We start from the raw sequence: 278,898 nt of genomic DNA, 5'->3' as shown, positions 1-278,898 counted from the left end.
GTCAATTACAGGCCAGCACCAGTCAACGCCGGGCGCTTACACACCAGATTATTGTCGATATAGATTTTTAAATAGAAAAATCTATACTTTAAACATCGCAGTCAATACGGGCAAATCAATAGAAATGAGCGAGCTCTTGCTCCTGAAAGCCCCATCCCACAGGACTGTTTATACCTGCTCACTTAATGCTGCGGGTGATTAGGTCTGTTTTAATGGAAATTGCACGTAAAATAAATAATTGTTCTATCATCACCACACTGTCATGGTCTCTGTCATCAACAGACAGCCACGTTGTCAAGAAATGTGTGCTGCACATTAAACTGGCATATTCTTAATTATGAAAAATGTGTCATCCTCTGTAGGAGACAACCAGGTTTTATTGTCCTTCTCCCTCCGCTTCACGTATGACAGATGACATCCGCAGGTCCAATGAGGGAGAGGAAGGGAATGGAGCAAGAGGAGGACAGAGGAGAGAGGAAGAGGGGAGAGAAGGAAGGGAGATGGAGGAGAGAGATGGAGAGTAAGGAAGGGGGGGAAGGAGAGGAGGAAAACTGATAGAAAGGAGCAAGGCGAGGCAAATAAGAAAGAATGAGAGGAAGGGAGGTGAGGCAAGAAGAGGAGAGGGGAGAAAGAAGGAGGGAAGGGAGAAGTGACTAGTTGTCCTTCAAAGACCCCCTTCTCTCCACAGAGGGAGCCATGCGCGCCCCCTTTCCCTCCTCCCTACACTCCTTCCAGACAAAAGCAATTATTTCTTGTAGAATGTAGTGTGGTTGTGCGCGTCTGTGGAAGAGAGGGATGGAGGGAGGGTGTGTGAGATTGAAAGAGGGGAAAATAAGATGGTGTTGGAGGGGTAGAGGAGGATGGGGAGGTGAGGAGGAGGAGGAGGGATGCTAACACCTACAACATCCACCCCTTCGTCCTCCACGCACTATTCAGACCAAACTCTTTCTTTTCCTTCCTTCTGACACGGCCGCAAAGACAACATAACAGAAAAAACTATCAACTATTCACACGTGTAAAAAGACACCACGAAGCACCTGCACGTGAATTTAAGATGAACTCACGGACTCAACCTGCAGTAGATGGAAGATCTAAAAACTTTTAAGGGAGAAAAAAACTCGCTTTTCAAACGTACAAACGTTGACAAGTAAAATACACACATTGAAACACACAGAACACAAAGATACCTGGAGATGACCTCTATCTCGTTCATCTTTGATTCTGTCCATCTGTCTGTCTGCGTCTATGACCGACCGCCTGAAATTCAGCTGACTGTGTGCGTTTCATGCTTGGTGCCTATAGGAACCCTGCAGCGATTTGGTCTCTACAGTTTTACTCCCCGGGGACCCAGAGAGACCCATGGGCCCAAAGAGAGGGAGAGAGAGAGAGAGAGCTCCCCTGGGGGGCCGCTCCAGCCAATAACCCCTGCTGGACCGCTCTCATCGGGGGCCCACGGGGTCCTGATTGCCCACCTCCCTCCCTATCAAGCCTCCCAATCCATACAGAGAGATATATAGCTGGTTCCATTGTTTTCTAGGTATCTTCCACCTGCTGTATTGAAAAATGCTCTTCCAAAATTGTCTCTCTCTCCATCTATTTACCTCTATGTTTTCAGATAGAGAAACACTGTAATGAATGTAATATTGGATGCTGGATACTGGCAGTTAAGTCCAGTGATTATGGATGATTATTGTATATTGGGTGTAAAATATATACTTTATATCATCACAGAAATATAATATAAATAAATATAATATTTCTACAGGAGCGCCCTCTGTATTTTCTTTCCAGCAAGAATGATCATACTGTTTTTCTATCAATTATAAAATGATTACCGGTTGCACTTATAATATACAGCATTGCATTACATTGTGTCTATGCTGTGCTTTTGCAATTTACTACTTTTACTAAAAATCATTTGCATTTTTCTATTTTTCAAAATGTCACAATTTCAATATTTATCTTCTGCAAAAATGATAAACTGTTAAGAGTATGAACTATACAAATTTGGTCATGATGGCAAATGTCCTTTTCGTCGGTGGTCCATTTAATATATGGAAACCCGGTATATTAAGGTATTTTATTACAATTCTTCGACCCGATCAATAATATATGGAATGTAACTATTAACCAAAAAAGTTTAAATGTTGCAGCATTTTTTTCTTCTTTTCTTTGTGTTGTTTGCAAACAGACACAATGATTAAAAACTATTCATTATTCTTTAGATTTGTTTTATACTGACAATTGCTATTCAGTGATGATCAGATGCAATATTAATGTAATGCTTTAATTTAAAATCAAAAGTCATGTTAGCATGTACAATATTTGCAAATGATGGTTTGGTTAACTGTTTTTTTTTTCCTGTCCTATACACTAGTTACAAATTTATTCATAGAAAGCAATTTGTTCAATTCCTCACCACAACATGTTTCCCATGTCATATGCTGTAGGTCAGAATGTGGCATGAAATATTTATCCAATCAGAAAGAGCCAGAAGTATCCTTAGGCTATACATTAGTCATAGCATGGACCATGCATTAGTCATATACTTTATTGCACTCTTAGTAATTGCCTGTAATTCATTTTGAATGATTTATTTGAATGGTTAAAAACACAGTGTTTGAATATTGAACAAAATAATTTTTATTGTAAATGATGCAAAAGAAGCAGCAGGTTCTAACAGAGAAATGATTCGTTTGCCTCCATGAAACGGCGCAAATCTGTCAAGACTGCATGTGTGTGTGAAAAATGTTTGTGTGTGTGCAGTTTTTTCTTGTGAACCTTTCTGTGTGTGTGTGTGTGTCTGTGTTTTAATGTGTGTGTGACCCAGCTCATCCGCGGGTGTTCGCATCCATGTCATGGCCGTAGTTAAATGGTGATGTCATGTTGACAAACGAGCTGGTTGAATTAAATTCTCACTCATCAATAACGGCGTCGGTCGGGAATCAATAGCAGCCAACAGTTGCGTTACTGGCTCTGTCAGCGGCCTAACAAGGCCCCATTAGAATGGACAACGCTCTCTCACTGTCGCCCCGTCCCGTCTCAACCCAGCACAGAGCGCCAACGCGCTCTTCTCATATCCTCTCTGCACACACACACACACACACACACACACCAATAACACAGCAAAATGCAATATTCACATAAAGCCATGCTCTGACATGATGTATAGATTTGTCAAGATAATATGGATATGATGCATGGCCTTTTATGATGTTTGTTTGTGGGTGTCTTTGCCAGTGTGTGTGTGTGTGTGTGTGTGTGTGTGTGTGTGTGTGAGAGAGAGAGAGAGAGAGAGAGAGAGAGTGTGTGGGTGAGTGGATACGTATTGTTTGTGCATCTTGGTTAGTGCCCAATTCAAGGTTGTGCAGGGTTTGGATCCCAACCACAGTGTTCAGATCCAACCAGGATTCAATCAATCCAAAAAGACTCACATGCAGGAGAGGGAAAAGTGAGCTGTGTGTGTGTGTGTGTGTGTGTGTGTGTGTGTGTGTGTGTGTGTGTGTGTGTGTGTGTGTGTGTGTGTGTGTGAGATGTCAATGCCAATTCGCAGTCACACAAAAAAAGTCCCACATGCAGACACCAAGAGTGATAAAACTTAAATTCAGATACACAGTCACACACACAGATACACGTGTTGAGACAGAAAATGCAACTAGACAGACAGAGGAACACAAACCATGACTGTACACCACTATCTCCTTCCTTTCACTCCCTCTATCCCTCCACCTTCCCATCTCTCCCTTTCCTTTTCCGTACAAGCAGCTGATCCAGCTAAAGCCCTTGTTATTTCTGTATTCCTTGTCTTTTTTATTAGTTTTTATTAACTTTGCCTCCCTCTCTCTGTCAGCACTCTCAATAATCAATGCTGATATATTGCCAATATCCAGCTCAGTCCCTCGTGCCATCTTTCACAGAGGCTCTGTTATTGGGGGAGATTGGCCCAATAATAATGATATTTATTATAGATATTTATTATCTGGGTTTGTGGCAGTGCTGCGGACGCACCCTGCTGAAGACTTACAGGCCGGCAAACTAACCGCACAGCCACACACAAACACACACATACACACACAATCTCTCTGGGGCTCTTTAATTCACACTGGTAATATCAGGCGATTATTCCCCATACAGATAGCTTACGGTTATCAGCAGTGTTAGCACACAGTGGCCATAACAGTATTCACTCAACATTACAGAGTTCACTTTGTGTGTGTGTGTGTGTGTGTGTGTGTGTGTGTAAGTGTAGAGCCGAAGGTTCACCTATGGCAGCCTACTGGCACTGAAAAGTGTTTAGAAGGCACGGAAGGCTTGATGGGAGGGGTCAAGATTCAAACAGCGCTTGGTCAGGGGAGGGGATGCAGGAGAGAGGGGACTGGACAATCTGGCCTCTCGCCCTCCACACCCACACCCCTCCTCCACATACACACACTCTCTAACCCCCCCCCCCCCCAGGCCTCATCTACACCCCCTCCATCTCCCTCCATCCCTCCAGTAGCCAGGGCCCCAGACGGTAATCCACCCCAGTGCTCCTCATCCTTTCATGTATTGATTTCCTCTCCTGCGCCACGGTTACATGTCGCACCCACGTCATTGGGTCCCGGCTGCTACCACCGCCTCCCCTCTCCGCTTCACCCATCCGTCCGTCCGTCCGCTCCCCCCCCCCCCCCCCCCCCCCCCCACACACCATCTTCAACAACAACAACAACTAAAAGAGGAGGTGGGGGGGTGTACACCCAACCCGTTCAGGGGAGAGAAACACAGAGAGGGGAGGAAAAGGAGTATAGGAGGGGGACTAAAGGGAGGAAAAAGAGGGCAGATAAAGCACTGCAGTATTTCAGCAAAGCAACCAGCATTTTACAGGGATAGAAACAAACAGGAGAAGATGGAGAGAGAAATAACAGGGAAAAAAAATGTGCCCCCGGGGGTTGCAGAGGATATTGTGGAAATTATCAGAGTGCGACACACGCTGGAAGTCCATGGCGAGAGATTTATTTCGAATTTGTCTTTGACAGTGAAATTCATCACTGAGTAGGCCTGTATCTGCCCTAATTCTACGGACATGTTTGGATGAATACGGGGAGCTATGGTTCCATTTTGTAAGAAAAGTATACTTCAAATTCATCACTAGAGCCGCAACAATTATTGGATTAATTGATTAGTCAACTGAATTAGTCCGCAATAACTTTAATATCGTTTTGAATAATTTTTTTAAAGAAAAGAAAAGCCCAAATTTCCTTGTTCCAACTTCTCACATGTGAATATTTCCTGCTTTTCTCTGTTTCATCTCCTTGATAACTGAATTTCTTTGAGTTGGACAGAACAAGATGTTTGAAGACGTCACCTTGCACATCTTCTTTTCATTCTCCACCATTTTCTGTCATTTTACAGATCAAACCACAACAAATTATTCTTGAGAATGAAAATAATTTAGTTGCAGGCCAATTCATTCTTCATTATAAAATACTCTCAAAATACATAAGATCTTTACTCGAAAGCTCAAATGATCTCATTCTTAATTTATATGATCGAAGACAACACCTACTTTACCTGAGTAACACATTTTAGAGCTGGAGCCATAACCTTCTTAAAATCTCACACGTCTTGACAAAACTCTTAACATGAACATTGATATGAATTTGTGTTTGTAAACATCCATGTGATCAATATATGTTCAAAAGTGTATCGTAGTGTGTGTGACATCTCGGAGTGAACGGATGAAGTATGTATGACAGAGCAGGCTGGGAGTACGACAGGTCAAGGTTATGTTTTGAGTGTGCATTGGACGGAGTGTGTGTGTGTTTGTGTGTGTGTGTGTGTGTGTGTGTGTGTGTGTCTCTCTGTGAGTATGTGAGAGGTGTCTGTGAGTCCAAGGACAGTTTATGGGTACAATTGAATTTCAGTCGTGCTGTTGTGAGTTTGTGTGTCTGTCTCTTGGTCGTGTATATCTGCATGAGCTGAGAGGGACATGGCCGTGTGTGTCTGTGTGCTGAGTCTGCAGGTTCCTACTTCTCATCTAAAAAAGCAGTCGGAAAGAGTGACTATCAGGCAGTTGGAGCGTTATTGTCTGCGTGTGTGCGTATGTGAGTGTCTGTTTGTACATGCGCAATCTCACATGAGTAAAGACACATATTCTTGATTTATCCATGCGTTTTCAAACTAGCATGTGTGTGTGTGTGTGTGTGTGTGTGTGTGTGTGTGAGTGCATGCAGCGCGTGCGGTAAGGCCATCCCTATCACCAGAGCAAACACAGGCCCCATCGCTACAAAGCAAACAGCAGCTCGGCCCAGTGTATGCATTTTAAACACTTTATCTCTCATTGTCTAGCCAACACACATTCTGCTGTGAAATAATTTTACATTTTCTGCAAAAATGTAAACACTGAGAACTTAAGCAAAACAATCACCTCCGTCCTCATCTTCACTGTCATTGCCAGCTTCGCCATCCCCATGATAATGCAGCCATTAAAGAGCACTCTTCATAACATCGTACATTTAACGTCACTGCAGCGCAGCAATACATTATCCCTGACAACGGTAGTGATGTTGAAGTTTTTTGTTGTTGCTGACAAAAGTTGCCTTTCCTTGCTTGCCATTTGAAAGCACTTATCTTAAGTGGATCTAGAGAGTAAATTGTAATTGCAACACAGTAATGCTACATAGGGTCCATATATTGTGTATTGTGCAAGGCACTCAACTGCCCGCTGAGACAGAAAAGCAGCAAATGACTTGAGAAAGGTTAGCACAATTTGCTCTAGAACAGAGGCTTTAAAAAGAAAATGCTATCAACTTAATGTCTGAATTTGAGCCTCAACACTTAAGCCAAGAAAAGGTCAAACACACAAACACACACACACACACAGAAATATACAAACAGATGTATAAACATATATGTTCTTGTGCGCACACACAAGAGGAGACATAGTTCAGTTCACATAAGTCTAGCTCACATGCACACTCACGCGTGCACATTCAAGCGTGCACAACCACACACACATACACACACGGAGAGACTCGGATACAGCCAATTAGGTCCACCACCTTCAGAGAAACACCAGTGGGCATGTAAGATTCGGAGTCCAGCGGGCCTCTAAAGCCTAACACAGTCATAAGCCAGAAATAACACACACACGTCTCCAGTAGGCTCTGCAGACCATGTGAAATAGCAAGGCAAAGACAAAACACTCCATTCCATCTCTGACATTTCCAATATCTGTCTATCGCTCATAAACCTCTGTTCACCCATAAAGTGACTCATTCTTCACATGTGAACATGTTCCGTCCGGGCGGTTAGGCCGGCAACTCGCTGCCAGTCCTTCCTCATGCTTGTTATGACTATAAAATTATGGATTCTCTTTACATTTTTACAGCTTTTCCGCTGGGACACAGCCAGATGTGTTCAAGAAAAAAAAGGCTCAAACCATGACAATGCTGAGGTGCATTGATAGAGAAATAGTTTATCTATCAGTGCTGTTTGCTCTTTTGTTTCTTCTCTGCATGCATCTACCAACTCTGTGCGCTTCCTCTCACAGCTCATAACTCTGTTTTCCCTCATCACCTCCTGCTCTTCTTCTCCTCTCACTCTGTTAATTCACTACACTGTCACCAGTCAGTGTATTTACCTAACACCGATCCCTTTCCTTTTCCCTCTTCCTCTCCTCTCCTTTCAAACCTTTTCTCCGTCTCTGCCCCTGCGAACGGTGAGCCTGCGTGAGTGAGTGTGCAGGAGATTTAGAGCGGGGATCAATAAGAAATTTAAAAATCAATGCACTTAGCGCCAGGAAATCAATGGGCCTAATCGGGATGCCAATCGGCCCAGTCAAAACAATTAAGAGGGAAGAAAAATGTTTAACAACCTCCTCTCTCTTGCTTACATAGACACAGGGGAGAGAGGGGAGAGAGTGACGGAGGCCTAAAGAGGAATATCAGAGGCAGACAGAGAGGGATGAGATGGAGTGATATATGGGAAGGAAAGGCTCAGGAGAAAAAGCTCAAAGCTTAGACCCAAGGAAAGCAGGATTGGAGGGAGGGGCGGAGAAAGGCAGGGAGCGAGGGACAGGAATGGAGATAAAGAACAGTAAAAAGGAAGAATATGATGCAGTGGTGTGACAGTCATGAAGGACAACAGAGGAGAAAAGGAGAAGTTGAAGGATGTGGGCGGAAGGACAGAGACGGATTTGTCTTCCACACTTTTTATATGAATATTCTGGCTTTTGCTCAAAAGGAAACATGTAACAGAGCTGGTTCTTACAAATAAGGTTATGGTTTGTGATCAGAAACACGAAAGTAATACCCTCCCTCTGGAAGTGGCGCTGTTTGGTTCATCAAAGGCATCCAAACCAGCTGCTCCCTATGGTCAGACACAGCCCGGTCGGTGTAGCACTCATCCTCAACAGACAGCAAATCAACTGACAGCCGACACTGCCAAATCAACGACATCAAAAAGGAGACATTTCTCTCCCCGTTGAAGTGTCCAATCATACCGAATGTTTGTCAGCACGGGCACCCAATGAGGAAGCCGGGGATGAGTGAGGGAACGGCAGAACGAGTTGGCGGGTGGTGGTGGGGGGGCTAATTTGGGGTCAATCAATAGATCTCCTCTCTCTCTATCTTCTGCCTGCTCACCACGCTAAAATCAATGGGAAAGCCAATAGTTCCCCGCCCCAGTGTGGATTAGTGAACACACAACTAATCAGCCAGTCACTGAAACTGACATCTCAGCTATTAACCTATTGATACGGGGGACACGTGTTGAACACGCGCAGAGGCACATTCCAACACAAACATCTGCTGTAGCGGCGAGCGACATTCCTTCAGATCTGGATGCACACAAACACACTGAAGGGCTCTTTGAAGCCACGTTTAAATAGCAGAAACTTTCACTGTAAATCTTACAAAATATCTCATGTAACATTATATATATATATAGTCACAGAACAATAATGGCCACCTCTGTCTTGCCCGGGGATGTGATTAAGAAAGCATCACCCCGAGCAGCGGCGATAAGGTGTTTCACTATTAGACTGACCAATCGACTTCAACAATGTCCTCTGAGCCAGTTAGATTTTTTTCTGCCTCCATCTCCTTTCTTCTCCGACATCACATCACATCAAATCGCGTGCCTCATCTTTTCTGTGGGATCCCTGGCTTTAAGGGTCAAAGGGGGGGGGGGGGACTCAAAATGACTCTGTGCGGACGCCAGCTTCACTCTAATTCCGGTTTCAGCCACCGGCCAGCCAGCAGCAGCCTCCGTTAAGGAAGGAGGGAGTCTGTGTTAGAGAGGGAGAGTGTTTGCTTGTAACGTGGTGGCACTCGGTTCGCACCTATATATTCATTTGACACATAAAAGACATTTTTTGAATAACTGGTTGTCACTATATTGTGGTAATAAACAGCAGATGCATGCTGACATTTCAGGATTCCATGAGTTACCTTTTGAAATGATCCACATTTATGATTTGAAGAACATTTCGCTGAAAAATGATTTAAAATATGCCTGTCAAAAATCACATTAAGGACAATAAACTGTGCAACTTCAAAGAAACTACTGCCAAGTTTTTTTCTTTGTGCCAAAACACCTCACTGATTCTCCTCAGGAAGATAAAATAATATGTACCTGGCTCTTAAGAGGAGCACTACACAAGGATCATTTTTCAAAAATAACAGCCTGACTAGCTTTCATCCCTTACTTTTGAAAGCCCTCTTGTTTTCTGAGATTGCCTCTCCTTCCTCTGTTCCTCCTCCCTCCCCCCCCCCCCCCCCTCCTCACATCTCTGTCATGTTTTAGTTTTCATATGTTGGTTTTGTTCTTCCTCATTTTCCCCTTGTGTAAAAAAAAAATGAAAGGCTGAAAATAGGATGAGTGAGGGGGAAAAGACAGGAGGCAAAAGCCACCACTGTACATCGGTGAAATCACTGTCTGCGGTGCTGAGACTGCTCTCTGTTTTTTTTTTTTTGCACTGACAGTTACGGACCACAATACAGCCCCCCAACCACATCCATATACATCACACTCTACAAACCAAAGCCTCTCCATAGGCAATGCTAAACGCTGCCTATGCCCAGTGTTGAAATACTGTACCCCAATGTGATATTCTTACAGCATGACAAGAGGAACAGCATTGATCAGCCACAGGCAGCTGCATAAAAAAAACACCCTTTAAATCGCATTCAGACGTACAAGCTATTTGAAAAGCTACGCCCGGCCCCATGCATGTTTTTTGAATTAGTTATCAAGCACGCACATTGTAGTGTGACAGGCGAGGCAAAGCAAGGATAACTGTCTGTCTTTTCCTATCTCTTCCTTCTTGACATCCTTTCAGCAATCCTTTTTCACACGTTAAACGCACAAAGAGAATGGAAGTGAGAGGCGTATGAAAGGGAGTGGATTTTTTGTCTTTTTTTCCCATTTTCCTCTCTTCACAGACTTTATTACCATGGTGGACCGGGCATGAGAGCCAGTCATGGCTTGGTCGACACGACTCTACATTTAGGCCTAATCCACACCTCGTCCTCCACACTGTTGTGGGTTATGATGGGGATGGAAAGCGAAAAAGTTATTGAGAGAGAGAGAGACATGGAGGAAGAGAGCGGGAGAGAGAGAAAGTGTGAAGGGGTATTGTTGAGATGTCCAGGCAAGTCCGGATGCATTGGTTCCATATAACATTCCTATTCCACTTCAACAGAAGGATGCTGCCATTCTGAGAGAACGCAATCCTGATTTCTCGCTTGAGACCCAATATCTGCACCATACAAATAGGAGGATATGGAGGGAGTGCGATACAGACTTGGAATATGGCTCTTTCTTCTTATCCTGCTCAGCCATATTGATGTTTTTGAGCCTTTCATTGCTCAGCCAAAATGAAGTCTTTCAAGGCCGGAGCCATTGACAGATTAAGAAAACATATCCTATTTTGTCGGACATGACAGAGGCTTTCTTGTTATCTGAATAATATGAGCAGTGCTGAGGTGGCACAGAAACACTATTTGTGAAACATTGTGTGGTTAAACTCAGGGGTGAAATTACGTCCCACTCTCACAACAAAAAAGTCGAATTGTGGAAGCAAAAGTAGTTTTTCACTGTGTTTTGTTTGTCGTAACATCAATTTTTTTTTTTCCATTTCCTTCATCAGCTTTCAAGTGGAAAAATATTCTTTACATTCTGTCAATTTGTTATATCATTGATAATGGAAAAATCAGTCCATGATTATGCTCCAATAACCACAAGGAACAACTTCCTATTCCTCTGTTAGCCCTCAGGTACGGCTGAAAACGTTGAGCTATACATGGCAACACCGCTGAACCCGAACACAACAGAGAGACTGACAGGCTGGAAATCACTGAAGCCAAATCACAGAAAATTGATCACATCCAACAAAATGGCGGCAGTGACTAAAATTGGTGTGTGCTTGAGCTCGCTCGGGACAGAAAAAAAAAATCTCTAGCAGGTGCATTGTGACAACGGCACGGCTACCATTCCTACATAGGAAAATGATTTTAGAAAAAGCACTAATCAACGTATTCTGGAAATAACTGTGATGGTGACTATAGTGACTTTGAAATCTGGCACTATTGGACAGCAAGCAGCACAATGAAAAGAGACGCTGGGGCAGCTATTTAGTGGCTCAAAGAGGATGTGTGGATGATATAACAAAGAAAACAAGGGAGGAAAAAAAAAAACAGAAAACAAGGTTCAAGAGATGAAGGAGAGAAAATAAGGTGCTGCAGTCATCTGGAGTGTGTAAAGGGGTTATGCTGAGAGGTGGCATGTTCAGATGCGATAGACAGAAAGGAAAAGAGGGAGGAGGTGGGTAACAGAGAGGTACGGGGAGAACAATTGAAAAAGGGCCGGTGGAGAGGGTAGAAGAGATTTAGGATTAAGGAACGAGTGTGGGGTAAAAGGAGAAGGATTAGGGGTTTGGGTGAGAGAAGGACAAAGTGAGAGGCGGAGAGAACAGGAGAGCCAGAGACACAGAAAGAGAAACTGTACAGGGCTTTTGACGGAGAGAGCAGGGATAAAAAGATGTATTTTTCCTGCTTCCTCTGTTGTCCTCCCTCTCCTTTGGGCAACTTCCCGCTGCTCTCCCCCTCTCTGCTGCCTTCCTCCTCTGTCTGACACAGTGGGAAGATAGGTAGGAAACCTAATCGAGCCAGACACACCGGCTGCTCTCTGCTGACACTCACAGGCGGAGGGTGGCCACTACAAATTCTGCTGACCAGCCCGACCGAGACCCCCCTCACCTTTCGGCCGGAGCGGCCATCAATCCGGCACAATAGCCTTAGGGAGGCTGTGGGAGATGGGATGGGAGGAAAAGGGATGTGGTCCTGTGATGCTCAACGGGTAACGGACAGCACTTACACTGTCAAGAATTAGGAGTTTAATTCCTGCTGGGCATGTGAGAAAAATATGTGGGTGCCTGGTGTCCATCACCATCAATGTAGGGAATGATCTGGCAACGGTAATATTGTTGTTTTTTACAAAAGGGCTCATGTGATGAATAGCCATAATAATCACTTTTAGAACCTCTTATAACAATAGCGCTGACACACTTGGTTGATTCATGCATTTTCTGATCAAAATAAAATCTTTTGGTTATGAAAATAACTGCAAATATCTTTTACCATTTTTAGTTAACAAGAAAAAATACCAAACATTAGCTGGTTATATCTTCACAAATGCAAACATTTGACCTCAGTTCTGTTTCATATTTAGTCAAATGCGAATGTGATTTTTTCTTTTTACAATATATCACAATAAATAACATCATTTTGGAGTCTGGAAACTTGTGGTTGGTCGTTATTTTTTACTAAACGACAACTAGATTGAATTATAAAATCAAATTACGACGGAACAATAAAGGAAACATTAGCTGCAAATGTGCAAAAAATGTAGAGACATTGCTTCTGCACAAAAAATAAATAAAACTGGTGCAGATTCTGTTACATGACTTCATGTCAATTGGTATATTAGTAAACAGAATTTCAGTAGTTGTTTGTTTTTGGTTGTATAATAACTATACATTTCTGCCAATGTAGCTGGTATATATATAAATGTTTTTTGCAATATCATACCTGTTCAACTTTTTTAATCAACACAGATCACATCGATACCGTGCACCTATATGAAAGGCAAACTGCCACCATTGCTGCTTGCAGCCACTATAAACCAATGGTTCCACAAGATGGTTGAAGCGTTTCAATGATTTTTGGTTTGTTTCCTAATATTAATTCCAAATATCTTCTAGACTCCAGGCCTCTGGACACTTCAAAACCAAACTCCCCTAAAAGAGACAACGTTCTTTAATTGTTGTGCACATCACTCTGCATAAACACACTTGAAGTATTGGTTTCAGTTTAAGGTGTAAGAAATCAAAAAGGGATTCAGGTGGAAACTGGTATGGACAAAAGCTATAGGTTACGGGTGTGGCAGGGTGCCAGGATGGGAGCATGTACGGGGTACAAAGCTGCGGCAGTGGGGCCGCCGCTGGGCTACGTCCTGCAGGTAAAATGGATGAGGGTCAGTGTGTGGGGGGGGGAGTTTTCCTCCCTGGTCATTGTGTTGGGGGAGGTAGTCATTACAGACTGACCGTTACGGTGACAAGCAGTGACACAATGAGGCTTCACTCGGGGGAATTACATGGTGGACAGACGATGGGATGTGCAAAGGTTGTGTGGACATGCGCTGCTTTGTCCATTTTTACTCCCTATACATTAAGTAGCCAAGTGTGTACATGTATGACTTTGATTCTGTGTTGCCATATGTGTGTGTGTGTGTGTGTGTGTGTGTGTGTGTGTGCGCGTGTGTGTCCAGGCGTAGATAGCACATATTTGCTAATCTGGAGGTGGTAGCTGGAGGAAGGGGGTAGGGTCAGAAGCCGGGGTCGGGTGTTAATTCACTGCTTCAAACCAGAGCCAAGCACCAAAACAGGGGAGAGCGCAGTGGAATAGATCGACAAAAACCACAAGGATATATTCAAGGTCCACTGTGGTAACACCTCTGTCTCTTCCCCTGCCGTTTTCCTCTTTAGATTCCCCTTCGCTCCAACTTTCCTCCCTTCTGTCCGAAATTTCACCTCCTCTGATGCCATCTTGTTCCCCCTCTCCCAATCCTCTCTCCTCTCCCCGGCCGGTCCAGTACGCCACATTCTCCCCCAGCTGGTAGACCCCCAAAGGTCAGTCTGTCTGCGGGGTCATCAGTCTGGGATGAAGCTGAACTTTGGCCCCAAGCCCTTGATGTATTCCAACCACAAACCCGCAGACACACTCACATAATGGACATGTGTGGCCTCACAAGAGGACCGTTTCATTGTGGTCATTTTTGATCAATTTATCACTTCTCTTCTGGCACTTATTGAAGTCCTGTCTGTGCTGGTGAAGTCTCGCTCTGTGCGGCCGCTGCACCGGTTGAGTGGTCAGGTTAAGAAACACAACGCCATCGACAACAGGATCTTCTCAGATGATTAATCCAACCACCATTTATCAGCTAATCGATGCGGCGATGATCGTCAACTGCCCATTGATTACATTCAATAACCACAATTGATACGCGATTATGTGGGAAAACAACACGTTCTTCTACAGGACAGACAGACGGGGTAGCCTGCACACACGCACACACACACAAACCAAAGAATGAACACCTCAATAAAGGATTTTTCACAATTTTCTTAAATTGTTAAAATAGCAAACTAGCCCAGGGGGAAATGACATTGAGCCCCACAGTGACAATAAGACTTTTTGGTTATCCTTGATGTTTTCTCAGAGTCTTTATAAATGTGTGATTTTTATATGAAGTTCACACCAACCATAATCTAATATATATATATATATATAATGTAAATATTATTCACCACCATTTTAAAAAAAATGTTTGAATAGACAAACTCTTTCAGAAATTATTATTTTTTTTAAAACACACAAATCATTTTGAGGTGAAAATTGTCTATTCAGGCAAATCTTGCATTAATATGTTCTGTATATAGCGGTCACTTCTGGCCACTTCTTGTCACAAAAACGATGAATCGTGCAACTGCAATCTCTCCGCCTTAATTGAGGAACTGGCCAAGCGACCTTTGACCTGGGGGTCATTACCGCATTGTGCGCCTGGCCGCGGAGAGCAGCAACACCATTTGGGAGGGGAGTCGTGCGCAGAAAATGGATTAATTTTGTATGGCCTGTGGTGCTTGATACCGACTGGAAGTGGCCGGTAACAAAACTGTATAGAAAAGCATATAGATCAAAGCCTACAGGAACGATCTCGCTTCATGACACCAAACCTGAGCCAATAAACCGTTTATGAAATGAGCTCTCGGACAGCATAGACTTTAACATAAACCATAAAATTGAATGTTTCGGTTGTGTGGTCTGTTTCAAGTTGATAAGGTGCAGGACAGAGTGTCCAGTCAGCCCCAGCTCATACACAGGCTTCTCATTGTAACATGCTTCTCAATCCTATTTGGATAATCTATAAAATATCAATAATCACTCCCTGAACACGCTGCTTTTGCAATTCATGCAGAATTATAGAAATACAATTTTATGAAGATATCGGGATTTCAGCTTTCGAAATATGTGGTTGTCATCACTTGATAACCTTTAATATCCTGTGGATTTCACTCCCTCAATAGATTATTATGGAAACTTTATAAAAATGACAACTATCGTCCTTAGGATGCATTTACAAGCGATTCAATTTGCATTTAATGCAATTTAATTATATATGTTAGACAAACACACACACACACACACACACCTTTTCACATTTTTCCTCTAAAGAACGAAACGTTTTTTTGTGGACCTGAATATTGTCTAAATAATCCAGGCTATATTTTACAGATTGTCTGATGTCTAATAGTTCCAATATGAACGCGTCAGTACGAGTTTCTGTTGTCTTTTAATGCGATAAACTCGCTCAACTCAAACCGTGCCAATGCTGTCTGCTCTTCCACTTATGTTTTAGAATCGCAGAAGGACACATTTTTTTAACAATCACTCCTGTAAACACCAGTCTGATAATTTGTAATACACTGAAATGATTAAAACAATAAAAGTGACCAACACACATACGAGGCCGCTGTTTGAATATGAAAGTCAGAGTTTCGAAATATTCCTCAAGTTTCCTTCAAAGGATTTGAACTTACCTAGAATTAAAATCGAAATTCTGAACACCACTAAACTGAAGGATGTAGATTGTACTCTCAGTTTGACCGAATACCAATTTAAATACATAAAAAAATAATAAGTATCGACTTTTTATTTTAATATTATGCATGCATGCATACATATAGGCCTACATAAATATGTTTTAGAGTAACAAAGTAAAGGATAAGCAGCGATATTGAAAATGATCAGAAACCGGAATAGTAGTCTTGGTTAAAATATTAATATGCAAAAAAACCCATCTGCATGAATATTTACATATTTTCTGACAAAACGTACACATGGACAGCTGTAGACTGTCGATTTAAAAAGCGAAATACAGATTTAAAAAATGTTTGATGTGGCCATAACTTTGACGTTGATTTAGACTGCATATGCAAAGCAACAGTGTTCAAAGTTCTGCAGCACAATTCAAATTCAATTCTCTTTCAATTCTGTTTTGTTTTTTATTTAAAGCACATTTTTAACCATTTGCAAATAACATGTAAATTATATTTACTGTTACATTACGCAGATGATTTGGAATAGCCAATTAAAACACAGACACGCGCACACACACATATTGGCATTTTGACACTAAAATTACACTGATGGTTCTTAGAGAAATAATTAGGAATATAAGGTAAAGACGGGGCTACAACTCAAAACACCAACTACTGACGAGCCTTATTAGAATGATTCATATTACTGCAGGACAAGAGGCGCGAAGAGAGGACATCAACTCAAATATTTTCATCTTTCCCATTTTAAGAAAACATTACACACACACACACACAAATAAAGATATATTATTAGAGGACAAGACGCGGTCGAGGTGAGTTGAGGGCTCTCGCATAGAGCAAACCTAATGTGTTTCTCAATGCAGCATCCATGAAACACATAGCGACTTTTAATGAGACGTCCTTTGATAAAACAAAGTGGCGCAATAGATGCAAATTAGGGGGAAATAAATTATCTGTATATATGACTGTTAAATAAAAGACAAAAGTCCTCTCTCTTTCTTTCCTTAGAGCTGTCTGCTGACCAAAACGTGCTGCGTCTCGGTCTCTTGGGATTCAAAGTCAAACGTGCACTGGGCTTCACTTATCATGTTGGGCTGCTGTGTCATATGGTGAATCTAAACCGTCCGCACTTCGCAGCTTCGCCTATTCTTCACACATGCACAATTAAATTAATCTGCATAACCACGAGGCGAAATACACGTTTGGCACGTCTTCAGTTTTCACTACGGATGTATACGCAAACTCAGGTGTCGATGTGCAAAAAAAAAATCCTGCACTAAAGCAGGCCGTATATTCTACCTGTAGATTACATGTGCACCTGCCACATGCAACCTTGTAACACGCAGGCCTCGTGACAGCGTTATCAAAAGAAACAAAATGATTCCCATCAACACGTTTTCACCTCCCCACATGTTCTCAGTGTGCCTGTTGAGATTAATAGAGGCCCTAGAGCCCACATGTAAATATGACCACGCAGTGTGCATCATTTTGATGGAGAGCAAAGGTCAAGCAGAAATATGTTTGGAAACATCTGAACCAAAGCCACAGCATTGCTCATTCAGGAGCTGGCGTGCGTCTTATCAGTGGAAACCATCACATTGACGACACCAAATCTAAAATATTCTAGCATCCAGTGTGCTGGATGGCAGGATTCAAGGACTTTATTCGGGCGTTTTTTTTTTGTTGACAATGTCGCTGAAGAGCTGCTTGTTAAATGATCACAGCGCACCGTGCGAGCAGCCAGCAGCCAGCGGGAGCTCAGCGGCCAGCAGGCGGAGAGGCGAGCACCGGCAGGGAGGTGTCCGCTGCGAGCTCTCCTCTCCTCTGCCGGTGCGAGCTCCCCGCTCGGCCTTATAAAGCCCACATATCCCCTCCTTTTAATTGATTTTCTCATAATTAACTCAGTCTGTCCATCGATTTCCCTTCGGCGGCGTATCAGCCCTCACCGCGCGTCGAGGTGTTATTGTGCTATCTGCGGACATCGGGAATACCGACGAGCAAATATCGACCACTCTGATTAAAACCCTCACGGCGCGGGTTAATCTGGCCGTAAACTGTGTTACAGGCTACATTATGCTCAAATTAAGACGCAGGTTGCCCATTAACACACTGGCCTGCACCCCCGCCTGCGCGTGCAGAGCTCTCAAATCAGCCGTGGCCTCTCACAATTAGGAACCAAGCACACAAAAAAGATGAGAGGAGTCAACGGAACAAAGAGTCCAAAGAGTGTAAATAGCTGTCTCTATTTCAACATGATTTAACTCCTGAATCCAAACTTCCATTCTGCCATGATTGCATGAATTCAAATGTGAGCGGCATTACGCGCGAAATAATAAAAACACTGCATCCAGCAACCACACACTCACTCGCGTCGTTTATATGAAGCAAATAACGTGCATGACATTAGCAGCTGATAGGAGAAAGCATTGCAGGTGCACAGTTGCAGCGTGACTTCCGTATATATGCATAACACAGAGCATATTCCAAATCAAATATTCCCGCGATGATACAACATGCAGAGCAGACAGGAAGACACAACGCTATTCGTCCACGGAGCAAAGGCGCAAGGGAGGAGAGGATAGAGAGAGAAGGGGTAGAGAGAGAGTGGGAGAGTCAGAACACGAGGGTTGCCCCCGTGAATTAATTTCTATCTAATCAATACAAAAGAAAAAGACCATCCCCGCACACAAAAATCATTAGGACCGATATTTCTCTAGCCCCTCACTCCTCTCTCCACTGCCTTTCCCCAGGACGCTGCCATGAGGAGTCCCCTGCAAGTGGACTCAAATCTTTCGCCTTTTGAATTGACACAGAACAGAAAGATTGTGGTTTGAGAAGGGGAAAGGGGGAGTGTATACAGCTGAGGAGAGGAATGGTGAAAAGACACATGGAGGAAAAGAAGTTAAGTCTGCAGGATGCATATCTCAGCCACCCCTCACGCGCGCCCCTAGAATCATTTTCTTGTTTTGTTTTGTTTTGTTTTTGTGGATGTGGAAATTTACCAGTGCTTCCATCGGTGAACGTCTCCATCCCCGCCATGCGAGCAGCCTGTCTGGACAAGAGAGGGATGGAGAGCAAAAAGACGGGGGAGAGGGTACGGGAGGGGGGGCAGAGGTGTGTGTAAGAGGGGCCAGTGTGTGGGGCGGTTGATCCGGGGTTGGGGGCTCAGCATTAAACTGAGGGGTTGAGGGGTTAGAGGTGAGGGTGGGGGGAGTTTGGAGGGATATGGCAACACCCCAACCTTTCATGTTCCCCCTCTCTCTCTCTCTCTCTCTCTCTCTCTCTCTCTCTCTCTCTCTCTCTCTCTCTCTCTCTCTCTCTCGTCCCTCTTTCTCTCTCCATCTCTCACCCTCGACGCGTGTCTCTCCGCGGTTTCCATGGCGACCCGGTGGCTGTGGTACTGCTGCTGAGGAGAAAGAGGCGCGTGCATGAGACAGGGAAGGAGGGAGCGAGGCGAGACGGTCGTTTGAAGTGCAATGAGGAAACCATGACACATCTGAGGTAATTAGCAATCAGAGGCATTTCGGAGATTAAATATCACTGCGCAGACCTCATGTTATGTTGTCCCCAGTCTGCCAGTGTGATATTTATGGAGCTCATTTCTCGACTTAGTGAGTGCAAGATGTTTTAAAGGGCCCAGTGTGACCTGGGTTGCTTGCATAATAATGTCATTAGGTGTGTACAAAGAAACCATGAAGTTAAAAAATCTCTCTGAGTCATGGGAGGTTTTACAAGTTCTGTAACTTCATGCCACGACAGCTGGTCCTGATATGACACGGTGGATATTCAGCAGGGGACTCTGCTGTTTTGAATACGAGGCCTCCTCAAATTGGTGATTCCTCTATATGCTGCCACCTGCAGGCCATAGAAAACACAGTCCTTCCTGCTCAGCGGGAGCAAGAAGAAACCAGCCGACCTTCTGCTGCTCACAAACTAACAGTGGCTCTCTAGTAACCTTGGATTGCATGGCGAATTGGATACCAATGAAACGGGTCTCACTTAATTTAACCAAGCCACTTCCACCAGATTCTGTACAGTGGAAAATAATCCGATTGAATAACTCAACAAGGAATATATCCACTGACATATACATTTTTTTCCCTTGGTTAATCATTACAAATTAAGCAATTGGCCTGACTAATTCCATTTCATTTTTTTATATATTTGGGAAAAAATGTGCTCATGTGTTGTCTTTTTAAACTCTCTTTTGAAATCTGTTGTCTGTTGTTTACCTCACGGTGCAGAGGTAAACCAAGGAAGAAGGCTTTCGAGAAGATCACCTAATCTAATTTTCTCCCCTCAATAAAAGCCATAGAATTCCCCCCATCAGAGAGATGTACCATATGCTGCAGGGTATACATATAATAAAGGCAGCCCCAGTGGGCCGGCAGACGGCTGTAGTGTCTATCAGCTTTAGATGACACGTTTCGATAGGAGACTGATTTAGGCCTGAGCTGCCACAAGATGACTTGAGTCTCCATCCAATCAAGGAGGTGCGAAGAACACCTGCGGACAGTGGAATAAAGTCTACAGGAAGATGATGGCCGGTGTCCAGCCGCAAAACCCAGCATTACATTAGCTGCTTGCACCCAATACAATTTGCACTATGGAACACAAGACCACCTCTGGTGTCTCTGTGAAGTGTTTTAGGCAATAAACCGAACAGTCACCTCACCAAATGTTCAGTGTGCTCTGGTGTAAAGGAAATAAAAAAATAAGGGCCGCTTTTTATATTTGAGTCCAAGTTACTCCCTACTGCTGGTAATAGAAAGTGAAAACACATGTGGAAACTGATCGATTCATTAAAAAAAAACAATACGGTTTTATTATTTGCAATTTTGTCTCAATCACAGGTTTTCTCTCTCACCATTGCTTCCCCTGGTTGTTTGGTCCACGGCCAACTGCACCGCCACTGTCCTGCCCCGGCTCCGTCACCATAGCAACGGGATCTTTTGACCCCATCTGTGGAATCCTTGACCTGGATGTAGATCAGCGAGGCATCAAGGGAGCCCATTGGCTGAAAGCTGCTGCTGTGCTGAAGCCGTAGAGGAGGGGTGACTGTGGCGGTGGTGATGGGGTCAGTAGCAGGCCCGGGAAGATGGGAGGATCCATGGGGTTCGCTGTGCCTGACGGACTCGAAACATCGCTTCAGCTGTGGACTTGTGCTACCTTGATCATTGTAACTTTGGACAATGAGGGGGTTATTTAAAGCCTCGATACATTGTGTTACCTTTCTGATCATGTCTGCAGGTATTAAGTTATCTTCGCTTAGGATAAAGGCTGGAAACAAGGGTTAGCAGTAAGCCTGGCTGTGTCCAAAGATTATATTATCCACCAACATATATTACTAATTAACTGCGTCCGGCCAAGAAATGGTCCCATAAACCCCATGGAAACCACAAAATTGTAGTTTTTGGATGGATTAAACAAACGAAATACAGAATGTTAATTAGTTTGCTTCACAGTTGCTGGTAGACAGATTTTGTGATCTTTGGACAGGGCCAGGCTGTAGCTACCAATTATTGTCAACTCTTGACAAGAAAGTGATGAAGCGTGGTACTTAAAATGGCATAATATTCCTCCAAAAGGTGCTCAATACGAAATTAAGAGCATGTCTTCATGGCTGTCAACATGACGATGGCTGAGCCAGCAGCTTGCAGTTTAACAGTGCAAACAACGGCAACAGTTCTGACAGAGCTAACGGTGTTCACATGAGGGGGAACCGGAAGGTGGGCGCTAGTTTTTGCGGCGACAACGCCGCCATCAGTTGGGACGGCTGTTACAGCTGTAACCGCCAGCCAGCGGGGCTCACTTACATGCACTAAAAAGCATGCAAGGCCGGGCCTAAAGGGAGAGGGACTTCTCTGCTCAGGTAGACATTACTCCACTTGTATCCTTACATAGCAAATAGTTGTTTGCTGCTATATTAATTCTCTGAATATCGCAGAGAACCTTTAAGCATCCAGCATGATTGGGAGATTGTGCAAAGCTTTCTGCACAGATCTGTTCTAGGAGACACATTTCTGAAAGTGATGCAGTGGCCACAGCATCATTTTCTTAAGTTTTACAGCGAGATGAAATAAGAAATGTCAGTAGGTGTAGCGCTGGGTCCAGGGTGTAGCAGTCCAGTTGTTCGTCTGATGAAGACACCTCAGCGAAGACCTCCAGAGATCCGATTCCTGTAGAAGAGGGCAGTCTGTCGGAAGGAAGGGTGGGACTGGTCCATGATGTTCGGCCTGTGCCTTGTCCTTGGATATTTGTGAGTATAATGTTCCTGAGTGCTCCAGATATGCGCCCCAATTTCTTTGACAAACAAATCTCTCATAGTGGCAGGGTCATCCAAGAGGGAGTCATTGTTCAGAGGAGCAACACGGCAGCAGTCTTTGAGTTGGATCTCTGTAGTTTTGCAGACTTCTCAGACAGAGTGCCTGGGTCTCCCTGTGGGCATCACATCGCTGGTCTTGCTTTAAGGCTGGGTGTGGTGAAAACTGGGCTTTCAAAAAATCTCAGTTTTCCCCAAGGCAGGCCTGGGGCAGTTTAGCTGGCCATCAAACAGGCCTACTCTGAACAGGGTAGAAACGGCCCTATCAGGTTTTTCCCTGAGGGTTGGTCCCGCTTATTGTTCTCCATGATGGCAAGTCAATAATAAAACTTCATTTGTACCCTCTGCAGCATTTTTAACAGGCGGGTGTGGTCAGAGTGCTCTTAACTGACCTAATAATTGTATTTTTAAGTCAGCAAGTGACAAGCGAGTAACAGTGCACTAAATATTTAAAATGAAAGAGACATAAAAGATCCAAGAGCAGAACTTAATCAACAACAATGAGCCCTGAAATATCAATAAAAAATTCAATTAGTTTAGCTTTGCTGCATAGCATCGATGGCTGCAGTTTGTGTGTACATTGGATTAAACAAATATAGCATAATAGATAAATGATTAGAATAAATAAATCATAAATAAATAGGTTTATTCCCCCGTGTCTTTGAGAGTTAATGTATCTTTTTGAGGAGCATTCACTCGGCCAAAATGCCATTAATAGCTAATTAAAGAAAGTCACTCATTACTGTGCCAGTACAGAGTGCTTGCTTGGATTTCCAACTGAAATGAGGTGACTCTTCAAAGTGCCCTTTCGCCGGCATTTACATTATTTATTCATGTACTAGAGGACTGTGTTGGTCTACATCAGAGGACCTAATCATGTGAGGTCCAGCAATAAGCCAAAGACTCCACTCAATATCAGGAACTATCGTGTATGTATCCAGAAACAAGCATTTCTTAATGTTACATTGAAACGATCTACATATTAACTCATCTCTGCTATATATTATATAAATATTTCTGATGTAAATATTAATTTAACCTCAACTCAAAAACACGAAATGCTACCATTTTAGTTTTGCCCTCCATGATTAGATTCGGAGTTGCCATAATCTTTGTACTACAAAGCTACATGAACATATAATGTCGTAGAAAGCACAACATCAATTTTCTCATAAAAGTTGACAGAGAAGCACACAATCTCAGATCTACTAGACTGGACTGGAGGCAGCCACAAAATAGATTTTACTATGGCATCACTCATTTTGGTTTTGGTAAGAATCGTTGACAACTCAGCTATGTTTCATTGTTATTGTGTGGATAAAAACGGCAGCCAATTGTCTGGCAAAAAAAAAAGTGTCAAACCAGCAGTTTAGAGCCATTACGTACACTGTAATTACTAAGCATTCAAGCAAGTGAATGGTAAAATGTAGCACAAGAGTGGGTAATGTGACAAGATGTTCGAAGCACACACCATTCTTGGGGTTCAACATGCCGACAGCTTTAGAGCAAGGAGAAATAATTAAGGATCTGATCCACGGTGACCTGCATTCGATGGACCTCTTCAGACCGTTTGGGGGCAGGAAGAGGGCACACTGAGGTACGGAGGGTGGAGGACCGGGAAAAATGACAGTTCAGAAAACTGAGGAAAAAAAATAACAAGAACAATAACAAAACGTGAGACAAAGAGATAAGAGGTATAGTAAATGTACGTGTCCCTGTTTCTTGTCTTAAATGATTGTCTTTGTTGCAAACACATCAGCTGTGATGCAAGAAACTCACGACTTGATTTGACAATAAAGTAACATCATCATTTCAGAAGACACACACACACACACACACACACACACACACACACACACACACACACACACACACACACACACACACACACACACACACACACACACACACACACACGTACCCATGTACACATGTCCAGAATTTTCTTTTCTTACAATACATTGGCAGCAAAGATTAAACATTTTTGAAATTTTAGTTATGATACAATAAAGGTCAATGTGCAAAAACGGCTTTAGGCAAACAAACCTTTATTATTCACCACAAATAATATCTCATATATAAAGATTTCCACAAAAAGAATTGGCATACCAAAATAATTTTTTCTTTAACAAAGATGTTCCCCTGAATCCGTTGTTTTTTTTCCCTCATATGAATAATACAGTTATAATAATAATAATAATAATGATAATAATACATCATCGCTCCCTCTGCCTGTCCCTTCAGGGAGCCCTACACTTCAGACGGTAGCAAGTCTGCCTGCTTAAGTCGCGCCGGTATGGGGGGGACTTACAGGAGGGGCCCTATTGATCGTCTTCTACGAGTGAAGTCCAGGCATTAGTTCCAGCAGGGTGAGTAGACAGCTGTCCGTGAGCCACTCTACTGGGCCTACATAGCAGGGCTGAGTGGAGCTGGGATGTGCACTTTTGATTTTGATCTCCCCAACATCACTTCTATTGACCGACGCACTGTCCTGTGCTTTACTTGCTGAGAGAAGCACTTGCTGAGGCCTAGCTGGAAGCCCGGACACAAGCCACCATTGTATTATCCGGGTTGCTGTTGACAAGCTTGGGATGATGAATCCTCCATGGTCTGCTGAGGCCTAGCCCTAATCACTGCTGTCATCTACTGGCAACAGCCGTATCCACTGACCACTGCAATCACAAGTCGGGTTATCGTGGCACACAGTGCCGGGAATCCCAGTGTTTGTTATCTAGGTGTTATAGATGGTGTTATATGCATGGGCTATGCTCTCCAAAGTTGGACACAAAAGGTCAATCTGTACTGAGAGAAGCCCACTTTTCCATCTGTGCTCAGTTCTCTCACACATCTTTAAAGATCAGAAAGTTTTCAGAGCATGTTTCTTTGACCTTTACATTTGTTTTCGTAAAGAAGAAGTGCCAGTTAATATTGTCGTTATTCTTCAAGTTCAACAAACTAACGAAAACCAAACTATCGGTGAGGCATGTTTCGTTTGGTAAAGGGGTCCGCTTGCATTTTGAGTTTCAGGAGCCGTCTTGGAATCTGAATGCCCACCATCTGTGCATGAATGTGGGCAAAATAAAAAGGTGGACAAATGCTTGATGACGAGGTCTGATTGCAGCCTATTTAATCTGTGTACATGTATGTCTGTGTATGTTGTAGTCTAAAACTTGTCTGTAACCAGGTGCAGGTGTCAACACTATGTAGCTATCGAGTTATTTTCTATCATTTGTGGCACATCAGTTGTCTTAGCCTTAATTATTTAAGATAAATATAAATATAAGATAATATGAGGGGCTTACCACATCTTTTGGCACAGGCCTGCTTGCTCCTGTTCTCACTGAGACTAAGAAGAAAAATCTTGACACATCCTGTTTCATCCTGGTGTCCTACACAGTAGCACCTGTTATTATTTCATAAAAAAAAAAGGTAATGTTTCAACGAAAAACAGACAATTCTGAAAATGTAAAGGCTGGCTGTGAACACATACAACCAATGGTGAAAGCTGCCATCTAGTGGTTATTACATTGATTGCAACTACAAAAGGAGGCCTTCCAAATTCGCCTGTAACCATAACCTTCAATATGATTCACAACTATTCCATTCTGCTAAGTTAATATAACACACCCCAAAGAGTCTTATCGGCCTATACGGCCCAGTGAGTCTCTGTGCGCCCACCAGTACTAGATAGCAACATTCTCCTCGCTCTCAGCAGCATCCGGCCCTCCTCGTAGTCATCCTGGTCCACGCTGATCAGCAGGCGGACGCCCTCCGTGCCTGCTGCCATCCTCAGGGAGTCAGTGATGAAGACTCCCTTCAGGGCCTCCAGCAGAGCTCCACTCAGGTAGTCACTCCAGAAGGCCTCGAGGTTCTCCAGCTCTGTGAAGTTGATGTCGCAGACGATGGAACCCAGGTCTCTGGCACGAAGCAGCGAGTTGGCTTTGCTGAACAACTCGAACTGACGCTCCAGGGGCTGCCGCTTGTCCGACGAGACGCCCTCACGGAGTGCCGAATCATGCTCCAGGTATTCGGCCCGGACACGCAGGCGGATTTCTGATAATGGAAGAGAGAGGAGGTAGTAGCGGTGGATAAATAAGGGTGACGGCGTGGTGGAGGAGAGTTGAGGAGTGAAATAGTAAAAAGGGAGTGAAGAGGGCCAGGAAGTGAATGAGGAGGGAAAGGCAAAAAGGTATAGTGAGGAAGGAGAGAAAAGGAGGAGTAGTGGAAGTTGAGGAAAGGTCACAGAAAAAGGGTCATATTGGACAGGCCCACGCACAGTAACGCACAGAAGGGGATGGGTCATGAAATGAAGGGAAGAGAAACAGACAGAATATCATTAACAGACAGCTCATTTACTTTATAGTGCATTACATGAAGCAGGGATTTAAAAAAAACGGGGTTCAGGAGCACAGAGTTCTCACAAAAACATTGTGACCAGATAAAATTACTGCAGAAATTGGACACTGAAATACTGCAAGTATGGGAGGCACTGGAGCTAGATCAATCAGACTGGTGTGCATTTCTGGGCTAAATACTTCTGCAACAGGTTTGAAAGTGTCTGATATTTTGGAGCACTGAGAGAAATACTTTGCAACTGAACAAGTGGTGTAGTCCCTTTTCTTCCTAAGCAAATCCATGTCAGCTGTTAGCTATAGACGACTGCCGGTGATCAACAGAAACTGATGCATGAGGATTTTCAGTGTGACATTCTGCATGCTCTACATAAATCATGTTGCAATTAACTCAGTGAGATTAACTTGACGCCCCTGAACAAATATCGTGGTGGCAGCAATGAGAGCAACTTAGCAGTGTCAAGCCCTGGAGTGGCTTTCTGTTCCCAGTCCGGTGTTTAAAAACCATCATTCCTATCAACATGTTTATTGCAGAGAACAGTTCAGTGCTGGAGTTCGGCAGTAACAGGATTGGTGGTCATGCAACAGCGCAGCGAGAAAGATCAGAGGATACATACTGTACTGAGTAAGACAACCGCTGAGATCGTCCCCCATGTCATTATTCCAGAGCTTGGAGAGGAAACCAGCTGCTGACGACTTTTGCTGCAACAAAAATCCATCCCTCCCACTCAAACCCCTTTAGAAGAGGTGAACAGTATCTACTGACATCCATTTCACTGGAAACATTCTCATCGACGTCTCACTGCAAAGGTGTTTTAAAGCCACATTTGCATCTCTTGGTATGAAAAACCCAAACCAACCAAAACCTCTTGGCTGCTCTCCATCAAGCATTGGACTAATGGACTAAAAAAAGGCCAGTGTGTAGCATTTCAGGGGATCTAAAAGCACAAATTAAATTAAATATTCAGAACTGTGTTTGCATTTAATTTAGCATATAATCACCAGAAACTAAAAATCATTGTTTCCGTGAGCTGAGAATGAGCCCTTCCCTGCCGTGTTGCAGCGCCATGTTTCTACAGTAGCCCATAAGGGACAAACCAAACACTGGCTCTAGCGAGACAATTTGTGTTTTTACGTTTTACCGTAATTCTCAGAACCACTTGTGAAAACTGCGGTAACGTAAGTCACAGAGGGCGGAAACGTGCTACCGCCAGCCGCCACCTGACTTTCGGTACTCCTGAAGTAGTGTCATTGCGTTAAGCATGGCCTCTGAACGATGCCACGATTTTGCACAATGACAGCTCACGTTAGCGCGAGCGAGTATTCAGTTGGTTGCAATCTGATGCCACCAAATCCTACACACCGTCCTTTGAAAAGGTCCCCGTGGAGGCATTTCTTCAAGAATTCAAGATCACAGGGGTTGAGTAATGTATACTGTAAAAAATGTTGTGGGTAAAGTATCCCTTTAAAATGCCTTTGAATGTTAGAGTTGATTGGCACGTAACAGAATATGTCTTCACATCACTCAGACCAGGAGTAATGTGGTTAAAGCTCATACTTGTGACTCTGATGGGAAGACATTTGACTTGTCAAGGTCTGTGCCTGATTCACTACAAAGTACCTATGAACCCACTGATACATGATTCAACTCAAAAGTCACGTTTACCCATTTACATTTTGTTTGGCGCTACGGGGAACGACACAAGACTCCAGAGGGATAAAGTTCGGAGAATGTCAACATTAGAAATGCAAGTGTTGAATTAAGGCATTGATTTTGCATGTCTTAACATTTCTAGGACAGTGATGAGCAAACATTGGCATTTGCATTCAAGCTTCATTAGGCTGCAATTAGATTACTATAAAAACAGAGGACTGGATCAAAAGGGACGCTTAATCGATGGGGTTTGGGAAATGTTTAAAACATGCAGGGTTGGGGATAAGACTTGAAGACCATCAATTTACATTAGCTCATGCAAAAAAGGCAAAATGTTTTGTTCATAGAGGCAATATGAAACACTTGTTTTTACAGAAATAAGACATTTGATTGTTGCTTGACAAATTATTAAACCCTGTCTCTATTACAATGTCTTAAATTACTAATATTAGTCTGTAAGAACCTTTCTTTAGGTCAATCAATTGACAATACAAGTACATTATTTTGTCATACCACACATCAACACCTGTCCTCAGAAAACGTAAACTGCCAGTACTAAGAATTCATCCACCCATTTTGGCGTTTTATTGGTTTTACAACATTGATTAACAGTGGACTGCTGACAGACAGCAACTCTACTTCATTGCAAAAACTTCATCATGAAGACAAACATTGCAAACAAAATGGCGGCTGTTCCTGATCGGTAAATCGGTCTGAGGAAGGGTACAACAACTGGTTGAAGATGGGCCCCCGAGAGGCTTATGAAAACTGTGAGATGGGAGACACTGTGCACACAACCCGTAAAGGCAGGTGCAGAGAAATCAGCATTAAAAAAAAGAAAACAATTACAAGATATGTCTTGTAATATGCCAGCCACAGCTCACCAACAGAAATAAACTAACCTCACAATCAAGTGTGATGGTAGCAGCGTCATGCTGTGGGGATGCTTCTCTGCAGCAGGCCCCGTATTGCTCGAGAACATAAGAGATTAAACTGAATACTGGAGCAACAACCTGCTGCAGTCTGCAGGAGAGCTGTGACAGTTTTTCAGCATAATAACCTGTGACTTTGTGCTGATTTGTTTTCACTTTGACAAAGTCTTAATCCGTTAATCAGGGTCAAAAATGCATACATTGTGATTCATTGTTGCAAATCAAGATCTTGTTGTACAATATCCGTGCAAGAATATTGACAAATCAGCAGACTCTGGACTTTTTAAAAAGTATTTCAGTATTCTGATTCATCACAAAATGTCTAATAGGGCGTCTATATACCTGCGTGTCAACTAACTATTTGAACTCTTACACACTATTCAGTATGAAATATTAAGTCACAGCTCTGTTAACAGTTTCGACCTTTTGGATCATTATGCTGTATGAGGGCTGTGGCTATGACAAACAACCGCCCTTCATGCAATTACTGTATTTATGGATGGCCTCCATTTCTGCCTCCCCATTTCATACGGAGCAGGATGGAGGTAGAGATAGCGGCACTGAGGAGAAGGCCATTTAAAACCACAGGAACACCATGATAGTCATTTTGTTAGGGTTACAGAGCACTTCACGCTTCATCAGACACAGAGACATCCACTTAGACAGGACATTAGGAGGCACAGCTTTCATCTTCTCACTTTAAACACCGAGCCCGTTCGGCTTCGGCCAGCTCACCCCCCACCAAAAAAAAAAAAAGAAAAAAAAAAAGTTTAAGTACCCATTTACGAGGAGTCACTTGGCACGGAGAGCTTCAACTCTTTATCGATCCGCTTTTCTGCTGAACGACTGACCAAGAGAGTGGAGAGTTAGCGGCGTATTGAGAGATGGGCAGACAGAACTCTCTCTCTCTCTCCCCCCCCATAGACAAAAATCACTCTCTGTACCATTTTGCGTAGTTTGATCATTTAGAGCTCGTTCTCTCCTTCTGATTGTGTGTAAGGATACTGTTTTCCTGAGACACAGGTTGGTCTGTTTAGAACTGTGAACACAGAGAAAGGAGAGAAAGGAGAGAAAGGAGAGAAAGAGAGACAAGCACAAGTGGGTTGGACATCTGTCGTCTGTTTTTTTTTTTTTTTTCAACATCAAGCAGACATGGCACAGCACTCACTACTCTTAGTCGTAATGAGGTCCGAGTCAGGGCAATAGTTGGTACTGACAAGTTAATCAGCTCAGCTTTTACTGTAGCTCTACAATATAACGTGGTAGCGTCTAAGTGGGATGCTTGGGACTACACTTACCTTGACCAATCCCCTTACCCTCACCTTCACCGACCCATTATTTAAGCTCCCAACCACCACATTAATCGAATATGTCCATTAAACCAAGTAAGGGCCTTCTCAAGCACCCCATTTAGATGGCACAAAACCACCGCTGAGCTGAGGGTACAAACACCTTGAGGCCATTTGTAACAGCAGTTGTCATTGTCTGAATGTAATTGAGACACTTCACTGAAAATGATCTGAGGGATGAATCATGACAAGAAAGAGTGTTTGAGGTCTGTTTAAAAGCTAGTGGCCGGCATTGGACTGAACCGCCCTATCTATCTCTGCTCCCTCTTGACAAGCGCACACCCAGAGCTGACACGGGGCACAGAGATAAGATACAGCAGCAGCTTCCTCCAGCAGAGCACTGTTGGGGTTATTTTCCTCAGAACTGCTCCAGTAAAAGGTTACATGGGGCATTTTTGAAACAGCCGTCTCTTGGCAGCCATTTTATATCCTCTGAAATGGAATACGGGACCGGTCCTTATGAAAGGACGAGTATCTGTGCTAAAGAAGCATTGTTCTTTTTAACTTGAGACCTTCAGAGCTGGCTGTCATGGCGTTTCTGTTAGCCCAAATGAATTGAGTTGATCTGAATATTAAGGCAGACGCTTACAACCACGTGTAATGAAGATAGTGTGAGAGGAAAGGACGGCCCAAAAAGGTTTCCCACAAGCGGCAAAAAGTGGCACCTTCACAAACATGTCCAAGATATTTTTATTTTGCAATTAAATGTATTAATTGATTCTCCCTCAATAAGACCCAAACCATAAAGCTAAATTGTGTTGACATCTCCTGTAACACAACTTGTAATATCCACCCTCGAACATGGGCAGGTCACATTGAGTACACTGTCATTTTAACTAAGTATTTGACAGTGATTGAGAAAATGGAATGGATCCAATTGGAAAAGAATACAATGTAACAATTAGCTGCTCAGTTTAAGTGAATCCCTTAATCTGGCTGGTAAAGATTGGTTCTCATCTTTATCAGCAATGCTCAGCAGATCATTTGACATCAGATTTAAGATTATTTTTTTTATTTTTTTTTATTTTATTATTTCTATTGTCATATGACCAGTGTTCAATTTTGTTAACTAAAAGTATGACAAATGATCTATTTTCACATGACTAAGACAAGACGGAACCGACTAACGGTGACGAAATCAAAAATATTGTATCTTACCATGCTGCATTCTTACTCATTTAACCTGTGTTTTTCATCAAATCATGGTAAAATAAAATCTTGTGTGAAATAAGTTTGACTAAAATGGACTAGATTGACTCAATTTTTCAATATAATTGGATGAAAAATGATAAAACTAAATCAACAATAGCAGCAAAAATTGAGAGAATACATTTTGACTACGGCTACATCCACACTAATACATTTGCTTTATTTTATTTTCAAAGGTGTCCGGTGTCGCCTGTTCACACTACAACGTAACCCCGGAGTTTGTAAACTTACACGGCTTTGGTCGCGTTTCAAAACTCTTCCATTTTTGGAGTTTAAAAACTCCAGAGTAGCAAAAGCTATGCGTTTTAAATTGGAAACATAGTAGTGTGGATGTAGTCCAAATGATCCAAAATGATCACTGGATATGACTGCACAACTATAACAGTGTTTGATCGAGTGTCTCAAATGCTAACAGGGTTACAAAAATGTTCATCGACTTACTTTACAGTCACGTAACCCGGCTGTAACGAGTGTCAACACCTGTTCTACATCTACAGTGAAGACACTGACTACCCTGCAAAGACATTGGAGCAGATGGCCACGTTTGTGAAATTGTGTCAAGTTCTAATATTATGTGGAGAGAAAACCAGGGAATGTAAAACAGACTTTCTCTACATATATCCCCATTATTGTGGTTTTAGTGAGATCCAATAAACTTTGAGTTGTCCAGGAGATTTTCGTTTCAAAATCAGCTGAAAAACTTTTAGGAAATATCGAAAGCTTACTGCTGAGTTCTGTGAAACACTGACACCAACAAGCCTTGTCAGAAACAGATCAGGAATCATCCACAGTGCACAACACTAAAGAACATTACAGGGTGATTCATTTGAGGAGCGAACTACGATGCCTGAGGGGGGGGAGGGGGTAGGGGGCAGCTAGATTATGAACCACAAGCAGAAAGAGCAAATTGGCCGCCCCAACCCCTGTAGTAACAAGGGGGGGGGGGGGGGCTCTTTTACCTTAGGCATCGGCCCAGACTTGTGAGAGAGCGCACGACTGAGTTGACCACGCACACTGCAGTATCTATGGACTGAGTGGAGTGACAGACGTTTTTGTTTTGTTCCTCAGCCTCCCCCTCTGTCTCCATGATCCATTGAGTCTTAGGTTACTCGATCTGAGTCACAATCCTGAGACAACCTGGTGGAATCAAATGTGGAGTCAAGACAGCGACATGTTTATCGTCACACAGGCACATCACTGCACAGCTAAGAAGGGCTGTCCTTTTTTTAATCAAGTCAGAATTATCAGTCCTTTGCCGTAATACGTACGTCTGACCAACAGGCAATGATGCAAGTTCAAACGACGAGGCAAACGTCACACAAAGGCAACTGATGTTAGTGTTATCTCAATCGTGTTGTGTTGAGAGAAGCATTGATTGATTAAGAGGCAGGCAATAGTTGAAACGTGGAAAGGACATTCATAATGGAGTACAGCGGAGTTAGATTGTTTCCAGCAACTACACAAAAGGTGTTTTCTTTTCAGGAATATATGTGAGGTTTGACAGTTGGGACTTGGGACAACTTTGTTTCAAGCTTGACAATAGAAGCCGAACAAAGGGTTGCATCGAGCGGCGACGGGACAAAAATCAATAGCAGCAGCAGAAAACAGTCCGATGGGTTAGAGAAAGGGTGAAATGAGGGGAAAAAAGAATGTAAAGATGGAGAAATGGGGGGAGCGACACCAACCCCCACCCGATGTTTAATTAAGACCGTTAAGGAGATGTAATGCAAGACTAAACGTAGAGCGAGATAATAAAAATACCACGTGAAACCGCTGTAAGTCAACTGAAAGGAAAGTACAAGCTGTTTTTTTTTGTTGTGAAATATTTTTTTCCTGAAGTTGTGAATCAGACAAAGTGTTTGAGATGTAAACTCAGCATCGGCTGAACACAAAGTGAATAAAGGTTTTGACTTTCTGGTACCATGAGACAGTAAATTGGGTTATCAAACCAAAGCGTAACTGAAGCATCTCTACAAGTAAGTCTGGTACAATCGCTACACACAAAGAAGTCGTACTGTATTAATATAATAATGATGTACCTGTATCTGTACCTTCTGAAGCTGTCAGGATGTGTTTCAGTGAAGTATGCTGACATTAAGCAGCCAAAGTCCCTCCACTGTCTGCAAGTCTAAACAGTGTTAGTGTGGCTGGTTAAAAGCCAGAATATATATATATATATAAACGCAAATTTACGCCAGAAGTTAAAAAAAAACATTGGACGTGAAAGGTGCCTTGAGCGTTTTTGTAATGACAAAAATAAAGAAATATTTGGAAAATTGGTATGAAAACTCCTTAACTCGAGCTGAGGTTCAGCATAGACGAACAACATCAGAATTAAGGAGACAAAACAGAAACTGTGGTGTTAATTGACTGAAAATGAAATCGAAGCTCATATGGCAAACGAAAAAGACAGGAAAATGATGTGGAGGAGAAAATGGCAGGACGAACGATAAGAAGGCAAGAGCTAAGAAGCTAAAACAGAGATAGGTTAAGCACACTTACTGCAGAAGGCTTTGTGTGGTCGTGGTGGTGGAGGCAGTGGCGGATCCGGTCTGCTTGTTTTCTTGGGCTTGCGACTCCAGCCGTTCCCCCTCTTCTTCTTCTTCTTCCTCCTAGCAGACGTACCAGGCATAGGAGGGTAAATACCTGACAGGACATGCATGGAATTAGTTTGTGGAATTCAGACAATGAGACATTAGCATGGATGGGGTTCATTTGTGTGTTTAATTGCTATTGTCCTGTTTTATTTCTGTTCCTGTCCTTCCCCGTTTCTGTTAACAATTGCTCCATGTTCATCCTTTCTATGCAAGTTTCCCCACAAGCGTATGGTATATTACCAGGCACCACTGACTAGACCCCATTCTATAACCGAGGGTATTATCATTTTGACCCGGGGCAAAACGCTTCAATTTAAATAATGTTCATGTACATTCTGAGCACAAAAGAAGGATGCAACAAACTACATTTCCATGTCAGAAAGGAGGTCTCATCACCAAACATGTGCCGGGTTTAAGAGCAGTCCAAAATGCTACTTGCTGTCAGGAATGATAAATGCTGTTTTGGACACTCTGCCTCCTGAACTGATTGGAAGGTTTGTGGAAACAGTGTAGCCTGTACTCCCAGTGAGCTAAATAACATGCTACAATGCACATACCAGTTCTAAACTGCTGCGAGATATATGGATGAGGTATTTCTGTCTGTCTGTAGCTGTGCTGTATTCCAGAAGCGCACACAGACTGGTTGTTCTCTGTCCTGTTCCTCTGTCCAATTCTCTCTGGAGATACTGGAAAAACAAAAACACGCGTTAGTAATCATCAGGCTGCGATTATTTGGACAGGAATGCAGTTATTGCCGACATGTTCTGGAAGGCAATCGTAGAGAGAAGCACTTGTTCTCAAAATCTGATAACGAGCCCCCCCCCCTCGTCTTTCATCCTCACCTGTCCTCCTTTTCTTGTGGGACACTAAAGGCAGCAAGTCATGACGAGTGAGGACTCTAAGTAGTTGCAGTAGTGGCTCCAGGTTGCCATCACTGAGGTACCCTCGCCTATCCAGCTCCAACAACAGCTCGAGGCCACTCTTGGGCTTATACGAGGCCGCTAAGGGCCGCTGGGAGCCCCGAGACTTTAACCGCATCCAAGCCTTCAGCAGCTCGGGACTCGGGGAAACACCCAAGTCGTCTGGATCGCCTCCGAAGGGCTTAACTGTCCAATCTGTCGGGTCAAGAGGGTGTGTCGCAGGACAGGTTTCATCCAGGAGGAATGACAACACTTCAACGTCAGTCTCTGTCAGCTGACACCCAACGACTTCAAAGACCTCATGGAGTGACAACATCCCATAGTAGTTTAGACACTCTGTTTCATCCCAGTAAAGAGAGTCCCTGAGTGGGCACCCTGGGTGATGCACGGCAGCCATGGGTTGGGTCTGCCTACAGACCCCTCTCCACCTTCCCACCTGTGTCAAACTGTTCAGGATAAAAAACACAAGTTATTCGACAGGTAACACTCAAAATAACAGCATATGATTCATGTCATGTTGAACTACACATATGGAAGCCAAAACCAGCAAGCCACATTCCTCGTAAACTAACAAGTGAGCTTAGCAAAAACCAGCAGCCAGCTGTGTGCACTTTACAAGGTAACATGTCAGCGCGATGCACGCTTTATAGTTCCAACGCCCGTTTTAGCAAGCTCTGCAGTCCTACCCGTTTTCGAAGTCAGCTCGACGCTGTCTTGAAACGTGCAAAGCAAAGTGTTGTCAGCTGTGAACGTGCTTTGTTGTCGTCGTTTCAAAGAGTGTCCTGCCAAGTCACAGAGCCGCGGCGTTCATCAAACACTCAGCAGCAACAACCGTTGTAGCAAATTACCCCCTCACGTTACGTCATCACGTTGCTCTGAGGAAGAACAACACAACAAACACAAAGAAAAAATGACCAAATGCACGTTAAAACGAGCAACAAACATGGTGTATTGACATAACTTTATATACATATATGTGACAGGTACTCCGTTCACTATGGAAAGATAAATCAACCGATATTACTTCCTGGTTAAGAACTTTGTTTGTACACGCGACGGTGCCCTGTTTGGTGTCAATGACAACGTAAATACAAACGGGTTTAAAGGGGTTCGAGCGATATTTAAACATTTAATATACCTCAAAAGGCACGTTCTTCGTTATTATTAGAGTTTGATGGGTCGAGGTTTGGATGATCTCTGGCAACTCCCACAGCGTCGAGCAGTCCTGACAGCAGCACAATAACGCAGAGAAACGGACCAATCACAGCGCTCCGCCTGCGAGATGACGTCTGGTCGCGTTTTTAGTTCCACTGATCTGGAATCAGATGATTCGTCTACTAGCTCCACATCAGCGGCACAACTGACAAAGACACGGCCGATCCCAAGTCTGCTATATTGATTGCATTGTCACAGCTGTCTCGCTAAAACAAACACACATAGTCGTACCAGATCTCTTACACATATAAGACTTAGAAACTTCCTATAGAACAGATTTAACAGAGTTCAATGTGTTAACCATCAACTGGAACCTTTCGGAGCAGAGGATGAGCAGTCCCCGCTGCGGCCACTAGGTGGCGATGTTTAGCACCGAGCCAGCAGGAAGTTAAATAACATCCACATCACATCCGTGAACCACAACAGCAACAAAAGGTCTGAGGCGTTCACACCAAAGTTTCTGCTGTAAGTATATAATGTTACCTTATTATAGAGTTTCCACTTCAACCGGGTCTGGCGTTTGTATTCGTGTGAAAGCGTCCTTCAACGTGTAACATTGTAATAAGTTTCTATCAGCCTGGATAGATACTCATTGACATGAACGTTAGCGGAGAAGCTAGCTGTGAAAATGTTATTTAACTCGCAAAGTTGTCTTTTATGCACATATATTTTTATTTAGCTATGAGTTACACAGCAGGTCACATGTAGGTTTAGTAACGCTATGCAAGTTTCTTCATAAATGATTAATAATAAGTGATTCCTTTGTATCCTTCGTGTAGTGATGTGGCAGAGACCAAGCCCTTTGATGACGAGAGTTTTCCACTCAGTCACCCAAACACGACAGTTTAACTTTAGTTGGTATTCTGCATGCATGTGACGTGTAGGCACATAACTGCTGTTATAAACAAATAGTTACTAACTACTTACACTTGATCATTGATTTAGCCTCCAATGTGTACTTGTACTGTGAAATATTAACGTCACATAACAAGCATTCATTGAGATTAACTGTTACTCTCTAACTATTTGAAATGTCTAAAGCAATCAGCTCTTCATCTATCTGAAGCTATAACCATCAAATATTAGTTTTTATTATTTAGTGAATAGCTTAATTGATGAGTTATTTATCTGAATGTTACTTGATTCATTATATGATAAAGAGGGAACTGATTAATCTAGTAAGTGTGTTTGAAATTATTATTAGTTTTCGACAAATTCAAATAGTATTCATTCTATTGTTTGTTTTTGTTATTGCCTTGCAGCAGATAGTCTGTAGATGCCCTCTGGAGCTCCAACGGGGGAGAACTGTCTTGTCGACATGGACAGCAAGGCTGGAGATCTGTTCAGTGCTCAGGATGCTCATCCAACGGGCACAGGTGGAGCTGGAATCCTGGCACGGTAAAGACCTTTACATTGTTATTGTTAGTGAAAATGCTTTCATCGTGAGGGCTTGTGACTCTATGTTGCTCAAATGTCTTCCTGTAAGGGCCCTACATGGGTACTTACACTCTAGTCTCGGTGGGCTTGTTTATGAATTCCTTTAATACTTCTCTATGTATTCAGTTCTTAATGTCTTTGTCTTATTTCCTAGGCTCTGGCTCCCCAAAGGCCTCTCGCCCAGTGTGGCTAAAGAGTGGATCGACAGGCGTCGGGCGTCCATTCGACCGTGGGCCACCTTCGTGGACCAACGCAAGTTTTCGAAACCCCGCAACTTTGGAGAGTTCTGTCAGAGGGTGGTGAAAAACGTGGACACTTTCAACAGCAACTACACCTTCATCTTCCTGGGTCTCATCCTCTACTGCATGTAAGGCCAACTAAGAGGAAATCATTTGTGTTGTCTTGTCAGCAGGAGTGTTTACTCTTCCTGCTCTTACTCACACGGTCCGCACCAATACACACGGGAACTTCCTTGGAGGGTTTTGGCCAGTGGGTATATTAGAAAAGAGAACAGAACAATATGCGTGAGATGTTATTAAAAGTAAAATATACAATCACTAAATCTGGAAATGCTGCCATAAGTTAACACCGAATTGATTGTTCATTTGATATTTCTTCCCCTCAGTGTCAGCTCTCCCATGCTGCTGATTGCCTTGGCTGTGTTTGCTGGTGCCTTCTACATAATTCACATCAAGTCCATGGAGTCCAAACTGGTTGTCCTGGGTGAGTAAAGCTTGAAATCCATTAATATTGCGTACCTACCAAATACAGTGTGTTCTTTAAATACCAGGCACCGTACTGTAATATGAACCTTTGTGTTTATATGTCTTAATGAGCTCAAATGTTTGAAACTAAAGTTGTTTTGTCGTGTTGCCTCTCTGGGATTTTTTGGCAGGCAAAGAAACAAGTTCATTTATACAAGGATAGATTAAATGCATATCCGTGGCTAGCATCAGAAAATCAAATACATCCTCGGTCTTTTTTATCAGTGGCATCATCTGTAATTTTCTTGTCAACCAGGCAAGGAGCTGAATGTCCCTCACCAGGCGGGTCTGGCTGGAGCCCTTTCTCTACCTGTGTTCTGGTTGGCCGGAGCTGGAGCTGCAGTCTTTTGGGTTCTAGGTGAGATAAGATAGAATATATCATCTGTCACAAAACATCAGAAGGCCTCAACAGCAGACAAACAATGCACATTTAAAAACACACACACAAACACACACACATGTAAAATAGGACTAAAATTGTTAAAACTGTTAGAACCAAACCACATTAGTTATTTTTGCAAGCCATTATTATTCATGCAGGAATATTTGTTGCAATGCTCATCCGAGCACTGTGATATTATTTCAGTATTAAATCCTATTCCACTGCTACATTCAATGAAAGTGTCTGTGGAAGAGGGTCATCTAAATTACCTCAATGTAACTGTAAATGCATGTGGACACTCGCTGTGTTTTTCCATTTCACATTCCTCTTCTCCATTTGTCCCGCCTCCTGTCAGGAGCGACGCTGTTTGTGATTGGCTCTCACGCTGCGTTCCGTGAGCTGGAGCCATCTGATCTGGAAGAGCTCCTCATGGAGCCCGTATGAAGAGCAGCGTGAACCCTGTTATCACGTTCGCCCAGAGGGGTTGAGGAAGAACTGCTCCTAGATCTGTTCCTTAGCTCTGCGTGTGTCCTGTATTCCCTGTATTAGAATGCACCTTTTCTTGCCTCTTAAATAGTTATTGTTACAGACTCATTCAGACACATTCCCTTCCCTATGCACAAATGATTAATTTGTTAATAAGTATTGAATTACATTACCATACAGATGATTTGCCTTTCTCTACATATGTTAAACCTCGGATGCCTCTGGTTTGTGTCAAATAGCCTCTTGCTTCCTGCAACGTCTTATATCATATCTTTCAACTTATTAGTCTCTGCTGTAGATATGCAAAACATCGGACAAGATGGCTGCTTTCTTATGTAAAGATAATGTATACAGTAAATGCATTGTTTGCCATTCTAAACTGTTAAGAAAATAAGATAAATTTTCCAAAGGAAAGTTTAAAGCTTTAAGATGATCATGCATGAAGAAAAGTAAATATTTTATTCAAGAAGATACAAAAACAAATTTGGTCAGTAGACAGGTTGATGAGGTAACATCTTAAAAGGTCAGTACATAGTAATAGTGGTTTTTATTGGCGATAATATGGTACTTTGGTGTCTGTGCATATTTGTCAGATCTGAAGGTTACTCTGTAAACCTGAAATCTTTCTTTTTTTTAAAATTCATTATTCATATGTTTACATTGTGATGTGATTTGGGTATTTTTGTATTTAAATTCTGGAAGTGCAATAAACCCCTGATGTAAAGATTTGATGTCTTCTTTGGTATTTTGCCTCTGATTAATTCAGGTAGTTTGTTCAATTGTGTCCTGTTTTTTTGCATCCGCGGCGAGCAGTTGCAGTGAACTCAGTGGCCCCTCAGTACTTAGTCTGTACATTTTGTCATTATTCTGGGCGGGTCTGAATCCTCAGTGGAGTTGGACAGTTCCAACCCTCGTGGCTCCTCTGCTCTGTCTCTAGTACACCAAACACTGCAGCGCTCACCAACCCCCTCTTGTCCCCCCCCCGTCTATTGTCCCCCCTCTTGTACCCCTTTTCATGTGACCCCTGTGACCTGTGCTCCGTGACAGCACAGCGAGAGGACCCCCGTGCTCGGGTTGCCATGGCGATGACCTTGGAGGGCCCCAGTCAGACACACACTCGTCCACAGACACACTCGCTCACACACTGCGGCAAAGGCGAGCGATCGATATTCTATTATACAGAGGGTGGCGAGGGGGGTGAGCGAGGAAAGTCGCACTGCAGTGAGCTCACTGCAGAGACACAGGGGAAATTAGAGCGAGTGTGAGTGTGTTTGTCAGTGGGAATGACAGAAAGTGTGCGTGTGTGTGTGTGTGTGTGAGAGCAGGAGACACTGAATTTGTCATTGGACAGTGGTAGAGCGGTGCCAGAAAGTTTTTGTGTTGTCACTCAAAGAGACGTGGTAAATGTTCACAGGATGTGGCAAAGTGACCTCCCAAACGACCCCAATGCTTATCTCTCACATAAAGCTGTATATTGTGTATATTTTTATTTTATTTGTGTACTAGGTGGGCAATAAGAGGCTGATTTAAAATAGACGACCCTTGTGGCACAGAGAGGTAGCACAGTTACAGCCTGTTCCCTTAAGATTAAAGATGTACTGCCTTGCTTTGCTTGCGGTAATGTAACCTTTAGAAAATAGCTTTTATTAATCATAAAAGTTGCTATTCCGTCCTGACCACATCATTCATGTGCTATTTCAGATTTTTAATGTCTTGAAAAAACGAGTTTGGGGAAATAGTAGGACATCGTTCCCCTTGTAAGACTCTGCACTCTGACAGTGACTGTCATCCTGAAGCTCATGCATGTCGATGTCAGACATGGCTGACACATTTACAGAGTGGTTTGGTGCATTACCCTGGGTCGCTGCCAACCCTTCCTCCTATGGAGCTCTTTACCATTATGCAGCAGGTTGGAGTGCATATAATTAAACACTAGGTGGCATCCCAACATCATATTTCTACTCAGTCATTTTTCTGCTGCATTGTACACACTGAAGTGTGACGAAATAATGTATTATTGGTTGTATAAAATATGATTATTTGATATCACATTTAAATAAGTGTTGGAATAATAGTGCATCTGTATTCCAGTCAACATAAATTAATATCCATATCATTAGCATGTTACAATCGACCCAACACAATAGGATAAATTAAGGATCAATGCTACTTTGGTGCAGATTTAGCAAAAATGTAACATATAACAGGCTTTTAAAGGGAGTATGTGTTGCAGGTCTATAGTAAGGTATGGCATTCAATTATTTTTATTTAGTCAGAATGTGCCACCTTCATGAGAGATGCATTTCATAAGCTGTTTTCAAGAAAGAGCACTAAAGGAAGATAAAGACTAAAGGACATAAAAAGATAAGCATATTATTGTAATAAAGTGTAGTTTTTCATTCGACAGAAAGACACATAGACAGGTCTAGGTTGTATTAAATGTTCTAGATGTTTTATTGTTGTTGGTTTTGTTTATTTGACACACATGTTCTACTAGTTGTGTTTTTTTTTCTTCTTCTTCTTCTTGACTTTCAACTCTTGCAGCCATCTGAGATGGATCCCGCCTGAGACCGCTTGGCCCTTCACTGGTCTCCAACACATACATGCACACAGATCCGGGCCAGAACGGGCTATACCAGGACCTGGACCGAACCAGGGTTGGACCCGATCCGGTAACAGACCGCAGGCGCATGGTCTCATCATCACCACTCACCACATGATATCATATCGGCACACCTGCAGTGGCGCGGACTTGAAAGCCTTGGTTGGTGTCTTGTGTCTTTTGGTAAAAACACAATCTTAAAACCCTGCTCTGCTGTTACAGTTTTAGAATAGCCTCCTGAAAAACCAGCAAAAACAACTGAACCCAAACAAAAAAACAGAAACAGAGAGACATTTCTCCCGCTTTTTCCTATTTCACCATTATCGTTGATGTTATTCTTCATTAATTTCTCTCTCGAGCTGTTTTTCCAACATGTTTTTTATTGTTTCATTTAAATTCAGTATAGAATTATATAGATTTCCTAGAGCACACAGAAAGATTGAGTTGTATTTACCAACTTGGGGGGAGGGGGGGTGTACTGTAATAGTTATTAACAAGGACAATGGTTCACACAGTGCACACAAACAGAGACAAACGGGGCAGGAGGGAGGAGAGGGGAGGAGTGTGAGAGACAGAGGGGGAAGAGAGGGGGAACAGGACGCCATGGGGTGTGCTTTGTTAGGCCTAAATGAGGAAAAGCAGCTCTCACGTACCCCCCCTCCCGTCTTGGAAATAAAAAAGACAAGTAAAATCATCGAAACCCCCCGTACCCCACATATTAAAAAAACAACAACACTGTGGCCGTTGAGAACGGAATAGAAGGAAGATGGATGTAGCGAGAACGACAGGGAGATGACCACTCCGCTGGTTCTCCACAGACAGGAGACGGAGGCGAGAGGTGGCAGTCGAAGTGGTGTCAACGGTGGGGGTCTCACTGTGTGATCTTTACATCTTTGTGTGATTGGAGGACAAGCAAAGGGTTGGCGAGGAGGGGAAAGAGAGAGGGGAACGAAGGTACAGAGACAGACGAGGGGGAGGGGGGGGGGCGCAGGGGGAGAACAGGGAGGGGAAGGAGCTGGATGGCCCTTTTTTGCAGAGCATGGACACTCCCTTCGTATCCTTAGCTCATTCAAATCTACATACACAATATGCAGCTGCCGTTTGGTAGATATATTGGTTTATGTACACAGCAGTGAGAGAACACATGCAAAGAGTATCATAGGAGATAGGGAGAAATGGGGGCGGGTCAATGTAGAAAGTTGTAAAGGTGCTTTTGCTGTTTTTAATCTTTGGGGCAGTTGTGATGAAAATTGCTTCAAAGCGTTTTTTGTCTTTAAGGGGGCGGGGCATCTGAAGGTGTGTCTGGCCAGGGATGGAGTGACAGGGAGGAGAAATAAGTGGAACATGTAGGGGGCTTGAGCAAAGATGCTCCATTGATCAATAGTATGTCTCTCTTTCGACCCAACCTGGATGAGAGAAAGAAAAACACACACAAGTTCACAGTCAATTCAGTGTTTTCAAGTCAGATTTTATGCAGATTTTCCATTGAATTAGCATTAGTTAAAGGACTAGGTACTGCCAGCAGTCAGTTAGCATAGCTTAGAACAAAGACTGGAAACGGGTAAACAGTTAGGCTTGCTCTGTCCATTTATGCCAATAGATCCTCTAAATGCTATAAACTTACCTCCAGGGTTCCTACGAATGAGAAGTTTTCGGACCTCATCATAGACAAAGATGAGAAAACTATAGGGGAACGCACAAAACCACCAGCTAGGCCTGTGGGCGAGACAAGAGAACAACAAGGATTAAAAATAATCAAGCAAACAGATATGACACAATATGTCTTAGAACCAGAGTGACTGCATATGTATCCATGTGATACATGTGGCACTCACTTTAGTGGATACATCCTGAGTGCCACATCCATGCCTGGGCAGTAGGACAGGAAGGCAGCCAAGGCTGTCTCTTCAAACAGGCCAAAGATCAAGATCTTGTTCCTGGGTGGAGACACACAACAAATGTTATATACGTGTTACTCTAATTTAGATCATATAAAAAGACAAATTACTGAAAGGACACATTCAAGTATATCAGTATCACAATAAATGTGGACTCACCTCATGCCCTGCTGGAACACAGAGTTACGCCTGGTCTTGCAGACGATGACGTCGGCCCACTGCACGACTACAATACTGACAAAGAAGGCTGTGTGGCATGTGAACTCTACAATCTTCCTCTGCTCGTATGTCTGAGGGCAAGAGAGGGAAGAACCAGTAAGATAAAGTAACAAAACAAGAAAACACCTAAAAGTTCCCTTAAACACATCAAAACTACACACTAACCCATTGCTGCCCGTAGCTGTCTTCCAGGTCGTTGCAAGAGCGGTCGTCCCAATGGAGCCTGATGCCTACTAGTCTAGTGGGCAGGAAACCATTTTCAGCCAAGATGACAAAGTAGGCGAAGAAGCCTCCAAGAGCCTGGATCATACCTGAGGACAAAACACACAGACACAGAGATTAAGTTACAGATTTTTAAACTTTTTTTTATTTAGTTTACCCAAAAACATTACAGATAGGCCCAAAGATAATCCAGCTGTTGTTTGTGAACAATGAAAGGTGGATAAAGATTGATTTAAACACAAAATGACTTTCAGGCAACGAGGATCAAATTCAATCCAGATCAAAGACAATTCCGAGTTTGGATCAGCGGCAGCCATCTTCATTTCACCTACCAATTTGTCCATAGGCAATGCTGATAAGCCTCTCATTCACCAGCTTGTCCCTGAATGGGTTCCTGGGCTGACGCTTCATGATGTCGCTCTCTGCTGCTTCATAAGCCAGTGAGATGGCTGGCACCTGAGGGACGAGGGAGAAATGGGAACTTTTAGTACATTAACAGTGTGTGTCCTATCAACAGGAGCTGTTTTCAGTGATGAGATAGAGATTTAGTGAAAGCTGCGTTTGTCGTAAAAGACAGTGAGTGTTTGATCAGATCTCACCATGTCTGTTCCCAGGTCAATACAGAGGATGGTGATGGTTCCAAGTGGCAGGGGGATGTTGACGATGATAAACAGTAGGAAGGGGGTGATCTCTGGGATGTTGCTGGTCAAGGTGTAGGCAATGGACTTCTTAAGGTTATCAAAGATCAAACGGCCTGAATGTGGAAAAACAGACAGGTTACTACACTAAGTCCTACAGTTTGGGTCTCTGAAACCCTTCGTACTGTACATCCTCAAGGATCACATGTTCCACTCCTGTCCTTTGGGTCTTCTCACCTTCTTCCACTCCTGTGACAATAGAGGCGAAGTTGTCATCCAACAAGATCATGTCTGCGGCCTGTTTGGACACATCTGAGCCAGAGATTCCCATGGCAACACCAATGTCGGCCTTTTTCAGCGCGGGCGAGTCATTCACACCATCACCTGTCACAGCCACAATGGCACCCTGGGAGAGACGCAGGAGGGTGAGAATGAGGTTGTATAGCATGAATATATAGAAGACGTTATACTTGTTAAATGTATTTATCCTTTAGTTACCCATGCATCTTGAGCTTGAGACCAGGGTTATTAAACGAGTCACTACCTCATAAGTAAACTGTTTTGGTGTCATTTTAAAACAACCCTGATTAGAAAACAATGTTTTCAAGACCTGAACAGATGTCTGTGAAATTAAACTGTCACCTTTAAATGGCAATCAAATGTATTGAAATTTTAGAATTAATTGATTTTATTTAAATTCAATTCAATTAAAATATATATATATATATTTCTAAATGTAATCTAACCACTCAGTTAAAAAAAACAACAACATGTATTGATGTATTAGTCAGGGAATAAATTTGACAGATAACCAGCGCCATCTGCTGTTGTAAAAGTGTAATGCTATTTGAAAATAAAGTCCTCAAATGTAACCTACAGAAAGCATGAGGAGAACGCTGCTTGGATTATAGATTTAACCTCTACTTGTTCAAGTCGTCCCAAGTATTTATTACCCATTAGGCGTTTTACTCTAAAAGAATCTAAAAATGCTCGAACCAGTCTCTGGCAGCCTTCTACGATGATGAGCTTCTGCTGTGGGGAGGTCCTAGCAAAGACAATCTCTGTGTGATTCCTCAGGATGTCGTCCATCTGGTCCTGGGACAGATCCTTCAGGTCTGTACCGTGGCACACACAGGCCTTGGCATCCCTGAACACAGACAGTGAAGCATTGATGTGGGTCTTGTAATTTGCCATTATTGTTTTTTATGACTGTGTGTTTGATTTTGTGTGAGTTTTTCTGTAAGTATTCTCTACCTGGGGTTGACCTGGCTGACAGGTATGTTGAGACGGGCTGCAATGTCCTCCACTGTCTCGTTACCCTCTGAGATGATGCCCACTCCCTTGGCAATGGCCTTGGCTGTGATTGGGTGATCTCCAGTGACCATAATGACCTACCAAGCAACATAAAATACATTTTATACCATAATCACAAACACTATTTGTTACAAAACCTTATTTTAAAAGACTTTAAGGAATAAAGAAATCTTATATTAGGCTTGCAAGAAAAAAACTCACCTTGATACCAGCAGATCGGCATTTGCCAACAGCATCAGGCACAGCAGCACGGGGAGGGTCGATCATGGACATGAGGCCAATAAAGCAAAGGTTGTCTGTCTGGAAGTTGACATCATCTGTGTCAAAGGCAAAGCCCTTGGGGTACTGGTCTTCGGGCAGCATCACGTGGCAGAAACCTGGAGTCAAAAGAAGTGTGAGATTTAGTGTTTGATTTGTGATATCTAATTATCAACCCAGACCTTCTATCCCTATCCTCTGACATAACTTCCAACACTCTTCACAAAATGACATTTCAATAGTGCCTGGTCTTAATAATTCAACAGATCTTAAGCGTATGATCATGAGCTGTCGCATATTTGTTAAAATGAATGGATTGCAGTCACACTACTATTAGCCGTAATGTAACCGATGTCCTTTCAGTTGCATATCGTCACTGTCCAGTCGCTGTCCTATGAAAACTATATATTTTCACTTTTTCATACCGAAAGATGTCTACCTCTTATGTAACAGAAACCATTTAAAACCCTTTCGGCAATATGAAGAATGCATCGTCACGAAGCTGAAAACAAAGACGTTTTCTTTTTCCTTCTGGAGATACAAGGTTTTTGCAGAACAATAGCAGGGTATAGGTTTTAATAAACTATTAAGCAATGACAGCAATGAAAATATTATTTTTTTTTCAGAAAGTAAAATCAATGGATTGACAAATTTTGATAAAACTGAAATATATTAAAGTATGAGGAATATCTAAATAAAGTGGAAAAGACAGTAAAATCCCTGTTTGAACCTAAGGGCTTAGTCAGACTGTACTTACACTGTCACCCTCCCTCCCTCCCTGTATCTTTGAATCTCTCCTGTTATATCTATACCTACCGAGTACTCTCTCTCCCAGTCCTCCCAGCTCCATGTAGGCATTCTGGAAAGATTCCTTCAACTCCTCATCCATAGGTTGCTCCTTCCCCTGAATCATGATGGTGTTACAACGGTCCAGGATCCTCTCAGGGGCTCCCTTCATCACCAGCAGGTAGCGGTTGTCATTGACATCCTCTGTCTCGTGCACTGAGAGCTGGAAGAGGAGAGCAGAACGTTAATTTAATGAATATGGTGTGCATATGGGTTTTTATCTTGTTTACACAGCTGTTATAAAAGCTGTTGCTTACCTGGTATTTGTTGGTGGAGTTAAAGGGGATCTCAGCCACCTTCTTATTCCTATCCCTTGTGGCCCTGACTGAGCCACAGCACAGCTCGATACACTTCAGTAGGGCTGACTCTGAGGCATCGCCGGCCACGTCACGCTTCAGGATGGGCAGCTGGTCTTGTGCTGCTTTAAACTGAGCGCGGTTGCACAGACCAGCGACACGAGCCAGAGACAGCCATGTCACTGAGCTCTTGTCAAAGGAGGCACCTGGAGCGGGAACAGGAGAGACGGTATTATTAACCTTCATGATTGCTAGTTATCATTTATCCCTTTTATAGTTGTTACATATTTCGTCAGTGGTGGCTGTTTTCGCCCCATCGTCACTAACCAGACTGGTCCTCAGTGGTGTCGGCCTCGTGGATCTGGTTGTCAAACCACATGTGGGCCACAGTCATCCTGTTCTGGGTCAGGGTGCCTGTCTTGTCAGAGCAGATGGTGGAGGTGGAGCCCAAGGTTTCCACAGCTTCCAAGTTCTTCACAAGGCAGTTCTTCTTAGCCATGCGCTTGGCAGTCAGGGTCAGACATACCTGCAGACAAATACATGTATAATGTTCATTATTATTGGGATTGGATGTATCATCTGTGAAGCTCCAGAATTAAATTTTTCTATAAACAACTAAACTAAATTTAATAAAATGTAACCACAAGCATTGATAAAAGATGTACAAACAAATAAATAAAATAAGGAAAATGCTACGGGTCCAATATGAGCATTAACAACAGATTGAAGAAAAATATACCATATGATACCAAAGTATCTAATTCAAAGACATATGTAATTATTTGTCCACTTACGGTGACTGTGGCCAGCAGCCCTTCAGGCACGTTAGCCACAATGATGCCGATGAGGAAGATGACAGCCTCCAGCCAGGAGTAACCCAGGGCGATGGCCAGGATGAAAAAGGTGACACCCAGGAACACGGCCACGCCTGTGATGATGTGGATGAAGTGCTCGATCTCCTTTGCGATAGGGGTTTTGCCGGTCTCCAGGCCAGAGGTCAGAGTAGCAATGCGCCCCATGACTGTGCGGTCTCCGGTGCAGATAACAATGCCACGCGCCGTGCCTGGTTTGGAGAAAGAACGCACACACAATGATGTAAAATATCATCTGAAGCATCAGTGCCTCGGAGAGTACAGTTAGGTATACTCTTTAAATAATTTGCTCAATTTGGGGGCTTTGAATCAAACCACAGGCACACGAGTTAATAATAGCATGTCATACTGTTGCCATGGTGACCATACCTTCCACACAGTTGGTGGAGAAGAAAGCAAGGTTTCGGGTCTCTAAGGGGTTGTCATGGGTACAGTCAGGTGACCTGCTCTGAGGTTCTGACTCGCCTGTGAGGGAGGAGTTATCAACCTAACGGGAAACAGGGAAAGTAAAACATGAAATTCTATCCAAGAAGAAGCAAGACATTGAGTGTGTGTGTGAACTATGTATGTGTGTGTGTGTGTGTGTGTGTGTGTGTACCTTGCAGCCATGAGCGGAAACCACCCTGATGTCAGCAGGGATCCTGTCTCCTCCCTTCACTTCAACCAGATCTCCACCCACCACTTCTTCAGCGTTGATCTGTACCTTCTCACCCTCACGGATCACCAACGCTTGCTGCAGGGAGATATCAGTGATGGTTAGAAAACACACAAACACAATATTTAGAGAGACACGGTGTCTCAGAAAATGTGGAGTTACAGCAAATAAAAGCAAAGATCTTTTCCATCTCTTCATGTGAAAACAACTGTCTGACTAGACACATTGTTAGCAAAGAATTCATCCATTCAATCATAACGCACAGTATGAATAACTATTTTCAGGCAGATGGAATGAAAATAAGCTTTCAGACATAGGTTGGTTTCTTTCGAGCAAACACATATTTACCTGAGGCACCATGTTCTTGAAAGACTCCATGATTTTGGAGCTTTTGGCTTCTTGAAAGTATGAGAAGCAGCCAGTGATGACGACGACAGCTGTGAGCACAATACCTAAGTACAACTGGAGAGAGACAGAGAGACAAACAGTCAAACATATGCAAGTGTGGTCTGTGGAAAAGCACTGGATGCAGTGTGTGTAATGCTAAAATCCCTTTGTGAAGGTGTTATTAACGCATGTACTTCAGAGTGGGAAGTGGGACGGATGTGTTAATGAGGTATAGATGGGTCAGATGTGAGTAAGTGTGTGGATGTGTGTGCGGATGCTCACATTGTCTCCTGCAGGATCGTCCTCAGTGGCTGCCTGGATGGCGTAAGCCAGGAAGCAGAGGATGGCGCCAGTCCACAGCAGGACGGAGAATCCGCCAAACAGCTGGCGACAGAACTTGACCCACTCCGGGGTGGTGGGAGGAGGGGTGAGAGCATTGGGACCATCCCTGATCAGATACTCTGCTGCCTTGGCATTGGTCAACCCCTGGAGGGAGCACACAGACAAAGAAAAACACACATTTGTTTAGGTTTGTTAACAATCTCCTATTTCTTTAGTATGATTTTGGAGTTGGATCGTCGATTGACAAAAACTGTAGTAAAACAAGAGAAGTATGCCACCTAGTGGCCAACTGCAAAATCAGTCTCAAACCACAGCTGTACATACAGAGAGAAATATGTTGTAGATGCTATTTCAGACAAACAAGCTGCAGGTAATGCAAGGCTCAATCACATATACATATATATATATATCACAACAAATATCATCAACTCACCTGAACAATGTCAGTCTGGTATTTCCTGCATGTTTCCTCTATGGACATCTTATGTTCCGTCTGGAAAAAAAATAGATGGATAATCAATACTCTGCGTAGCTCACTATGTTTAGTAGTTGCCATTTTTTGCATGCAAGGACAATTTAAAGAAAATAGTCCAAATTGAATCAAGAACTATGCTGATATGTAATAAAAAAGAGTTTTGAGCTTCTTTTTTTTTGCATTTTCAAAACATCCAATAACTTAATGGCAGTCAAGGTAATTGGAAATGTACTCCATGCATGCAGTTCACCTGAAAGATAAGAGTATTGGGGCAGATATATGGCGGCCCAGGTGTCTGTTTCTTGTGCAGGGATGCAGGATCAAAGTGACGACCTCCTGATAACAAGTCACCCCTCATACCAGCAAAAATACATTTTGTTTTGGGCTGCATGAGAAAGATTTCCCTTCTCTCCAACAGAGTTGGCGTCAATTCATTTTCCTTTACTATATTCTCAAAAAATATGTTTTTCAAAAGTTTAAATCGTTTACACGCATCCTAAAAATGCATGGGTGGCATTACAAAATATTACTAATTAGGGAATTTTAGGTGTCAAACGAATCAGCTTTTGATTGACAGGATTAAAAGTGGATTGGTCTCAAACATATTTTATGCCAACACTCAGTTCCACAAGCATTCATCACAGATAAGAGAAGGATTTACTTACAATCGGCACTTCCTTCTTCAGGTCGTCCATGTCCTTGGTCTGTGCCCCCTTCTTCTTCTTGGGGGATCGGTCATCTTTGTCCTGTGTGGTGGCAACGCGGTAACTGTCTGACCGGCCATACTACAGACACACACACATGTTTTATACATGCCTTCGGACTAGATTAAGGAGATAGTAGCCTGTGCGCCTTTGTTTATAATCTTAACTGTTCTCTTGGCTTGAACATTATATCAACAAACTACACTTTTGCTTTGAATTATTCAGAGAACTGTATTGTCTGGCATTCTAACAGTATTTACCAGTAAGACTGAAGGAGCCAGCGGGCTTTATTGAATTGCCCTTGAGCTTTCTCTTTCACGACACAGTAAAACATGTTGTACCCTTCTGAAGTGGCCTTGTGAAGTAGCCTGTATTTCGTTTATGAGGAGGATGTCAGATGAAGAGCATATTAAAACCCAATATCTTAAGAATTGAAGACGTGAAAGATAAATGCATCACCTCGGTAGCTGGTGTTTTTCTCTGAACAAAAACCTCCACATTAAGCATGCACCATCGCCACACATTAAAGCACGTGACTCCTGTCTGCTCTGACACATCTATTTCATCCCTCCACTGATCAAGTAATTGTTGCTCAGATGTTCATAATCAAGAGCAAATGGTTTAACCTGTAGGTTTTAACTTATCACTTCTAGCAGCAAGGACATTAGAGAGAGAGAGAGAGAGAGAGAGAGAGAGAGAGAAAGAGAGAGAGAGAGAGAGAGCGAGAGAGAGAGAGAGAGAGAGAGCGAGAGAGCACATCAAAGGCTTTCTGATTAGATTCTAGTATGTTCTACACTATTAGACCAGATACATCAGAGACACTTTGATGTCAAAGATTGAAAATTAAGTCTCAAGTACATGCACACACACACACACACACACACACACACACACCCACACACACCACACAGACACATCAAATGTCCTTGTCCTCTTCCGCCTGCTTTACTGTGCTGCCTGTTGTTCCGGATACTCTCCCAACTATCCCCTCAGAAATTGGCTTATGTTGTTAAACGAGACGTGAGAGGACAATTAATAACACAGATTTTCTCCAGCACTACACATTGTAGTCTTTCTAGGTCTATAACTGGAAGGAGAGCAGCTTGAGTTGCTGGACCACGTCAATACAAATGTTCCTCATCAAGGGTCAGAGGTGACACCCACTCACACCCAGGAGGTGTGCAGTCAAATTAATATACACTGATGGTATGACAGAGTAGCAAAGTCCAGCCACATAATTCACCCTGAATCAGATCGAAACATCAATAACTAATAGTCAGTGACAAAAAACCTCTTAATTACGGTTTGCTTGTCAAAAATGAGGTTAAAGGTTTCTATTTCATTGATAAGAGGCTCTGGCTGCGTGTTCCTTCACAGGAAATCAAAAAACAACTGTGTGGTGAAATTCACTGAAGTAAAGTAAGCACCCTCTAGTGGTGCAGCCAGGCAGTAACATTACCAGGGGTGCGGCATGTCCAGGTAACTGCTCCTCGACTTCCTTCTTTGCAGTACCAATGTGAACTACAAACAGATGTCTCCTTTGACTTCATGCTTAATGTTTCCTTTAAAATGAATCTGTCAATCACGAACCAAACTTCCATATTTACAAAAGCAGGAGAGAGAAAGTATGAATTGAGATCCCACCCCCTCCACAAAGACTCACACACCCAAACCACACCAAAACACACACTTGCCAACTAGAACAACTTGCCCCTTCAACCCCAACTGTGGGAGCTGCAGTTGAACTGCCGTTGTGTGAAACTCTTGTGAAATCATGCCTTGAATTTGTATGTGGTAACAAAGACCTGTATTTCTAGTTTGTCGTCATAAAAAAAAGAACAGCTTCATGAAGCAGCATGTGGATGACCACTCCCACTCGCTTCATTGTGGAGCGCGGGCTGCTCAACGACCGCTGCTGAATTCAAAGCAAACAATTAAACCCTTCGTTCGAGCATGTTAGGCAGAGAGTAGCATGTCAGTAGGAAGGAGCTGTTTGACCCAAATGCAAACACACACACACACACACACACACACCCACCCACACACACATGCAAACACACGGAGTTCTGCAACAAAAGAGCAGGTGAGCAAATCTCTTTGCCGCAGCAAGACCAGGCAGGCCTGGTGAGGCCGAGGCTGCACGAAGAAGAAACTGATGCAGTGGAAAAGTACTGCTGCTCATCCCCCCTGAGACACAACCGGTATGCGTGTGTGTCTCCGATTGAGATAGAGGGTGTGTTGGCACATACATGTATGTATTATATGCACGTCATTGTTCATTGGACTGAATGAAGGACGGCTCCTAATCTCTATTTTAGAGATTAAGGGTGTTGACTAATATGGAAAGTTACAGATTTACCTTCTAATCAGTATTAAATTGGCGCCATAATCTAAAAGATGAGAGACAGGCAGGTGTGTAAGTGTATTTGTTGGTTTAATATTCTTGTTGTGGCTAGTTTGTCTACAGATAATGAGGAACGCTGCAAAAGCACATTTAGGGAGCATTGTCAACGTCGCACCTGCTCTTCTGAGCATATGCACACCGAAATTGATATCGCAAACCTTTGACACACACTTTCTTCCTATCACAAACACACATATGCCCAGACAATAGAAGTGTTCGGTGTGGAGATGGAGAGGAGTGCCAAACAAAGCGATACGTGGTGAAAAGTAGGGACACGGAGAGATGGATGTTGAGGGGGTGGATGACGGACGCGACTGGGCACATGGAAAGGGAGACATCAGTGGGAGGTGAGAAGCAGGGGGGGGGGGGGAGAGAGAGAGAAGAGCTGTTGACACCCTTCGCTCACGCTTCTAATTAGATATTGACCTGCAATCTTTGTCTGCTGGCTCTGTGTCAGTGTTTGGCCCACAGTGACCCCACTCTAATAGATTACAAAACCTTACTTATGGTGTGTGTGTGTTACTTCACATATGCTAATAGCTTATATTCTCACCCCGGGTGTCTGTGTGTGTGTGTGTGTGTGTTTGTGTTTGCGGATGTAAATGAGGCAAAAGAGAGGTCACGGATTTATCTTGTGTCTTGTTTACAGTATGGGGAGTATTTTAAGTGCATACCTGGCTTTGTGTGTGTGTGTGTGTGTGTGTGTGTGTGTGTTAGTCTCTCACGTCCCTCCTCCACACACACCCTGTTACCTGATAAGATGTATCTTTGTTCCACCGACGGTATGTTGCGAACACTTTTGCAAAAGCATTCAACAAGTAAAAGCCTTCAAGCTCTACTTCGGGCTACATTTAAAGCTGTTGTTATTGTAGTTAGATGACGCATCTGTTTTTTAGATCTATCTGTCTGTATATCTGTCTCTGTCATTACCACTTTGATTTAAATTATTCAGCAGAGAAAGATGGAGTCCATGTTGTGTATAACTTGAGTATCCTTGCATTTGCAGAAGACATCAACGTGCGCCTGCCTGTGTGCGTCTGTGTGGGTGTCCGGCTGTCTCACACAGCTCTGGGTAATGTAATGAGCCCCCTCTGTCCTTAGGAAGGAAACAGAGACTCGTGGCTGGAATTACAGATGCTCGCTCTCCCACAAACACACAGACGGACAGACTGATGGACAAGACACATGTCTGACATCGCCAGGGATTGGAAACACTGGATGCTCCTCTATGGATTACATCCAGTTACATATTGGCTTATTAAAAATCTGCTTAAAATATCAATAGTTCAGAAAAGCCAATTGCTTCAAGTATCTGGTTGTGTGTTTGATTTGATCTTAAATTATTCTACAGGCCGGCTCCAGCTAACCAAAATGAATCCTGCGTTTTGTCCTCTGATGAATGACTGTGTTTGGAGGGCAAGTCACCATGGTGACCAAGCTCAGCAGTGGCCTAGTACTCCTAGGATCCCCTGATGTTCTCCGGGACCAGTAATAATTGATGCATCTGTAACTGGACACTGTATTCACTGCTGTATAACACAGGGGGGAATTAGTGTGCGTTTGTGTGAGCAGAGGTGAGTCATTGTGTTGGCCACAGTCCCTGTGTGCAGCGTCTACACGCATTGCGGCAGAGAGGAAGAGAGATGTAGAGTGAACGAGAGAGAGAGAAAGTGATTGTGAAATAAAATGATAAGACACAACACCAGTCTACTAGGAATACATGTGGAGTGGCAGTTAAGAGTGTATTTTCTAACTTGAATGAGAGACTTCTTATGTAGCATTGAACCTACACAGTAATTTATTTTGGCAGATGGAAATCAAGTAATACTACTCTGTAATGTTGTTCACATCATGGACCAACAGTCTTAAAATTAGGAGTGGCACCTGAGAGAATTATCATGTCAAGCATCTCGAGGACAACGGGTCGAGGCATGCCCACCAACGGTGGGTTTGACTGGGACTGGCGTGTAACATATTTACTTCTGCTTTTATTGCACGCATGAGGAATCCTGTAACAGGAAGAAGTGACGTGCGTACACAAAAATGTACCACCCTGCTCCATTTTATCATTCGCCAAGCACCACCACATGTTTCAAGTGAGTCAACACTTCCTCTTTGTACAGAGCAGCCAGAAGCATGGATCACATTAGCTCATCTGCACTGCGCATGTGAGAGCTACACTCATGGCATTGTTGTGTGTGTTTCACTATGACCATGCCTGTAGAATATACAGCTGAGCTGAGGAAATACCCATTTGTCATTTCACTTGTGCTCTGAGCTCATGGGAACTGTTTTACAAAATGTCTGATGGTGGTGTATAACAACATAAATAGTATATTTCTATCAGGGAACATCAAATAGATATTGGGTCTAATTCATGTCATCTTCTGTTGTAGTTCAGTAAGTATGAATGAGGCTGCAGGTTGAAAGCCCTTTGTCTTCAGTCTGGCCAGTTGCTTAGCTTGTGCACACAACAAAAAGTGCCGGATATAGTAGCTTAAGCACATTCACAATGAAATGATTCTAAATGTAAGTGTGTTGCATGTCATTTATTTTTAAGGCAATAAGGCATCCTTTAAACTCAACTTATTACTGGATTCTCCACTACACTTTGCTGTCCCTCTCTAGCGTCTCTATGAATTATTAAGTAAAGGGAGAAAAAAACAAATCTGTCAAAACATGAAAATCAAAAAAGGTATGAACACACAAGATATTGAATAAACATATAATGCATGTGAAATATGTGCTGGTTTGTAATTACATTTCTGCATCTGTACACAACTATGCGTGTGGTGTGTATATGTGTGTTGTTGCATGCATGTTTGTGTGTGTGTGTGTGTGTGTGCGACCTCGCAAGGTCATTAAGCCATCTGCTGCTTCTTGCAGCAGGATGGCAGGGCTCTGGGCCACAGTGGGGGGCTCAGGCCGTGGGCCGAGGGACATAGCTGTTAGGATTAGCTAGTCTGATTACTACACTGGATTAGCCCTCTGTGCTTCATCCTCTCTTTGTCTCTCTATCACTCCTCTTTCTCTGCAATTCTCTCTCAGGAAAATCAAAATGCATTCGAGCAATCTCCACATTTATCATTAGGTCTCAGCGCACAATCATTTGGTGAATGTCTTCCAACAGTACTGAGTAAACGAATGGATTAGATGGTTACTTTTAAGAGATGATTAGGATTTGAATGCCATGTAAAAGAGACTGTTGAGATATTTGTTTCGCTTATCTGTATCTGCCTTGAGAGTGATATGAAGGCTTTTTTTATCATAGGAGGAGATTCCAGATAACAGACATGAAGAAGAAAGGGAAAAGATGGCGTAAAACCCTTTCTAGTACAACAGTCCCAGGGGACGTTCTGTTACGTCTGAGTGGCAGTTCAAATTAAAACATGTACAAGTAGAAGAATTAAGAAGAAGGAATTAAATAGTGTATGTAAATAGAGAAATAAAAAGATTGTTGCCGCTTAAGAGCACTAAAAAAATGTTAATCTCTAAATCACATGAACACAAAGAGACTGAGAGAGATTAACTCTCTTTAGCGCTCAAATCATTTTTATAGTGTTCTCTCTAAAAAATAAAAATAAACAAAAGCAAGAAACTCAACCAAACAACCCAAACTCAAAATTTCGATTTAAATTGCCATCCCTCCTGTCCCCCTCCACTCTGTCTGTCCCATTATCGTCTTCATCTGACAGACACAATTGTGTAACTGTTTATCTTTAGCTCTATATAACGAACTGTCCACCCCCGTGAGCTCTGAGCGATCTGTTTGCGCTGTCGTTTTTGAGTCTTGCCGTGTGTGAATGTGGCCTGGTCTAGATTAGCATTGTAAATCTTGGTTCGTTGGTGCTTATAGAGAACATGGCATCTCTCCATGGGGGTGAGACCATGCACCTCACGACTCCTCAGCAGGCAGCTGGTCACATAGATTTGTCCAGATGTGCATGCACGCACGCATCCATACACACAGCTGCTGACTGCACTAAACCAAGATTAAGCCAAATACCCATTTACGGTTGAGATTGTCAAGCATGTGTCGCTTTGTGATTCTAAACCAGGTCCTGTTGTGTTGAGTATGTCTGAATGAATGGGAAATCATTCACAATTCAGGAACATAATTACTGAAAATCCTAAAAAAACTTCTAACTTATTAACTGAACGGCAGCATTATGTGGTAACAAAATACTAAAGAAATACAGCAAGGTGTTTGTCCATTGTGGCTGCCCAGTGTTATACTTTGTGCTTTGGTGTATTCACACAGGGAATGCGCACACGCACACATTTACACACACTTCACAAACATACACACATCTCCAGGACAACACCCTGAATTAGTCATGTCGTTGTAGTCAGGCAACCATACCCCTCTGAATCGCTCTCTTTATGGGAGACAATCAACACAATAATGTTGGAAAACTGTTCGTCAATCACTGTGTCTACTGTAATCCTGTTTAAAAGTAATCTATGAAGACGACAGCACTGACCTTAACATTTTATTAGCATTACACAAGCTTCTTGTCCCGTTAGTCTAACACTAGCGGGGAGGCAAGCTACTGTTTTTTTGCTGAGCCACGAGAGAAATCCGGACTTCAGCAGTACTCTCACTGGGGACGTGTCCTCATTACAGTGGATATCTATTGATCAGGAGCCTACAAGAGGCTTGAAGGGGACATTGAAGGGCCATTTCAAAGGTCACCATATTGACCTTAATTGACCCCTAGGCCACAGGGCATCCCGGCTGGCTGTGCGGTCAGAGAGACCACGCGGTTGATCAGATCCTGTATGGACGTGCATTTCTATTGGTTCCTGCGACACGTGGGACAGATCCGCTGTGGTACAGTGCAGCCTATCAGCATTGGGCACCAGGTGCAGTGGGGAGGGATGTGCAGTACTCTGCACCAAACGGAGGGCTGGGCCTCTGCAGAGGCCACACCACACATCATTCTCCTGAACTACCTTCCACCGACACCTTCTAACTTCTTCTCTGTCGCTGCCCACGCCCAGTGCCATAAATGAGAGTGCAGGCTGTTCTAGAAACCGTTACGTCTTGACACAGGTACTTAGTGAGTCTAATCAGGGATCTTATAGGGATCTCAACACTATCAGGAGCTTCTCCTCATCCACGCTGCATTCAGAGCGGCTCAACCACACCCCTCGTCACCAATATGACCTTCTGTCAAAGCCTCAACGCTACAACTACACCTTCATTTCTCCTGGGGCAACCAGGCCACCGACACCACACCTCTCCACACCACACTCACCCTACAGTCAATGTCCTACGAAGATCATCCAACCCAACCAGACCCCTCATCTCCCTATCCCATCTGTCTGTCTGTCGTACCCCTGATAACCAATACCACAATGTGCAGCGCGAGGAAACAGGAGCCATGGTAATGTGAGCTTCAGGTCATTATCCTGTAACAAGATATACAGCCAGGGAGCCCTCCCCCACCATACGCCTCCTCCGTCATTTTAAATCCCTCTTTCTCCCTCTACACCTGCACAGCAGCCACTACTGATCTGCCCTTCCTCCCTCTCTCGCTCTCTCTCTCTCTCTCTCTCTCTTTGCCATTCTTGCTCTCTCAGCAGAGGCACCCTTCCCCCATCAGCATCACGTGCCTGAAGGTGAAAATCTCCTCCTATGGCCTCATCAGCATCAGCCATGTATAGCTGCACTCATGCAGAGAGGAGAATAATGAGCAAGATGAGCGGGAGTGTGAGTGAAAATACATTTCTTCAGAGATGTTCTGCCAAATTAAGACTATCCATCTCTGTGCAAGACAAAATGTGCCAGTTGCCTCTCTAGTGTCCCTGGCACATGCCAAAGCTTTGCTCTATAGCATCACTGCTGTCTCTAAGCACTGTCCTTTCTGCGTGCTCCTCATGCCAGCCTATCACAGCTCTTAGCAGGGAATTTCCACACCAGAGGCCCCGCCCCCAGTTTGACGCAGAAGGCACGTCGCATGCGATGCCCCCCGCGGCCTTGGGAAAGGACAGCTGGCAATGCCATCGCACAGTGCGCCATCGCAAGATTCGCGGAAAAAAATAAAAAAGATGGAGAGAGCGTGAAAGAAAGTGTAGTCGACCGGCAACGCGTGATAACAAGATCGGTCCCATCACTCCATCCATTCATCCATCCATCCCCTTTTTCATTCAGGGTGACCTCAGCCGTCATCGAGTGAAAGTCAAGGAAACAGCGGATCGCCATTGACGCTCATTTTCTGCTTTACAATGTCAATTTATGGAGAGCTGCGGCATCTAATGGCACTCCATTCCATTGCACACAGCAATAACCGTCATGCGTAAGCACCCTTTGCACTCACATCGCTTTTGACGCAGTGCCCACTAATGCTGCCGGGTTTGCCGAATCCTTCATTTTGAACGCCTCTCACGGCAGATGGGCCTGCATTTCAGATGCTTGTGTAACTGCGATGACATCTGCCCGTACAGCCGCTGCAGCGCTGGATATCTCTCCGCGCCGCATGTCCCCTTGTCTGCGGCGTCATGCCACCGCATCATTTAATACACACACCGCAGTCGGAGATTAAAAATTACAACTCCTTCCGCAGGATGGAGATGAAGCAGAAATTGCGCAATAGCTCTGACCGGCAGTCGCATCTGCACCATGGCATTTTCCAGGAGCGCTGTGTTTTTCCACCAGCCTCTTCTGATTCATTTGCATGACTAATATATATATATATATATATATATATATATAACCGGAAACAGTAGGCTACAGATGTTTTTTTTACGGTTTAAAGGTGCGCGCACCAGATGAGAGCTCTCATTCTACTTCAACGTAACGAGCACATCGTGCTCCTGGTGAAGGCCTACTGGACGCATCACTTCTTTAATCTGTAGTTTGTGTAAATGTGTTCACTGTTGGTGATTATAGAGTTCCTGTTATGTCACAAATTAAAGGGGAAATAAGCTGGCGAGGCGCTTACTCCGAGTAACCGCATTATGACGCATGGGTCATCAGTTGCCGAGGATGAGACTCCTCCGCTGATAGCAAGGACGCGATGGGCTCAGCATCTTCCCGGTTCATCACCAGATGCTTCTCTCGTGCTGGACCGAGCCGCAGAGAGGGCAGTGCCAGCGGGCTTTAAAGCAGAAACGCAAATGAGGGGCGGAGACGGGGGGCAGCGAGGGCGTGAAGGAGGTCACAGTACATCCTGTCCATTGATCACTGAGAAGGATGTAGGACATAATGTAGGCCTCCTTTTTTTTGCCTTCAAATGTAACAAAATGCAGTTGTTTTAAACCAAAGGTAATTGATGGATGAACAGAATATGTCTATAACAAGTGCAACCCCCTCCCCCCTCTCTCCCACACGAGAGCTCTTGGTAAGAATTAACCGATCAGGCCTACTATGGCTGGCAAGGTTATCGTCGAAGTAGGCCTATCAGAGACCCGAAATACACAGGACACTCTGACAACCTCTAAACCACACACTCTACGTGTGACACTTCGGCATCATTTTTCATATTTTATCTCGGTGCCTGTTCAAAGTGACCGAGTGAATGAGAGAAAATGACATGATCCGGTCAAATTTCAATATTTCAGTTAACGTATACAGCAAAATTGATATTCAAGTGTAAACCAGGCGAAAGTCAAATAAAAATGTGTAGTGAAATGCCGCTGCTTTATATATCCGCACTAGACAGAAGCTACTGGCTGCATCAATTTGTCGCAGTCCAGGAGACCAGAGTAAAACACAGTTCCGCATTAGAGTCAATGTCACTGAGACAAGCGGGATTTCCATAGAGGAAAAAATGACATCACATCAGCCCTTCTTTGTCAGGGGTGAAATATCAGGCTGCCGCGTATTTCTCAGGCCACTTCAGGTGGGGTACAACGCAGTTAAAAAGTTGGAATCGTCAGTCTTACCCCCATGTTGGCGCAGTCACTCTTCTCCTCTCAGGTGATGCACGGCTTGAGAGGTGTCAGCCCCTCGCGTTGAATTATATCAAAATGCCTTGCCTTGAAAAAATAAAAGAGAATATGCTCAGTTTTTAGGGTTGCTTACTGAAAAATGGAAAAAAAGACGTCATGGCAGTTATTTATAGATCTGACAAAATGTTGTTTTTGGGCTTAAATAAACGGTCTCTCAAACCTTCCAACGGGTTAGGCTTCAATCTTTCCCTCCCCAGTGAGAAGTCTTTCAAATGAAATGCTGCGGTCTCGAGCGGAGCATCACGCGGGGATGCGCTTCCTTCCTTTGCTCTCTGATACTTGCGGAGAAAGACCGGCGAATCTAGCAAGCCGCACTGCTATTCTTTCAGGATTTGATATCCCTCCGCGGCTCTGCCGGTTACCGCAGTACTCCTTTAGCCGCACCACTCCGCCAGTGGAAGAAGCGCCGCCTATAAGCATATAAGCGAACGCAAAGGGGCAATCACTCCCGCCCCCAATGAGTGCAGTTGGCCAATCATAATCCGGAGCGTCTCATCGGTGATGGAATCGCTAACCAATTGGTTTAATCACAGTCTTCAAGCGGGCCAATAGAAAGCTCATTCATGCCACTCCTGCTTTACTGCAGAATACCAAGGCTTGCAGCCAGCAGCGTCGCGAGTCTCTAGGCTGAAAATGTATATAAATGGACGCACAAGGTTAGATTCTAGCTGTCGTGATTGTGTTTGTTCATCATGCAATGTATTTACCTTACATAAAATAGTGGAATTGTGGGCATTATAGCTTGTGATAAGCATCCTTGGATGTCTCATTAGTCATGTTGGTCTTGTCATGAGCATGGTGTGCACCTCCATATGCCACTTCAGCAGTTTTAGCTGATGTGGAGGGACTCTTGCTCTGTGCTGCAGGTAAAATTACTGACATGGGCGTATCTCAGTTGAAGTAAACTACAGAATCCAACCTGACTTGTTTCAGCATAATGATAGGGGTCTCTGGAGCTGTTACTCTACTTGACATTTATGAGGACAGTTGTAAAAAAATGATATAGTGTTGACCAGTGGGATAGACAACTGCAGCGAGCATCAACACACTGAGACAGGAATGTAGTTGAACAAATCAGACTACATTCTTTAAACACTGGACAGGCAGAAAGAGAGAGGGGCAGGAATGATAGAAAAGATACAGAGAGGAAATTGGGTAGTGTGACAGGTTGTGTATTTTTCGGTAACAATGCTGAATGGGTGCAAAGACAGAAAGTGTGAAAGAGAAACAGACAGAGGACACGCAGTAGTGAGTTGCCATTGCAGGCCTTCGGTCACGTTTTTACCTCTGTGCTTTTTTTTGCTGAATATACGATGCAGCAGTGAGACCAAAAACGCTCTCAGAGTTGCATACGCACATTAACACACACATTCATGCATGTAGGGCCATGCCTGATTTGCAAGGGAAAGCTGAGAGTCACACTTGCTGTCCCTGCTGCAGATTGTTGCCATGCCTCACTGCCTTCCTTGCTGCAGGCCCAGACGATGACCATCCAGCACCATGAAACCCCAAAGCATCAGAACGGGGTTAGCTCAGGGTTGGAGGACAGTCAGCTACAACCATCTTAAAAAATGCTGCTACAGTGCAGTTAGGTCTTATTATTTTTCCGAAATACTGCAGATGATTAACAAATATTCCTAATTCAATTCAGCAATGAGTAATCAGGTTGTTGTTTATGCTTTGTAACATAGTTGAATGACCACATGGGTGGGGTAAAGTTTCAAATTTTCTCTTACCAGTGTGGCAAATCCCACCCATACAGCACTCACAGAGTGTGAAAGCAAATGTTGACTCTATTGCCCTTCATTACTATGATACCGATGTCCACTTTAAAAAGAACAATTTGCAGAGCTGATATGAATGCCAGGTTATTGCATGCTGCTACAAATTTCAGCTGCTAATACCATGCAAAACAAAATGAATACACACACATAATTTACAGTACGTGTCAAAAGATAGACTCTTTTATTTATAGTCGTTGTGGTTATTTTCAAGAGGAATGAAAGTATCGTATACAACTGACGCATTACAAATCGGTTGGCTTCCTAAAGTCAAAGCACTTTGGCAGTACAATAATGTAATGGTTTTATGGGAACTTTATTTCCAAAATCATTATAAGGTTCGAACAATACAAAATAGTTAATTTGTTTTAATTTACATGCACCAACCCCCCACATTCGGGGATGGGTATCAGGGCTAAATTAAGCTATAAGTGATAACCAAACACCAGTGAAATTCAATAGCCTTTCAATAGAAAACGTTTTGTGAAATTCATAATGTTTGGGTTTTGTTGTGACTGTAGATATCTTGGTTTAATTGGATGGATGGAGTATATATTGTAGGGCAATTTAATTGTCAACGGTTTCTATTATTTTGCCCACCTTAATGTCTACTGTATTCCTGTAACTGTCAACTCATTTCATTAATGCATATTGAATTATATAACTTTACAAAATACTTGCATCATAGAGATGTTGAGATATTAATACCATACAGGATAATGTAAGGATTAACAGATAGAATTGGATCCTTAAAGCCTACGGTGCTGATGAGGGTGACTTTGTCAACATGCTGCTACTAATAAAGTTTTTTTCAATCTCATTTCATCCAAAATGGCTGCCAGTAGTATCCTTTCTTAACCTCTGTTATACCTTCCTGTTTCTCACTCCGTCCTGCCCGCCACCACCACACCACACACCTCCCTGCCTTGCAGTACAAGAAAGGAGGGGAGGGAAAACTCCCCCAATTCTCGGTCTCCACAGCAACAGCAGTCAGATGACCTTGTCTCCGACTGGTTCTGCTGAGTCAGAAATTGAGGGATGGGTGAGGGGGATCCAGACAAGAAAGAATCAGGGAACGAAAGAAAGAAGAGAGCGAGGCAGATGGCACAGAGAGAAAGTATTAATTGCTATTCTAATAGATTCCAGCTCTGTGGATGCTTGTAGACATGATGCTGTGTCTTGATGAGAAACCCATACAGGACTCAGCCAAGAGAGATACAGGGCCCTCTGCATGTGTGATAGTGTGAGTAGTCAGTGATTCTTTTGGAAAGTATGATGTTATAGTGTACTGTTTGAGTCAGAGCTGCTGCTGAATATCATATGTCACAAGGATTTAGTGTCATGGACACGTGTGTGGTTTAGGAAAATATGTGTGGGCAAGTCTAGAATAGAGTCTGTATATGTGTGAGTGCATCCATATATATAGATGTATATACATACTCTACATAGACAAAAGTATTTGGACGATCATTATATTCATATGTGATTGTCAAGCAACTCTTTCTAAAACCACAGGCATGAATATGCTGTTATAGCTCATAGTTGCGATCACTTTACACTGTAAAGATTCTTTTTTTATTGGACCTTAGAGACCTAATCCATGAGAAACAGCCCCAGACCAAAATACATAAAAGCATGTAAACAGTCCATATACTTTGGACTACAGTCAAAATTAGGGTTTGAATGGGGGTGTACAGAGTCATCTGTATTTGTCTGTGTGTGTGTGTGTGTGTGTGTGTGTGTGTGTGTGTGTGTGTGTGTGTGTGTGTGTGTGTGTGTGTGTGTGTGTGTGTGTGTGTGTGTGTGTGAAGGTGATCCTAGCTAATCCGGTTTTATAAATGTCTGACATAATCTGTGTTCTACTCACAGTTTCCAGAAGGGAGGAAAAGAGGCAGAGAGAAGAGGGAAAGGGAGGGGAGGTGGGAGAGAGAAAGAGCGACGTGAACACAAAGATGAGAGGGGTGAGATCTCAGGGGATAGATGATGGAAAGGCAGATGGGGTTAAGGTAGATGACAGAAATGAGGCATGCAGAGGGGGAGGGAAGAAAGGGGATGAAGAGGACAAGCCATGAAGACAAAAATGAAGGAGGAAAGAGCCAGGTGGGTGGTGGAAAATTCCTCTGGGATTTAGCGTGGAAAGCATGACACATGGCGAAGGTTCAGTTATCATGTAATGGCAGATGTGGGGTGAAGGCCGAGAGAGGACAGATGGAGGGTAGAGTCTGTATTCAGATAAGGATTGCCAAAGAAGCAGAATGTCTCCTTGTGAAGGAATGTAGGTTTGTCTGAAATCAAAACCATGTGAGTGTGCAGAGGGAGGAAAAGTACAGGCAACTAGATAATTGGCAACTAGAAAGAAAGAAAGAGGAAAAAAAGATTTATATATAGCAGTTCTATCAATATACTTGGAGAAAGAACTGACAATTCAGAAACAAAAGGGAACAAAACAAGTGGAACAACACATGAAACGGTACTGAGCTCTTTCAAAATCTGCCTCCTCTTTCAGATTATTATTTGGTTTTCACCATTACATTTAGTAGTTTAACTATATTTCACGTTAACATGTTTTTACACTATAGTATACTCCATACACAATTCGAATTTCACTTGTAATAGCAGGAAAAGCACAGGTGTTACCAATAACGGTGAACCATGTCAGCAAGCCAGCACGCACAACACAAGGGCCCTGGACCTGGGACACTTAATAAAGCCTTTAATCATGTTATTAATTACACCTGTGCTTTCCTTGCTGTGACAAAATACTACCAGTTCTTTCTCAGGACACACTCACACACCTGAGTGCACACATACTGTATATATATACATATATATACATACATACATACATACATACATACATACATACATACATACATACATACATACATACATACATACATACATACATACATACATACATACATACATACATACATACATACATACATACATACATATACATATATACATATACATATATACATATACATACATATATATGTATATATATATATATATACACATACATACATATACATATACATATATACATACATACATATATTTACATATACATACATATATATATATATGTGTATATATATATATACACATACATACATATACATATAAATACATACATATATATATACATATATATATCTATATATATATAGATATATATAACCCAAATGCACAAATGACTGCAATTATTGTACATTATTTTCAGTCACCTCTCTCTTTCAATCCATGGTATGGTCTACTCCTGGTTCTATTTAAGCATTTCCAATCCTCCCTCCGCTCCTCCCTCCGTCCTCCTCCTTCTCCTCCTCCTCCTCCTCCTCCTCCTCCTCCTCCTCCTCCTCCTACTCCTCCTCCTCCTCCTCTTGTAGCTGTCCTTTCAGCACCACCGTCACTGCAGCAAAACCCTGCTCCACTCTATCTATAACACTATGTTTTCTTTTCTTTTTTTTTTTTTTGTTACTACTCCACCTACGTCTTAGCTACATAATACCACGTACAAGCCAGTCTGAGTAATCTCAGCAAACAGAATTGGGAACACCATGTTTCTAATGTGAAGCGTCTGCATTTTCTGATTTAAGTGGATATGATTATTGTAATATTCAATGCTTTTAGGTGGTTTACTCGGACAATCATCAGCTGCAAATGTGTTGTACTCAAGTCAGTGGTTTCAATGTAGCATCGTTTTTGATATAGATCGGAGTAATGATTGAAAGATTTATGAGGAAAACCAAAAGGCATTTAATGAAGTCTCTTAGTCTGCAAGGCCATTAGAAAGCAAACATGCACCCACTTGTTTTCCATTTCATGTAACTGCCTTTTGGGGGGACTTTATTCTCAGTATGCACTTAAAGCACATTTAAACTTCCATTAAGACTCCATAAACGCTAATATTCCGCCATTAAAACTTGAAATGGTACAAGTAATCTTTCCGAGTCGTACACATTCTTGACACCAGACGGCTATTCAAGGTTCATATTTTAACATTTGACTCCAAAATGGAAAAGTCAAAGTAGACTTTTTATATAATTAAAGGTTGTCTGTCTTTTTTTAACTGTAAAACTATATTCATTCAACTTCATATCTGCACTTGATTATGGAGATATTCAGTGCTGTCACACTGCCCCATCATTACTTCAACAGCAAAAAGAAAACGTTTATCATAGTGCATTACGCTTTATCACTGATGACAAATGTCCTACTCATCCACGCTCTCTGTACCACAACGCTGGATGGACTAAATCAACAAAGCTCTACTTGGAGGAAGTACTTGGATATTTTAGGATATACGCCTATTCACTTTCTTGCTGAATTAGATGAGAAGATTGATACTATCATTAACCAACAGCCTGTTAGCTTAGCTTAGCATAGTTTAACGTAAAGATTTAAAACAGGAGGCCTGGCTCTGTCCAAAGTTAACATGTGATATCTCATTTGTTTAGTCCATAAACAAAAGGTAAGTATAAAAACGATGTGACCTCCTGGTTATGACAAGACCCCAGGAAGTGTTAATAAATGAGCTTGAGGTGTTGTTACTTTTGGACAGAGCAAGGCTAGTTGTTTCCCCCTGTTTCCAGTCTTTGTGCTAAGCTAAGCTAACAGGCTGTAGCTTCATATTTTCATTACAGATGTGAGAGCGGTTGTATCTGCTCAACTAACTATAAGAAAAGGAATTAGCGTTTTTCCCAAAATTTGTAACTACTGACATTAGACTAAGCAAAATACTGAAGCTACTCCAGTGACACATTAACATGAATTGAAGACAAAACAGATAGATCCGCTAAAACTCAAGGTTGAATTTAATTTATTTAATTTTATTATACTATATTCATCCCGGAAGGGGAAATTTGTCTCTGCATTTGACCCGGGGAGCAGTTAGGGATTCTTGCTCAGGGACACTTTGTCTCAGGACACGTAGCAGCCAAGAATCGAACTGCCAACCTTGCTGTTGCCGGACGACCCTCTCTTCCCAGTGAGCCACGGTCGCCTAATCTATTCATCAGTGGTACCTTTAGTAGTCATTTCTATTCAATTCAGTTCAATTTTATTTGTATAACCCAATATCACAAATCACAAATTAGAGGTACTTTGATTTCTGTGGTTTTTATATAACAAATATTGTTCATAATTAAATACAATTCTTAGAGTACTTGCCAACAAAGCAGTCATTTGTATCTAATGCCTAGATGTCAAATTGCTTTATAAATGAGATCACTGGGATGAGAGAAATGGCTTTTGAGTACTATGATTATTCAGCAGATTAGCTTTTCACCTAAAATGGGGGACTGATGGACTCTGTAAGTGGTGCACTCCATTTGTAAGATTTTTTTTCAGAATTGTACTCTTTCCATTCGAGAGAACATTCTGCTAAATGTGCCCGCTGCGGTAGCCATTTTGCTGACTGTCTTTCCGTCCGAGCTGCTTTGAAGAGGTTTGCTTTGTGTTTTTCAGGTCTGCTGAGCTCGTAGTGTGTCACGCTCACTTATCGTGAAGGAAAAGGTTTGCTTGGTTCTGACGGCGCTGGCTGTCTGTAAGCATGGGTCAAGTGTTGTTTTTGCACAGCCCGTATACTTTGGCATGTTTGCAGGCAAGCATCTTTTGTCACTGTGATAAGTGACCTGTCAAGCAGAGTACAGCAAGCAGCCCCAACCTGATTTAAGAGACAGGAAAGTGTATGAATGTGAGTTTTTCAGATATTTTGTCAGCATCTTTTGTGCGAGTGTGTCTTTAGAGTCCCAGCTGCATGTACATGTGAGCTGATATGTGTGTAGCAAGTACAGTAAGCTGCCTCAGGAGTGATGGGAATGACGAGGGTGGTAGCAGAGCTGGAGTCGAGCCATGTGCTCTGCGGGGGTACTGGCCCTTTAATACCCGTCAGCCAATGAAGCAGGGGATGCTGGGAGAAGGGCGTCCTTGGGAACGACCTTGCAGGGGGGCCGAGGGATGGCGAAAGGGTAGAGAGGGAAGAGCACACAGAAGAGGCAGAGAAAGGAGAGCAAAGGGGGGTTGGTACAGAGGGTGCAGGGAAGATGGATGAAGCAGGGGGTGGGAGAAAATTCTCAGCAAGGAAGATGTAAAATGTTTTCATCTCTACCACAAGGGTACATTTAGTACTACATGAAACAGACTCTTGATTCAATAAATAGAGAGATATTTATAAGCAGACAGATGCATGAGAGATAGATAGTTGAGGACACTAAGAGGATTTAAAGTTCAGCTGCGTATTTCTGCCTTATTCCACCTCTGTCTCTTTCTTTCTCTCTCCCTCTGTGACGGACATGCAGACGTCATCCTGTCCGGATTAAATTGACAGCATGCGACACTCTCACTTTGCATATGAATTTCTCTGAAAGGAACGAAAGAGAGGAGTAAGAATAGGGTCCAGATTTGCGGTTGGTGATAACGTGGGCACAAACATATTGGTTGAGGTTCGGGAGTGAGAGGATGAAGGAGTCTGAGATTTATTGTGACTGTATTGCTGAGAGTTAGATGAGAAAATCAATACCACTTGATTATTCTCTAAAAACAGATTCTGCATTCACATGTAGAATCTATGGGCAGTGAGACAAGACGTTGGCATATGACGCGCTCTGGTTTCCGAGATTGCTACTTGATAACTTTTGGCATGAAAGCGGATAAGTGAATTTCCAAAATGTTTGTATATTTTTTCCAAATAAATCGAGACAGAACATTTTAAACTAGAGCGAGATATGAGAGATTATGCTTCTCTACCCTTTCATTCCGAAATTCAACAGCATTTGATTATAACCTAGATAATCTCAGCCAGAGCCTAATGATGCGTTCACTTGCAGAGGCCTCCTCCATATGTGGCGTCAGCAGCAGGCGCAGCAGTGCTGTGACCCCACCAGATGTGTTGCAGTGCGTGTGGCCCCATTCTGTTCAAGATGATAGAGTGAGGGTATAAGGCTTCATCCACATTAATACATTTTCGTTTAAGACCCGGGATTTTGAAACAAAAATGATTTCCGTTCAGCATCATACTGTCCATACTAGCAAGCTTGAAAACGAATATCACATGACTGTTCACGTACACTGCATGGGCATGCGGGTACCGGTGTAAACAGTAAGCATATTGGTTGCTTGGTAGTTGGTCTTTAATAATGAAAGGTAGTGCTTGACACTTAAGATCTTGATACTTAAGATCTTCCTCTATATACTTTCAAATTTCGTGGAAAGTTTTATTTTTCAAATTTAGTTACAAGGCTGCAGGTCTTGCTCTAACTCTCTCTCACACAAACACATCAAATTTACTTTATAATGAACACTTACTAATCAAAGTTTACTAGATTATAGGTCAATAAATTTGGTCGCCACACGTCTCTCACTCTTTTCCTCTCGGTTTCGTTGTCTGTTCGTAGCTCTGCCAGGTGGCTGAAATCCCTGTCGTACTAAAGAGCATTTATGCTTTTGTTCCTTTACAGTTTCAGTGTGGACTTCACAATAGTTGTACCGAAAAAAATAAGCATTAATAAAAAAAGTAAAGTCCTCCATTTTGTGTCCATCAAAGCCGCAAACCGTGACTTGAAACGTCCGCTCCGTAGGGCTGATGACGCCGCTGGACACGATGCTTGCTAATTGCTCCAATAACAGCTGCTAGTAGTATAGACAACAAGGTAATCAGTTATCCATGTTAAAATTAACCACTGGGAGTCGATTTGTCATCTTCTGGGAAAGGGTCACGTGATAAGGGCGTGACGAATCAGGGAAGGTAGTAGTAAGTTTCCAAATTTATGCGGTTTGGCCTGTCCACACTAGGAGGTAACCCCGTTACCTCGGGAGCGCTTTTTAAACATATCCATTTTCGGTGCTCTAAAACTCTGGCCTAGAGTGGACGCTCAGTGTAAACGTAGCAAAAGATATGCGTTTTAAAATGGAAGCATAGTAGTGTGGACATGTTTGTGTGTGTCTGCCTGTGTGTACCAAAGAAATGAAGACTCTAGTGTGTCTTAGTATGTTTCCGCCTGTGTGCGTCGGCATATTTATGCATGCATTCTCTAGCCTAGTAGTGTGTGTGTGTGTGTGTGTGTGTGTGTGTGTCACTGGAGGGCTGCTGTGCCCAATGAGTCAGTGTGATGGAGTGTTAGCCCGACACTATGCTAGCTAGGCAACCTCAGCAATGTTTTCATTATTGCTGCACCCAGTCACATCAGACATGGGACTGGGTGGAGCTTTATCGCACCGTCACGCTCTATAGGACCGCTGTGACACACACACACACACACACACACACACACATACCAAAAGGTGAAGATTGCAGTAAAAGAAATATGCATCTGCTCCGCTTGCATATTTTAGTATTTCATTTTGTGAGTGTATGTCAGCTGTGTGTGTGTCTTCTGTGCCCCTGGCTTGTCCGCGGGATGTGTATTCGTGCCCTTATCCTGAGCTCTGTTCCGACAGAAAGAGGCTGCTTTGAGCTCGTTACTGTAAGACTCTCGCAGACATTGTTCCCCCAGTGGGAGTGTGGAGTGTGTGTGTAAGAAACTGCGTAACTGGCTCTCCACTGGCCACTGCTATATCTTCTGTGTGCTCACACGTACTGTTACAGGTATAGGAGCCCTAATGTAAGCCGATGGCCTGTGCGAGTCGTGTCATGTGTTTGACAGGTACTGTACATATGACATCGATCGTGACTGAAGCTCTCGTGATTCAACATCTACAGAAGGTGTGGTATTGAATATTAAAGGGAGCGCTAGCTGTCAGGGTCACCCCCCCGTCAAGTGACCCTGGAGACTGGAGCAGGTCGCCCTGGCAACCACCGGCCTTACTCCCTCCCATCCCCCACTCCCATCCCATCCCATCCCATCCCCCACTCCCATCCCACTCCTCGTCACATTACTCATCTGTCACACATGCTGCGCACACACATCCACACAAGATGTTCAGAGCACAGGGGCCGGTGTAAGATACCGGGTTCTGTGTAACGGGCGGGTAAACTCGTTAAACCCTCAATGACTCCACCTGCTCGCTAAGAAGAGGGAAAGGAAAGGGAGGAAGTAAAGGTGATGGTCTATGCAATCCGCATCGAATATTTATGTGCAACTTTCTTCCATCATCACGAGAACAAACTACGTATCTCTCCCAGATGCAGAGACGCAGGTCCATTAATTTCCTCAAGGCTGGACTACTGCAATGTATAAGTATGCCTTTGGATCCCTGCCAGGAGCCTCCAGCCTGCTGCTCCGATACTAATGAGAGAGTGGTTACACCACCAATTTCCTTCTCCTCCTCCTAACTTTACTGCTTAGTTGGCATTATATATACTACTTATTTGTATTGGTTGATTATCTAACCTCTATTCAAATGTCCTTTTGACTAATTGCACCTCATTGATTGAGAACTGTATTTAGACATGAAGCTTTACTGAATCCCCACCTCTGAAATGAACTTCCTCACATGAATAGCAGTAGCTATTTATGACAGGCTTAAAGACTATTTGTTTAGGAGGGCATGTATTTATGCTGTAGGCTGTTATTATTTAAATGACTGCCCTTGCAATGCATACTCTAATTTCTGTATTTATTGTGCCGACCACTTTGCTCTTAAACTGAAGCACTTTGACATTTTCTTTTGACTCAAAAGTCGCCTATACTATGATAATAATTATACAAAAATATAAAAAATAACAACACATTGGTTATAATAATTATATATTGATTGAAATAATAACAATAGTAATAATTATCTGTCGAGTCACTTGCTATAGGCAGGAGAAATGTCAACTGGGTAGAAATGCTATACAAGCCACAAGTCCTTCTCTCGTGTATGTTCCCCCATCTTGTGTCCTCTACATCTTGTGTCGCTCCGACCTCACCTCTCTCCCACACTTAGCTTCTCTCTCTTCCTTTCCCCTCTTCCTCTCTTGCGAGCGGACTCAATGGTGAGTCTAATTTTAGCTGGAACATGTCAGTTCCACTAGACTTTTTACTGCCCTACATATTTGCGCCTTACATATGCATTTTCCCTACAAACATCTTGAGTGGATGTGTGTGTGTGTGTGTGTGTGTGTGTGTGTGTGTGTGTGTGTGTGTGTGTGTGTGTGTGCGCGCGTGTGTGTGCAGCACGTGTGAACAGATGAGTAATGTGACTGGGGTGACCCTAACGGCTGATTGGCTAATTCCCTGTCTCTGAGCCGTCCCATGATGCTTACAGGAAGGAAGGAAGGCTCCCAAGGTTATGCATGCCAACACATGGGGTAAAATGCAGCTCACAACAACTGCAGACACACACACACACACATACACACACACACACACACACACACACACAGATAAGTGAAGCAAAAACTCATCCTTGGCCAAGCCCAGGGGAATGTCACATTTCCATTTAAACTGCAACAGACATGTCATAGCAGGAAATCACAGGTTATTCACATCCTTCGAGGAGCAAGGTGAGAGAGGGCAATGGGACTAAACAGAGACTCCTGGAAGCAAACCTGTTGAAAAAGCCTGCTATCTTTTTCGTATTTGTTTTGTGTTGAACAGAAATAGTAAACACACCAATAAACACTAATTGACGGAAAATAAATCACCAAAGAATAGTCATTTCTCAAGACTTTTTTTTATTTTGATGTTTAAAGCCTCTCAAGGATTCACTGTCTTTTTGTATTTTATTTCATTGTGATTGACAAACACTGAACATCTTTTGGTTTCGTACTCTTGGTTGCACGTAATCTTGTACTTTGAGGAAATTCCACACCATTTTCTGAGATTTCAAAGCCTGAACGAAATCTAAGGAATTAATTGATTTTGAAAGTAATCGGTATTTGCAGCTCTAAACAAGCTGTAGAAAAAATTATGCCAATTCATTTTTTTACTGGAAATAGCAGTTTGCCAAATCAACACGAGCCATCCCCACCATAAGTGAGCAACTTTCATCCCCCGATTAAGACCATAAGACACAACTGAAAAGTTCAGCAAATAATCTATTATGTGGACCTTCATTTTGCATTCTTATTATTTTGTGGTTCAATGTTACAAACCTCATATTTTCAAGAATGGATCTATGCATGCAGACCATATTGAGCGCCTCACAACCATTACTTCAGCAGATAACTCACAGTCCAGCTGTTGAACTGATACGGATGTATTCACGTTATTCCGCCTAAGGGCAAAAGGCAGGGGCAGAGGACAGTTGGGATTAAACTCGGCCATATTACATGCTTTTGACTGATGTCAAGAGGTTAAACTCAATCTGCCTGACAATAGAGATGAGGAACAGACATGACGTCATCTGACTGGGTAAATTTCATTGATCATTTCAAACATGGGTGTGCTGTTTCTCTGAATGTGTGTAGCTGCAAGCTTGATCAAAAATAAGTCAACATCTGGACACACCCTGGCATGCTAACAGGCAGAGGCGGGCATGCGCCCACAAGCACGCACGCACGCGCGGGCGCACGCACACACACACTCACACACCTCATTAACTTGAGTAGCTCCAACCCACCAATAAGTCATGATTCCTGCCATGTTAGCTTGCGCAGGCTAAGACGTTGGGCTACTAAATTAAGTCTTTTTTACTCAGGCCGTTCATCAATTTGAATGCATTGGTGCGTCTGTGTCAAAGTGGGTTTGCATTTGAGACGGCAAAGGTTGCACGTGTGCCAAGAAATGTGATTTTGGATTGAATGAAACGATGGCTGACGAAGGGGAGAGAGTTTGGATGAGTACCCAAGAGGCACTCAGTTGTTCAAAATGTTGTGTCAGCACTGGGCAATGAAACATCTGGCTCTGTGGTGGTGTGTTAACTTTGACACAACCAAGCATAGAGTAACTCAGGCCGATTAGGAAGTCTGTCTCTCTTAGTGCAGCTTTTTATGGTCATTGTATATAAATGAACAGCCCTTATTTATCCGTGATTAACATATGGTGTATATGCTGATTTTGGTCCCGATTCAAGTGGCTTTTCTTTTGATTATTTAGCGACATACGACTGACAAATTTGAGGATGAATAAATGTGTGCAGAAATGCAGCGTCCATACACAGAGTGAGGGATCATGAATGGTTACATGAGTATGAAAATCAATGAACAAATCATACTGTATAATATAGCGTTCACAGTAACCAGATCTCAACCCAATTGAACATGAATAAGAGATTTTAGACCACAGTCTTAGTCAACAGCACCCTCCCCAACTGTCATCAAAACCCCAAGGAAAAATATTTTGGAAGAATGGTGTTATCCCTCCAATAGAGATCCACAGATGTGGAGAAGATGTGCCAAAGAGCCTCAAAGATGCAGCCCATGCAGCAACATCTCAAAGTCAATAGCAATACTGTATAAATCTAGAGATGTATTAACTTACAAAGCCTTGCATATCACTTATTGCCCCTTTTCACTTCCTTACGTATTGTATTGTGTGGAGATGAGGGGGTCAAAGTATAACATTTATAAATTCAACAGTCTTGTTACAAAAACAAACAACAATTAAAATACTTTTTTTTAAAAATAATACTGGTTACTATATGATCACACAAATCCATTGTTTGTAAAATCTCCTGTTATGAAATGTAATGATTTGGTATATTATAAAATAATGCAAACAATGTTCATAGCTAAAGTCCCTACCAGACTGTGTACACAAGATTTTTTTAAATACACAAGAGTAAATATGATTTGAGAGATATTTGTAAGTTTACCATACAAAAAGATAAAAAAGGGATTAAAAGCAGATGTATTTCTATTGTTGGGGTTTAATTAATGGAACAATGCTAACATAAATGTAAGTATGTGTAACTCATTGTTGGTTTTCAAAAAGATTGTTTATAAGAGGGTTACAAGTGTGAATTAAATATATTTTAACTTTTTCTTTTCTTGAGGGTAGCTTAATTGATAAGAATGTAGGATTGACATATATAAGCATTATGCATCTGACTATGCCTTTCCAGTCATATTGTATACTAGATTGTATGTGGGCTACCTTTATCGTATGTGATGGCTGAATAAAAAACTACTAGTACTACTACTACTACTACTGCTACGACTACTACCACTACTATTACTACTACTAGGATGAATTACCATCCAAGAATATGAAAATCTAAAGGGGATTTTTATGACCACATCATTGGCCATCTCATCCTGCTGATTGAAGCATATTTCTCCTCTGCTGCAACATGCTGTAAATTACTTTACTTCATGACGTCTAACGGTCTCAAAACTCTGTATCCTTCCTCTTTACCTCGTCCTGTCCAGGTGGAGCACCTGCCTGGCAACAAATATGGACCTCCACATCTGTGCACACAATCCCAGTGCATGCATCTGCAGTGCCGGCCTTCATGGCTGTGATTGGAGGAGAGAGAAGACACTACACTGTTTGAATGGACAAGAGCTGAAACCAAACGCAAGGGACTCTCATGATGCTGGGTTCACTGAAAATGTATATTGTTTGTTCAAACCAGCATTAGAATTAAAAAATAAAGAGAAAATGAAAAGAGATTAAAAACGGGAACAAAAACAGAAAAACGGGAAAACGGCGAGGTGTTTCAAGAAAGTACTGTACAGGACGATCAGCAGAGGAGCGAGGTCGAAGAATGTGTAATGTAACCGCCACCTCTCCGTCTGTCACGCGATCCTCTCACACACTTCAACACAGAAAGATGTTGTCTTGCACAAGTCAACAGCCCGCTGCCGATAGTAACTGAGCAAGTATGATAACAACATAATCTGTGGGTTGGCTGTGAGCTCATCAAGGACGACATTTAAAAGGCATGTTGATGCAACCTGAGTTGATAGCAATGAACAATAGACAGAAGTTCAAACCAACTAGCGTCACCACTGCAAATGTCACACAAACACCTGGTTGCAGCCATGCAAACACACACATTCTCAGTAGGCAACACCGTGCTTAACACTGAACTATTTGCAACATATTTATTTCTCAGTATTGAGACCTGGATTAAAAAGGTATTTCAGCATTCACATTAGATTAAAACAATTGTATTGGCTCACTTGAACTTTTTAGATAAGTTGACTGATTTTCTTTGCTCAATATTACAGAGACATTAGATGATTACATCTTATGAAATTAAGTGTTGACATTGTTACTAGCTAACCTGTGCTAGTCTGAGAATGATCATTTCATGACAGCAATGAAAACGCAGTAATCATTTTTTCCTCGACAAAAATATTAAAATTTGGTTTAAAACTCTCACGATATAATAATCAAGCAGTATATAAAATTGTTAGTTGCTTAACTATGTAGAGAAATACCAAACTTGTTACATTCATTATATGTCATTGCTGGTCCTGCCTCAGGCATGCAGAGAGCAAAGTGCTGTAATATTGAATAATATCTGCTGGATGACACCGTTTCTGTCAGTCATAGTTTGTAATTGTGTTATTTTTAAATGTCAAGTTTTGCTGTTACGCAACATATGCAAATATGCAACAAGCACTGCAATATCATCACAATCTTGTCAAGTTTTCACAGGCCAAGTTTATTTTTTTTACATTTCTGGTCTCATAACGTAACATGTAACTAATCAATGACCCAATGAGTAACACCGGGAAACGGGTAACATTTGAAGCCCTCTGAGCTGAGCCAGGCCTCTACCAGCTGTCCGTTGGCCTTGTCTGCCCTCCACCATCATCTCCTCTTTAATCCCCAAAGCCTCTCTCTCTCTCTCTCTCTCTCTTCCTCCTTCACAGCCTGTTCCCCTTATCTACTCCACCTGCTCTATCAGTTTCTCTCCAGACCCGCATGCCTTCCCTATTGCGAGGGCGTCTCGACAGTGTCACTCACCATGGTGCCAGTGTTCGTGCCTCCCTCGTGCTCTTGCTCTCCTCTCGCACTGTTTGTCCTTCTGGCCTGGTGTTTACAGAAGAGATGATGGCAGAAGGAATGTCAAAAACAAAGTGAGGGGTGAAGAGAAATTAAGTTGAGAATAGGTGAGGAAGTTGTAAAGAGGGGGAAAGAATCAAATTAAATATATAAAATACAGTATACACAATCATGGATAACTCATTTAGAATCTTCTTTTTTTTTACTAACTTTTTTCAAATTGCTGTTAAATTCTAACTATGCTTTAATCTGCATTTCTTTCCAGCTCTTAAAATAGATGTTCAAGGTCATTGGCGGTGTCCTTAGCCTTGTCAGGCTAAAACAGGCCTGTATTTATAAATGTGTGGGTGTCTCTACTTACCAACCAAGCCAACAGCATGCAGCCAAACATGCTCATCATTGTCATACACATGATGAGTTTGTCAGAGTTTGTCCACCAGGTTGCTGTTGGCTCAAAGAGCACTCGGGTTCATTGAGGATGCTTCTTTGCGTTTCTTTGTGTGCCTTCAACACGCGTGGCCACACATTTGTTCTACTGACTGTCAAGGTCACCTGGTAAATCCCTCCTCACTTACTTTGCTTGGAGTCAAATCAGCCGTTTCCTCCATCCCCCATCTTTTCTGTCGACGCCGATTCCCTCAATCCCTCTCTTCTGCCTCTATTTTTAACCAGCTTAGCAGCATTGAAAGCATGAGAGGTTTATTCTCTACCTTCTCCCTCACTCATTACCTGGCTGCCGATTCACAAAGTCTGTTAATCCTATAACACTGCTACTGCACACATCGCTGCTGGTTTACAGAAAAGTAACACAGCGAAGGGAACAGTTTCCCTTCAATAGTTTGCCATTTTCTGTTCAACTCAACTCTATTTGATCCTCAAACATACTGTGAAGTCACTTATTGAATCTCAATGTCTCCTCTATCTTTACGGAAGAGTACTGAGAGTATATTCCCACCATACCAATGTAACATTCTTTCGATCAATACAAACCGAGCCATTAGAGAGAGCTACAACTCCTGCTCGATTCCCGGATCATATCTATTGATCCAGATGCTTATAAAGTCACGTTAATGTACATTGCAAAGTCCTTATAGTGTACTTCCGCACAATTAAAATAAAACAAATAAATTAATAAATGTGTTCTTAAAAGGCATCTAGAACTGTAAGAGGAAGAGTGAAATTCAGAGTTTCCATATTTGTTAGAGTTTTCAATGCTTCCGCAGAGTGAGCCGACCTTGGAGTTAGGTCTTGAATGGCCGTCGGTTGCAAAGTACATTATGTCAGGAGTAAACCCCTGACACAGGTAGATGGGGATTCTAAGAAGAACTGACTGTGTGATCAGAATACAGGCAGAGAGCAGATTGCAGAGTCATGGTGGGCTGCTAGTCAGGCCTCACCTTTATCTGCAGTACGAGAGGCTGGTCTGCACCAGGACTGGCTCAAGACACTGTTGCACCCAATTAATATGGATAACCTGCAGGACACAAATGGTTTAAACATGTGAATCAGTGGTGCAGGAGGTTGATGTATTTAATCCTCATGTTCCGCATCTACAAGACTCCACATTTTGGCTCCGTTGGTGCAGTCTCAGTGCTGGAAATGAATCACGCTGATCTAAAAATAGTCCTCTTCTCATGCCAGCAGACTTTTTCATGGACTGTGAGTACGGGATTGGAGGAAATGCAGCTTAAGATAGAAATAGATGAGTCAGACATGAGGGGAGGAAGCAGAGAACAAGCGCTTGCCTTTGCATCAGGTGTGCGACAGTAAAGCCTCTTGCAGTTCCAGCCTTTCATTTCTAGAGCCCTCACATGGACACTTGGAGGTACTGCAGCTGCAGTCTATAACTGCCATTTTGTGCTCGTACTTTCCCTTACAATTTATTGATAAATGTAGTGAAGTGCGTATAGCTAAAGCACTCCTATTTCCTCAGAATATTCTATATCAGACGTTACAGTGTGCTATTCATGGGTCTGACTCTCTGCTGTGCTAAACCCTCCTGTACTTTCAGTCCATACTGCATCCACATGGTGAAATGGAGGAATTACAACTGACGTGAAAACATATCTGCAGCTGCAAATAATTAATTAAATGAATAACTGTCGTTAGATAATGTAACCAGGATCACAATTTAAATGTTTATTGAATCAACAACTGTCAAGATTAATTTACAAATTCTTAAAATTGAGGAGCAAAACACATTAAAATCAACATAATTCAGTAAAAGAAAAAAATAGATCAAGTTTCTCAAAAGGCTATTTGATCAAATAAACTGGTTGGCACGGCACCAACACGCATAGAGACACCTTTTGGTTTATGATGGAGTAGAAGAAATTCACACTAAATATTACTGACCCGTTTAACCCGTGGCCCTGATAATGGACGGGCATATCAGTATACTAGCAGGCTCTGTGTCAGCCCCCGTTTGAACCCCCTAAAGAACTATTTAATCCTCCACTAGAGAGATGAATTGCAACAGATTTCATGGACATAATCCAGATTTACCCTAATCCTTCAGAGCATGCTGGTAGATAATGTGAAAAATAAAAAAAAGGCACAAAAGTTTTCAAGTAACAGATATCCCCAAAATATATACAGCACTGTTGCTACTAATAGTTTGAGCAACTGGGAAGTGTTTACTATGGCTTTAAGGAAGGATGGACGCAAGTACAAAAAAATAAATCACATGTTACAGCAAGAAGGCTGCTTCCCAATTAGGTTCCATCGGTCACTATAGCTCTAATGTTCTGTTCCCTTCCACCTATGTGTCACTGGATTGTCACAAGAAAGGCAAAGGCCAGACGCAAATACATAAAAAATATTAAAATAAAACATTAACACAGAAGTTTTTCTGCTGCAGTAACCCCCCCCCCACACACACACACTGCTGTTTACACCCTGATGTCATCACGGTCGGTGAGTCTCAGCGCTGCCCGATTAACTGCAGCTAATAGCTTCTCCACAGGGCGCCTGTTTTACACCGACTTCATGCCAGCTGGGTTTGTAAACCAACAACAGCGGACCGATACGTCTAGACAGAAGGAATGTGTAAAACCCACACATTGTTTCTGCTAACCAAGCCACGTATGTAACCATGTGTGGTATAGCGCCACATTCAATAATGCAAGTCAGTTCAGTGTTGAAACATGCTATTGCAATGCAACAGTGTTAAAATGTGTTTGTGTCCTGACTATGATGTAACATTTATACACAGCATATGGTATTTAAAACAACATTGTCTTTGATTTCTCTGCAGTTCAACAAGAACAGTTTCATTAGGTCCCTCGCTGTATGATACAATTGTGCGTAGCAACATTAGCAACATGTTGTGTGGTGCTGGCTCAAGCTGATCAGGGTTTAGAAATGGTCAAATTCTCAAAAGGAGCAACACACAACTGAACCTGGTTATTTCATAGTACTGGTAACCTACCCACAGATAAATATTCTGAAACAAAATGGCAAAACTGAACTGTCTTTGTAGCACAGACTTGAAAATTCATATCTAAGCATACAATTCACAGTCACAAGTCCTTCACACCGTTGAATCTTATCTCTTTCCCATGTAAGCTGTAGAAATGCTCACTCGCCCAGTCATACACTCATACATGCACACATATTTATACACACACACACACACACACACACACACACACACACACACACACACACACACACACACCTCCTCAGTGTTTTCTCACACAAACATGGCGGACGACACAAAGCTTTCCCCGCGGTTGACATTGGGGCCCTGATGATAGTCCTGGGGGTCGCTGTCTGTGCGCATGTAAGGAGGTGGGACTTCATTGTTTCCGGGATCATCCCAGCCAGAGGGGGCAGCAGCGTGATAATGCTCCCTCTCATCTTCATCATAATCATCATTGTCATGGTAGGCATCCAGGTCCTGCCAGCAAAAAGAAAACAGTAAGCATGCGATGAAATCCCTAACTAAAAAAAAAAGCAGAAACCTAGTGAACTGAATTGCTTTGTCACATTCTGGCAAAACCTAATAGACCTCTGTTAACATGCCCTCCTCAAGCTGTGTCCTCAAGCTAATCAGTGTATTTCCAACAGTACTGCAACACACACACACACGCACACCATTACCCAACGTTTTATCAGACTCCAGTTAACTGCGTCCGAAATTAGCCTGTTTTCAGACCTGTGATTCGCTAAATGGCCATTCAACCCGAGTATCAGGCTGATCTGAGATATTCTGCTATGAGATTGCAGCTCATCCACATTTCTCCATTTTTTTCCCATTCTAGGGGATGGGATATGCAATATGTAAAATACACATCTTGAATTATCCATGAATTCACAAATTGTCTCCAGTTGAAATAGTTAATTTAAAACAAGTTATTTTTTGAATGTGTTGCTTTTTCACAATCCCTTTCAAAACTAAACCCCAATGTTCAATTAAAAGCTTAAAATAGAATTACAATTTTGCACACAAAGAAAGTGTTAATTAAACACTGCATAATATTTGATGTTAGCCTGGGTTAGGGTTACTTTGGATATGTGTTCCAGTATATTTGAAGATTTTCTCTCTCCCTGTAGGAAAACATCTCTGCCGCTTTACAAGGTTTGGCTGCACAACATATATTAACATTGATGGATTGATGAATCCAACAGTGTTGAGAACGTTGTAATAAATGAATAAAAAACGTAAACAACCTCAGACACCACCTTGATAAAAGGTAAAATAGCTGAACATGTTCCACAACATGCTCTGTGTGCGTTCTCAAAGTTAGAAAAAAAACATCGTTGATATTATTCATTTGAGTTAAGAGTCATTGAAGTGCACGTCACCTCTGCATCTTTAACCAACATGTTGCCTTACCGTGACTGGCTCAGCACTCTGGGTGTTGTAGTATTGGTCCTGCAGAGGGCTGTTCTCGGCCACCGGGACATGATCTGTGTTCAGCTGCTGAGGAACGCACACATCGGACAGAATATTTCAGGAGATATAATCGAACATGTTAACTTTACAATGTGTAGACCAGCCTGACACAATTGTCTGGTTAAATAAAACTGTTTGTCGACGGTGACTCACTCTGGTAGCGGAGCCGTTGGTCTTCTTGGGGGGAGGGGGCTTGTACTTGGGTGGACCACTGAAACACAAATGAACACAGCTGTCTGGTGAGACACAAAAATATGAGACGTGCAGCGTCGCATTTCATCTAATGGACCAGTTTGCACATAACACAAGGAACAAACGGACATGAAAAAGATAAAAAAACAACAACAGTAAAGTGAACAGTAGTCATCCACACTCAGTCAAACAGATACTCACTCTGTGACTTTTTTGTTACTGTGTTTGCGGTACATCGCTATGGCTGTTCCAATGATGGCCAAGAGTATAATGACTCCAATGATGGCTCCTATGATGCTGCCCGTCGTAGCACCCTTCCCTGGAAGACGGGTACCTTGAAACATAAGAAAATGAGAGGGGAGAAAATACCTTTAGACAAGATCGGAAGTGGACTCCCTCTTTAACTGGAGGGCACTGCATTAGTCCATTCCATAACACAGCCTTTCATTTCAGATATTATTGCCATATATATATATAATGTATATAACAATGATTTACAACCTTTTAGCCTTGTGAACCCCCCCAAAAAAACATGTCTACCATGTGCCTCTTATCACTCGTACGTATCCACAAATTCAGTTCCACCAGTGATTCAGATAGTTACATTTAAATCCCTTTTTAAAACCAGAGGAACAAGAAAAAGCAACACTTCAAGTAATAGTTTGACATTTGTGGAAATGCACTTATTAGCTTTCTGGTGTAGAGTTAGATGAGAAGATCGATACCACTCACATATCTGTCCGTCAAATATGAATATGAATGTGGCTGAACGTTTTGGGAAGGCCAAAGTAAGTGAATCTTGAGTTCAGAACTGTTATCATTGTATAAGTGTTCCCAGAGTTAAGAATGAACCCCAACACTTTTAGCGTATTGCTACTGTAACATTACACTGTAATTATTTTTTTTTATTGGTATTTTCAGTAAAAAATGTTATTATCATCATTATTATTACAATTCCATTTCATTTTATTTGTCTATTTACATCTATATTTGACTTTTTCTCATTATTCTTGGTAATTTGCCATATGTCATAGAGCTCTCTGAGTTTGCTCAGTGTCCCAGCCGAGGTAAACTTAAACTTCTTACATAAATAAAAGAATGAAACTCACTCATATTGGAATTAGAGAAAGTTAGCAAAAAAAATATTTTGTGGAACGGAACTTTGTTTCATCATCGTTCCCATTTTATTATTTATCTTACGACCCCTTAGACTTATCTTAGGGCCCCCTCTCCTTATGAACCAGTCATATATATATAATAGAAGTCATATAATGCAAGACTGCATGTAAAATGTCAGACTCATGACTATGGTTGGCCTCATAGAAAAGAGATTCAGCAATGAGAATGAGTGTCTGTGTGTGTCTGTGTGTGTGTGTGTGTGTGTGTGTGTGTGTGTGTGTGTGTGTGTGTGTGTGTGTGTGTGTGTGTGTGTGTGTGTGTGTGTGTGTGTGTGTGTGTGTGTGTGTGTGTGTGTGTGTGTGTGTGTGTGTGTGTGTGTGTGTGTGTGTGTGTGCAACACTGTGCTGGTGAAGTACAGAAAGGGTCTTGATTAGAGCATTGAGTCACACGGGTGATTAAGATGAACCAGAGGAATCATGCAGAGGTTCCACTAATGAACCATGACCACACTGAACATGAACTGACACACACACACACACACACACACACACACACACACACGCACGCACGCACGCACGCACGCACGCACGCACATACACACTGTGTTTACTGAAGGTGCAACCCGGCTCATTACCCCCCCCCCCCGAAGTCCCAGGGGATTATGCTAATGAGGGGGCGTTAAAGGGCAGAGAGGATCTGAAGCTCATTTGATGAGAACAAACCCAGGTCCTAGTAATTGGAAGGGTCATGATTGAATATTGTTAGTCCTCTAATTACAATTCTCTTCTAACAATAGACTACTTTGACTATGTCCTAAAAATAATATTCATTCCTTCGCACATACACAAGTCTCCCAATGATCGTCTCTTTCTTTATTGCTCATTACAACAGAGCACACCTTTTACTGCTGACCCTCATTACCTTTCATTTTCCTCTCGTGTATGCTTTTTATTGTGCTCAGTAATTCATAAAGCCTGTATTTGGAGGTCTCTGTGAACCAACTACACAATAAACTTTAGAAACATTAATTTAGAAGTGAAAACATGGGAATGGCAAAATAAAAGACATGACATTTAAAAATAAATCAAAGTGGAGCTGAACCTTTGATATCAAAAGCTCAATGTGCACCTTGAGAGCAGAGTGCAGAGTCACAACTATAATCACTAAGCTTTCAAAGTCTTTAATGATGAAAGGAAAGGGTTCCCTGGATATAACAAACAGAAAATCTGATTTTCATGGGGTGAACTGAGTTAATTGTGTTTGGATTTATTCTGTGGGGTGCAAATACGTCTCCCATTGTTTTTTCCCCCCGGTGCAAAACCAACATGTGGTGCCCTCATTGCATCTAAAGTAGTTTTCTGCTTCTGGAGGGACACAAAAAATCTGTTCAATTAAATGTTTTGAATTTAAATCACATATATTATACAATAAGCTGTATTTTGTGATTCCTTACGAGTTATATGGCATACTTCTAGTCAATATAATACATTTTCTTTTATTAAAATACATTTTGAAAAAGTAGGGGATTGAGATATCATCAGTACTCCGATACGAGACAAGATATTTTCTGAGATATTGATTAGCGTAATATATTACCGACATATTTCCCTCCAAAAGGTTTCGGCATTAGAGTAAAGTGATACAATTCTTTGTTCTAATAATCAACCGTGGTCACCAAAATACTAAATTAAAGTATATTAACTGAAACACTAGATTTATAGCAAAAGGGTTATTAATGGTTTTAAACACTTCTGTAGGAAAGAGATGAGGACCAGCTGCTATTATATTGGAGAGGAAAATTAAAACTAATTATTCATGCAACAGTCTGAAATTCTTAAGTGTCTAAGCATGAGCTTGTAAAACACAACTTTGTTTCAGCTCAACCATAAAAAACAGACTTTGGGTTATGCAAGAACAAAGAATATGAACTTTACAATTTACAATACCATATAATTACTCAGAAATGTTTACAAGGATTGTCATGAAGGAGTGTTGCAAAGATGTTACTGCGTCATTTTCAAAGTAACGATGGTTCAAGTGTTTTCCGCTTGGTAATTTAATGGACATGAATGGGTGATTGCACAGAAAAACACGGAAGAATAGAAGATCAGGGTGTCTCCACAAAAGCACACTCAAAGGAGAGACTGGATGTGAAGTTCTGGAGTAGGATATTAGATTCCCAACTGTTGCAACTGAAAATTAGCATTTAATACATCACATCTTATCACATGAACTCAAATATATGTAATCTGCCACATGGTGGTGCTGTGTCACTTTAAAAACCCAAGTGCTGAATAGCTACAGGGCACATTCATTCCAAACGTGATACCTGACTGGTCTTTCGAGTGTTTTTGCGTTACTGCTTCCTCATTCCAGTGCCGTGTCTGTTTATCATCACACCGCTCCCTACTCCATTTTGGCTCCCGGGAGTTTTTTGAAGCTCTATAAGAGGCCTCCCCCGCCCTTAACTCACAAGCATCATTATCCAAATAAAGTCATTTTCACTAAGCGGGTTTCAGGCAGAAAGCTGGTCCTTCCTTGCCGATACCCTCTGATAGAGAGGAGAGAGCTGCAGGAAAAGAGGCCAATTTGAAGGATCGAGGTGCGGTGCTTGTGTGTGAATGACTTGACTCGAGAGAGTGCCCTTTGTGTTGGCCCTGGACACCAGCCATGTCGTGCGCTAATGAAACATCTCAGACAGAGGGAGTGTGTGTGTGTGTGTGTACGTGTACTGTACGTCTGCGGGGCCCATTTAAATCCTTGCAGCTCTTTGCCAAGGACATACAACCAGACAAGCACTTACCCACACATACAGAGTACATTAAAGCCACAGACATTTGCAAACGCAAAATATATACACGCACCCACAACATTGTATTAAGAAGCAGCTGGCATCCTCTGCTGTATCCTCGTCACTCTGACATATTTACACAAACACTCCGGCCTGCAGCGGGCCCTTTGCCCTGTTGCCAGACAAACATCACATGCATACACAAAGACGTATTTACACACATATTCAAACACAAGAATAAACATAACAAGAGCGCACACAAAATAACATAACATCTATGGCAGCGAGAGGTTCTGTACCTCCCATCTGACCATGTGTTTTCTTTACAGTGAATGAGCAGATGGTCCACAGTTCAAACTCAGTTAAAGGTCGGCTGTATTTCCGTGAGCCGATCTATGGAGTGACCATCAAGTCAGTTACACACCTATCCCTTCCTATATGTGAGCCCTCCATTGCTCAGCACTGCCTGCCCGGCCAAGCCAGTCAACCATAGACCAGCACTCTCCCACGAGGCACAGAGGAGGGGGAGGATGGCGAGGGAGTGAAGGAAGAGCAGATGTGCCTGGATGGTTGGGCTGAAACTGAAATTATCGCAGACTCACTTAAGCAAGTTGAAAATACCACCAGGATCTCTGGAGCTTTAGGATGCAAGACTGAATACTGACCACAGCTGTGCAGCCAGTGGCAAAAGTTTTTCGGATTCACCTTTATGCTCTTCCTTTCTGTCTCAAAATACTTTTAGTGGAGGGCGAGGGGCGGGGACGAAGACAAAGTCGAATCGGGAGACGAATCAGGACTCCGTGAAAAACTTGGCACATATGGGTCACTGACGGGAATGCTGAAATGAGGAGGGAGTACTCCGCGAAAGACAATTCGTTGAGAGATGAGTCAAGTCGAGATGACGGGGTCCAAGCAGTGGAGTTCAGGCGAGTGACATTGAGGAGAGAGGAGGTGAGAAGAGAGGAATCAAAAAGGAGGAAAAGAGGGTGAGGGAGCAGGGAGAGGCCAAGTGAGATGGAGGCTGTGATTAAGACGCTGGCTTCAGAGAAGTATTGGGATTTCCCGGCTGCTGCCTGCAACTGGCTGATCACACACTGAGGAGATGAAGGAGAGAGCGGGAAGACAAAGATCTCACATCCCTCTCTTTTCCACTCAATCCCATGTTCTCTCTTCCTGTGTGTTTACGCCTCTCCCTGAGGGGATTAAGGTTAACATGCTGGCCTATCCTCAGCATCCCCGCACAGGCCGGGCTTTTGCTCCATTTATCTCTGCCTCTTCCCCTCTCCTCTTCTTCCACCTATCCCTCCTTCACTCCCATCATCCCTCTTTCCCATCATCCCGCTCCATCGCCGGTGTAATTTGGGATTCGCTTGTTTGGCCCGGTAATACGACAGCACAAATCTGCAGCGTCTCCCCTCTGCATCTCTTATCTCCTGTGGCTAACGAGTAGAGATAAGCCTGTTTTTATTACCCTCCCTGACCTCTTCCACAAATCTGTGCACACACACACACACAAGTATTTACTACGATAATAAAAAATAACCTTAAAATCGGAAACGTTCATCTCTTCCAGGCTGATGTAGAAAAAGGTTGAGATATACAGTACATGTGGTTGGTCTTGGTTTAAGAGATTAGCAGACCACTAGACTGGTCGCTGGAAAAACAATCCTACTGTAGCTGATGATCAAACTCATTCCTAATGGCTTAGCTTGACTTTTTAGGGACAGTTGACCAAAATACCCAAAGCCTGAGGCGTCCTGTTGGCTCATTGGGCCGTAGCCTTGGCCATGTGGTGGAATTGCGTCCCGCTTGTGAATTTTGCTGCGTGTCCTCTTCTCTTTTTTTCCTCCCACACATCTTTTAAGTCACTCTCCAGTAGGATTTTTAGCAAAGTGAGACATGTCTATTTAATTATATAAATCCACGGCGTTTGATCACTCCACATTAACTTCTTTGAAGGAGCAAACATTTGATTCGGTATTCCCTTTTAATATGCGCACGTTTTTCCTTTGTTGTTTTGAAGATGTCAGTGGAAACTGGCAAGTTTCAGCAAAGGTTTGCCCTCAATGCAAAGTTTGAACATAACGAGACAAACTGGTTTCAGCTGAAATACGAGCCTTTTGAACTCAGCTGAGGCGCAAGTTACAGTACTACCCGGGATAGAAAAACACTACCACGGTCACAGCAGAGTGCCTGGAGATGAGATTAGGACCGAACGAATTGATGGCCTCTGAAAGAGATTAAGATAAAGAACAGTACATGTAATCTCATTGCTCACTAAGAGAAAAGAGGAATCCTACCCTTTAGATTCTAAGGTCTAACTTGGTAAAACAAACACCCTGTCCATCTATTGACTCATTCATTCAGGTCGAGCTATGTGTAGACCTGACAAACGTCTCTGGTAATACAGTAACCCGACAATCAACTGCACAGAATGTGTAGTGAGCGGAGGAGGAGAGAGTGAACAAAGGGAGGCAGAAAAAGATGAACTGACAAAAGCTTTTTTCAAAGGATGTGGCTAATCTGGTACATACAGTACATGAGCTGCTAGCCTGAACACACACACACACACACACACACACACACACACACACACACACTATAGAGTTGAGTGCTGTAGCTACCTCCGACACTAATTTTATGGCAGTTGAAGACCTGCTACACCCACTATCACAATCACCGTCACCATCACTGGCATTTACTGTTCAGCTGCACTCATGATGCCATTAAAATTCATTTCAGCACAAAACAAATTGATTGTGCCGCTTCGGACAACACGACCAGCTGAACGGCACCGAGAGGACAGACTCACTCCACCGATCTGACTGAATTTAGTGTATGTGCGTTAGCGTGTGTGATGCTGTTGCCAGGGTTTTTGGTTTGGGCAGATCAGTGATGCTGGTCATTTCTAATCTACTGCGATTCCAGAGCTCAACCTCGTGCATTTTAACTGTCTGAGGATTAAATTCATGTCACCGACACCGCGTCTGGGTGTACATACTGTGAGCGCGCGGGTGCATGTGCATTTTGACATTTCAAAAAGCTGTGTGGTGGTAATGGGAAAACTCTGTATGGTGCGGCTGCTCTCCCTCTCTGGGGAGACAGTGTGTTCCCTGCCACAGTGCATCAAAGCACACTCAGTTGCCTTGGGAGAAGGCAGGAACTCACTCTCCTTTCCTCTCCCTCTCTTTCTCTCCATCTCTTCCCCCTCTCCAAGCCTCCATCATCCCCTCCCCTCCCCTCCATCTCCCTTTCTTTCTTTCTCTGACAAGGTCACCGCTCGCCTCTTGCTGTCTGCCTGTCAATATTTACAGTCCACTTTACACTGGCACTGAGGTGGTCGGCTGCAGCCAGCGGAGAAAGCTGTGTTGCATTAGCCAAATGTAGCTGTCCACTCAGTACATGAATGATCTGTTGTACTACAAGCAGCACTCTGGTTCTTCTTTCTCTCTCTCCCTTTCTCGCGCACACACACACACACACACACACACACACACACACACACACACACACACACACACACACACACACACACACACACACACACACACACACACACACACACACACACACACACAGGAGGTAACAGGTAGAGCTGGAAACAGCGAGCAGATACTTAACAGAAGAATAACAAGTGCTCAAAAAGCACAGGTCAGAATGTCATCACGTTCACGGCAGCACATTTAATATCTAAACCCATTTTAGCACTTTTAAATATCAAACACATTAAGCTAATCATACATTACACCACTGTCTCAAAATGTAAATAGATTTTAAAATACTACATATTGTATATTTAACATATAGTGTCTTTTATGACTGTACTTCTATATAAATTATGGTATCACTCAGAATAATTGTAATGATAAACACAACTTCCCTATTCTATGATCTGATTGTGATGCTCTGATACATAGAATGAATACATTTAAAGGGCACAATCTGCCATCTAAATGTAAATCAAGTTCAACGTTTCAAAGGACATCAGGAATGCCTGTAAAACAGCAGTAACATAGATCTATCCTTTCAATTATGATCAGCTGACAACCATAAAATGCTGTTTTTATCCTCAAGAGATATTGTAGAAACTATTAACACAATAATGTGTTGCCTATATTGATAAAGTAGCCCACGACATGATATGCAAAATGGATAAAAAAAAAATCACATTTTGCATACATTTTGTTGTTCAATGAAATTAACTGTGGGTTTGTAATGTAATACATCATAAAATAACAACAAATGTAGTTTATTAGTTCATTTGTAATCATTACAACTGACATGGGATCATGAAACAAAATGTAGTAAAACAATAACACAAAAGCATCATATTGTTTGGCGAATGGCCAGGCCACATTGAAGTTGTAACAAACGTGCCGCAGACCGTATCTGTTTCACTGGCTACACATGCAGCAGATATACGGAGTAGGGTTGTGGGAGTATCGTTTTGCTAGTGGGCTTATGTTTTTGGACCCAGCAGATTGCTGTGAAACTTCATCTTCTCCACTGAGTTTGCGTAGCCTAATGGGCTAGTTAACAGCTACAGACGGCAGTAGGCTATGGAAGGAATAAAGTAACTAAGCAGCTGCCGGCTGGTACTGGCAAAGCAAATGCAGACAGACAATCTCAAAAGCAAACTGCCATGGCTCTCATTGGTAGCCGTCAAGTAATTTCCTGTATCAGTAGTTTAATAAAAAAACAAACATATGGACACAAGGATGGACATGTAAAAAAAGGAGAAGACTGGCCTATTTGTTTGGTTTGTAGAGAGGATCTCCGTGGCACATACGGATAAGTTATACTTTCAATGTAGCCTGGGTGCTTTCTTCCTTAGATACCGCTCGACTATGGAGCCGGAGCAGGGCTCAGCTTAGCAAATACAATGTGGCGAGAATAAAGCTCAGTTATTAACATCAATAATGTCATTAGTTTAAACTGTACAATAAATGTAATGTACAAACAACAATTAGGAGTTTAATAGTAAGTTACATGATGCAACTATTTTGTCATTTATCTCCATTTATTGTCCTCCCAGCACCTCTGTGCAGCATCAGCTCTGGAAAGTCACTGTGCTCGGCCAGGTAACTCCCAGGAACATTTTTATTTTAGTACAGAATAAACTAACTAGATGTGACGTGTTAATTATTGAGCTTCAGATGGATGTTTCAAGGTGGGAGAGAGCCAGGCTAGCTGTTTGCCTCCTGCTTCTCTACGATAAGATAAGCTATTCACATCTTGGCTCTATGGCTCCATACTTAGGGAGCTGGGAATCTGTTTGATCTCCTCTTCTAAGTCTCTGCAAGAAAGCGAACAAGCCCATTTCCCCAAATGTCAAACTGCTCTTGCAAAAGTAAGAAATTCAAAAAGGGCTTTTCAAATAGCAGCAGGTGTCCTACATTTTCAATAAGTGTAACACAAAATAAAATGTGTTTGTATGTAAACCGGAAAGAAAATCCGATTATTATGGCAAACTCTTGGGTGAAATTACAGAATATAATTAACTACCAGCTAACCTACTCACCCAGGGGGGGGAAATACTGTAATTCACAGTGTGTGTGGCAATCTGAGAATATCCAGCCATATTTTACCTCACAATGCCTTTAGGCTTCTCATCCATCATCTCGCCCTGCTTTTTTCCCGCTCTCCTCACCCCCCCACAGCCCATCCGCCAACCCCCACCTCCCCCACAACACGCTCTCCTCCTCTCTACCAGTGTCACTGCGGCCTTGAGGCCAGGCAGTCAGGAGCAGCTGGTATGTTTACCTGCCCTCCTAACCACTGCTAACCTCTGGCTAGAAGGGACTCTCACCTCATTACCTCACCACTCAGCCACATACATAACCTCAAACTCCGCTATCCTCTTAGATTTCGCCCTTACATAACGCGATGCTACACCGTAATAGCCTCCGTGTACCGCAATCTATTCAGCAGCCTGCTGTGCAGAGACGTTAGATATAATGACTGGGGGAAAAAAAAAGTGACATCTAGGACTTGGCTACCGCTCCTTTCCTCCCTCTTTCTCTCGGAGTCAGTTCGTTGATTCCCATCTCTAACTCTCGCCGTCTCACATGAGAGTGCTCTTCATGTCGCCCTCCTACCAAGTTCCTCACACAGACTGCCATAAAGGAAACAAGGCACAGAGAAAGAGACAGGGATGGTGAAGAAGGGAAGAGAGTGTGGAACATATAGGAAAGAACATAGAACTGAGAGAATAGAAGATTGAAGCTGGCGGGTGGAGAGATTTAAGGAGAAGTCGACGACGTGTAGGAGGGAAATAAATCCGAGAGAAAAAGTATGTGTCGCAAAAAAAAAAAGTTGCAAATGTCCCACTCTTTCAGCTTGATAACTTAAAACTAATGATCATCGTTCAGAATTTGTGTTGTTTTTGGGGGTTGAGATAATGATTTCCTTTCAAGTGTTGTTTACTATGTTTGTACCTGCTGTGTTGTTGACCGCAAAGCAGGCTGCCTGAACGAGTCTCGCATGGAGGGTCCTGAGAGTGCCATAGCAGTAATAGGCCCATCTCTCCGTCAAACTGCCTCTCATCAGCTACTGATTAATGACACACAGAGCAATAATGGCCCTGCATGCTCTCCACATTCATTCACTTTACTCTTCATCCCATGCCCCAGGAGAGAAACCACAACAATGCAGGCTGCAGAAACACCTAAGAACTACGCTCTCGCTGCACTCAAATTCAAACCCTCATTAAGAAAGACGCTTCCTCCATTGCCATTCAGTTATGCATTGCCACTGGGAGCGGGCAGGGACAATAGAATACAGCAGAGATGGGAAGGAGGACAAGAAAGCATTCAGAGTTTAATTTATCTGAATGGGAATAAAGAATGGTTTCATCAGTGTTTAAATGTGGTTGATTGGCGTGGAGTGCTGTCGATTTATACATTGGTTAAAAGGATGCGACCTGTGTTCTGGCACAGGGTGTACATAAACACGCACTCACATAAACACATTCACTACACTTCAAACCAATCTGTGGCACTGGATTTAAATCTGTGGGAATAAAAACTGACTGTTGTTTGGATCCAGAAATGCGTGGCGAAGTTCATCATTGTGTTGGTTGTACAGCTCTGTCAACAATACAACACACTGTAACTCACTGGCCAGTGTCTTTAAAATGCAAACAGAAACACGAAAGGGAGCATGCATGCTGGCAGGCACACACGTGTCAAGGCCAAGCAGAAAAGCACAAGTGCACACAGAGATCAACATCAAAACTGAGGCACTTTTCTAATGCATGTGCAAAGATGCAAAATACTCCCATTTATGGACACGCTTCAACCCTCACATTTCACGGCTGAAAGCTAGCGAACGGCCGAACATACATCAAACGACATTACAACAATTTGCCGCTGCATAAAATCCCTCTCGGCATAAATAACGAACAGATCTGATTTCTCATCCTCCACCGTGTATCGAATGCACTGAAGGCAGTGCCATCGATTTCATTGTTACAAAGCAAAACGGGTTGCAAGCGCATGTTAGTTTATTGGAAATGCAGTTATATGCACTATTTATGTAAATATTCAGATATTACCAAACTACTCAATCTCCTCCACCTCCCAGTTTTGGCTGTTCAGATGCTCCTGCCCTCCCGTCTGTGCGGGGGCATCTGTGTACCAGTGAGTGTGTTTGTTTTGCAGCAGCAGTATTTATGTTCAGTGTTAGAGAATGTGTTGGGTAATCAATAGTGTTTCAGTGAAGGACACTTAGGAGCAGATTGGAGCCCAAATCCAAGCCAGCATGAAAGACAACATGACAGAAATACTTGCTGCTCGACCTGAAGGGGCTCAGTGTGACATCTACCCTGACTGTTGTCAAGAGGACACACACACACACACACACACACACACACACACACACACACACCTTTACACACGCACTTAAACATGCCTGTGAACCCATACGAGTATCTACAAATACAGTTAAAAACATTTACACACCGCTACATCAAAACAGGCAAACTAATGAGTTATTGACCGCTGAGTGTACATGTACACACACACACACCATCTATTGCAATGCATCCATTCCACCCAGAACGAACGTGACCAGCGTCCCCGTCACTACTGAGCGCAGTGTGCTATAATGAAAAGTGTGTGTACGTGTGCATGCCTGCCTATTTGTGTGTGTGTCTGCATGCATGCGCTGGGCTCACTGTGTGTACACAAGTCATTATTAGAGGTTTAGTGTGTGCTCACCAGTCAGTCAGGCTCCAGTCAGAGGAGTCAGCTTAAGGGCTCATAGCAGCTCCCTGAGGAGACACTAAATACCATCAGCCGTTTAAATCCATCCATGACCATTTTAAATATGCAGCACACACTCACTCCATTTTTAATAAGGGCTCTGAGCAAGACAGAAGGAGAAAAAAAGGAGAAGAGACAGAGAGCGAGAGAGAAAAGGAGAGAGGGTAGACTGAGGGAGAGGGAGGAATATGAGGGGAAAGGAGGAGAGCAGAGTCTGTTGCATTGATTTCTTGGCAGTTTGGCAACGGCCCTGATTCGCCTGGAAAAGCCACAGATGTGTCAGAGCCAGTTAGGCATGCCAGAAGAGAGGGAGCACGTACACGGGAGCACGCGCACACACACACACACACACACACACACACACAAAACTCAGTCACATGCTTGCACACACACAGCTCACGTGCAAACAACATATACACACACACGGATATGCTCATAAATAGAGAGAATACACAGCGTGCACTCAAAGTCTCTACGACTGTGTGTGGATTACAAAAAGCACCTGTGAGAAAGGAGCAAGTAAAAGCCGGCAAAGATGCCAGAGGTTTTGATGCCTTTCTGAGGGAAAACCAGGCGTTTCTCTCTCTGAAGGTAGAGTCAAAAATAGATACTATTACACACACCTCGATGGGCAGTAAATTTATCCTTAATCCATGGCTTAAGTTAGCTCAAAAAAGCTGTCTGCTCTCCTCAGCTCTCAGAGCACACCTGACTGTGTGCGGGTGCATGCACAGCGCAGCGGAACAGCAGGGAGCGGTCGGATGTGCGTTTTGATCTGAGGGCGGATGAGACATTAGGATCAAAGTCGGGGGACTGGAGAGAATCAACTGATCTTAGCACTGAATCCATGAGCAACCTCCAGACAGACTACCTGATTAGAGAGGCATTTGTGGCCTATATCCAGCACGAAAAGTGAAGGGAATATTGATGATAAAGCCTGGGGCAGAATTGTATCTAGGGCCTCTTATAGCTCAAAGTAATGTCAAGTCTAAGGGTTTGAGTTGCATCGGGGTCACCTGTACTACTGTAATGAGATTCAAATACAATTTATTTTCGATTTAGTCATACAAAAGATACATATTTGAATAATAAACAATTCATATTTATTTTATCGTTCAAAACAAAGCGATATTTCATATTTTACATTGATATATGAATAAAAATGCAGCTGTAAACTGATTAGAGCCGATTGGTTACTTTTGAACTACTACTAAAAGAAGCAATTTATGTTTTTACATGCATTGCATGAAGTTATGGATCTCTAGTTGTCTTCAATAGGACGGGGAGTTTCACTGAAGCACATGTTACTGTAGTAAAAAGGTGTTTTCTAGCAGACTGGTTAGTCAGCTAGCAATCCACCCCCTATACAATATGCAACCTCTTTTTTGTTTGTTTTTTGTTTTTTTCTTAGATTTGTTTGTATTGTAGTTTGTATTGCTTGTTGTATTTTTGTTTATCATATGATGTTTTTTATGCGTTTTTATATTTACTATTTCTTTTCTTTTTATGGAGGCTCCCAGCAAAATTCATTTCATGCAACTTTACTTGTATAACTGGAGTGACTTTAAAATCCTTGAATCTCAAATCTATTATCAAGAAATAGAAGCGTCAAGGATGAGATATATATATATATATATGTTATTTAACGTCAAGCGAAGAATCTTCCATAAACATTAATGAACTACTTGCCTTTTCACTGCCTATTGAGTAAATGAGTGAAACTACAGGTGCATGCTGCACCTGAGTGCGCAACACTTAACACCACTTCAGTAGATCCTATATGTCAACAGCATTCACTGAGCAGGAATGATGTCATCCTGAAGATAATAGAACAGTGCTTTGCCTCACACCATTTCCTGTTTTCAACAAACACAAAGACACACACACACACCAATGCAGCTCCGTCCCCGTTGCTCCAGGTGACAGGTGTGTCCAGCAGAACGGATGGAACCTGGTGATCAGGCGACAGACTGAATGACCGGTTAGTCAGCTAGACGGCTGACTCACTGACTGAGAGGATAAGATCTCATTCACCGCCACACCGGCTGCAAAGTGTAAACGTGGATCTATTCTCACAATAAGAAAAAGGGGGAATGTGTCACTCTCAGTTCAAACAGGATAAGACGGGGAGATGCTCAGACTCATCAGAGATGTAGATTAGACATGGTGTGTTTATTACCCTCAGTGCCACAGACGAGACCGGTTCCGGGACCTCTGTTCATTTGGCTGTCAGTAAAGACACAATAGGACAGTCGCACTTTCTTTGACGCGCCACTCTGGAATGTTAATCACCACAGAAACCCATTATCTTCACATCCTCTCATTCCCTCCCTCCCCCCCCATTTGTCTCCGTCTCCTTTTAAAACCTGACAAACTCATTGCTCGTTACTAGAAAGTACCATTGTTTCATTGAGCGCACATGTAGAGGGAGACAGAGACATGAGGCGGAGGAGATAAGAGGAGGCGCAGCAGAGAGGGGAGGCCTGCCTGACTGCTGACATAAATTGGGGATCATAAAAAGTGTCGTCCCAGAATTAATCTGCGAAGAATGAATAAAGTGAAGTACCGCGGGGAGGTTTTGTGTGTGTGTGTGTGTGTGTGTGTCTGTGTAGATCAGTCTTGAATCCAAAATGAAGACACAATAATGGAAAGAAACATAAAAACACAAGACTTTTAAAAGTATTCATAAAGCTTGATGATCTAGGTTCAAGAGGATGTATGTGGACATTTATTTTTCTGTGTTAATGCGACAGAGCTACTGTATATATGCGCTGTGTGTGTGAATGTTGTGTGTGTCCGTGCCTCAGCTGTGACATACTCCTCGCCCCTCTCTCTGCTGCAGTGCCTACAGGAAGTGCCACATACATCATGAATTTTATGCATAAGGCAGAATGTCAACACCGATGAATAATTGTTGTGGTAAAATGCTAAATGTCACCAAACACCAGGCTATGTTTCGACTGACGGGGGGCCCTCGTATCACCAGAGGAAGTGCTGGCAGCCAGAAGTCGCCACACCAGCCGTCACACCAGAAGTGAAAGGCTACAACTGTACGCAGCTGTGGCAGGAGTGGCGGAGTAGGCGACAGGGGAGATCAGGGAACAAGGAGGGTAATGAAAGCAGATTTGAAGGAGAAGGGAGCGAGGCAAGTGCATTTCTTTTTACTTTGTTTTCCCCAACACGGATGCATTTGCAAAAGAAGAGAATCATTATCCCCCCCCTGACGGATTAAAACACGTTTGGGACAACAAGGTTAAACACATAAAGTATTAAAAGCTCCATTCACCCAAATGATTAAAGAAACATATTTTTCCTCGTATTTGTGGTATCCAGCCAAGAAGAAAGGTTTGGTTTTATTTCTGTTACATCTCAGATTTCTGCTGCCACCTCTATGGAATTGGATCTGTGGTGCTCACAGCTCAGAGGCAAGTTATTAACTTGCGACCTATATCTGGTTCACTATCTGGATAATAACGGTAAATCCAGAAGCCTTTGCATTTACACCAGGTATTGAAAAAGCATTCTCGGTATTAAGCCTGCATTGTGATTGGATCTCTACAAATTAGTTGGAGGTGCAGTTGGACTTGTCAACAAACAATGCCATGGATGAGCATCATTCACTTTAAACATCTCTTTTTATGAGATAAACTTGCAGCTTTTTCCTGGATTGCTAACAGGAGCATGGACATATTAATGAGAACTAGTGGATAATGCTCTCAAGGATTCTGCTCAGTTCATTTCAAAAGTGTCTCGCTGGGTACAAACGCTAAAAAAAGTCTCTGCGAGCTTCATCGCACTTCCCTTTTTTGCACATTAATGGGATCAAATGATGTAATCACGAGACGCTTCAAGACTAGACATCTTATTCAATAGAGGTGGTTATATTAAAATCCAAATAAAAAAAAAAAATCCAATTATCTGCATGGCTGGATACCACAAAGGTAAGCATTGTTATTGGGGGGAATTGACCCTTTGACATTTTTTAATATGGCCTTTATTATAATTACCACTACTTTATACTCATTATACCCAAAGGGAAGAGAAACACACACACACACACGCACACACGCACACACACACACACACACACACACACACACACACACACACACACACGCACACACACACACACACACACGTGTTTTCATGACTATTGGGGACATCAAATTGACTTCCATTCATTTCCTGGAGACTGACCCGAAACATAACAACGACCCTATTCTAACCTTACCCATACTGTTGACCAAGTCTTCACCCTAAAATGAAATGATTTACGTTATAGGGATGTGCATTGTGTCCCCATAAGAAAGTTGAGTCCCCACAACACGACTGTGTAAACAGATTTATGTCCCTACAACACGGGTAAAGCATGCCAACACACACACACACACACACACAAATGTGAGGAATGTGAGGACAGCAAGAAGAGGCAACCAAGAGAGAATAAGTAGCCAGTGATGCAGATATATGGCTTAAACTCTTCCTCCAAGGCAGGGGACCACCAGCTGAGCTCCCCAAATGAAAAACTACACTATTAATATCTATGTGGAGAGCTGGCATCAAGTATTTTTAACACATGCACCAAGACACACAGAAAGAGGGGACTGTGCGCGAGCATCCACATACACAAAAACAGCACCAACAACAGGCAGCTACAAAAAGAAGTTTAGATATTCTTGCATTTTAAAGTGCCACGTTAGTGCTTATGACCTTTAAGGTTGAAGGGGTGAGTAATGAGGAGCAGGGCGACTCAACCAGGCCTGCCTGAGAGGCTGCTGAATGAAGGACAAGGATGGAGGGATGGGTGACAAAGAAAAAGAGAAGAAAGAAGAAATATGAAGGCACTGTCATCTCATTTCCCCCCCCCCCCCCCCCCGGCTCACCCAGCTGTTGTTCTCTCTCCCTCTCTCTCTCAATCACGTCTAATTGTCACTCATCCCCTCCAATCCCCCCCGAACCACTTGTGCTGCCCTGCCCTCACTCGCTTGCTCTCTCCCTCTTTTTCTCCATCCATACAAATGACTCAGTGAAACAGGTCAAGTGTTACAAAATTTCCCCTGCAGCTCAACCTGCCTAATACAAGGTCTGGCTCATTGCACCAAGACAAGTAATACGCTGCCTACTCACTGAGAGGGGGGTGCACACACACATGCAGGCCTACCACCAACACAAGATGAAATCAAGCCCATAAAATGCCTACACAATTAGCATATTAAACCATTATGTACAAGCATGCCAACTCACACATTAAACAAATCATCCAGATATAGCCGTTTGTAAAAACAATTCTAAATCCAATTTGTTTTATTACAGTCAAAGATGTCAAAAACTAATTCCCATTGCTTGTGATTATCAAAGTCTTTCTTAATCTACATGGAAACAAAAAGAAAAACATCACATCCGAATCCTCTCAATAGAGCTGAAAATATTACTTGATAAAGAGATAAATAATCAGCATCTATTTAATAACCGCAAAAATCCCAAAACATTTCCTAATTCCCCTTATAAATTAAGGTTAAGATTAATTAATTGTGAGGATTAACATACATTTTTTGTCTCGTGTGATAACAAACTGAACATTTTTGAGTTTCTGCTCGTCTGAAAAAAAATAAAAATAATGTCACGGCATCCCATTGGGCTTTTGTCAATTGTGAAATTAACATTTTAAAGACTACGTGAATAAAAAATGGTCAGCGGATTAATCGGTTATCAAAACTACTGTCAATTGCAGCCCTACATATCAACTCTACAGTAAATATTAGTAGTGGAGCCAGTATAAAAATTGGGAAGAAGCCATATTTAAACACACGCTGCCTCTCTTTCAACCTCTCCCACCTATCCACACTAATGAAAAGCAATTGGGCGACAGAGAACCCTGAAGCAACAGAGTGAAAGTGGTTTTCAGAGGGCAGCAACAGAGTAAAAGGCCTTAAAATAGGATTAATGACCGGGAAGAACTAAAGCCAACACACACACACACACACACACACACTTGCCTTTTAACACACACAATGACAAACCTGGTCCTAGAGAGTACAGTATTATGCAAGTATGTTGGCTCAGCAGGCAGAGTGTTGTGATATAGAAATGTAACAGCTCCATATATCAGGAAGGTGGGGACCCATGGAGGATAAACGACCTGCGAGCAGTACCTGGACAGTGTGTGTAATACACAGATAAATAACTGGGAGCCATATGATGACACACAGTCTCCCGGAGAGAGCATGTAAACCACCGCACAAACACAAGACGATACAGAGACCAGTAACATTAAACCAGCTTGTTCCTACGAGTTTTGTTTGTCTGAATACCCGGGGAACGACGGTCGTTTGGGAGGGTAATGACTGAGGAAAACTGAAATGTACTGGAACATAAATTAATCAAAATGTGAGACCTGCATTCACGCACACTGGGAGTGCTCGGCGCCATCTATTTTTGCTGTTCATACCCCGCTGTTGGCGCACAACAAAGAAGTTCCAGCTATTACACACAGTGAACAGAGCACAATTCTGCATCGATGTTTCCGCTCGCTGCTCTCGTTGAAGGCTGGTCAGATCGCAAGTCTGTGGCTGGGACGAACCCGTTATTACTGTCAAGGTGACAAAGAGCACGTCCACGTTTGCGAGAGCGATGATCGGCTCGTGTTTATAAACATTTCACGTAGAGCTCCTGTGATGCCAAATGCCAAATTTCAATAACATTTAATTTCCTCCTCCAAGATAAGACCTTTTGTCCGTGCAAGACTATTTTATTCTATTGCTGCACTAAGCTGACAGTTAAACGGACAGCGTGGCTGTGCTTCGCATTGGCAATGCCGAGCTATTTTCTCAAACTCTGCCTTTCTCCCGTTATACACTGAAGTGCACTCTTCAGCTGTGATTCAGGGCCGTTACCCACGATGCCTCGGTTGTGGGGGGTTGAGTGACGGGTGACGTTGAAAAAAATCGGCCCTTGAGGAAGGGAGGGATTAACAAGGGGCCAAACACATACAGGAGACCCCCAGCAGGTGCTGCCCTGTGGTACCAGATCAACACAGTGGCTCTTCATGAGGCGCACGCACACACGCACACACACATATACACACACACACACACACACACACACACACACACACACACACACACACACACACACACACACACACACACACACAGACGCATGTAAACACACACAGAAACGCAAGTAAATGACAGAGTCTGAGAGTAAACACAGTCTGACTTAATAGCTTGGAGCAGTTTAATTTTGTGCATACAGACTTCAGTTTCTTGGGGCCTAAATTAATAAGTCAAATCAATAATGTCATTCCCTTTTAAAAGGATGCCTCTGGGTTTAAATAGCAAGTGATTGGAGATGTGTTGGAAGTGAGAAAAGAGGAATGATTAGAGATGATTTTACACCCTTGGACAGGTTGGACAGCATTGGATTTACACACTAACACACAATTCTTTAACAGACTTGCAATGCTTTAACATTTACTATTTACTCTGCAGCAGAAGATAAGAAGATAGGAATGTCAGAGGAGATGGGGGGGGGGGGGGGCGCAGAAGAAGTGATTACAGGAAAAGAGATGTCTAGATAAGTTGACAGACAGATGAATGGGGAGTTTGTGGGTATAAAAAAGGAGGAGCTGAGACATGCACATGAGCAGACAAAGACACACGAGCAAACACACAGAGGTCCTGACAGTCCTCTCCTCACTACGACTGTTATTTAATGTCAAGCAAAAAAAAAAGCCAAGAGGGCTCGAAGCGCGCAGGGGAACCAGCCAGTGCAGTTATCTTCACCCGTCGACTGCTGTACGCCGCTGCACGGTGCTGCAGACACAGGAAATGTATAAATGAATATAGCGCCGCGTAATGATTCAATGTTATTGTATATCAACGTTCAGGGGAATGTTAACGCTATGTTTTTTAAGTATGAATAACAAATGCGATATTCATAGTATTTTTTTATTAGTATACATTAAGTGTTGTGTTTTTTTGTGTGAGCAGTTAACACTATACAATAATGATACAATGCTTTGAAATGTATGTAATAGAAATGGAATATACCATCTAATATAAAAAGACAATAATAGACTGTTCCTTCCATTGAACATTGATTCATTTATATGTAATTTTGCCTTTATTTCTCATATGGAGACAGACTTCAGAAAATATCCTTCATGATATTATGATTTCAGCCATTTTGCCCTAAATACATTCACAATGGACTCATTTTAATATAATAGCATGGGTCATGACATAAGTCAGTGCTGATGCGGTTTCAAGACATTTTATGAGGGGAATAAAAAATAAAGAGCAGCACAAACATTCGATGTTCAACAGCAATCATTTGTGAACATTTGTGATAAACTCCCACACAGACAGAAACATTTGCATGCACTTTCCGTACCGTCAGGCAGGCAAACATCTGCACAGCAGTTATATGCACAAATGAACGTGAACAAAATCATCCGCGATTTACTTTGGACTCAGCCGTCCCCAGCAGACCATCTCCAGTCCCCAAGACCAAATATTTGCAGACTTATTTTGTTTTTATCTCCATACTCATCTCCCATTCTGTATGTTTATATCTGAGGTTATGCAGACGTGCGTGTGCCGGTGCGTGTATATACTTTGTAAGAGCTGCCTGTTGAGACGGTGAATTAAACAGCAAGTGCATTTGATCTGCAAAGCACCCCTGGGCAAATACGCACAAAATGAGACAAACACGCACACACGCGCAGAGGCTTGCATAGAGCATCAAAATCATTTCCGTCACAGAATCTATTCTTAGGAGCAGAAACAAACCATTCTTTCCCTGATATAAATCTATTTTATTCATACACACACACACAGTCACACACATATACATACACACACACACACTGACACGTGCACACTTTGCTCAAAGCTACACTCCCTGGTGGTCATAACGCATTCACATAATGTTCTTTGTTTTCTGTTTTCTAGAACAGGATTTGTTCCAGGTAAGTCACAGTAGGAAGACCTTTTGGGGCTTATTTAACTCGCAAGCACGCACGCAATCGCGCTGCAACTTCCATCTGGTGATGGTGGGCGTTTGTGCAGGTGTGTCGGGGCTAGCGGCGTTCAAAGCTTCTTTCCCATCTCCCTCTCTCCCCTCGCACAAACAACCTGATCTGTGAGAAGCTAAATCAACACAGCTGCAACAACTCAGCCCTCACGGCCCTCCTCCCTTCACACAGCTCTCTTCCCCTCCATCTTTAAAACAGGCGTCTCCTCCCTTTCTCTGTGCTAGTTTTTTGACCTTTTGCTCTCTCTGTCCTCCAAGAATTCTCCTCTCCGTTTTATTCAATCTTGCATTAGTCACTGTTAAATTTATATGCCGGCCAGCTCTCTGTAGCTTTTTCCAATACATAAAGCTTCAGATCTCACCCCTCCAACCCCTTCCCTCTCCTCACACCATCACTCCCTCGCTCTATCCCTCTCTCCTTGCCCTTCTCTGCCCTCCCAGCAGTCGGCCCGAGCATGTGCTACCCTGGGGGAGACGTGCTTCATCCGCCCAACAATGCACTTCAACCAACCAGTTACCTCCAGCCCTGTCAGCACGGGACAGGAAGAGTAAACGCCCAGGGGCCTCCAGGGGAAACAGGAGCATCCACTTCCCCCCCGTCTGTCTGCCTGGGTGTGTATTTATACGAGTGTGTGTGTGTGTGTGTGTGTGTGTGTGTGGCAGACACATATCTGAACAAAACTGACCAGAAGCCAGAAGATCGGATGTTATCGTTTACTGCTTGAGGAAGAGGAATGATACGATTTCCAATTTCCTGTGATTATTTACAAATGTAACTTCCTCTGCACTTTGCTTTCACCTTGCTCAAAATGATAACAATACTCTGTTCGACCGAAGAAATACATTTCCCAGTCTGGTACTTTTAAAGCTCCTTTTAAAAAAAATGTGTTCCTTATTTCGAAGGTCCTTAAGACATTTTTGTAGAAATTGATGGTGTCAATCAAACAAGCTTGCCATTCTTTGACACTGAATTTTGTATATATATATTAAGGTGTGGAAGAACTATCATCTTTATCTGCATTGCATTAACATCTTAGGTCATGACGTAATGTTTGTTTCCAGAGCACACGGTGGGTGAGTGGTTGTTTCCTGACACTGCTGCCTTCCTGGCAATCACCCAAAAACAAACTCCTTAAAAAGTAACTAAACTTTAAAGCAGACATCATACCACACAACAAAAAACAACAACTTGCCAACAGCACTATAGCCTGTGCCACTGAAAAGTACCTAATCTAACTTTCACAAACAACCATAGACAGAAACTAAATTGGTCTTTTACTGACTCCCATATTGTCAACATGACCAAATTTGTAACAAACTGGCTGTACAATTAAAAACTCCACACACACTTTCATAAAAAAATAATAATGCAGAATTCAATTCCATTTCAATATAATAAGAGTGTGAAAGTGAGCGATATCAACACTGAAAGCAATAAATGGGTGTGTAGAATACTGCGGTCAGAGAGTATTAGGACTAGAGACTGTACACGATTAGAACAGCGACACAACGTTCATGTTTAGACTTTGTACAATGACTATGAGGTTTAAGTACAGACATCTTCAATTTGAGGGGATTTATCTCAACATCAGTTGAACTATGCAGGTATTGAAGTAATTCTTAGCCATGCTGGTCGGCCCACCACTTTGATCCAGACTGAAATAGCTCAACAAAGACTGGATGGATTCCCTAGAATCCTTCTAGACTTTTATGCTCACCAGATGATGATTCCTTGAGTTTTCTTCTCGCGCTACCATGTTGTTCAGATTTAGTTTTGACTGAAATGTCTCAACAAGAATCGTGATTTGTCACTTTCTATGATGACCACGTCTATAATGCATTACAAACATACTAATAATGTGCTATAATCCGCTTGTAACACTGTATAATCATAGTCCCAAAGCCTTTTCAATGACGTATAAGGTCAAGTATCATAATACTTCATAATTGCTGGCCACTACAGTAAAGCAGAAGTTAATTTTACATGTGTGTGCAGGCATAGATTTGTAATTTTCTTTTTTTAAAGCAAGCAATGACCACTTAGAGTAACCATCATCAGATGGTGATAAAGATCAGTTCGGTATTTGGTCATCAAAAAGCCACACTCATGACATTCCCATTGGACTCAGCTGTACTTTGTTTTTAGTGCATATTGGCAAATAAACTGAGAACATGGTTAACATACCTGCAAAACATCAGAATGTTAGCGTCGTCACAATGAGCATATTAGCATTCTGACATTAGAACTTAGCTCCTCACAGAGCTGCTAGCATGTGGACTCTTCTAATACAAAACATAGGGAAAGAAAGCATTGTATAAGTTAACACAGACTTTGAAATAGTCGTATAAACCCACAGACATCACCAGACACTTGTTATCTCTCCTTGTGATTTACTGTCAGGCCTGAACTACTGGTGCCTCCTTCAGTCTGCTCTTCAGTAAATGAAACAGATGTTCGGACTCAGGTCAGATGACCGACTTGGCCAGAGAAGAACATTCCACAGATCGGCCATAAAACTGCTTAATTACCTTGTTTTCATGCTCAGGATCATTGTTCTAAAACTGGAGGAGTATGTACAATACGAAGAGCTATGAGCCAAATTCAATGTGCTGGAGTACAGAGACTAGATAATGAGAAACATATCACTATCAGTTTAAAGACTAGCCTCTTAAAAGTTAGTGTTTGATACAAATATTCCAGTAACAAGGCACACGCTGGAGATTTGATGATTCACCACAGGCAAGAACAAGAAGAGCCAGTCGCTTTTTAAGCCAAGAAAAATATGCAGGAACCAACTTGAATAATTGAGGTCAGAGGCAGACACTTGCTTTAATCCCTGTGAAGGCCCAGTTCACCGCATCCATCACTCAGAAAACCATGCAACAGCCCAGGCCATTCATCACTCACTCTGGGATTTATTAGTTAGGTCTGGAGCCGGGAGGGTGAGAGGTTAAATGAGGAGCATTGTGTTCGCGGTTATCAGCAGAGAGAGCCCAGAGTGGGTCTGTCTGCTAATCCACAGACACTCACACACACCATCAGATGTTTAATCAACACTGCGGCTACAGCTGCAAGTTAAATATACATCCATGTAGAAACATGGATGTGTGAAAAGCTACACACATACTCACACACATGCTGATCACATTAGCTCGCGCACACATACCAAACAATCTGATAAGACTTAAGCGCATAAACACTGTCGCACACAAACATCCTGTGGAAATGGGAGCGGTCTGCAGCCCAGCAAAACACTTGACGGGTGCCTAAACACATAAACAACATGAGCCTACTTCTTAAGCATGCTGTATGACCAAATTGCACACACTCTCATGCTCATTCTTTGTCAAATACATGCCTACGCGCACACACACGCACAGAACTTGGTATAAACAGGGCCACAGCTAGCCGGATTGCCCAGGGGCACCTCAACATGTCTCATCACTGTAAGCTAATGTTGAACACCGCGGTGGAGCTTGGCGTAGCTGCTGTCACTTTGGCTTCGGATCCAGGTTATGCGCTCGGAGCTCAAATGGGCCAGGTTCTGCGTTACGGGGTCACCGCTTTAACAAGAGGTGCACACTTTTTTTCAGGGACAAACGCAGACCAACATGTAAGTGTTGCACAGGCTTTTATTACTAGCTGCAGCTTAAAAGCCTTTCTGCTGTGCTCAAGTCTTTTACATTCAGCTACAAAACCAAAGGAGTCAGAGTGTGCCTGTGTGTGGAGTGTGTGTGTAAGTGCTCTCTATCTTGCCAGCCTCAAATCCAAACCAATTAGAGAGGCCAGATGGTGGGCTGGACTCACAGTAAATAGCTGTGCATTGACAGAACACGCCTGCAACAAAAATGAACTGTGACAAGGAGCCAGGATGACACACAGATACATGACGGCATCAAAGCACCAGGCAAACATCGAGGATGCGCTGCCTCGACCGCCATAAACCAACTGTCACAGTTGTGGGGATGTTAACGGCACAACATGATTGCATTGTTTGATGGCAGCACAGAGGGGGTACTTGTATGTAAAACAAAATAAGACAGATGCACATACACGCATGAAAGCACACATTCATTCCCATGCCAGAACACACACACACACACACACACACACACACACACACACACACACACACACACACACACACACACACACACACACACACACACACACACACACACACACACACACACACACACACACACACACACACACACACACACACACACACACACACACACACGTTAAAATTTGACCAAATCAGTTTGGTTTAGTCCGAGTTCAAACAATGCAGCCTTTGAGAGGCGCTCCATTCACCGAGTTTCAGCTTGGCGTGCACATTCCCCAACTGAAAACACAAGCTGCCTCCCTCCAGGATAACCACTGAAGTTACAGCAACGCATTCCTCACATCTATCCTTTTCTGTGTGTGTGTGTGTCCCTGAGAGGTGTTGGGGCCCCACTGACTATAATGATTATGTTTATGCATCTTGAAATAAGTGAGTGTATGTGAGCTTTCTATCGCCACTCTTTATAATCCACATGCTCAGGTAAGAAATGTGCCCTTTAAACAAATACAGCAGTCTCCTACTGGTTACCAAGGCAGCAAGTTCACTCCAACCAACTAGGGAAACGTATAGGACTGAGAGGAGGTGGAGCTTGAGCGCAGGACAATTGTAATGCACTAAATAGCCTCTCCTATTTCTGTGCTCAGTTTCATAAGCTTGTTATCACACCTCTGTTGACACACACGCAGATTTATCAAAACTGAAATGAGACAAACAGCCAGACCAGGAAATGAGTAAAAAAACAAACACAGAGAGGGGGGGGGGGGGGGGGTCTGGAGTGTGAAGAATGGGTGACGAGAGACAGAGAGGCCACTTCATATCCCGATCAATTAATCTATGAATCTAATCAGTGAGAATCAATGACTGGCGCTCTTATCCATCTGCTTCCTCAGTCATCCAAGCTAACCTCGAGTGTTAAAGAGAAAGAGGGAAGAAAAGGAGAATCAGATATCACACGCAGCAACACTGGAACATTTCAAAAATCAAGAAATCTTTAATAGCAACCAAATACGAAAAAAACATAGAAAGACACAACAAAATGGTGACAACAATTCTAATTCATTTTTTTTTTTTTTTCAAAAGATCAAAATAAATCGTAAATTACAAAATATTACAAAAATAAAAAGTAACGTTAACACAGAGCAGTCGATAATAAAAAGCACATTTTGGGGTAAGACTGTTTTGTTGTGTGTACAGTTCATTTGTATAGAAGAAGCACATTTGCCAGTTTTGGCAGCAATCACAGCGCAGCAGTCAAGAATAAAGCACTCAGAAAACATAAATTATAAAGCACTGCAAAATAACAGAAAAGAGGGGAAACTGTAAAAGGGGAAAATAAATCCTTCATGCTTGCCGTCACTGAGAAATACACAAACGTGACACCATAAATTAGTAATATCTTTTTCTCTGCTACTTATTTATATATTTATACTATGTACACAGGGAAGTTTTCTCTCTTTTTTTTTTTCTTCTTTTATGCGAGTGAGATGGGAGATGTTAAGGCTTTGATTAGTCATCAAATGTTTGGAGCAGAAGAAATTGCAACAGTATGTGGATTTGTGTCTGTGTGTGTTGTGTATTTTGACTACCTAACCTTGTGCTAGACCCGGGCCAGGATCGTGGATTTCTCTAAAAGCATTTTGTCTGACAAGCCTCACTTGGGTGCTGAGGTGGGTAGCGCAACGGTGTGTGTGTGTGTGTCTCTGAGGAGGCGGTCGCGGAGGTGGCTGAGGTGGCTGAAGTGAGAGAAGTCCAAAACAACATTTTGTAGATGAGTAGGAAGTTGTGTGACTCTAAAAGCTTTCGAAGGGATCCGGGAAGGGGGAGCAGGTCAGCGCGGTGGCTTTTTAATTCCCCGAGTGAAACAAAAGTGGAACGGACAAACGGTTTCCTAAAAAGCCTGTTTCTCTGATACCGGGTGAAAGGCGTGCGCCCCTGAATGCGTAGTTGTCGCTGTTCTACATGGTCGTTCAGGTGATTCTGGATCAGGTCGGACTATTTGGGGGAATATAAAGCAGTGGAGCAGGGGACGCATCATGCTGCAGCTCTTTCCACAGTAACAGGACTCTGTATATGTCCTGACGGAGCCACTGAGCAAGAAGAGGAGAAAGAAGTGTTTTTGTGTCTGTGTGTGTGTGTTTGCTTTTGTGTGCAGCTATGAGTGTACATTTGTGTGGGCTTATGTCAGGAGATGGCAGACTTGTCAGGTATGAGGTGTCTTCTGCACAGTTCGGCTGTGGGAGTGAGCATAATGAGAGTGACTGAGGGGTGTATGTGTGTGGGCGAATGTTCCTCTGCGTTCTGCGTATATATATGTACAGTATTGTGTGCGTGAATGAGTGGGTCTTCAAATTGCACAGTAATGTCTTCAGTTTGCCAGTTTTCCATGGTGACAAAAGGGTGGCTACTCAGGTTACAGCCCCAATGGCAGTGAGAGATATCCCGAAGCCCCCCTGAGCATCACAAAAATACTCACCGACACACTACTCTATACACACGCACACACAGAGCTGACTCAACACAGACCATCGCCTGTGTGGTGACGATCCACCTGATAATTTACGAGTATTGTGGGTATTTTTGCATTGTGCAGGGTGTCTGTCGTGACAAGGAGAGGAGAAGCCAATTGTGCTAAAAAACAAAAACACTGTGTGCTTATTATGTGGAAATGCAGGCAATGCTAACAAAATCATTATACAAGCATATATAATTTATTTTTTTTCACCAATACAAATCGACTCTTTAGGCAAACTCAGCTCAGTCGGTCCAGCATGTTTTAACATCCAAACCACCGAGGTATTAATTGGATTAAAAATTACATTCTGAATGCCATCTGAGACATTTGAACTTTAGGCTTAGTCGACACACAACGCCTTCCTCTGTACTTCCACAACACTGGCAACACTGGCTCCATCGATCTGATATTTACATTGTCATAAATATCCACATTTTCACAAGAAAAATAAAGATGCTTACATATATAGTACACAGATACCTCACACCAATAAGTACATACAACAGTTTTGTCGCTATTTTCATATTACTCATATTTCTCTTCGTTGCGGTGACACGCAAGTGCAAAAATAAGTAAATTCATTTTTTTTTTTTATTTTGAGTGGTTGTGACAAATTAGTTTTCAGTAAATGTACTGTACCCCAGGTTGACAGGAGTTGCATTTATGTATAAGCTAAGGCCATTAGACGATAATCCTATTGAACACACTGGCTTACAATATGCTAGACGGTGCTCAAACACTGAAAGCCGTCTCTCCGTTTCCGTCATCTGCCTCCTGTGTTTCTCTCTTGCTCTCTCTCTCCGCCTCTCTAAAAAGGTTAAAAGCCATCACAACGGCAAACTAGCACTGCCTCGCTTTATACAGACACTTGTTCTGTATGCAAGTGTTTCTCACCTCTATAGCTCAAGGTTAAAAACAGCTATGATAGGAAATGCAGGCAAGCGCAGTCACCCTTGCTCTTGGCAATGGGTCACCCTGCATTTGACCTCATGACCTGCAGCGAACTGCAACCCAGATCTCTGCTGGGTCTTACAAGAGGGCAGTACAGTCATCGAGAGCTGTACTCAAACGATTCCCAGTGGGTAAAGGGGGGAGTTGATTAGAAGGCCAGGAAAAGCATGATTAGAGGAGCTACAGTAGGACTTCTCTCATAGATTGTCCATCACAGTCATCCAGTGTCTATATAGATACAATGACGCATGCAAATGTACAGACTCGGCCTCAAGGACAGCAGCGTGCAGTAGCCACGCAGTAATATTGGCCCGAGCGGGCCTCCGGTGGCTCGTTAAAAGGATAAATTAACAGTCAGGAGACAATCAGCCTTGAAACTGCATCATAAAAGGGCCATTTCACTGCTTGTTGCCCGTTAGTCAATATGACTCCTGAAGCTTCGCTGTGGATGCAACCTTTTACGTGACCCGATCAATTCCCTGTATTTAACACCGTCCGCTAACGGAAAGAAATATGACATGTATCTCATTGAAAATCTATCTAACCTATTGCGGCTTCACTTGGGGGGTGGGATTATGTTGCATCCGTCCATTTACTAAAGTGTGGGAGGAGACGGTAGCGTCCATGCGGTGGAGTGAACATGGTCACTGCAGGTGGATTAGTCAGTCCTAGCATGTCAGGGCAGGCATCGCCGGAATAGAGTAAGTAGGGCGTTTGACACATCGGGAGCAGTAAAATACCCCACTGCTCTCTGTGGCCCTGACCTCGACACTACCGGATAAATCATAAACTCCCCATAAACACTGGGAGAGAAGGATGAAGAGAAAGAGAAAGAGAGAGAGAGAGAGAGACAGAGCGAGAGACAGAGGAACGATAGAGAGATGGCGGTGGGAGGGGGAGCAATCGCCACGTCATAAACGGTAAGTGTTGGCAATCTGTTGGTCCCAGCTAAGCGAGCGACTTCACGGCTCATTACCAATCAAGCTCCTCCTGTCAGGAGCGCTCTGAAGAGACGAGGATGAGGAGGAAGAGAAAAGAACAGACATGCTCCTCTCTAGTCCTCCTGCCTCCCGCATCCCGCATCCCTCTCTCCCTCCCATGACCCTGTCAGATCGACTACACCTCACTCCCTCATCTCTCACCTCCAGGCACAGGACAAAAGTTTGCATGTGAATACCTTGTTGAGAGCTTCGCTCAAACCCTGTGCAAACTTACTTTGTTGAATTCTGATGCTCTGGTATTTGTGCAGCACAGAAGGACCTAATGTTCGTCTTTAAATGTTGTTAAGTCAAGCGTGTCTACTGTTGCTGATAGTTTGCGGAGGAGTTTGAGAGGAAGGCAGAGAGAGTGGAAATGAAAGCTCACCAGTAGAGTGGAGGAAATACTTTTTTCTCTTCTCTAAATCACCCGATGGCTACAGTCTATACCGTTAAAACCTTCCTCCCAACCCATCACTAGCTACTAACTACCCACCAGCTGTCACAGCCCATTGCACTACCAACGCAAAAGGGTTCCCACAGGAGATAGCAGGCAACCCGTAACTGCTCGACAACTCCTTCCACTTCTACAGTTTTGGTGAAGATAAGAGTGAATATGCAGGCGAGTTGCCGCCTTTATAGCCAAGCTTGTATCATGATTCCATTATTCTACTCCCACACTACACGGTTTCTCTATTTTAGTCTGTCTGTCAAGAGTCCTCGTCAAGGTCCCAGTGATAGCGATAGCATGAGCAGAAGTGAGACAAGTTGTTTCTTTTCTCCGTTTGATTTCCAGTTCGTATGGACCAGACAACAGCAACGCTGTTTTCAGAATACCCCTCCACACCCTCCTGTTCATTCAGTTTATTCTGGGGCTGCACTGTGATTAATAATGGGCTATGTTTCAAATCAATTTTCAAAAATAAAAGTGGTAATATTTTTTCTTCTCTATTCAGACAGGAACGAAATCCTCGGGAGGAATCCTCCATCCATCCTTTTTCTTCTCATCCTCCTTTCCTCCTCTCCTTCTCTATACATAAACAGCAGTCCGTGAGATGACAGAGCCATCCCGCTGGGACTCCATGTCATCATCCATGTAATCTCCAATCATGTCATCCTGGTCATGGGGTGGGCGAAGCTGAAGGATGGGGGCCCCTCCAGTGAAGTGGTCATACCTCTCCTCCGCCTCCAGCTCATCAAACTTCCTCCTTTCTACGTCATCTAATTCATTGCTTAGCAGGATATCTTGGGCGGTGGGTGCAGTGGCATCAACTTCAGGCCGGCCCCCGATGTTGAGAGGCTGGTGGTGGTTGTTTTTCTCTCCCTGGTGGGACGAGCTCTCGTTGTAAACGTAGACGGGGCCGTTGTTGTTGCCGCCTCCGACGCCGCTGCTTGTACCTCCACCCGTGCCGTTCTTGCTGGCCTTCTTGCCGGCGCCAAATATGCGCGTCTTCATGTCACTGCCGCCATTGGCGCGGTAACCCTGCTGTTGCCTGCGGCTACGGGTGACAAGCACGGCGATCAGAGCGGCGACCAAAAGGAGGGCCAGCAGGGAGCCAATCACAGCTCCCGCCACCACGCCGGCATTGGATGGGTTCACTGAGGGCTCTGTAGGGGGGAGGAGAGGCAGGGAGGGAGAAAAAGGAAGAAAGAAATATGGTTGAGAAAGGCGAAAAAAAAAAAGGAGAACAGTGTGAAACATGGAGAGAGGGCAAGAGGGAAAATAGAGACAGCATAAAGAGGAGAAGGAAGAAAGGGTAATGTCAAGGAAAAACGAGAAAGGAAGGAGTTGGAGGATGTCAGTGGTGCTGGTCTCAATTGTATTCAGTGAAGTGTGTAAGAGTGCTGAGGTGTCAGTACAGTCAAAAGTGTGAGTGTGCGCGTGTGTGTGTGTGTGTGTGTGTGTGTGTGTGTGTGCTGAGCCTCTTCCTACACTGACATTTCCTCCTCTCCCTCAGAGCTGCTACTGTCCCAATTCCCACAGCCACGTCACGACAACGACGCAGTCACGTCTCCCCCTGTGTTGCCCTTCAACGGCCAGGGTCTATCCAAGGCTCACCACAAATCACAAGGCAAGTCAAGGCAAGGGGGGGGGAGGGGGGGGGGGGGGGGCTAGCCACGTACACATACACTTTCTGAAGGAGCGGGGAATGGCGCGTGCAGGGGGCAAAACAGGTGGAGGCCATGCAGCGGAGGAGGATAATGATGGATTGAGGAGTGGATGTTGGGAATTAGAAGAGGAGGAGTAGGTGGCGGAGTGAGTAAGTGACAAAGTGACACTGTGGAATGACGACTCCTCCTGGAAGCCATGAGCAGAGAGCAGGGGGAAACCTTGGCAAACCCTCTGCGCAAAACGTGAGTGCTTGTCATTTTTATTCCAGCACTATTAGTTTAGTCACGACTGCTATGGTACACACTAGCATACACAAGAAAAGAAGCCATTTTAAGCACATTTTGAAATAAACAAAAGGCGTTCACAGAAGGCATACTGGATAAGGAGGGTGTAAGTAAACTAGGCCCCACAGTCCAATACACAGTATTTCTGTTTGTGTATCAAAACTCCAGGGAGCGGTACAGTAGCAGTGCCTAAATCAGGGTTGTGAAGACGTCCCATATGACTTGTCAGCCATATAGGGCTTCTTCTCTGAACCTCCCACTCCCTCGACTTCCCTCTGCAGTGATATTAGTAGAATATTTCAAAGCAGGTATTTGAACAGCAAAAAGATACAACTGGTTTGCAGAGAAGGAAACCACCAGTTAACAGGCTTGGTATTGTTTAAAATGTTTTGATTTACTGTGGTAAATAACACATCTACATTTCACTAAGACCAATACCAAAATACTGTTCTTCATTCATTACTTTGAGCAATTTCTTTATAAAATCAGCCTATTTAAATACAATAGTTATGTTTGCAGCCATACAGCCTAAAAAAAAATATATACAACTGTGTAAAATGAGCAATATTACGATTTCAATCAGGAAGTATCTGATCACAATTAAGCAAAATAGCTTTCAGTACTTGCCATGGACACATTTCAGTCATTACTCAAAAAGTATTGCGGTTTGATACCAGGCCTAGTTAAGACACGACTAGCGAGTAAAGCCTCTGGGAGAACCATGACAGTGTTACTGCCTTGCACAGGCTTTTCGGGGCCATGAGTTCAGGGCTCTAAGTGCTTTCTGGGAGTACGACAACTCCCTGCAGACCCTGTGACCGGTTTCCCCATGTGGTCATCATCTATAACTCAGTGGGCAGAGATTATGGCACCAACACTGCCGGAGTTAAGGGTCAGCTCCACTCATGCTGTACACATTCACTGTACTGTGAAGCACTTTCAACAAAAATCTTCTCCAAATCACAGACAAGGAAATACGTACAAGTAATAACTTGTATAGGTAGGAGAAACACTTCGGTATGATGGATATACAGCTCAGACATTATTCCAAAAGCTGTTTTTGCAACAACATGCCTCCTTTCAGCGCTTTAAAACCTACTTTTCATACAAGGGAATATTGATGCCTGAATGTATATTATTCCTACTTTTCAAGGGTTCAAAGCATGCAAGTTTAGAGCTTAGATGTTTTTTGTATGAACACATGTATTTTATTATTTTTAGTTAATATACTTGTTTATTCTGTTTGGATAATTTTCAATATCCCAGGTGCAATAAGTAAAATGATTTCATTTCACTGCACATTGATGCCGAAACCTTATCTTATGTAACAAAGTATTTTTTATCATCCATCATCTTTAAGTGTTCCTACTTTCTTCAGGTTTGAGCGCATGAGCTACATAATAAAATCAAGAACCCTTGGCTAAGCTGAACATCCTGTCTGTTGCTCTGGCTTTCCTTTCCACTCTCTGCACTTTCAACAGCCGCTGCGGAGGATTAAACAGCGGACGCTGCAGTTGAAATCCCTGCCTACATTTGAAAAGTAGTGAATCAGCCCGGTTCTTATTGTCATTCCTATTTGAAATCCATCAAAAGCCGGTCCCTCTTGTTAAGTGTACAGAGAGTTGGCAGAATTACTCTTGTAACACCGATTCTTGTCAAGAGAAGAAGTGGTAGTCTACACCGGCGCTCCGCTCTTCTTGTCCTCTTCATTTCTGCCTCTCCTCTTCAAGCCCTTTCTCCATCTCTGCCTCCACTCCACCAGCTGTCTCCTGCATACTCTATGTTCTCTAAATCTATTTTTCCTGCCATCTCTCCATTTTACAGTTGTATTTCTGTCGCATGCTACTTTTCTCCTCTGCGCTTCAATTTCAACATATGCCTAAGGGAAAAAAAAAAAAAAAAAAAATTCATGTGGGTATATTTCTCTCCACCGGCCTCCCCAAGCACACCGTCTCCCTCCCCTCGTTTTCTCCCGCAAGCAGTGCTAAACATTCCTGTTCACACACATAAGAGTGAGAGCTAGCCCTTAGTGTCCACTTGTAACAGGAACACAAGAAATGCATTATCACCTCGGGCTCCATGGAGCTCTGGCACATGCAACGTAGCAACAATCTCTGTGCAAACTTGGAGCCGGATGCTGCCACACATTGCCGTCTCATCAAAGGGAATTACGCTGAAATTGAAATGCTAATTCTCCCTAAATTCCTCTCATCCAATTATTTTTAATGTGTCGATCAAGTCAGTTCTTAAGTGTCTCTCTCAAAGTCCATGCTGCCGATTTTAAATCCTTTCGTGGGTGATAATTCATGTTTTATTCTACCCTTCTGGAGACGATGCTTAAAAGATTCAAGAGATAGATGTAAAAGAAGCCACCCCAGGCTCCCAGTACAGGCCCAGTACAGACCCAGACACATCCTAACAAAGCACCAGAGGAATGTATTTCAGTGGGTGAGGAGAGGACATCTTCTAAACACATGCTGCTGGATGAGTTAGCAGGAAAACCTGCAATATGCATGCTGTGTGGATAACAAGGGGGGGGAAAACAAACATGCAGAACTACAGTACCCCACCCCTTCCCCAAACAAACACACACACACACACACACACAAACACACACACACACACACACACACACACACACACACACACACACACACACACACACACACACACACACACACACACACACACACACACACACACACACACACACACACACACACACACACACCATACTGTGGAAACCAAAAAAACAGAATGCTTCTTATGAAGTCATGTCCAGCACGACCGTAAGCTCCAAGTGACCGCAAGTAATGAGCGAGATGGAGCGGAAGTAACGTCTACTGCAGCCTCCCAAAAACATGCATGGTCAGACACACACACACAAACACACAAACACACACACTCATGGTCACCAGTGGCCTGACGCTGGGCTGGGCTGCACCTAGAGCATAGCTTAGTAGTATTCTCTGTCAGCATGTTAACTTATTGAAGAGAGCCGTGTGTGTGCGTGAGTGTGTCCTAATGAGGGGTGGGCAGGGGGCCAGTAGCAGGCTGGAGGGAGACTTGGCTCCATCAGACCTGTTCCCTAGCCGTTTTCGCATGGCCGGAGACACACACTGACAGATACAGGCAGACGCACACACCCAAACCCAGTGAAGGAAATTGGCCAAGCCCTTTGCTCTTGAACTGCCTTCCTAGATGAGTCTGGAATTGGGAGAAAATGCACCGAATTGAGGGGAAATATAATTTCCGTTGAACCGACGAGCCACTGGATTGAGGACATTTCACTTTTTGAGGTTCAGCTGATGCACCCCTGTACAGAACGATGAAGGGGTTAGCCACACAAGAACCCTGCGAGGGGAGACTGGAATGGAGGGACGGATGAAGAGATGGGGACTACTAAACTGTGATTAAGGAAGAGCTCCTGGTTTTAAAGAGTTAAGCTTTAAGAAAGGAAGACAGCACGGGCATAAGCAGGGGAGAGAGAGAGAGCGAGAGAGAGAGGGAATGCTGGGGGCAGGAGTCTCTTCTATGAGCGGGGGAGCTCAGCGCCAGACTTGTGGAGGCTGAAAGACAACCTGTGAGAGATAAGGAGGATGAGGAGAGAGCATATGCTAACTGTGAGGATGAGAGATGCAATGAAAAGAGCAAACTGCAGCAAAAGAGATAGCGAGGGAGAGACAAATCGAAAGAAAGCGGAAGGGAAAGCAGGGGTAGAATACTTTTGCGTGTGTGAGTAAGCAGCGGGATCGAAGATGAGAGGAGGTGAGGAGATGACATCCATCCCTCTCTGCCTCCGAAGGCACAGGACAAGACTGAGGGTAGACGATACGGGCAAACACCCACACAGACAAGCACGTAGATTTATGTGTGTGTGTCAGCAGCTGTGGGGTAGAGAGGAGTGGGGGACCTGCTATGTAGCAGGTGCTGGCCATTTCACGCCTGTCGGCCCCTCTTAGCCCTGTTTGTCTACACACATTCACATTAGCCTCCACGGGTCTGCATTGCTATCCCATCTGGAGTCATTCCGCATCTTTCTCTCGCTCTGTTTCGACAATCATCCACTCTTACATTTCACTCCATCCAACACAAACTCAATCTCTTTCTTTCTGAACACTTCTCGCCATCTCTCTGCCTTCAACAAAACCTTCAATCTGACTCTTGCTGGTTGCCTCAGTCACCTCTTAACTGCCGGCAAATTTAGCTTACATCTAATCCTCCTCCTCTCTTGCCAGTGAGTAAGAGAGGAGTGGGAAGGAGGGAGGAGGTGGTCGGCCGAGAGAGCACAAGAGGAGGTGGAGGAAAGAGATGGTAGGACAAGGAAACTGTGGGAAGTTCAACACTGGAAGAGACAAGAGAAACGAAAAGGAGAGAGGAAGGGAAAGAAAAGGAGAAAGTGGGATGAAGAATGGGAGTGGAAACGTAGGATAAAAGACCGATGAAGAAGGGAGCGGATGGTGGAATGAGGAGAGAAGCAGCCAGGAGCTGAAGCAGCAAAGGGTGACTGATCCGCTCTGAGAGGCTTGGAGACAGACAGACACACACGCTATGCTGAGAGATAGTGGAGGCCAATAGCACTGGAGATAGGATGCAGTGGCACAAGATTCCCATGGGAGTTTTAAATGCCGTCAGCATCTGCTCTCTCCCCCTCTATCCTCAATGCAATGCTCTCTCGGTGTGAGGGGAGCATGCTGGCACCGATTTATCCTGGTGCACGTTCTCTGGCTTTCTAGTTTAAAAGCAGCCGCCTCCATCTTCCTCCCTCCGCTCCCTCGATCGTTGTATCTTCCTTGCTTGTTGCTTGTAATACACAGCAGGAGATGGTGACATCCTTTGTGCTACAGAAGCCAGTTACGCTACTGTGCAGCAGTACAGAATGGCCCCAGAGGAGTGGTGATGCATGCTGTGGCAGCCAAGGGACTCCCCAGAGATGGGGGGAGAGAGAGAAAGACAGAAAAAAAAGAATGAAATAAGTAGAGACTGAGCAAGAGGACAAGAAAAAAAAAAAAAGGAGAGAAAAAATGAGGGCATGAAGTAACTGGGTTGCTTTTAAACTGGAGCCACCTGAGAAACATTTTTTGTAATGGGCAAGATTTACCCCCATGTCAGCAGAAAATAACTTCCGGTTAAGTGCAGGCAGAAGAGTGGAGGGGATGTATTTTGTATGAAGTGAAATGCAGGAGTGAACCTTGTTGAGGGGTGCAGCTAAACCTATTGAGGGACAGAGGGGGTTGGAGGTATGGACTGGTTTTTTTAAATCAATGCATACACCTAAACATATCGCAAACATGAACCAGCAAACACACTTAGACAGTGTATCAGCACTCATCTCGTCTCAGCGAAGCTAAGGCAACACTGAAATCCACTTCATTTCAAAGTCAACAGTGTCACTTTTAGTGACGGCAGCCTTATCTTCAAGTCACCGACTCTAATGATGGTGCTCATTTGCTTTGCTTTAGTCTCTCCTGTCATTAGCGTTGGGCCAAGGGTACTTCTGAGAAGCTACGCCGTAGCTTTTGTGATCATGACTGTAGGGGGCTGACTTCTCTCTCGCTCTCATTTTAGAAAAATAAAGGAAAAGCGAAAAATATCTCGTCTATGTGCACCGCTCACAATGTGAACTACTACTAAAAACCTTGTGAAAAACTGCTTTGTAAATGCCATGTGATGTACAAAGCCGATACAGACCTTGAGTGCCGCTGAGGCATAGAAACTTTGATAATTCAGTTTTATTGAGAGCATGCAAAGCGATGGAGATGTGACATGCATTCTTAATAGGACACAGAGGAAGAGAGATATGAACAGTTGAAAGGGAGAACCCAAAAGCACGCATCTACATATTCACTCTCTAAAACACACACACACACACACACACACACACACACACACGTGGACAGAGCAGCTGGACCCTCTAACCCTAAACTACACACCCAAGACAGACCTCAGCACAGATAGTGTGTATGTGTGTATGTGTTTGTTCATGTGACATGTGAGGCAGAACAAGGTGTGTATCCCTGAGGAAAACATTGGAGCATAGCACACCAGGAAATGTGTTGCATGTGTGATGAAAGTGCACTTGGTTCCAGTCGATTGATATAAATGAGATGAACGAGATGATATAAATGTTTTCATTTACAAGCCAGGGGACGGGTTAGATGATGAACGAGACCCATGTGAGCCACAAATGTGTTTTTCATTTCACTTCTGAAATGTTAACTGCTTTACTGAAACATTTACTGTGTCTAATTCCTCTGTGTCGTAGGACATTTGCAACTTGTGCAAATTACACAAATGGGTGGCTTCGTGATCTCAGGAGTGATTTTTAAATGGTAATTTATCAAATCACAGAGAAGTGCACAAAAATAACCCTTTTATTACTTGTGTCGAGCACACGTTGTAGTCAAAGCAGGTTGAAGTGCATTTCTAAATGTTATCGGACCTACATCTTGAGGACACTATGTATTTATATACTTTCATGTTCACGTGTTGGTGTGTGTGTGCGCTCGTTTGTGTCCTCAAACTCACCTCTGACAATGACCGTGACCTGGTCCCTGCCGGGCCCGATCCGGTTCTTCACCTCGCAGACAAAAGTGGTGTTGACCGCATCGTCCACCTTCAGCACCTTCAGCACGTTGTCTGTGATCAGCACCGTGTCTGGCATCTCTCCTGACATCCTGCAGGGACATGAGCATACCGACATGAGAAAGAAGAAAGGGGAGAAGGACCAAAAAAAGAATAAAAAGAAAATAGGATTGTGGTTTGGGTAACTTTGGGCACAATGAAATCATGAAGACAGATGTGCATTTACAGAAATGTGCTGTATTGTGCTATGTCATCAAATTTCACTAATCTTGATCGGCAGTGCAAAACTAATCAGTACTCCCCTTCCTCAAAACTCAATCCATTATCACACAGTGGAGGAAAATACGATGGGGACAGGAACTCATCTCGACCATTTTTAAGTAACAGACTTTCCATTTGTGTTGCTTTTTTTCTTTTTCAAATTTTGTCAGTTACGTTAATAGCTGATAATACAAAAGAAATGGGGAAAGAGCGAGTCATATTGTGTTTCTCATTATGCTGGGGTTAAATCTCGAGTCACTGAGTCCATTATGAAAAATGATACGGCTATCTCCATAATCAGAGCACGGGTCTGTAGTAGCAATAATACAAAGTGCTGATTACAGCTCTGTGGACCTGGGAATGAAGGGTAAGGCAGATTGAGAGGAAAAGAGAAAGCAAGAAACGCTGAGAAAGAGAGAAAGAGCAAGACAACAAAAGAGATGATGGATGTTAAGATACTCACGTCTTCCACTGGGCGGTCAGCGGAGCAGGGTTTCCGCTAGCCTCACAGGTGAGCACTGCGTTTGTACGACCAACATACCAATTATTGTCATAACCCATGATTTTCACCTGAGGGGCGTCTGAGGGAAGGACAGGTGAATGGCAGAAGGGAGGAGAAAGAAAAAAAAATGAACTAAATTAGTCACTCAATTAGAACAGCAAAGTAATTCATGGAACAGATCGTGCTGGGTTTTGTGTGTGTGTGTCTTACACTGAACTGCTAGCTTCAACGGGAAGCTCTCCGGTTTGACCTGGGTCCTGTGCACCACCACGCAGCTGAGGTCTTTCCCGTTGTCTGCTGGTGTGGGAACCATGCGGTACTCGCTGCTCATGGTCACCGTGTTGTCGGTACCCGTCTTGGACACCGTTGTCGCATTGCCGGTGGCCGCGGTCACCCAGGAGATCTCGGCAGCGGGGCGGCCATCAACAGATTCGCAGCGCGCCACAACGACCGGCTGAGTGCCGCCTGCTACCACTGATACGATGGAGGCCGAGTTCTGAGGCTTAGCTGATGGATGGATGGACGGACGGAGGGAGGGATTGATGAAAGGGCAAAAGGTGAAGAGAGAGAGAGACAGAAGATTAGAGGACGTATAAATAGATAAAATAGAAATAAGACAGCTGAGAGAAAGATAATGTGCAGCATTATTGATAAACAATTTGAGTCGCCAGCCTGGCAAAAGCTAATCCAAAAACTCAAACCACTTTTGTCCCCCCACTCACCCTGTCTCTCCCCCTCTCTCCTCTGTCTATTTTCTGTCCAGAGCCTACATTGATAAACACTTACAAGCACCAGTCCAAACACATCCAAACCCTAAATCTTCTTTCCCTCCGCCTACATTTCTTTAATCTATTCCCCTCCCTATCACCCGCCACTGTTGATAAACAATTTCCATGACTGGTCCAGGGCATTTCCATACACACATTCTAAATCACTACACGATCTCCGTCCTCCCCCACCCTCTCTACTCTACCTCCTTCCTCATCCCTCATCCCTCCACAATTTCCCTCCATGATACGAGTGTGGGATCAGAGGGAGAGCAGGCAGGACAAGAGCTGACAGCAGGCATGACAAGCAGCCAGATCAATATAGTGCCTTAGGGGAGGCGGGGAGGTATGATGCATTGGAGAGTGAAGAGAGTGGAGCGGAGGCACTGGTGGCCAAGGTTAGACCAATGGTTCCATGGCATTAACAAGAACACAATTGATCTGACAATACCACTTAGAATAGCAATTAAGCCCCGCTGGACATGCTTTTAACCTGCATGCTACCTTTGGGTGAGGGATAGAGAGCTAGAGAGACGGAGACTACTTTGCATATTATACATATATTTATTATAAATAAAATTACTAAAACTGTAACAGCTTCAATGCACCTTGATTCAACAAGTCTAACTCTACTGGAGAGACGAGCACCATGAGACACAGAAAAGCGAGCCCAGTTCTCTTGTTATGAATTGCTTTGACTAATGAATCTATTCATGGTATGAACGTCTGGCAAAAGGTCTTTGACAATCTACAGATCTTTCAGAACAGGTTAGTCCGGGTTGTGTTGGGTTTGATTCCTTTGTACGCAACAATGAGACAATGTAGGCTTGAAAAGTGGTACTTTTCCTAAAGTAATACGACATTTTATAAGGAAGCATTTCATGTCCTCGCGAGGCACAAACCTGTGATGGTTATGAAGCACCGTAGCTCGGGTGTTTCCGTATGGTTGGAGGAACTCACCAGGCTAGAGCTCGTGTTGCTGACATTTAATACCAACATGGGTAATTGTTAAAGTTCTGTGGTTCCAGAATCGTTTACCCTGGTATATTAAAAAAATAAAGCAGCTGCCACAGTTTTCAAAAGGAGATCAAATTGTGACACGAAAACGTATAGTTATCATTTTTGTTATAATTTCTTTGTAATTTTCCTGCCAATCTGTGTATACACATTACATTAGATTATGTTAGTGACCTACCCAGCATGACCAGGTACGTGATGCCTTGCTCGTTGCCACTGGGGTAGGTAGCATACTCGCAGATGTACTTCCCCTCATCTGTCATCCTAACATCGCTTATCTCGATGGACGGGCTGGCCAGGTTTGGAGGACTGGGCGTGAAGCTAACTCTGCCATACACGGGCGAGTTATTTGGGTAGCTGGGATCAAAGTTGGGGTGAAACACAGCGATGTTGATCCGTTCTCCTTCCTTTGGCTCGTAGATCCACGTGATCTGTGGTGGAGGGGAAGGGCACGGGGTCAGTGGTTAGGATGCGTACAGGGACTAGGGAACAACAGCAGGCCTTATTTATCATGGCACTGATAAGCGACACTGCAGAGGATTTTAAGACATCATCCATTTTTCTGTAAACTCCACGGGGCAGTGTACACAGCGGCATCACAATCAAGGAAGTGGAACGGGTATGAATATGGATGCGACTTTCAGGAGCAGCATTCGCGCTCTCTCAGCTGCTCTTAGCGGAACCAAACTGAGTTGTGTACATCCCACTTCATTGAGATGCGACTAAGAAGTGTTTCTATTACCATATTCAATTCCCTAAAGCAAAATGAAAGTTAGTATTCTTTGGAGTAATAAAACATTAAGTCTAAATGTGATAAAAACCTATTACCAGCCTTAGGATCATTTCTGTGGGCTATGATTTGCTAGATTAAGTTTTAATGGGATAGGTAAACAAGGCACATGGACCTGTGTTATTCTTTTGTGTTTATTTTGATTGCAATGAATTGTTCTTATTCATCTGAGGGACTACGTTTCACACACCTGCAGAATCAGGTTGATACATAATTGACAAATACTTCATTCTACAGCAAAATAGGCACATGTTTAGCAAAATGTTACATTGCGTATTCGCTTAATGGCCAATGTGTTTGCTTCAATTGTGAAAGCAAATTGTATTCCCAAGCAATTTCAACAAATTGTACTGTGTCAAGTCAGCACAATGAGCAATTTCAGGATGAAACAGACAATAGACATTTTTATGAGAACTTCACACCACAAACCCAGTTTAAAGCCGATATGAGTGCAGTTGTATAAAGAAGTAATCAAATCCTAACTGAAAAAAAAAAGAAAAAGAAAATTCTATTAAGACTGTATCACCATTGTGAGCTGAATCCCAACGGCATCAGTGAAGGCGCAGCGCAGGTTGACAGTCTGACCAGGATACGACGACACCTCTGGCTCCACCTTCACTCGCTGACCCGACACACCTAGGAGAAGTAGAGAAAGAGAGAAACATTAATGTCCGTCTTTCCTTTTTTCCCTTAACTAGCAGAGGAGACAAGGAAAGGATGCAGAGGAATCGTGTTGGTACAGAGCCTCCTGATAAATGAGGACAGTGTGGAAATGTCTGGTACAACAGAGGACAGCATTAGTGAAGCCAGGCAAGTAGGCCAAGAGTCTGGTATCTCTCCATGGCCGTGCGTGTGTGTGGACGGAGTGGCAGGAAAAAAAGGGTGGGGGATATGTGCTGAAAAAAAAAAATGAAAAAAAATAGGAAATCCAGTTCTCTTTGGCACATAGGTCATAAATCATCCGGATGGTTTATGCTTTTCTGTAGCCTGCCATTTGCTGTGCAGACACATTCCTGTGTTACAGCAAAGAGTCAAAATAAATATGCTTTTCTTAGTGTGTTGTGTCAGTGGGTGTGTGAGAAACAGAAAGCACGAGGGAGCTTTAAAACGACAATCTGTCCACGTTTACACACGTGTGTGTGTGTGTGTGTGTGTGTGTGTGTGTGTGTGTGTGTGTGTGTGTGTGTGTGTGTGTGTGTGTGTGTGTGTGTGTGTAATCCAGGTCTCAGTGAAAATGTAATTACTTGTTTGAGTAAGCGCGCATTAGTGTATGTCAGCAAGATGGCACCTGTTTTAAGTAAGAGTGGATTACCTGTGGATACACAACTTCAAATGTCTGCAGCCATGGTCTGTGTGTGTGCGTGTGTGAGAGAGAGAGAGAGAGAATGCTAGTGTGCTTACAATGTGTGTAGCAGCAAGCTACACACAACAGCACCAAGGAAACGATTTCCCCTAAAGACAAACAGTATTTACGGAACTAGTTCCACCAGTTTGTGCTGCGCCAAAGCAGTTGTGAGACTAATATGATCTACAGGGCTGATGGAGCTCACACACAAACACCCACACACATTAAACCCATTGGCTGGCAGATAAGAGGAAAGGCCAGTGCTGTCTTTCTCTTTTGACGAGCAATGAACACCGCACCTTCTCTACTCTCGGGAGATCCGAGTTATCAATACAGCCGAAGAGAAAAGGGAGCAAGGAGCAAAAGACTGAGTGGGAAAGTGGAGGAAAACAAGCCTTTCCTAGAATAACACCAGCTCTCTCAGGACCAGCCCAATTTACAACCACAAAACAACCCCCTTGTAGCCCACAGAGGAACCTCTGGACAACCACTAAGCAGCCCGTGGGAGCAGCACAGAGCCTTATTGGGCTGGAGAGAGGAGCGGTTTGCTCTTTTTTCTCTCTCTCTTGGACACATACGCGAGCATATCTGTGCAAGTGGGCACACAAAAGAATGTACACAAACACACACGCACTTATATAGGTCTCATGACAGCTTTATTGTCGATCTCCTGGCATGTGATCTTTAAAATGTCGAGCATTTAGAGAAGACTACGCTTCAACCCTCGGTCTAACTACCTGGACTAGTCTGACTATAACTACAGATTGGCTTTGGGAATGAAAGCTGCACTCTGGTTACCACACGATGTAGCAGAACAAAAGAAAAGAGGATTAAGGGTTATTGAAACTCTTGATTACTACTCTTGCTTCAGTCTATGGACCAAATGTCAGAGGTCATTACACAATGCGGGACTGGAGATCAGTTACTCTGCCTCAGGTCTCACTTGTCTGCACATGTGCAAATTCACACACACACACACACACACACACACACAACCACATGCACAGCTGTGGTGTCCACACATAATGTGGGGGCAGAGCCGAGCTGGGCCTGTTGTCTGTCATTCTGAGGCAATAAGAGGGGAGCCAACACGGGTCAGCTCCAACCAGAGCTCAGATGAGAGACAGGCTGGCCTTATGAGACTCTCTGCAGCCCCAGGGAAATGAATATTACACACAAGACATACAAAACTGGCACGTCTTCATCCTCCATGATAGTCCCCAAATCCCAGCCCCGAAGTCTCAGAGACTCGGTGTCATTGGATCAGCAGACACAAAAGAAAAAGTCAGCGTGTGCACGCGTGTGCGTCTACACCAACACGAAGGGCTTTTGCAGATGTTTGAAATAGTAATTGTCAGTATAAATATTTAGAGAGCATTGGTCATATTAAATAGGAGCGAGCGAGCGAGCGAGCGAGAGAGAGAGAGGGAGTCAGGAACTCAGGGAATTAGAGAATAAAAGACGGTTCAAGGGTAAGACTGAGAAGAGAGGAGGAGCGATGGAGGGAGAGAAAGAGAGGGTTGGAGGGGAGCAGAGTGGTAACAGAAGCCTTGTGTCACCGCTGCTCTACTTTACAGTAGATCGGCTGCCTGCAGGTGACACACATGAACAAACAAATGCATGCGCACGCAAACTGCCCTCTTCAGCATCCTCAAGTAGTCACATGTCATCATCCAAAGTACTGTCACCTATCATTATGTCTTTAACACCCACATGATGTGCCTGCACACAAATTATGCTGCGACAGTCTTGACATATTAACACAGTCCTCTCTGATCCCCCTCCCTGGTCACACTGACATTTCCATATTTCCTACCATTTCTCTGTCAAGAGGAAATTAATCAGGAAGGAGGAGAGGAAGTGTGCGAGGTGGAAGGAAGGATGAAAAGGAGGAGACCAGGGACAGCTTGGGAATGCCAAATTGATGGAGGATGAGAGTGGAATAGGGGGGCGCGGGGGGTGAGGTGTAAGGAAAGTGGGGATGAAAGTGTGCGAAGGGAACGCGGTGCCAGGAATAGAAAATGAAAGAGGGAGTGCAAAGAGAAAGTGCTGAGAGAAGAGGAGAGGAGGATCTCGAAGGGGAGACGACGTGGGCTATAAACAAGGTTAATAGGAGACAGCTGAGGGACAAAAGAGAGACATTTAGAAGAGAGAAATAAGAGAAGTGAGAGAGGAAGTAGGTGGAAAAAGAGAGAAGAAGGAGGAAACTAAAAATGGAGAGACGTGGGACGGGGGGGGTACAGTGGGGAGAGAAACCGACCGAGGAGAAGAGACGGCAGGTGTAGAGCGGTGTGATGCAGGATAGACTCCACACCTGACCTTGTGAGAAACACTGTGGCCGTGAATAGAGAAAGAAAAAGAAAAAGAAAAAAAAGGCAGTGACACAGACAGAATGAGCCAGAGGAAGGGAGAGTGAATCAGAAAAAAAATGAAAAATACTCAAAATCCAAATTTCCTCTGCAGCCCATTTGAGCCAGCCGTGGCTTATAAAACGAACATACGCTTATCGGCCCGTGTCCGCCTGCCTCGCTGCCTGGTTGGCTAACTCCGACGCCTAACGGCATTCATGTCCTCTGCCTGATCCCCGCTGTAGTGGAGAAAAGCACGACGTCAGGGAGTGCGGGCCATCACCTAAAATATCTAATGGCCTTCAGAGCTCACTGACTCTCCGCCATTTCATCAAGCTAGTGGCTATGCACTGTCAGGTGGGCTAGAATGAAGCTTTCCCATTCTCCGTGTTCTTGAAGATTGCTTCCTAGCACATTGTGTGTGTCTGAAAGAGCACAAGAGAGACAAAGAAAATGTGGTTGTGTTTCTCTTGGCCTTTAGTGCATTGCAGTCTCAATAAGCATTTTGGGCTTTCATTATGCTCTCAGGTATGTGTGAACGTCTCCATTTCCATTATTATATTGTTGTTATTGTTGTGCTCACCGTCTCTCCTCCTGAAGAACAATAGCTTTGATGCAGGCAGTATGGTGTTGTCCTGATGGAATCAGTCTCTGCCTCCTCTCTCTCTGTCTCACTTCTTCTTCCTCAAACATAATCTTTTTCTAACAAGGGAATTAGACTGAATCCTATCCCACCTTTCAAACTTGATGACTTTGACACGCTGAGTTTTGGACCCGAGGGTGCCGCTTGTGATGTTGTGATGATAACGCAAGCCCCGCTTTGGTCTGACTTCACAATACAAAGAAAAAGTCTGTGTTGGTGGCTTAATGAATGCCTATGAACAAAAAATAAATGTAAACGCAGCTAATCGCGAGTACACCTTTGTATGCACAGCTCCAATTTTCTTTGGATAGACCGGTAAAGATTATCTCTGAGCGTGACACGAACGTCTAGATCTTGTTTTTACATCGGCCAGTTTTTACACCACGTATTTATGACCTCTTTTGAAACTGCTCAGTTGTGCATATGGACATGTTTTCCGACATGAAATTTCTCATAATAAATTCATGACGAGTGTCCACGCCATTACATATTCACCACTACGTTCAATGGTATGAATGGTATGTATGGTCAAAGGCATCCTTTAACTTCCACTCAACCCACCAGAGTGTTGGAAAATGGTAAAAGAATGATCCATCAGAGCAGTTCCATTCTCCATGGTTTAATGCTCTAGGTTTATTCTCAGTGAGACAGTGTGTGCCGGCCTTGGATACGAGTGGTTTCTAAATGAAAGCGCTGCCAAATACCAGCTTTGTGAGGCTCCCGATGTGCAATTCTGTTTTGTTTTTGTTTTTCAAGACACTGGCACAGAGAAGCCGATTCAATGCCGCGATTATTACTGGGGTTGTAGTTTCGTACAGTGCAGCTTGTAAGTATTGGGACAGTGACACATTTTCTGTTGTTTTGGCTCTTTACTCCACTAAATGGAATTGAAAAGGAAGCAATCACTGAGATTAAAGTGCTAACTTTCAGCTTTAAGGGTGTTTACTTCCATTCTGTTCACCTCCTGTGTGATTTTTGAACAGTGCAGCAGGACAACGGCAAGGCGACAATTCCTGTGTTCTCAACACTCCTCAATTAAAAATGCAGTCAGGAATTTACTCATAATAACTTTAAATCCATTGTGCTGGTACACAGAGATGTGAATGTCTAACTAACCTGTATATCAGTTACGTAGAGAAACAGCTTGGGACTTTTGTTCTTCCTCACTAAATCTTCCATAACACGGGTCCCTTTGTCACTCTAGATACTGTAATATTGCAGTTGTCATGACTGACGCACCTGTAATTTGGGTGATGACTGTTCATCTCTTTTGAACTGTTAACTCCTTTGTGCAGCTTTGAAAACGGATAAGCAGATCCGGTCAAAAAAGGTGTGACGCACGTTATCCAACAGTCTAGTTAAAATGGCCTGCCTGTGTAGCAGCTGCATAACTGCGATTTCTGTGTGATGGTGTGTCCTCCACACCAGACCTGTGACACTGCTGTGGCTGCGTGTCATGTCCAAACTGCTGCTGGTATGCACTAATAGCCGTTATCAGCTGGAGTCTGGAACAGCACCAACCTGAACCTGCTGTCGGCTGCTGCTGCTGCTACCCGACACTGTTTCAGCGCTGGTTTCTCTGACCTTCACACACACACGCGCGCAAATGTGGACGCACATACAGCCACACAAACCTACGATGGACGGGCACGCACTGTGTATGTGCGCCAACACACACACATGTAGATGTGGATACTTTGGTATGCAGGGAGCAGAGTGAGAATGCAGCTTAGCTTTGACAGGCAAGGCAGTTTGACAAGCCAAGAATAAAACAAGGAAATGAAGACTTGAGATGTGTCTCGGCTTCTCATTGACCTTTCCACGGGGATCTCTATGAAGGGCCAATCGATACCACATGAGAAAGCTACATTTAGAAGTAGCCACTGCTCATTACGGACTTCTCCAATGACATCCTATTATAATCCATTCATGCTGTAAGATTTACTAGTGGGGGCAATTGAGCTGAAGCACCTTGGTTTGATAAAAGGAGCACACTTTTAAAAAGACCAAGGCTATCGTGGGAGATCTGCACTCAAAAATCCCCACAGATGTTTAATCAGCTTGGAAACGTAACAAAGAAACACACTTGTAAAAAGGGTTTGCTGTTACAGCGAGGTTGCATGCAGACAGCAGGTAAAAGATAAAAAAAAAAAAAAAAGACAGGGTCCTGTGATGCAACAGGAGCAAAAAAAAAGGTGCAAGAAGAAGGGAGAGCTACATTTCACTTTGTTCACAGTGACATGATGAAATATTTGATAACTGACTGAGCACAGAGGAGAAAGAAGGGAAATCAGAGGGAGGAATGAGGAAGGGAGGCAGAAATGCATGAAATGTAACAGAAGGGGAGCGAAGGAGAAATAGGGGTTTGGAGGGAGGGACACAGAGAGATATGAACAGGCTTCAAAGTGCCAAGGAGAAATGAACAGCTGGAGGAGAAATCTGCAAAGGGAGGTGTGAGTGTTTGGTGACTGTGTGTGTGTGTGTGTGTGTGTGTGTGTGTGTGTGTGTGTGTGTGTGTGCGTGTGTGTTCCCGTATACCCACGTGCATCCGTATACTGATGCATATTCCTATTTAGCTGCCTGTTTATAACAAACATGCCTTAGGACTCAAGCGAATATCATTTGCAAAAATAAGCATTTGCCAATTCAATTAAGTGCATCATCGTAATGAAAAAAGACCCAGCAGGGAAGTTTTTAAAAAAAAAACTGAAAGAGACAGTTTTGCCATCTTGAAACTGGGAACACTTCAGCTTCAAATGCCACATCCGCATGCCTCCGAAGCTGGACCGTGACCTTTGTCTTGCCGTGAGACTATACGTCCATACAGTATGCATGAGCTCGAGAGTAAGACGAAACTGACAAAGTAGAAAAATTCACGATAAGATCTCCCAGTAATTTAACTGCAGGAGCCCTGACATGAAATGACGTACACAATAGCCCATGCATACATCTCTCTGTACACACTTCTCACTCGCTCATCCTTTATATTCCATTCTCAGTTATGGACATGCCACAAACAGAATATTTCAGGTCTTGCCAGCTCTGGCGGTCAAACTGGTCTGAGACAGGTTTGTTTGAATGACAAAGGAGTGATCCGTAAACTTTGCATGGTTTCTTTTTGTTTTACCGAAGCGCAACACGGCTCGGAACAGATGAACCTTACAACCAACAACTTACACAACGCGCTTAATCATTTAGCATCTGCCGAGCTAAGGGAAAACCATGCATACCGTACAAGGTGGAGAGGCACTCCTCTCCACTGGGTGAATAATTCATCCCCTGGTAAGAACGAGAGCGGTGTGCTCTCCTCCTCCTCCTCCTCTCATCTCTTCATTATTGATAAACACCAACATCGACACTGTACCTGACCCGAGAGAGAGAGAGGAAAGAGAGTGAATGAGTAAAGGAGAGAGAGATAGACTGTGATAAAGAATGAAGGTGAGACATGAAGGAACGCGGCGACGGTGTAAAGTAGAGGTGTGTAAAAAGCACCGAACAGAAAAAGGGAAAATGACCAAGGGCATAAGACGCGAGCGTGTTCTTATTGGATGCATGTTGCCGTTTAGGGTCAGTAAAGTCTCGCTTGTAACCGGCAGTTTACTGCGGACAGAAAAGGACACAGCACTCCTGAGCCAAACAAATAACTGCTGCCTCTATACTGCTGTGCTACTGCTATTGCTCCAACCCACTGAATAAGTGACTGAATAACTTACTGGCTGGATGGCTGACAGACACCCAGCTCCCCTGCGGCTCCTGGCTCTGCTTTGTCTGCTCGGGCCCTGCACATCATTCTACCTCCACCGCACTCGCCTTTTCTCTCGGCATCGCTCACTTCTCTCCCCCCCCCCCAATTTCCCCCTCATCTATGCCACAGCCCTGTCCTGTCTTTTCATTTCGGAATAAATCCTTTTCATCCCTCTGGCTCATTCTGCTCTTCCTTGACTACTTCTTTTTTTTTTTCTTTTATCCTCAGTTAGTTCCTTTTGTGTCCGACTTCTTCATTCTAGCCCTGTGTGCCATCACTCCTCATGGTAATTGTACCGGGCATGTTATTTTAGCCCAGCATGTCATTTTGGGGTTTTACTGCTGGGTGACCGCAGTGACAGATCTGCAGTCCGTGCGAAAGCATAAGATGTAAATCTGAGGATTTGGAAAAACAATTTTCAGACCGGTCTAGGGTCAGTGTGTGGGGGAACATCTTGATCCATTTAAAATGATGCACGCTGATGCCTTGCACTTCTCCATCAGGTGTGGCAGAAAGCTCGCCAAAACGTCCTTCAGACCTCACTCTCTGAATGACTTTGGAAGCGTGTGTGTATGTGTGTGTGTGTGTGTGTGTGTGTAACCAGAGTCTGGCAGCGTCTCACTTCGGAAATCGCCATGAATTAAAGGATCAGGCTCAAGTCAAAAGTGCCAGATACTTCTACACATGTCCAAGGCGGGCTGTGTCTGTGTGTATCTTTATCTTTTCATTCATCACTTCCTGAATGTGCGTGCGTGTGTGTATAAATCCGTCCCTCTGTATGTCAGCTGTTAACATAATGTGATTATGCGTCCTATTTTCGCTTCCCTAACAACACTTGGATGTGAGTGTCTACCGAGGTGTCAGAGAGGATATTTCAGGCTGGGTGTGATCCCTTCCCTGAATTAAAAACCGAGCCGCCTGTTAAAGTGAAAGGGGAATTCCATGGCAACCCCACCTTCGGACCCAAACACAGCTGTGTTTCCAGGTTCTTCGTCACCAACGTTCACCTAAACTGGGGGGGGGGGGGGGGGGGCTCTCAGCCCGCTACCGACGAGTCCAATGGTCAACTACGCCATCGACGCGCAGCGCGTTCATAGTTGAGGGGGTGAGAGACCAATCCAATTCACACTGCACATTAAAAGGATTAAAATGCAGTTCGGTGATATGAGGGAGACGGCTATTAGCACAGTCAATCTGTCAGGAGCATCACACAGCGTGTTCGCAAATCAATGCCGGCCATATGGAAGACAGAAGGTCAGGCACCACAAGCAAACAAACAAGGAGGTGCGTACTAATATTATGATAAACTGACGAGTGTGTCCGTCACAACAACCAGCTGGATTGAATTACTGACAGCAAGTCTGTGTAGGAGCACGGAGGAGAGGTCCGCAGGGAAGGATTTGAGAGGACAGGCGAGTTACGCTCCAAAAGGATGACACCCACCACTTGGAAAAAAGAAAAGTAGAGTGGATATACTCTTGCAAAAGTATTGCTAACATAAGAGCAAATATTATGATTCATTATGACTCATATTACTGGAACACTGCAGCATATTGCTCAAATGTCAGGATAGCTGATCATTCCACCTGCATTTTGAAAAGACCAGGACATGCAATAGTTTTAAATAGCATCTTTCTTCTTTTTTTACATAAAGAGCTCAGCAACACTGGGGGGGGGGGGGGGGGGGGTGACAGCAATTAGTAAACATCAGGCAGGTAGGATGTGGGAAAACGGAACAAAGGGATAGGAGTGGGGGACAATAGATCACTGGAGCAATTAAAAGCAGAAAGAATCCACGTTTCAACGTCAGAGTTTCCTTCCCGCAGGTCTGCAGTGAGCTGTGAGGGCGGAGGTGAACGGCCTATTGTCTTCAAGTCTCAATAGGAGGTAGGTAAGATAAAACTTTTCACTTCAACACATATACCTCCCATCAGTTCTCCTATAAAGGAGGGGGGGGGGAGGGAGGGGAAGACACAGGGATAGGTGGTTTGGACTACAGTTTCTATAAGATACAATGGAGCAGGAGAGTATCAGCAGGGACGTAGGAGGATGCTCTCTGGCCCTCCCTCCATCTGAACTGAACGCTAAGATCAACTTTGAGTGTTCTCTGAAGGACAGTCACTATGACAACATGCCTTGGGAGCATGTGCATTGTTTTGATGCTGGCGGACGGACGGATGACTGAAGACCGAACGGACAGACAGCTCAAGGAGACAGATCGAAAGAGGGAGCGGCGCCTAATCTGATATTTCCTCAAGTTTTTTTTCTGTTAAGTGAAAAGTGTGAAAAGACACTGAACAGATGTGGCTGGCTGCATGGTCAGATTCAAGGTACAAAAAGAAAAAAAAAACATGAAAAATACTACTTAAAATAATTTACTTAATTAAATTAACCTAAAAAAAGTGCTTAGTTGTGCTTAACAACTAAAATAGCATTAAACATTAGCTTTACAATAAATAAAGAATAATTATGTACCATTAAATATCCAGAGGAGACAAAGGACTTTCAGCGAAGGCAGTCTCTGCTAGCAACATTTAATCATCACTGTGTTTACATGACACCTTAATTGACTGTCAAACATTTTACCTCTAGACTGCCTTGAACGTGTGATTAATGTGTGTGTTTTATATATTATGTTGTTTTTTTATGATGCGTCTTTAAGGACTCTGAAAAGCAGGTAGAAGAAATAAAATGTATGATTATTATTTAATTTACTGGACTAATTTGTTGATAAATGTAATGCTCTCATCCTGTAGAATGTTACATTTGTTGCCTCTGAAATTAATTCTTTACCTTTATATACTGTAGATTAGCTGAAACAATTAGTTGACCCTGAAGACAATCGGTAGAAAAACAATCAACTATTTATTATATACTATTCAATTTATTTATTAAGCTCAAATGCCAAACATGTACGCGTTCTAGCTTCTCCAATAAGAAGATTTGGACCGAAAAAGCAAGACCTTTGTCTCTAAGAATTCTTAATGGACTATTATCCAAATAGATAATCAATAGTTTGATCAATAGTGAAATTAAAAGCCCTTCAGAGTATAACAACAATGCTCCAACCACAAAGAACCATGGTTCTGTTACCTAAAAGTGAGACAATACTGTGTTGACCAAAGACATTTTTACCTTTGAATTTAAAGATAAAGGAGCTAAAGTCAGTAACTCTAGATGTTCGTATTGAGAATAAACTGCTTGCTGTTCTTAACACCTGTACCTGTCTGAGAAGCAAACAGCAATGGATCGAATTTTCCCTCAATAACAGTACGAACCGTGGCTTTAGCCTGTAATGGCTCGGCAATCACAATGATGCTACAGTTGATCCGACTGCAATTGAAAGCCCATTCCCCGAGATCATAAGGAGGAGCGCAACAACAAACGCACGCACACGAGAAAACACACAAGCTGCTGGAGCCGTCTCCTGTCAGGTCGCCATTACATTGGGTTGGAGCCCCCTTTGTTTACCATCTACACCCTTAAGGCAGAGTGACAGATAGAGGATTGGGAAGAGAGCGATGGATGGATGGGGGCATGAACAGACAAGAACTGGCCCCGCCATGCTCCAGTGGCCAGCTTCAAGGACAGACGGGCCCTTCAATATCACAGCTTCTGTGTAATTAGACAGTGCTCTGTCACGCACCAAAGAATTGCTCCTATTTGTGTCATATTAAAACGCAGCATGGATATCCCCGACTGTGCTTTGCCATTGAGACCTAATGCAAAAGGGGAGCAAAGGGGGATTTGTACAAATTTAATTACATTCATAATTCGCCCATCTTCGGCTGTAATCACTCGGGGTTAAGTTAAGTAAATCCACTTCTAAGCTAGCCGCCCACGCCCTGTGTTGCTTTATAAGCAGAGTCGGTTTTTAAGGGGAATTTCAATGACTGGCTGGAAGTCTCAAAGTGAAAGTGGAGATTTCCTGGTATGAATTGGCGGAATAATAACAGCTGTACTCTTTCCACCAAAGTGTTTTTGCTTTTGGTTTGGAGCACTGCAGCTTGTGTGTGTGTGTGTGTGTGTGTGTGTGCGTCTGCTGGTGTGCGATACTGGGTCTCTGAGGCCCCCTGCAGTGTCTCCGAAACGCTGGGGAAAATCTGCCGCTGTGTGCATTTTTGTGTGTCTGTTTTTTGAGTCTTTGTGTGTCGGGTGCCCCTTGCAGCTAAATCGTGGCCCAGCGTATGCGACAGAGAGGGAGAGAGGAGTGAAGCAGATCAAACACAAGCCAACTAATCACAGACGCCGGCTAATTAGCGCAGTCCTCAAAGGGGAACCAGGAACGAGTGATGAATCCCCCTTATGAATTTCCCAATGACGCTGTGCCGAGGGCCAACATGAGCACTCACCGGTCAAACAGAGGAGAGACCGGAGAGGGTAAAGTGCACAGAGAGCCACCAGTGATCTGGCCTTGTTGTAATCTTATCATCCGGGAGCACAAGGGGGCAAAGTGTCGCTCGATATTGCTTATCGGTGTTTCGGTCACGTGCACAGAACCCACATCGCTGTCACAACCTCGCTCGCACACACACACACACGTTTTATCTCAATATCCTCAAATTAGACTGCACGTAACGTTTCCCATTAAGGGATTTTTGGTGCGATTAAATCCCGAGTGCGGTGATATTCCAGCCTCCAGAGCGAAGCACAGGTTGACGTTCCTGTGCACGGGCGCCGAGTGCTGATTAGCAGGCGGATCTGCCGCGCTGATCCCAGATTTCCACAAGATCAGAGGCCGGGCTGTGAGCACGGCAGCAGCGGCTGCAGCAGCCAATTACAGATGTGACACGCACACTCGCGCTTATGCACACACGCACCCTGCCACACAGACACAACCACACGCCTGTCCAGAAAAACAGATTCCTCCAGGCTGAAGTCATCAAAGTGACATGAACCACCCACCCTCACCTCCTCCTCAAACTCCTCTCCCTCTCCGCTTCTAATCTCAGACAAGAGGGCACCTGTCAGAGGATGCTCAGTTCACCAGCCAGCCAACCCTGGCAGAGACGGCGGCAGCGAGACCGACAGAAATGAACAGAGACAGCCAATAAAGATTCTAATAGAACTATATGTGAAGAAGCGCAGGGCACTGATGAGAGTAAGCCTAAATACAACTCACACTTCATCATTCTTCAAGTGTCCAAGTCCCATTTTGTTCTTGATAAATCCTAATATCAAGCTAAACATAGATATTCTAATTCTAGCTTTGGGCCTGGCTTTGAACAACATTGTGTGATTGGGTGAATGAACAACAACACAAACAGTCATTCTGCATTTCTCTCATTTAGCCAGATTTATGTTGGTACAATATCCTCCCTCTGCCCTCTGCAGTGCTGCCGTCAATGGCCGGCATTTGTTTCACATGATTACAGTGTGACAGTTGGCATTCATGAGGCAGACAAACACAGAGATTCCAGACTTATTGTTATGACAAAAATCCTAATGTGCTTTGAACGTTAACAGCTGCAGCAGGGAGGCGGGAGAGTGAAACGAATTGGTGAGGCTGGTCAGAGAAGACAAAACCGATCCGTGAATTAATATACAAAATGAAGCGCGGCAATTTACAGTTGAGATACGGCGTAGCAGGGAACTAAAAGACATGGAGATAAATAAGAATGTAAGAGACATTGGAGGGGAGGCAGAGAGAGAGAGAGAGACACACAGATATGAAAGGGGGTGGGGGGGGAGGAGGGGTGGGGTTTGTGGGGTGAGACTGCAGAGCAAAGCAACAGCTGCTGAGCATCACATCTGCTCCAAGTGGAGTCATCAGCGAACAGACAGACTGGAACCGACCCACTAAGGCAAGCCCCGGGGAGAGCGAGGGATGGACAGAGGAAGAGTGGAAGGGAGTATGGGGGGGGTGAGGCGAGGCAGCGAGAGGATGAGATGAGAAGGATATAATTAAAAGAGGGTGGAAAGAGAAAAAAAAAAAAAAAGATGAAAAGGAAATGGCAGAGCACAAAAGCAGAGGGAACTTTTGCAACCTGTTGCTCTCCCCCTCCCAAAATGGAGGTGATGGATTAGGGTGGGAGATGATTTTGCAGGGAACAGGAAACCAAAATCACTTGTTGCCCTTTTCTTTCTCCCCCTTTACCCACCCCTTCCCTGACATCCTTCCTCCATCTCTCTCTCTCCCCCCTTCTTTCTCTTCAGTGAGACTGACAGAACAAGAGACGCCTGTGAGAGTAAAGATGAAAGGCCTGTGAGGGAGGTGTGTGTGTGTGTGTGTGTTGGGTGTGAGATGAATGAATGACCCCTCTTATCCCTCATCCCCCACTGGAGCCGTTCCGCCCTAACACAATAGTAACAACAACAAAAATTAAATAAATACAACACAACAGGGGCAGCAACATGCGTGTTTGACATGCATGTATGTATTGCCATGTTTATTCTTCCTCATATCATGTTCCCGCAGGAGAAAACGAGACACATCAAAACATGTCTCCAACAAGGCTGCCCCAGCATGAATATCATCTTATGCGTAGCTTCGTTTCCTGTGGTGTACACCTTTCGGCCTACGGAGAAGCCCCCCCCCCCGAGGAGAGGTATGGGACCCTGAGAAGTGCACATTGTTCATTCATGATAGCAGCCGTTGGCAGCGAGGGCAACCCCGTAGCCGAGTAAGCAATGTCATTTGGCAGCAAATGAAGGGGAAAGAGCAAAGCAGTTTATTCTAGCGTCTCTCCGAGGTCGCACAGCCAGCTCTAACATTAAGTTAGCCTGGGTGCGGGACAAAGCTCAGTTTGTGTTCACGTCTCTGCGTGGCGGAATAAACATAGCTGCTGCTGCTTCACAGTTTCCTCTAGCTCGCCGTCTCCTTCCCTTCTCATCCCCCCCCCCCCCCTCTGTTGTCACCCCCCCCCCGCTGCTTCAAAAGAACAATCTACCAACGCAGCATGCCCTTCCAAAATATTTACTCGCTCAGCATTGGCTGAATACAAAGGCCATTCTCTTGCACTCTCTGATGTCTACCATTCAAACAAACCATGCACCCACTTGCACTCGCTGACTGCACCTGCTCTGTATCGCCCGCACACACACACACACACTTGCTTGCTGTGGTGATTCCTCCCATCCCAAACCTTCCATCTGGTCCCTGCATTTGACTGATCCGGGAGTTGATGGAAAAGTATAGCAGAGAGTATAGTCACCCCACCGAAGCCTGCGGCAGGGAGTGCATATCTGCTCTGCTCACATCCTCGCACACCCCCCTCTGATTCAATACCCCTGACTCTGTCTTAACACCTTTTCCTGAGCAGCTTGTGCACTTCTTTCCTCTTTTGCCTCTCTGCTCCCCTCTCTCTCTCACACACACTATCTCAATCTGTCACCTTACATTCTCCCATCGGTCCTCCTTAATCTTTTTCTCATTGCACCCTCTCTGCTAACCAATTTTCGAAGCAGCTTTTCCTACTAATCCAACATTTTCTGTTTGGAGCAGGCAAACCCAAATATAAGTTCATTAACACTCAAGTGCTGAAATCAGTTGCAGCGTTGCAAAGCTCTGGCTTTTCCTGGCTCCTCGTTCATTAGCATCTGTTTGAAAACAAAGTCTAAATGAGATGATCAGAGATGATGATGAACTACAAACAAAGACCCAGAATTGTTTCTATGATGTGGCCGCGTGTCATGCTTGTTTTTAATGTGTTGCACTTATGATTTTTTTTAACTAGGCACTCAAAATAGATGCAAACGAATGGAGAGTTAGATAAAGGCTGTGCGCCCAGAGTAATGACACGTCCCCGGGGTGCCTACTGGTTTCGGGTGATTGTTCGAGAACTCCTACGGGGTTGCGCATACTTATGAGTAATAATGTTCTATCAAAGTGAAACGTTGCATTGAGCCCCCTGTCTTGTAGCGCTACAGTATTTCTGACTACTTTCCTGCTTTCCCATCCTCCTCTCTGATAAGGGATGTGGTTCCACGGGCTGCACCTGTGTCTCATTACCACCGCTGATGGTTCGGTAACAGGCTTCTCTCTCTCTCTCCTCTGTGCTCTTACTCTTTCCCTCCCTTTAGCTACTGCCAACATACATTTACCTCCAACAGCATGGCCTGCACTCGCCTCTCCCCCTTGCTCATCCCACTGCACACCGTTCACATGATCTCTGCAGCTCAGTTTCTCCTGTCGCTTGTTCCATCACAGGCTCGGCACAAGTGGGCTTTGTCAACTGGCAGGTGATCTAATGATTTTGTGCTAGACTGGGTCATGCCTCCAATTTGTCAGGGAGAGCTTCAAGAAGCCTTTCACATAATATCACATCTCTACTTTTTAGCACTTGTGCCTGTGTTACATCGTGTTCTCCTGGTATTCTAATGTGACTCTCGTACTTCCATTACCAATTCATGTGCTCATTAAGCCATTCATTATTCTTGTTGTGTCCAAAACCACAAGACCTTCAGGTAATATCACACAAAAGCAGCAAATCCCCAGAACTGAGAAGCTGAAACAAAGAAATGGTTGGCATTTTTGCATGAAATCAACTCATCACTTTAGCTCGAGAAGTGCTTACTGTGTATACCGATACTGATATACTCGGTCAAAATCGGCAAAAAATATTCAGCAAAGACATTGAAAATCACCGACACTCCTCTCTGGAACGTTTCCGTCTTATGGCAGAAAGTCACATGACACAATAACGAACAGACCGGCTCGAGCAAAAGGTAAAAGGAAAAAACGTTAAGGTTCTTTCTATAATGTTGTCAGAAACTTATGTCGATCTAAAATGGCCAATTCTGCTGTCCCCATTGGTCACTTAGACTCAATAACATGGGAAAATAGGGTCCAGGTTCAAAAATACTTTAGCCTTTAGCCCACTTCTTCTGGCTGTTCATCATCTGAGCCAGAGAACTGCTTTAATATTTCAAGCTCTATGTTCTGTAACATCTCATGCTACAGACTCACTGAGCTGACCTGTACTTGGTGTTATGATATATGGCACAGGCAGCTGCACTGCTCGACTCCCACTCCACCTTTTTTACTGGTGCAGTAATACTGTACTGTAAAGTTCTATATCTAACCGTCTTGAACTTTATTGATCCATATATATCCAAGTTTTCTAAGAACCATCATTTTACTGTTTATGAGGATGGAAAAGTCTTTAAAATAACATTTGAGTCAGTAGATAATACATTTGGCAATAATAACAAATTGTAAAAAAATAAAAAATAAAAATAATGTATTTATCTGGATTGCAGTCAAAGTGTCACATTCAAATCTACAGGTTTGGGACTTCCGTAGGAATCCAGTCCAATATTGAATTATGTATTAAATAAGTCATCGGACTGGCATTACTATGATAATCTACTCGATCTAATGTCCCTTAAGGCCAATTAACCCTAATGTCAGCATTAAATGACCAAGTAAAAACTCAAGTGCATTCATTATACTTGGCAAATGAATGCACTACAGATGGAGATTCCACAAGCCTTAAAACATTCCACTGGATGAAAAAGAAGACCGTCGAACATTAGCGCTGATGGCTTCAGAGAGAACCTGCTCCAGAGTGTGATGGCTTCCCAAGATGAGCGGAGTGGAGTGAGTGGCTATAAGCATTAGAAGATCATGGACACGCTCCCTCCTACGCTGTGCATATTAATTCTTCTAATGCAGCTAAGCTCAGCTTGTCACACGTTGACACTGCATAATTATGTCATCCACAAAGCTTTTTAAAAGGGCAGACATGCGGCGCGGCCGAGTGTCTCTGTCAATGGAGAGGTTCTATGTTCTAAAATGCCAGTATCCTTCTAAAGAATGGTGTACTTTTAGCTTGTTAAGGCCACATTATGGACGTCATTTTAGATCTATGGGTACAAAAAAAAAGACACCAGAGAGGAGAGACCTCTTCATACACCTGGCGAGTCTTCCACATCTTTTTACAATAACGAACGAGCCAATTCTTTAAGTAGTATCCTGACTGACGGGGGCTTCAATCAAACGCCCAGATCCCCTCACCCGTGGCCTCTCGCCATCCATCAATCCATCCCGACAGCCCTACCTCCATCCCTCTCTATGTAAATAAACACCAGTGAGAGGAGGGGAGGAGCAAAGAGCAAGGGGGGGGGAGGGAGAGGAAATCAAAGTAGGACACTCAAACCTGAGAGAAGCCGGCCGAATCAGGTCCAGAAAGGAAAAGGAAGAGGGAAGAGGGAGGGGGGGGTAGAACAGTTGGAAAATGAAGAGGAGGGGGAGAGAGGAAGGAAGTAAACTCACAATGGGCTGAGGTGATGAAGGGAGAGACGGGAGAAAGAGAGTCATCTGGAAGGAATGAGGAGGACAGATAAAGTGAACGAGAGGAAGGGAACTGGCTGGCACAGGGATGACAGCCAAATGAGCAGCCACAAGGGAGGGAGTCATGTAAAAGAATGCAGAGGAGAAGGACAGAGATGGGCAGCACGGAGGGACGGGTCTATGGAGGACATCAATAATCTATGCCAGATAAAGCAATTCTGTGTCAAAAGTAAAGAGCAAAATGCAGAGTGAGACATCGGGGGGGGAAAGCGAGACAAACAAATGAACGAGGGAAAGTTGGAAGGTGGAGCCTCGGGGACTTCTATTTAAAACCAGAACAACTGAGAACACTTGTGTTAGTTTACACAAGCAGAGGAACCCCCCCCCCAACCAAGATCTTCCTGAGGCAGTGTCTATTTAAATGTGTGTTTAAACGGCGAGTGCTACTTCTCTAATCAGGGCTGGCGTCACAGCCCCTCTCCTTCTCCCTCTTTTACACCCCCCCAACCCCCCAACCCCCCAGCATGCAGCCTTTTTCTGTCGCTCAGACCCTGCGCACACTCGACACACACACACACACACACACACACACACACACACACACACACACTCCTGCGTGCACCCGGCATGACTGTGCCGTGCCAGAGATAAATTCATGAATCACTGGTGCACGAATCAGCCGCGAGCTTGTTGCGAGAAGAGGAAAGTGGGAAGTGAGGGAAAGGACAGAAGTAAGCGGTTAAAGTGTTTCCTTTAAAAGCATTTTTTTTGTTTTTTTAAAAAAGGTGGCGAGTTCAGAAGATGGCTCCCAGCGAAGCTGAGGGAGCGAGGAGACGCCCAGCGGGCCTCGGTGACAAGTACTAGTCAGCAGAGACGATACTGTGTCTCCCGCTTGCTCCGTCTCTTCCTCTCTCGTCCCCTCCCTCCCGGCTCTTCTTAAAGAGGCCAAGATGGAAAGCCAAAACAGCAAGCGGCCAAGTAACGAGCAAGTGTATGATACATGCACAGCGTAAACATGCACATAGGAATTGGCAAATATTTTGGACTTTCTGCACACAAATGCCCTTTGGAGGAGCATATGAAGGACTTGCGCACCAAGAAAACCTTTTAAAAATAAAATCCATCCACACAACAGAAAAAGGCTTTCCATCAGCCTTCGTTTCAAGAGAAACTACCCAATCATCTCTTGTTACAAAGCCACTTTCTCTCTAGGGCCCCTACTCAAAGGCAGCTCTGTCCATTGATACAGGTGTGGTGCAGAGGTAGGAAAGGGAAGGGGGAGGAAGGACAATAGACACACTTTTCAATGGTCTCCCTCTCCCCCCCCCCCCCCTAATCCAGGTGAACAGAGTGTGATGGGAGGAGGAGGGTCTCTAAGCTTGGACTGAGAACAATAGTGTCTCTGTTTTCAGTAACACTAAAGTGCATCATTCTGTCTGGCAGCAGCCAGCTGACTGCCTGGACTACAATTCAAGGTTGCTGCTGTTCAATGCAGAATTCTTCTTGTGCAAATGTACGTGAAATATATAGTTAAATTATCAATAAGATCTGACCACGGTGACTCCTTCAAATTGCTTCTTTTATGTTATCTGATTAATAGTCCAAAACACAAGATATTTACAGTGATGCAAGTCAGAGAAAAAGCAGAAAATAACCACATTTAAGAAACTGGTACCATCTCTTTGCTTGAGAAGTGCAAACAATTAATGGATTTTAAAAATAGTTTCTGGGGCTGCCCTCACGTAGTAGGAAAATCTGTCATTTTGGTTGTAGTCAACGAAGATATTTTTAGTCAATTAGTCTTTTTTTATGCTGAATAACTTATTTCCAAGAAACTTGTGAGCACATCTCTGGTGAACAGATCTAAAGTGGCGCTTTTGTGCAATTCTTTGTGGAGAAACTCAGTTTTACAGATCTGTAATTGTGCTAATCTTTTCGGCTACATAATCATATAAGTGTTATTCGACAAAGAATTTCTTTGGTCAAGGACAGCCCTCAGTTTCCCATTAGTTTGATATTGAATAGCAAATGGATTAAACCATTAAATTATTCCATCTAAAGGTTAAAATACATCCTCTTTTAGGTTGCATTATAGAGGACTTCTATATAGGTCGTAGCATTTTTTTTAAACAAAGTTATATCATAAATTTGTAATAAATCTGGTTATGGACACTAGTTTTAGTTATAAAAGCTAAAAATAAAAAAAGCAACGTTCTTCACAGTGAAGTGACTCAGAACCAAGATGGGTCAGATGACCAAATGTAGATTGGTAGTGATACTATGATGCGTATACTAATATTCAAAACATGTGCATAGTATCTCTCTGACACAATTTCACCAAGAAAATGGACATAAATCATAGAGCAAGTTTTCTGTTGTAGTATTAGATTGTACTACATTGTACAGTGGGAATTAACTCCTCAAATGTAAGCCCCCTTTCAACTTCTGTGCGACTCTTGTGAGATGAGTCAAGCTCTATTACTGGCCTAGTAACCGCCTGCGGAGGAGAGGCGTGTGTGACAGCATGTAGCAGCGGGGGAGTGGACATCGTCAGCTTGATCCCGGCACTGCGCGACAGGTTAACTCTGCTGAAATTAAATTAAATCCTGCATCGGTTTCCATTTCCCCCGTTTTACCTCTTATGCTTAGCTCACCCACTTACTTGACTTTGTTCTGTCACTTCCCCTTTCCTGTCCTCTGTACAGTAATCAAGTGATTCAGCCATCAAATCAGCCCAGGGAATGGTGCGCATGTGTCCGCTATGTACGTGCTATGTACTGTGTGTGTGTTCTGCGTCTGTGTTTGCGGTCACGTGTAAGGTGGTGGTGATGATGATGAGTGTCGTTCCGCAGCCTGGGCGAGGGAGACGGGGTGGGGGAGGAGGGTGAGACAATCGGAGGAGGGGTGAGGTGGGGTGAAACACTGTAAAAGTGTCACAGCAACTTAACCTTCAAAAAAAATAAATGCCCAGCAGGGTTGAGTGGGAGGAGGTGTTCTTGGCCATTAGAAGAGAAAGAAAGAGAGGGGGGGAAAGTGTACGAGAGAGAGAGAGAGAGAGAGAGAGAGAGAGAGAGAGAGAGAGAGAGATTGATGTGAGGAGGAAAAAAGAAACAGAAGAGCTCGTTAGGGGAGGCAGGAAGGTACAGATGCCTGCAATACAAATGTCTGTGGGGAGGGTGGGGGCTGTTAGGGAGGTATGAGAGTAAAGCAGGATGAGAGACAGAGGGAGCAAATGAGAGTAGGAGAGGGAAAAGTAGCAGAGGCAGTTTGGATAAGCTTAAAGAGAAACTCTGGAGCTGACTTAGGTGGAGGAGACAACTGGGGAATTGGACGGTGGGACAGGGAGAGAGCTGAAGAAAGAGGAGAAGAGAGGGACAGAGATTAAGGGAAAGGGGAGAGTAAGAGGATAGAGGAAAGCAACAGACATTCCAATTACAGAAGCAGAAACGAGGGATTGATGACTAAGAACGGAGCGAAGGAGAGCAAAGAACAGGACGAGGAGGAGATACAGTAAGAGACAGCAGTTTACTGAGCAGATGGAGCAATTATGCGGACCAAATTACAGAGAGAAGGAAGTTTGGAGCATTAGGAGACGTAAACAGAGAAAGACAGAGAGGGCAGAGCAAGACTGAATCAAGATGGAGGAGAGGAAGTAAAAAGGCACAAATGTGACAGAGGGGGGGGGGGGGGGGGGGGAGAGAGTGACAGAGGGAAGCAAGTGGCCGACTAGAGAGCAGGCAATCAGTTAAACACATGAATGTGACAAATGGCTTTAACGAAGAGGAGGACCTGCTCTCCCTAAGGAGCCACATACAAACAAACCCCGACACACCCTGTTGGCAAAACAAAGGCTTGATAACTGAATAAACCTGCTGCTTCCATTTGACCTTAATGTGCCGTTTGCTTCAGGGGAGGATTTGAACGCTCCTGCCGTTTCAAGGCTCTGGGGACCAATGACGACGACTGTGTCGCTTGTCTATCGGCAAGGCGGCACATTTTTTTTTTTTAAACCAACAAGTGAAGCAACAGAAGGTTACCGATATCCGAGTCATATTAGGATCGCAACAACGCAGCTGGTCTTGTGAAACACAAGGACACTCTCCACAGGCTTTCATGAGAAATAAACCTGTAGTGCATTATGTCGGCGATGGCCAGTTCTGTTTTCTCAACTCGTATTTCTGAGATTATATCTATAAGAATATCGTATTTTTCTTGATTTAACAGTGTGTAATTTGACCCTGCACCTCGGATAAGTCTGCTGGGATCACGGGAAAAGCCGACTGAATTGAAAGCAGGCGGTGTGCATAAGGTTTTTGGGGAGCATGACTCTACATCCAGCTCCAAGAGCCGCGACAAGACCCTGTCACACCAAATTCAATTTCCTTCCTGTAGCCAGGCTGTCCACTGCCACGGATAAGTGAGAATTTGACATGACCTTGTCAAAGTCAGATGTGACAAAGATGCAGCACGTCTCTGCTCCTCTATTCTCACACACACACACACACACACACACACACACACGATGGGTAACAAAACAGCTGTAATGAAGCTGGTAACACATGTTGATAAAAAGAAAAAAAGCTACATTTGTGGAAATAAAAGATGGGTATAAAAGGTAAAGCAAAAAACTGGTTCAACATTTCACAAACTGGGGGCAGGGAGGACACAGGGAGAGATTATCAGAGGAGGAGGAGGGGAGAGAGAGAGAGAGAGAGAGAGAGAGATGTTTCATGGCGCTGTCATGCCGAAAGAGCCTAAATGTTTTCAATATCACATAAGGGCACTGCATCATCCACCATTCAATACCGGATCAATAAAGCAAACCACCCTCCACCTCGCTAACTGCATTTAGACACATTAAGGTGACTGCTAATGAGCTGCCGTGTGCGTGTGCATGTGCATATATGTAGGGACACACACTGGGGAGGACACAGTCAAGGGCCTCAGTGCTTAGTTGCACAGAGATCTGCTGAGTCCACTATGGGGAGGATTTATGAAATAAAAGAATGTGACAAAGACAGAAGAACGGGGAGGAAAGATGACAGGGAGAGGGTCCAGGTCAGGTAACTGTAATAAAAAGAGAAAGGTTAGCACAAGCGGCCCTTTCTCTGTCCACAATGGAGGGCTCTTTGGCTGTTAAATATGTGTCTCATGCTTTAAGAGAAGGAGAAGAGGGAGGTGCGACTGAATTACAAATGAGCTGATCATTCTTGGCCTCCCTGGTTCACTCCCTCACACAGTTTTTTGTGAAATCCTCCTTCATCCCCTCTGCCAAGATGCTGCGGTGTGGAATTTGAAAATGTCGACATCCTCACCCCCCCCACCTATTGCCCTTGCTCCTCCTTCGCCGCTCCTCCTCCTCCTCTGTGATTTTACTACAGCGGGGTCACACAGACGCCAATCTCCTACGTCTAGTTAATTAAGGGGATTTTTTTTTTTAAGTGTTTGGCTGCCTTTCAGTGGATCTTTAATCGGAATTACTGCTCATTCTCCACATTGGCTGAGCTGGAATGGGTTTGACCTGCATCCCCTGAAATTCCTTCTGGAGTTTGTTAAAGACGTAAGGAAATGCAGAATTGGCAGAAGGTATCTTGACTAATAGCGTGGAAATGCGTGTGTGACCGAAAAATAAAGTAAGCCACATTCCTTATGGCATTTTCATACAAGATAAGCTGCTGGCATGCTACCACTGCAAATAGTGCAGAAACTCTCCATTATCTATAAACATGTGGGTGGTTTGAGGAGGCTACATTATGGACCGATCTCTCGCAGTGAACTTGTGTCAGCGTGTGAGCTAATGCACACAGTTTGAATGCCTATAGCAATTTAACCCAACACCTCTGCCAACAAAATCCTCAACCCCAACACAGTTGTGCTTTTTGGAAACCCCTCAGCTTTCCCCATTCACATTAATGACATTTGGCATTCCTTCAAAAGACGAGGATATCTGCTCATTTTCCTTTGGATCAGATTGGAGCGACTCCAGCCGTCTGGCAACCCTGGGAGCCAAACACAAACATCCCCGTGGGGGGCTCTCAGTGTGACCTCAACACAGGCCGCCGTCTATCCAGCATCTACATGTCGGCAAATGGGGGGGGGGGGGGGGGGGCTTCTAACATGGAGATGGATGTTGCAGGGAAGCCGCTATCATTACTTACAAGTTGGTTAAATGAGCAGGGAGCGATAAAAAAAAAAAAGGATATCCTCAGATCTGATGTCTGTGGAAGATAACAGGGTTGCAGATAATGATACCACACTTCCTGAAAGAATACACTAACGTGTACACACACAGTCATCCTGCGACGTGACGGTTCCTCCCTATTATTGGAATGTCATCTGACTTACAGCACAGCCTCTAGTTACTGCCCTTTTTCATCACCAGCTGTGTGTGTACGTGTGCGTGTTGTGTGCGTGTGTATTCAATTGTGTTTTTGGTCCAATACCGCGGGCTAGAATGCAACAAGATGCAGCGGCTCGCGCTCATCGACCTCCCTCTCTTCTGATCCATCCAGCCTGTCAAATAATATTTGCCAAGTCAACAATAAACCTGATGGATCCTTTGTGTTTCTGGTCATTGGTAATGAAAAGTCTACAGAGCAAAGCAATGTCACTGAAACTAATTTATAAAAATATCTGTATATAAAACCCTGCAAAAATCAATATAGCATCAAACAAATAAAAAGGTTTTAAAGAATTAAAAGTGCCTGCTGCTAAAATGTTTTCATTATATCTATTTAAAAGCTTTCCATGTCTAATTTAATGTTGGATAAGAGGTACTCTATTTCAAAGAAGGCCATTAAATATTGCCACTAAGCTGAAATCAATTTTTCCAATTGCGCACCTGGTAAAATAACTAATAATAATAAATAATAAAAAGCTGTCCAAATCATTAGGCTCATTTGGTGAAATGCCAAATATCAGCATCAGTCTTTCTACAATTTAGTTATTTAAAATTAATGGGGCCACATTTGCCACGGACACACAGACACACACAGACACACACACACAGACATGCTTGGCATCACTCTCACATCTCCATTAAGCTGTAAATCCAAGCACAGTTATACGTCTGAATCAACGAACTCTTAAAAGGTGATTATAAGGTGGAGAAGGAGGTTATTGATGTGTCATTTAAACAGGAAGGCCCGTTAGTAAGTGTGTGTGTACTTACTAGCGAATGCCAGGGCTAGACTTTCTTACACACACCTGACCTTTTCAAAATCCTTCCGACATTTACAGGACCGATGCGAAGGGGCGAGGACAGCTCATTTACATAATGATAGGACCTAACTGAGACAGCCATTAACACAAAAACCAAACCAAGACCTAAGCCCCTCGCTCCGCTGGAACTAATGAGATACTGAGCACTTACTTTTTCCTTCTTTTATCAGGGGGAAAAAAAACAAACTCCTCTCATTATCCATCAATCAAATTCCTCTTAATAGACAACATGTAATGCCCACTCTCTCTGTAGTAATGATGAAGAATATCTGGTTTGGCAGAACTACACTGCTCACAAAGAATCCCTCCATGTGCAGGGAAATAGTTGGAGCAAAAAGTTGGAGCTATTGCTCAAGTAGAATTACCAAAAGAAACATCTCCTCAGAGTTTCTGATTGCTTGTGCGTTCGTGGGAGGGCAGGGTGTTGTGAAAATGTTGGGAAGTAATTTATTGGTATGAAAAGTTAAGCATTTCAGAAGGGTTGATACCGCTCTGGCTGACAAGAAATCCTAAAGCCATGGTGACAGGCCATGGTGAGCTCACATGTGGTTTACTTTCCTGTCTGTCTGCGTCTCGTTTCCGTCACAAACAGCATGGCCTTCAGTCAGAAGAGAGGCTGGGAGACGGGTGAGGGGGGCATTTGAATAAACCAATGACTACCATCCGTCAAACAAAAGCACTGGACAGGAGAGAATGAAAGATAGATGTAAATAAAGAGAGACGAGAACAAGGCCCCTGTATGTACTCGACGGCAGGGGGTGGGGGAGGGAGCGAGGAATGGCGGGAAAGAGGGAGTTTTCGAGTGGCGGGTGGGAAAGAGGGGAGGGGAGGGGGCCCGCCTGTCTTAATCAGACGCTGCCCGTTGAGTTCTCCAGCCAATCGTGAAACTCAGCTGCAACCCTGCGCACTGCAGCAGGCTGCCGAAAGAAGCCACCTGTTCCCTCGAAAAACCGAGGAGAGCCATCCAGAGTAGCTTTGCATCTGAATTAGCTTTGCTGGAGGACCTCAGGTACACGAGGACAAACGCCGTTTTGTGCAGAGCCGAGAGGGAAGCGGCCTCCTCCCCCGGCCCTGACCCTGCATGCCCACCAGTTTCTCAGGCAGCCAGCCAGCCAGCCACCCCCTGCACACACGCAGCTTACGCAGCCATAAAGACAATGCTCCCATAGCCCCATGCCCCCACCCCACCCCTCTTCAAATAAAAACATCTCCATGGTAATGGGCCAAGCGTTTCTGACCCACATCCGTGGTCCCTCACAACCTTGACGTGGGGGGTGTGGGGTGGGGGTAGTATTATGGTGTAATTTCAGAGCTTAAACTGGACCCCCACCAGCCAGCTTTTATTAACTTCTGTACATATATGTGTAACTACAGAGGCCTACCTTAATTAAAAACCTATCAAAACTAAATAAGGATTTTTACATTACAGCTAGGCCATATTAAAGTAGAAACTTTGCAGGGAATTAAATTAACTTCTCTCAGACGCAGCATTGAAGGTAAGTGGTTGCCGTCGCTGCTCGAGAGGAAGTGGGAAACACAAAATGCAAAGTAGACAAGGGAAAAGTTCCAGCTTCACAGTTGCAGCTCAAGTTGCATATCCTGCCTATTACCCAAAAGAGGGTCAGAGGTTCACACAGAAAAGATGACTTAAATGAAAGAAAACTCAAAGCGTGTACCGGTTAAGCCTTGCGTTTTTCCTCGCTCATAAATATGTAAAACCTTGTTTTGTTTTCCCCCACTTTGCTCCCTCCCCTCGGAGCACTTCATGTTCAGTAAAATGAAATTGGACAAAAAAGGTCCACTGCATGAATAAGTCAAGAGTGACTTTGCTTATGAGTCGTGATTAAAACAAACCCACAATCAACTACATTACTGTACACTATACCGCAAATGTATACTGTGCCAGAGCGTTAGATCTAGCCCACATTCTTGCACCAATTACTGCACAAAACAAATAGCTGGCCCAGCAAGGAAGCAGAGAAAATGTTTAACTGGTTTCATACCAGCATTCATTCATATGTTAATGAACTGCATGCCAGAGATATTTTCTCTTGTTTGAGGGCCTACTCACTGTGGCAACGGTACCTGTAGGCTACACCTACTGTAGGCTCAAGTGGACTGGAAAAGACCTGAATAATTTACCTGTTTAAAACAGGTTGCCAGGGAAGCAAGGTGGCCTGTAACCTTTCTTAAAAGTAAATACCAGCTAATTTACATTAAAGGGCATACATTGGGAGTGGTTCACTGTATGAAAACTGTGCAGATGTTACAATTACAAACTAGGCAGGGTAGGATAAACATGTGATCAGTGCAAATGATTGACTGTCAAGTTGTTGCTCTTTGTGTACATTAAGAGCTGCTTCCAGCCTCGTTTTTCTCAGCTGAGGTGTGAATAATAGAAGATGATGTGCGGACAGAGGGGAGAAAAAGGCGCGGGGGGGGGGGGGGGGGGTGTAGAGGAGAGACTACCAAGGACAGACTGGAGCGGTGAGGGCAGAGCTCTACTGTGTGTGGCAGCCAGCGGGCACCTGGAGGAAAACACCTTGCTGCTCCACAGAGCCACACCTTAGGAAAACTCAACATGGCGTGTGAGTCACCGACCGAAACTCGGGTCAAAGATCGATAGATAGATGGTTCACGACTGAAGAATGAGGAAAAAGAAAGCGGTAGTTGTTCTCAACTCTCATTTCAGCTGACTGTAGTCAACCAAATTTAGACATTTGTCGGTGTTGAAAACCTCGCCAGTACAGCGGAGTGACGAAATCACCTGGTGAATGTTCTGCTCCTGTCACCGCCCTGACAGGTGGTGGTAGTCAGGTTTAATGTATCTCCTCTTGAATTATTAAAGCTCTGAGAAGGCATGAAAGGCGAGTATGCTGCTCACAACCAGCTGGACACTAGATGAAGTTTTTTTTTTTTTTTTTTTTAAATAAGTGATCATTTCTTACCGTGTTGAATAAGTATCGACGCGACCAAGCAGAGTAGTCCCATCATTTTGGAGCAGTCGTGCCAATTTCGGGCGTCACGTCTCGCCATGGTCGATTACGGTACCCTTACTGAAACCAGGCACGCAGTCTCTCTGGAATTATTCAAAAAAATTGAATTGTGCAAAAGGCTAAATAAACTTGTTTGTCTTCAGGACAGAGCAGGAGTCCGACAGAGTCTCTTGTTTCAAATGCCCCTCGCTGCGCCTTTAAGACGGAGTCTGCTCAAAATGAATGGAAATCCTTGTGAATTCGTCCCGGCAGCGCACAGGTGAATATTTCCCCTCAGCTGGTGCTCTGGACGTAATGAAGTGCTGCCGCGCTCTTGTTACTCCAATAACTGTAGTTCCTCCGAAGCGCGCGGCTGTCCGACTGTGTGTGACTGACTGGGTGATGTCATCAGGCTGAGAGGCGTCACAGCTCTCTGCTGCCCGAAAACCAATTAGGACCAGCGACGGCAGGAGGCGGTGGGTGGATGGGGGGGGGGGGACTCTGGTAACAACTTGTTGAAATCGCCAAAAGCAGTTTTCGAAACTTGTAACTTAGATAGGATCTAACGTCCGCAGCGGATTTGGCTTTGTCATGCATGGAAATGATCCAAAAAACGTGATTTATATCCAGGAATATCCCTATATGGCGATATTTTGTCAAGCTCCCAACGTCTGAGTTGTATCACCTCCGTTCACTCGCACTCTCAATGTGGCTTCAAAGTAATCTTGTTTGATTGCTTTAAATGCATACAATTAAATAATCAGCTGTTAATGCAAATATCACCAACAGGAGGGCGTCTCTCGGTATCTATGTAAAGTTACTCCACTATTTCTCCGAGTCAGACGGTTTCGATGAGGTGGTGAGGTAGACCTGTGTGAAAACGGATGATTCTTGCGCCCTCTGCTGTATGATTCTGCACACACACACACAATTGAGATGAGCTCACTCCAGCACAGCAGATGCCAAAATCAATAAACATTCGTTAATGAACGCCAAAATTCAAATCCAGTGGCAGTCAGCAAAATCAAATCAAGAGGAAACAGCTTCTCGTGTATCTATTTACAGACTCTCTTGTTGATGAGATTTTTTTTTTCTCCCTTCAACAGAATAACTTCCAATTCATTTTTTTGCCCTGTTTTCCTCTGAGGCAGGGTGCATACTAGCATAGCGAAGGCATTATCTGGTTTAGGTCTAATCCCTATACCCAAGTGTTTTACAGCCAATGTAATTACATCTCCATAAGTCCCACAGTTTAAATCGTGCTGCTCGGTTCCTTCTGTTCTGTTTCATTTCCAGATTCCCCTCCAGTGTCACCCTCTTATTTTTCAGTCTGTATTTCTGAAGATGGTGATAATAATCTGAGGTCAAACAATGTTCTGCACACCAGGAAAAAACAAAACAAACAATTCCTCTTTTGGAGACTTATGTCTTCAAAGAGAGAGGAGGGGTTTCTTTTTTTTCCCACTCCTTGCCCACTGTAAATCCAGAGACTGTGAAAGCATCTGCCATGCAACGAGAGCAGCTGTGGGTTTTAAATGCCAACGGTACTTTGCATAGACATATTTTAATTTTGCAGCCGTCTCTTGGCCCTGTTGCTGAAAGTTTGAGCACCAGCACAGCCAGAGAAAGTGTGCTGACACCACCTGGACGACTGTTGCTATACCACTAAATCGTATACGCATCCATGGGAGAATATGGGGCTGTATAGAAAACGGACACCAAATGGAGGATTTCATTCCTTTTCCATCCCATACTCATCCATTTTTCATACCCGTACCAAATCTCCCTTCACACCTTCCACTTTACAGCTACCACGCACTTTACTTATTCAGTGCATCACCTATTTTTTTCCCTCGCCATCTTACACCTTCCCTTCGTTTACACTTCACTTTCCTCTCCCTCCTCGTCATTCCTCCCCCCTTCCCCTCTCTCCCTCTTCCCGTGTCATTCGATTTCCTTTGTCCACTCGTCCTTCACTCCTTGCTGCTATTCATCCTGCCCTCCATCCTCGTGCTCTCCGGGGGTCTGTGGCAGTGATAATGAAGCGCATAGTTAACAGATATTAGCTCATTGGCAGTGGATTCATTAGACAGAGCCAAGGCTTATGGTGATTATTTACCCACAGAGGAGGGGCCACAGGATCAGTGTGCTCTGTGTCAGCAGCCACAGGCTTCTTTGAAGTCACACAGCCTCTGTTCCCTTGCAACGCACTTCTCTTCTCCCTGGGTTTTCTCATTCTGTCTGAGCACCTCTCCCTCCACATGTCTCCTTACTCGCTGCACTCCCATTTTTTTTCCCGCTTTCCCTGTCATTAGACATCCACAATACATATCTGCTCCCTCTCCCTTTCCCTCTCTTTAACTATCTCTCTTCACCGCCCCCATTCACCCAATGGTAATTATGGAAAAATCTGTAATAGTGCTCAGAGGAGCTGATAATACCGTTAGCTTAATTAAAGACATTTATGGGATGTAAAGACATGTAGCCTAGAGGTTGCTGTGCACCCACACTAACCCAAACTCTTAATTTCTCGCTTTCATCTCCCTCAATCCCTCGCTTTCTGCTTTTCTTATCGTTTTCTCTGTTTCACACACATTCCTTTTGTCAAACTGGATGTTAAGGTCAGAAGTTATGCAACTAATTCCCCAGACGTTCAGCTCTGAAGTGTTGTAAAACGTTGTAGGCCTACATTGTGGTGTACGGCTTGTGTGGGTTCGCGGTAATACCAGTACATGTGGTTTATCAGCCTCAAGCACACACACGTATATGATGGCAATAGTGACAGTCCTTTCCTGTTGATTATCTCAGTGTCGGCCACATCCTGTTGGGCTGAGAGATGCGCAGCGTACGTGTTAACATGTCAGTCAGGGACACCAGTAATATTGCAGGAAAGTGAACAATTCTTGGAGCATACTTTGAAAGGTCACAGTGTTGGAGAGAGAGCTGCTGCAGTGAGAGCGTGATGATGGAGTCTGCTTTTCTCACCATTATTCTTGTTTCTACTTTTGAGGTATATTCCTCTCACTCTGGCATCACAGGTATGAAATAAGGATACTTCCTCTAATTTCTTTAGAAATTATTCCTAAACTGATCTGGGAAGTGAGTCTACATTTCCCAGCTAATGTTAGTTTTAGAGTACAAACATGAATGGTAATGGTAAATAAATAAATATATATATATATTAAAAGAGTTAATCAGTCATTGTAAATGTTCCTCCTGCCCATACTGGCTGCAAAGAGATCCCTTTCCTGAAATGATTTCGCTGAAGGAATGATTAAAGGGGTCAATAACTCTTTACAGAAGGCCCCCAAATTCTGCACTTTCACCAACATTAGCACGGTTAGTGAAAGTGCAGAATTTGAGGGCCTTCCTTAAAACTCATCTGAAAAATTCCCCTGTTATAATGCTTGACTTTTTGTCGCCTCTCCCTCAGACTGGGAAGATGCTATGGTGGCTAGAGAGGGCGTGCCTACCACCTTGGGCTGCACTGATACAACAATGAGGGGTGCCGTGGCCATTAACTGGATGGTGAAGTCAGTTGGTGTGGATGAGTGGAAACTGGTTCTCTCAGCCAACAAAAATAAAGAGTTCTCTGGTGGTGCCTCAAAGGCATCCATGCGATTGACTGACCCTGACTTTCAAGACACCGGGGTTTTCTCCTTGTTCCTTGTTCCCAGAATGGAGGACAGCGGCCTCTACTCATGCTCGATAAAGCAACACGAGAGGAAATTGAAGAAGAAGATTATCCTCTTAGCCATCCTTACAGGTAGGAAAATCACCAGGTTACATGTGAGATTTTGAACACCATGTGCTCCCCATACAAATGTATGTTTTCAATATCAATATCTCTCTAATATCTATTTAAATATGTATCCATATTAGTTTGATGTTTCATTTTTTACTGATGTAAATGTCAATGCCTCTTGATATATACGCTTTTAAGAAATGTTAGCTAACTCATTATTTGCTTGATTGCCAAGTTAATTAGAACCTATAAGAAATTACCTTTGCCATACTCAATTTACATTTTCCACACACAACAAGTGCAGTAGTAGTAGTACACGTTTGAGGTTACTGTACTTGAGTATTTCTATTTCATGCTATTTACTTGCTATACTTCTACTCCACTACATTTCAGAGGATAATATTGCACTTTTTACACCACTACGGCTAAGTTACCAATTACTCTGCAGATTGATACTTTACAACCAAATTACATGAACAGATACAACAATAAAATGCTGTTTAGGTGTCATTTCATGACTGATAACAATCCACTCATAATTCCACTCCTGATTTCATGTGTCCTCCCTGATCTTCAGTCACTGTTGCCCCCGCTGCACCCATCCCTCTGCTCAGCACCCTGCGGCTGGCTGCCGTTGTTAATCCTGGCTATGCCATCACCAGGATCACCTGGGCAGCACCTGGCGGCATTTCCATGAAGAGCGAGAAAAAAGCAAATACAGGCACAGTGGCCAAACTGCCACAGGTCCAGAACAGTGACAGCGGGGCCTACATCTGTATGGTGCGCTTGTGGGGTAACAGCGGCAACACTCTTTTCGCCTTCAAAGTGGACGTGATTGTTGATGGTGAGACTGGATTTGAGAGTGAGAAACGCAAAAAGCATTGAGGAATTGAATACATTTATTCTTGCTTTTGTTGATGTATGAGTGGGCATCAGTGCTAGAAACTGAAGCAGCAGCATTATTTATTTAAGCATCTGGTAGCTATACAGTTCTTCAAAGTATTTACTTTAGACCAGTTTCAAGATTCAAAAGTCTACTGTAGATCTGGACTAAAATTCAGCCAGTCCTCCTGTGAATATTATAGTTGCTACATTTATGTATTATTCATTATTTGCTTTTTGCCCCTCCCGTCTTGCTTCTCTTCTCTCCACAGCTGACAATATGGCCTCATTCACCAATATAACACATGGTGAGTGACTTTGTAACACAAGCAGTCTGAAAGTCCTGTGTCAGCAGCTTGATAATCAGGCAGAGCAGAATGCAAGAGCAACTGAAGAAGTAACTCTCAGCATATAATCCCTATTGTTGTAGGATTTTTCCCCTTATCTCAATTTCCCTACTCTCTTACTATTCTGTTTACTCTCTCTGTCTTTATCCGTCCTTTTTTATCCTGAATTCCCTTTCTATATTACTGCATGCACTCTGTTGTCTTCATATCCATCTGTACTCCGTCTTCCTCACCGTCTCATCTATTTCATCACTATGGTTTCTCTTGTTTTTCCTCTTCCCTCCTTGCCTGCAGACAGCGATATCTCCACCGCCACTCAGGCTCGGACACCGTTTCCTCTGACCTGTCCTGGTGTCCAGGGGGACTACGTCCGGCTGTACTGGCGACCTCCTGACAGGAAGCACAAGGATATAATGCTGGTGTACAAGAATGACCGCTGGGGGGGTTCCACCTTTTTCACTAATCACAGCAAGAGGCTCCAGCTCGCGGGCCCACCCTTCAACGCAGAGGCCGGGAGCTTCTCCTTTCTACTCACCCCTGAGTTTGAAGATGGCGGCCTCTACATCTGTGAAGTGTTGCTCAATGACATCGCCTTCAGCCGCAGGACCATGCTCAGCGTGCTGAAAGGTACAGATCGGGGGTCAGGAGGGGGAGAAAGACGAGGAGGAGGTGGATTAGGAGGGATAGAACAAGGGGCGGGGATCGATTGATGAGACAAGCGGTGTCACTTTTATAATAAGCTTGTCTATTTGTCCTGTATAAAATGCCATTTGTGGAGGCTGTTATGCAAATTAGCTGCAACGAAATAGACAAGCAAACTGATGGATGACAAATTACCATCAGGATTCCCCAAGTCTTTTAAGTCAGCAGGGGTATTGAACATTATTCTTACAAAAGATATTCCCTCATTTGGTGTTTGTATTATGAAATATTCCAGGTGTTCAATTGGTTTGAGATCTGGTCAATGCAACAGCCAATAACACATTACTCACACATTTATCATACTCATCAAATCATTCAGTGACTCCTCTGACTGTCTCTGCATAAATTATATGTTTCTCCAACCATTTATATCTCCCCCCCAATAATCTTGTTATTTATCTGTAGTTTATGGAGTAACAGCATGCAGGTGACACACAAGCAAGACTCCATGCAGCTAGAAAAAAACACCTAATAGATGTAACTGGGCTGGTATAATGAGATATAATAATGGGAAAGTAGGAACAGGTGAACAGGAGCTGGTGAGTGCAGGGCAAATGAGGGACAGGTGAAACCAATTAGGGCGGGGCAGATAATCAAAACGGGCAGTAAGTGAAGTGATCTAAAACAAGAATAGGAAGCCCTGAACAGGAATCACTAAACATGAATGAATGAACCTAAACTGAACTGCCACATACATACAGGTACATACATAAAATGTAACCTTTGCATTTCACCCATCCTAAGCATTGGGAGCAGTGGGCTGTTGTGAAGCGCATGAAGACATGGGGGGAGCAGGGCATCAAACCGCTAATGAACAAAACGTTCTTACACCTTGAAAAGTGTTTACAGTTGTTCAAATTGGCCAGTTGTCATAGAGGCGGGGGGACGTGATGTTGTTTGACGATGGCGTTGTTGATTATTTTCAGGCAGTCTCTTCTGGAAGACATTCATAGTGTTGAACTCTGTTGTTCACAAGAAAAGTTACAGAAATAAAGATATAGTTTTGCCAGAAATGAAGAGAAAAAATAGAGAGCTGAGCAAAGTTCAAGCCCTGGCACCTCTCTCACCTCAAACACAGCAAGCTAATCACAAAATTGTCAGTTTCTGAAAAGTTACAGAAATGCTGGCGCACTGCCCCTCCGCTGGTTGCCTGGCAACCTCGCTGTGACGACGGAGACTCACAGCACATAACTCCCCTCAGCCACAACTTGTCTTTTTACATTTCTGTTTGTACGGATTAAACAAATGAGACATAATTGATTAGTGAGCTTTAGACATTTGGACCGTGCCAGGCTAGCTGTTTCCCCCTCCCTCCAGTCTTCATGCAAAGCTAAGACAATCGCCTTCTGGTTCAAGCTCCATACTCAGTGCACATACATGAGAGTTAATGTCAAATAACTCCTTAAATCTGAACAGCTTACAAGACAGTGGCAAAATAATTGGCAGAGGGTAATATAGATACTGTAGCTAAAGGACCCATGTTTGTTGAAGCCGAAGCCCTGCTGATGTGTCCTTAAGCAAGATAGTGATTTCTCACCAGCAGCCATGTGTATTGTGCTGTGGAAGAAGTGCAAAGAAAATGTCCCGCAGTCATGGATATAATGTCACATCATTAAATGAACACATTTATATTATTGTTCATGTAAAGTTATACTTGCCCGATTCATTAATTTAAAGATAAAAAATGTAGCAGAACACCTGTTGATTTTCACGAGCGCGACTTAGAGAGGTTTCACCCTTTTCAAAAATATGCAGAAAACATTTGCACCCACACATGCAACTCCCAACACACACACACACACACACACACACATGCACTTCCAAAGCCCTGTCATGGCAGCCTTGGAAGACTTTACTAATCATAGTCTCACTGGCATCCATCACAGCCGCCCAGACGTGACCAGCCGATCCGTCACTGTCACCCTGCTTCACACATCTGCATCCCTCAAACACACACACACACACACATACACATCCACCACCGCACCAATCATGTGACGCATATATTTTTACCCCACCTCATTACGAGTATCATTATGCATGATTATACCTGCAGCCCTCCCACCAAGGCTGTATGTGGCCCACACTGATCACACTAATCAAGGCTGAAATGTGTGTGTGTTTTTATGCGTGTGTGGGTGTGTGGGGAGGGGGGTCTGTGAAGCTTGATTACACCCAGATGGATCCTCATTTCTGTTTGACGAGACACTAAGCATCAGTCAGAGTCAACCAATGCATTAGCAGCAAATCACTTTAATGAATATATATTATTTTGACCCCTCTCTGAATTGTTCTTGTTTTTCATATCACTTTCCCTTTCCCCCATTACTCTCTTTCTGTCCTTGGCCTTTTCTATATTCACACACTACCCTTTAATAACTCATTTTCTCATCCTGCCTCGCTCCCTTCTCTTCTCTCCTGCCTGTCTTCTTGACTTACTCATCCTTTCTTCGATTTCTTTTTTTCCTTCATGCCTCTGTAACATTCCCTCTCCCTTATCCTCCTGCACTCCTCTCCCCTCCCCCCCTCGCCTCTCTGCATCACAGCAACAGTTAAAACCCGCCATTCCTCTTCAAAGATGGAATTGGGGTGCAGGTACTCAGAGCGGTCCCAGGTCGAAAGTGCCAGTTGGAAATACCAGAATAAGAGTCGTCTGCTGGACTCGTGGAGCAGCGAGCCTGGCAGAGTCACCACCAATCTGCCCTTACCCATCACCTCTGACACAGCCGGGAACTACACCTGCACCCTACAGCTGAAAAATGGGCAGACTGTCTGGGCAACGCAAGCTGTCACACTGCCCCATGAACTTGGGAGGGATGGTAGGGTATAACAAAGACTGGTCTGTTTTCTGATTTTCTTTTGTCAACACTATATTATTTTACTAGCACAGGAGTCCTGGCAGACTTCCTGTCAACTCATTGGAGATAATGAACCATGAATGTGGAAGATTCTCGGATATGTGCTCCGTGAAGCGTTCTACGGCGCATTCAAGCCAACCTCAGGTCAATCCATCTGCTAGAGAGCCCACGGTTTATGGAGGAAAAAGCTCCTGACGGATACCATATGTTACGCTTTCTTAATGTGGTTAAAAGGGTCACAGGTCAAGACTACTGTGACATTGTGATTTGCAGATAATATCCAGCAGGAATAACTCAGTCCATTTACGTGCCCATTTTTCATAAAAATCCACCACCGTTTTAACACCGTGCTCAGTCAACATAAAACTTAGAGGCTATAATTTTTCTCATCACACTCACCCAGTTGATATGCGAATATATGAAGACAGGACCTTAGGACATCTCTCCCCACAAAAACTAAATTATTCAGGCTTATTGTATTGGTGGCTGTGGGGGAGCACAGGAGGATGTGACATTTGAATGGATCCCTTAGCAGAGATGAATTCACTCCCCGTTACCCCAATACATCACCTTGGGTTGAGGGACCCAGAACTCATCATGATGCACGCTGATGGTACGGCTATAAGAGTAATGGAAATGGAGGAAAGAGAGAGAAGGCGATAAAGACGGCGAGGGAAAAGAGGCAGCATGAATTCACCTGATTGGAAAGGCAGGATCAGAAAACTATATATAATGTGGCATTTGTCCAGTGTAACGAGGAATTCAGCCTCAGAAATATGTTTCTCAGTTGAAAAGTGACAGGCTGCAATAGTTCAAGATAGCTCAAGGGTTCTTGGTTAATAATGAATAGTATGACAATAAGCAGTGACAGTTAAAAGTTTATAAATAGTTTATAAAAAGATTTTGCGCATTGTTGGCTCAAACAACGAACTGAAACAACGTTACGGTTCACTGGAAGATATAATTTGGGGATAGCGTATGTGCTGTAAGCCACATCTGAAAATATAGTGACGCTTGTAGAAAATATAAATTCTGTATAATAAAATTCATTTCCCTGGTGGCACAGTTCATGGAATGCAAAGTTGAAGCAATCATTGTGTTCTAAAGCACATAAAATACTTCAAATGCCAGGGATGTTCTGCAATAATTTGCTATCCGGAGTTGGCCCATCATATGCAAAGCTTTCAAGCAGTTCTTTGGTCTGCCTTCTATCAGCCCCCCCCCCCCCCCCCCCCCCCCCCCCCCCCCAACTCATTTGAGATGAAATAGACGAGGAAGTGCCAATTGAGGAAAGGAAGAGGTGAGATAGAGGAAGTTGAGAAAAAAGGTGTAGAAAGGAACATGAAGAGAGAAAATAGCGATGTGCCAGTGAAAAACTGGGAGAGTTAATGCCTCACTTCACTGCACTCAATTACCATAATTCATACGTTAAAGCTGGCATGGAGAACAGAGCAGGTCAGTCTTCGGGTCAGCACTCACCAGAGTACTCCATTAGCAACCTCTACACACACTCACCAATCAATTACACCTCACACAGCACATAAAGATTGATCATGTTGATGTCGGCTAAAAGCTGTGACACCAGGCCCAAGGTGAAGCCCGCGGGCCAATCCTTTAACAAACAAAATTTGATGAGATGTCTGAGAGGACTTTACTTCTGCCAGGTTTCTGCCCATCGTATAAGATGATGATTCAATAGAAAGTGTTGGTTGTTCTGCAGTAACTGCTCCTCTGTCTATTAGGCTTCTCTTCAAGAAGAAGTCTCACAGATCGGGGAGCAGACCAACACATACACTAAATTACAGCAGTCTGTGGGTACGAGTTCCTCCCTCTTGCTTCTCATGTCACCCTGTGGCCGTGTTTTGCAACATGGATGTCATCTTCATTATGCATTATCAAGAGAGTGTTCATGGAAAAACCTCTCCTGGCTTTACTTATACTACATAAATGACGACATACATTTTTAGATAGCGAGATAAGGAATAGATTTGCAAAAAATTGTCAAATCAGACTACTCTGTATGGAAGTGGCAGCATCTGGTCTCTTTGCTAATGGTGCCTTTCTTCTTGTCGGCCACGTTTCAAATTGACAATGTTTACTGTCCAGACTGAGGGTCTGTCAGATCGATGAGTACTCCGCTGTCGTACAGGCTATTCTGTCTAGCAGAGGCTGGATTTTATCGCCTTTTCCCACTGTACCCATTGTCTGTGACTGACAGCAGCATGATGCAAATGCATGAAACATGTTTGGGAAATCTCAACTGCAACATGTCTTTAAATTCATTGCTTGAAGAGTTTACTTAAAGGAAAAGGTTGCCCTCTCTTGACTAGAAGAAAAGAGCAAACTGGAGAATAAACAGCAATAACTTCTTTCCATGTCATTCAACCACACACGCTCTTAGCTCTACGAGTTTCATAATACTGTTCCTGGAAGCATTCATGGCTTTTTTTTTTCTGTCTCTCACTTTTTTCCTCTCTTTCAGTCGAGGGTGGCAGTGTGGCCAACCCCCCCCTGCTCCCATCTCTCTCCGCTTTATTACTCCTGGTGCCCCTGGTTGCTGCAGCTGTCTGTGTGTTGCTATGGAGACAGAAACACATTTGTGATCGCGGTGAGTCTTCCGGCGCTTTCTTTTTTTTGACAGCTTTCCGTGTTCCGTCCATCTTTGGCCCCTGTCGGCTGCCACCGTGTGATGTGGGCCGTAACATCCTCTGGGGTTGTTGTAATGAATCTGCCCCTACGTCCCTCCCTCCCCTCCCTGTGCATTTGACTGTGTGTGTGTGTGTGTGTGTGTGTGTGAGAGACTATATTGGTAACAATCTCTCTGTACTCAGGTATTGAACAGTCTCTGTCTGTCCACTCGGGTGATGCAGAGAACATCTATGAGAATCCTGAGGATATCAGACAGGTGATGACACTTTCACTAACGAAATGATGATTTTCCCTCCTCATCTTCCCCTCTCCCACTCCTCCCCTCTGGTATTAATCACTCTTTCTCTTCTCTTTTTTTTGTTTCTCTCACCCTCCCCTCCCCTTTCCTGTCTTGTCTCTATTGTGCCCTTTTTTATTTTTTTTGCTTTCCTTCTCTGTCTCTGTTTTTTTTCTCAGATTTTCATTATCCCTCCCTCTCTGTCACTTGTTGTTCATTAAACCTGTTTTCTTCCTTCTCCTCCCTTCCCAACAGGCTCCTCCCCAGGGCTCAGTCTACATGGTGAGTTATTGTGTCGTCCCTTGCGCGCACACACGAAGGCGTAGTGCATATGTGTGTCTGTGAGGAGATGTGGCTCACACATCCACCAATGCACACAGACTCTCACTCTCTCTATTGCTTCTTCCCTAAGCTGTCAGCAGATATGTCTTCCCTCACATTTGAAGTCCTCTCCTCCAATCTGTCAGCCCTCTCTCAGATAAACCAATTGTCTATCAACTGTCACACTTACATTAGTGGTATTAACAAATCAATCTCATTACACAGGGCACAGAGGGACATAAATCTGGCCCCAGAACTATGAGTCTCTACCTTCTCTTTATCCTCCTCTTCACTCATTTTTTGCCTGCCTCCCTTCCCCCTTTTCTTCTTTATGCCAGGATTTGAAGCCAAGAGGAGAGGAAGATGTCTATAAGGAACTGGAGCGGTAAGCAAAAAGCCTTGCATCACCTGTGTGTGCTTTTGTATGCTGAACTGTATGTGAATGTGTTCGTGTGTGTGTGTGTGTGTGTGTGTGTGTGTGTGTGTGTGTGTGTGTGTGTGTGTGTGTGTGTGTGTGTGTGTTTGCACTGTCACTCATCTGCCCCTCACATTCCTCTCACACTCCCCAATCACGCTGGCCTGAACATTACTCTGACATTGTGGCATAATATCACGCCATGCGCTGACAGGCAGCGCTCCTTCGCCCCTGTGTGTTGTTGTTGTTGCGTGGGCTGTCTGTGTTTGTGTTTAAGGAAGAATAAAAGAGACTGGGGGACGAGAGATTTTTGTGCAAAATTGTCTTTGTGCTCTGTTTTCAGATACTAACAGTGTCAGAGCTGATCACCTACCCACATCTCATCCTCATCCAGCTGTCACATCCGCTCAGCTCACAGTTGCAGCAGAAGGCCTTTATAAACAAAAGTAACAACTGAATGTCAGAGTTGGGATTTGAAGAAAAACTTCATTGCTTCAGGGAAATGCATCAATTGCTTGGATGTTTTTTTTTTTGGTATTTTAACCTATTGCTCTTTATAAGTACTTCATTACTGAGTTGCTTTGATGGCTAGCTGCACATAGAGAAGAAAAGGGGAAAGATTTGAAATGTGTCCCAAATGTGTGGAAGTTAATATGTTTTATTGTTTCTTATTTGAGCATTTGTTATTGAACCAGTTGTCTTGTACTTCTATGGTTATCTTTATTTAAGTATAGATATTCCTAAATAAACAGGTCTGTACTGTTGCTTGTCTCCCATACCCTTTTTTCCAACAAATAACTAAGCGCTTTCGCCTTTGAGTTTATGGTCATTGCGGGCTTCCGTAGTACTCGTAGAGGAAGAATGGCCGGCTGGATGTGGCTCCGCTGTATTTTAGGGCCTCATTTGCAACGAATTCACCGTTCAACGGACCAGTCTCGACCCGAGGCCAGGGCCGGGAGAAGGGTAGGACTATCTATACTATTTTGCGTTTGTTTTAGAACAGCCGACTGCGAAAACCGAGCAGTATTTAATCTGTTAGCATTAATGTAGCTCCGACTGCGTCCCGGAAGTGTCAAGTGTTTGTTATTGAAACCCTGCTGTCACTGCACGGTGCAGCCGGGGTGACAGTTTGTAAATGAATGAAATGACAGGGGCACATCAATACGCTCGTCTCCACATGTTCAATCCATTTATGCGTCACCGTGACAGTGACAGCCCGTCTAACTGAAGGTTCATAAACGGTTTTCCTCTATAACATTAACCTGGTTAAGCTAACACTAAGTGGGAGGAGAGGGGAAACTTTTCCAGTACGGGAGGAGAAAAAATAGAAACTGAACAGAAAATACTAAGAGTAGGCATACATGTTTACTGTCGCAGAGCCAGTGTAAAGACGGTGTGTAGCTGGAATATCTAGATCCATATCTAAATGGTTTCAGTGGTACTAGCTGCTAGCTAGCGATAGCTATCTGAAAGGCAGACGTTAAAACAGTGCTCATGGATATGAACATGTTCTCTCACAGCAGGGATGGAACTACCAACCTAGGAGTCTGGAGAAACACACCGACAGCATCCTCGGTTGGGTCAGTGTGGTTGTATGATTGATGATACTGCATGGACAAGATTAAGAAGTTCTGTCAAGTGAAGTTTGTGTGTTCTTCCTGCAGGCTTCAGCACTGTGGTCTCTGTCCTACTATAGCTCTCCTCTTCTCCTGTGCTACCTGTACAGGAAAGGTAGGTTGAATGGATTGTGTTTGGTGGGGCTTATTTCTTCTCCACTGTGTACTGCAGTTACGACTAGAGCTGGGGTGATTGGAAATGTATTTTGATTAGTTGACCAACTGAAAATAGATGAGCAACGATGTTAAATAACATCACACTATCTCTGGTTCCAGCTTGTCCAATGAGAGGATTTTCTACTTTTCTTTCATTTATAGTTTTGTTAATGTAATGTTTTGTTTGTTTTGGGCTGTTGGTTGACATTTGAAGATGAGAAACTGTGATGGACACTGTCACGACTTTCCGATGCTTACTAGACCAAATTGTAGCATCAGTTGTGACAAATCATCAAAATAGTTGTTCCAAAGAAGGACAGAAGTGGTTGTACAAGAGAAGACTATTTTGACTCGAACTGGGCGATAATTCAGTATTGATTTATTGAATGTCAGCTAAATAACCTGGCATGTTATCATGTTATCTCTCTGCAGAATTCTATAGTCAAAGATTCTGGAAAAAAAAGGTGTAGTTACAACATTTCTGTGTGATAGATGTTATACATTTCATTAAAGTGAATGAAGTGGATATCGTTTTTAACATCGGTTGTACTTTATGTGTAGTTTAGTTTTGCATACATGTTGCATATTATATTAGTGTATGTATAATGTATATGTACTTGTGCACACACGCGCATACTGTAAATAAGAAATTACCCAGATTAGTGTCAGAATAATGTTTACCTCATTGCCCAGTCCTACTTCTACTTGCAAAATATAGTCAAATGTATTTTTTTCCCCCCTCGTGCCTTTATATTATATTTGGAGTTTATATTAAAATGTGAGCTTGACATGTTTCAGGAGAAGTAATTCTCATTCAGAAGGTTTGGCGGTGGCAAATGTCAAAATATGTATATAATATATTCTCCTTCCATTAAAGAAGAAAAGCTGCCACTGGGGCGATGTTCTCTGTTCTCCTGCAAGTGGGATTAATACAAAGTTAATCAACTGAATCACCCAGGAAGACTGTGCTGCAATAGAAATTAATTGCCTGAGGTTGTGTAATACTCCGTAGTGTATAATTGAGCTTCTGATATTGATTTATGCATATGGTTCATGGGTGGTTGTCAGAGAGAGAGAGAGGGGGGGGGGGGGGGGGTATTATGTGGATTTCTGTGACATTGTTGCTGTGTGTATTTTTAGGTTACATCTGCAGCAGCAAGCTGGTTCCAGTGAGTCAGTATGTGGGAACAGTGCTGGTGTGTCTTCTTGGAGTCGCCTGTCTGAGAGGTGAGGCTACAGATTTCAACTTGCCGGCAGCATCTTGTAGATATCACATCAGATGCTGTATATGCCGCATTGCAAATAAGATTTCATTAACATTGAGACCGTTGTACAAGGTCTACACCCACAAAGCATACTAAACGCATCCTTCAGGGTTTGCAACAAAATACTTGTGTTCTCAGCCTATATCTCTCTCTCTCTCTCTCTCTCTTTCTTCGTGCCTCCCTTTCCTCCTTCCTTTCTTCACCCAGGGTGGGGGAGATGGAAAAATTCAGAGTATCTTCAGTTTCTCTCCATTCTTGAAGAAAACAAAAAGAATCACACGCCAACAAATAAGGTGCGCTCACGGCAACCTGAAGTACTTTTTACTGGATTTACTGTTAATTATTGGGGAATAATGGGACAAAATAATATTACTCCTGTCTTTGTTAGTATCCATATTGACAACAACTTATTTTTTGCTTCTGCTTTCCTTGTAGAAGACACTGAGGTGCTATGACTTTGACTTCTCGTTCTGGCCTTCGGATTTTAGCTGGACGGAAGTCAGCAATCCGTACGTTTTTTGTTCTTGTGTTTGAAATGTTTTTACTGAAATTCTATTACCACCAGGGTCAGTTCATTATGAATACGTGCACTCAAAGAGCTTTGAAGTTCACTGGATAACTGAATCCACCGAATGTCAAATGCTTTTGTGGCTCATCTGTTTCATTGTGAGCCTTTGACTCTGTCAAACAGAAAACTATCAAAGGCTGGCGTTTCTCTGCTAAAGCCAGAGCCCAGATTAAGAGGAGCAGCAGACAGTGTCCTTCACTCTGTGCGGACTCTACCATGCCACATCATCAGGTAAATGCACGTTATGCAGCATAATCCAAAAACAAAGACTCTGCATGATTCCAGGACGACACTGCAGTGAGGGGATTGATGCGCTCTGCTTTATATTAGGTTTCCATCTTATTTCACCCCTGTTAAGTCATTCTTTTCCCCGACAATATGAAGTATTTGTCCAGTGTTGCTCCTGTGTCATCATGTCTATTTCCTTCCTCTCCAGTTTTCTTATTGTCCACTCATTTGGGAGGAGGATGCTGTACCCTGGCTCTGTAGGTTTACTGCAGAAAGCCATGCGGCCCATGCTCCTGCAAGGCCAGGCTAAGTTAATAGAAGAGGTAAAAAGAAAACACACTCTCACCCTCTGTCTATATTCATTTCAATAAATACCGATTATCATTCTCTGTCGATCTGCCTCCACTTTTCACAGTTTGACGGCCAAAGGAACAAGCTTGTGGCCTGCGATGGCAATGAGATCGACACCATGTTTGTGGATCGAAGGAGAGACGGGGGGCAGACCGGCCAGACCCTGGTTAGTGTCTGCAATGCTTTGTTGTTCCACTGGAACTCGTGTCACATCAGTCACGTTTAACGTGCGGCTCTTGAAATGTATGACTTCTGCCACAGGTCATCTGCTGCGAGGGGAACGCAGGCTTCTACGAGGTGGGCTGCATGAACACGCCACTGGAGGGTGAGCAATCATAAGAGTCGAGATGTGTTTATAATGCAAAAGCACGGTGTGAAATTGTTGTATTTCAATGATACTGTAGTTAAATCTTGTGTTGATGTGCACTGTAGGTGGCTACTCTGTACTGGGCTGGAACCACCCTGGCTTCGGAGGCAGTACGGTAAGCAGTGTTTTCAGATTTGCTACTACGTCTTTAAACTAGCATTGGCTCACAACTTCACATAGTTAGACAAACAACACAGTGGGGGGAAACAACAGCATGTCTAAATTCTGGTTTCAATTTGACAGTATTTCCCAAGAGGATGAAGTACACTCTCATGGTCGATATTATCAGTGGGGTGAAATAAAACATCGTAAATCTGTTTTGTCTTCGGAGGTGCGCTGTTGAGTGTTGCTGTTGTGTTTTAATAATGCATGGGTATTGCTTTCTTGCTTTCTGCCAGGGAGTGCCATTCCCCCAGAATGAAGCCAACGCCATGGATGTAGTGATCCAGTTTGCAATGCACAAACTGGGCTTCCAGCTCACTGACATTGTGGTCTACGCGTGGTCCATAGGAGGATTCACAGGTACAGAACAAACAGACCAATACATGATGAGCAGCATGCTATAAAATCATGTTATTTAGTCCTTCCTTCCTGGTTCTGCTTATCCCTACTCATTTCATCCCTCTTACTTCTTGATTTCCCTTCTCAGCCAGTTGGGCAGCGATGTCGTACCCAGAGATCCAGTCGTTGGTGTTGGACGCCTCCTTCGATGACCTCCTGCCTCTGGCGCTCAAAGTCATGCCCGACAGCTGGAGTGAGTCCTGGGGGTTAAAGGGCAAACAATTTGTTATTTGTTTGCAGCAGGGAGCTTTGCTTCAGCAACTGAAATGTCTTTGTTCTCTTGTTAGGGCCGTTGGTACAGCACACAGTCAGACAGTACATGAACCTCAACAATGCTGAGCAGCTTCTCAAGTGAGTGGGACAATATTTAATGTGATATTAATCATTACAGTCCAAGTCCGGTATTATTGAACATTACGCAACATGTTGTTGTTAAAAACTAACCTTTTGTTGTTGTTGTTGCTCACAGTGATGTGGTCAATTAAAACTCAACTCCTTCTCTTCCTGCAGATATCAGGGACCAGTCCTGCTGATCAGGAGAACCAGAGATGAGATCATCACCACAACGTGAGGCTTCATTTTACATTGGGTTTTGCATAATGTCAGCAGTACGTTAAATAAGGGCATAACACCTTTTTAATTAATATGGGATCCAAAGTTAGACATTTTTTTGTACCTGGGGCGAACACAAATAAGATTTCCTATAATAAAAAAAAATTATCCAAACATACATTTATTTTTAATAAAATGCAAGAAAATCTATAATTGTATTGTTGGGCAGTTCAATGAGTATATCAATGAGAAAATATATATATATATATATATATATATATATATATATATATATATACACAGTAGAAGGATGTCAAATGGCATGCCATTTTCTGTCAATTATAGCACTATAACGTACACCATATTTATATAATAGTCAAACATAATTAGAAACAATTTCACACCAGAAACCTACCCAGAACTGCAATCATCTACCACTTACAACAGATTAATTGTCAGTATGTTGAGTTAATTGCTTTGCTAGTAGCTTTCACATGCCCACTCAAAGACCCCTGACACTCTATAATAAGATGTACTCTGTATATTACAGGGGTCCAGAGGACGTCATGTCTAACAGAGGCAACGATCTCCTGCTTAAACTGCTGCAATTCAGGTCGGTATTGTCAATGCTGGATACGATCAATGTATTCTGACTTGTTGAGTGACACAAGTGGTGTTGTCTTTTTTTTTCTGCCTAGGTATCCAAAGATAATGACCGACGAAGGGATTAGAGTTGTCAGGCAATGGCTGGGATCCTCCAATCCCTTAGAAGAAGGTGCGTGTGACGTAAAAAAAACACCTTTTGTAAATTAGGATTTGAATGCTTGTGCAGTGATTTGGTATTACAACAGCTCCCTCTCTTTCTCTACAGCATCCGTGTACAGCGGCTATGAAGTGGACGACGACTGGTGTGTGTCTGTGCTGAAGTCGTATCAGGCAGACAGAGACGTTGTGTTTCCATGGAGCGTCGGTAAGCCCTCAGGTCCTTTTCACATTTACAAGGCAAATAAACTGCACTTACCTCTTACCTCATACGTGCATGTTTCACCCCACAGTACTTTTACATGGCTTCACACACTCTCTGTATCTCTGTTCCCAGGGGAGGATATGACGATTGAGGGAAGACGGCAGCTGGCTCTTTTCTTGGTAAGGAAAGAGTCTTTTGGTATCCGTGCACTCGACTGTGCAGTTGTTTCTTCTGTCTGGTTTAAAGGGCAGCCACCTGTTGTCTTTATCACACGGCTCCGAGTTGGAATACAAAGTACATCTAATTTCCTTTTCCGCAGTAAGCCCCATTTTCCCATTTAAAGCTTACCTCTTCTCTCACTCTCACATCTATTCACAGACATCATTACCACGGAGGAACACTATTCTGGTAGCCATAGTAACCAGCTCACCTGTGCTCTCAGGTTGACTGGTGCAATATATTTCACCGCGCTCAGCTTATTGAAGTCATTTAACATCAAACAAGACCATTGCCATCAATTACAGCTAATGCTATGCTTTTCCTTCCCTCTGTAATTCCGTCTGAATTGGGCTTCATTCACCTCCTGTTGTAAATCCTTAAGAGATGGGGATTTGTGAGGCAGTGAGCCAGAAAGACTGAACCTAATATAATCAAGTTCTACACTTTTTGTTCATTGCCCTCCCACACCCCTCATATCTATTCCTCCTCCATCCCCGCTGTCTTCTTCTTCTTTTCGCTCTCTCAGGCACGGAAGTACATGCGAAACTTTGAAGCGACACACTGCACTCCTCTCCCCGCCGCCGAGTTCCACTCGCCCTGGAGACTGTGAAGAAAGATGGATGGATGCGAGGAAACGAGCAGCAGAGGATTTGGATGGCCTGTGGTCAAGAGCGTATTTCTAGCATGGTGCGAATGTATAACTGTGATTTTGTTCCCGATTCTTTCCGACAGATTAGTCGTCATGTTTAGTGTTGCTGTGGTGGCATCTGAAAAGAGCTGGTCTACGACTACTACTCATCCGTAGCCACAAACCTGTAAAATATGGTGCATCTTATTTTTTTTGAGGTTAGATTTGATTCATGCTGTTAAGTGTTAGTCTCCTAGGGGAGAGAAAAAAAAAAAAAAAGGCATTTTGTGTAAACGCACAAGCTATTTCTCTCCTTCCACCGCTCCCTCTTTGGCTGGATTTATAAAGAAGCAATTAGAAGTAGAAATGCGTAGCTTCAATTTAAATATCGTAAAATAATCTGCATAGTTTTAATCTTTAAAATGCAGCCAAAGTGTTTAAGCTTTTCAGGTTTATTTCTTTTCTGTGGACACTATCTTTACGAACAAAGCTGTATCCTAAAATTATGCTTTTACATGTTCTGTTAAATATGCTGAATAAAATGTTTGACATAAGGGACTCATTTGTTAATTACTTGACAAGTATTAAATTGCACAAAAATACAAGAGACTTTGATTAATAAGATTGCCTCAGAACAATACACTGCTGAAGACAATTGTCTACCATTAGAGCTTTATTGAATTCCCTCCGTACTACAGTCAACTTGTAAAATTAATACAGACATGAAAAATGTGGAAATAAATCCTGATTTACATAACGCTGAGGGGGAAGTCACATCATTTTCCTGAAGTTGTCCATGGCTTCTTTGACTTTTTCAAGTTCCGTTTGGCTCTGCCGTAGCTGTGGAGAAAAGGAAGTCATTATTTACTTTTTATTTTTACCACAAAGTGTTGCTCCCCGAGAAACCCTGCAAGTCAATTTATTTTTCTCACCTTCTCTGCATCCTGCTCCTGCACCTTCACCGGAACCTTCACCTTGTAATCACTCTTTGCCATCTTCTCTCTCAATTTCTCCATCTGTTTCTCCAAGTCACCCTTCTTTGTCATCAGCTTAGCCTCTTCCTTCTCCACATCGATGAGACCCTTGGGGAATTAAAGGTGCAGTGAAGACGAGGGCTGGTTATAAATAATGATCTTGTTATTTCAGGGCAGTAAAGGAGAAACAAAGGAAGCACTGAACCCAAAATAAAGCAGAGGGAAACCTAGCTTGGTATTCCATGCATGACTTCAAACTAGGTGAGGGGCATTAATGCTCTTAGACTATTCAGGTAGTTTAACTTGTCACAACAAAACCAGTGAATTTAAATGTTTTTCAACTGATATATTCACACATCAGTTCTTGTGGAGTGATGGCGAAACCAAGCAAAATTGAACAGATTCCCTTCTCACCTTGAGCATAAGGTTGACAGTACATCTGTCAGAGGCGATCGCCACAGCACAGCCTGCTGGGACAGGCTGGTTAGCGGTCAGAGCGATGACGGCCTGAGAATAAGACAAGGTCTGAATCTGCAGACTGTACTTCTGCACCTGGGACGCAGTCGCAGAGTCAATGCACTGGAGGTAGCCTGGGAGAGAAATGGGCAAATTAAAATGTAGATAATGAATTATTATTGTAGAGTAACTACGGATGAAGCTGGTGTTTGTCATCTTACAGTCAGCTCTGGTCTTGGTCAGGTTGTAGTCGGCTCTCAGTGACCGGATCGTCTTGATCACAGTCATGACGAACTCCATGTCGCGGTCGACCTCCGCACTGTGCCAGCAGAACTACAAGTCACAGAACAACATGTTGCTCACAAAAAAAGAGCATCACAAAAGAAATAAGTGATGTCCACCCTCTCAAAATATCTCAAATGGTATCTTTATAATATCTTCAGTTCTGACCTGTACAGACATCTGTACATCAGTGAGTTTTTAACCAACCCTCATTCCCCCCCTCCTTATCTCACCTCCTCTGTATCAGGGTAGGGTGTGACACAGATGCTAGGCGGATCACTCTCAGGTCGCCGACGTGGCAACCTCTGATAGAGCTCCTCACTGACGAAGGGCATCACAGGAGACAGAAGGCGCAGACCGACTTCTAAGCAGGTGTAAAGGGTCTGTCTGCACACCAGGCGCTGTTTCTGGCCGGCGCCGTCCTCCTCCGACTTGCTGAACACTGGTTTCACACTTTCCTGGAGGACAAGCAGAGTGGGAGGGGGTCAGCTTTGGTACAAAGTCTTCTGCATTGACACAAATTTTTTACATAGACTATTTTAAGATGAATGGACCGGAGGTGCTCGCTAGTCTTAAAACGTTTCTTACCAGGTAGACGTCGCAGAGCTCGTACAACCAGAAGTTGTAAATGGCTGTCGTGATGGTCGTGAAGTCATAGGCCTTGAAGCCGGCGTCACAGAGACCAACAGCTGCGCTCAGTCGAGACAGGATCCACCGGTCTGATACGCTCTCCTCTCCGCACAACTGAGGGGATTGAAGGAAGAGCAAAAGAGGAAGCGGTTAACACGACTCCTGTCTGTGTACCTCTATGTTAGCGAGTGCACATTCATGAATACTAAGCAGGACAGCATATGGGTAAACGAAACCCCCCCAGACAATCAATGGTAACAAAAACAAACTGTTATACTAAACATGTATTTGGTCAGAAGGGTTCGCATGAATATGAGTAAGTAGGGAGCAGAGCTTGTTTATGCTCACTGTGTCCTTCATCTTTCCCCCTGGTCTCACCTGGGTGTTCTCTGATGGTACAAAGTTGTCTCCCAGTGTCTTCATGGCAAACTTCACAGCGTTCCACAGTTTGTTGCAGAAGTGACGGTAACCCAGGATGCGGTTGACATCCAGGTTGATGTCTCTACCTGAGAGACACGCACAGGAATACAAGGAAGGATTTCAGTGTATATTAAAGTTAATCGATTCAGTAATAAGTGACCTCATACTGACTGATTGTAATGCTGTTTTCCAGAGTTTTGATGTATTTTATGAAGTCACGGTTGAGATCCAGGCTGTTGGCCAATGGAGGCACAACGAGAGAGAAGGCAATAAAAACTGAAAATACAAATGAGTTCACCTTGGCTAGTGTAGGCACATAGAGCGAACCGGAGAGCATCTGTGCCACACTCTGGGATGCCATTTGGGTAGTCGGACGTTTGGCCCTGCTTTGCCTTCTCCACCTCCACAGGATCCAAGTTGCTGTCAATCAACAGGGCATGAAGACCCTAGAGAGGGTAAGGGGATGGGAAATAAGTCGGGATGTCACCACTAAAAAGAACATGTGTTCAAACATTTTCTCTTTTCATCTTCAGAATGATGATTTCATCCTTTCAACTGCTTGATGTTTTAAAAGGGTAGGAAAGAGAAAAGGGTTTTATTATTAAGGGCAAAGTAGACTTTACTATAAGTCTTTCAGTGCCCTCTAGAGGACAGATGTACTTCCTCTGACTGAGCATGTTTCCGCCCAGCTGGTGAAGAGATTGATGGCTTCAATAAAAGCTTGTTGGAAGCAGAAAAGGGTGCTTAATAAATCTTACAAGAATATGAGCCTCGGGGGAGTAATGTGTGTGTGGTGACCATGTAAAAGACAACCCAAAGAGGAGAGAGCGAAGACTAAATGTCCGCGTGTATCTGAACAAGCATCAGAACGGGATTAGGCTTTACCTCTAGGGAGATCCCTGTAATGACGTCCAGAGGGTCAATGACGTTGCCCAGAGATTTGCTCATCTTCCTCCCGTGGGCGTCCCTCACCACTGCATGCAGATAAACCTGGAAGAAAGGCATGATCATTACTTAGTCACGTCCAGCTGATAACACTAGTATCCCACCCTGTTGTGTTACGGTCCTGGTTCGGGCCGTTTTGATTGGTCTCACCTCTTTGAAGGGCAGCTTGCCGGTCAGTTTGAGGCCCATCATCACCATACGAGCAACCCAGAAGAACAGGATGTCATGGCCCGTCTCCAGCAAGGTGCCAGGGTAGAACACATTCAGGTCCTGGGTCTGAAGGAGGATGGCAAACAGCAACATTAATTATAGAAACACGTAAACAAAACTATGTTTAAAAGTCATATTTTACAAGTAAAAGTACTCAGAATTTGGGTAGCAGCATTTCCAGTAAATTATTATTATTATATATTTTCTGTTTTAGAGCAGTGTTTCTACTGCAGAAGATATCTCTACTATCTACTGCAAAGAAATGACATTTGTGTGAGAAGAAAGGTGGTTGACCTCAGTCTTTTACCTCATTAGGCCATCCGAAGATGGAGAAGGGGAAAACGCCAGACGAGAACCAAGTGTCCAGAACATCCTCATCTGAAAAACAGCGACAGACATTATCTAACCCGTATGAATATGGAGTAGAATTAATGACATTAGGTCGATCTGTGTAGTAGCAACACATGAACTGATTAGATAACCTTCACAGGAGTTGTGGTGGTGAGACTGCTTCATTAAAAAGTGTTAAATCTTACCTTGTCTGAGGGTTATTTTGTCAGCAGACACATTGAAGCGTTTTGCTGCCTTCTCTCTGGCCTCCTCCTCCGATTTCCCACTCACCCAGTAATGACCGTCCATGTCCTGGAGACAAAACAAAAAAAAGAGTCGATAAAAGAAAGAAAATGGTGGAATAACAACGCACAAAGCTTTCATCTGTTATCTGAAAGCCTCCGGACCTTGACGACAGTGACGGACATCAGCTTACCTCTCCTGGCTTCACGGCGGCATCGTTGACGGTGATGAAGTACGCAGGAATACGGTGACCCCACCACAACTGCCGTGAGATACACCAGTCCCTGAGAGGAAGACGGATGAAATGTGAAACTCACTCCACACTTGATTGTGCAAAATCAATCAATCAACACATTTAAAATAAAAGGATAATTACCGGATGTTGTCCAACCAGTTGAACCACGTCTTGTGGTGGTGATCGGGGATGATTTTGAGCTTTCCCTCTCTGACGACGTCTGCGGCCTGCTTGCCCATTTCCGCGCAGCTTACGTACCACTGCGGCTTCAGCAGCGGCTCCACGATGTCCTTTGAACGACTGATAAGAGTAGATTCATAACGTGGCTTTAAGGATGACCCCCGACTAAGATGAAAAGATCTAAAAACACGAATAACTTGTGTTCTACTTATGCGCACATGGACGTCACGTTACCTGCAGACTGGGACAACCATGGGGTTGTCTTTGATCTCTATAAACTGGCCTCTGTCCTTGAGAGCCTGCAGCACTGTCTTCCTGGCCTCGAAACGCTTCACGCCCTGGGGGAAGAGGAAGAGTAGTTCAAAAGAAAAATCAAAAGAAAAATTGAGACATAAAAGTGCTCCACCGCGTAAACTATGAAGAAGCCTGACTTTTAGTGTCATGGCGAAAATGCACAAACTGCAGGGGGGGGGGGGGGGGGGGGGGGGTGATAATGAAACACTATACCAGGAAGGGAGGAGGCACGTTAATGAGCAGGCCATTTTCGTCCAAAATGTTGATGAAGGCCAAATTGTGTCTCTCTCCAACCTCGTAGTCATTATGGTCATGAGCCGGGGTGATTTTGACAGCACCTGCACAGAAAATGGTGCAGAGGGACAGGAGAACGAGAGAGAACGAGAGAGAGAGGGAGGGGGGGGGGGGGAGAGAACAGCCATAATAAGGAAAGTGGCCTGGCTTAATGACGTGTTATTATTACTTATTCTCAGCACACTGCAGGCTTCCTGTAACCATGCCTACCTGTTCCAAAGCTCATGTCCACAAAGTCATCGAAGACAATCGGCATCTTGCGGTCACAGAAGGGGTGCAGCACCACTTTGCCCTTCAGATGCTGATATCTAGAGTCGTTCGGGTGGACGGCGACAGCAGTGTCTCCCAACATTGTCTCAATACGAGTTGTTGCCACAATCACTTCCTCGTCTAAGCAACAGAAAGAGAAAGAGATGTTTAAATAAAAAGGTATTACTGAATGTGTCCTTCTTTAAAATATTCACATACCTGATCCGTCCACCTTGTAGGCGAAAGACACCAGCACTCCAAACTCCACTTTCTCTTTGTAGCCTGGGACAGGCAACAGAGTCCTGCCTGTGAGCTCCTTCTTATCCACCTGCAAACCAACCACAAGATGTAATCAAGAGCACAGCATGGCCAGCACTTTGGATCACCATCACAGCCTTATAACAGGGTTAACAAAGTAAGGCTGGGGACTGTTGGACATAACATTTGACATCATTTGCCAAGCAGTCGAGAGCCGGACAACAAAACACGGGAAGAGGGAGGAGGATGACATGCAAAAAGTGTTCCCAGCTGGGTTCGAAGCGCTTACGCTGTGGCTTTTGTATTACACATTTTAGCCCATAGGCCAACAACGTCTGGAGTAACAACCCTTGTCAAACTTCTCAAATGCATTAGCGTTTAAAATAGTCTTACTAAACAGCCATACAATACCATTTGCCTGGATGAAATACAGCATACATTTTTAAAAATAGGATATGTATCTGGAAATATCTGATCAAAGAATCAAAACCAATCAGTTTTCAGTACTCAGAGAGTTTTGTAAGTTTTGGTGTTTGATACTCAGCCCTAGTATATATACTATAAGTATATAAACATATACACTTTCAATCAAAATATTTTAACACACAATTCTCAACCAATGTGTAAGAACCCTAAAATTAAACAAAGAAAAGAATAGTGACTTTACTAGAATATGGCCTTGATCTTTCTCCCTCTAATGAGATGCATACTTGCCTCTATGTCAGAGATGGCAGAGTTTAGTGTGCAGGACCAGTTGACCAGACGCTTGCTCCTGTAGATCACTCCCTCATCGTGCATGCGGATAAAGGCCTCCTGGACTGAATAGGAAAGTTTCTGGAAAGAGAAATATAGACTTGAAAATTAGAAATTCAGGTTTTATTCATATTAGTTTAGGGATTTCAGAAAACTCACTTCGTCCATAGTGAAGCAGGCTCTGTCCCAGTCCAGAGAGGAGCCCAGCTTCTTCAGCTGGTGGTAGATACGGTCTCCCTTCCTGAAAAGACAAAGGGACTAAGTTATTACAGTGTTCTTTATTCTAGTATTAAACCAGGTTCACATCTCCTCCTTTCTACTTCTTCCTTCACTCACTCGTTCTTCCATTTCCAGACTTCCTGGATGAAGTTTTCCCGGCCCAGATCGTGGCGGCTCATGCCCTTCTCTCTCATCAGCTTTTTTTCCACCACCACCTGTGTGGCGATACCGGCGTGATCACAGCCCGGGTTCCACAAGGTGGTTTCACCCCGCATCCTGTGCCTGGACGGACAGAAGGGAAGCACACCAATTAAAAATCACACGGTCTCGATAACAACACAATTTAAATGAAATAGAAACAGAAACAAAAAGTTACCATCTGGTCAGAGAATCCTGAATGGCGTTGGTGAGGGCGTGACCCAGGTGGAGTGACCCCGTCACATTGGGTGGAGGGATACACATCATGAAGATGCCGCGGGGGTTCTGGTCGCTGATGCTCTCCCTCTGCAGAGACAGACGTGTTATTGCAGACTGAAACGATAACTAAAAAATATGACATTTTCTGTCGTATGAATATAGCACGAGGGGGGTGGACTTCTTTACCCCATACTCCGGCTTGAAGAATCCCTGCTTCTCCCACCATGGGTACCAGGCAGCCTCCACATACTGAGGACTGTAGGAGTCGGGAAGCGGGCTGATGACATCTTACACCGGAAGAGAAAGAGAGAGGGTTGACATAGAGATAGTCTGTGTCGCGTCACACCTAAGCTTCTCCTTAGCTGCAGGTAACTCCTCACAGGACGCTGATTGGTTTGAACCACTGTGGCTCCGTCACAAACGCACACATGAAGCCTGACTCGATGGATTTGCGTGCGATTCTCGTGTAATCTTGGGATATTGCAAGAATCCAGTTGCTGTGCAGGGTAGCCCCTCACTCTTTGTATGAATGGGGAAAGCTACAACACTACGTATGGTGATGTCACTCTTGACTCCCACCCACACTGATCAATCACCTTTTTTCTCCCCAGGGGCAGTGGGGACAGTGTATGAGATCACTCCCAACTCCTTCTTCTCGGGTTTGGCCTTTTTCTAAAAGAGAAGAAAGCAGAAGACATGAAATAAACCATATATAGGTTCTCAAAGCTGCACCCATGTCTTACAAGACCTTCTATTTGTAGAGCTTCAGTATCTGTACCTCTGTTGACGGCTGAGTCTTTTTCTTTGCCTCCATTTCCTTCTTCTGCTGGAACTTTTCCAACTTTTCTCTCTTCTTAGCGTCCTTCTTCAGCTGTGCTTCTGTCTTTGGTGGGCCTGTAGGAGGAAACATGAAGACAATCAGAATGATGTTTACACAAAAAAAAAAAAAAGTATTCATGAACTGTGGCACAGGACTTCCTGACCGTTAGCTGTGGCATCAGCAGAATCACCAGCGGGACTGGCATTAGCAGCTCCAGCATTAGCGGCTCCAGCATTAGCAGCTCCAGCATTAGCTGGAGGGTTTGCATTCGGTGTAACTGGCACCATCTTCTCACAAAGCGTGATCTTCCCCAACACCTTCAGGAGCTGTGGCTGATTCGTGCAGGTTGTGAACCACCTCGTAACATTGGTCAAGACCTTCCTGTCCGATGGCTCCAACACCTAAAATGAAATAGAAAAAAAAATCAGATAAATAGTTGACTGATTTCCCAGCACTAAAGTGTTCAGCGTAGAAACATGCTGAGAGACATACGGGTTGCACCACATACGTACATATTTAAAAGGGAGAAGAACAGCTGCAGCCACAGCCATATCAGCCAGGGTGATGCTCTCCCCCACCAGGAAGGTTCTCGGTTCGAGGGCTTTATCGAGAACCTTCAGAACACGGATCAACTCAGCGCGGGAACTCTGCTGGAGCTGAGAACGCACAAGACGTTTTTAGAATAAAACCCTCACATGATAAGATAAATCACACACACGAGAAAGCATTTTGTATGATTGGTCTCACCTTCTTATCCACTCCCACCATCCCCATCAGAGGGAAGACCACAGCGCAGGACACCGGGGTGAGTTCGTTCTCTGCAAAGCTGAGCCACTGCCACACCTGGCTCTGCTGCTTTGCATCCACGCCAGCTCTCTTCCCCTGGTCAGCCAGGTACCAGGCCACAGCGCTGGCCCCGCTCAAGACAGTGCCACCGTCCCGAGCGTCCAGCACCAGGGTCGGTCTGGAGCGGGCATTCAGGGACGCGGGAGGGTCCTCTGTGAGAGTCTGCGGGCGGGAGGAACCAAACTCTGCAGCTATGAGAGCCAGGAGGCTCCTGAAGTCATCAGGGTGAGGGGACACGAAGAGAGCAGCCATCTCTGGGAGAGACACACAGACATTGAGTACATCGTGAACTTGTTTTGATTTGTGCTTTCAGTGAGCAGTTTGCCAAACAAGTTATGCTATCAAAGACATTCTTTATCTGGCTGAAGATGGTGGAGTGGGTGTGTTTGACTGTCATACCAGTTCAAGAGTGTGTCGTCTGCAGTCAGGTTAACTAGGGAAACGAACCTTCTAGCGTTAATAAACCCGTTTAAACGTATTTAAAACAATATTTAGCATCCTATACTGGTCTACATCATCGTGTAGAAGTGTCAGACGATAGCTGTGTTAGCTGCACACTTTCTGCACAAAAATCTCATCTCTGCCACCTGTCAAAGGCTGACAAAAAGTCATGCCAAACAGGCTAGTTAGCTTTAGCTAATCAGACAAACTCAAACTCCAGTTTCTGTGAGCGCATCCCGAGCTTCACATGTGTTCACGGTCGTAGCGAGTATCTTAAACTGTTTTTTTAAGTTGCTGTTTATTGAACTTGTGGCGTGTTATTGGCAATTTCTGCAGGGAGTTATCCTTACCTGTAAGTGAAACAGAAAGAGACGTCAGCTTACACAGCAGAGCCACATGAATCCTCGCCTACTCGCTGTTGTCTGACGCAACTAGCAACGTGTTCCGGGTTTGATCCGCCGCATCCGCCGCAAACCGGAAGTCTGGAAATGTTTTATTTTTAATCATGATAAGAAAATAAATATCCAACAACCTGTGGTGAAAAAAGAAAACAAATATTTAAAGAATAAAGTTAAGATTAAAATCACAATTTGACAAAGTTACCGTCAGAGTTAAATAAAAGTACTTCAGTGTCATCATCATATTTCAGTTTCCAAAGTAAAATAAACTCATTATGCAAAATTGTTATACTATAATACTTATTATATTAATAATGACTACTATTTCATTAGCATAAAATGATAATATCGTGGCTCATCGAGCTGCAGCCATTTTCAACTACTTTATAAATTAATATAATTTGCATGTAAAATCTTGATCTGAAGTAAAAAGTACAATACTTTACCCTGAAGAAGCTGACAGTATCAAAAAATGGATGAACCAAAATTAAGGAGAACCTAAAAAATTACTTCAATGCAATACTAAATTGGTATCATTAGTTATTTTATTTTCCTAGCAATAAAACAGTTAGCACTTAATGCAGTACATCTTGCATTAAGTGTTACTATAGTAAACGTCCTAAGTAAGAGGAAGAGTATCAGAAGTAAAAGCACTCACGATGCAGACAGGACTCTTTGAGAGAGTTAAATTATATTATCATCTTTATTACATTATTGGATTATAAGCACTGATGCTTTCACATTCAATGCTTTGCTGGTCGAGATGGAGCTGATTTTTACTCGTTTTTATATAGCCGCTTGGTAGTTTCATCTATTTCAATAGATAATTCATAAACTTCACTTCATGTTTTATCTACAAAATAACTCTTTCAGGTTATTCAGTGGAGTTTATATGTCCCCTGAAATGTATACACAATATAAAAAGAAAGTATAATCGAATGGAACTACCCAAATAAAGTAGATTACCTCTACATTTTATTGAGGTATATCTGTATTTATGTTTTATATTTGGAAGGTTTTGATTTCATTCATAGAAATATGTTATTATGTTATTGTGTGTTACCGTGAGCATTGGAAAGAAAAGGACAGAACAAAGACACAAACCAGCATCCTCTTTTATTAAAATGTACATGTAAGCAAACATTTATCATAACAATTATCATACAATAATTGTTTTGAATAATTACATCCAAAAGCCTTGTGCACAGTGTGAATCACAGTTGGGTCACTTATCTCGGCAGCAGAATATTTGGACGGCCAGCCACAGTGAAGTGTAGAACCTACAGTGTAAGAACTTTGCAATGCACTAAATGTGATTCAGAAACATATAGCTACCCTTATCGTAACAACTGAGGTTCAAATGGCATCCAACTGAAACAGTCCCGTCCCCCCCCCTTTGTCCACGTGCTAAAAAATTCACAAACCAAAACTGGAGAAAAAAAAAAGTTTGTCACTATGACTTCATGTGGACTTTAGTTCCACTTTAAACTCTGACTCTTGCTCAAAAGCCACTTTCGCCGCACCAAAGACCACATCCACCACCCCTATTATTAAACCCCCTCCGATTCTAAACACGTTAAATAACCCACTTCCACTTCTCCACACCAGCCTCCCCAACCCTCCACCGAGAGCTGTCGTTTGACCCCCCATCTCTGACGCCACCGTTCCTACGTAACCCTCGCTCTGCTCCCACAGCCGGCCTCCGAAAAACTTGGTCACCCACCAAGCATTATCAAACATATCGCCAAATATCCCCACTGCGTCTCCAGCCAGGGTCCCCATGCCAGTGACCCCAGTGTGGCAGCTGTTCAGCAGGGCCCCCAGCATGGAGGAGGAGCAGTAGTACACGCTGGAGTAGCAGTTCTCCCCGATACCCAGGAGCGTTTCTCCAGCTGAGCCGATCCAAGACAAGAGGTCAGAAGTCAAGAGGTGGAAGAGGGAGAAGGTTTCACCAGGAAGTGCAGCCAGAACCCCGAGGTCTTCCTGAAGAACGTATGTCACCTGAGTCAAAAAACAAACATTTTTTGAGTGAGATCAAAATGTGTGAATAACAAAATGACAGAATGACCCGAAGGCATGTAATGATTTAACACCTGCTGCCGGCCAAACATTATTCCAGTCCCTGGGAGGAGGGTAGTGGAATAGGGAGATTTATTAAACGACACTGAAGCTGAACATGTTAAAACTGATTATTTTTTTTTCTACAAATTAACTACACTAAACATCTATATGCTTTATTTCATAAAGTCTTGAAAGATTGGTCTCTTGTAATAAAGATAAGACTTGAATGCAGAAACAAGTTAAGATTAGTAATATTTTGCCCTGTTGTTGCATTTCAGTGTAAATTGTGTTTTTTGTTGCCTTTTGCCCCTTTAATTACCCGGTTCTACACATGGTTTACTAAACTTGTGATGAGGAGTACAACTCAGTCTGTGAAAACAGTTGTTTAATGTCTTCTGTTGCTCTGGATGAGACGTCTAAAGTCTAACAAAAATACCCCGATGATGTCCTCAGGCTTGGCCTTGCAGTCTAAAAATTTGTAGCAGAAGGCCTGTGTTACAAACTGGGGTGTGGCAGGCTGTATGCTGTTGCATTTTGGGAAGTGTAATGTGCATTAATTTCAACCAGTCCCATGTTAGCCTAATGGTAGTGTACTACTTCATTGCTGGAGTAGCCCTATATTTTGAATAACATAAAATAAAACAATGTCTAAAGGGTTCAGTAACTTGTTTTACCTGTCCAGGTAACTTAGTGACAGTGGAGAACACCGGCTGCAGCGGAGCTTTGAGGATGGACAAAGTGGTGGAGAGGATGTACATCAGAGTGCTGCTGGAATTTGTGTCTGTCTCTTGTTCATCCGCAGTTTCATAGTCAGCTGAGGACTCAGGAGACCCTGATCTGACAGATCTTGAATGTGTCACATCATGCAGATTGATTCCTTCAGTGGCACCTGAACCAACCTCGTCTCCTTTAGTGGCACCTGAACCAACCTCCTCTCCTTTAGTGGCTCCTGAACCGACCTCCTCTCCTTTAGTGGCCCCTGAACCGACCTCCTCTTCTTTAGTGGCACCTAAACCGACCTCCTCTCCTTTAGTGGCCCCTGAACCGACCTCCTCTTCTTTAGTGGCACCTAAACCGACCTCCTCTCCTTTAGTGGCACCTAAACCAACCTCCTCTCCTCTAGTGGCACCTAAACCAACCTCCTCTTCTCTAGTGGCACCTAAACCAACCTCCTCTCCTTTAGTGGCCCCTGAACCGACCTCCTCTCCTTTAGTGGCACCTAAACCAACCTCCTCTCCTCTAGTGGCACCTAAACCAACCTCCTCTCCTTCAGTGGCTCGACCAGCAGTGTTTGAATCTACATCTTCATCTCCTGTGTTTTCACCAGTCAGATCTGCATCCAGCTTTTCTATGTTCCCAGGGAGCCCCTCACTGTGAAGACCTACTCTGATTCCAACAGTCTCCCCATCTGCTCCTCCACAGCCCTCTGAGAACAGCTCTGCCACTTCGAGAATCTCCTCCAGCTCCTTCACGCTCACTTGCCTCTCCCCTTCCCCTGTCTCTCTGATTAACCCCATACTGAAGCCACTCTTGCCCTCTGGGACAGAGCAGCACACTGCTGACCACAGCGGCGTTGTCTGACACACCCCGTCGCCATCCTCAGCAGCCCCAAGACCCCCTACCCCCGTCAGGATGTAGAGATCACCCCCTAAAGTGCTGCACTGGGGAGAGATGCTTGACTGGACCAGTGTTGTGATTGTTGAGTCCCAGTGTTGAAGCGGGGAGTCTGTGGGCGAGACATGGTGAGATGAATCCCCGCCTCCTCTGAGAAGGGCTGGTACTGCCACTTTAATGTTTTCTTCTTCTTCTTCCTGTGTCTGGCAAAAAAAATAAAAAACAGAACCACGTGTTAAAGTATGACTGCATCAGGATCTACTGTATGCAAATGTAAACTAATCATTACCCTATTAGTTTATTAATCATTAGTCTATTACCTTCAGAAACTTCACTTGGTATTTTCAAATATGAATCACTACATTCTATTTAATTGATTTAAAATGTTCAGAAGTTCTCATTAAATGTAGTATTAAATAAATCGATATAACATTTGCAACATACAAATGCCCTCATCTGTTTTGAACTTTTGTATACTCAGCTTTCAAATGCAGGGACTTGCAAGAGGTGGCTGTTTACAATGTTTAGTGCAATGGTGGAAGATGTATTCAGACATTTTACATAACAATATATATATACAGTATATCATTTACAAGTAAGTCTTGCATTCAAAATCCTGAAGAAAAAGGCATCAAAGTATTTGCCACTAAATATACTTCAAGTATCACAAGTGAAAGTACTTGTTCTGAAGTTAATCACAGGAATAAATAACATGCTGACAGGAGGAACAAATCTGACGGGTTGTCAGATGATTAATGGGGAAGAAGAAAAGAACAAAAGCATTTCATATTTATTATGTAACTCTTTATCTGAAAAGTAAGTAGTAACTGTAGTGGATTGACAAGTACAATATTTCCCTCAATATCATTGAGTAGAAGCACAAAGTAACATAGAATAGAAATACTCAAGCTAAGTACCTCAAAACTGTGCTTGAGAAAATGTACTTCGTTACTTTCCACCAATGATTGGCTGCTTGTATGCTGGAACAGCAATCTGTGATTTTGTACATTGAAAAACAGAGGAGCACTACTTTAAACAGTACGATAGATGCGTCCTTACCACGAGCTCTTCCCCCTCCTTCTCTGTCCATCCGGGGCCGAGATGGAAGGCAGAGAAGACGGCAGTGTCACAGGTCGGTTTGGACAGAGTGGCAAACGCCTGTCCCCCAGGCAGGCTGTGGCAGAGCAACCCTGCAGAAGAGGCTCCCCGAGGAGGCGTCTGTCTGTAGAAGCAGTGGGTGCAGAGGCTGACGTCTGTCTCTGAGTTGTCCTCAGCTGGAAGAGACAGGCCCGGGCCCAGCACAGCCAGCAGCCAGACAGCCGTAGCAGCTGCACTGACGGCAGCAGGACACAGCATGTTGGGGGTGAGCGCAGCACAATCCCTCTCTCTCACACACACACACACACACAGCAAGAGGGAGAGGCTTATAAATAATCCAGTGGTTTCCGTATATAGATGGAAAAGATAAGGTGGCCAAGGTTGGCTGCTGATGGCTTGTGGTTTTCCTACTCGCTCCTTGTTCTCTCCTCCAGTTTGTGTCCAACCATGTCTGCCTTCTTTTAAAGTCGGCTGTACTCTCAGTGAATCTGTGTTGCAGGCACAATCTTGCTTACTCCTTAATTTCCCTTTCCCTGACAACCTCGCCCCCTCTGTCAGTTCCACCCTCTTTGACTCTCCCTATGGCTGTACCTCCACTTCACCCCTCCCTCTTCAACACTCTATGGTTACACCTTTAACTCCCATTGCTGCTAGGTACACAAGCCGAGCACACACCCATCGAAATCTGTCAATTACCTGCAAGTCTGCATTCCGAAACAATGGTCGTTGTACAAGCCAAGTCTCTTGAACGACAAACTCTTGTCCATTATTCTTGGCAACACACATTCCTGAAAGAGCAGATGAACAGTGAAAAACTGTTGCCTTAAAATACGTCCATATCAAGCAGGACGTCACACTTGAAACCCCAGGTAAAATGTGGGCGACTGACCTCTAAATTTAACGTCAGTTCATGAATCCCTCATTAAGGCTTAATCCTGACAGTGTCAAAACCACGGGTCATCGTTTCACCCAGAGGACAGCCCTTCTTCATTTAACCTGCCAGGCAAAACACACTCTCTGTCATGCCTTGCAAGCTCGCTTTACTTGATATTACAAACATGCCTGTCGAGACAAGATTTTGGCACCGAATGTTCTTCACAAGAGCATTAGTCAGCGTGAAGCTAAATATATCTAGCTCTCTTTTTGACCTCTAGAAGAAGTGGAGTCCCGCCACGCTGCCTTCATGTTGCTTAATTACGGCAAATATGAGCCAAATGTACTCCAGGGCTTCTATCAAGAGAAGCAGAGGCCAAGCATGCAAAGATCAAGTGCAATAACCAACATGAACGAAGTTTACACGCGCTTTCCTCATTCATAGCGTTAGTGCGGTGAATGTTGTCAGTGCACATGCCCTGCATATGAGTGTTCAGCATACCTCAGTGACTTTAGGGTGTGATGCTTTGGGTGGGGCATCAAGTCAAAGTATACAACACTGCATCTAAAGTGGTGCAATGAGATTTTAAACAAGCATACAGCAAGAAAATAGCCTGTGTAGCATGTTGTCAGCAGAATCTGTGAATGAAACCTGACACCATTTCAACTTGAAACAAAAACTTTTAGTGATCTGAAATGATAACGTGTTACATTGTATTCTCTGACACACACAATTTGATAGGTGCAAAAATAATACATCTTAATTTACATAGCTTTGATTTCTGACAAGTTGTTAAAAAAACAAAACAGTAGAAGTTTAAATGACAAAACTGCTTGTAACGAGCAAAGACGACGTAACATTTGAAACATATCATACTAAAACAGCTTTATTGGACTGCAGTTTTAATGCAATTCCAGGTCTGAGATGGTGTTTGGACAATGCAAAACAGACAAACAGAAGCTGTCTCTGTGCAGGACCCACCGAGTTGTAGTCACAGTTTATAGATTGCTTGAATGTTTAGACAGAAAATAATCAGCCGCCAGCTTGAAACAGCTTAAGAAAGCAAAGTATCCGGTTATTCCAGTGGCAGTGGATTTTTCTTAAAGCCTACAAACGCTTATGTAGTCACAGATTTATTTCTTAACATAATTTTGGAAAACCACATTCATCTGGGAGATATTTATAACAGTGATATTCCAATTAAGCAAAAGACCACGGGGGGGGGGTTTGGCCCTCCTTTTTATTTTGATAATAGGTAATGAGCTACTCAATACGGAAAATACTTTCAGTCACATTCTGTCTTTCGCTCTCACACACACACTGATGTACAAACCTTCCATCCCTTTTATAAATACATCTAAAACACACACCGGCTCTCACTCATTCGGGAGGTCAATGACCAGTTCAGCCTCGTCTCCCTCCCCTCTGTCTTCATCTCCCCTGTCGCTGTCTCCGTCGCTCTCTCCCTCCTCCTCGGCTGCGTCGCCACTGAGCATCTGTCTGGGAACCCAGCTGAAGGGGCCGCTGGCTGCCGGAGGGACCGCAGGGGCTGATGGGTAATTAGCTGCCAATGGGGCAACAACCTGAGAGGAATTTGAAATAAAGCAAACATGTTAGGAATCACAAAAGGATGGGAGATGTGATGAAGGAAGGAGGGGTATGGATGGATGGCTGCATTACAGATAAGCATTTACATAAACTCACAGACCAGAGGGTCATTTCAGCTAATGTCTGAGGGGACAGAACATCAGTGTCCTGAAATGTCATTATCACAGGTAATATTGAATAAAGTTGGAGTACAATGAATATATGAAAACCTGTTAGCAATATTGTGCAACAAAGTAAAATTACCAATATAGAGATTTTTGGACTTTCTAAAGGCATATTACTTCCACTTTCTTATGTAAATATGCTGTAACCAAAGTATAACCTACTGGAAATGGCCTAATGTGCCATCTAATATAAATGACACATTCATATGAAGGATGTGAAAAGTTTTTTATTTGTGCTTATTTTTTTTATCTCATAACTAACAATTATTTTCCCCTTTTCTCTCTCACCTTCCCCGTAGTGTCTCTCTTGTTTTTAGGCGTCTTTGTTTTTCTCTCTTTCTTCATTCGTTCAGCTGGAGGAGCCAAATACTCTGGTGGGAAGGGCATCTGCCCAACACACATGCAGGCCCCAAATTGCCAAATGACCACACAAACACACGTGCACACAGAAATAATCCATTTACAAGACAAACAGACACACACACACACACACACAAAACAAAAAAAAACACAGTAGAATGAACAATGCAAGGACAGTGAAGCTATCATAAGCATCAAACAAAAATACATAACAAATGAAGAGATAAAAACAGACTCGTGGATAAAATGACAAAAGAATCAAATTATATAAACAATGCCAAATCAAAACATGATGATGAGGAGATGACAGAGGCAGTAACGTAACTGTTGGAGATGGAAACTCACGGTGTTGAGGTAGGGTCCAGAGCCTGACGACTGAAGGGGATTTACACCAGGCCGGGACAGGAGGGAGAGATGAGGGGAGGAAGATGAGGGAAGACACGCCCCAGGACTACTTCGTCGCCTGAAAAACAAAGAGTACGAGAGAAATGAATAGAAACTCAGTGTGACCACGAGAGCATTCAGAGCTCAAATTCCCCACATTGTTCCATTTGGTTCAAGGGGTTAATTAAAAAATGATTACTTTGATTATTTCTATGTTTTAGCCGCCCGTCTACACTAATCCATCATCGTTCACATCCAAAAACTGAGGTTTTCTGAAAATGGCCGCCTCATGTTTCAGTGAGGGCATGAAAATAACAGAGCGTTTAAAAAAACAAAACAATGACGCCTATACAGTCAGTCAGTAAAAAAGCATGGAAACAGAAAATGTCCTGCTGTCATCACTCAAAAGTTCCCCAGAGCAGGTGGGTTTGATATCTTAAATCGTATAATAAAATGCCTGACTCACTTTTTCGCTCCGTCTCGTTCCCTCTCCCTCTCCCTGGGGCCTTCTCCTTCACTGTTGTCTGAGGAAACTGTTGCTTCCGAATCTGCAACACAACACAAGGAAACCTGAACCAACTCTTAAGATAGAAATGACAGTTTGCCACAGTAACAAAGACCCAATAGTTGAATCCTTCAGGATGAGGTGTAGTAACTACCTGAGGAGTCTTCATCTACCCTCTCATACTGCAGCAGTCTGTCCAGAAGGAAGCTAGAAAACAAGTAAGTGACTTAGTTGTTTACTGGTACGCACATATTGTTCAACATCCACACATGTTCATGTGACCTCACCTTTTATCCCTGGAGACTTTGAGAAGTTTCCTCTGAGCTCTCCTCAGCTCCTCCTGAAAGCATTCCTGCTCCTAGGAGAAGAAAACCAAACACGACATCAGTGCAGATAACGAGGCGCGTGCCGGTAAAGTACTGAGAGACGATGCTCCAGACTCCAGAATGATTGTACTCACATAAACAAGAAATTTTAATTTTCGTTTGAGATTTTTGTATTTCCGCTTGAAGTCAACTTCAGAGTCCGCTTGGCCGTTCATTTCTGGAACAAAACACGAGCGATGAAACACTGGAATCTACCGTCTGTTGCAGTTGAAGTTATATCCTGAGAGTCTGTTCGGCAACACGTCTGTGAAGCGACATAAGATATACGAAGCTAACTGTATGCTAAGCTACACGTTAGCTTTCGTGGCTAGCTCACTACAGACACAGAGCTGCTGGTCTCACAGGCCTCCAAACATATACAACTGGATTTATTTAAAATGCGCGTGTCATATAAAAACATGCTTTGGGTGTTTTACAAGGTTATTTTATCCTTGAACCCCGAGTGGTACCTCTTGATTGAGTCTGTCTGTTCGACATGCTCTTGTTTACTTCCGTCGTTTTCTTCTTCTTCTTCTTCTACGGTTTTAATGGCAGTCAGTGTATTGGGTGCATTACCGCCACCTTCTGTTCCTCATGTGGACCACTGATTAAATCCCATATACCCACTAATCCCGTTTGGATGATTTGTTTGATCAAATACAATACATTTCACTGTTTGCTCCACTTGATAGGTTCATTCATGTTTTTTTTTTTTTATATGAATCCCGAATTCCAACCTAATCGTATTACTCACTTATTAAAAATTCACAGGAATAAACCGAAAAAGGAATAAAGACAAAACGAGACAGACGAAACAAAGCACTACAATAAAAAACAAACAGCAAATGTGTGTGTATCGGTGGTGTTTATTATGGCACAGTCTCTAGAATAACTACAGTAATAACCTTCAAGTATGCTGCATATCTTTTGCCAAAAGCCAAACCTTGCTCTTTGTCCTCTGCCTTGTTCCCATGCACTCCTGAAATACCACTTCAGTGAGGTGTTGTTCTTCGTGTCCTGTTGGGTGAGCTCAGCAGTTGATCAGCAACTGCTTCCATCTAGTGGCATCTCTCCCTCCTGGACTTGCAGGTCTGGCGTGGGAGGTGACTTTACTGCTCCACAAATCTGTCTCAGACACTTAAACGCCTACACTACACAGTAATGACGCAGGATCTGTTTTTATCTGTTTGAATGTATAAATACAGATAATAGCAAACATACAAATGCCTTTTTGGAACCTTTTTCTTTTTGCGTCTTTAAGAGTGACAACCACATTTGTAAAATGTTCTTAATACATATTTGTGCCTTTATCTGGCAGTAACACTGTAATGTATGGACATATTCCTGAAAACTAAAAGACAGTTCATTCATTTTAAATAGCCAACATTGATTTACAGCTGCTTTGATCCTCAGTCAGGAATTGCTGCTTTTGTATTTTATTGAAGCATCCTCTCAGAATACTGCTGTGCACTGAGTTTGCAGCTCAACCCCAGCTCAGCACAGTGACTTGCGACGACCCAGCACAGTGAATTATAGATGAGGAACATTTGCAGATGAGTAATGCATGCCTCAGTGCACACACCCATAGCCAGACCCCCCCCCCCCCCCCCCCCCCCCCCCTGTGTTTCGAGGGGGAAAGAAGTAAAGGTATACAAACTTGAGATAAGAGCCAAGGCAGAGAAAAAAGAGAAATGATTCTTGGCTGGGCAGTGGGATGCACACATGTACTTCTATAGAGGGGAAGGGAGCAGAAATGCTGACTGTACATTGAGAAACAGGGCCCCCTCTCAGACAATATGAAACCCTGCAGGGCACAGACAGCAAAGCAAGCACTGAATCCTCTCACACCCCAAGACATTAAGGGAGCCACCTTGCAAAAATGAAGCTGCATTGTCTCCCTTCCAGGCAAAACAACTGCCAGTATGAAACACAATATCGGCCCCTTTCTGCCGACAGATTCTTCTTTGATTCCAAAGACACTGGCAGACAGAAATAGACTCTTCTGTGTCGACTGCCATAAATCGTTGTGCTGCCGGCCAAACAGCCAGCCAGCACGCCCTCCTGGCAGCTAAAGTCATCTGCCTCCCTTCCACCCCTCCTCTCTCTCCTCTACTTTTAATGGATCCATATATTCTCAAGTCACGCTGTGGACACTGATCTGTGCTTGTCAATACAATTTCTTCTGTTAATTTGCTGCTTGGATGTACGTCCTTGTTTGCTCTATTAGTGTGTACGCTGACTGTTGTTCTCATCGTGCTGGCATGTGTGTTCTCTCTCTCTCTCTCGCTCTCGCTCTTTCTCCCCCTGTCCTTCTCCGCATTATTGTGTCCTCAGATTTGTTCCTCCCTCTTACTCCTTCCATCACTTTTATTGTACTTTTCTCAAGAGTCTTCCCAATTTCTGTTTTGTCCAATTTGAAGAATCTGGAATGTACCAAAACCACACCGAAGACACCAACAACTGCAGCGAAGGCCTTCTCAGTGATCAAAAGGTAAGCTCCATGTTTTATGTTATTCACCTGCTACATTAAGAACAGCTGACACGGGACACATTGTCTCTCATAATGTGACTGTATTTATTTGAAAGTTCATATATTTGATGGGCAACGAAACTCAGTTTGAAGTTTTTTAAATCAGTAACATTTCTCTTCCATGTGCATTTATTTTCCAATTCTCTGTCTCCTCTGTGTGTTTGTGTGTGTGTGTGTGTGTGCGTGCTTGTGTTGCAGAGAAAGCTTTTCCATGCTATTAAAAGAATCAAGCACGAGGTAGATGAATGCAGAGAAGCAGAGAGGGAGATGCACATAGAGTCAGTCGTCGTAGAGGTACTGTTGCTGCATTATTAATCCTTTTCATAGTGATTCTAGTTTAACACAAACTAAATGCATATAAATTCATAACAATTCCACTGTGGCCAGTTTTGAAATTGATTATGCATTTGGTCGCACTGAATTTGAGGTCAAACGTAGACTGAATTGGTAATCATTCATCTTTTCTCTCCGTCTTTCAGAACAGCTTTGACACCCTGGAACGAGAAATCAGAGCCGAGTTTGAGAACCTCCATCGTTTCCTGGATGAGGAGGAGTGTAAGGACCTGGAGCGGCTGAGGAGGGAGAGACAGAAACAACTGAAGCAGCTGAAGGAAAGAAAGAAGAAAATATCAGAGCAAGGGAGAGACCTGGATGGAGCAATCGCGGTGCTTAACAACAAACTGACTGAGGACAACAGTCCTAACCTGCTCAGAGTGAGGACGCACTTTTACTAAAAAAAATAATGAATGAACATAAAGAGATTACATCTGACTATCACTATCGCTTATACTGTAACTGAGCTCATGTGTGAACGGGGACAGAAGGAGGAGGTGGAGAATAGTTTGGAAACTTCTTGCACAGCAACAGAGCCACATGTGGGTTATCCAGGGTCATTGTAAGCATTCCCCTTGGCCTGGGACAAGACTTTACTTACCTTACTCGTGACTTGTCAAAATAACTGTCTATAATTGCCCCTCATGTTTGGTCTCCTTTGAGCTTAGCGCTGCTGGGAAACAATGTGACTGTGCAGGTTTACATCAAAGGGACCCAATCCCAGAGCCGCAGTGCAGCCCTGTTAGCTGTTCTGCCCCTCTTCGTCGTCGGCACTCATTTGATCAATTAAAGACATTGATTGGCGAAACTGTTGACTTTTCTAGTTTTGAAAGTCAAAATCAATTTCTCATTTAAAAGTGAAAGGACAAATGGAAGTCGGCGCATTAGTCAGCAAGTAGGAAAGGGCCGCATAGGACAGTCACTTGCTTTTGGAGTCCAAACTGTTGTTGATTTAAATTGCTGTACACTAGTATTTCACCTAACTTTGCTAAAATGTTTCTCTCATTGCAGGAAATCCAAGATCTCATAAAAAGGCAGGTTTTATTAACCTAACTGTTTTTTTTTCTCCACTGTTTTCCCCACATCTCATTATGCATGCTTAACATTTTTGTTCACCAATCCCTCTCCATAATCCTCACCGTGGTGCGTCGACCAGGTTATATTCTACCATTCATCATTCAGTCCTCCCCGCTTCCCATCTCGTCCAAGCAGGTCTCACGTCAGCTTTGTTCCACCAGCAGAGGTGGACACTGAGGTGCGCTCCGGCCAGTTTGTGGGGCCCATACAGTACAGGATATGGAAGCACATGAAAAGCTGCCTTTACCCAAGTATGTTCTCACGTCGTTTTATACAGCACATGCAACACAACAACCAAGCTCACCTTACTTACTCTCTATTTGCCTACAGATATTACATCAACAACTATTGACCCTGAGACCGCCCACCCTAATCTGTCCCTGTCCCAGTCCTGCACTTCAGTGTGGTTTGAGGAGGACAAGGACACAAAGCACTGCCAGAAAAACCCACAACGGTTCCACTTTTATTACTGTGTGCTGGGCCATCAGAGCTTCACGACAGGCCGACACTACTGGGAGGTGGAGGTGGGATGTAAGACAGCATGGAGGTTGGGCGTGGCACGACAAGATGTCACAAGAGGGGAGATGGATGCTACTGGCACCTCCAGTGGCCTCTGGACTCTGGGCCTGATGGGCGGATCTGTGCAAGCTTACACCGACCCAAAGCCCACCAAGGTCAACGTATCGGTCCGACTTGTCCGCATCGGTGTATTCTTAGACTGTGAAAAGGAGGAGGTGTCTTTCTATAATGCTGTTACAATGGCGCCAATCTACACCTTTACTATGGGATCCGTTGAGGTTCCTCTGTTCCCTTTCTATAATCCATGTGACGCAGATGAAGGCAAGAACACGGGAGCAATTAACATCTTTAACCCTTCACTATGACGAGGGGCTGCAGGGATTTCCAACACAAAATTGTTAATTTTATATTAATAGAATTATTCTTACATTTAGAGCTGAAGTGATTAGAAAACAATAATTGGTAAGTATTTAAAATATCAATTAATGGTTAGTAGGAAACATTGTCAAGCAAAAATATTGGCTTTCTTTTCATTTATGTGAATTGTTTGGGTTTGGAAATGATGGACAAAACAAGCCATTTGAAGACATTACCTTGGATTTGGGGACATTTTTCACAATCTTCTGACACTTATTAATTGAGTAAAAAATAAATACAATAGTTGTTAGTTGGAACCACTAACTATATATGTACTTGCTGAAACTTTCCGAAAAACGGTTGCAAGCAGAGAAAGTCAACATCAAATGATTTTAAAGAAAATACATAAAACAAGGCTTTTACTACAACCACAAATATTTGTATCTGTTCTGAATGCAAATGTTCTTTCACTGTGATTACTTCAGAGTTTGTGCAAAATAAATGTGATGTGAAAATCAGATGCTTCAATCTTGATCAGCTGTATTTGTAAAAAGAGTTTAAAAAATATCCCAGGTTGTAATCTGCTGCTGGCCTGGAGCTTCAGGGTCCATAGCAGGCGTTGACAGCATTATGATGTTACCTTTGGCCTGTTTATAAATATCTCTGTCGTGCTCGCTTCGCTATGATGTGTCCTGGCAATGCTATGGAAGCTGTTAATAGTGGGACGCGGGGGCCTGAGGGGTGAGAATGTGGCACGTCACATGGATGACGGCTGTCATCGAGTGAGAAAGAATAGACAGCTCCGAGACAGAGCCGTCCTTCTGCCAGTTTGTTGTTTGGAGAATAGGAAATCAAAGACAACAGGACCGATGTCATAATCACTTGTTTATTCTTAGTATTCCTGTAGACATGAAATAAAGAAAAAAAAATCTATTTTTCTTTAAAAAACATCTGTGTGAAGTGTTGTGCAAAAAGGGAGTACAGAGAGAACATGTGGGATGTCACACCACACCCAGGCCGGAACAGCAGAAGTAAACAGAGAAGATCGGGGCAGAGACAACTCACGTAGTGCAAGAAGTGCCAGTGGTATTAAAAGTAGCGGTGAATCTATTAGTGGGTTATCAGACGTGGGTACGACACCAGAATCCCCCCGGCACCAGTTCGATGTAATAACTCCAATCCCACTAGACAGCCTTCTTAAATGCTGGTAACGTGTAAACCAAAGGCTTGTCCTGCCCACCACACACTGTCTGTCTCTCTCACATCCCTACTCACTCTGGAGTGGTATTACAACCACTGACAATATAGAGCAGAGGTGGTGCACGGAAATGTCTCTCATCAATTGCTTACCACAACATAACCCTGAGGGTTACCCACACAAAGCTTTGTCATTCATCTGCTGCTGTCATGAATCCACTCGTGTACTCCTAACTGTGCCACAGACTTGATAAATGTAATGGAAAACACCCTCACTTACAAATAGAGCACACTCAGCACTCCTAATGCTACCCAGAGTCATCTGGAAAACCTCAAAGTCAGACACACTTTCAATACAATCTGTCACATATCTCCTACACATTAGCACATCATAGGGCCAGTCAGTGGTGCCACTTTGTTCAGTCAGGTGTGCAAACAGCTTTCTTGAATACCCTTCCTATTAAGAAAAAGGTGCCATTAGGAGTGTCTGCAAATGACATAATACAGGCCAACTATCCAGTATACATTTTAGGCACTAAACAAAGACAAGAATCACTCAAAGTTACAATATATTTTTACAATATGTTGTGGCTTTAAACATTCACACTCATGACTTAAACACAGCACTTGTTTTCTTCACGTTGAAAGACGAAGTAAGCAGGCACATGAATACCTCACAACAGACGGATGAGCACACATAACGTACAGTTGTGTCATTCTGTACAAACTGCCTATGCATAGATTCAACACGCACAAACACTCGGTCGTAAATCATCACACTCATACGTGCGTCATAGGCACGAACGCTTAAACCGAAGGAAAAAAACCAAACACACAATGATGGCAACATTAAAACATTACTCCTCTGGTCACACACACAGACACAACTTTCGGACAATAAAAGCCTGTTTTCATGTTGTGGGCATGCTGCAGTCAGTGCTTTAAGTGGCATAGGTTAAACATTTTAATATAATATGTAAATACTGTGAGAGATGCTGAATGCTGTGAGTATTGTCAGGTTGGAATGGCAATAAATGCAGATAATTGATCTAAAAAGATCGAATAATGTCTTGATGGGTTTTTACAATATTTGGTTCTTAAATTAGTTTAAGACGTTAGTGAATATTAGTGGATATAGTACTGTATGTGTATATATTTTATATTCTGTATTTAAGGTTGGTGAGAAATTTAGATTAGTTTTCTTCTTTATTATCAAGTATAATACAATAACCATTCTATACACTAGAAACATTCAGCTTTAAGGGGGTTAAACCGGCGTACACATGCAATATTTACAAGGCTGGAATGTGTGTGTCTGTGTGTATATGTGTGTATGAAGAAAATTGCCTCAATTGGTTTGTGTTTTTTTTCAGAGATCCAAGCTAGTAATGAGGCATATCCAGTTTTTTTATATTGTGTAATACATCTGACCATCTGATACTGTTTGTCCATTCAACACAAAGCCCCTCAATTTGATCTTTTTTTTTTGGTTTGTTTAAGTTTATATATTATATTAATTTATCTTAGTATCAAATCTGACATCTATACACATCTGCATATCATATAGCTTTTTAAAATGCTGATGCTGTTTTGTAAGAAAACTCTATTAAGACAGCAGAGCAACCAAGAAAGGCCAGTTGGTTGTAGCTGGATCTACCTCTCGCAATATTCAATCATTTGATTTGAGTATTCTCAGCTGTCATCTTCTGCTTCTCTTAAAAATGCTTTTTGTAGATTTCAGTGCACCGAACCTGAACTGTCGTTGGTTTCCCAGTGGTCCGTTAAAACATGAGGTAGAGACGTGCATTTTGTAACACTAAAATGTATCTGCACACCTCTGTTCCATACAAGAGTTTCAACTAAGACTGATTTGTGTTGATCCACATTGATTATGTCGTGGCATTGATAAAGACCTCACTGCAGTATTTTAGAGCCATTTAAGATGCAAGGCATTCATGTTTAAGCTTTTGACAAATTTCAGATGCCAAAGACACAGCTGTCAACTCAACCAACAACTTCAGAGGAAATATCTATGAACACAAAATCATGATCCTCGTCTCTGTCGAAGCCCGTGTACTTATTAACGAGCTGAGAATGATGCCCAGCAAAGGAAAGGAGAGGAAGGAGGTAGGAGAGAAGGGGGAAGGATCACTGAAAGAAGGACGGACAAAGAAACAAGGGAATAAGAAGGAAGAACGGAGGGATAATGAAAGGAAGGAAAAGCAAGCATTTTCATGTAAGCAGTTGCTGCTGGCATCAGCTTGCTATTAAACTGAAGAAATATTGTGTTTTTTATAGAGCCACGGGGAAATCCAGATCAAAGGCAGTAAAGTGGTTGATCCAGACTTGAGGGATCAGTCTGCAAAACACATTTAATCATCTGAGACATCCACTGGGAGTCTGAATCTAAATCTCAGAGCCTATAAATAGTAGGGTCAGTATTATTAGTATGTGTTCTTGTGTGGGTAAAGCCACACAAAACAAATCTTTTTTTTTTCTATATGTGATAACGTATTGCAGATGTTACCGAAGCCAGAGGACCGGCACAAGCGTATAACATCCATACTTCAGCTATGTACAGTGTGTAATCAAGAGGGCTTTCATTTCCATTTTGATGATGTCCAATCAAAAGTGTCATCACACATTTCTGTTTGTTTTGAGATGACGTTGGCTAAAAAATTGCATGCATTTTGTCTGTTCTATTCACATGCTGATAGAGGAACAAGCATTTTAGATGGAAGTTATTCCTGTTTTAAAGAAATGTTGTAAACCTTTCTGGCTACCTCATTATGCTATAAAAGACCTAATGTGGAGGGGTTTTTTTGTAAACATTTTGCAAAGGAATTAATTCGTAAAATGAAAAAGCCGCATTTGTTACGTGAAGTTTTTCGAATCAGAGAGTCTCAAAGGTTATGTGTTAGTTGGTGAGTGCGATACTGTTATCAAAGTATTACTGTGTTCAGGCATTAGACATGTTAAATCAAAGTCTTTGCCACAGTTTCAGTGGTTTTCTTCATTATTTGGTGGGGGGGGGGGTGTTCGATGGTCTACAGTGGTGGTAGACGGAGAAGATCTCTGGGGCTTTCCTCGGGTTTTTGCTGGGGCAGTTCTCAAGTGGTGGTGGTTGAATCCTCAGCCACGGTGTCGTCTTTGCTAGCCTCCAGCGTGGCACCGCTAGATTTTTGCTCCACTTCAGGGGTTTTAGGGGGAGCTGCTTTTGGAGCTCCGATAGTATCAGCGTGATCTGGGCTTGGTTTGGAATCCGTGCTCGGCTCAGGTGTACCGTTGGTAATAGGCTCTGGTGTGGTTGGTTTGGGGGACTCAGCTTTGGGCGTCAGAGCACTCTTACTTTCCGGTGTGGGAGTGGTGGCTTTAGGAGTAGCTGGTTTAGGCTCTGGGCTTGGGCTAGGTGCAGGCTTTGGATCAGCTGGACTCAGACCAGCCTTGGGCTCAGGGCTCGAGGCTGGGCTGAGCTTAACATCTGCTGGTTTGGGCACATCCAACTGTGCTTCCACTGGCTGATCAGGGGTTTTCTTGGTCTCGGGTGAAGGGCAGGCTTTAGTTTTAGCTACTGGACTGGACTTAATTTCCGTAGCTGGAGGAGTGCTTGGCTTGAACTCAGCAGCGGCAGGCGGCGGACTTGGATTGGTTTCAGAGGCAACAGAGATGCTTACGGCCACAGAGTCAAGGTTTTGATCAGCGGCATCAGTGTCAGTGTCTAGTGGGAGGGCGGTGTTAAAGCCAACGCCAGAGTCACTGGTGTCTAGGTTACCGACCCCAACCTCTTTAGAGGAAACCTCCAGACCCTGAGTCAAACAAACAACAAGGTATGGCGTGTTTATTTGTACAGCGCCAACAAGAAGACAATTCAAAGTGCTTTCCAGAAGACATAAAAATATGTTGAGACAAAGTAAATCAGACACACAAGGCAATAGAAAGGGAGCATATATATATATAGGATTTCAAAAGAGTAAACAAAACCGAAGGTAATAATAACCTCAAATTGAATTAAACAGGAGAATAAAGGTCAGCGACAGTGCAGTGCAAGAATGAATAGTTCCAAATCAAATGAAATAAGAGGCAGTGGCAGACAAACGTTTGAGGCCTTATTTAAAAGAAGTGAGATTTGGAGAAAATCTCAGGTCTTCTGGGAGTTTGTTCCGGATATGTGGTGCACAAAAAACTGTTCCCCCGTTATAGTTTTGACTCAGGGGACAGTGAGCAGGCCAGTCCCAGAAGACCTGAGAGGACTGGAGGGGTCATCACATAGCAGCAGATCAAAAATATAGGTTTGGACCTAAACCATTCAGTGCTTTATAAACCAAGAGTAATATTATAAAATCAATTCTTTGTTACACAGGAGGCCACTGCAAAGATCTGAGACCTGGACTGATGCGATCCACTTTCTTGATCTTAGTGAGGACTCTAGCAGCAGCGTTCTGAATAAGCTGCAGCTGTCTGAACGCAGAAAACAGTATAAAATGGAGACATTGTTAAAACCTCTCAAAGACTCAGTTTTAAGAAAGAAATATTACGTATCCTTACTTTAATATCCACCTCAGTGCTCTGAGATTTCTCTGTATTGTCTGCCTGGGAGTGCTTGGAATCCTCACTGAGCTTGGTGATGTTCTTGACCACCTTTGAAGATGCACACAGACCAACATTAATCATTCATAATATCAGGATACACATCATCATCATCATGATCTTCACATTTTCATTTGCATATTTGTCCCTCCAACCTGTCGAAAGGCATCTCCTTCATCCTCTTTGCCAGAATTCTGGGCAATCTTCTTCAGAGCAGCAGCCCTGTTGGCCCTCTTCTTCACTTTGATCAGGCAGGACAGCAGACAAACCAGCAGGAGGAAGACCAGCAGACCCAACAGGGCAATGATGGCCACATACAGTGACTCCAGCTTGTAGGCTGCATGGAGGAATGGCGGGAAAGGGAATGAATGCATGAATATAGTAGACGAGGAAAGATAACGAAGAGTAGGAGAATTAAGTGAATCAGAGAAGTTATTTTATTTGGCGTTCTCCAAAGAGAGAAAAGTTGTCAGCGAGACCAGAGAGACCAGTCTTTAACCAAGAATGATTAGACTCTTATAGGTTAATTCTTTCCGCAGGCAGTTTAAACCCAGTATGTTTCAAATGTTCAGAGACCGTGGCGATAATAAAAAGCGATAATGTGAAGCGCCACTATGAGACAAAGCACACGTCTTTTGTGTGAACGTACCCACTCGCATCTGAAATGAAGTCACAGATAATAAACAATCTAAGAGCCCAATATGATCAGAATCCTAACATGTTAATTCACTTCCCAACAATGGTGTTAACAGAGAGGAATAGAGCTGAAACAAGTGGTTTCAATAACCACAGATAAAGTCCCTGCACACTAATGTATCTTATTAGAAGATAAGACAAATATAATATCTTGTCTGACATCACTTCACACCTGAATGAACTGAATCAATTTAATTGAACTTTCTTATTTGATTTGACAGTCAGTTGTTGACTACATACAGATGTTAATACAACTGTTGACTCAATATATATGGCACTAAATCAAAGCGCAAGTTAGACATTATTGTGATGATCCGGACCTTTGCATGAGGAAGCTCTCTCTAACTGGACCTCGTTGAATTTTAATTGAATACTTTGAATATACTTTGAATATATTGATATAAACCATCCCCATCCTTACGTTGTAGTACCAGGTGGATGCTGGACACAGTGAACCCCAGTATGTCAGTAATTTTGAACTCGCCCACATCTGCACCCTTGACCGATTCCAGATAAACCCATGAACCATCCAAAATGAGACGGTCCTCAAGACCCAGCTCGGTTACTGCCTAGAAAAGACAAGACAACATACACTCAACTTTAAAAAATGAACTTGTAGCTGTAGAGTCTTGTAGCCATATATGAAACCTATTAGGAACTGGCTATATTATATGCTCACATGCAAAAGCATGAAATTGTATGTTTTATCATATATATACAGTGCATGATTCTTAACCACAACAGTGGTGGGGCTAAAAATAAATCAGTTACACTCGTAAATTCCCCCTTGTCCAGCAGCAGACGGGGTGTGGGGTCATTCTCCCGGCTGTAGTAGAGAAGGACCAAGGAGTTGTTGAGTATCAGGTTGATCTTCAGTCTTTTACCGTGTGGCAAGGTCACAAAGTTGTGGTGCTCTGCGACACAGACAGACAGAGAAGGGAGGACGTACAATAAATACATCACAGCACTGTTTACAGGCCCATGGATCATCTAAAATGCATTAGCAAGCTAGAGCCCATTAACGTGTGTGTCTTTAAAAAGCCATTATGCCGACAAAGAGTTGCGTAATAAGTAGAAAGGAAACAACAACAGCATCCTGATGGAAGGTGCCGGCCGTTTAAAACAGGTCAAGCATGGAAAAAGATATGTGTCTTCATTTGTGCTCTCACCTTTGACGTTGAGACACTCTTTCCTTTTGATATCACCTTCAGCATCCCTGACAGTGTAGCTACCTTCGTCCGCACCCGTGACAGTCCTGAGGGTGACGTAGCGCTCATTGACGCTGATTCGACCCTGGTATCCGTCCCTGGACATCCCTGTACTGGTCAGCAGCACCAGAGCAGGTCTGCAGCAGGAGAAAGTCATAGAAGATGAACTCTCCTTAACCTTTGTCGGTAAGCCTGAGACACGCTGTCGCAGTGCATGCACATCACAGTTGGAAAAGGCCATCACAGATTCTGTTGGGTTAAAATGTCAGTGTCATTTTGCTGACTCTACCTAGATGTCATGTTGGCCTCCACAGCACTGGGCCTGTACTCCAGGGTGATGGGAGGAGTCACCTTTGACAGCGAAACATGGTAGTTGTCTCCATATTTAATGATCTGCTCGTTGGCGCAATCTAGAATGTAAAAGCAGGGTGGTTAACAGTTTGTTCTTGAGTAAATGGAAGCAACGCGGTTATTTAAAGAGGAAAAGAAATCGCATTCAAGTTGAAAAGGGGTGAAGAGAGAGTTTATTTGCTTCGAGTGAAGGAAAAAGTTAAGTTGAAGAGCGAGAAAGGACATATCGGAGTGAAGAAGAGGGAGGAAGAGGGAACGGCTGAACAGATGTGGCAAAAAACGGGGACAGAGTGTAGAGAAAAGAGCAGTGATCCAAAAATATCAGGGCAGCTGAAATTAAAGGGTAGGAATACAAACCAAATAGTGGGAAAGGCAGCAATGACAAGATAAAGACAGGAAAACAGCGGGGAGGGAAGGAGAGAGCAGTGGGTTGGTGGTTAAAGAGCTGCATAATTACTGCCTGGCAGCTCCGGCATGCTCTAACACTCTGAGGACACACACACACACACACACACACACACACAAACACACACACCATCAACTCACAACACATTACTCCCGCCATATGGCACATCTTTCACATATTGCTACGCTACAGTCGCCCTTATCCATGCTGGGTTTGAGCCCACTCCCTCCTTCTCTCATGTTTGTATGTGTGTCCAATCTCATCAGAGTCAACGCCGCTGCTGCAACTTGTAACGCTCTGAGGACAAACAGGATGTGTAACTGAGAGGTTTATTTGGCTGCTGACTGCATGATTAAAGCAGGAGAAAAGACAGCGCCTACACTACCAGGACTCTGACTCCAGATTAGATATGAGAGGCTTATACTTCATCCTGGTGTTGAGGTTGTCATCCAGTAGTGAAGTGTTTTAGATACTCTACTTGAATAAAAGTAACTATACTCCAATGTCAACACACTCCAATATGAGTAAAAGTCCAGCATTGAGAGAGCATTAAAGTATTTTCAGTAAAATGTACTTTTTAAGAATCAAAAGTATACAATGCAGAAAACAGCCCCCTCTGAGTGTTATAGTATTAAATATCATCTAAATGTATCAATAAATGTGTGCATTAATGTGTAAGTAGCATAATAGTTTAGTTTATTAACTGGATCCCCATTAGCTGTCGTCTTAGCGGCCGCTAATCCTCCTGGGGTCCACAACCATAATACTGTGGGTAGTTTCATTATATTGCGTCATACTTCATAAAATCGTCATATGTTTTGTAAGTAAAAACTACAAAATAACAATTAATTTAGCTGTTAAATAAATGTAGTGTACTTGAGTACACGTATGAAGTTACATTCCACCACTGAAGCCACACATTTATTAGACATGCTGCCATTTTAAACTAGAGCTGATTAGTGTATTAGTCCATTGATAATTAAAAACTCTACTAAAATGCTGATTTTGGATTAAAATGATATGTTGCTGGTCTGTATTGTATTGACAGTGCATGTATATTTGTATTAATGGATATAAACACTCATTCTTGATGACATCATCAATTTAGTTTCAAAGATGAGGTCATCCAAAAGCAACCGGTACTAAAATTTATTAGAATTTTATGAATTTGAGTCTTCCATCACATTTTAAATTAGAGCTTTGAATTGAAATTCCAGGTCTGCCTGTGAGAGTGAAACATGTCAGTTGAGGCTATGCATTCCTCATGTAATATACGCTCATTTTATCCCGTACCTCGGACTATAAGCGTCAGCCGTCTGATGTCCTCTGGCTTCTCTAGATTCTTCACGGTGTACACGCCCTCGTCTCCCTCGCCCACAGATTCTATATTGAGGTGGCTGAGCTGGCGGTTGAGGTTGGCCCGACTGTGGACCACGGTGCCGCCCCGCATCAGGAACACATCTGCCGACCGCGGAACAGACCTGTTCCGAAACGTGACCTCCAAATTGAGTGAGGGCAGCATGATGAGGAAATCCTCCCCGTGGAACAAGGTCATGGAGTCCCCATCAACTGGATATTATGATGGACAAGGAACGATGGAGGAGTTGACAAACGAAAGTTCGTGAATTTATAATTGATGAATGACACACTTAGAAATGTACGCACTGGTACACTAAGTCTTACCTTTCACAGGCGCAGAAAGAGCTGCCAAATACAAATCAAAACAGATATTATGACTTTTTTATCATCAGTTAAATTAAATACAGTGTCTGAGTCCTTTTATTCTCTATTAAAATACAGCAGTTTTTCTCACATGCTCTTCTGGATTACTTCACTGCTGTCTATTATCCAGCACATTCAAACTGAAATTAAACTATTTAATAAAACAGTGTACCCTGAGCAATTCATACAGTGTTTTATGATCAGACATTAGTGGAAAAACACGCTATTTCCAGGTCACTACTAGAGGGAACAGCATCACACATGTTTCTTAACATACCTGTGGTGAGCAGGAAGCTGAATGCGATCACACTGACCGTCGCCATCCTGACTGATTGTTTTGTGCCTAGAAAGGGAAAAGGAAGATGTGTGTGCGTGTGTTAAAAGAGAGTCGCTTATTCACAGTGAAACTGGTGTCTGACATCATTCCTGGATCAACCTTTGATGAAGCATTCACTGAGGCACAAACAGTGAACTTCACACTTATGTAGAAAATTTAAAGTGTGCTTCTTGGTTTAATGTTTTTGCTTTAGATTCTTCGGAAGCAGGCATTTGCTTTTAACTGGAAGGGGCATTTTGTCTTTGTACTAGATTTGGAATATTGTTCATTTAATCATTGGCTGAAAATATAATCACAACCCTCTGGTTCAAATTATACATGCAGGTCACAATCAAATTGTACTCAATGGTTCTTTGAATCTAGGATGATCATATGATGATATTGGACTGCCATATAACCACAAACACTCACACACACCATCCCGACAGCTGTAATAGGTTTACTGTCAAGAGAAAAACGGTAAAATCAGTAATAGAAAAGCGACTGCAGCCAATAAAGAATACATTGACACATTATTCTGAAGAGCTTCCTCATTCATCAGTGTCACTGGCAGTATTCTGTATAAAATATTCCTCACAGTATAAATCTCTTTGCTGCAGTGACTCAAAAACCTCTTTTGCAGCATAGACTATAATGTTGCTCAATAAGGTCTTCAGGAGACATCCAGAACAGAAAGGGGGAACGTTCCAAAACATCATTTCCACATCATCATCTCCACAAGCAGGTTTTTTTTTTACAGAATCCTGATTAATTGCAGCCCTGAGTGGGATATTGATGATGTGAACGGCTCTCTTCTGCGCTCAGACATCCCAGGGAACACATCAAGGGGTTGGAGCAAAATAAACTTTCCTGCGGTTTTCATTTACAAAGCCCAGGAGGGGAGCAGGAGGACACACCTGCAGTGCTCACAGTCAAACAGTGCAGCGGCTGAACAGCATGCAGCCGGGGTTATCTATATGCCACAAAATTGTCCTTACTATGTGAAAGTATACAGCCTCATAATTAAATGAATATGCTTCATTATTCATACGTTGCCTTTCTTTTTGTCGTTTCCTGTATATGTTCCTTCAAGTGGATTGGATTAAGAAATCCATTAGGCTATCGAATCACACTAAAAATCGAAAAGAAAACCTCCCTGAAGAGAATCTTGCCGTCCCTGTAAATTCAATTTATCTGCCATAGCCTGGAGGTTATTTTTGGACTTCAGACAATAAAAAAAAAAACAGCCCACGGTGAGACTTTTGTTGAGAAAACTAATGACAGTGTCATGATAACGTAATAGCCGACTTGAACTCAATTTAAAACCGGGGTCATGAGTAGTTTTATGAGTCAAAGTTAATGTTGTTAAAAGGCCTTAACAAATGGCATTTATGTCCTAAAGAGGCCCTTCCCTTTAAGTGTATGTGCATGTTTACCAGGGACACCTGGCTGTGGATCACTGGCATGGATTGTCTATTGATTATGTGCCTGATTTTAAACACAGAATAATGAATGAATCTTGAGATATTTAAAATCATTGGGTTTGAGTGACGACTCGGTTGAGTTCCCAACAGGAAATGTCCAGAACGAGAAGCGCTGCAGCGAGAACACATTTCCTACACCTCATTATGACGGTTTTGGAGAAGAAACGTGATTAATTGCAACACTGAGGGGGGTTACGGTGATGGGAACTGCCTTCTGCTACACTGAGGCGTCTGAGGCAACACATCGAGAGAGTTTGTGCAAAAGAAAGTTTGTGCAAAAGAGATTTTGCTGCGGTTTTCATTTACATAGCCCAGGAGGGGACTTGGAGGGAACACCTGCAGTGCTCACAGTCTCACTTTGCAGCAGCTAATAAACATGCAGGAAAGTTTAAAGTGTCTCATTTCAACACAGGAGACATCATGAGACATCCCATTTCCTGCTGGATATGACGAAGCATTTAGCCATCTTCACACTGTGTATAAGTCTATGTTTGCACTTGCTGTGTGTCTGTCTTTGTGCATGCTTAATCTGAACATATTTCAAAAGAGCAGCAGCAGAGAGGACATTTTCTCTCATTGTTTAGTGGAAACAATTTACCATTTCACTGCGTTCTAATCTGACAAACAAAGTTGCTGATTCACAGAAGGCCTCATACACCCTTTTGCACTATGTCTGCTACATCTGCACACCACACTTCGCACAAGGCTCAAAAGCCCACTGATTTTATTGTATTTGAAACAAAATATGGCAAACAAACCTTTTGGTGTCCTTTGCAACAGTCATCTGTGTAACTCAAATTACACTGTAATTGTATTACTTCAGTCCCCCTCATTGTTTCGGGAACTGTTTTGCTTTCTTCTCTGGGTTGAATCATCGACTGAACATTTCTTCCAGCTCTGAATCTGACTGTTGACCCCTGTAGCCATTCACATTTAATTAATGCAGCAATCTGAGATGTAGGTTGGCTCTGAAGAAGGAGAGAAGTGAACCGTGTCCATCTGTTTGTCACAGCAGTAGGCACCGCAGCCAATCTGGTGTTTCTACACAAGATCTGTGATTCAAAAGAGCTAAAAGCCTCTCCTTCATTTCTGTGTGATTTTGGGCATTTGAGGCCAGAGCTAAGACTACGAGGGCCGCCTCACTGAGCACAAACATGCAAGCACATGAAAACACATGCAATAAGCTATATTATAACTGGCTTATTCACACACTGCCCTCTGGGCTGTAAACCATGGACACAGACGAGTATGCCATCTGCTATCTTTCCATGACTTTCCCTCATTTCATTTAGCTTCACTCAGTCTTAATTTGACCATACTTGACTCTCACTTCAGTCACCATTCTCACATCTCAAAGTGTTGCTTTCTGCCACCATTACGACCTTGTCCAAGTCTCCCTCTCCTCTTCCGCTGCCTGCCTTAACTTCTTCTCGGTGCCGATCTCGGGGCATCTCTCTCATTTCCTCTTTTTCTCTCTGGATCTCTCTCTCTATTTTGTCATGTCTCTTTCATCCTCTCCTCCTCCTTATATTATATAATCCAAGCCAGTGCATCCCACTCTGAAATCAAAGCCTGTGCCTGTGTCCAAACTCCCTACTTACTGGAAGGACAGACAGGTCTTTGTACGCAAGGTTTAAAGAGGCGGAAAGGCCTTCAATGACTGCAGATGTGGGGACCCTACAAAGCCACCTCTGTGTCTTTACCCTTCATCATTTCTCTTTCCTTTTTCTTTGCACAAGTGATGAGGAGAAACAGCTCTACGTGACGATGAGGAGGCATGCTAGAAGTGAGCTCAAACACACATTTACAGGCACACAGATGCACATACTGCACCCTCCTCTAACGGCAGTAGACATTTATAAATTATGAGGCATCAAAAGCGGGGGGGGGGGGGGGCTGCACCCAGAGACACATGTGGAAAATGGCAGGAAGTTTACTTCAAGTGCACCACTTTCAAACAAATATGGAGTTTCCTTTTGCTGACATGATTATCCCAAATATCCAAACTGGTACCCTCTGCATCACTACAACATACATCACATTTCAGATCAGCACAGCAGAAAGAAATGATGCGGGGAGAAATCTCGTTGACAAAATCAAAACATGTAATTTCTAAAGTTTATCTTGGAGAGAGAGCCTGCAGCGGCTGGCAGCCTATTTTCCTCCGAAGCCGGCTGCAGTGAACTAAAGGCAAAGACAGGTTTCTACCATATTGCTTACACCTGTCAGATTCAGTGGACATGAGGGAGGAGCGGGGAGAGGGGTGGTGGAGCTGTGTACAGCATTGACAAATACACAAGAGGACAAGAGCACAGAAGATGTAGAATAGAATGTGTTAAAAGATGAGATTATCATAGAGCCATTGCTCTCGTGTGCTTCGGCCTCCATGCGGCTCTGGCCACAGTCTGAGCAGCGCACTGCAGGCAGAGGCATCACAGCCTTCAGGCTGGAGCATCCTCTCAGATAATGGATGCTGTTAAGCTTTTAAGTGTTGAATGTGCAGAACATATCAACTACTGACCATAAAACTTCCTTAAATTAAGAGAAGGCAGCCTTAGGAGAAGAATATAAGACTATAAAATAGAATAATTAGGCTAATTTTCCTGTGATGATAATAATGGTTGTCATGATAATAAAAGTTAAATTTTTTCTTCTATGTTTAAGCTCGACTAATGACTGGCATAGACTTAACCTGTATGTTTTAATGTAAGCTGTTTGCATAAACGGTTACGTGACATCATCCTACAAAACGAACATGCATTATATTGAATCTCACCGGGAGGCTGGAAAATGAAATGGAATTAACCTAAAATATCCAATGATGGCGAAGCCGGATCCATCCCGGGACCGTTCAGCCAGTCTACACGGTGACGGGATGAACGTCTATATATGTATATATAAACATTTCATCATTGACAATATAATGTGTAGTTGGTGATAAACCTCACAGATTCAGGTCTGGCCACTCACCTCTGGGCCGGGATAGCCGATAAGCGCATCAACCAAAAAACCTGCAGAATTTAACCCGTCACACACCAGTCAGATTTAGGCAACACATCCGCACATGCATGTTGTGGGAGGAAAACCGCCGCTCTGCAGCTCTCCTACCTTTAACGGGCCGGTCGCAGCAGCGGTGCAGTAGGGGGAGATGTCGGGATGATTTCAGAGGTGGAAATCTGTGTGAACGTTGCCGGTTTTCTCCCTCGTCGTCTCCCTCCCTTCCAACCTCGCCCCCCTGAAGAGCAGCACTTCACGACTCGGGCTCAACATTTGGAAGGTGTTCAGAATATGTCGGGCTCTCTCTCTCTCTCTCTCTCTCTCTCTCTCTCTCGGAGACACTCGACTCGTGTCGGTAAACACCGGCCACCCTTCGCCCCCCTGACAGACACCTATGGTCATCTGACAGTGAGGCGGGGGTTTATTCCACGAGATGTTCCACAGGCAAAGCCTCAGAGGATGCTGATTCAGCAGAAAGCTATGCGTCAATAAAAAAAAAAAATGAAGCCCAGACATATATGGCCAAAGAGGATGATGATGTGATCGGATTAGATTTGTTTAAAATACATGGATGCCTTGCTTCCCATAACATCATTTCTTTTACAGATGTTCCAGAAACAAGAGCATTGTGGTCGATTGGCTTGAAAAATAAAATGTCATGGAATTTAGCCAATAAGATACCAGAAATAAAATACTAAAATCTGCACATTTCAACCAAAAGTCTTAACTTTTTTTCACCGTTCAATCTTAAAATATGAACGCTTCAGATACATTGGAAGATTCTCATTTGTTCAGTACAGCCCACTCATCAAGAGCTCTTGAAAAACAAAAACGAATGGGCCTCTGTGATCCTCACGCTATAGACTTCAGAGGAACTCTGACATTTTAAATTAGACGGATAGAGATCCTGTTGATGAGTCCCAGCTCTCAGGGTGCAGACTGTGAAACTAAGGCTTGAAAGTTCATTCTTGACCTTGGAAATGGTCGACTTACTTCATGTTTCTGACGCTTTTAACCAAATCTTCTGAGCGACACATCAAAGCCTAAACAATACAGGTACAAGGCTGCATAATTAAATACCAAAATATGTAGATTAAGTAAATAAATACACGTATAAACTTAACATAGACAAGATTTAATGGTTTTATTGGTGATAACAGACGTCATGATTTTATATTTGGTAGTTCTAAAAACAAACTTAGTTACAAGCTAGTGAGTCAGACTTTAAAACATCAGTTAAAGTTAAATTATAATATTTAAGGTGGATCAGGAAAGAAACCAAATGAGAGTGCTGTATCCTGGTCTTTTTTAACATAAGGACATGTATACATAAACACATAGATAAATGTACGGCCTTAAGATATTGATGTAGAACCAGCATCAGCATCATGCAGGTGCCTATATATGGTGTCTCATCCCTGGACGTAATCGGATGAAGCCTTGATGGAGTAGGTGGTGGTGGTTAATGGAGTAAGAGGAAAACGACACACTAGTATAAGTTCATGATTACCTCGTGTATAAAAAGGCACTGTGCACTTATCGGGACAGGAAACAAGCTTCTTTTCTTTTTTTCCCCATCCACTGGCCACCGTAGCTGATGTTTTTCAAAACAACACCCAAACATGATTATATAACTCCCGCTTCATAGCTGCCAAACCCGCTGATTGAGTCGAAGCACTTAGCACGCTTAGAAAGGTAGCAGCAATTCCCTATAGCAGTGTTAATTCCTGCTCTCTGCTTCTTATCGTACAAAGAGAGAGAGGAGGGGGGGGGGGGTGAGAGGTGAGACATGAGGAGGACGGTTGATGGGTAATTACTTCCCACCAGGCATAGCAGCAACATCGCTTTAGAAACTTTAAAACCTAAAAAATGTTTCACATCTACAAGGCAAAGGGTACAATTGTAAGAACAACTTACTCAGACAGATTTGGTAAGTTTCCTAAATTACGCCCATGCTACATCCACAATATGTTACAATGCATTCTGTGTCTTTCATACAGATGAGCAGCTGGCTCACTAGTGTCTCTAGCAGTCTCTGATTGGAAATGGAATCTATGTGTGATGGAAAAACTCCACTGCAGATTTCCTACACGCAAACAATGTTTGTTTTTTTGGTTTTTTTAATTCAGTGTACCCTCGTGGTGCTAAGTCTTCTTCCTGCTCCTTCCCTTGCCTGCGGCAGGCTGCAGAGCGTTTGCAGGGGCAGAGAGTTTGTGCGTCTGAAGGTCAAGTTTCTGCTGAAGGATCCCTGTGAGAATGAACTCAGCGGTGACCACCGGGTGAGATTCAGAGAGAGCCGGGCCACAGAGCGGCCAGTCCTCCTCACAGGAAACCACTACAATCTGAGGCTGAGACGAGAGGGGAGTAATAAAGGATCACAGACATGTCGGATGATAAGATATATAGACAGACCATCACAAAATAATGTTCATTTACTGCATGTGAGGCCTGAGGGGGAAAAGTTTGACCGGTACCTTGTGAGAGGAGGGCATCTTAGGAAGGAAGGTCGCTCCACTGCAGGAGATGATGTCTTTCATGTGAACTGGCTCTGGTTTCACTGACTTGGTAACATGGATCTCATAGCCCTAAGAGAAAGAGGAAAAAGTAGACAAGAGATGCAGTATATGACATGTGTCTCTGCGAGAACGCCTCCACAAATCAATAGAAGGCTCTCAGGAATGGAATTTGGTATTTTGTGTGTTTCCCTGCCACAATTCTAGCCAGTATCAGCTTGTTATGTGGTATCAAAGTATCTCTGATACGGATCTGAACAGTGCAGGGTGGAAAGTGTAACAGAAATGGAAACATTACTGCCTGCTTCCCTCTGTGAAGTGCCCATAAAACATCATCGGCACATTAACTATGAATGTCAAATTACTGTCCACAAGCCAAAGTGTAATGGTGAACAATCATCACTGTGCTCATAAAAAGATTTTCGTTGTTTCATGTTTATGTTCAACTACAAGGAGGCTGAGATGAAAGCAATGCTTGGTGGTAATAAAAAAAAAAAAAATGGATTTCAGATCTTTCATAGGCTGAAGATGATTGTGACACGTTCATGTCTGGATGGCACTATGACTCACTATTCCTCACTGTCATTATTATCCACCAACCGTGTGCCATCTGCCAAGGGAAATGCCACAATGACACTCTTGTCAACCGCTCACTCAGAGAGAAAAAAAAGCACAGAAATAGATGGCATGACTGTGTTAAGAGTACCTGTAAGAGAGGCTGACTGCTGGCGATCCTCAGAGACTCCTGCAAGCAGAAATCTAACTTCTTTTCCTGTTCTGGATCCTTCACAATAAACGCATTAGGAGGCAGGAAGCTCCCAGCCTTACCACTCTGAAACACAGGGAGAGGGGAGAAAGACAACAAGCGCAGTGAGTGTCTATGCGTGTGTAGTATTTGTGAATATACTTCTGAAAACTGGCCCCAGACTAGTTTGAACTGCTAATATGGAAACTAACCTTTTCCAGCCAGTGTGTGGTGACAATGGGGACTCCTTTAGCCACCGCACACAGGAACTTGACGGTCCTGCGCACCTTATCAGTCACCAGACAGTTCATGTCTGCCACTCCTTTAGCCATGCTGCCTCCCAAACGAGCCAACACTCTCTGCCCTTCTTCGTCCACCACACCTGTGAACAGCACCTGAGAGAGGGACAGACACACAGTGTTGTTCGGAGGTCTAAAGCCACGTTAGCTCGCATGAATCTTACTGAACAGATTTCTGCTAATCTGTCATCCTGGGAAGCTTACATTTTGAGAAACAAATCTCACTCTGGTTCCTGTAAAGTTCACAAAGCTCAGCCTCATGTCGTCATACATTGATGCATTTTGTGTCATTTGGTTGGTTCAAATTAAATGATCACTCCTGATGGATAACAGAAGAACGTGCTTAGAGGAGAGTCATGTTTTGTTTTTGGTGATACTTAAGCTCAAAAGCAACGACCTATTTGCACAGACAAACCAAAACTAACTTAAATTCTGTAAAGTTTGACTGAATCGCTATAATCGTCATTGGTGTCAATGCATCCTAAAACAAAAAGTGAATGTATGAAACCTTTATTGCCCCCTAGGAGAAACTGATTTTCACAAAAAACATTAAAGAATATCAAGAAAATGTCAAAAAAACATATATAACACCATGTTATATTAACAGCTTCATAAAAACAATATCAGCATAGCATAATGTGTCATTACAGTCAAATTTCCCTCTTCTGCATCATTTTGACAATCTGACAAATATGACCAAATGTGTACAAAGACATAGAAAACCTTGTAGGCCTGTCCGGCAGCTTGTGACTGTCCACCGGCTGCCGGGGAAGCAGAGGAGGAGCGCGGGGTCTTTGCCACAGGTGGGGAGTCGGCAAGAGCCCGTCGCTTCCGGGATACACCGCTGGTCGGAGTCTGGGGCTGCTAAAAGGAAGAGGGGTGGGGGAGGGGAGGGGAGGGGAGGGGGAGACAAGGTTAAACAACAGGCAAGGACAAGCGTGCAACATACAGGGAGGATGATGGATGAGCACGTGTGACGTTAAGAAAGCAAAAGATCATGAAAACATAGGAGTAGAAAGTGACTGTGAGACCACTAAACCACTTAATTCATTAGTGTGTTAATGGAGATGCAGAGCAGGTCAAACTACTCTTGTTGCTGAGAGAGTCCCTGATGTTGATTGCAGTACATTATGATGGTTGGAAAGGCTGAGTCACGGAGAGAAATGCACCAGGGCCCTCAGCCAAGGTAAAAGCCTTCCTTTTCCCTATTTCAAGGACAGAAGTTCCTGGACACTAATTATATACTACTCAGCTTTCCATTCGGTCTGATTTATGCTTCAGCCTTAACGTATTTTTGTCTCACTCAAAACGACAACTTCTGACACCTTAAAATGTCCAATGCATGTTTAGAATGTAAGTAATCAAGTCACCTCTGATGCCTCCACATGTGGATCCTGGTCAACAGATGTTCCACTTTCTTCCTGCTTCTCTTTCTTCAGTTTCTGGACCACTGATGTCCGGCCTCTGCTTCTCCTATCAACGGTCCCCTCCTCCATTTTCTCACTCTCTTCTTTCACCTCTGATTCAGCAGGGGAATCCTTTGCACCCTTCTTAGCTTGAGCGCTGGAAGCCCTACCTTTTCTCTTAACCTGGACACGACTCTCATCTTTTGTTTCACCTTTCGCTGCCTCCGTTGTTTGGGCTTTCTCCTTCGTTTTGGATATTTTGGAGCTACTGCTGGAATCCTCTTCCGTATTTGCCTCCAACTCTCTTTTTATTTCTTTTCTTTCCTCTTCAGCCTCCTCTTCATCACTGACTGCAGGAGCTACTGGTGTCTCCACTGTCTCACTCTTTACAGCTTTTTGGCCTCTGCCCCTGACATTCCTTTTAAGCAGAGGTGATTCTTCACTGGCACAGTCCTGACTTGAAGAGGATTTCTCATCTCCAGCAGCAGGTTTAGAGCCATTTGCATTAGCTCGCTGTCGCCCTCTAGTGGTACCAGCCTGCTGACAATCTGCCTTCTCTGGTTCATCCTCATGGGGAACCTCATTAGAGGATTCCTCTTCTGTCCTGCCTTTCCTGCCTCTGGTTGTAGGTTTGGGAGTGACATTCTGGCCACTCTGACTATTGATAGGAGGGATGGAGTGTGACTCTATTTTCCTCCCTCTTCCTCGCTGCCTGCCTCCTCTTCCTCTGCTCTGAGAGCTCACACTGCAGCTGGAAATCTCAGAGTTGGACCTCGAAAGGACTCCCTGAGGAGAACTGTCCTGTTGTGTTGGCTCTGCCGCTACAGTCCTCCTTCTGTTGCTGCTTCTGGCGATGGCTGCCTGCGGCGGCTCACTGGTCCTCTTCGCTCCCCTGCCTCGGCCTCGGCCTCGGCCCCTGCTCCCCGGGGTGTTCACACTTGAAGCAGACCTCTCTGAGCTGACAGAGTTGGAAGAGTTGGAGCGAGATCGGGTTCTCCTTGCTGGGACATCATCATTGGCTGGTATGGTGGAGTCTTGTTGCGGCTCTGTTCTCCTGGCTGCTCTGCGACCTCTTGCGGGTGTTTTGGGGTTGTTTTCTTCTTTGTCGGTTTCTTGTTGCTCTTTTGTTTGTCTTTCTTTGGCCTCATGTTCTTCTTCTTGTTCCTTCCTCTCCCTGTCAAGTTTTTCTTCTCGTTCCCTATTTGCTGTCTTCAATCTCTCCTTTTCTTTCTCTTCTCTCTCCTTCTCTTTTCTTTCTGCCTTTTCACGCTCTAATCTCTCTTTTTCTTTCTCTCTTTCCTTTTCTATTCTCTCCTTCTCTTCTCTTTCTGCCTTTTCATGCTCTAATCTCTCTTTTTCTTTCTCTCTTTCCTTTTCTATTCTCTCCTTCTCTTCTCTTTCTGCCTTTTCACGCTCTAATCTCTCTTCTTCTTCCTTCTCCTTTCTTTCCCTCTCCAATCGTTCTTCTTTTTCCTTTTGCACCTTATCAGCTCTTTTCTTTTCATCTTCCTCCTTTCTTTCCCTCTCTATTCGCTCTTTTTCCGCTCTCTCTTGCTCAAGTCTTAAGCTTTCTGCATTTTCAGCCTGCACTCTTTCTTGCTCTTCTTTATCTTTTCTTTCCCTTTCTAATTTGTCTTGTTCTTCCCTCGCTTCTTTTTTCCCTCTAGCTTGTTTAGCCTGCTCTACCTTCTCCTCTTCCTCACTCTCCTCAGGCCTGGATTTTCCTCTTCTTCCTCTAGGAGTTGGCAAAGCCTTCATCTTCCCTCTCGTCTGTCTCTTGGGAGGTTCAGGACACTCTGTCTGCTCCTCCTCCTCCTCTCTTAATCTTGCCCTTGTCCGTCTTCTACCTCCAATAGGTGTGCCACTGGTTCCAGCTTCAGCTTGTTTTCCTTCCCCCCCCCGAGGCTGTCGGACAGTTTTAGTTTCTACAGTGGAGGCCTGAGAATTTGTGAGCGATTGTGTGTCCTCTTCTTGAATTGGCTTTGACTTTGCTCTTCTTTTTCGTGGACCTGGAATTGAGTCCTCATCCTCCTCTTCTCTGTCTTCACCCACGACCACGGGCTGGGTTTCAACAGCAGAGACTTCAGAACTAGTGAGGGGCTGTGTCTCCTCCTCTTCAAGTTGCAGTGCCTTTGCACTCCTTTTTCGTGGACCTGAAATCAACTCCTCTTCATCACTTTCTCCATCTTCACCTGTAGCCATTGGCTGAGCTTCAACAGTAGAGAGCTCAGAGATTGTGAGCGTTTGTGTCAGCTCCTCTTCACGCTGCAGTGGCTTTGCTTTCCTTTTTCGTGGAATCAAGTCCTCATCATCACTTTCCTCAACCTCACTTACATGCATGGGCTGAGTTTCAGCCACAGAAAGAGCGTCACTGAGGGGCCTCTTCTGGGGTTGAGCTGCCTCCACATGTTCTTCCAAACTGTCCTCCTCCTCCTCCTCCTCCTCCTCCTCCTCCTCTTCAAGGGCAAACATTGGTAGTGTTTCAGCCATGGCAAGAGTAGATGATGTGGGAATGTAGAAAGGCTGAGTCTCAGCAATAGCAATGTTTTTTCTCTCATCTTCATCGGTTTCAACCTCTGAATCACTATCGGGCTCTGAAATATACTCCTGTGTTGCTTCCAGGTCAAAATCTACCCGGCCTTCTTTTGCAGACATTACTGAACATCTGGTAGGGTTCTCATCCTCTCCAGAGGCCTGCAGCTTTGAATCATTCTGAGAGGAAGATCTGTCTGCATATGCTTGGGTATCGTCCAGATTCACACCCTCCACCACGGAGACAAAAGCTTGGGTGTTCGCCTCCAGGTGGCTGCTGTCAGACAATCGCAGCTGGAGAGACCCTCCTCTAATGGACTGTTTGAGAGAAGCCTGGGTGGGGTCCTTGTTGTGGTCCTCTGGAGGGTTGCCCTGGCAGTCTCTGGTCTGAAGAATGAAGGACTGGGTCTCCGCCACAACACACAAGTCGTCCTCCAGGCTGTCTGAGCAGGAAGACAATGCTATAGGTCTTGCACCTGGGAGACAAAGAAGACAAAATAAAGAAGTGTGTGCACGGTTAAAAGTAATGCTTTACCTCTGATGTACCCATCGGTTTATAAACAGACACAAAGTTATGTGTCAAAAGTAATTTACTCACATCTAAATGGAGCTGATGAGGGAATCAGGAAAGCCTGAGTCTCCATTTCTTCCAGTTCTCCTTCTGGTATCATCCAAGCATGAAAATAACAAATTAAATGTATAATAAAGGGCAATTTAAACAGCCTTATATTTTACATTAAAATGCCAAACAAAGTATACAGTGGATCAAGGAATCCATGATTCGTCTCCAAATTGAGAAAAGGAGGTCCACTTTAAATGGATCACTGAAAAATTAGGAAAGAAATCTAAGTTCCTGTTATTGACTATTTAGAGAATCTATCCTTTCCAACATGTCTTGATTGCTAAACTGACTTTCTATTTTGAGTGCAAAAACTATTTTTCTTGTACTATATAATTATTTTGGTTGATTGACAGTGTTTAAGTTGTATTCATTTTTTCCACATGTGGCAAGTTGTGATATAAAGAACCCTCTTGCTAAATGAAAGGCTTGTTCCGTCTATAAAATGTATGGAAAGTCGTTATTTCTTGTTTTTACTTATTATGGCGAGTCTTTCATTGTGTAACTGTAATTTATTTGATTTGTCATTGTTTGTACTGTCGCTACTGTTTTGTGGTATTGTGTTGAATTAGTAAATTAAGTGTATTATAAAAGCTAAACAAATGCGAAAAGTTTTGTCTAAATACTTCCACTAAACAGCAAAAATACAACTAAATGAATATGTAATATATTCTAGAGCAGCAACAATTAGTCGATCAAGAGAAAATCAACAGGCAACCATTTTGATAATCGCTTAATTTTTTCAGTCATGTTTCAAGGAAACATTTCCTGTTTCCGGCTTCTTCACCGTGAGGATTTGATGCTTTTCTTTGTAAACTGAATATCTTTTGGGGTTTGGACTGTTGGTTGAACAAAACAAGCAGACAGAATACGTCACCTTTGGCTGTGGGTAAATATTGTCGGAATTATTCCCTATTTTCTGTCATTTTTATAAACCAAACAATAAATCGAGAAAGTGATCCGCAAATGAAACAATACTGAACACCATCTACAGCTGCAGCCTACATTCCCTCCATTAAGTTCGTATTTGAAGACTGATGGACTGATTACCTGACACCTGTACAGGAGTAGAGCATTTCTGCTGAAGGGGAACCAGCAACCCAGGTGTGTTTTCTCTGCGCAGGCTGGGAATCTGGTTCTCCCCTGCCTCTCCAAAATCCCCCTCCTTATCTTCCACATCTGTGTGACTGTGCACTCTGAGGTCGGCCGGACTGACCCCATCCCCAGCAGGGGGCACGCTGGATTCATCGACATCGGTGTCTGCATCAGAATCGGACCGAGGAGCTTCCGACGTGGTACCAGGATCGACACACAAGGTTGAGACGACAACAGGTATGAGCAGAGGAGAATCGTCTTCCACGTCCGTGTCGCTGTCAGACAGAACAGCCAAATCGGCTCCTGCATCTGCAGTGGTGACGGACTCTGTGGGAGTTTCATCTATTATAGGGCATGAATTATTTGTTCCACATTGCTTTTCTTCTTCCTCATCAATATCTGTGTCACTGTCCATAGTGATGCCTTCTGGCTGAATGACCGAAATAACATGAGGAGGTTTAGTGTGGTCAGCAGAGGAAGGCACAGATTTGGGAACTTCGTGCGAGTCGTCCGCATCGACATCTGTATCACTGTCCATGTGAAACTGGTCTGTGTCTGGTGGCTGATCAGCTTGTTGGTTTGTGTTCATGGTCAGTGGGCCTGCAGACGCCACCCTCTCCTCCTCTCCCTCCACATCAGTGTCACTGTCCATGTCAAATACAGGGATCGCGTCTGTGAAGACTGCTGGTGGAGACACGAGCAATTCATCCTCTCCAGTAAGACTGACATTGCTTTCCTGTTTGTCTGGCACATGTTGTTCACTTTCCTTAGGCTTTCTCTCTTCCAGCGCTGCTCTTTCTTCCTCCTCTTCACTGTCGTCCACGATTGCAAGTGTCTTTTTGTTCTTCAGCTGCAGTTGCCCCACCTCTAGGTCTGGCTCCTCCTTACTGAAGCTGACATGTCTGTGAGGCCTATTTTTAGAGGAGGAGGACGGTGTGATGGGACTTTCATCCTCACTGGAAAACAATGTGACCAGCATTATAATTCAGAGGAGAAAAGAATTAACTGTTTCAATGCACATACTTACAGGGATTTGTAATGTCTGTGTTGCATGTTAATATGTTATGAATGTACATATTTAACCCAAGATAAGATGTTGCTAATATACCTTTCAGGGATGATTTTGCTCGTGGGACTCAGGAATGTTGAACAGGTGGGACCTGATTTAGGGGAGTCAGAATCGGACACTGCAAAAAAATTACAAAGATGTAAAACCTCAGATACAAAAAGACAGGGCTTCATTTCTATAAGTACTAACATCATTCATATACCTCGAGCCTTGCGCCTTCTGTTTCCTCTTTTCTCGTCTGAGTCGGAGTCCGATTCTGGGACCAGGGTCCCCTGTGGCTGGGTTGGAGTTTGCTCAAAGGACAGGCAACTGGTTCTGACAGGAGTCTTCCTTGTGTCCTGCTGATCAGGTAATGACGCCCTAGCCTTTGTACCCCCATTGACACATTTCTTGCTGCCTGTGCTTGAGTCACCTCCCTTTTCTCCCGAGGCATCTGGCAACCTGCCGCTTACCCCTGAATTTCTGCTAACAGTGGTCATCGTATCCCCTTTAGAGGAGACTGCGTCTGTAGTGCAGCTGACATACTGACATGGGATGTCTGCCACCACCAAACTGTCACGTTCACTGAGGGCATAGCGTACATTAGGAGTCAGCTTTAAGTGGCCCTTGCGGGTCCCATTCATGCTCCCTAGGTCCCAAATCAAAGCCTCTATGTCCACTTCACTGCGACGACCTCTTCTCCTGTAGACAGAGATGCAGATGGTGGCATGCTGCTTGGATATCGAGGGTGCCGGGAAGGGCAGGGTGCAGGTGTTGGGGTCACGGCCCAACACATTATCTCCCAAAAAGAGGGGCAACTCTGGGTGACAGAGAACGTCCATCAGAAGAAATACATAGACAAGACCTGTTTATGCAAATGTAGACAGACTGTGCATATATCAACAAAGCGTTGGTGTAATAACAGCAGTCGTAAGCCACTCACCGGTCTCAGGGATGTGTTCATTTTTTAAGATGCACAGTTTAGCCAGTGGTCGTCCCCTCTTGTTTACATTCTCCTCTTTGTTGTCTTCCTCATCTGACTCCAGGATTGAGTCACTGATCAATTGAGTGGCATCCATTCCTCACACGGGGTAAGGCAGGACGACTGCTGGGCCACAACGTAAAGGCAGATAGATGGCTATGAAGGCTGTAATGTTGACGTTTAATTCCACCAACCGTAGCTTCAACTGGCCTTGAAAGCACAAACAGTTCATAGATATTAACAGGCAACTTCATGCAGCTACCGTTAGCCTGAATAGCTAATTGATCTCTTTGGCTATACTTTCCTAATGTATTCTTGCTACTCTTTGGCTATACTTTCCTAATGTATTCTTGCTAACTTCCAATTTGAAGCATAAATCAACGCTGATTCAACTTATATTGAACGTGTATGAACATGTTTGTCAATGCAGCATCACATCACAGCAAACCCGCTTCCGGTCAGCATAAAAACAAAACTACACAAAGACGTTAAACGCTAGTTGGCGTAAATCAGACGTCAACATCATAACCTCGTGTTATAGGAAACCTAAAAATCCATTGTGTAATTAACGCCACGTCTTTATCTTTAACAAAAAACATTGCAATATAAAGTAACTATCAGGGCAATTAACCTAACGTTACCTTGAAACTATGCAGGAAGTTAACCGTTAAGAGATTAAACGAGGGGCTTGACCGTTGAACACCCAACTGCATCGCAACATTATACAAATGAGCTCGTATGTAAATTTGCACTGTGGGTGTGTATTACAAGATTGTCTTCACATATTAAGAAAGGGGTTGTAACCTCATGCCTACCTTCACGCGCTTTTCTCAGTGGAGATACAACAAATGCAAATAACAACATGCACATCCTGAAGGAATAAACCACGCCCACAAGAGGCGTCTCAACCGCAAGGGATTGGACAGTATATCATTCACCCACTCTGGAATCTGTTGCTATTGGTCAGTTAAACCCAGTCCAACTTTAAAAGACTCTGATTGGTTCAACATTTCCCGCAAACGCGTCTCTTAAAGGGGCAGCCACACACCCTGGTCTAAACAATGAACTGGTTCCACAGTCTGCATAACTTACACAACTTTTGGGAAATGTTCTGATAGATAGTTAGAAACATTTACAATTTTACATTATCCAGTTGCTTAGGCCTACTTCTTTGTTTTAGTTTGCTGTCAGTTACAGGTGGTCCAAAGAGATTCTATTTTTTAGTACAGTTCAGGTGTAGCTTCATTTTCTATTTTCATATACTTTGTACAAGGCAGAACTACTGCTCTGCATTCCTAAAACCCATTTTTATATGACATTCTTTAAATATATGCAGTATTAAAGCACAACCCCCTTGACGGGGGCCTTGAGGTAGGTGCTGCTGTATTACAAACAGTAAGATGCTGTCTTGAGTCCCTGAGTTAAAGGTAGTTTAAGACCATTAATATTTCAGTTTGGTGCTTATACTTTGCATACATTACCATACAGTAACCTTGGGGCCTTTGTGGGAGGAATATGGGCAAAGCAGCTATGTTTTGCCCTGGGGCCCCGTTGTAGGTTGAGCCAGGCATGCTTTGGGCATCAGCAACAGTTGAAAGTCTTATATTTATATGAAATAAAAAAGTTACTACTTCTCCACCTCCACTCTCTCCACAGGAATTTGAATGCAAAGCCTTACAAGAAACTACAAACACATAAAATAGTTTTTACTTGTTTAGTTGTAAAAAAAGTATTTACGTATTCCAAATTATGTATGCAACATTGTTGCTTGATCTAAGTATGTGGAACTGCACTTTTGAAGTTTTGTATTAAGTTCTTCTAAATGCTGCCGGGGTGCAATGAACACGTGTTGTTAGATTCGACTCATAGTTGTGGGAATGTGGTTTGGCGCAGAGAAAGAAATTGGTCGGACTATCGTCTTGCAAACTGGTCATATGCCACACAGCGTTCCGGAGTAGCAAATTCTCTTACACCTCATTAAATACTCCAGTAATATTATATTGGACCTACTGCATGTCAGCACTGATAATTCCTGTTTACGTAACTGTTTTATAGCTAAATACTCATGGAACAAACATTAAACCTTCTTATCCATGCATAACAAAATTGAATGACGCAGCTTTTTTTCATAGCAGCAGGAAACAGCACATGACTGCACATCAGTATCCTCTACTGCACAAACTGCTGACCTCAACAGCATTAACATTCATCCATCTCTGGAAATCTGCCTCAATATTCAATCCTTTACATTTGTACACAGCTTTGAAATGTGATTGAGATATGAAGGCTGAGTTGTAGTTGATGTTTTATCAAACAAATATGAACAATTGTACGCATTAATGAAATGCAAACACATTTTCATTTGACAACTTTATTTGCAGTGAACCACAAGGGATATCTATGCTAAAGTTTAATTCTAGCAATGCTTCAGACACTATGTTTATCATTTTGCCATTGATGTAATGACTTTCCCATTTTTATCTTCAGGCGTCATCTTCAGCCTCCTCCTCAAATTCACCCTCTTCCTCAGCAGTGGCATCCTGGTACTGCTGGTACTCCGACACCAGATCATTCATGTTGCTCTCTGCTTCAGTGAACTCCATCTCATCCATACCTTCGCCTGTGTACCAATGCAAGAAGGCCTTCCGGCGGAACATGGCTGTGAACTGCTCTGAGATACGCTTGAACAGCTCCTGGATGGCTGTGCTGTTGCCAATGAAAGTGACGGCCATCTTGAGGCCACGGGGTGGAATGTCACAGACGGCGGTCTTCACATTGTTGGGGATCCATTCGACGAAGTAACTGCTGTTCTTGTTCTGGACGTTCAGCATCTGCTCGTCGACCTCCTTCATGGACATGCGCCCACGGAACACGGCGGCGACGGTCAGGTAGCGGCCGTGACGTGGGTCGCATGCAGCCATCATGTTCTTGGCATCGAACACCTGCTGGGTGAGCTCGGGCACTGTGAGGGCTCTGTACTGCTGGCTGCCTCTGCTGGTCAGGGGGGCGAAGCCAGGCATGAAGAAGTGCAAACGGGGGAAAGGCACCATGTTGACAGCCAGTTTGCGAAGATCAGCGTTGAGCTGACCGGGGAAACGCAGGCAGGTGGTGACCCCGCTCATGGTGGCGGACACAAGGTGGTTAAGGTCTCCGTAGGTGGGTGTGGTGAGTTTCAGAGTACGGAAGCAAATGTCATACAGCGCCTCGTTGTCAATACAGTAGGTTTCATCTGTGTTTTCTACAAGCTGGTGGACTGAGAGGGTGGCATTGTAGGGCTCAACCACTGTGTCCGAAACCTGAGGACAGAAAACACGCAGAATCGTTCTTCAGTCTCATGATCTTAAGGGAGAAAATCCCAAGATTAACTCAAATGAAAACCCCAAATTCTTATGCTCTAATGCAAGACTACGTTACCTTGGGGGAGGGCACCACACTGAAGGTGTTCATGATACGGTCGGGGTACTCCTCGCGGATCTTGCTGATGAGCAGGGTTCCCATGCCGGACCCAGTTCCTCCACCAAGAGAGTGGGTGAGCTGGAAGCCCTGCAAGCAGTCACAGCTCTCTGCCTCTTTGCGGACCACATCTAGGACTGAGTCCACCAACTCAGCTCCCTCTGTGTAGTGACCCTTGGCCCAGTTGTTTCCAGCACCGCTCTGACCTGGAGGAGAAGGAGGGACATACAGGTGAGCCATTCTTCATAAAAAAGGCTCAAGTCATTCAGCATCATGAGAAAAATGATTTATTTCACCCACCAAACACAAAATTGTCAGGTCTGAAGATCTGCCCAAAGGGTCCGGACCTCACAGAGTCCATGGTGCCCGGCTCCAAGTCCACCAGAATGGCCCGAGGGACATATTTGCCTCCTTCACGAGAGAGAGAGAGAGAGAGAGAGAGAGTGAGAGAGAGAGAGAGAGAGAGAGAGAAAACATACCAATTCAATAATGCAGAAAAACACATTTTTAAATGTTACACAGAATATTTAATGTGACAAAATCCACGCTCGACAGCAGACATGAGTGTGTAACAACATGTCTTAAGTTATAATTCAGAATGAAATAGCAAAGCTGAGCATGTGTTCACATAACATACTCCATAGATATGAACTTACCGGTGGCCTCATTGTAGTAGACACTGATCCTGTCCAGCTGCAGGTCACTGTCTCCGTTGTAAGTCCCTGTGGGATCGATGCCATGCTCATCGCTGATGACTTCCCAGAACTGCGGACACAAAATGGAAGGTAACACTTGACAGTTGCTTCCAAAGAAAGTACACACATGCACATCAGCAATGTGGTTTATTGGACCAGGGACTTTAAAAGAGGAAAACAGCAGTGGGTTTGCATTTTTGGATTCTGTTAAAAAACAACAGGAATTTTCCTCCTTTCACCAAGCCATATATTAACCCATTTAATACAATGCAGCTGTTCATATTTCCTGCTTTTTTTCCCCTGCTAAGTTATCGAGTGACGACTAAGCAGAATGCAATTCTTTCACGTGTAAAATGCAAAGGAGGGAGCACAAAGGGGCTACAGATCACTCCAGGGGCAACACTGCAAACAAACTCCATTTGCAGGCAGTCACACTACACTGGAGACACTGCTTGTCTTCAGATCTGTATTCATGTCTTGTTCACTCTTTAAAGACCACACTCACGCTGTGTATGCATTAAATCCCATTAGTAGGCGGGACTGCTGCATACACAGCCAGACATTTGCTTGCACATATTTTTGTGATACCTCCCAAATAAGGGCTTTATTCCTCATTTTCTGCAAACAGCAGCAGTAGGAGGATTTAGAGTAAGCTGGATAAGCGGGCTGTATTGCTGCTCAGTACTTAAGAGATTGGGATTCAGCTGTAGTCTGAGTATCATGACATTTAAATAAGACCACGTAAACCAAAAATGACCAAGTGACCTTAATATGAGGGAGATCACAGCGGGGTAAAGAGATCAAAGAGTTGAAAAAGAACGACCAAAAATACTGAGAAACTGACAGATATTTGACAGTGAGACAGTAGTTGGCTATCAATAAAGACTGAAAACATTCACAGTGAAAGAATGGGGACTATAAGCAGGAAGGCAATGCTACACCCTGACCTAATTCACCACAATGTAGCTCTTCAACAATTCTGTCAATCATATCCCCTGGACATCTGAGTCAATGAGTCCTGAAGGACTGGAAACAAATGTGGATCCTCACTGCCAGTTGTTATTTTAACACCATTGGACAATACAAAGACACAAGTTATGCCCCATGCTTTAGAAGGGGAGATGGATATACTGCAATAACTCCAATTGCATAAGCCTATAGACTATATAATGAAGTTTATATTTTGTGGTGCAACTGCTATACAAATTCAACAAAAGTATATATAATGGTTATATGTTGTGTTTCTTTCTACTAGCCATTCTTCATGAGGCATATCAGTTATGAACCCAATGACTTCACCCGCTGCGCATCAGCTGTTTCCTCCATTCCTCCCCCACCCTTCCCCTAATATGGCTAAGAGAGGAAAGAAACTGATTACACAGACAGGCCCTGCTTTACTGGACATCAAAATCTCTGTAAGCAGAGCATCACAACGATGAATCCTGGAATACATGGGCCATTGTTAGTGTGGTCTTTAAACTCTATTTGAACAGGGCAAGATTCCTGTATGTGTGTGTTTGAAAGATCCCATTCATATGCTCCCTGTAGCAAATGATTAGTTGTAAAACAAAAATAAGGTAATAAGACAGGGATAATAACGGGCCATGAAGACATGTACTGTATGACTGCTATTGTTACTGGGTGAGACTGCGTGGGTGATGTGAGGCAGACTGCAGGGCCCTATTAAGGAGACTATAGTGTCAAATGCATTCAAATTGAATACAAAATTGACAAAAGCAAGTATATGAGAGTATTTCCTTGCTAAAAGCGCTGATGATGTCTCTCATGAAATGCACTTCATCAGTCTATTTTAAAGGAACAACTCTTTCTCATCCAATTATCCATGCCACACCCTTTCCACAGCCCATCCTGCTCTCTCACCAGCTGAAGCAGCAGTCTGCATCAACCCGCAGGAGTAAAATATAATCAATATGGGCTATTGATCCATCAGCCTTTTGGGGGGGAAAAAATGATCCAGGCCTGCTATCCCAGCTCCCACTCATTGTCTGATATACCAGCCATATCTGTGTGTGCAAGATAAAGAACCCAGTGCTGAATACTCTGACTGAGGGGCTCAGACAAGTGAAGAATAAACAGGTTTTTTTTCTTTCTTTTCCCCAGACAATATCTTGAGGTCAGCTAAGTCCTCACCAGTCGAGACACAAGAGCCCCGTTATACCGTTATTTCTATGTGAGTAAGCACACCCACCTACCGGCTACCGCAGTGCTCAAGATCAGTGAAGTGAGAAAAGTGATGGAAAAAAAAAATTCAACAGTTATAAGTGATATTTTATGATTTGTGATTTAAATACATAATGCTATGTAATGTATGGACGGAATGTTTTTGTATTCATGCACAATGAGACAAAAGGAGTCCTTTGTCTTCTTACACAGACAAACAATCAGATACATGGGGACTTTAAAAAGCTCAATGGGTGTGTCTTGCATAATGAGCCGGTGGATTCTTTATTTATTTTTTTAACAGTGAGAGGAAACATTATGCTATAAAAGAATAAATATTCTATGAATAAATATGTTTTCTTACCTTGGCACCAATCTGGTTACCGCACTGGCCGGCCTGGATGTGAACGATTTCCCTCATAGCGGACGCAAAAGTTGTACAACGACGAGCAGACAAGTCACTTCGCAGGGACGAGGAGCCGACCCAAGACTAATGTGGAAGCGCAGGACAATGCATTTATAATGTTGGAGCGCTTCCAGAGCGGGAGTGGGCGTGGCTAGACCCAGACCCGGCTGATGCTGAACGCGGATTGGCTGAGAAAGCTGACCCGGAGCCGGGATGAGGAGGGGCGCTGCTGCAGATCAGGGTGTGGAAATAAGATATAGAGATTGAACAGCATTTTACCAGCTGCTCTACAGTAACAGCTGGTGACTGACATGTATTGCAGTTTTTTTTTGTTTTTTTTATTTCAGATTTCAAAGCTGGATAACCAATCAGCAGTTTTAAATCACTCTTACTGTAACACTCCCTGCAGAGTAGACAGATGGCAGACATTTCAGTTTCAAACCAGGGACAAGATGGGGTCAGCCAGCTCAAGCCCCTCTCCTCAGGGTCCTTTGTCTCACCACAAGGCCCATTTAGTAGCTGTTCTGGAGTATTTGTTGTTGTTGTTTATTATCATATCTCATTGATTAAGTTAAGAACGCTTTTGTCTGTCAAACTGTCAAATCAGAGTTTGAGGTCTCAGTCGGCCTGGAGTCATGTTCTTTTATTAAGGTCTGGGTAAGCACTGAATGTGAAGGCAAACCATGAAACTGTTGCGTTGCAGCTGCTTAATCGTCATGTCTGATGTGTTTGTATAAATGTTCTGTTATGTGAAACAGAGTATAGGCTACATCTTGTGACGCAGGACCCATTTCAGAAAGCAATGAAGTGAAATCAAATAAAATCTCCATCTGCAGTTGGAGTTCGACCAGTTGTCATGGAAATAAGATTTTCTTTTCTTTTTTTTGGCCACTTCAAAGATTGCTCATCCATTACGGCCTAAAAGCTCAAGATCATTTTTAGCTTTGGAAAGAGCAATTGAAAATAAACAATTTAGCCTCAAGGTCCAAGCTGTTCTGTCTCTATTTGGGGGTTTTGTGATTTTGTGAGCTGACACGGTCTTATAATAAAGTTTGTTGGACATACTTGTATGTAAATGTATATTTATTAAGCAACATAAAAGTTTCCCTTTACTCTTCCAGACCTCCCAGAGACAACGCCGTACTGTAAGAGTTAGATTGTTACTGGTACCAAAAAGCTACAATTGTGTTTGATGAAAGTAAACCAAATATGCAGGAACATAGGTTTCAACTGGTTAAGATAAGATATGAGAGAATTGTCATTATACTGTTGCACAAGACCACAATACAACTTAATTACGATGGCTGTCCCTGATATTAAAAATAATATAGACAAAAATAAAAAAAATAATTTCAAAATAAGAACAGTATTTAAAGTGCTGTCCAGTGTACAAATACACAATAGCGGCATAACATCTATAACGCACAAGGTGTAAACAAGTAGTAGTAGCAGTGTAAGAATAGAGTACTATATACTGTATACATATGAGTGTGTGTGTGTGTGTGTGTGTGTATGGTGACAGCTTTGGGTAAGACGCTGTTTTTCAGTCTCGTGCATGTATCGTCCTGTAACACATGAGAGAGAGGAGAAGTAACGTCACTCCTCCTCGACTCAACAACCTGGACAAAAAGGAGGACAAATCTGTGCTCTCTGTAACCTCACACCAGCGGCAAAGAGTCTGGCCTCAAAAGGTTGAGGTCTGGTCAGAGTGGACAGGATGGGTGAGCCAGGTCTCTGTTCCCAGCTCCCATCAGACAGGAACAAATCCAGAATCCTCCATGTTTATGGTATAATCAGATTGGAGTTAGTGGATTACAGAGTTATGAACTAATCTCTGCTGCGGGATGATTTGTATTCATATGAAATAGTCTAGTTCTGAATTTATTTTAGAAGCGGTTATAGTCCTACCACTGAGACCAATTGTAATGCAAGACTCCATTGCAAGTGTGCACATTAATACTATGATATATAAATACATGAAACATCAAACACATGTTGGTGTGCCCCTACTTCAGACAGTATTCCAGTACATTCATCAATCATGCAGAGCACTGTTGAGATACAGTGGGGATGATTATTAACATGTTTTGTGTTTTTCTAGGTGAACATTGATGTGATTGTTTAAAATGTCATCTCAGACAGTTGCTGTGGGCAATTACTTTTAATATCACGACCTAAACCTAATAATATGTAGATCAGCGCAAAACCATCCCTAACCAGGATCTCAATGCAAAAATATATAGTTGAATTTAACAACTCATGAAAGTGTAGAAAAAACTGAACAATTTAGGGATCATAAAAGTAGACTTTATGGCAGATAGATAGATAGATAGATAGAGTGCAGTTATCATGATCAACCACTAGATAGCGACTGAAGGAGGACGTTCGCGTCGTGAGGATGGGCGTGGTCACTGCACACTTCCCCCTCTTCTCACAGACATTTTTGCCATTCCAGTTGACGGGAAAAGGGCTTAGTAGCTGACCGTTGCAACGCTAAACTGACCTCAAGTTACTCTCTTAAAAAAAGGATTTACTTCTGTATTGATCGGATATCGGTAAGTTACACGGAGCGATCAGTTCGATGTGTTACATCATGTCGGTGTAGTGAATAGATGTGTGGGATAGCTAAACGCAGGTCTGTTTTCCACAGGCGTACGTTGGTGACGTTATCGACCCAGACCCCTACTCCGCTCTTTTTAGCTAACGTTAGCATGCGAGCTAGCCGTCTTTGCAGACCGTTATTCGGTCCTACATTCGTTGTACTATTTGTCCGACATTTGTTTTTACGAGCAGCGATGCGTTTTTGTTCTAATATTCGACAACACGTCGGTCCTTAAAGGGATCAGGCGTCAGTCAGACCGACCCGTCTGCGCTGTATGGGAGTTGTTTATAGGGGGCGGGGCTTGTTCTCTGTTAAAAATATAACGTTCGAAGCTTCATTGACAAAAACATGTCAGTTGTGTTACTGCCAAACTCATCACTGTTTTTACACCTCAATAATCCATCAATCCAAAAAAACGATATTAGGAATGTTAATATCAGTCAATATTGTATCGTGGTGCCATCAATTTAAATTGCATTTAAGGTTCAACACAGAAAATAGTGTCCGATACTGTCAATAAAACCATAATATTGTTTATGACCATTGAGCAGTGGTGCACGTTCTCTACAATACATAAATAAAAATGCACCACAGTGATATCCAAGAAAAAAAATGGCGCTGTCTTTTAAGCTAACCGTATGTCCATCCTCTGATATGCTCTTTTTGGTCTTTGCTTCAAATCAGAAATCAAGATGTTTTACACGTGTGGACCCAATGAAGCCATGGTGGTGTCTGGTGAGATACTTTCTTTCATATCTTTTGCCTACATCTCATGATTATTTCTCTCACAATAAACACCAGATGGTATGAAAAGTTGAGTCATGAAATATTGAATGCTGATGTAATATTGATACACACGTTCAGAAGGCCACTGTACTCTGTGATGTGTCATAACAATCCTGTGATAAAATGAGTTTTGTTTACAGTGAAATGGAAAACTTGTGTCATGTGATTTAATCACCACATGTCTTGTGATGAGATGTTATTGAGCAACACTTAAAGTGTACTCTCAAGCTGTCGTGAATAAACCGCATATTTATATTGTCGTACTACTGGGTTGCACGTTAAACTATGTCCTAGATCGAGTTACTCTATGAATAACCAGCTGTACGTTAATAAATGCCAGCGTATTGTTTATGTTATGTGTTCGCCCCTCCCTTCTTTCTCTGCAGGCTTTGGCCGGTCTCCTCCTCTCATGATTGCTGGAGGAAGAGTGTTTGTCCTCCCTTGTATTCAGAAGATCCAGAGGTGATCCTCTATTCAGTTTCTATTCCTCATAGCAGCTTGATTTTATGTACCGGTCAGCGAACAAGGGAAATGAATGTTGATAGGAGAGATGTGCTTGTATCTTTTCTGACTGCTGTATCCATTAGCATGCTGTTGTTTTGTGGCTGATAATTGACTTAATTCCCTCCGTCTCTCTTATGCTGTGCCTTTTCATTCTTGCTCTTTGTTATTATAGCTCACCCATTCCTTTTTATTTTATGCCTTTTCTTCTCAGAATTGCCCTCAACACTCTGACTCTAAATGTGAAGAGTGACAAAGTCTACACCCGCCATGGGGTCCCTATCTCTGTCACCGGCATTGCTCAGGTATGCTTTGCAAATGAGAATACCATACGGCTTTTATTGAATTGAGTATTACTGATTCATTTACAGTATGAGTGGACGGGAACATGTAACTGTCTAATTACATAAAAACATACAAAATACTGAAACACAAGCTAATTAAACTTATATATTTTGGTCAGAGGATTAGACTCATCGTACCGTGTATAGACCCACAGCATGCATATTCAGTGCAGTTTGAAGGGTATTTACTGTTAGTAAACAAGGGAAAGGAAGATGACACTGTGCTGGATGGAGAGGGCCAATGGGACGACGTCCCCTTAGAGAAAGAATTTAGTGAGTCCTTGGCTATTTTTATAGGAAGTTTATTGTTTTGAAAAGTGCAAAATAGAAAGGAAAAAACATCTGAATGGCATCTATAATGCCAGATTTCTATTTCATGTCTGACCTGCTTCTTGCTTTTTCACATTCTCTTCTCCTGTCTTTATCCAGGTGAAGATCCAGGGCCAGAACAAAGAGATGTTGGCCACTGCCTGCCAAATGTTTATGGGCAAGTCTGAGGCCGAGATCTCCACGATTGCTCTAGAAACACTGGAGGGACACCAGAGAGCCATCATTGCCCATTTGACCGTGGAGGTTGGTGTTCTGAGCGTGTCAAATGGATTTGCTTGACATTTTCCATCTTTAAAAGATTACGTTTATGACTCATCACTCACTTACACAATGTATCTCTCCCTGTGTACAGGAGATCTATCAGGACCGTAAGAAGTTCTCTGAGCAGGTCTTTAAAGTGGCCTCCTCTGACCTGGTCAACATGGGGATCGGTGTCGTCAGCTACACGCTCAAAGATGTTCACGATGATCAGGTACTTCCTGTCTGTTTGGGTTCATTTTCTGCCGGGGCTAATGGCAAACATGTAATGATCAAAATGCCACACACTGATTACTGGAGCAGCAGGAATCTTAAGTGTCGCTGTGAGCCTCAACGTTTTTTATATGAAAGCTTTTAGCCTCACATGATTCCCTCTGTTGCAGTAATGGACTTAAGTAATGATATTGACTCACTGTCTCTGAGACCTCCAGCTGCTCTTTACATTAGTGATGAATTAGGTCTTCAGTGGTAACCACACCGTCTCTTGTTTTTTGTTTGCTGAATGCACTGCCATCCTTTTTAAATGCTTGTCTCACAGCTGACCGTCCCTGTTTCCCTCACAGGACTACCTTCACTCTCTGGGAAAAGCCAGAACAGCTCAGGTGCAGAAGGATGCCAGGATTGGAGAGGCTCAGTACAAACGGGATTCTGTCATGAGGGTAAAATCTGCTTCTATGGACGATCCGAAAATGAGAATAATCGTTGAGTTTGAAAAGAATCCCCAAATTCATCGGTTTTCTGTCCTGCTGCATGCTCTACACAGGAGGCCCACGCGATGCAGGAGAAGGTTTCAGCTCAGTACAAGAACGAGATTGAGATGGCAAAAGCCCAGAGAGACTACGAGCTGAAGAAGGCCGCCTATGATGTTGAGGTCAACACGAAGAAGGCGGAGTCAGAAATGGCCTATCAGCTTCAGGTACAGTTCATGATCTGATCTTCTAGAGCCAATTGCTTTTACGTTTGATATGTTTTTGTTGCACTGGTGAAATGTCTGTTGCACACTACGTCCACACATTTTATTGGGCTGGCTGGTTGAGTTTGTACTAACAGGACCATTGCAGATTGTACATGATACTTGATTACTTTCACGTGATTTGAAGTTTCAGTAGCGTATCATTTTCTTTTTCCTCTTTCTTCCTTCGTCAGGTGGCCAAGACCAAGCAGCGCATTGAGGAGGAGAAAATGCAGATTCAGGTGGTGGAGCGCAGCCAGCAGATCACCCTGCAGGAGCAGGAGATCACCCGTAAGGAGAGGGAGCTGGAGGCCAAAGTGAAGAAGCCGGCAGAAGCAGAGAAGTACCGACTGGAGAGACTGGCTGAGGCGCAGCGGTGAGTCCTGGAGCCACGATACTGTTGTTCTGATGAGATCTATGAAACGTGTAAATCAAGTGATGTGCATCCAACATCCGAACAGCACAGAGAAAGGACACAATTCAATTTGAAATCACTTAAGACAATTTCACAATTCTCCTCTCCTCCCTCCTGGCAGCCTGCAGCTCATCATGGAGGCAGAGGCCGAGGCCGAGAGCATCAAAGTGAGTCCTGGCGCATCTTTCCTATGTTTCTAAAAATACTCCATGCCATTTCCACTTCAACCCGTCCCCGTCTGTAGGCCTGTACATTTCTATTGTAATATCAACTCTGTACATTTCTGTGTGTGTCTGAATAGATGAGGGGCGACGCCGAGGCTTTTGCCGTGGAGGCTAAGGGCCGCGCCGAGGCGGAGCAGATGACCAAGAAAGCAGAAGCCTTCCAGCAGTACAAAGACGGCGCCATGGTGGACATGCTGCTGGAGAAACTGCCACTGGTCAGTCTGACCGTCACGGATGAATGAATAGATGATGAAAATGATCTCTGTCCTCTCTCCCCTCTTCTCTGCATTAATTCCTCTGTTGTTTCTCGTCCTGCAGATGGCAGAGGAGATCAGCAGGCCACTGATGTCGGCTAAAAAGATCACCATGGTGTCCAGTGGTGGCTCAGAGGTGGGAGCGGCCAAACTCACTGGGGAGGTGCTAGATATCATGACCAGGCTGCCTGCCGCTGTGGAGAAACTCACCGGAGTCCGCATCTCCCAGGTAAGCTGCAGCATGTGTGTGTGTGTGTGTGTGTGTGTGTGTGTGTGTGTGAAAGTCCGATGCGAGGCTGAACGACTGCTGCAGCCGGTAACCGCCTCACGTTTCTCTCGTCGACTCTGCAGGTTGTAGGAGCTCCCGGCCTCGTGCATTAAGAAGAGACGAAGAGCAAGAACTAATCAGGAGAGGTGTCCCCAACATTCAGACTAGGAGCTTCACGTCTACTCCTTGTGCCTATAACCACTGCAGCGCCGTAGTCTTGTCCGATTGTCTCTGTGCATGTGTTTCACTGTGTGCGTCTCTTTCCTCGTTCCTGCTCCATCTAAACGTTCTCCGTCATGTTCCTGCTCTGAGCTGTTGTGCTTTCTGCTGTAGATGACAGCAGAAGTAGCTGCGAGGGATAGGATTATTAATGAAGCTGTTATTACCAGGAGACAAAAACCCAAAGTAGGACTTCCTCTCATTGCTGTTTTATACTTGAGTATGCAATCTTTTCTTTTTTACTAAACCAACATTTTTTCTGTATATGGACTTAATCAACCAACTGTCATTCTTTTTTTTTTTTTTTGTGCCTTTCAGTTAAACGGTGCTAAGCTTGTTATCACAGCATCACCTCGTAGTTGTGTGTGTGTGTGTGTGTGTGTGGGCGAATTGTTACTGGACCGAGCTTTGTCTAAAAAGAGACAAAGTCTCTAGTTAATAGTTAACTCCACTACTCTTTTGTAGAAACTGACTTAAATCGTATCAGTTTGAAGGTTGTTTCAGAATGAAGGGGAAGGAGGTTGTTGGTGGGAACGAGCTACGGGGGTTTCCTGTTGAAAGAAATGAAAGTCTGTTGTGGTGGGGAAAAACCGATGTCTGTTGACTTTGCTGCAGCGTCTTCGGAGTCTTTATTAGACACGAGTCAAGGAGAGACATGCATGCTGCCGACTGCTTTGCTTGCTGTCTAGAGTTTAAACTGGCATATGGGAGATGTTCTGTTTGTTGTTCTTTTATAGTGTATAGTGTTTTCTATGATGTGACTATTATAGAGTATAACAGATGTTTAGCTCTTTCCTATTGGAAGGTGTTGAGTAACCGTTCAGCATCTCTGATCAGGAGCTCTTGTTTTCAGACTCTTAACAGAAAAAGCTTTGCAGTTTTGCATTTTGTTATCGCCAAGTGCCTGGTCAATCCACAACCGTCAAGTCGAGTTTACTTCCTTACTTAAACCTATTATACTTTTTCTGTCAGGGAACTTTTACTCATATCCAACTGATCCTAAAGCCATGGGACGTCACTAGGGACGGCCGTAGATGAAAGCCAAATCAGTTTCCACTTGTGTATCTTCTTGTGACTAATCTTTTACTATTCATTAAAACGTGTTGTTGCATGTGTGTACTTTAAGTTGACATAATGACATATAGCTTTAAAAGTAGTGTGCAAGATTTATCTGTAGTGAAATGTTCCAACAATAAAGTAATGGTTTAATCACTGTAACCTGTTGTCTGTTTATTTCTTTTTTTAATTACTTCATTGAAGTTTCATTTAAGACCACATGGAGCAGACTACAGATATAGATCGACAGAATATGAATAAACTATTAATATCCTAATAATCCGTCAAGTAAAATAAGTTCTTCGTCAAATGTGAAGATTCGCTGCTTTTCGGTTTTATATAATTGTAAATTGAATATATTTGTGTATTAGACTATTGCGGTCACCTTTGGGCTCTGAGAAAATATGAAGGGTAATATTCTACTTTCTCATGTTTTGGAATCGATAATGACAACAATCAATAGTCACAGCCCAAGAGCAATTCTTGAAAAGATTAACTTTATTAAAACATCTACAAAAATAGACAACGATGAATTACCATGGCATCAAGGTAGCAAGCGTTCTACAGAGATACAGAAGACCCCAAATGTTACAAAGAGTTTTCCATATATTAGTAAAGGAAATTACAATTCTGTCCTTAAAATATGTACATACTATTATGCTCAACCTCAAAAGACACAAAGGACCAAATCAGACATCAAGGAGTGTCTAAGTACATAAAGTATATATATAAAAATATGGGTTTGGTTGAACTACAGTGTATCAAAAATGACTCAAATGGCACAACCATTGACAATCAGTAAACATGTATTACTTGATAATCTTGATCACCTCAGGACTGATTTACAGCACTATACAGTCAGTAAGGTAGACAGCATTGATTCTACCGCAGTCAGCTTAATGTATTAACGTGGGACAATGCAGAGGTTGATGTCGACATTCACACTAAAGTCAGAACTCCCAGAATTCTGTTAGAGTAATACCGTGACAGTGCGTTTGTAGAGCACGGTTATGCATTTGGATGAGCGAAGATTGAATATTCGATGAGTAAACGCGTCTCAACACACCGAACAAAAGGCTGTCATAAAAATGAGATGAATTGATGATGCCATTCCATTTTGTTTTTTTAAATAATATTTTACATCTCTTGGTTTGGCAATGCCTTGTAGGGAGAAGATTTAACAAGGAAGACAAGACCGTCCTGAACTTTGATCTCCATTGGTTAAAAAAAAACTGAAATCACTGCAGGTGAGATGCATTAGAATCCACATCGACAGGAATCATATCAGGCCCCTCGCAGAGAGGAGTTCCATCATGGCCAGGGATATATGCATGTAGGATTTAAAGTGCAGCTGGTTGTGGAATTTTTCATTTTATCCTTTGTGTCTGGGTCGCAGCCAGATACAAAAAGAAATGCCCAGAACACCTGAGCAGGCGCACCTGAAGACGTCCCGGCCTCTGCCCCAGATGGCAGTATTGTCTCTCTGCTTGGAAAAAGCCGTTCCAGTTTGTGGGTCACGTCTCATCGGCAGCAGCAGGACCCGTTTCCTCAGGTTTCAGAAGTCCATTAGGCACAGTTCTTCTCTCTGTGGCTCAAAGATGGGGTTCAAAAATGGCTTGGACTTTTTGACTGCAATGGGGGTGGAGGTTGATACCTGATGTAATTGCACTGCAGAAATGCTGCTGTTGTCTGGTCCACATCATTTCACATTAGTCCACAATAACTTGGAAGTTACAGCTGTGGATGAGGGTCACTGTGTAAGTTTTTGGGGTTAAGATAAGAGGATTGTCGAAGGGTCGACAAACTGTCTGAGATCTGAAGTTATCAGTCAGCCATGTCTGAAAATCTTTTCATAGACTTTTGGTCAAATTATCATTTTTTTTGTGCCTCAGATGGGCAAAAAGGGGGTGAAGCCGATGACGAAAATGTGTGCATTAGGCTATACATACGATAAATACGAAGACAATCCCTGCATGTCTGAACAATAGGTGTGCTGTTCAGACAAGTTTGTGTGTCATGTGCAGTCACCCGTTACCCTGCATGTAGCAATTATGATGGTTACGCAAAAGTCATGAAACTTAATAAGTGTTCATGTCCGAGCTTGCTGTTGTCGTATTCGGAGAACTTTCCGTCACTCGGCAGCTTCCCGTGTCATTAACTCTACAGCACTTAGTCACCAGTAACACAAAGCCCCCTTGTAATAAAGTATCTGAGAGGAGAGAAAGTTCCTATGCAGACTGCACCCATCACCCGTGAAATGTAGCTCGGACTCTCACCCGTCTAAAGCTGGGGTTAGTTTTGCCTTTGGGGTTGGGGGTCTGATGTGGAAATAAACCGAACCAGCGGTGTCTCAGCCCCATCCACCCAAAAAAGTACAAATATAAAAGCGAGCAACCCACTCTCCCCTCCCATCTGCCTCTGCTGTGCAGCACCTCCACCCCACCTTCCCCACTGTAGCAAGGACGCAGAAACGAACGAGGCGTTTCCCCTCTTCAGCGTTGCCTTTCTCTTCCGTCTGTTGCTCTCTCTACACCATGTTCATGGCGTCCTCCGTAAGAAAGGAGTGGATGTCGGCGAAGGACGGGCGGAGCTTGCAGTCTCTGTTCCAGCAGCTCAACATGAGCTCGAAGAGACCCTGAGGACACACAGCCGGCCTGCTCAGATACACCTGCAAGAGAGAGAGAGGGAGGAAGGTGTTAGGAAGCAGGGACCATTTCATTAATGAGACCTTTTTAGATTTAGATAGATTTATTTTAAACAGGTTACAAATAATAAGAAAACATGTGATAAAGTCTACCCGTTTTCAATTCTGACAAATACCTAAATTAATCTTTATTATTATAACATTTCTTTTTGGTCCAACACAGTTTTTCTCCTGCAGAAAAACATCTTTAATTGTTCTTACAAATAAGAGACGTGGCCCACAGCGCGGCCACTAGAGGGCCACGGATATCATCCGTTTGAAGTCAGTAGCATGTACTACATTCTGGATACAATGTGAAAACATCTCAGGAAATGAAGAACAGCTCTGTTATTATCTGAATAAAACACCAGACTCTGTGTTGTACCTGTCTGCCCTGGTCTCTGAAGAACTCCCCGGCGTTGTCAATGACTTGCTCGTCTGTGAGGTTGGAGTACGGCTGCTCCTGACAAACGCTCAGCATCTCCCACAGAGTGACCCCGAACGCCCACACATCGCTGGCTGTGGTGAACTTACCCTGTGAACACACACAACCACGCAGACAGACATGTTCATCTTCAACATCATAATCTCCATCAGTCTCAAAAGTACTATCTGTTGCTAAAGGATGAGACATTTACTCGATTTACTTTACATACGAGTTCATCATTATTGAACTTTACATATTTTTAGCACTCATTTTTAAACAAAGCAGAAAAGGTTTAAGAAGTTTCCCCTGGATTCATGAGTCTGTGGATCCAACGGTTGTATTTCCTGCTAGACAAAGACACTGACTACCAAAGTTTACAGTAAACAAGCTCATGTTTGTTGCACATACAAACCAGAAAAAGAGGAAAAAAAGGGCAGAAAATTCATTTGCGCTGATTTGTTGAACAGATTCCCTCTAAAGTAGTTGGTATTTTACACAATGGAAATTATATTTAAAAAATGCTCACATGGATTTTACTTAAACAAACTCCTAGATTTGAAAAACAAATATATTGTTGTAATAGGTTATTATAATTGATCCTGGTCAACAATGTGACACACAGTATTGCGATCATCACACACCATCAGATGCACAAACACACACACACACACACACACACACACACACACACACACAGTCCTGTCCTCTCACCATGAGTATACACTCCCAGGCCATCCAGCGTATTGGCAGCACAGCTCTGCCCTGGATCCTGTAGTAGTCTCCTGCATACAAGTTCCTGCTCATGCCAAAGTCAGCTATCTTGATGTGACGCTCACCGCCCCGATCCTCTCCGCTCTCACCCTTCTCACCCCCGACCAGACAGTTACGCGTGGCCAGATCCCGGTGCACAAAGTTGAGGGAGGAGAGGAACTTCATTCCTGACGCAATCTGGCTGGCCATGGAGATGAGGGCCGGGTAACTGGGAATAACGAATAAATCAAAACTTTGACTGTTTGTTCATCCAAATCCTGAGTGTATGCGTGTGTGTGCACATCTCTGGCTTACCTGATGGTCGGGGTGTTATGTGTCGGTCCCGTCTTGTCCAGAAGCACTCGGTGGGACAGATACTGGTTCAAGTCTCCACATTCCATGTACTCAGTGACCATACAGAGGGGATCACTGCTCACACACACTCCCAGCAGACGGATGATGTTCGGGTCCTTCAGGCGAGACAGGATCTTCACCTCTTTCAGGAAGTCGTTCCTACCAGGACAAGGAGGAACCAAGATGAAGGGATATCGCACAGGAAAGATGAAGAGTGAAACACGCGGATTTTAGGCTTCATGTAAAAAAAAAGAAATGGCTAGAATCGACACCACCGCCTGGAGCTCTGGCCGGCTGTTCACCTCATCGATTTGTTTTGCGGATCAATATGTTTGTGGTGCTCCACATTAGCTCACATGAGATCGGAGCTTTATCTGCCCAGTGCCACAAGAGCAGAGAGCCAAAGTAAGCACGCAGCTGGTGACGAGAGTCAGACATCTAGAAAACCACAGAGGCCAAAGTATGTTATTGGTGGACTGAATCAGATGAGCAAATCAGGGCTAAAATGTGAGAAAATATTAGAAGAGTAGTTGACGGATGAAAAGAATCTCAGCCATGCTTCTGCTGAACAGCTAAGTAATTTCATGCAGTTGATAATGAGGAATTGATAAGATGATGTGCTATGTGAAGGCTGGGTCCACAATCTTTTCTCCATCACCTGGAAAGTAATATTGCAGCAGAAATATTTTAAAGCTATAACTAAAACATTTTTATTGAATGGTACATTCCTAAAATATATATTCTCAGTTCTCAAGGAAGTCAATCAATTTTCCTGGCAGCGGCTACACACCTCTAAATACACCCTGATATTCCAGAAACATCCGAGGTACTCTGAATGAAAGTTAAAAATGCATTATTAAATCACGGATGTTGACGTGTTTCAACCGTTTCATCAGGGTGTGACATGGAAATTTAAAAACTCAGTGGGTCATGTGACACTGCAGGTCAGTTCTTTTTCAAGAGAAGCCCGAGAAGGTGGAAAGAAGAAGTGTGAACCACAATGACGCCAGGCTCGGCTGTGTAGCGATGTTACACACCTGGCGTTCTTGGAGGCGTCCGGGCGCAGGATCTTCACTGCCACCAGAAGAGGGCGACCTTTTCTCACATTGAAGGGGAACTCCAAGTTGAGAAGGTCCTGAGGGTTCTCGATTTCACACAGGTGAACCTTTGACCAAATAAATACTGACATTGGTAAAAGCACAACCAACCCTCCCTCCACACACGAAACATTTTCGGGTCATTCCTCACCTCTCCAAACTGTCCCTCTCCCAGCTTCTCCTTGAAGATGAGATATTGGCGCGGCAGCTCCGGCAGCGGGGTGGCGTCGGCCCCGGGGCTCGAGGAGGTCAAGGCGGGCACGGCGTAGGTGTTGTTACCGCTGACACCCTGCAGGCTCACGATGTCCGCCTCAGCGTAATGAGGAACGCTGGGAGGCAGTGGGGGAGAAACGGGGGGAGACAGGGAGGGGTACGGAGGAGAGCCAGGGTAGGGAGGCGGCTCCTCCTGAGTTGGGGGGAAACCCTTCTCCATGTCCATGTCCAAACCACAGGCTGAAGGGAGGAGGACGAGACAGACAGGGTGGATTAAATGATAGATTTGAAGAGTTGTGTGATTAAAAACAGCTTTGTTTTGATTGAAGACGGTTTGTTAGCGAGAGAATCGCATGCTATCACAAACTGGTTATAAAAAGGGATAGTTTGGATTTGAGGGAACTTCATGACAAAAATAAAAACAAAAAACCTCTTTGTGCAACACTTTTTAGAAATACATCTTATCCTAAAACTGAAAAAACCCAGCCTAAAACAATAAAACACAGGATAATTAAAATACTTGCAGAGATGGATAACACATTTGGTGAATTGCCTATTATTACTATTTTTCCTGCTTAATTCCTAAACGTCTTTTTGATCACATAGCAGGTATTCAAATTACAAAAAAAACATAGCTGTGATGGATGAATCTTTCTGGGATACTGTAGTGATCTGTTCTATTTTCTTTAAACTAAATAAGAATCTACTGCTGTACCTGCACATACGATTTCAAGTTTTGATTTAACAAAAAGGTGCAACAACCTAACAAAACACGTTCAGCTCCAACGAGGCTCTGACAGCGCACATAAGTCAAAGATTTGTGAGGAGTGTGGCTGAATACCAAGTTGTTACAACCTTGTTAAAATGATAATGCAGACAGCCACGAATGGGAATACTGCATCGCAATATAACAGATAACATTGATGCTGTACTCAAAGATATTCAACAAAAATTGTTGACACCAGGGCAACACTAAGTACACAACCCTTAACATGTATAGTAATGCATATCTTTTTTTTAAGTCGGGCCTTTTGTTATTCCACAGATTCACACAGTGGTGCTCTGAGGTAAATGCTGATGTCGGCATTCTAACGTCCTCACATCCCAGCAATGTTAAAAATGTTTTGTTAAGCTGGTGTACTGTTTTACCATGTTAACCACTTAAGTTTACCATGTAAGCACGTGAACATTTACTGATTAGCACTGAACACAGTACAAAGCCTACATTAGTTTTGCAGGTATTCAACAAATTAAAACCTGATGGTGGAGCTAGAAGTCACCAAATTCAGTAGGATTCATCCACTGGGCACCTGTACAAAAATGTCATGTTGACTCATTCAATACTTGTTGAGATACGTCAGTGAAGACCAAACAGCCAGACATCAGCTAAACAAAAGGCGTCTGTGAGTTTGTACTTCTCTGGGTACGTTTGAAAATGAGTACAGTTCCCCAAATATCAAACTATCCCTTCAAACAAAGTTATTTGGAGTGGTGACTGGTTAGTGAATGAGAGTGACTAATTATGTGAGTAACAGGAAGGATGATGATGGTCGAGCACATGCTAAAGAGACGTCATCATCACTATCATATCCCAGAAGCATCTCTGTGTGAGAGCACTTCTAACGTCCCCGCCCTGAAAGGTAGGTAGAGAGGAAGGGGCCCCTCCTGACTGTGTCGGCCCAGTCTGAGGTCTCTTACCCTGGGGCACATTGAGGCTCTTTTCCTGAGCCTGAGAGGTGCTGGGGACGACTAGGGGTCTGGAGCCATTTCTGTGATCTGACAGGAGCAGGTCATAGGCTGGGTTGTTTAACAGCAAGGCTGGGAGAGCACACACACATAACCAAAAACACACAAACACGTACGGGACGAGGCGCGGTGCACGCAGGAGTCATGATATGGATCGTACAAAGTGGCACAAAATACACAAACACACGACGAAACATAATGACAACCATTAGCATGGCACTGTTAGCATGTCCATTATAACACAAGAGAAGGAGGAGAGGTTGCACTGACACGTGGAGCAGATGAGCAAAGCAAGAACAGGCAAAGTTAACACAACTTGAGCAAACATAACAAGAAACAGTGGATGGAATAATGTTTCTGTTTCTCATGTTATTTCAAACTCATACAGGCGCCTCGTAAAGACGGCATGCAGACCTCCAGTGGTGCAAAGCAAGCTAAGGAATGCTTTTCTCTCTCTCTTTATTCCTCTTTTTCTCCTCCCTCCTTTCTTTTTCTTCCCTTTTCTCAGAACAATGGCTCTTTTGTGCTTCCCTCTGCGCCGCGCATCCTTATGGAGGCACTCTTCCTCCCGGGGTGTTTGGTTTGATTTACTTTTGTTTGGTGAAACACATTGCAGGACCATTGTTTCTTGATGTGCGTGCCACATTTTCTCTCCTATTGCTTCCCCTTTGCACGTGAGTTTGCTCATTGATAGGATCAACAAATGAAAAAGCACGCAGACAGGCACGCAAACGAGGAAGTCTTCACAAGCCACATACATATTTGTGGACATTTAAATGATGTACAAAGTTGTTTTTTCCACTGACTCGTTGCTAATTGTGTGTGACTAGAGCTCAATCTCTGTCCACATGTATTTAGCATGCGGGCTGTTTTACTGCATGTCGGCATGTTCTACTAAATGTGATTTCTCTGGACTAAACCACTCGGCTCCAACAGAAACAACAGACCCTGTCCTATCCACCAATGGACTCCATAACTGTGTGTTTGAAACCAACCTGTGCCGTCTCTGGGATCCCGTGGCCGGAGCAGAGCGCTGGGCTCTTGATACTCTCCTTCTCCCTCTCGGTCATGGTCGCGGTCGTCGGGGAAAGTGTGGATGCGCTGGTAGCGGCTGGAGTAGCTGTGTGTGTTGTTGATGACCACGTTGTCCAAGGGGACTGACAGGTGAACCCGCAGCTCATCACTGGACAGACTACCCTGGGCCTGGGAGGGCAGAGGATTCACAGGTAATGCAGGAAATACAAGATGCGGGCAACGTGGCCAGTTTATTAAGTTCAGCTTGGTAAAACTAATGCGGTCTACTAGAACAGTCCTGCAATAAACCCTGTTCATGTTCAGAGAGGTGTTGAGTCCACTTCATCTACCATAATGTCCAACCCGTATACATTTATGAGGGTAGGCTACATACCTCTCAGTAAAACACAAAACTACCTCTCAACACCTCTTTTTCCCTGACTGAACATCATAATTGGCTGTTGTTTTGGACTGCATCAGTTTTATCTACCTGTATCTAATAAGAGTGTGAATGTAACATTTGAATTCCTAAAGCAGATGGTGATCAAACTGTGGAAACGGCCTCTAATCTTGAATTCACATCCAGATGGCGATCCAGTGGTGCTCTGCCAAAAGACTGGCAGTTGTTATCTTAGCCTGTTATCAGTCATTTCTATCTGGTTTAAAGAAACAGTTTAGCCTAATCACACAGGAATACATGTTCTCACTTAGGGTTATTTATTCTGTGGAATGTAGTTACAATGAAAGCTGTTCACAGAAAGATCTATGGATTATCCAAAATAACCATCACATTGTTTCTGGAAAAGCAATCAGATTCAGATCTTTGAGCAACACAAACAACATTTATTTTACTCTATTGTACTTGGGTGGTAACAGATATCTCATTAGACAGATGGTTCAAAAGTTTTCCTACTAAAACAAAGACTTCTCTAGTTACAACCATATATTATCTGTAACCGCTTATCCTTCACTGGGTCACGGGGGGGGGCTGCAGCTGATCCCAGCTGACATTGGGGCGAGAGAGGGGGGGGGGGGTTCTCCAGGCAATCGCAGGGCTGACGCATACAGACAACCATTCATGCTCACATTCACGCCTACGGGCAAGGAACGTCCACACTGTTAAGAGAATGTGGCCATATCGACTCAGACCTGAGCGATCGGATCTCAAACGCATCCTAAATGCTTCTTGGGAGCATTAAAACCTGCACTTATAAATCACCCGAGACGCATGTTACTGCGAGGTCCGAACAAGGTCTTTGAGTCAACAATTAACCGAACCTGCTTGTTTTTGGACTGTGGGAAGAAGCCAGAGAACCCGAAGAGAACCCACGCTAACACGGGGAGAACTCCACACAGAAGGGCCCGAGCCGACCAGCGGGTTCGAGCCCAGTAACCCTCTTGCTGTGAGGAGACAGTGCTACTGCACAACTATGCCGCCCACCACTACGGCCAAATCACCAACTGCAAAAAAAAAAAAGAGGCTGCTTTTGCATGTTGACTCACCTTGCCCAGTATCTTTTTCCAGTACTGCCTCCACAGAATGACAGCTATCACAGCCAGCAGCAGAAGGATGATGCCCACCAGGCAGCCAATCAGAATAGCTGTATTACTGCGGTCATCCTTGGCTACAGGAAGTCCCGCCCTTGGAGTGTTGGCACCAAATTCTGCATCTTGAGGAGGAAAAAACACAGTTGGAAATGTTAGGTTTGTGTATGTGTACGAGCTTGATTGTGTTATTTCGTAGGTCTGATGGGATGTGTATAGATCACTATGCAGCACCGTCTATTTCACTGTGTGTCAACATGCTGGCATGAGTTAATGCACAGTTCAGCCTGTGAGCATTAGCTCTTTCAGTGCAGTCACGCACACCAACGTGGTTTCATCAGGTTTATGAAACATCTGATGGGGATTGTCTCTGTTTGCATGCATCCAATATGCCTGCAGAGCTTTCCATCGCCCCCTGCTTTGAGAACACAATGTGAACTCTGCTTTGCTTCAGCTTTGGAGTTAAATATTAATCACAATGATCCAGTTATTTTTTCTCTCCCTTGAAGGTCAAATGTGGCATGCTATTTGAATGAAGGATGGAGCTGAACTCTTAAAACAACTTTAACAGAATAAGTGACGGTTTGTAATGGATTGCTCAGCTAAGGCAGAGTGTCCATGTCACGGGTTTTTTCTGGCAGAAAAATGCTGGCCGGGGCGGAGGGCAGGGTGGGGGGGCTTCATCCACAGTGACGTCACCAGTGGCTTTCTGAAAAGTTCAGAGATTTTCAACTACAAGCGGAAAAAATTGAGTGCAATTGGGGTGCACTCTGAAAACAGATGCTTGGCGTAGTGGTTTTTCCTCTGGGCGGAAATATGTGGCCGCATGTGCCCTCTGCTCATTGGGGAAATCATTCTAAAAAGACACTGGCGCTCAGAAAAAAAATGCTACATGGACACTAAAAAAAAAAAGAACAAAAAACTGGCACACAAAACATGATGCTTTTATGTGCATATACAAATATACACCTGCAAGCACACACACTCATACAAGCCACCACGTTGTCATAACAGAAAACAACCGCTTTCTCTCTCCCAATCAGTTTAACACCATGCGGGTAATAAATAAACCCAAACAAAGCCGCTCAACCACAGCCAGTACCGAGGACAAAGCAGCATACACGCCACAGAAAACCATTTCCAGTTTTATTAAATAGCCTGTTATTGTTTAGCTGTGTAGTACAGAGCCAGTTTCCCGAAAAAAAATAAAAACATGCAGTTTTGCAGAGACCGCAGGAAGCCAAGTTGTTATTGTACATAAATATGATGTACTTTAGCTGTGTTAGTGCTTTTCCTACAGCTGTATATCTTCAAACTCAGGGGACAGATTCCAGTGTCAAAGCCTGCCCCTGCAACCGTTCCTCCGTTATACACTCCACCGAGCAGTGAGACAGTTTTAAGATGCTGGAGGAGGGCCAGAGCGGATGGAGTTATCTCCCGTCCCCTCGGTTCATCTGCTCTGTCCATTTCATTGTTGTTGTTTTTTTTTGCTCTCTCACCTGACAGTGTCCAGTTACCAGTGGTGTCCATCATGAAGGAGGTGTTGGTGGGGGGTTCTGGAGGAGCGAGGGATGGACAAAGGAGGAATGTGTGAGAAGAGAGGTGCTGAAGACTCAGAAGAGGGTGATGAGGAGAGGAAGGCTTTTTTGGCTTTTCATCCATGTAAATCAAAATCACTAAAAGTTCACACTGACTTTTTAAAAGCCAGACTGAGATGATTAAAATCTCAAGAATTTAAAATTGAAACATTTGACCTTTAATACTAAGCCAGATTTTGCCTGCCCTTTAAGTACAATGAAATCTATAAGACAAGCGTCCGGCGGTGACTCCGGTCCAGCAAATGTTTGGCTCAAAGCCAAAGAATCTCAGAGATTGTGATAAAGAGGGCGGCTCGTCAGACGTGGGCCTCCTTTGGCACTGCCTGCCTTTTGGCTCTGCTTTAGACACATGGCTTAGACACACTGCCGACATGCCCACACTCATCATAACTGCAGAGAAAGAGACGGGCACAGAGGCTAGAGGTGAAGAGGGAGAGATCAGGGGATTTAGAGAGGCAGGAGAGAGCAGAAATTATAGACGAAGCAGCGTGGTGGGTGACGAAAGAGGACCACTGAGAAAGAATGGTTGGTGGAAAGGAAGATAGTAAATACAAGGAGATGTGGAGATGGAGAGCAGGGGGGATAAAATACGAATAGCTGGAACAGCAGGACTCACCAGATGGGCCGGCAGTGATGTTGGAGGAGCTGTGGCTGGACGTGGGAGAGGAGGAAGTGAGGTTGACGGGCGGAGGAGAGGAACTGGTGGTAGGAATCTTAGGAAGATTAGAAGGAAATGAATCCTTCTCTGTTGCATCCTTCTCAAATGGCTCTGGGTAAAGAGAAAGAGAGGAAGAGCGTGGGGAGACCATTTAATGAAAATGAATCATGTTTTATAGGACGTGACTAATCTGAAGGATTTTGTGTTGACAAACCGCTACCGTGGTGACCCTAAATTTACTGGCCAACCAACCATGGCAATAACAACATCAGCTGTCCCATATAAGAAGATTAGGCTACGAGATTTAGTGACCGGAGCCGACATGCCAGATCACCGCTGGGTCAATTAATTAGAGCTACCTGAGTACAGTGTGATTACGGAGCACTTTGCTGATTCTTATCACGCTGAAACTGACCGATTAGTCACAGCAATCTCAGCTGGAGAGCAGCAGAGGAGTCCTCTGTCTGACTTCCAATCAGATACGCCTAAATACGTCTTTACTGAAGATATCAAAACCCCCTTTGTGTTTGCTGCGAGGGTCTGTTCCAGTCCGTAAACAGGACGATGGTGAAGATAACAGACGGAAGGAAAGGACATCGGCATAACTTTTTTCTGATACCTTAAATCCATTAAAAGCAAACAGTAAGGACAAAAACGTGTGATTTTGTCACAGAAACAAATCTCGCTCACATTGAGTCTCACTTGACTTTTACTTTGAGCATTTCAAGAATGCTGACTGGACTTGCACCCATTGTAACAATCCTTTTCGGTTATCTCCTTTCCTGTTGCGGCCGTCTATATTTAGCTATTGTTTGGGCAAAGTCAAATCTCTACTGGGCCTCCAGGACAGTGCTGGACATAGTTGGTAGAATATGTGTGGCAAAAAAGTGCAAAGCCATTATAGAGAGAGAAAAAAAAACTGCCTGTCAGAGCCACAGAAACACATATCTCACATGTGAAAAAAAATAAACTGGTTTCCTACCAGAGAGGAAGGATATCTCGCTGATGAGGAGCCAGCGGTCAGCGAAGTAGAATTTGCAGCGGAGGATCTGAGCCGGCCGGCCGCCCAGTGGGAGCGAGATGGGTCGTGAGGAGGGGTCTTTGAGATCCTCAAGGGGCACCAGCAGAGTGAGTTCAGGGGACCAGGGCTGGAGGATGCCAGGCTTGAAAAGACACTCTACCTTGCTGAAGACTCTCACACCCTGAGTGTGGCGGTTGTTACTGTGCACCTAGAGGAGGGAGACAAGAGAGGGTAATAGAAAGACAGACAAAGAGATAAAAGAGGTTGTCCTTTAACTATCCAAACACCTGATTTAGCTCAACCCTCATGCGTTATTCATTCATTCATTACTCGCAGAGAGGCACATAGAGATTCAGTTAACACACAAAATTAATGACACATTCTCATCCTGTTCCACCGTAATTGCTTTGGCACGACATAAGAGCCGAGCAGGACTACAAATTAACAAAATTAGAACACAGGAGGGGTAAAGAAAGGATGCAGGAAAAGAAAGTGTGTGACAGAAGGCCGATGGAGGGGAGGGGATGATATATCTTTCCTGTTTTTACAAGCAGGGAAAGGCCAAAGAGAGGAGAATCCAAGGAGGAGGGAGGCTGATTAAATGAGTGAGCGAGAGGTCAAAACTATAGATCTAGGAGATAAAAAAGTAAGGCGATGGTGGGAGGTTCTGTTCCGCTAAGAGAGAAGGGGAGGTGCAACGGCTGCTCTGACAGGTTAGCGATTAACCTCACACTTACTGAGAGGCCAGCCATGCTAACCTAACCCACATGTTAATGCACACACACATACACACACACACACGAGGCAGGAAGAACAGCTGCACTAGATGCTGAGTTAACGTGTAACTGATTCTATCTGAAAGGGGACAAAAATGGGGGGTTGGGGTGTGTATTGTATGTTGATGCTAGTGGTGGGGGACTAATAAGTCAACAGAACCCAAGTAATTCACTACTCCTTCAGGGAAAACGGCTCAAATGACCTGCGCAAAGCTACATTTGAGAGCATAACACTGCATTCATTATGTTTTGCTTGTTTCATCATAAATCTAACCTACATTCATGAGTTCCCTCTGATCTCTTGGTTTCGTTTCCCCCCCTCTTCCACATGAGCTTACAAAGAAATGTTTTGCATAAATTCCCGGAGTACAGAACTGGATCTTTACAAAGATTTGGGGTCCTGTTAAAAGCCCCTGTAGGAAGTGCAGGTTATGCCTAACAAAAGGTCAAGGAGCAGTTCTCCCTTTGGGAGAGTGATTAGGTGCAGGTTAAGGAACGACAGTGCAGGTTAAGGAACGACAGAGACAATTCAAGCCAGAATTAGGTTCAGGTTCCCACTCTTTATTTATTTGACCTGTGTGTCTGACATATCCGCTCTGCCAGGCCAGCATAACGGTGTATGTCAGCTGAGGTTAGTGAGGGGAAACCTCTGGGGAAAAGGCAGCAAAAACAGGATACGCCTTAGAAAAACACTATGAACGCCGCTGGGAAAGATTTAAAAAAAAAAGGTAACTGAGAAACACTACAATAACGAAAAATGTGAGGAAAAAAAAAAGAGCTGAGAGAGAACATTCCGAAATGTTGGATCGCAGTCAAAACCAAACCTCTAAAAGATAACTCGTCACTTCATAACACTGACTGAGGATTCATGCTGTTCAATGTGCACATATATAGGGCGAATCCCACCCAAACCAACATTCCAACCCGCGTCCAACGAGACAACACAGTTATAACTCAAACTGGGTTGCTTCATATTATCATTTCCCCCTGTTGCTCCACAAACTAACCCCAAAAGCCACACAGACGCACAAACAAACTGTGATGCAACTCGGTGGCACCCAGAGAGCCGAGCTCAGACGCGCTGTGCCATGATAAACAATGGCAAATTAAAACTAATTAAATGGCCGCAGAGCTATTCCGGTCAAAATGCTGCTTCCTGGTGAGAATGCAGACGCATAACTATGTTTCTTTTTTAAGAGGTCATACTGGTTGGAGCTGCAGGATTTGAAAAGGAGTTTCATTGACGCTGAAAGAAACAATCTAATGTCCTGTTATAATCAGTATGACATGCTTTTCTTATGCTATTGAGGTTATTAGTTAACCACATATAGGTATTAATTAACAAAGGGAGCTTTGTGTGAATACTGGTCTTCACGAAACACACCGAAAGTAGGATCTCATTTTAAAACATCAAGGAGTTATAGTTCAATAAAATCAGTTTTATGCATCAAGGTGCACTAAAATCTTCTTGAGTCATTGTCGCAATGACTAAGAACAATGTCCCACATAACACTCTGACATTCGTTTACACGCAACACTGGAAAGACACCGTCATCAGATCTGACAAGTAGTGAGATGAAAGACTGAATGTGCATTAAACTTGACATTCTATAGATTCTGCATGTTCTCTGGCTTCGGTGACTTGTGGACGAACTTGAGCTGCAGTGACTCGTCGTCCCCCTCAGAGCATGTTTTAGAAAGACCCCCGAGGACACAGACCGGAAATCTGGGCTTGTAGCCTCAATGACGTCTCTGATTTACAGGCAGCTCCATGCCGTCTGAGATTCCAGTGGGATAATAAAGTCCTGCAGAACCCTCTCACATTCATTCACAGACAACAACGCATGCACGGTCACACAAACTTTCACTGCCTACCTGCATGTTGTGGAAGACACGTGGCTTCTCAAAGTGGAACTCAATATCCACGCTGCCTTGCCCAAGGGCCTCCCGGCTCCAGCCCAGGTAGTCATAGCCAGGCCACACCCTCAGCTCTTTAGTTTGTATGAAGTCATCTCCTCCCAGGACGCCGTCCATCAGCTGACCCAGGCCTCCAAACTGCATCCTGCACAAACACTGGACGGGTTAACATGCAGCTCTGTGCAGAAACAGTTCTGGACGCAGTGGACTGTCAAATGTATTCACGTACTGGTTAGCAAAGATGCATAAATAAGCATATAAACATATAGCTGTATATGCAAACAAGCTTGCTCGCATACACACACACACACACACACACACACACACACACACACACACACACACACACAAACTACACACATCTGCTTAAAGCACGTCTGGATTACATCAAACGTGTTAACTCACCCGCTCACAAAACATTTCAGCCCAATTACACACACAGCACCATGCAAGTGCGGACCCCCACCAATTCCTAGTTCAGCCCTCCTTTGCTCGCTGCCAAAACATTACAGTCAGGAAACGCGCCTCAAATCCCAGAGCAACTCAAACAAAATAATGTCGTTCCCTTTCGATTAGGCGTACACCAGAAAAAACTTTCAAGAAAGCCTGAAACCCCTCTTCAGTGCGAACAGATGTGATGAGCGCTGCAGAGAAGAGTTTGGTATTCCACTGATCACTCCACGTTGCTGACCGTAAAACTTGTGAATGTTAATTGTGATCCTATTTGCAAAAGCAGTGTTGCAATTTACACGCATTGGTCGTGTCGGTTTCATCATGCATTGCCATGAACACGAAATCCAAAAGGAGCAGTTTAAGGGAATGTATGGAAATGAGATACTTAATATACATAGAAATGCAAATTGTAATAAAAAGATAAAAAGAGCCCAGAGTGGTGTGAATATCTTACCCTTGCTCGGTGCTCCCATCGTAGGTGGAGTCGTTTAGATAGACAGGCATGCCAGATATGCCAGACAGATGCATGACGTGACCCACTGGAGCTGTGTAAGCCTTCAACCCGTCTGAGTGACAGAGAGATACGTACAAATATTAAATTCTAGTCGTGTGATTGTGGAGAAAGACCTGAACAAGCCGCATGTGAAACGCATGTGAAACTTCATATATTCATCATGAGCAGCTACACGTTTTACTGAGCCAACATTAAATAGTGATCACTGCCGCGGGGAAACGGCTATAGCTGTTTTTTAAAGTAGTAAAACAAACGAAGAACGGGCCTGAACAACCCACACGACATTTACCAGTGAAATTCAAGCCTCTCCGCCCCAATATACAGCTAATCAGCCCGCTCCCCGAGAACAGAGGTGACGTCAGCAACACGGACTACAGCCCTCTGCTCTGCTACTCATAATAAACAACGCTTCACATCGCCTTTAAAGTATGTGTGCAGTATTCTCTGTTTGCACATAAATGAGTGTCTGTGGATGTGATTATGTACTTAGATGTGTGAGATGTAGAAGAATAAATACAGCAAAGACACTGCGCCGCCATAATATCTGATACGAGATCAGATGAGACGCAGAGAATGTGCGTAAAAACTTGACATTCTGTATGATCTCTGGATTGTGGGTGAACGTTGCTGCACTGAATGCACATTAGAGCACATTTTAGAAAGATGGTCTCCCCGAAGACACAGATCAGGACCTGCGGCTTTTTGGCCTCTGTGACAGTTCTGATTTACAGGCGGCCTGATGCTGTTTGAGGGAGGTGGATGGGGCAGGAGAGGAGGTGAGCCAGCCATAAATACTCCGCTTGTCAGTGTTGCGCTTCGGGAAACTTGGAGACGAATACAATTTATCACCGTGTGGCGTCTTTTAACCGGAAAAACCTCAGCGGGGCTGTTAATTTGATGAAATGCTTCAAATCAATGCATGGGACGTATGGCGAAAACATGCACTCTTAATCACTACCATCTAACAAATCCCCCTTGTACCATTTGAGTAAATTTAAGATGATAGTGACCTCCGTCACCTTCACCATATGAAATATGATCGGACAATCAAGGTCTGGGGGGCATGCCCCAGAATACACAGACCAAATGAATACCCAAGTAACCACAAAAGAAGGAACATTTTGTATTTCTGGGATCTCTTCACGTCTCTCTCACCTCCACGCAAACACTTACCGTTCCAAAGACAACCATAGAGCTCCACGCGAAGGCAAACACTCATAACTCGGTCAGCCAGGGGGTAGAAGCGCACCATGCGGGCCACTATGGGAGGGCCCAGGTCCTTCAGCACAACATCATAGGTGTTCTCATTCCCTGACACCGCCTAGGGGGAGAGAGGTATAAATATCAAATCACACAGTACATTGCTCGTCTCCTCTGTTATCTGTGGGGTTCAATGAATCTCGCCTCACGGCTCTGACTTTTTATTCAGCGTGTCAAGGTGAGCTCAAGCGCTTTTTCTTAAAAACACAAAAATAGGACTGATCTTCGAGCGTGAGCCTCTGGTAGTTTCTGTTGGAGCAGCCCACACCGAAAGATTTACATTGGCTGGAAATCTCTGAATATTTGTTGCTTAGCAATGTTCTAAAATAATAACTGGGAGGGGAAAACAAACAGTGTGATTCTTTCCCTGAAACATTGGCTGTTGGAGGTCTAAATTCCCATGCTATCATGTAGTAGTTGCACAAAACATTGTGCAGAATTTATAGTCAGCAAAGAAAATATTGGACATTTTCCAAACACAGTAAGATGCCTTTATCTGCACAAGGTAAGTGTTGAAAACTCAGGCAGTGAAGGCAGATTTTGTCTAAACGGAGAAGTTAGTGGACAGAGTTTAGCTGGTGCATTGCCAAACTGCTCCACTTGCCAATAAATGATAAATAAATCAAAAGCAGATGAATAATCCAGCCCTCTGCTTAACTAGACATTCATATTAAAACAGCCACGGGACATCGAGCTGTTTCACATCAATAATGGAGGATCGGACTCCACTGTATGTTCCTTGATCCCCCCCCCCCCAAGCTTAATTAACAGCATTTAAACTGTGGCTGTCCTTCAGTCCTTTAGTGTACACATGAAACGGACAGCGGGCTCTGCTGTAATGAACAAAACTAAAAGAGCCTGCTTACTTCCTTGCCCCAGCGGTCCTTCCAGGTGATCCATTTCACTCCGTCCCGGGAATAGCGGAGCCGATAACTGCGGGCGAACTCCTGGCCGTGCCCGTCGGCGTGACGGCCCTGGGTACCAACCAGAGCCAGGAAGTGGAGTTCGTGCAGGTCCACCTGTAGGAGACAGGAAATACATCATCAAAACACTCGTCACGCACTAAAATACAGACAAACAGATTGAGATACAGATAAAAGAATGATATTGGAAAATCATTTAAAAAAAAAAAGTTGAATTTGGTAGACTTCTAAATGTTAAGGTAGATTTAAAGGAGTAGGTTGACATCTCTGGGGGGGGGGTGTCAATGTTTCGGGGAAAAGTATTTTGAAGTACCCCAAACTTATACTATTAGTCTTATGCGCTGACTTTGTTTTGTTTGTAGGAGGAGCTTCCTGTTGAAGCTTGCTGCTCAACAGCCATGGGCCTTGACCAACTTCTCTTTTTTAGGACTTACTGATCTCCTTGTGTTCGTTTGAGAAGACGCACCATCCTGTCCAGTCTTTTTGCTAAGCTACCCACCTTGTGGCTCTAGCTTCATATTTAGTGGGCAGATAAACAGACAGCGGTATCAATCTAACTCTCAGCAAGAAAAAGAAAGTGTATTTCTCAACTCATCGCAGCTGTTCTAAAGTCCCTCTAAATCCTGGCCTTGAGTGAATTAAAGCCGTTCTTAAAGAATCATCGAACAAACCTGTGACTATTATACTAGTCCCAATACAACGATTGTACTGAGCATTACTTCCAGAATGTAACGGTGTGAATCAGAGCAGAGTAAACTGGGGATCTGACCTGAAGGTATTGTGATGCACTGGGGAAAACGGCTTCTGCAGGACACCACGCTCCATCCCCCTCTCCAGTGCTCAACCTGCGAGAAACAGAGGCTTATAAATGTTGGATGACAAAAGAAAAGATAACAAACATAAAAGTTCACCAAATCCCAGTCCCACACCAAAACATTTCCATGCAGAGATCCAAACACAGCCACAGCAAGACCGAGTACATCAACACGCTGCGATACCACTGAGAATTCAATAAAAAAACGGAGCGACCCTCCTCTACCACCAAACGTATTGATTCCACAGCAGTCAAACGTTCACATATAAATGGGGCAATGTTGTTTGAAAGAGAGAAAAACCTGGCTATGGCTAAAGGCGCACAGCAGGCAGGAGAGAGAGCGAGAGAGAGAGAGCGAGACTGCACATGAAGAGAAGAAAAGAGATGAAAGGAGCAGAGTGAAAATAACTGGCTCTTTAAACCTCACAACAAGATGCAGAATGTAAGGGCCAATCTTTACTCGCAGCTCCTTGGGCCTGCCAGGACCACACACACACACACACACACACACACACACACACACACACACACACACACACACACACACAAGCACTACTAAAACATTTTCACTCAGCGTGACCTTCGTCAATCCAGCCTGAGAAGAAAAGTCCACACCGCCACCACACACTGGCCACACAGAGACCACTGACTTGGCTCGGTGTGTCTGTGACGTCGGACAAACCCGTACGAGGAGCTTTGGAACCGACGCCAGGCCACAACCACGCTCCGACCACTGTGGCGCTTCTCTTCGAAATGAAAGCTGCTGCTCACGCCGCCAAAACAAAGCACTATACCCACTCGGTCACACTGACAGTGGCGCGCGAGTATTTCAATCAGTCCCCTCAGTGGGTGAGATCATGCAGCCGGAAACCGTGAGATGATACCAACACATTAGTGCTCCACATAGTGACCTGTGATGGGAGACGAGGATGAGGAGGGAGAGAGGGGAGGGAGGTGGCTGGGCAGAGCTCAGTTCAGCAGCCAGCAGGGTTAACGTTACAGCACGCTGGTCTGCCAAATAACTAATTTCTCCGTCTTTTGCCTTCTACCTAAATACCAGCCAGCAATTCATCCCTTCCACGTTGTTCTCAATTCTGCTTTCTCCCTCCAACTGTTCTCCACTCCCTCACACTGTGCTGATATTTCACTCCCTCAGAGTAATAACAGCTACTTAATACCTACCGGCTCAGCAACCCTCCCTTAACCCTACACCTTCCCTCCAACCCTGTTTTCAGATTACTTTCTCTGCAGCTTTCAGCGCACCATCGCAGTGATCCACCTTTCACTTGTTTTCTCTCTCAGTCTCTCCCCGATGTCTCTTACAAAAAAAAGCTTGGGCTAATAATCATTTCCACATGGTGAGACACTCTGCCAACAGACCCAGCCCTTACAGACCAATGAAGACAAATTAACACACACACACACACACACACACACACGCACACACGCACGCACACGCACACACGCACACACGCACACACGCACGGCTTGAGAGTGTAGCAGTCTTGACTTGGCTCTCATATATCTGACCTCACTGCCAGACAGACATGGTGGGAATATAATAACCCAGAAGGTTTTACAAAGGTTTTACTATTAGGCCTTGAACAAATTACTTAAGCGTGGTGCAAACAGACTAAAAATAAAGCAAGCAATCAAACCCAATAGTCCACAGTGATGCGTGTATGTGTGCCTGTATTAAATGATGTTATTTCTCCAGTTACTCCATTTAACGTTTACTCCAGTAGAAGTAGATCAGTATATTAGTAGTTGATTTAAAGGCCACTCTGACTAAAAGTTACTCGTCATGTGAAATGGCAATGTGGTAATGTGACATTCTGACCCCGACTGTTTTAATGTCAACACCGTAAATGTAAATAAAGCCTGAAAAATCTGACTAAATTATCATTTTTGTTACACATAACATATTCTACTGTATATAAAGCGCTGAACAAATGTGGGACCAAGCTATTAAATAAACCCGATCAAGTACCATCCAACTCAAAGTAGCAATTATGTTTTCTATACAAGACGCTTTCTTAACTGACTGAAAGCTTTCAAGCCAAATGTAGAGGGCTTTATCTGTGCTTTTGCTTGTTTTCGTCTATTTACTTCCAATAACAGACACTTTACATCACAGCTAATCGTTTTCCTAACCATGATGCTAAGCTTTAGAAATCTGAATGTAATCTGTTCCAAGGGTTTCCTTTCATCTCTGTATAGTATGAACACCAATTAGCATTAATTCATGTCAATGTTACCTTCATGCTAATGCAGTTTATCCCAAATCGAATGAATGCCAAAATAATATTGTCCTTCAAATGAAACTTCATCGTTATTTAAAGAAAATTAAACAAAATCTAGCAAGTAGTCTAGCTCAACGTGTTTTCGGCAGACCTTCGCGGCAGTGATGTAGACGTGTACTCAGTACACCGTGACATCACTGTTGGGTGTGGTTACAGGTGAAACAGCAGCAGTGATGCTGGGCGTGATCAGCCTGATGATAAGTTGAATTGAAGTAGAATTACAGTTTTCAGACTGTAACCAGACAAAGTACACTTGATTACTGTGGTGGGAGGAATGTACTTCGTAACTTTCTACCTTACACACACACACACACACACACACACACGCACGCACACACACACACACACACACGCACGCACGCACGCACGCACGCACGCATATATTTCCTACCTTCCATGTTTGGCCTCAGTAGAGTCTGACCAGGCACTGGAGGCAGTGATGTCAGAGTCTGGGATGGTGCCATCCTCCATCCCGAGGGCGTAACGACACTGAGCTGCAAGAGAAAGATTGAGGAAAAGAGAGAAGGAGAGAGAGAGAGCGATAAAGAGAAAGTGGGAGAGAGACACACATGAGCAACATTCTCATTCATATGTCCAAGGGGAAACTTAATATTTCCATTAGAGCGTCAGCAGCCATTATTGGTCACGGAGCATAATGTTGTTATGTCATCTCTGGGAAAACTTCCGGACTTCATGCTTCATAACCCACACAGACGGCGAGAGGGAGAGAGAAGAAATACCAAACTCCACAATAACTGTTCCCGTCCTCTTATTTTGTTAAAGCATCTCTCGAGGAGATTCTGTACTAATGAGTTCATGTGAAACGTAATGGCAGTGTTTTACATCACTTATTCCTGTGAATCCCCTTCGTCCTGTCAAAAGCAAAACAGTAAAGATGGTCATTAAAATTAATCTGAAGAGTGTGGTGTATCCAGTGTCTCCTGCGAGATCCCGTGATTTGTCGTCTGAGACTACACCTTTCCTGTTTTTTTTGATTTTTCTCCTTTTGTCTTTCCAGCCCCAGCCCTCCGTCCCACACAAAGCCACCTCCTCAGGGCTCCAGCGATCCTGCACAGACCCTGTTACGGTTACCACTGCCCGGGGATTTGCAGGAACAGAACAAAAGAGACAGAGAAACCAAGGGCGACTGAACGAACACAGACAGGTCTCAGATATCTGCTGTGACTCGAGTCCAGCAGCAGCATTATCAAATGATCCAGACAGCGTGGTCCCAGGCATGGATTACCCAACGACCCAGCCATCCGCTCTGAAGTCAGTCGTGAGGAGGAGATGGTGGAGGGGGAGGATGAGAGGCTGGGGGGGGGAGGGGGGGGGGGGGGGGGGGTTTGGGTAGTGATAAAGTGGAAAGTAGTACTGAGTGACAGTGATATGGAGGGGAGGCTGAGGGTGACAGAAAGAGGCGGGGGAGGGTGGGCGTCTGACTCAGTTTCTGTCATTGAGTCAGCGAACAGGAATGCTGGGCTGAATGACAAACCCTAAAAACCCCAACGGGTGCAGCAGACACACACACACACACACACACACACACACACACACACACACACACACACACACACAGACACACACACACACACACACACAGTTTATCCACACCCTGCAGACAGGTGCTCATTTTATTACATCATCACCATCGCCACACATCGCCAGTCAACACCCCGCCATCTGCAATCTTCTCACCTCTCTGTCTGCGTCTATCGCTCTGTGTGTCCTCTGCTTTTACTTTCTCTTCTTGACAGTTTCTTTTAATAAAACTTTGGCCCACACACCAAACCTTCCTGCTCACACTGTCAACACAGATGCAGGCGTTTCACAAGGAAAGTTTGTGTCTGCCGTATCAGTCTGTTCATCTTTCTCTAACGGTTTCTTCTCCATCAATCTAATCCGACATTAATGTAGTGCAGACACGATCAGTCAATGAATCAACTGGTCGCTCAACAGACAATCATCACAAGAGCTACGCTGCTAGCATGCCTAAAAACAAACAGATATGTTTTAGATGATTGACTAATTGATTAATCGAGTGATTGTCTTGGCTCCAATTAGGATAATCTATTAATCAGATGAGTCATTAATAAAGCAAAAAAAAAAAAATCAAAACATTTGATGGATCCAGTTTCTCAAATATTATCAACTAGGCGATGAATAATAAAAAAGAAGAAGAAGAACACATTAAAATAATGATCAATATTTGCAGCCTAGTCACATATACAGTCTAGCTGCTGCAGGCAGGAACAGTCTCCTCTGGTTACACCTGGTTGGCTCTCATTCACTAACCCCTCATTCACTCCCTTCCCCGACATTTTGACTGACACTTTCATGAGCTGCCTGTGCATTAGCGGTCTTGGCAAGCAGAATGGGGGGCCTAGCTATCTCATTCTCCCATTACACACGACTGGCTGGCAGACAGGGAGAGGACACAGGATAGCCTGTTGATAGCGGACAGAGAATGAGCCTTACTGATCTGAGAATGTGAGGAGAATGTCGGCGCAGCAGGGCGGACGATGGCTGTGCCCAGTGGACACGAGGACGCGAGGGGGGAAAAAAAAAGAGGGGAAGGGCTTGAAAGTGGAATCACGTCTGAGTTTATGGTAATAAAAACCTTGTAATGTGCCAACTGCCAAGCTGTGGCATTCTTTTTGGGAAGTCAAAGAAAGAAAGAAAAAAAACACAGAATTTGGGTTACAATTCATCCATCACCAATTTAGATGTTCTCTTTGGGCGTAGACGACATCCTACCTGGGTTAAAGTGCCACTCATGGTCCCCAGAAGACGACACCAGCGCCACCAGGACTGTGATCATGGTGACAGGAAACAGCGGCGGGGTTGGCAAGGCCATGACAGCAGCAACACACTTGGTTACCTGTCCGGGGACACGCTGATGTCCAAAGGCATACCTGTGGCAGAGAAAGAGATATTTAAATTTACATCCACTTTAGGATTCCTGTCTGCACCAACCCCCATCAAACCACAAATTATGTTATTTTCACACCCGCATATATATTATACACACACACACACACACACACACACTTCTTCTAGCCTGAGGCTGTTGAGCTCCTGGCTCACTTTCTCCATCGTTAACTCAGCTCTCTCAATCAAATCCTCTTAGTTTAAAGCACACAGCATATCTCACAGTCATTTGTTTCTCTACACTTTGCATGCTGAGCTCAGCAATGGACCGAATCCCAGTGGGAGCAAGCACAGAGCCGTATGACAAAGGCCACTTTCACACACTAATGTGTTTCTCTCTCTGGCAGCAGAACGCGATGATACAATAATACTTCGCTGCCTTTAGAAAGGGTACAAACAAAGTTAAGTGAAGATGGTATAATTAACAGACTCCATTTACTCCGAGAGATGTCTTTATTCCTTCTGTTTGACACGGAGTATAATTTGGAGCACCCGGTCGGAGATGCTTGTTTGGAATAAATAAACCGATGAAGCTGCAAAGGTTGGAGAAATGAAAGCCATTGAGTGTGAGAGAGGAACAGACGACAAAGTCTTTTGAGTTAATGGAGACGCAAACATGGTCTGTGCACGGTTAGTGCAAAGTGAATTGCACGGCACATCACAGACATTTTGTGTGTGATGTTGAGTGAATTAAAAAAAATCCACAAAACACCCACACTCAGTTTATTAGGTACATTAACACTAATGTCTAATACAGCAGTTCTGTTGTGAAATCCTACCTTCATGAAGGTTATAATGTGAGAGCGGGTGATTCAAATAATGATCATTACAAAGGAGCTGTTGGTGGAGGTGTTTCTAAAATGTAGGTTATGTAGGGAAAGACAAAACAAGAGCAACATTTCTCAGTACAACGCAAGGCAATTCAATGAAACGACAAACTGCTGCCTCCAAAGTTATCAGAAGTTGAATCAACACCTCTCCTCTACAGTTTAAACAGAAACTGAACATTATAACCTTCATGAAAGTAGGATTTTATTACAGGACTCTTGTATTAGAATTAGTTTAACCTAGATGCACCGACAGTAACAAACTGTCAACGGAGCGTAGATCTTAACAAAATTACAGAATATGTGATATGTGATGAAGAATATGTGAAAGAATAAACACATTTCACTGCTCTATCCCTCGTGCATATTGTACTTTTGAGACGTCCAGTGGTGAAGCAAGAGGGCGGAAAGAAACCTCATGATAAGTGGAAGTGTGAGGCGGGAGTGACAGCTGGGAGAGACCGAGAGGCCAGGCTGTCTTCCCTGTAGGCCCTCTGTGTTTGGGCTTCATCTATCCGACTAGACTGGGACAGGCCGACAGCTGACACACAGCTGTAGTGACAGAAGATTGGGGGGGGGGGGGTGTTCGTCGAGGGAGTCGGGAATGTATGGAAACGGAGCGAATAGTAGAGTAGAGTAGAGTTAGCTCAGGCACAACAGGGCGGAGACAGAAGAACAAGAGCAGCGATGACATGGGTACATGTGTGTGTGTTTGGGAGGAGGGAGGTGGTGTGGAGAGGGTGACTTATGGCCTCGCACGGTGTGTGTGTGTGTGTGTGTGTGTGTGTATGCACGGGTCCGTGGGTCGCGTATGTGGGCACAGAGGCGATCTCAGGGATATCCAGCCAGTGCAGCTGTCCTGAACGGGAGACACAACCCATACATAGCTCACGTGTTCAAGTGGGGAAAGGAAGAGAGAGGCTGAAATTATTTCTTTCTCTGCAGAAAAACACTCACAAGTTGTCCAAATGAGTAAGTATGTGTGCGAGTACGCCAGATGGCAAAATGCTGAAATATGCTGCTTAAGAGCTGAAAATCGAATGACTGGGCCATAACAACCACTGTGATATCAACAAACATCATCCTCGACAGAGTCTCATCACCGCTTTGTCAATGAAAAAGGGGAAACAACCTTTATATCCAACTCGCCACGGAGAGAGACGGAGAAAATACGCCAGACGAATGCTTTGGCGAGCTGGAACAAAAAGTGGCCACAGCCATCAGAGAACATTGTTGTTGGAAAAGTCAAGTGGTGCCGAACAGCTGTGGTTAGTGCTCAGAGAGAGAGGCAGGAGGACCTGCTGTGTTCTGGAGGAGGCAGCAGCGTGTGGAGTCCAATCTACACTCAAAACGTTTTGTCTCGGCTAATCCATACGCAGGACTAATGAATACTTATGAGCAGCTGCTGTTCCTGTCCCGCACGACAAAACACAACTGACAAGAGAGTCGAGAGCAAAGAAACACACACACACACACACACACACACACGGGGAAAAACGGTTTCAGTCTGCAGTCATTGCATCATTAAAGACCGTTTGCCAGAGCCTCTATAATTAGATTGCTTCAGTGAAAAACTGGCAGGGCTGCTTTGGCACTAGTTACAGTCTTTTCTAGAAAGCCCCCTCGTGTCAGAAACAAACGTTTCGCATTCGTTATTCTTTCCAGTTGTTTAATGAAGCGAGTCCAAAGTGACCGAAAGGATTGTATTCAGGTTGGTTCACAGAGCCCATTAACTGCAAATTGTGTACACTTTACATCACTGCAGAGAATGTCATTACTATTGGCTTTTACAGTTCATACAGCCATTAGTTTAAGACTGTGCCAGTACAGTGTGGAATCATCTCACAGAGATTTGAAACCTAGGAGAGGTAATCCATCACATTCTTTATTTAGTCCACTTTTCTTTTTTATTATTACGGTAAAAAAAAAAAAGAGACTCAACAGAGCTGCTGAACAGCAATATTTCAAAAGTCAGAAACTAGCAAACTTGCAATATGCTTTTAACAATGATTGGTTACGGAACAACAAGTCATTTGAATGACATGCTTCTTGGCAGCCAAACGTACTAATGTTGGTTGAGAGTTGTTGAAGTAGTCACCCCTGGTCCTGACTGAAATATCTAAACAACTATAAAGACAGATTGCCGTGAAATTTGGAGCATACATTCTTGACCCCCACAGAATGAATTGTAATCACTTTGCTAACCTTTCCGCTACCTGTAAAACCAATGACATTCATGGCTGTAAATACACCTTTCCCTCAACCGCATGTGTGATGATCACTTAATGCCGACAAAATAAACTGATACCTCACGCTGACTATGATGAGTTACCCATCATAAGTATGTTTTATGTGCCAGGTGAATCCAGCTGCTGCACACATGGTACAAAATGTATCTAGACTGTTTTGCATCTTTTGGAATAATGGTCAGCAGTGATAGAAGGCATTTGTAGTTAACACGTTTAAACTTTTACGCCTCGTTTCTTTCTCATAATCTCTTTTTTGTCCTTTCACAGACCTGTGTGGAGCCTCCAATCACAGCCACATAAGAGTTACACGCTGAAGGCCGCTGGGAGAATAAAACGTAGTGAGCTCTTTGTTTTAGATTTCCATCAGTGTGCGAGGACTCTGGTGAGATCGTACGCACCACTACCCTCCGAGTCCTGGAGAGTAGGAAGCCTGGATTAATCTTAAGCTCCACAACCCTTTGAAACAAGGTCATTTGATGGATTTCCTGTAAACAGGCTTGTTGCTGTGTGCTGATCCCTGCGGGGCTACTGTTTCCTTATTACTACAGGCCCACTCTAACCCACTGAGCACCTTGAAAATATGTTTAGTAAATGTATATTTTTGTCTGTAGATATGTAGAGATATATATATATATATATATATATATATATATATATATATATATATATATATATATAAATCCTGGTTTAAATGAATCATGCAATGCTGAAATTACATCTGTTGCTCAGTGGGAAGGGCAGGCATAACTTTTTGGCTGCACCAGTCTGTCCATGGGGTTCATTTTTTCATCTTGAATGAATTTTCTTTAGCTTGCTTTGGTTAAATATTAAAATTCCATTCAACAAAGCTACTCCCCATTAGTCAGCGAGGATGGAAACTAAGGAGTCTGGACATTAGCTCTTAAAACTGAAAATTAAGGCAGTGCACTTCTAATAATTACCTACACTGACATCAACAAATGATCCATGATACGTGAGGAAGCTGCGGGGTAAGTCTGATATGCCCCGCTGTTAGTCATAGTGCTGATCACATACAAGTCACCAAATCGTAGAGCTGTGTGTCACAACATTCATCTATACAAGGAAGTGCCAGTCACGACCGTGGAATCTGATCTTCCTGAGTTGTACCGGAGGTTGAGGAAGCAGGAGGGAAGAATGGATGAGTCACTTAAACAGAGCAATGAGAGCTGAAGGAGAAGGTCGAGTCAGAAAAACAAATTAAAACAGCAGCAACAAGAGAAGGAGAAAGTGTGTCATGTGACTGAAGTAGGTGGTGAATCACGATGAAACAGCAAAGGAAGCATGGAAAGGGGATTGTAAAAAAAAACAAAAAACCTGTTAATAGTTAGGTTGTGCTGAACATCATATGACTCATTAAGACACCTCAGCTTTCACCCCAAAAATACCCGGTTCAAAACACACAGACAAAGCAACAACACAGGTCTTAACAAATCTAATTAACAAGCTAACGCGGTTTTAGTTCACATGAGCCGAGGCTCGAGGGTAGCGCAAAAACAGGTAAAAAGAACTGGCATACGGCTACACAAAGCCGAAATCGAGCACAACTTAAGAGCGAGACTTCCATCTCCTCCCTCGTTCGCTGCCCGCTTTAAACTTGGACACAGGTCCACTTGGCCGCTCAGTTGCAGCTTTGCTCAGCATATCTGCATGGCGGACAGAGACAAATGATGGCTGATTACCCTCGGCTGGTCTGGCAAATGAAGAATGCCTTCATCAACAGCGGCCACGCAAACCTTTGGTGTAACTGTAGAGACAAAGCAATTCACCAAACACATATTTCTAGAAACATGATCGGAACTTGATCTGTGCAAGTGGCCTACACACTTATAGACACGTTTATAATACATGTCAAATGTATATAATACACAGAATATTCACCTTTATCCAAGACAGTTCAAAAAGGTGATTACTTAAGAGCCTGGTGGAGGCGGGTAATCTGTGGCTGTAACGATCATAATGTACATGTTTGTTGGAGATACTGTTCAGAGCTAGAGCAATATATCAGCTGATATTAGCTTATTGCTGATATACAAGTACTAACAAGTAAGAAGTAGTTTACTTTTCAATGGTAAAATGTTCTGGGCAGTACATGTAGTGGACACAAATCTTTAATAAACATATTCAAGGGATCCTTATCTAAGACGTTTACGTGATATCAGCCAATATATCTATCAGACTGTTCAAAATCTAAAATATGGCCACAAAAATCCAGTTAGTTCCTGGTCTTTCCTGCGTAGTAGTTTTACAAACCAGGCTTAATGTTTGGAATTATTCAAAACAATAATTGCACAAATGATCTGGGTCTTGCCTAAACAAACTAGGTGTCTAAATGGTTTTCTGCAGTGTACAGTCTATCCAGAACCTCTTCTGCATCCTGCACACAATGTTCCAGAGCTCTCAGAGCAATGCTGTATATTTGTTCTGGTAATGTTCATTTTTGGCAGCAAATTTGTCCAACCTACGTGCCAATTAAGAACGTGAGAAAAAATAAAATAAAAATATGACCTTTGCAGGTTTGTCTACAAATCAAAAAGCCGCAATCAGGTAGATCCTAAATCTGCCTGCAGCTACACGCCTGCAGTCCAAACACAAATATTGCATCTGGATTACATCATTGTGCTCCAATAACTTGGCATCTGCAGAAGCAATCAAAGGGAAATCAGCCTGATCGTATACATAAACAGTAACACAGATGAGAGCAGATTGCCTGTAGAGGCACAAGAGTGCAAAGAGTGAACGACAATGAAACAAAAGATGACAGGTGACAGCCGAAATGTGACAAAGAACAGTGAGCACAAGACCAAGAAATAACAACAGCAAGCGAAGGCAATGTGAGCACCTCTGGCAATCAGTGGGATCTACACTAAGTGGGCGGTTCATTAGCTGCATTATCTGAATCAAAGAGCGGAGTCATCTCTGTGCACAAAAAGGAAAAACAGAAAAAAAGAGTGTCTCACAAGTTCTTCTGGGAAACTGTTTTTTGAGTGACAGCAACTGGAAAAAGGTTTTTGGTTCTCAGCGCTTTGCAGCTGCATACAAGTCAGTGCATGTAGTTTAACTCCTCTGAGCTCTTTTTGTCTCTCTATAATGCATCTGGAATGAAAGGAGTGGCATTTCACTTCCTAGTGAAAGTGAGTTAATGAAATACCTTTATCACCAGCTATGCTAAAAAGTTAGAGAGTTTCACGCTGCTGCATGAAAACTTCACCACTACCGAGGGGAAAATGACCTCAGAGTTTGACCCGAGCTGAAGCATGTGTGTACAAATTCTAATGAGAATCTAGCAGGTATGTGGAAGCATTAGCATGTTAATATGACAGCAGAGAGTACGTGTACGCTTCTAGTTTGACACCGAGGCCGTCTGAGGGCCGCAGTGTGACGGCAAGCCGCAGCCCAAGTGCCTGAATTCAATTTGCAAAGTCTCACTGCCACCTGTCAGAGAACAAGTGAGAAGCAGAGGGGAGGATGGGGCGAAAGGAGAAAAGGGGGAGGCATGTGACAGCACAGTGCGACTCTCACAATGGCCAGAGAGAAAACGGCCTCTGAACCAGATACAGGATGACAGAAGAATGCCGTGCGGGTGAAAAATCCCCTCCAGTAACCGAACGAAAAGACTCAGAATGACAGAGCGAGCGTGGGACAAAGGCAACTCTTTGCCCGCAGGAGGGTGAGAATTATCAACCCAGCGAGCAGCTATTGAAAGGGAGGGAGGGTGAGAAGCAGGGGACGGTATGGAGTGGAACAGAGCAGAAAGAGAAACCAGAGACACCAGGTCAAACAGGAATGACTTCAGTGAGACTCAGCATTTAGAGGCAAAGTGAGAAAAACAGCCATGCCCAGCCCAGCCCTCTCACACATCTTCTTCTTCTCCGTTGTAATGAATCACCGCTGAGCAGAGAGAAACAATTTAAAGATGTCTTTGAGCTGTTTAATGTACTGCAGTGGGGAAACAAAAGATATAAAAGGTGTGACCTGATTAATATAAAAGTCTGGGCTTTGCTGAAACCCTATCCACACACACACAGTTGAAAGCCTCGGGCACAGGCAGATACCTCTATCACACTTGCAGTCCTCCCCCTCCCCTCCCAGCAAAAAGCCTCCTAAAAAGAGCTAAATTGCACATCACACAACAGCTTCCTGATGCTAATATGCCTTTCCAAACCCCTGAGAGGGAGAGACAGACAGGTCCGCCCCACTCAGCCGGGATTTCATTACAAATTACACATGCATCATACGAAGAGAAGGCACAAGAGATGTTCACCTTTGATGTTGAACACAATTTCTTTCGTCCATGTTCCAACAAGGTTTCAAAAGCTCCTACTTGGCCAGGAGCCATATATTTTGAGCCACGAGAGGCACGGTGTGCTCGCACTTCAAGACGAAAACAGCACCAGAGTGCGAGGATTCGAATGGAGACGAGAAGAAAGAAAAAAAAAATGATAAGAAAGAAAGAAAGAGTCTGAGGGAGAGAACAGAGCATGCACACCGGCTTTTAAGTTTGCCAGAGTTTCCATCTTTCATAAGGTTCGTCTGGTTTTTCCAGAAGCGATAACTTCAACTGCGAGTTGTTGGGGAGCCGTGTGAAAGAACTCCACGGGGTTCACGGTTCGTTCCAGCTCACAGGGTTCACCATTAGCCCCCTTAACCTATGAGATCATTAACTTAACATCATAGGCTTTAAAGGGGGATTTCATCAATTTTCCTAAATCAAAGTGTGTTTACAGGTACAGGGAGACCTGCTGCATGTGTGGGAAATGTTTTTTGAAGCCGTTTGAGGCTTCAGAGGGAGAATTATCAGACGTCAGTAGCTCGCTCCTCACCAACGCTCGAGGCTACATCAGCTGCTATCAACATAACAGTAAACACACCCACATCAAGAAAAAAAAAAACACGATATCTAATGGTTCAACTTTGATCCTTTTAATTTAAAATGTCCAACAAAGTAAGATAGTGCTACAGGAGTACAATGAGAACTCCTTCAGTGAGAGGACTTTATTATTTATGAGTCATAAAACATGTAATACAGTTGAGAAATGACACATAAGAGAGGTGTTACTTGCCAACTTCTACATTTCTGTACTTTTCATCTTAGTGAATTATATCATACACACATGTTATATTAGCACCTCCACTTAGGCCACTTGGGGCATATATGCAGAGGTATTTCTGCAGGTTCCTGAGCTAATATGAGGCATCAAGCCGACGTCCTGAGATTCCTCGAAAAGATAGTGTGACAGACTCTTTGAAGACTCCAGCAGCCAAAATATAACCCCACGTTTGCTTACATCCAAGCAGCAACATTGTTATCTACGCAGGGCACCCTCGACGGGAAGCGCAGACAGATAAATGAGGAGTCCCACAGAGACGATAGGAGAAGGGAGGCTGAGGGAGAGATGGATGAGCAGGGGGAGGAAGATAAATGAAACATCTAGTGCTGCTTCAAAGGGAACGAGGAGATATGAAGAAGGAGAATATGTGCTCCATGTTACATGTAGAGAGAGAGAGAGACAGATTGTGAGAGCGATCAATTAGGGGATCAAAAGTGTGCTGATGTCAGGGAGGGATGGAGGCCGGATCTGAAAGAAGGTAGGACTTCAGTGATGGAGATTCACTGGGAGGAAATTAAGAACACCCCGGGTTTCGCTTTGAAGTGTCACCGCCCATTACTGCGTTAGTTCGTTTCTCCGACAGTCTCGTCGAGCTCGCTCTGCATGTGACCACACATACGACAAATGCAATTGAAAAGCACAGCCGTCTAGACTTCAGGGGAAATTGGTTTAGGGAAAACAGGGTGGACTGTTGAGTCCTGCCATCAATTGGTTTCATTTCCCATTTGCTGGGAACTTTAGAGAGCGAGAGAGATGGGGGAGGGGGGAGTAACTGTGTTGGGTCTTCAGACCTAAATTAATTCTTCCAATGGCCTCGATCGGTCGGTCGGGAGCCAATTACGAACAAGCACAGACTTTAGCCGAAATTGCTGCCCAATACAAGATCATTGTGAGAGAAGTCTCATAAAAGGCCGTTCTTATGGATGGAAAGCACCATCATCATCATTGCGCCCTTTTATTTGGTTAACTAGCCGCATCGCCATAAAGATCAGGCAACCGTGCCAAACATGCACTTCAGTTATTGTGCGGGATCCGTCTTTGGGTTCCTATCCACCTACTAAAAAGTCTTTTGAGAAAGGTCAACAAGCAGAAAACACAGAGACAAAGTCACAAAGCATGGCCGCCGCCAAAACAATGACGCAGATAGGACAACAGACTGAGGTCAATGATCGACCAGACTACACAAACCAGTGTTCGCTTCTCATTGTGGAGACCAGATGCTTGCTTATGTCTGTCTGTCTGTCTGCCTGCCTGCCTGTCTGTCTGTCTGTGTACGCACGCACGCACGCACGCACGCACGCACGCACGCGGTGTGTTGTTTTTTATAACAAACCAACAGCAATAATGCAAAACTGCAAAGAAAACTCGTTAATTATTTCTTGTCCATTCAAAAAAAAACATCTTTCCAAGACTTTTGTTGCCGAGTCTAAGGACCGAACAAAACAAATAACAAACAGCCATTTCCCAGACACTGTCAGACAAATTACTTTGCGCTGTACATACCTCTCCACAAATCATATTATGCAATTAATGTCTTTTTCTCCGACGCTTGCCAAGACACACAAATCAATAAAAAAAAATAACTGTTCCCCCCCCCCCCCCCCCCCCCCCAGTGTGGGCGTGTGCAATTATACTCACATAACTGGTCTATCCAGCTATTTCATATATTCTGCGTCTCCTCTGCCGGACTGCACAGCTGATAAAAAGCAGCTATGCAGGGCCAACGGCTCTCGTGGGATGCTGTGGGAGACTTAGCAGCCAGATGCCCATTAGACAGGGATCCGGCAGTTTGCTGTGAGGGACTGTGTATCCACACTGAGGGCTCCTCCTTACTTTATGCCCCTGCTACAGAGGCAGAGAGGGAGGGGTGGGGAGAGACAAAATTTCCTTTTATTGCCTCTCTATCTATTGGCAAATAGCACAGGCACTTCCACGTCCTCCTCCCAGCACAATGCTACACCTCCTCCAGACTGCCTGCTCAGTCCCCCGGCCAACAAACTATACCACCACAGTGTTCACGGGGTGGGAGAGGCGACTGCCCGCTGCACTGCACACCCACTAAAGCCCATTGTTAACTCCTCCATCAGCCCATCTGCAGGCACTAAGGCATGCACAAACACACAGGAACAAGCTGGCAACAGTAACACAATCAATCTCACCTCTCGCTCCTTCAAACAGAGTGAGACAGGAAGCGGAAAATATGCAGTTTCTGTCTTTTTCTCGATCCCTGCATCACAGAGAAGATGAGAATCATTTATTGAGCCACATGTTTAATTCACTCTCACCGCCCCTTTCTTCTGGCTCATAACGAAAAAAAGAAAAACACAAAATGTGTGTTCAGTTCAAAGTCCTAACCCTCTGGCAGCTCCTCTCCAGAGTTTGAAAATGTTTTCTGTATCAACACACGTTTCTGCTCTCCGGCATCTGATGACTGATTAGCTCCCCAAAGGAAGAGCCACCACACTTAAAGACCAGAGCTGAATGAAACCAGTGCGGGCGGCCTTATTGGAGGTCACCTGTGGTGCTGTGGGGTCACGGGGGTTAATGGTGGGTGTGATGATGACCACCACCTGGATGCGTGGAGGTCTGAGCATTAAACACTTCCAACTGACCCCATTCATCAAGGCTGCAGCTGCAGTTTTTAAAGCTCTGCATGCCAAGAAGAAATACTTTTGTGGGGTTTTCGTGTGTTTGAATAAGGTGCATTGTGAAGCAAGTGAAGAATGAGTTCAACAGTCTGCAAAGAACAGCATGACTGGTGACACCTGAACCAAGTCTGTGGCCATCAGACTGGGTCAAGACTGGACCTGAAAATAAATAAAAAGTCTATTTTGAAGATAAATATGTGAAAACAAAAGTCTCAAAAGCACAAATCAGGACTCTGAATAACATGTTTTCTCTGCTGCCAAGGACCCACATATAGCAAGATGTTACCCAGTTTAAAGTGTAGATCATGGTACACACTGGCGGATTATTTCAGCCACGCACTAGGCAAATGCCACAATGTATCTGCCGCACAAATGTGCGCAACGTTACACCGCATATGCGCTTTCCCAGCAGTCCGTGGCCAGCGTCCAGAGCTGGCGTGCCCGCCTCACACCGAGACTTGTAGACGCCACACCACAGCCAGACACACAGACATACACAAAGACAGACAGACAGCTGGAAATATCCCCCTGCAACATTATTATAGCCTTAATGGAGTAAAGTGCGCGGAGAAGAAACGCGCGAAGGGTTTTGACGGAGTTTGTCGGTACTTACCTAAAAGAACACGGAGAGGTGCGCGTTGACAGCGGTCCAAACTTTGAGACGAAGTCTGTTTTTGACGAAGTGAAGCTGTGTTTTAGGGAACAACAGGCAAACCGGTTGAATAATCCAAACGCAGCTCCGGGGCAGTTGTTGCGCGCAGTGAACGACCTCTGGCAAAACTCGGAAAACAAGAAATTATCCGAAAACTGCTGCGCGCACCAGCTGATGTTAAACCCGCAGCCTGACCGTCACTGGACACTCGTTCAAGATATATCGTTTTAAAACTCTTCGACAATGAGGGAGAATGTTTTTTTCTTTTTTTTTTTCTTAAGCGAGTCAGCCTCCAGGGTCCCTTCGCCTCGGCCCCTCTCTGAATCTGAGCCCCGTCAGCTCCAGCCTCAGTCCGGGCTCCGCAGCTGAGGCCAGCAGGCGCCAGCAGGCGCCACCAGGTGCTCATTTACATAACTGCACCGGCTGTGTCCAATCGCGTCCCCGGGCAAGGTGTCTGATTGAATATTCCAGCAGGCGCGCCGTCCAATCAGATCGTCCTGTGGGCGGGAGCTGTGACTTTAACAACACTGGAGAATGAAATTCAACGAGGAGCCTTTTGGGGGCGAAGGGAGTTTCTTTGTTGCAGCAGCACTGAGATTTGGGGAATATGACATGTGATACTGTGCTTTCACCTTGTTAACCATTTGGTATGTAAGACAATGTTGCTCTGCTGTTTTCAAACGGATTACTTGATAATATAAACTTGTAAACTTGAATTATCTGGTCTGGCTCTCGGCACCTGGCCTGGGCCGTTAAATGTGGACCCACAGCCCCTCTGCCTTGGTATTTACTTCTAAAGGAAACTTTATTACAGAGTATTACTGGTGTAACTGTATACCATTACTGCCCCTGGGCTATAATGACTCAGATTGAGGGGTTTGCAGTAAAACACAGCAATGGAGCAGGAACCAGGAGAGTTGTTGATAGGACCCAGAGGCAAAGCAGGAGTGAGATGGGAATTAATGTTTTAAAAGAGACACGTGTGTGTGTGTCTGTTTATGCTGAATTAGATCAAAAGTTGAACCAGTCAGACTCACAAAGACAGTAAAAAAACAGTATGTGTTGGTACTTGTCTGACTGAGAGGAGGGAAACTTTAGCTGGCGCTCAATCAACCAGCGAGAGACAATAAAGGTCACTTAACACAATCTGAGCTCCACCTTGAATAAAGAAGCACGAGGAACACGGATACTTTTTTCCGCTGCCTAATGTTTACTTTTGTGTGTGTGTGTATAAATGTACTGTGTGTGTGCAAAGTGATAGATTCATGTCATGCATCAAAGTAACCAATGTACATTTACTAAAGCACTGTACATTAATGAGATCGTAATCTTAACTTTTCTTTTTGTTTCTGCTCCATTGGGACCAATTTTATCCAAACCCACCCCCTCCACTTCCCCATCCTCACCCTTTCTCCCTCCCTCCCTCCCTCCTTCTCCAAGAGTCTTTGAGTTTATAAAGACTTTAGCTGGACTTTCATCTGGCCTGGCCTTATTTTCTCTGCATATCATTAACATTCTCTCACCACTTTAACATTCTCTCACCACTTTTCAATTTGGAGCAAAACCAAAACACTCCCCCCTCTCTCTCTCTCTCTCTCTCTCTCTCTCTCTCTCTTTCTCTCTCTCCATCTTCCTCTCTCTCTCTCCCTCTTTCTCTCTCTCTCTCTTCAACATTGAGCCTCCGTCCTATATACATAAAAACGAATCTTGCAAGCAGAGGTTTTTTTCTCACTTTAGCCGCGATGTGATCATGATTTATTAATGATTTCTGTTTCTCTGGAGTATGTTTCATACAGGCATCGATTTTTTTCTCCTAAACCTTGTAAATGCTAAACAAATAAAAAGGGGGATGCATTTAAAATGAAGTTAAAGGGATGATAAAGAAATCATTGGGGATATTTGAGTTATTTTCCATGACACGCACTGATTTCCAGACATTATCCTGCTGACGAGTGCAATCATTCTCAGCTCTTGTTCCCTCTCTCTCTCTCTCTCTCTCTCTCTCTCTACAGAGCCTTTTCCTTCAGTATTCAGCCTTTTCTGTTGTGCACATCGTCCAACTGGCTGTGCTTTGTTCGTTGTCTGGGAAACTGCAAATCCTCCGGCAGAAATGATGACCTTTTTCTCGATGATTTCGTCTCTACCCTGCACCTCCAAGCTCCTATTCTTTGTGTATCTCACTTTCACTTTGCGCTGTTCTTTTTTCATACTTCTTTTCTTCATTTTTAACAAAATATACTCAGTTCCTCCATAGAGTGGTTTGTTGTTCACTAAAACTCTTTTTTTCCCCTCCTCCCCCTCTACTCATTCTCACTTTGAGTGAAAACCAGTGAAGCATTAAAAGCAGGTCTGATCCTGCGAGGAATTCAGCCTGAGAGAGAGAGAGAGAGAGAGAGAGAGAGAGAGAGACAAAGGGAGAAAGAGAGAAGTTCAAGTTGTATTGCACTTATGAGTCAGCAAGGACAAGAAAGCACTCAGTGCTAAAGATAAAGAGAAGGTGAAATAAATGAGTTGCCCGGAACATCAATAGTCTGTCAAGTAGAAGAAAGGAGGTTTTCAACAGACAGAAAAGTGTGTTAAAAGTTGAAAGAAAATCTTTACTTTTCAGAAAAAGGTTATTGCTTTCTGTAGAAATTACCATTTTCATCTAAACGTTCTATTCGGAAGGGTTGACAGATGATCTATTGCCTGTCATTTGGAAAACACACTCTGAATTTATCACTTTTCTCATGGGCAAAAACACCAACATCTGAATTAGAAATGGAAACGTTCAACTCAAAGGCATCTTACAACACACACACACACACACACACACACACACACACACACACACACACACACACAGCCTGTCCACCCCCTGTCATGGTCTGACAGCTGTGCAGGGCTGCAAGGTTCAGACAACACTGATCAGTTGCAGAATGCGAAGCTGGCAGTGTGTTGGGAACCGGCGTAAAATCACATACCAATCATACTGAAACTTCTCCACTTTTTCAATGGAAAATCCCAAACCAATAAATGTCTCCAATTTGTAATGGTCAACAAAACCTCCGAAGAGCCCAACAGCTCTTTTTACCACAAAATACTGCATACAAGTGTGACTTCAGGTCCAGGTTTGACTTAAACATACATGCATGCATGTGTGTCTGTTTATTAAATGTACAACTCTACATGCACCCCTGTGTTTCCCCCTAATGTCTGTTTACTGTGACTGCTCTGCGCTCTGTCAGTATCCGTGTCATAGGCTGAGGGGCAGGTTTTATCTGATTGGCCCCTGGAGAGGATCTGGGAGCGGTGGAGGTGTCAGGGGGTCACAGGGTCAGCGTCTGCCTCAGGGGGAGGTTCCTAGGTGGGGGTCAGGGTTGGCGTCACAGTCCATGAGGTCTCTTTTTAGGTTGGTCGGTGTGGAAATCGCTCGGGTCAGCTCCTCTCACTTTCCACAGAGCTCTCTGACGTTTCCTGTTTGTTCCATGTTGTTTTTCTATTTTTGGATTTAAGATCGTTGATATATTTTCTCAACAAGACCAAGAGTCTGTACAGTCATGCAGCTTTCTGAGGCAGTTCTTATCGCAGGCACAGCTAAGTTGTAAGTTATAAGGATGCATTGTTCGAGAAACGATTGTTTGGCAATCCATCCAAAAGTTGTTATTTCAGTCCGAACCAAAGACCGACATTGGCATCCTGGTATTTCATGAAGTGATGATTTAGACCGTTAAAC

General features: G+C 43.6%; 14 protein-coding genes across 24 annotated transcripts; 5 read left to right on the top strand and 9 right to left on the bottom strand.

Moving 5' to 3' along the window:
* Nucleotides 1-24,543: 24,543 nt before the first annotated feature.
* Nucleotides 24,544-36,700, bottom strand: dedd1 (death effector domain-containing 1). Its single transcript, XM_079165092.1, has 6 exons — nucleotides 36,633-36,700; nucleotides 36,181-36,369; nucleotides 35,417-35,940; nucleotides 35,132-35,260; nucleotides 34,480-34,623; nucleotides 24,544-26,534 (listed from the first exon to the last, which is right to left on the bottom strand). Exons 3-6 carry the CDS (start codon nucleotides 35,889-35,891, stop codon nucleotides 26,128-26,130), a joined length of 1,155 nt encoding a protein of 384 aa, XP_079021218.1. The 5' UTR covers nucleotides 35,892-35,940; nucleotides 36,181-36,369; nucleotides 36,633-36,700; the 3' UTR covers nucleotides 24,544-26,127.
* A 343-nt stretch (nucleotides 36,701-37,043) lies between these two features.
* Nucleotides 37,044-40,509, top strand: rabac1 (Rab acceptor 1 (prenylated)). Its single transcript, XM_079164134.1, has 6 exons — nucleotides 37,044-37,174; nucleotides 37,972-38,107; nucleotides 38,301-38,513; nucleotides 38,772-38,869; nucleotides 39,167-39,268; nucleotides 39,648-40,509. Exons 2-6 carry the CDS (start codon nucleotides 37,986-37,988, stop codon nucleotides 39,734-39,736), a joined length of 624 nt encoding a protein of 207 aa, XP_079020260.1. The 5' UTR covers nucleotides 37,044-37,174; nucleotides 37,972-37,985; the 3' UTR covers nucleotides 39,737-40,509.
* Nucleotides 40,510-42,212: 1,703 nt separating this feature from the next.
* atp1a3b (ATPase Na+/K+ transporting subunit alpha 3b) lies at nucleotides 42,213-62,149 on the bottom strand. Of its 2 annotated transcripts, none has more exons than XM_079164261.1 (23): nucleotides 62,027-62,149; nucleotides 61,801-61,893; nucleotides 51,468-51,587; nucleotides 50,761-50,820; nucleotides 50,268-50,471; nucleotides 49,947-50,060; nucleotides 49,542-49,676; nucleotides 49,313-49,430; nucleotides 48,866-49,134; nucleotides 48,399-48,597; nucleotides 48,033-48,277; nucleotides 47,746-47,938; nucleotides 46,873-47,048; nucleotides 46,612-46,748; nucleotides 46,354-46,504; nucleotides 45,595-45,763; nucleotides 45,319-45,473; nucleotides 45,052-45,175; nucleotides 44,663-44,808; nucleotides 44,438-44,568; nucleotides 44,216-44,317; nucleotides 44,005-44,096; nucleotides 42,213-43,786 (listed from the first exon to the last, which is right to left on the bottom strand). In XM_079164261.1, exons 2-23 carry the CDS (start codon nucleotides 61,804-61,806, stop codon nucleotides 43,758-43,760), a joined length of 3,075 nt encoding a protein of 1,024 aa, XP_079020387.1. In that variant the 5' UTR covers nucleotides 61,807-61,893; nucleotides 62,027-62,149; the 3' UTR covers nucleotides 42,213-43,757. The 2 variants fall into 2 exon arrangements, with proteins under 2 accessions (XP_079020387.1, XP_079020388.1); XM_079164262.1 differs by having other exon boundaries at nucleotides 51,468-51,548.
* An 18,450-nt stretch (nucleotides 62,150-80,599) lies between these two features.
* LOC306699401 (nectin-2) lies at nucleotides 80,600-154,485 on the bottom strand. 3 transcript variants are annotated; one of them, XM_079164007.1, is made up of 10 exons: nucleotides 154,091-154,485; nucleotides 126,133-126,242; nucleotides 124,995-125,247; nucleotides 123,243-123,539; nucleotides 122,994-123,111; nucleotides 122,213-122,361; nucleotides 83,769-83,901; nucleotides 83,529-83,586; nucleotides 83,316-83,402; nucleotides 80,600-82,376 (listed from the first exon to the last, which is right to left on the bottom strand). In XM_079164007.1, the coding sequence occupies exons 1-10, from the start codon at nucleotides 154,176-154,178 to the stop codon at nucleotides 82,170-82,172; spliced, it is 1,500 nt and encodes a 499-aa protein (XP_079020133.1). In that variant the 5' UTR covers nucleotides 154,179-154,485; the 3' UTR covers nucleotides 80,600-82,169. The 3 variants fall into 3 exon arrangements, with proteins under 3 accessions (XP_079020133.1, XP_079020134.1, XP_079020132.1); XM_079164008.1 differs by having other exon boundaries at nucleotides 83,316-83,399; XM_079164006.1 differs by lacking the exons at nucleotides 80,600-82,376; nucleotides 83,316-83,402; nucleotides 83,529-83,586; nucleotides 83,769-83,901 and adding an exon at nucleotides 109,819-114,895.
* Nucleotides 154,486-157,260: 2,775 nt separating this feature from the next.
* Nucleotides 157,261-166,287, top strand: g6fl (g6f-like; the record flags this gene model as incomplete). Its single annotated transcript, XM_079165528.1, has 10 exons — nucleotides 157,261-157,273; nucleotides 157,551-157,883; nucleotides 158,440-158,706; nucleotides 159,017-159,052; nucleotides 159,386-159,718; nucleotides 162,340-162,612; nucleotides 165,134-165,259; nucleotides 165,483-165,556; nucleotides 165,833-165,859; nucleotides 166,237-166,287. The coding sequence occupies 10 exons, from the start codon at nucleotides 157,261-157,263 to the stop codon at nucleotides 166,285-166,287; spliced, it is 1,533 nt and encodes a 510-aa protein (XP_079021654.1).
* An 848-nt stretch (nucleotides 166,288-167,135) lies between these two features.
* Nucleotides 167,136-174,122, top strand: abhd16a (abhydrolase domain containing 16A, phospholipase; the record flags this gene model as incomplete). Of its 2 annotated transcripts, none has more annotated exons than XM_079164734.1 (20): nucleotides 167,136-167,276; nucleotides 167,837-167,893; nucleotides 167,978-168,044; nucleotides 169,226-169,312; nucleotides 169,558-169,643; nucleotides 169,786-169,859; nucleotides 170,042-170,149; nucleotides 170,355-170,469; nucleotides 170,562-170,663; nucleotides 170,759-170,822; nucleotides 170,930-170,979; nucleotides 171,263-171,386; nucleotides 171,514-171,618; nucleotides 171,713-171,776; nucleotides 171,936-171,992; nucleotides 172,528-172,590; nucleotides 172,676-172,752; nucleotides 172,849-172,947; nucleotides 173,077-173,123; nucleotides 173,690-174,122. In XM_079164734.1, 20 exons carry the CDS (start codon nucleotides 167,136-167,138, stop codon nucleotides 173,771-173,773), a joined length of 1,671 nt encoding a protein of 556 aa, XP_079020860.1. In that variant the 3' UTR covers nucleotides 173,774-174,122. The 2 variants fall into 2 exon arrangements, with proteins under 2 accessions (XP_079020860.1, XP_079020861.1); XM_079164735.1 differs by having other exon boundaries at nucleotides 167,161-167,276; nucleotides 167,834-167,893.
* Nucleotides 174,123-174,412: 290 nt separating this feature from the next.
* vars1 (valyl-tRNA synthetase 1) lies at nucleotides 174,413-183,694 on the bottom strand. Its single transcript, XM_079163919.1, has 29 exons — nucleotides 183,638-183,694; nucleotides 182,748-183,100; nucleotides 182,513-182,656; nucleotides 182,164-182,401; nucleotides 181,959-182,074; nucleotides 181,777-181,852; nucleotides 181,367-181,467; nucleotides 181,140-181,267; nucleotides 180,881-181,045; nucleotides 180,704-180,785; nucleotides 180,506-180,625; nucleotides 179,753-179,861; nucleotides 179,495-179,674; nucleotides 179,204-179,328; nucleotides 178,931-179,034; nucleotides 178,658-178,816; nucleotides 178,475-178,565; nucleotides 178,245-178,350; nucleotides 178,016-178,086; nucleotides 177,649-177,774; nucleotides 177,439-177,543; nucleotides 176,852-176,999; nucleotides 176,512-176,639; nucleotides 176,092-176,247; nucleotides 175,737-175,961; nucleotides 175,443-175,554; nucleotides 175,180-175,355; nucleotides 174,724-174,873; nucleotides 174,413-174,631 (listed from the first exon to the last, which is right to left on the bottom strand). The coding sequence occupies exons 2-29, from the start codon at nucleotides 183,096-183,098 to the stop codon at nucleotides 174,563-174,565; spliced, it is 3,861 nt and encodes a 1,286-aa protein (XP_079020045.1). The 5' UTR covers nucleotides 183,099-183,100; nucleotides 183,638-183,694; the 3' UTR covers nucleotides 174,413-174,562.
* A 1,092-nt stretch (nucleotides 183,695-184,786) lies between these two features.
* On the bottom strand, nucleotides 184,787-189,074 carry LOC306700060 (uncharacterized protein). The gene is made up of 3 exons (XM_079164952.1): nucleotides 188,420-189,074; nucleotides 186,421-187,563; nucleotides 184,787-185,686 (listed from the first exon to the last, which is right to left on the bottom strand). The coding sequence occupies exons 1-3, from the start codon at nucleotides 188,714-188,716 to the stop codon at nucleotides 185,147-185,149; spliced, it is 1,980 nt and encodes a 659-aa protein (XP_079021078.1). The 5' UTR covers nucleotides 188,717-189,074; the 3' UTR covers nucleotides 184,787-185,146.
* A 1,383-nt stretch (nucleotides 189,075-190,457) lies between these two features.
* On the bottom strand, nucleotides 190,458-193,242 carry ino80e (INO80 complex subunit E). 2 transcript variants are annotated; one of them, XM_079165051.1, is made up of 8 exons: nucleotides 193,189-193,242; nucleotides 192,814-192,896; nucleotides 192,641-192,711; nucleotides 192,508-192,560; nucleotides 192,315-192,396; nucleotides 191,810-191,927; nucleotides 191,393-191,491; nucleotides 190,458-190,915 (listed from the first exon to the last, which is right to left on the bottom strand). In XM_079165051.1, exons 1-8 carry the CDS (start codon nucleotides 193,214-193,216, stop codon nucleotides 190,709-190,711), a joined length of 741 nt encoding a protein of 246 aa, XP_079021177.1. In that variant the 5' UTR covers nucleotides 193,217-193,242; the 3' UTR covers nucleotides 190,458-190,708. The 2 variants fall into 2 exon arrangements, with proteins under 2 accessions (XP_079021177.1, XP_079021178.1); XM_079165052.1 differs by lacking the exon at nucleotides 193,189-193,242 and having other exon boundaries at nucleotides 192,641-192,705; nucleotides 192,814-193,176.
* Nucleotides 193,243-194,850: 1,608 nt separating this feature from the next.
* Nucleotides 194,851-198,143, top strand: LOC306699512 (zinc-binding protein A33). 2 transcript variants are annotated; one of them, XM_079164146.1, is made up of 6 exons: nucleotides 194,870-194,921; nucleotides 195,139-195,209; nucleotides 195,447-195,542; nucleotides 195,728-195,961; nucleotides 196,738-196,909; nucleotides 196,989-198,143. In XM_079164146.1, exons 2-6 carry the CDS (start codon nucleotides 195,147-195,149, stop codon nucleotides 197,540-197,542), a joined length of 1,119 nt encoding a protein of 372 aa, XP_079020272.1. In that variant the 5' UTR covers nucleotides 194,870-194,921; nucleotides 195,139-195,146; the 3' UTR covers nucleotides 197,543-198,143. The 2 variants fall into 2 exon arrangements, with proteins under 2 accessions (XP_079020271.1, XP_079020272.1); XM_079164145.1 differs by having other exon boundaries at nucleotides 194,851-195,209; nucleotides 196,989-198,142.
* Nucleotides 198,144-213,643: 15,500 nt separating this feature from the next.
* On the bottom strand, nucleotides 213,644-223,895 carry mdc1 (mediator of DNA damage checkpoint 1). 2 transcript variants are annotated; one of them, XM_079164877.1, is made up of 11 exons: nucleotides 223,699-223,895; nucleotides 222,979-223,575; nucleotides 222,816-222,894; nucleotides 221,663-222,663; nucleotides 220,592-220,654; nucleotides 217,426-220,469; nucleotides 216,779-216,919; nucleotides 215,969-216,151; nucleotides 215,718-215,843; nucleotides 214,973-215,083; nucleotides 213,644-214,846 (listed from the first exon to the last, which is right to left on the bottom strand). In XM_079164877.1, exons 1-11 carry the CDS (start codon nucleotides 223,832-223,834, stop codon nucleotides 214,643-214,645), a joined length of 5,685 nt encoding a protein of 1,894 aa, XP_079021003.1. In that variant the 5' UTR covers nucleotides 223,835-223,895; the 3' UTR covers nucleotides 213,644-214,642. The 2 variants fall into 2 exon arrangements, with proteins under 2 accessions (XP_079021003.1, XP_079021004.1); XM_079164878.1 differs by having other exon boundaries at nucleotides 216,779-216,916.
* Nucleotides 223,896-226,135: 2,240 nt separating this feature from the next.
* On the bottom strand, nucleotides 226,136-230,534 carry tubb5 (tubulin, beta 5). The gene is made up of 5 exons (XM_079164879.1): nucleotides 230,431-230,534; nucleotides 227,847-227,955; nucleotides 227,491-227,601; nucleotides 227,152-227,396; nucleotides 226,136-227,033 (listed from the first exon to the last, which is right to left on the bottom strand). The coding sequence occupies exons 1-5, from the start codon at nucleotides 230,485-230,487 to the stop codon at nucleotides 226,221-226,223; spliced, it is 1,335 nt and encodes a 444-aa protein (XP_079021005.1). The 5' UTR covers nucleotides 230,488-230,534; the 3' UTR covers nucleotides 226,136-226,220.
* Nucleotides 230,535-232,891: 2,357 nt separating this feature from the next.
* flot1b (flotillin 1b) lies at nucleotides 232,892-238,843 on the top strand. Its single transcript, XM_079165434.1, has 13 exons — nucleotides 232,892-233,027; nucleotides 233,759-233,809; nucleotides 234,247-234,322; nucleotides 234,576-234,666; nucleotides 235,135-235,278; nucleotides 235,388-235,507; nucleotides 235,857-235,952; nucleotides 236,057-236,209; nucleotides 236,440-236,621; nucleotides 236,782-236,827; nucleotides 236,962-237,099; nucleotides 237,203-237,367; nucleotides 237,490-238,843. Exons 2-13 carry the CDS (start codon nucleotides 233,767-233,769, stop codon nucleotides 237,517-237,519), a joined length of 1,284 nt encoding a protein of 427 aa, XP_079021560.1. The 5' UTR covers nucleotides 232,892-233,027; nucleotides 233,759-233,766; the 3' UTR covers nucleotides 237,520-238,843.
* Nucleotides 238,844-239,161: 318 nt separating this feature from the next.
* ddr1 (discoidin domain receptor tyrosine kinase 1) lies at nucleotides 239,162-275,565 on the bottom strand. Of its 4 annotated transcripts, none has more exons than XM_079164266.1 (20): nucleotides 275,145-275,565; nucleotides 263,505-263,662; nucleotides 261,139-261,241; nucleotides 258,400-258,475; nucleotides 257,574-257,726; nucleotides 256,621-256,768; nucleotides 255,388-255,499; nucleotides 254,439-254,625; nucleotides 251,749-251,995; nucleotides 250,725-250,877; nucleotides 250,010-250,066; nucleotides 248,469-248,635; nucleotides 246,947-247,154; nucleotides 245,904-246,023; nucleotides 244,144-244,445; nucleotides 243,933-244,060; nucleotides 242,857-243,054; nucleotides 242,503-242,770; nucleotides 241,750-241,899; nucleotides 239,162-241,349 (listed from the first exon to the last, which is right to left on the bottom strand). In XM_079164266.1, exons 2-20 carry the CDS (start codon nucleotides 263,602-263,604, stop codon nucleotides 241,209-241,211), a joined length of 3,018 nt encoding a protein of 1,005 aa, XP_079020392.1. In that variant the 5' UTR covers nucleotides 263,605-263,662; nucleotides 275,145-275,565; the 3' UTR covers nucleotides 239,162-241,208. The 4 variants fall into 4 exon arrangements, with proteins under 4 accessions (XP_079020392.1, XP_079020393.1, XP_079020395.1 ...); XM_079164267.1 differs by having other exon boundaries at nucleotides 245,904-245,981; XM_079164269.1 differs by lacking the exon at nucleotides 245,904-246,023.
* Nucleotides 275,566-278,898: the final 3,333 nt, after the last annotated feature.

Source organism: Pholis gunnellus, assembly GCF_910591455.1.
Source record: "Pholis gunnellus genome assembly, chromosome: 8".
Taxonomy (NCBI): Eukaryota; Metazoa; Chordata; class Actinopteri; order Perciformes; family Pholidae; genus Pholis; species Pholis gunnellus.
Note: the sequence above shows the minus strand (reverse complement) of the source record. Positions and strands in the feature narration are given on the sequence as shown.

What these genes read in the sequence shown, in the direction of transcription:
- ddr1 (XM_079164266.1), bottom strand. Translation starts at nt 263,604, where the DNA reads ATGGCCTTGCCAACCCCGCCGCTGTTTCCTGTCACCATGATCACAGTC. An exon ending in GGAAAAAGATACTGGGCAAG is followed by an intron (nt 247,155 to 248,468) that starts GTGAGTCAACAT and finishes CTGCCCTCCCAG; the next exon opens with GCCCAGGGTAGTCTGTCCAG. An exon ending in GGATCCCAGAGACGGCACAG is followed by an intron (nt 246,024 to 246,946) that starts GTTGGTTTCAAA and finishes GTGCTCTCCCAG; the next exon opens with CCTTGCTGTTAAACAACCCA.
- ino80e (XM_079165051.1), bottom strand. Translation starts at nt 193,216, where the DNA reads ATGTCGAACAGACAGACTCAATCAAGAG. An exon ending in GGTAGATGAAGACTCCTCAG is followed by an intron (nt 192,397 to 192,507) that starts GTAGTTACTACA and finishes GTTGTGTTGCAG; the next exon opens with ATTCGGAAGCAACAGTTTCC. An exon ending in CTGGACCCTACCTCAACACC is followed by an intron (nt 191,492 to 191,809) that starts GTGAGTTTCCAT and finishes TGTGTTGGGCAG; the next exon opens with ATGCCCTTCCCACCAGAGTA.
- tubb5 (XM_079164879.1), bottom strand. Translation starts at nt 230,487, where the DNA reads ATGAGGGAAATCGTTCACATCCAGGCCGGCCAGTGCGGTAACCAGATT. An exon ending in ACCTGACAATTTTGTGTTTG is followed by an intron (nt 227,397 to 227,490) that starts GTGGGTGAAATA and finishes CTTCTCCTCCAG; the next exon opens with GTCAGAGCGGTGCTGGAAAC. An exon ending in GTGTGGTGCCCTCCCCCAAG is followed by an intron (nt 227,034 to 227,151) that starts GTAACGTAGTCT and finishes TTCTGTCCTCAG; the next exon opens with GTTTCGGACACAGTGGTTGA.
- vars1 (XM_079163919.1), bottom strand. Translation starts at nt 183,098, where the DNA reads ATGGCTGCTCTCTTCGTGTCCCCTCACCCTGATGACTTCAGGAGCCTC. An exon ending in TTCTTCTCCCTTTTAAATAT is followed by an intron (nt 182,402 to 182,512) that starts GTACGTATGTGG and finishes ATTTCATTTTAG; the next exon opens with GTGTTGGAGCCATCGGACAG. An exon ending in GCAAGCTGCCCTTCAAAGAG is followed by an intron (nt 177,544 to 177,648) that starts GTGAGACCAATC and finishes CCTTTCTTCCAG; the next exon opens with GTTTATCTGCATGCAGTGGT.
- flot1b (XM_079165434.1), top strand. Translation starts at nt 233,767, where the DNA reads ATGTTTTACACGTGTGGACCCAATGAAGCCATGGTGGTGTCTG. An exon ending in TTGCCCATTTGACCGTGGAG is followed by an intron (nt 235,279 to 235,387) that starts GTTGGTGTTCTG and finishes CCCTGTGTACAG; the next exon opens with GAGATCTATCAGGACCGTAA. An exon ending in AAGATGTTCACGATGATCAG is followed by an intron (nt 235,508 to 235,856) that starts GTACTTCCTGTC and finishes TTTCCCTCACAG; the next exon opens with GACTACCTTCACTCTCTGGG.
- atp1a3b (XM_079164261.1), bottom strand. An exon ending in ACTGGGAGAGAGAGTACTCG is followed by an intron (nt 47,049 to 47,745) that starts GTAGGTATAGAT and finishes TTTTGACTCCAG; the next exon opens with GTTTCTGCCACGTGATGCTG. An exon ending in TGTCACAGGAGTGGAAGAAG is followed by an intron (nt 45,474 to 45,594) that starts GTGAGAAGACCC and finishes TTCCACATTCAG; the next exon opens with GCCGTTTGATCTTTGATAAC.
- LOC306700060 (XM_079164952.1), bottom strand. Translation starts at nt 188,716, where the DNA reads ATGCTGTGTCCTGCTGCCGTCAGTGCAGCTGCTACGGCTGTCTGGCTG. An exon ending in AGGAGGGGGAAGAGCTCGTG is followed by an intron (nt 187,564 to 188,419) that starts GTAAGGACGCAT and finishes TTTTTTTGCCAG; the next exon opens with ACACAGGAAGAAGAAGAAGA. An exon ending in TCACTAAGTTACCTGGACAG is followed by an intron (nt 185,687 to 186,420) that starts GTAAAACAAGTT and finishes TTTTTGACTCAG; the next exon opens with GTGACATACGTTCTTCAGGA.
- rabac1 (XM_079164134.1), top strand. Translation starts at nt 37,986, where the DNA reads ATGCCCTCTGGAGCTCCAACGGGGGAGAACTGTCTTGTCGACATGGAC. An exon ending in GGAGCTGGAATCCTGGCACG is followed by an intron (nt 38,108 to 38,300) that starts GTAAAGACCTTT and finishes CTTATTTCCTAG; the next exon opens with GCTCTGGCTCCCCAAAGGCC. An exon ending in GTCCAAACTGGTTGTCCTGG is followed by an intron (nt 38,870 to 39,166) that starts GTGAGTAAAGCT and finishes CTTGTCAACCAG; the next exon opens with GCAAGGAGCTGAATGTCCCT.
- mdc1 (XM_079164877.1), bottom strand. Translation starts at nt 223,834, where the DNA reads ATGGATGCCACTCAATTGATCAGTGACTCAATCCTGGAGTCAGATGAG. An exon ending in TGAACACATCCCTGAGACCG is followed by an intron (nt 223,576 to 223,698) that starts GTGAGTGGCTTA and finishes TCTGTCACCCAG; the next exon opens with AGTTGCCCCTCTTTTTGGGA. An exon ending in CAGAAGGCGCAAGGCTCGAG is followed by an intron (nt 222,895 to 222,978) that starts GTATATGAATGA and finishes ATTTTTTTGCAG; the next exon opens with TGTCCGATTCTGACTCCCCT.
- dedd1 (XM_079165092.1), bottom strand. Translation starts at nt 35,891, where the DNA reads ATGGCTGCCGTGCATCACCCAGGGTGCCCACTCAGGGACTCTCTTTAC. An exon ending in CTCGCAGCAGTTTAGAACTG is followed by an intron (nt 34,624 to 35,131) that starts GTATGTGCATTG and finishes ATGTCCTGTCAG; the next exon opens with GTATTTACCCTCCTATGCCT. An exon ending in ACCACACAAAGCCTTCTGCA is followed by an intron (nt 26,535 to 34,479) that starts GTAAGTGTGCTT and finishes TTCCATTATCAG; the next exon opens with AAATCCGCCTGCGTGTCCGG.
- LOC306699401 (XM_079164006.1), bottom strand. Translation starts at nt 154,178, where the DNA reads ATGGCGAGACGTGACGCCCGAAATTGGCACGACTGCTCCAAAATGATG. An exon ending in CACGTACCTGGTCATGCTGG is followed by an intron (nt 123,540 to 124,994) that starts GTAGGTCACTAA and finishes TCCATCCATCAG; the next exon opens with CTAAGCCTCAGAACTCGGCC. An exon ending in CTGACCGCCCAGTGGAAGAC is followed by an intron (nt 122,362 to 122,993) that starts GTGAGTATCTTA and finishes ATGTCCCTGCAG; the next exon opens with GATGTCAGGAGAGATGCCAG.
- LOC306699512 (XM_079164146.1), top strand. Translation starts at nt 195,147, where the DNA reads ATGTACCAAAACCACACCGAAGACACCAACAACTGCAGCGAAGGCCTT. An exon ending in ACAGTCCTAACCTGCTCAGA is followed by an intron (nt 195,962 to 196,737) that starts GTGAGGACGCAC and finishes TGCGTCGACCAG; the next exon opens with GTTATATTCTACCATTCATC. An exon ending in GAAAAGCTGCCTTTACCCAA is followed by an intron (nt 196,910 to 196,988) that starts GTATGTTCTCAC and finishes ATTTGCCTACAG; the next exon opens with ATATTACATCAACAACTATT.